Source organism: Chiloscyllium plagiosum, unplaced genomic scaffold, assembly GCF_037043375.1.
Source record: "Chiloscyllium plagiosum isolate Xiang-an unplaced genomic scaffold, Cpla_swu_hap1 HiC_scaffold_20, whole genome shotgun sequence".
NCBI classification, from domain to species: domain Eukaryota; kingdom Metazoa; phylum Chordata; class Chondrichthyes; order Orectolobiformes; family Hemiscylliidae; genus Chiloscyllium; species Chiloscyllium plagiosum.
Genome location: NW_028270158.1, coordinates 51362940 through 51651297, shown reverse-complemented (window position 1 = coordinate 51651297; position 288358 = coordinate 51362940). Strand labels below are relative to the sequence as shown.

Genomic DNA, 288358 nt, shown 5'->3' with positions numbered 1-288358 from the left:
TGACTGTATGAGTATGTGTGTGTGACTGTGTATATAAGTGTGACTGTTTGAGTATGTGTGTGTGACTGTTTGTGTATGTGTGTGTGAGTGTTTGTGTATATGTGTGTGACTGTTTGGGTATATGTGTGTGTGACTGTTTGTGTATATGTGTGTTACTATTTGTGTATGTGTGTGACTGTGTCTGTGTGTGTGTGAGTGTGTATGCGTGTGTGACTGTGTTTGTTTATATGTGTGACTGTGTATATGTGTGACTGTATATTTGTGTGTGCGCGTCACTGATTGTGTATATTTGTGTGACTGTGTATGTATGTGTGTGACTGTTTGTGTATGTGTGTGACTGTTTGTGTATGTGTGGATGACTGTGTATGTGTGTGATGTTTGTGTTTATGTGTGTGACTGTTTGTGTATGTGTGTGACTATTTGTGTATGTGTGTGACTGTTTGTGTCTGTGTGTGACTATTTGTGTATGTGTGTGACTGTTTGTGTATGTGTGTGACTATTTGTGTATGTGTGTGACTGTTTGTGAATATGTGTGTGACTGGGTATGTATGCATGTGACTGTTTGTGTATATGTGTGTGACTGTTTCTTTATATGTGTGTGACTATTTGTGTATGTGTGTGACTGTTTGTGTCTGTGTGTGTGACTGTTTATATATGTGATTGTGTATATGTGTGACTGATTGTGTGTGACTGATTGGGTATATGTGTGTGACTGTGTATGTGTGTGTGACTGTTTATGATTCTCTGTGTGACTGTTTGTGTATGTGTGTGACTGCTTGTGTACGTGTGTGACTGTGTATATGTGTGTGACTGTTTGTGTATATGTGTGTGACTGTATGCGTGTGTGACTGTTTGTGTATGTGTGTGACTGTTGGTGTATATGTGTGACTGTTTGTGTATGTGTGTGACTGGGAATGTGTGTGACTGTTTGTGTATATCTGTGTGACTGGGGATGTGTGTGACTGTTTGTGTATATGTGTGTGACTGTATGTGTATATGTGTGACTGTTTGTGTATATGTGTATGAGTGTGTATATGTGTATGAGTGTGTATATGTGCGACTGTTTGTGTATATATGTCTAACTGTTTGTGTATGCGTGTGTGACTGTTGGTGAATATGTGTGACTGTTTGTCTATATACGTGTGACTGTTTGTGTGTGTGTGACTGTTTGTGTATATGTGTGACTGAATGAGTATTTGTTTGGCTGTTTGTGTATGTGTGTGTGACTGTGTGTGTTTGTGTGTGTGACTGTTTGTATATTTGTGTGTGGCTGTGTGTACATCTGGGTGCGACTGTGTATGTGTGTGTGGCTGTGTATGTGTGTGATATTTGTGTTTATGTGTGTGACTGTTTGTGTATATGTGTGTGACTGTTTGTGTATATCTGTGACTTTTTGTGTATGCGTGTGTGACTGTTTGTGTAGGTGTGTGTGACTGTTTGTGTATGTGTGTGACCATGTATATGTGTGTGACTGTTTGTATATGTGTGTGACTATTTGTGTATGTCTGTGTGACTGTTTGTGTATGTGTGTGTGACTATTTGTATATGTGTGTGTGACTGTGTAAGTGTGTGACTTTGTGTATATGTGTGTCTGTTTGTATATGTGTGTGTGCCTGTTTGTGTATGTGTGTGAGACTGTTTGTGAATATGTGTGGATGACTGTGTATGTGTGTGATGTTTGTGTTTATGTGTGTGACTGTTTGTGTATGTGTGTGACTATTTGTGTATGTGTGTGACTGTTTGTGGCTGTGTGTGACTATTTGTGTATGTGTGTGACTGTTTGTGTATGTGTGTGTGACTATTTGTATATGTGTGTGTGAGTGTGTAAGTGTGTGACTTTGTGTATATGTGTGTCTGTTTGTATATGTGTGTGTGACTGTTTGTGTATATATGTGTGCCTGTTTGTGTATGTGTGTGACTGTTTGTGTATGTGTGTGACTGTTTGTGAATATGTGTGTGACTGGGTATGTATGCATGTGACTGTTTGTGTATATGTGTGTGACTGTTTCTTTATATGTGTGTGACTATTTGTGTATGTGTGTGACTGTTTGTGTATATGTGTGTGACTGTTTGTGTATGTGTGTGTGACTGTTTGTGTATATATGTGTGACTGTTTGTGTATGTGTGTGTGACTGTTTGTGTATGTGTGTGTGACTGTGTATATGTGTGACTGTTTGTGTATATGTGTGTGACTGTGTATATTTGTAACTGTTTGTGTATATGTGTGTGACTGTTTGTGTGTGTGTGACTGTTTGTGTATATGTGCATGACTGTTTGTGTATATGTGTGACTGTTTGTGTATATGTTTGTGACTGTTTGTGTATATGTGTGACTGTTTGTGTACGTGTGTGACTGTTTGTGTATGTGTATGTGTTGTTACAGACCAGGCCAGACCCCCTCAAAACATTGCAAGAGTGTAGCCCAGACCCTAACTTTGTTAGTTGTTTAAACCAGGTGTTTAGTAGATAGTCCTGGAGGGATATCATTGGCCCAACCACTTGGTTTTAAACAAAACAGAATTTTTTTCAAGATTAACGATTGAAACACACACAAAAGAGAACAGAATACAGAATAACTTTAACCGATCTGAAAACCCAACAGATTATCCCAACTTCGTGATGCTGTTCCAAAATACTTTCAGTAATCCCCATAAACACCCCTTTGCAAGAAAAGTTAAAATCCAACACAAGGTCTGACAGGAGTTAGAGAGATGGCAGAGAGATTCAGCGTGGAACACCTTCTTCCATGGAGCTGTTTCTTAGACCACCAGCCTCAAAACTGACTACAGCCCTGAACAGCCCGACCAAACCAGAGAAAAGCTGAGCTTTGAGAACTGGCCGCTCCCCTTTCTTTATATTTAAAAGCTTCCTCATGTGGATCAACTCCAGACATTTCGGAGCCTGTATCTTTTCCACCTCCTGAAGAAAAACCAAGGGCAACCTAACCTTGTTAAAGGAGCAGCATCATCACTGTGTGTGTGTGTTAGTGTCTGTGTGTCTGTGTGTGTGTGTGTGTCTTTGTCTATGTGTCTCTGTGTATGTGTGTGTGTGTGTGTCTCTGCGTATGTGTGTATGTCTGTGTGTGTCTCTGCGTATGTGTGTATGTCTGTGTATGTGTGTCTGTGTGTGTCTCTCTGTTTATGTGTGTGTGTGTCTGTGTGTGTGTGCACCTCTGTGTGTGTGTGTCTGTGTGTGTGTTGTTGGGTATATGTGTGTCTCTATATGTGTGTGTGTCTGTGCCTGTGTGTGTGTCTCTCTCTGTTTATGTTTTTGTGCCTGTGTCTGTGTGTGTCTGTGTATGTGTGTGCGTCTCTGTGTGGGTCTCTCTGTGTATGAATGTCTGTTTATGTGTATTTGTGTGTGTCTATGTATGTATATATTACATATATATGTATGTGTGTACATATATATGCATATGTGTGTGTGTCTGTGTGTATGTATATGTTATATATATATGTATATGTGTGTACATATATGTGCTTGTGTGTGTGTGTCTGTGTGTGAGTCTGGAGGTAAAGTGAGGGCTGGATTGGCTGCAACTGTAGTTTTGACAAGTTCCCTGGTGAGGTGGGGGTCCTGACTGTGTTGCAATTCTGGACAGTAAAGCCCCCATGTAGTTACATTCCCAGATGATGAGGGGGAATCAGCTCCCCCTCTTTACACAAGCTGCCTACACCACAGTTATTCAAAAAGGATCTCTTCCCTCATGGATTCTTTTTTGCAGGCCATTATTTATGGATTAAAAAGAGCCCATTTGACCAGGCTTTCTTGATCTAATGAATGCAAATGAGTTTATTAGCTACTAAAACATACCAAACGACAATAAAATGCAAGCCACGTACACATTAAAAATGAGAGGTGAGCCCACAGAGAAACTAAATAAATAAATCAATGTCTTTGGCTAATCCATGAGGACAGATGGGGAAACACGCAGCCATTAAGGCAAGTGATACCGGTAGCACTGACTTTAGTAGTTGAGTAGTTGGAGGTTCACGATTCTGCAGTTAGCTGAAAGGGTTTGTCCAATTTCCTTCAACACTGACTTTGCTGATGACTTGTTTTCAGCAATTAGACTTTATTCCTTTTTTCCTCAAAGAGGTATCTGGTCAAAATTCTCAACTGCATCCCTTCATAATACACTCTAGCACAGTGCAACCTGAGCTATAAGTCAGCACATGAGCACACTAACACGTCAACTCTCCAGCATTTTCATTAAAAACTGCCTTTCTTTCAACTCCAAACATGTCAGGAGTCTGGGACACAACACTCAGAAGATAATGGTTCATTGTTTAGAATGGTATCTGTTCCTTTGAGAAGCTGCTGTCTGTAGTTCCTTTGACACTCTTCAGATGTAACCTTCTGTGGTCCCTCTCAGAACTCAGTGTAATCCTCACAGGAATTTTAGACAGCTGATGAATTTATATCCTCAAATGTCTTTCAGCTTGTATGGCTCTCTTTTTAAAAAAAAATCTGTTATGCATAAAAGTGCATGTAAAACTCTATCAATAATTCAAAGTTACAGTCCAGTTTCATGACACAGCCTCAGGAAGTTGTCAAGCACTGATGTGGGTAATGGTCAATTGGTCAAGGTGGTTAAATGTTGCAATTTCTCATTAATCATGCCAGAAATCAGCTTCATCAAGATGAAGAAGTGAAGGAGAGGGACTGGAGACAAAGAAAGCAATGGAAATTGTGGGAAAACTTTCTACTGGTTGGAGTCATGTCTGGGACAAAGCAAGATGGTTATGGTTGTTGGAGGTCAGTCATCTCAGCTCCAGGGCATTTCTGCAGGAGTTCCGAAGGGTAATGTCTGCGACCCAGCCACTTCAGCTGCTTCATCAATGACATTTTCTCCATCATAAGGTCAGAGGTGGGGATGCTTGCCAATGATTGCACAATGTTCAGCACCATTCATGATTCTTCACATATTAGAATAGACCATACCTATATTCAATATGGACAATATTCAGGTTTGGGCTGATAAATGACAAGTAACATTAGTGCCAGACAATGATCATCTCTTGTAAGTGAAATTCTAAATATCTTCCTTTTAAATTCATTGGCATTCGCATAGCTGAATCACCCACTATCAACATCCTGGGGGGTTTGCCATTGAAACGAAACAAAACATTACTAACTATATAAATACCATGGCTACGAGAGCAGGTCAGAGGCTAAGGATTCTGTACTGTGTATGACCACAGTATGACTTTATGACTCCCTAAAGCCCATCCACAGTCTACAAGGCATAAGCTGGAATTCTCTGCACTTGCCTGGACTCGTGTGACTCTAACAACACTCATGAAGCTTGACACAATCCTGGTAAAAGCAATGCTCTTGGCCAACACCCCTTCCACCATCTTAAGCACTCAGTGGCAGTGGTGTGGACTGTCTTAGAAATATAGCATTGAAAGGTCAAGGGCACCTACGAGTTGTCTCCAAGTCATGACATGGAACTATATCAGCGATCTGTCCGTGTCGCTAGGTCAAAATCCTCTTTTTTAGTACAGTGGGTGTACCTGCACTGTACCCTGGTGACTATAGTGGCAGCTCACCATCACTCAAAGCAGCTAAGGATCAGAATCAAATGTTGATATTGCCACCAATGGTCGTATCCCATGAACCAATAAAAAGGGCAGAAAATGTAATTACAGCCAAAATCAAATACAATGAAAACTTGGATTAGTCGGATTGTTTCCTCTCTCGTCCTCACAAGAAAGTTCACTGCATTTGAAAAACAATTAGATGACAACCACAAATCATAGATTGTGCTCAACAACTGATTCAACCCGATGATCCCAAGATGATTTACTTCAGGAACAGATTCATCATGTGAGAGAGTTCAACAGTTTAGTCTTTCAGCAACCCCCTGCCCACACCCTGTCATAGCTTTACAATACGCCCAAACAAAACTTCAAGAGGGAATGTTTCCTTGCGCTGAGGCCATGCCACTCTCCTTCCTTGCTTTAGCTGCTGTGAATATTTTTAACTTTCTCTGGCAACCCTCACATGCCTCACCCAATTCTACACCTTCCTTCACCCGCCAACTTTCCAATTCCTTATTTCGACCGCATAACGTTTTCTGTCTCATTTTTAAAAAACTTGCGTGCAAATTTACTCATAATTCATGTTGCGACTGCCAGCTCCTAGATTAGCCCCTCTCTGATGACATTTATATTCCAGCAACAAAACAATAATTTCACTGAGGAACCATCAAGCCACCAGTAACATCACTCACTCTCTGGTTTGTCGGAAGTCACATGACACCAGGTTATAGTCCAACAGGTTTATTTGAAATCACAAGCTTTGGGAGCGATGCTCCTTCATCAGGTGACACTTCAGCTGATGAAGCGGCAGCGCTCCAAAAGCTTGTGATTTCAAATAAACTTGTTGGACTATAACCTGGTGTCATGTGACTTCTGACCTTGTCTACCCCAGTCCAATACCAGCACCTCTGCATCATCCTTAATTTGTGGCAAAGTAACAGAAAAATGGGTTGCCAACCAACCAGGATTCCTTCAGAAATTAAAGACTAAAGACCTCCTGTGAGTAAATGGTGGAAAATAGAATATAATATGATTCTTCGAATGTTCGTTGACAACTTCTGTTCGATAGTACTTATATATTGTGTCTTACATATCAGTAACAAGAAAAATACTGATTAATAGGGCACCAACAATTGTCAGTTTGGGAAATGAAGAGTATATGGATGGTGGGAGAAAGTGAGGAGTGCAGATGCTGGAGATCAGAGTCGAGAGTATGGGGCTAGAAAAGCGCAGCAGGTCAGGCAGCATCCGAGGAGCAGGAGAATCGACGTTTAGAAAATCAGCCCTTCATCAGGAAAGGCCGACTCTCCCGCTCCTCGGATGCTGCCTGAGCCGTTGTGCTTTTCTAGCCCCACACTCTCGACAATATATGGATGGTATATGGTGTCCAGTATCGGGAGTATGGGATGAGAGGGTTGTGTTGTGAAAGCCAGGAACTGGAGCCCATTGAAATTTGGCTACAACATTACGGAGAGCGTGAATGGTTAAGCGGCCTGAAATGGAGCTGGCTGTAAGCAATACAAGGTAAACATTGGCTCTAATTCTTCCTAAATAACAACCACCCTCCACCCCCACAAAATTGTCCAAGATGTTTTACAAAGGCGTGAGTGTGAGCTCAAAAGAAGACATACAGTAATGCAGAGAAAATAAACATCTAGTTTATCCGTATGGTTTATGTTTCCTTGACCACAGTCAGAGGAAAGTAAAACTTGTTCTAGTAAGACTAGTAAATTTTGGTTACAAAATATTCCTAGTTATACCCATTGATGGCAAGGCCAACAATTGATTCTGATCCCTAATGGCCCCAGGTGATGGTGAGCAGCCACTACAGTCTCTGGGGAACAGTGCAGGTACACCCACTGTCCGAAAAAGGAGGAGTTTGACCTAGCGACACTGAGAGATCACTGATATAGTTCCATGTCAGGAGACAGTATGACTTGGAGACAACTTGAAGGTGTTGGCGTTAGGAGGTATGGATTATCAGGAGTATGGTTCTTTGTGCAATGCTTATATTTATCTGCAGGTATGAATAGAGAAACTCTTTATTCATTCAGTGTTAATCCTAGTGTAGGCAAATACAGTTAAAGCTCCATGAGTCTGAATACTAAAATATGAACTTAAATTAGAAACAGAAAGCCTGTGGTGCAGACCCAATGCTCATATAAAAGTTCTGCAGTTTGTAATTGTCCCCTAAAGATAAGGGTACCGCCTCACCACCATGCAAATGAGCTGATGGAGAGCAGGATGACTGGGTTGCATTATGGGGCTAGGTTGGAAAGGCTGGCCCATTTTCATCAGAGTTTAGAAGAGTGAGGGGTGAATTGATTCAATTGTCGAAGATCCTGAATGATCTTGACAAGGTGGGTGAAGAAATGATGGCTCCTCTGAGAATTACAATTAGGTTTACTGTCACATGTACTAACACGTACAGGGAAATGTTTGTAAATTGCCACTTATGGCACCATCTTATGTACAGAAGTGCCTACGTATAGAGTTTTGAGTACAAGTTGTTAGGAAAAAAATAGAAAACTAAAGAAATAAAAGGTCCTGTATTACAGACCTTCGTGCCATCTGAAATACAACATTAAAAGTCAAATGAATAAAGTAGGAAAATAGAGAAATAAAATGTTTAGAATTATAGTCCTTCCAACCCAGTCCACACCGACAGCTAGCCTCCAGGCCTACCTGGGCTTCATCTCAAGGCTGGAAGTGCCGAGATTCCCATCTGGATTCATCTCAAGGTCTGTAGATTGCATTGAGGCTGTGAGATCACGCTGAGGCAGGAAGACCACGCTGAGGCAGAGAGACCACGCTGAGGCAGGGAGACCACGCTGAGGCAGGGAGACCACGCTGAGGCAGGGAGACCACGCTGAGGCTGTGAGACCGCGCTGAGACAGGGAGACCACGCTGAGGCTGTGAGACCGCGCTGAGACAGGGAGGCAGCGCTGAGGCTGGGAGACCACGCTGAGGCTGTGAGACCACGCTGAGGCTGTGAGACCGCGCTGAGACAGGGAGGCAGCGCTGAGACAGGGAGGCAGCGCTGAGGCTGTGAGACCGCGCTGAGACAGGGAGGCAGCGCTGAGACAGGGAGGCAGCGCTGAGGCTGTGAGACCGCGCTGAGACAGGGAGGCAGCGCTGAGACAGGGAGGCAGCGCTGAGGCAGGGAGACCACGCTGAGGCAGGGAGACCACGCTGAGGCTGTGAGACCGCGCTGAGGAAGGGAGACCACGCTGAGACAGGGAGACCACGCTGAGACAGGGAGACCGCGCTGAGGAAGGGAGACCACGCTGAGGCAGGGAGACCACGCTGAGACAGGGAGACCGCGCTGAGGAAGGGAGACCACGCTGAGGCAGGGAGACCACGCTGAGACAGGGAGACCGCGCTGAGGAAGGGAGACCACGCTGAGGCTGGGAGACCACGCTGAGGCTGGGAGACCACGCTGAGACAGGGAGACCACGTTGAGACAGGGAGACCACGCTGAGGCAGGGAGACCAAGCTGAGGAAGGGAGACCAAGCTGAGGAAGGGAGACCACGCTGAGGCTGTGAGACCACGCTGAGACAGGGAGACCACGTTGAGACAGGGAGACCACGCTGAGGCAGGGAGACCACGCTGAGGCAGGGAGACCGCGCTGAGGAAGGGAGACCACGCTGAGGCTGGGAGACCACGCTGAGGCTGGGAGACCACGCTGAGGCTGGGAGACCACGCTGAGACAGGGAGACCACGTTGAGACAGGGAGACCACGCTGAGGCAGGGAGACCGCGCTGAGGAAGGGAGACCACGCTGAGGCTGGGAGACCACGCTGAGGCTGGGAGACCGCGCTGAGACAGGGAGACCACGCTGAGGCTGGGAGACCACGCTGAGGAAGGGAGACCGCGCTGAGACAGGGAGACCGCGCTGAGACAGGGAGACCACGCTGAGGCTGGGAGACCACGCTGAGGCTGGGAGACCACGCTGAGGCTGTGAGACCGCACTGAGACTGGGAGACCACGCTGAGGCTGGGAGACCACGCTGAGGCAGGGAGACCACGCTGAGGCAGGGAGATCACGCTGAGGCTGTGAGACCGCGCTGAGACAGGGAGACCGCACTGACTCAGGGAGACTGCACTGAGTCAGAGAGACCACGCTGAGGCTGGGAGATCACGCTGAGGCTGGGAGACCGCGCTGAGGCTGGGAGACCACGCTGAGAGAGAGAGACCACGCTGAGGCTGGGAGACCACGCTGAGGCTGGGAGACCACGCTGAGGCTGGGAGACCACGCTGAGGCTGGGAGACCGCGCTGAGATAGGGAGACCACGCTGAGGCTGGGAGACCACGCTGAGGCTGGGAGACCGCGCTGAGATAGGGAGACCACGCTGAGGCTGGGAGACCACGCTGAGGCTGGGAGACCACGCTGAGGCTGGGAGACCACGCTGAGGCTGGGAGACCACGCTGAGAGAGAGAGACCACGCTGAGGCTGGGAGACCGCGCTGAGATAGGGAGACCACGCTGAGGCTGGGAGACCACGCTGAGGCTGGGAGACCGCGCTGAGATAGGGAGACCACGCTGAGGCTGGGAGACCACGCTGAGGCTGGGAGACCGCGCTGAGATAGGGAGACCACGCTGAGGCTGGGAGACCACGCTGAGGCTGGGAGACCGCGCTGAGGCTGGGAGACCACGCTGAGAGAGAGAGACCACGCTGAGGCTGGGAGACCATGCTGAGGCAGGGAGACCACGTTGAGACAGGGAGACCACGTTGAGACAGGGAGACCACGCTGAGGCTGGGAGACCACGCTGAGGCTGGGAGACCACGCTGAGGCTGGGAGACCACGCTGAGACAGGGAGACCACGCTGAGGCTGGGAGACCACGCTGAGACAGGGAGACCACGCTGAGACAGGGAGACCACGCTGAGGCTGGGAGACCACGCTGAGGCTGGGAGACCACGCTGAGACTTGCTGCCTCACTCCAGCCAGGTCTGGGACTAGCCCCGGGACTCTCTGCCCTCACGCCAGCCTGGCCTGGGACTCACCTCTGGGACTTGCTGCCCCACTCCAGCCTGGCCTGGGACTCACCTCTGGGACTCGCTGCCCCCAGTCCAGCCTGGCCTGGGACTTTCTGCCTTCATTCTGGCCTGGCCTAGGACTTGCCCCTGAGACTCACTGCCCCCACTCTGGCCTGACCTGGGACTCGCCCCTGGGACTTGCTGCCCCCACTCTGGCCTGGGCTGGGACTCGCCCCTGGGACTCGCTATCCCCCCTCTGGCCTGACCTGGGACTCGCCCCTGGGACTCGCCCCTGGAACTCGCTGCCCCACGCCAGCCTAGCCTGGCACTCACCTCTGGGACTTGCTGCCCCCACTCTGGCCTGGCCTGGGACTCGCCCCTGGGACTTGCTACCCCCACTCTGGCCTGGCCTGGGACTAATCTCTGGGACTCTCTGCCCCCAGTCCAGCCTGACCTGGGACTCACCTGGACTCACCACACCCATGCAGGCTTGGCCTAGGACTCATTCTGGGAATTGCCAGCAACGACTTCAGTCTCCTCCATTCGCTTCTGGGTAAGATTCAGTTAAAAGTTTGAAAAAAAAGAGAAAAAAGTAAAAGAAGGGACAGAGCAGAGGGGCTCCAACTGGTGCATCTCACTCTGCCACCATCTTGGGTAATTTGTTTTTTGAAGGACTCATGCAGATGGTGGTGCATGTTGGAATGAGCTGCCAGAGGAGGTGGTAGGGACTGGTATAATTGCAACATTTAAAAGGCAATTGGTTGGGTCTATGAATAGGAAGGGTTCAGGGGAATATGGACCAAATGCTGGCGAATGGGACTAGATTGATTTAAGATGTCTGATCAGCATGGAAGGGTTGGTCTAAAGAGTCTGTTTCTGTGCCATATATTCCAATGACTCTATAACTCTATGACATGTGCGTTGTTACAGTCCCAACCTTATTTTTGAAGGGTTCATTTTTTGGGACCCCATCTTGAGTCACTTCACAACAAAACTCTGGTGTGTTTCTGACTTCCCATTCATTCCATCCTCTTCCTGTCCAATCATCATTCCACCAGTCGCAAGCCATTGACTGCCTTTAGACCTGACAATGTCAATCTCTCACCTGAGCAGCATTACCAGCTGATGGCTCTCCAGCATTCCTCTTTAAGGGCTGGTTTTCCTTCATTTTAGCTAAGAGCCTATGTGCAAAGTGATTCGGTCTCTTGCAGTTAGAGCACACAATTTCCATTCTGGATGTGGTGCCCCCCCCCCCACTATTTACATCCTGTCCCCTCTGGAGTTAGTCCTTCTGCTTGTTTCTCTGAAAATATTCCTTTGGTTTTTTCCCCTGTGTTGTTCTTGTTTGTTCTTGTCACGGTGAATGAAGCAGCCAGGGGCCTCTGCACTGGTGCACCATGGTGGGCTTGGCTAACAAAGTGTCACGGAGAACCTGTGGGAAATTGTGGCGGGAATGGAACTAGTGGGGCAGAGCAGGAACCCATTCGAATCAGGGGACCCGCTGATTTTGTTGCTCTCATAGGGGAAGACCAGAGGCCTTGCTGGTCGCAGAGATCCACAGCACGGGAAAAGGCCCTTCAGCCCAGAGAGTCTGTGCTGGTCACAAACAACACCCTAATTGTGCTCATCCCACTTTCCAGCCCTTGCTCCATAGCTTTGTACATCTTGACCTCGCAAGTGCACATCTAAATATTTTGCAAATGTGATGAGGGTCTCTGCCTCTTACCACCCTTACAGCAATGTTTCGGGTTCCCACCACCTCTGAGGAAAAAAAAAGCCCTCACATCTCCTCCAAACCTCTAGCCCCTCACCTTAAATCTATTCCTCCAGTCACTAACCTCCACCAAAGGAAAAGGTTTCTTCTAATCTACCCTATCTATGAGCCTTGTAATCTTTTATATATCTTAATCATATCTCCCTCTCAGTCTCCTCTGCCTCTAAGGAAAACAACCCTCTCTATCCAATCTCTCTATAACTGGACTGCTCCAGCCCAAGCAACATCCTGGTAGATCCCTTCTGCACCCTTTCCATTCAATCACCTCCCTGGTCAAGTGAACCCACTCTGCTAGTGGCCATGAAAGTGGCATTGAGCATCTGTCTCTACATGCCATTCTCCTGCCTTAGTGGGGATGGTGAACATGCCAGGAGAGGGCACCAATAACTGGCTACACCTTCCAAAAACATCACTGGATGTCCGGCAGTGACGTCAAACAGATTTGGACGGTCCCCGCGTCAAGATTCTGAATGTGAAGTGAAAATTCAATCCTTCTTGTTCACCAGCATCGCAGTCACTATCTTGTCAAGAAATCAGACCGCAGTCTGGATTGTTTCTTTGGAGCTGTATCAGGTTAGCGCCTGAAATCAAGCCTCGGGCCTTATAGAATATTGATGGCAAGCTGCAGATCCTAATCGATTTGGGAAGGGATGCCTCTGTTTCTTTTAGCAATGCATCGCAGAATATAATACTGACACTGATGGAAATAAAGAGCTGTCTCGTAGGCTGATCAATAGCCGTCTGTTTTGCACCATCAGCCAAAAGCAAGGACTCCCCCACATTGTGGTGATGAGGGGAGAGATCAGCTTTGTACCCTCTGAATTCCAGTGCCTGGCACCACCTACTGTCAAAGGTCACACACCATATGTTGGCAGCTGACTGTGACACTGAAGAGCTGGGTGTCTGTGAAACTTTAGCTTCCCCACGGAATCAATGCCTTCGGCAGAGGAGTGAAGGGAATTAGAACTGGAGAGAAATCAAACCCTAATTCTGTCGGCTTGGAAATGTAAGAAAAGATGCAAGGTGCGGAAATGCATTAATATTCCATTGTCCTGACCTACAGAATTTGAGAAGCAGCTTCCCTGAGTCAGGCAATGTGGATGCACTTTTCGTTTAAGCTGAATGAATTCATTTGAACAAGGTTAGGATTTCGAACACAGGTAAGGCCGGATACATATTGTTATGACCCCTGTGAGACACACCTCGGTTCTGTCCCTGTTGAGACGTTTGGGACATGCGATGAGAGGAAGGCAGCTGCTCAAGCTGTTGTAAGACTCAGTGTTAGGTTTCCAACTGGGAATACCTGGAGACTAAAGGAGAGACTAGGCTGATTTATCCACCCTCCCCTTCTCTCACTTGCAGCTGTCCTCTCTGGCTAATGGCAGACTCTGACAGAGTCCCACCCAGCTCTTACCTGCACAGATTCAGCACTGCTCATTGGATAATGACAAGATCAGACCAGTTGCACCCAGCTCTGACAATGAAAAAGACCGTAATGCTATGCAGACAGCCTGGATTGCTCTGGAGTTCCAGTCATTACAGCATAGAAGGAGGTCATTTAGCCCTCCACCTCTCTGCCAGCTCTCTGTAGAACAGTGCAATCAGGTCCATCCCTCCACTCCATCCCAGCCACCTGCATTATTCCCTATCCAATTGAAATCATTCCTTGTCACCAGTGAGTTCTAGCTCATGAACACTCACTGCCTATAAAGATTGTCCCTTGGAGAAATGGGCTTCTGTCCCCCTCGCCAACGACAATGGAAATATTGCTGGGCATGTGCTTTCTCATTGCCAGGTTATTGAGTGGTTCTATTGCTGCATGCTGACCACTGATGAAGTGTGTGCGTGTTCAATGGCCTTCAACAGCCAAGGCCTCAGGCTGGAAATGAAGTCACAAATCAAACTACTCCGAGACAATTATTTTCTATTGCTATGTCTCTTCCTGCTTCGGAACAAGCTTGAAGCTCTGCAAAGCATATTGCTGCTTTTAAGTCCCACATTCCTCTTATGGAATGCATTTCACAATGGAAAATTGGTAGTTTCCTCAGAGCTACATACTTCGATGTTATTGAATTGGTCATGCGGGTGTAATACATCACGACTGGCAGTTGCAGTGTGAGAGATGATAATCGACACATTCACTTGACCTTTGCACTGAGCTGGTGTCATCGATTGGCACGCATGGGGTACACTCGTCATTAATGCCACTTTCTAATATAAGGCAGGCACAGATCGTAGCAATGGAGTGAGGTAGTTTTCTCAACCACTGGCACCTCTGTGTCTGTGATTGCACAAGAAGCAGATGACATTTGGTTTTGATAATGTGTGTCACAGGGAGACAGCCTCCAATGCAATCTGATCTGAAGCAGCAACAAACACAAGGGTAATTGGGGATATGATCTCCATCTGCCTGCCACTTCCTGAAAAAATGCCCATTACTGCCAACGTGTGTCACATTGGTCCTCAGTTTTGCCTACACAATGTCATGGCATCTTTAGCAATTCTCTCTAAGGCTCTGCACAAATTCTTATTTTGCTTGGCTTTACCGGTTTTGGGGGTTCTTCCCATTAGCCATTCCACCATTCCCTGTAGGAGTACAGGACGAGCTCCTCGGCTCCAGGAGAAAAGTAGGTCCTTCCAACTCCCACACCAAATCGGAGCTGAATTGCTGGCATTTCAGCTGTGGCCAAAGGTACATCTCAGATATCGGACAGAGACAAATATTTATTTTAAATTTGGCTACAATTGAAATCTGAGTTGTTTGCTAAAGGAATAAAGCCACAAGGTTCCACAGTTTAAACTGGAAGAATTTTTATGATACAAGTGTCAATAAAGCAAACCCAAACTACTCTATACCTTATCCTCTAACACCTGCAATTAACATGAGCCAAACATGAATCAATGGGCAAATTGCGGATCACACACTGCAGATAAAATGAGAGATGCACCTAAGACAGATCTAATGAATTGGTTCAGCTGTCCCCTCAGAGTGTAGGATTGCAGTGGGAAAATAAAACGTCCTTGAAACTCTTGACTTCCTCATGAGGAATTCAAGCTCTCTCCTCCTGGATGATTATCTGATCTGCAAACGACATCAGTGCACAACCAACACAAATCCTCTGACATGGCCTTTACAGCACCTTCCGAACCTGCTCAGCCCAGTCTGGATGGTGGTTGACCTATCAATGTTATCTTCCAGCAACAGGAATAGCTGCTATTCATCAGCTTCTGGATCTGGGTTGGCTGTTTCGGTCTCCTTCAGCTTGTTTATACTGCTTCAGTGGACTCAATAACAGCTACTGCTCAGGTTGAACTGCTCTGTTTCCTTTTATATCTTTCAATGAAAGTTTTTTTTAATTTTTAGTTTGGAAAAACTGGCAAGTTCAGTTTCATTTCTAGATATACTGTTTCATTTGCAGTGCAGCTTATGTTTAGAGGTAGGCTCTGCCTCAAAGATTTGTGAATTAAATTTGGAAACATAAACTCCCTCACGCAGGGCTGTCATGATTGTAATGAGACCAACCAGGTCTCATTACGATATATCATCGAATGTAAGTTCCCTGATTAGGGCTATTAACCTGGTCCAATCTGGGAGCCCTGGCTGACAGATGCAAACAGGAGTGTCAGACATACTGTTCACTCTGACAACTGGCTCTGAGGGAGATAGATCAGTGTCAAGGATTCCCCATGTGTAAATACTTGGGACTCGGAGAACGGGATACTGACCCCTGGGGAGTTATTCAGTGGCGATGAGAGGAAATTAAGCTCCTCAAGAAATTCGCTTGCAACAGTCATCTTTGAGTTGGAGGTAAGTATTTATAGAGTCATCGAGTCATAGAGATGTACAGCATGGAAACAGACCCATCGGTCCAACCCGTCCATTCTGACCAGCTATTCCACCCCAATCTAGTCCCACCTGCCAGCACCTGGCCCATATCTCTCCAAATCCTTCCTATTCATATACCCACCCAGCTGCCTTTTAAATGCTGCAATTGAACCAGCCTCCACCACTTCTTCTGGCAGCTTATTCCATACACATACCACCCTCTGCATGAAAAGGTTGCCCCTTAGGTCCCTTTTATATCTTTCCCCTCTCACCCTAAACCTATGCCCTCTAGTTCTGGACTCCCCCACCCCAGGGAAAAGACTTTGTCTATTTATCCTATCCATGCCCCTCATAATTTTGTAAACCTCTATAAGGTCACCCCTCAGCCTTCGGCGCTCCAGGGAAAACAGCCCCAGCCTGTTCAGCCTCTCCCTGTAGCTCAGATCCTCCAACCCTGGCAACATCCTTGTAAATCTTTTCTGAACCCTTTCAAATTTCACAACATCTTTCTGATAGGAAGGAGACCAGAATTGCATGCAATATTCCAACAGTGGCCTAACCAATGTCCTGTACAGCCACAACATGACCTCCCAATTCCTGTACTCAATACTCTGATCAATAAAGGAAAGCATACCAAAAGCCATCTTCACTATCCTATCTACCTGCGACTCCACTTTCAAGGAGCTATGAACCTGCACTCCAAGGTCTCTTTGTTCAGCAACACTCCCCAGGACCTTACCATTAAGTGTATAAGTCCTGCTAAGATTTGCTTTCCCAAAATGTAGCACCTCGCATTTATCTGAATTAAACTCCAACTGCCACTTCTCAGGCCATTGGCCCATCTGGTTACCTGTTGTAATCTGAGGTATCTGGTGGTGAGTTTTGCTCAGTGCAATCCCTGTAATAATATACCATCACCTACAGTGACCTGGTCTCTCCAGGTCCAGAAAGGTTTCAGTAATGGCCCTTTGGTTTCCCCCATCATCACCAGCTATTTCAGTTTTGTCAGGACCAGATTTTTCTGTGTCCAAAGATTGATATTGTCAGCTGTGTCAGGACGTGTGTCTAGAAAATTTAAAATCATTACACACTCTTCCAGTGGTGGTACCATTGGCGGTGTATCCCCCAGTGGGAGGTGACTCAATGCATCCGTATTTGCTACTTGGCCACCCAGACGGTGTTCCAAGTTGTAATTTGACGCACTGAGTATTAGAGCCCACTGGCAGATTTGGCCTGAAGCTATGGACAGCACTGCCTTGTAGTCTTTAAGTGGATCTAATAGGGGATTGTGGTCCATTGTTATGATAGAATTTCATCCATAAAGGGTGGAACTTCTGACTCTAATCATAATCATCCAAACCTTCCTTCCCTATCTGGGCATATTCACGCTCTGCATTAGCCACAGAAATGGTTGCAAACTCCACCGCGCGTTCCTCTCCATTGGGACCCCTATGAGTTAAGACTACCACAATGCTGTACACAGACCAATCGCATGTCAATACCGGATCTTCCTTGGGATCATAGTGTGACAACACCTTACAGGATGATTGCCGTTTCCTCACGTCTCTGAAAGCTTTGGCTTTTCTACTCAACCATTTCCAAGGCTGATCCTTTATTAACATTTGATACAAAGATGCCAGGATGAAGGCCAGGTTGTGGATGGACTTTCCATAATAATTCACCAGCCCAAGGAAAGACCTAAGCTGTGGTACAGAGGCGGGAGCCGGGGCACCTTAGATTGCTCTCATATTATCTTCCTGGTCTTGTTGACTCTGTAGCCCGAGCAGGTCATTGGGAGGACCTGGAACACAAATTTTCCCTTCTAAGACATATGTCTGCCAGGGAGAAATTTCTAAGCACTATGTTAAAGTTCTCTCAGTGCTCTTTATTGATATTCCCACTTATTAGCACATCATCCTGATAAATGGTGACCTGGGGTAGACATTGTAAAATGTTCTCCATTTTCCACTGAAAAATTGTACAGGTTGACAATAGCCCAAAGGCCAGTCTCATATTTGGTACAAACCCTTATGGGCTTTATTTTGAGCATACTTCTGGGAATCCTCATCTAACTGCAATTGCAGGTACACATGGCTAATGTCCAGTTTGGTGAAGGACAGGCCAGCTTCCTGTATGAATCCCCTATGTGAGGGATTAGGTATTTATCCAGCTGTGAGAAGCAGTTTACTGTTTGTTTAAAATCCCCACAAAGGCGAACCGATCCTTCAGGCTTCACAATCAGTATGACAAGTGCTGCCCATTCCACACACTGGGCTGGTTTGATGATTCCTTCGCTTTCCAGCCTCCTGATTTCTGCCTCTACTTTTGCCTGGGCGGGCCTTGCAGAATCGTGGAACTGCTTCCCAGTCAACATGCAAGGTGGTCTTGGCTCCTCTGATAGTCCCTAGGCCTTTCTGAGAAAGCTCTGGACTTCACTCAGGCAGCCATTTTCTAATCAACAAATGTTGAGCCAATCGAAGTGAATCTTCTCAACCAATCTCATCCCATCAGGCTTGGGCCCGAGCCTTTTACTACAATCAATGGGAACTGAACCAGCTGTTCCTCATGAGAGACCGGAACCGAAGTTGTACCCTTAATCTGTAAACGTTCCCCAGTATAGGCTCTCAGTCTAGCTGAGGTCTTACATAAACTTAAGGGTTGGAGTCCAGAACAAACTTTGTTAAATATTCATTTTGCGATCAATTAAACAGCCGCGCTGGTATCAATGTCCATTAGAACCAGGTGACCATTTAACCAGGCGTTTATTTTGATTGGTTCGGATTTGAATGCTGCTAAGCAACTTAACTGTTCCAAACCAGATGTGGTGGGCTTTCCAGGGTGTGCACTTCCCTGGATACCGGCCTATGAGTTCTCTTATTCAAGTTCAGTCTAGTGGGACTCTTTTACTGTCTTAGTCCACACATCACAGCAACTACAATGGCTTGCTGACCTGGATCCTGAAGAAAATGTTAATTGTTTGGCCAAGGCTTGGCTTTGTTTTGGGTTTTACTACGGGTTGACCCGGAGAACCTCTGTTCAGGATATGTCCTGCATGAGGTTATACAATTGCCTTCACTCAAGTTATGTTCCCCAAGCTCAGTCGGACTGACGAGAGTGTCCACTTCCATCGGGATACCCTGTAACACATATACTCCACTGGCTGCATTTTCCAATGATGAAGCCAGTTGCAGTGCCTGTTGGAAGTCCAGTTGGGCTTCAGCTTGTAGGTGATTTTTCATGGTTACATCTCTAATCCCACACACCAAATGGTCTCTTAACATTTCATTAAGGATTAAACCAAAGTCGGCTTAACCTCATTAAAAATTCTGATGTGGATTTTTCTGGTTCTCAAATTATCGAGTAATTTTAATTTTAATTTTAAATTAATTTTAACTTTCCTGCCTGCTCCCCTTGATCTGTCGACGCATTATTAATTAAATATCTGTCTATTTCCTCCTTAAATTCAGCATCCACCACACTCTATGGGAATGAATTCCACAAGTTCATGACCCTTTGAGGGAAGTAATTTCTCCTTGTCTGTTTTAAATCTGCTGCCCTTTATTCTAAAACTATGACCTCTCATTCTAGATTGTCCGTGTGAGAAAACATCCTCTCCACGTCATCTTTGTCAATCCCCTTTAGCATCCAATACACTTCAATTAGATCGCCTGCCATTCTTCTGAACTCCAGACAGCACAGGCCTAAATTGCTCAATCTCTCTTCATAGGATAAACTCCTCACCTCTGGAATCAATGTGGTGAGTCTTCTCTGAACTGCCTCCAATTCCACCACATTCTTCATGAAGTAAGGGGATCAAAACTGTCGGCAACACCCCCGAAGTGTTCTCACTAATGCCTTGCAGCAACACATCCCTAACTTTATACTCCATTCCTTTAGCATTTGCCTTCCATATGGGGCAGCACGGTGGTGCAGTAGTTAGCACTGCTGCCTCATGGTCCCAGGTTCGATCCCTGCCTCAGGGGACTGTCTGTATGGAGTTTGCATGTTCTCCCCGTGTCTGCGTGGCTTTCCTCCAGGTGCTCCGGTTTCCTCCCACAGTCACAACGATGTGCAGGCCAGGTGAACTGGCCGTGCTAAATTGCCCATAGTGTTAGGTGCATTAGTCAGAGGGAGGTGGGTCTGGGTGGGTTGCTCTTCGGAGGGCCAGTGTGGACTGGTTGGGCTGAAGGGCCTGTTTCCACACTGTAGGGAATCTAAAAAAAAATTACCCGCTGTACCTGCAGAACAGTTTTCTGTGATTCATGCACAAGGACGCCCAAATCCCTCTGCACTAAAGCACCCTGAAGTTTCTCTCTATTTGTTTTTCTATTACTCTGAGCAATGTGGATACCTGGACACTTAGCAATGTTCAATCCCATCTGCCAAATATTGGCCTTCCACTTCAGAAAAATTGACATACACTTGTTCCCACAATGCCTTTGTGTTTGACCAGAGAATGGAAAGAGCGTTGGTTGTACCAGTGTTCAATATCTCTGTCTGTCTTTGGATACCCAAAGATTCTTGCTAATGCCTTAGTGTAGACTATTGCTGTGTCCGCTTGACACAGTTCCTCCACCAATCTACCTCTCTCTACACCTTAGAAGCATAATGACTCTTTAACCCCATAGGAGACAGCCTTAATTAGTTCATTACTATATCTGATATTCTCTTGCAGCTGCCAGCCATAGAGAGCACATTACTGAGGATATTTGTGTCTTTGTTAATATCTCTAGCAGCTGCTGGCATGTCATTTTGTGATATAAAATAATTAGTGGGTATCTCAAAGGCTAGAATTTTTTTTTTTGTTCACTCATGAGATGAGGGCATCGCTGGCTAGGCCAGCATTTATCATCCATCCCTAATTGCCCAGAGGGCAGTTAAGAGTCAACCACATTGCTATAGGTTCGGAGACACATGGAGGCCAGACCAGGTAAGGACGGCAGTTTCCTTCCTTAAAAGACATTAGTGACTCAGATGGGATTTTACAACAATCGACAATGCTTTCATGGTCATCATTAGACTCTTAATTCCAGATTTTTACTATTGAATTCAAATTCCACCATCCACCATGGCAGGATTTGAACCGGGTCCCCAGAACATTAGCTGGATCTCTGGATTAGCATCAGTTTCCATGAGTAATCTTTGAAAATTTTGCCTAGGCTGCCCATTTTTGTTTTTCTATAGAACTACGAGCTGTTTCATCTACTCCAGAGTTTAATAACTTATCTAAATGCCAACAGAGCATCACAAAGATTGAATGTATCGATTAGGTGCTTAAGTCTCTGAAGTGAAGTTTCTTGAACTGTTCAACTCTGATCCAGGTAAGACTGAGCCAAGTATGATAGCATAAACAACTGGTGTGTCAGCATTTGTAAAGCCAAGCTTGTTTCAAGCATTGACGATCTATTAGAGTTGGACACAAGCTTCAGCTGATCCATGGCAAGCCATTTCCAACATGGGCCAATGCCAGATACTACATCTCAGAAGGAAAAAGAAGGAGAAGCCTTCCTTTAAGCAAGGTAGGACAGATTTCATCTAGGAGAGGTGAAGGAATTTGAGGTTATTCATTCATTCAACACTTATCAAGGCTAGGAAATCCCTGAGTTGTGCTGCAAAATGTCTGTGTTCTCTGAATTCTTGCAGAAGCAGTGCGGGACTCAAAACAGAAAATGCCCGAGAATCTCGGCAGCTCAAACGGCATCTTGTGGAGAGAGAAAAACGGAATTAATGCTTCGTGTCTAGTGTGGCTCTTCACTGGAACCCTGGAGTCTTTCCAGTATTTTTATTTCAGATCTCCACCATCCTTTGATTTTGCAAGCTCAGGGCAGTCTTCTTTGCACGATTATAGCTGTGAAAGGTATAGGCCCTGTGACAGAAGGGAGCGAGAATCTTCTCATGTCTAAAGCTAAGTCACTGAGGCTGATCCCTATCTGGAGGGATAAGCCATGGGGTATTATTGCATAAGCTGAAGCTCATCACTGTCAAAACGTTTCTGACAGCAGGTGGGATATATTAATAGGGTACATAAGGTGCTTAAGGGACTAAAAGTGTAAGCCGTATGCAGGTATACAAAGGCATAAGGCTCCAGAAGGCAATTTAGAACTGACGGCAGCCAATATTTTGTAACAAAAACAGTAAGATTGCACTGCACCGGGTGAATGGTCAAGCTCCAAGATCCAAGTTCAGTTGATACTTCCAGCTGTAGCTCAGGAGCTATTGCCACTAGATCAGCAAGTTAAGGACTACCCAAGGGGCCTTTATCTCCCTTACACTCTCGTGCGATGTTGTAGCTGTGGCAATGCTAGCATTTATTATCCATCCGTGGCTACCCTGGAACTGAACGGCTTGCTCGGCCATTTCAGAGGGCAGTTAAAGGCCGTGGGTGTAGAGTCGCATGTAGGCCAGACCGGATGAAAATGGCAGATTTCCTTCCTGAAAGCGAACTATATAGGTTTTCGCAACCTGTTTTTTTTTTAATGAGTTTAACTATCGCTTGTTCATAGTACTTTAAAGTGTGTGTGTGTGCATGCACGAGTGGGATAAATGAGTAATTGGATATATATTTGTATAATCCAAGCTGTACACTAATAATTTTTCCATCTCTGTTGGATTTTCTTTGGTAATAAACCAATTATTTGTTGCTGAATTAAAAAACAAAACCAGGCCGATTAGTCTTAACTCTGCTCCTGATACAGTCTGAGGTATATATAACGGGCCTGATCACCAGCCTGGTGAAATTTAAGATTTGTTGTGGCCAGTGGAAGAGAGGAACTAGGAAAGGAACCAGTGACCCATCCAACCTTGGTTAGAGCTGATCAACGTCACCCTCAGTTCAGTTTCAGGTGCTGTGGTGGACGATGTGCCCAGTCCATTAGCTTAGCCTCTGGATTACTCTCCCAGGCGTACCATTTTGTCAATAGACTGGCATTTGACAGTCCCCCATTTGAAGGAGTGGACTGGGCTGGATGTTAGAAATGGGTAGAATTGTAGGGGTGTCATGACCATTTACTTAACTGCCTCTGCTGGAATGTTAGTGGTAGCTGGGTAGATCTTGGATGGCATTTGGGAGTATCACCTGTTTGGTCACACTATGCCACAAAAGCATTCACCCCCCCCCCCCCCTGCCCACACACCCCCTTCAGTCACCAGGGCCCTCCCATGTTGAAAACCAGCTCCTTAAGTGCTACATGGGCAGCTCCACAACCCTCCTGCAATGTGCCAAAATGGCTCCATGAAGACTTCTCCATTTCCCTTGAGCCCTAAGTTGCTGCCCACTGAGTCAGCACAGCCCACTGCCCTGGGTGGCGCTGCCACAAGCTGTCAGAGGTGGGCCCCCTCCACCCTCCCAAAAGGGGCAGACATTGTGATGTGCACCTATTAATTGCCTGACAACAGTAAAGCCCATTCTTGTTCAGTAACATTAAAATCAACGAGGCGAAAGTGAGGAGTGCAGATGCTGGAGATTAGAGGCGAGAGTGTGGTGCTGGAAAGCACAGCATGCCAGGCAGCATCTGAGGAGCAGGAGAATCGACGTTTCGGGCAAAAGCCCTTAACAGGAATGAGCCATTCCTGATGAAGGGCATTTGCCCAAAACGGCGATTTTCCTGCTCCTTGGAGCTGCCTGACCTGCTGTGCTTTCCAGCACTACACTCTCAACCCCATTCTCGTCAGTGGCTGGGGCCACTACCTCCAGGTGAAAGTCGGCCTATAATCCAGGCTGTAATGTGAGAGGGAAATGCTGCACTATCTTTAGGGTGAGTTGTTAAACTGACAGCCCTCGTGCTCTCTCATATAAAGGATCCCGCCTTCTGACTTCAAAAGAGCAGAAATTAATAATGCGAAAACAGGTCACTCAGTAATTTTATGACCTTCGAGGAGAAAGTGAGGACTGCAGATGCTGGAGATCAGAGCTGAAAATGTGTTGCTGGAAAAGCGCAGCAGGTCAGGCAGCATCCAAGGAGCAGGAGAATCGACGTTTCGGGCATGAGCCCTTCTTCAGGAAGGGCTGAAGAAGTTTCCTGAAGAAGGGCTCATGCCTGAAACATCGATTCTCCTGCTCCTTGGATGCTGCCTGACCTGCTGTGCTTTTCCAGCAACACATTTTCAATTTTATGACGTTGCCATGTACAAATTGTATTCAATATTAAGCATTTAAAAGAAATGTGCTTCATTGAATGTGAGCTGCTTTGGGATGTCCGGAAGCATAAATAGTGGTGTGATGGGGAGACGGCGCAGTGACTTTCTGAAAGATAGAGCCATAGAGTCTTGAATTATTTACAAGGAGGCCATTTGTCCCAACAAATCTATGCTGGCTCTACATGGAACAATTAATTTAGTCTCCCTCCTCGTGCATCTTTGGCCCGTTGCCATCCATTGCTTTTCGCTAAAGATGTAACTATTGCTCAAAATTGTGGAATTGAGGACCACAAAACCAGACAAGTTTGAAGACTGAAAGTGTTACTCTGGGGCCTGAGGAAACACCATCATTATCTGGTATTTATCAAATTCTGTTCATTTTATAAATGTATTTAATCCTACTGCAGCTGTACTATCCAAATCCTGTCAAGACTCTATTCCATTCTTTCAGTTCCTCCATCTCAGTCGCATGTGTTCTGATAATGCCAATTTCGATAAGGGAGTCTCTGAAATGTCCACCTTCTTCCTCAATCAGGATTCCCTTCTGTTTGAAGGGGCCCTCAGCTGGGTCCAACCCATCTCCTGCACTTTAGCCCTCACCCCCTCTCTTCCCTCCCACAACAGTGACTGCGCTCCTCTTATCCTCACCTACCATCCCACCAGCATCCACATGCCGAGGATCACTAGCTGCCATTTCCGCCACCTCCAGCAGGATGCAACCACCTGACCCATATTCTGTTCCCCCTCCCTTGTCACGTTCCGCAGGGACCATTCCCTCTGTGGTCCACTCCTCCTACACTCCCAACACCTTCCACAGTCTCACAGGCACCTTCCCCTGCAACCACAGAAGGTATAACACCTGCCCAATGACTTCCTCCCTCCTCGCTATCCAGGGACCAAACACGCCTTCCAGGTGAAGCAGCACTTTACCTGCACTTCTCACAATCTGGTCTACTGCATTCGTTGTGGTCTCCTCTACATTGGGGAAGCGAAGTGTGGATTGGGTGACATCAACGTTCTGTCCGCAAAAGAAGGCCCTGAGCTTCTCATTGCCTGTCCCTTCAACACCCTACCCTGTTCCCTGGCCAATATCCCTGTCTCAGGCTTGCTGCAGTGTTCCAGGAAAGAAACTGGAAGAACAGCACCTCATCCTCAGCTCGGGAACCCTGCAGCCTGCTGCACTCAATATCGAGATCAACAATGTTAGGACCTGAGCACATTCCCCCCATGTCCTTACCCCAACCCCCACACACCAGGCCCTGTCATCACATGGGCTGCTACCACACACAACCCATTGTCAGCCATTAATGCTGCCCATTAGCAGCTATTGATTCTCCCAGGCTGACCTTTACCCATTATCTGCCCAACTGTTTATCTATCTCCACCCATCGTTTACTCCTCTCCTCCCCAACCTCACTCTCCACCCCATCTTCAGCACAAATACCAACCTTTTCTTAGCTATTGCCTGTTCTGAAAAAGTGTTACTGGACCCGAAACGTTAACTCTGTTTTCTCTTCGCAGATGCTGCCAGACCTGCTAATTTTCTCCAGCAATTTCTGGGGTTTTTTTTTCTGATTCCCAGCAACCTTTGATTTGGCTTAACACTTGGATTATTAAAGTGTTAGGACTTTACCATCAGTTACAGCTTTTATATGCAAAAGCTCCTTCTCCCATGATTGATACAGACAAGCCTATTGCACCATCTGCTGGTTGTAGGCAGTAGTTTATCCTGTATCTCAGGCTAGTGGGATACAGGTTTGACTCAATAAAAGTACTGTTGTGCATGATACTCGTGTCTGACTGGAAGGCGCCAATTTTCCATCACAGTTAAAACTAATTGGAGTCTTAATTTAAGCAGATCTGATTTTCAAAAACACTTACTTCATGAGATGTCACATATGGGCATCTGCTCGACTTAGTTTCTCTCCATGTTCCCAGCATTGCCCTGCCTTCGGGACCTCTGCATTGCTCCAGTTCAGTGCATATTCCCCACTGCCATCCTTCCACCAGGCCTGTCTATCCAGCTAGCACTGGGATTCCCAGGAGCATCAGATGGCGGAGAGATGGTTCCCAACAGCCAGGTGAGGAGTGGGCAGTGCGGGCACAGGTTCGCTGTGTTGTGGAGAAAGTAGATTTGAGACGATGGAGGTGGACAGGGCGAAAATGGACTGATCACAGAATGGCTCCAGTGCAGTAAGAGGCCATTTTGCCCACTGTGTCTGCACTGACCCTCTGAAGAGCATACCTAGCCAGACCCAACCTCTACTCTACATTTCCCATGGCCAATCCCCCTATCCTGCACAACCTTGGACTGTGGGAGGAAACCAGAGCACCCAGAGGAAACCCACGCAGACACAGAAAGAGCATGCAAACTCTACACAGTCACCACAGGGTGGAATCAAGGTCTGTTCCAGGGTGCAGTGAGGCAGGAGTGCTAACCACTGACTTACCGTGTTTCTCTGTGTGTCTGTGCATGCGTATGTGTTTGTGAGTGTGCGTGTATGTTTGTGAGTGTGCGTGTGTGTTTGTGAGTGTATATATGTGTGTGATGCCTTGTGGGATGTTTTACAACGGTGTTGCATAAAATTGCAAGTAGGTGTTGTTTGGAAAGAAGCGGGAGGGTGGTGACTGAGTCATTCTACTGTGGAGACATTGTCCTTTGAAAATCCCGACTGCCGTTCCTTCATCTGGGAATTCTGCATGTCTTCAGCAGGTGGTCAGATGGTCCTTGGAGAAACACCAAAAAGGTTTCCTCAGGAGCATCGGCAACCTCCCTGGAAACTTCCGGCAGGATTCTCTCCTGTCTGACTCTGTGACTCGATGCAGAATGGTGTGCTGCAGGGTTTGTGCAGTCTCCCTGTGACCCTGCTGTCGCCCTCTGACCCTGCCCTCTCTCTGTGACCCTGCTCTCTCCCTGTGACCCTGCTGTAGCCCTGTGACCCTGCTCTTTCCCTCTGACCCTGCCCTCTTCCTGTGACCCTGCCCTCTTCCCTGTGACCCTGCTCTCTCCCTGTGACCCTGTCCTCTCCCTCTGACCCTGCCCTCTCTCTGTGACCCTGTCCTCTCCATGTGACCCTGCCCTCTCCCTATGACCCTGCTCTCGCCCTCTGACCCTGCCCTCTCACTGTGACCCTGCTCTCACTCTGTGTCCCTGTCCTCTCCCTGTGATCCTGCTCTCTCTCTGTGACCCTGCTCTCTCTCTGTGACCCTGCTCTCTCCCTGTGACCCTGCTGTCGCCCTCTGACCCTGAACTCTCTCTGTGACCCTGCTCTCTCCCTGTGACCCTGACCTCTCTCTGTGACTCTGCCCTTGCTCTGTGACCCTGCCCTCGCCCTCTAACCCTGCACTCTCCCTCTGACCCTGCCCTCTCCCTGTCACCCTGACCTCTCCGTATGACCCTGCTCTCTCCCTGTGACCCTGCTCTCGCCCTCTGACCCTGCCCTCTCACTGTGACCCTGCCCTCTCCCTTTATCTTTGTCCTCTCCCTGTGACCCTGCTCTCGCCCTGTGACCCTGTCCTCTCCTTGTGACCCTGCTCTCGCCCTGTGACCCTGTCCTCTCCCTGTGACCCCGTCCTCTCCCTCTGACCCTGCTCTCTCCCTCTGGCCCTGCTCTCTCTCTCTGACCCTGTCCTCTCCTTGTGATCCTGCTCTCGCCCTGTGACCCTGTCCTCTCCCTGTGACCCAGCCCTCTCCCTGTGACCCTGCCCTCTCCCTATGACCCTGCTCTCGCCCTCTGACCCTGCCCTCTCACTGTGACCCTGCTCTCACCCTGTGTCCCTGTCCTCTCCCTGTGACCCTGCTCTCTCTCTGTGTCCCTGCTCTCTCTGTGACCCTGCTCTCTCCCTGTGACCCTGCTGTCGCCCTCTGACCCTGAACTCTCTCTGTGACCCTGCTCTCTCCCTGTGACCCTGACCTCTCCCTCTGACCCTGCTCTCTCCCTGTAACCCTGCCCTCTCTCTGTGACTCTGCCCTTGCCCTGTGACCCTGCCCTCGCCCTCTAACCCTGCACTCTCCCTCTGACCATGCCCTCTCCCTGTCACCCTGACCTCTCCCTATGACCCTGCTCTCTCCCTGTGACCCTGCTCTCGCCCTCTGACCCTGCCCTCTCACTGTGACCCTGCCCTCTCCCTTTGACTTTGTCCTCTCCCTGTGACACTGCTCTCACCCTGTGACCCTGCCCTCTCCCTGTGACCCTGTTCTCGCCCTGACACCCTTTCCTCTCCCTGTGACCCTGTCCTCTCCCTGTGACCCTGCTCTCGCCCTGTGACCCTGTCCTCTCCCTGTGACCCTGCTCTCGCCCTGTGACCCTGCTCTCGCCCTGTGACCCTGTCCTCTGCCTGTGACCCGGCCCTCTCCCTGTGACCCTGTCCTCTCCCTGTGACCCTGTCCTCTCCCTCTGACCCTGCTCTCTCCCTCTGGCCCTCATCTCTCTCTCTGACCCTGTCCTCTCCCTGTGACCCTGCTCTCGCCCTGTGACCCTGTCCTCTCCCTGTGAACCTGCTCTCTCACTGTGAACCTGCTCTCGCCCTGTGACCCTGTCCTCTCCCTGTGACCCGGCCCTCTCCCTGTGACCCTGTCCTCTCCCTGTGAACCTGCTCTCTCAGTGTGAACCTGCTCTTGCCCTGTGACCCTGCTCTCTCCCTGTGACCCTCTCCTCTCCCTCTGACCCTGCTCTCTCCCTATGACCTTGCCCTCTCCCTGTGATCCTGCTCTCTCCCTGTGACCCTGCTCTGTCCCTCTGACCCTGCTCTCTCTGACCCTATCCTCTCCCTGTGATCCTGCCCTCTCCTTGTGACCCTGCCCTCTCGCTCTGACCCTGTCCTCTCCCTGTGACCCTGTCCTCTTCGTCTGACCCTGCTCTGTCCCTCTGACCTGTCCTCTTCCTGTGACCCTGCCCTCTCCCTGTGACCCTGCTCTCTCCCTCTGACCCTGCTCTCTCTCTCTGACCCTATCCTCTCCCTGTGACCCTGCCCTCTCCCTGTGACCCTGCCCTCTCCCTGTGACCCTGTCCTCTCCCTATGACCCTGCTCTCTCCCTGTGACCCTGCTCTCCCCATGTGACCCTGCTCTTGCCCTGTGACCCTGCCCTCACTCTGTGACCTGCCCTATCCCTGTGACCCTGCTTTCTTCCTATGACCCTGACCTCTCACTGTGACCCTGCTTTCTCCCTATGACCCTGCCCTCTCACTGTGATCCTGCTCTCTCCCTGTGACCCTGCTTCATCTTTCGCTCCCTGAGATGGGGCCTGTATCTCTGGCAAACCCTGCAGCACACCATTCTACGTAGAGTCACAGAGTCAGACATGAGAGAAAATGAGCCATCAGCCCAACCTGTCAGTGCCGACCCAGTTTCCTAAGCTGAACTAGTCCCATTTGCCAGCATTTGGCCCATATCCCTCTATATCTTTCCAATCCATGTATCCATCCAGATGTCTTTTCAATGCTGTAATTATACCAGCCTCCACCATTTCCTGTGGCAGCTCATTCCATACACATGCTACCCTCTGTGTGAAAAGGTTCTCCTTCAGTCCCTTTTAAATCTATCCCCTCTCCCCATTCCCTCTAGTTTTGGATTCCCCTACCTGGGGAAAAGATTAGATTACCTACAGTGTGGAAACAGGCCCTTCGGCTCAACAAGTCCACACCGACCCTCCAAGGAACAACCCACCCAGACCAATACCCCTACATTTACCCCTGATTAATGCACCTAACACTATGGGGAATTTAGCATGGCCAATTCACCTAACCTGCACATCTTTGGACTGTGGGAGGAAACCAGAGCACCCAGAGGAAACCCATGCAGACACGGGGAGAATGTGCCAACTCCACACAGACTATCACCTGACACTGGATTCGAACCTGGGACTCTGGTGCTGTGAGGCAGCAGTGCTAACCACTTAGCCATAGATCTTTGCTATTCACCTTATCCATGCCCCTCGTGATTTTGTAAACCTCTATAATGTCACCCCTCAGCCTCCAACTCTTCAGGGAGTGAAGTCCCAGCCTAGATCGCCTCTCCTACAAACTGCTGAAGAAAGACCATTTGCCCCAGCTTTGCAGCAAGGATTGTTCAACTGATCCTCGATTCGGACTCTCCAACTGGGAGAGTCTGTGCCTGAGGTAAAGAAGCAGCCCCATTAGCAGCTGAGAGGAGGGATGAATGGCTGGGACTAAAATCACCAAAGGAAAATAAATTAAAGACAGATTGTTCATGGTTGGGTTTAACATATATATAAAAAAACTTCCTCTGGTTCAAAAATACTGCAGTGTCAATTCTAATGATAACCTGTGCTCATTGTACCATGCCATGAATCGTGGTGAAGTGTTGGCACAGATATTGAAATGTGGGATTGCCCATTTTAGCGAGATGGTTGGTTGGCACAGCATGAAACGTTGAAAGGAGCCACATGTTCAGATCCCCTTATAGTGAAGTACATGTCTGTGGTGCCAATGTGCTTTAACCACAATCTGAGTACAGGGACTTCGATTGGAATGCTATCCATCATGTAAAGGAGCATCAGACCAGCAAGTGCTGAGGATGAATGTGCTCCTCAGTCCCTGGGGTAGGAGTGATGTGGCTCAGCTGACTTTAGTTTTATGGAGTGGGTGAGCTCACATTCCTTCTGCTCCCATGAATTTACAGTGAATGATTAGATTAGATTCCCTACAGTGTGGAAACAGGCCCTTTGGCCCAACAAGTCCACACCAACTCTCCGAAGACCCGGACCCATTTCCCTCTGACTAATGCATCGAACACTACGGGCAATTTAGCAATTCATCTGACTTGCACATCTTTGGACTGTGGAAGGAAACCCGAGCACCCGGAGGAGACCCATGCAGACACGGGGAGAAAGTGCAAATTCCACATGGTCGCCTGAGGTTGGAATTGAACCTGGGTCCCTGGCGCTGTGAAGCAGCAGTGCTAGCCACTGAGCCACTGTGATGCCCTGAATTGTAGCACTGAAGCTGCCATTCAGTCCAACTGGTCTACATCGCCATTAACTCTCTACATATCCTCCTATTCCTTTCACCTTCACATGTTTATCCAACAAAGCCTTAAATGCATCCATGCCACAATCACATCAAACACTCCCTCCTGAAGTGAGTTCCATGGGAATCCAGGGGGAACTCGTTTACCCGTTCGGTTAAAGTTGAAGTCCCAAAGTCCTCCTCATGGCCATTGGCCGATGTGCAGTACTGCAGAAACACTACACTGTCAGAAGCGCTGTCTTTCAGCTGAGCTGTTAAACTGATACCATGGCTGCTGTCTCAGGTGCATTGAAGAGACCTCACCCAACTCTACATCTACTTGTATATAGTTGATCCCATGTCTTGGGCTGAAAAAAATTAATAGTTTCCTTCAATCTCGTGTAAAAGTCGACCACATTTTTTTATGATTCAAACCATGTTGTGATTGCTAATTACCCATCAGTAATTATGGTCAATTCACTGAAGGCCATGTAGAATAATCTTTGGATTCACCTCCCTCGCTTCTATTGACAAATCTCCTGGCCAATCGGCAAAACCAATGTGTACCATTTGACCCATCTTGATGCATTAAGGAAAGAAAGATGCAGAGCTGCTCGAATTAAGCTGTAGAAAAAAACTGATAGAATGGATTAAGGAGCATAGGCCAAAAAAGGCCACAATGTTCAGAGGGATATAGACCAAATGCAGGCAGGTGGGACTAGTTTAGTTCAGGGAAATTGGTCAGTATGGCTGATTTGGACTGAAGGGTCTGTTTCCGTGCAGTATGCCTCAATGACTCTGTGACTCTATGACACTACAAGTACAGGCACCTCACTGCACACTGTTACAGTGAACACTAAGGACCGAGGGGTGCATAAGATTCATGACAAAGGCATGATTTAGTAATCTGTCAGAAAACAAACATTTCACAGCATATGCCACCTCAGTGGTAAAATCACTCGATTCCATCGAGTTGTCATCCAGCATTGAGATTGGGCTGATTGGCAAACTCATAAATTGGGGGTCAAGAAGGGTGGCGCTGGAAAAGCCCAGCCGGTCAGGCAACATCTGAGGAGCGGAAAAGAGCTTATGCTCAAAATGTCAACTCTCCTGCACCTCGGATGCTGCCTGACTGGCTGGGCTTTTCCAGCACCACACCCTTTGACTCTGATCTTCAGCATCTGCAGCCCTCACTTTCTCCTGATCTTATAAATTGAGCCAATCCATTTGTTCACTGTGCAGGTTTGATGCTAAAATAGGGAGCATTAAGACCATCCTGCAGGGTAAGGACTCTCCTAGCCAGACCATTTCTCACTGTCTACCTTGCAAGGTCTGAAAGTGCCTCATGTGTTTCATCCTGATCATGTAAAGTGCCCAGTATACCTCAAATTATCCAGTAGGGATAAGATATTGCAAGAATTTAAGCAACAAGTGAAGCTAACTTCTTTTTAATCAGATGTTGGTCTCGCTGACTAGCCAGCAATTATTGCTCGTCCCTAGTTGCCCTAGTTTCTTTGCATCACTGTTCCATGCAATAGGAAATTTCATAAAAACCCTACAAACAGACCATTTTGCCCAATAAGTTCCCACTGACCCTATGAGGAGCATCCCACCCAGGCACATCTCCCTATATTTCCAATGGCTAACACACCTAGCCTATACACCCCTGTGCCCTACAGGGCCATTTGGCATGGCCAATATACTTTACTTGCACATCTTTGGACTGTGGGAGGAAACCAGAGCACCCGGAGGAAATCTACACAGACACGGGGAAGATGTGCAAACTCCACACAATCGCCCATTCGTGGAATTGAACCCGGGTCCCTGGTGCTGTTAGGCAGCAGTGCTATCCACTGAGCCACTGTGCTGCCCAGTTGCTCACCCACTCACTATAACTCTTAACTCCTTTACTGTTCAAAAATCTAACTTTGCCTTAAAAGCATTCAACACAGTAGCTTCAAATGCTTCACTGGGCAGGGAATTCCACAGATTCACAACCCTTTGGGTGAAGATGTTCCTCCTCAACTCAGCCCTAAATCTGTTCCCCCTTATTTTGAGGCTATGCCCCCTAGTTCTAGTTTCAAACAACCCCCCACTTCTATCTCATCTATTCCCTTCATAATTTTATCTGTTTCTATAAGATCCCCCTCATTCTCCTAAATTCCAATGAGCATAGTCCCAGTCCACTCAACCTCTCCTCATAGCCAATTCAGGGGCAGTGAATTGTACAGGAGGCCTTGTCATAGTCAGCCTGCATACTTGGTCATTCTTGAACCCATGGGACTGCCTCAGAAGAAGACAATGGCAGCAGTGAGTTAGTGTGTGGTAGGCTGGGATGGTGAGATAGATAGGCTTCAATAAAAATTAAACCAGCCCCAGTTTTCAATGGGGTGACTTTCCCTAATCCAGAGAGCGAAGGAAAAACACCATTTCCTCCTCTAAATATTTACACAGATTTGTGCATTCACTGTGTTGAGGACGAAATACAATATTAGGATATGGTACTGTGCCAAGCGGTCAGGGCCACCCAAAGTTTGCTGATTCAGTTGGGCTAGACGCCAGTCTGGAGTGTATGTGAAATTCTCAATTCCTCAGTTCTGCCAGTAATCTGATCTGACAAAAACAAACCCTTCAAGCTGAGCCAAATTTTCCTTTGTACAGTTGTCTGACAGAAAGCTTGGTCATACAAGTCAAATCTTTAACATGAATATGTGAACAGGATTAAAGTGCATGATCAACAATAATAGGAATACACACACGCACACACACACAGATACATGCATGCACACGCACACACACATACCCACAGACACACATGTTCGCAGACGCTCTTGCCTACGTATACATGTACATGTGCAAACATGCACTATGACATACTTACATCCATGTGGACTCTCGATAAAGATCGTAATGCCCATAAAGACTCTTACCAACTTTGATCGATGCACTATAGATAGCATTCTATCTAGATGTGTCATGGCTTGATCAGGCAACTGCTCTGCCCAGCCCTGTAAGAAACTCCAAACAGTTGTGAACACAGCCCATCACACAGGCCAACCTCCCATCCATTGCCTCTATCTACATTTCTTGCTGCCTCGGGGAGGCAGCCAATATCATCAAAGCCCCCTCCCACCCCGGTTATAATCTCTTCCAATCTCTTCTGTCGGACAGAAGATACAAAAGCTGAAACGCATGTATGAACAGGTTCAAAACCAGCTTCTTCCCTGCTGTTCTTAGATCTAACTGGACCTCTCAGAGTTTAAATTTAAATATTGATCTCACTCTTGATGCACCTTCTCTGCAGCAGTATCATTGTATTCCTCGCTCTGTTCTGTTACCCTAATGCACTTTATATGGTATGACCTGCCTGTTCTGCACGCAAAACAAAACTTTTCACTGTACCTAGGTACACGTGATAATAATAAATGAAAATCCTATCCAATTACAGATAGGTACGTAGATGTAAATCGGTTTTTCAACATCCTTGGTTGGCTTCAACAAATGTTTCAGTTCTTTCTCAGCCCCTGCTTGTACCTTGCTCCATTTTAGATTACTTACAGTGTGAAAACAGGTCCTTCGGCCCAACAAGTCCACACCACCCCCATGCCCCTACGTTTACCCCTGCACCTAACACTATGGGCAATTTAGCATGGCCAATTCACCTAACCTGCACATTTTTGGACTGTGGGAGGAAACCTGAGCACCCAGAGAATGTGCAAACTCTACACAGTCAGTCACCTGAGGCGGGAATTGAACCCAAGTCTCTGGCGCTGTGAGGCAGTAACCATTGTGCCACCGAGCCGCCCACTAAAATATAATTAAGTGATTTTTACTGTGACTGTTAGAAGCCAATGACAAGGATTTCATGAGTTGAGTAAGAATACGTTTATCGCCTGCTAACTCAGAGAAAAAAAAGGCAAAGATGTGATATCAAGCATATGGATTTTGCGTGTCACTTGGACCTTCACCTACTCACTGGTATAAAGTTGAAAGGTGACAGTAGAAAAGGAAGAAAAAATGAATATGCAGTTTAAAGACGTCTGGGTGTCCTTCAGGTGTAAGGTTGTAATGTGAGACCACGATTGACTAAATGTGTTCTTCGTCAGTGAGCAACTTTCTAATGTTTCCTTCCAGTCAGGACTGTAACTGCTTTTCTACAGAGGCAGAGAGAGAGAGAGAGAGAGTTCAGTTTTACATTGTAAAATCCATCTCATTTGCTTTGTCAAAGAAACCCCTTGAAATAGCAACTAGCTGTGTATTCCCCATCTGCTGACATTTTTCTTCCAGGTTTAAAATTATAGTTGAGGTCGTATCTCCAATGTGTAAGTCTCCTCATAATGGTGTAAATCACTTAGACGTTGAGGGCTTTTCCCAAAGAGAGGCCTGGCTGAGTTCAGTGCCCTTGGGGGGAGAAGTGTTAATTTTGCTGAGGTTGTGTTTCTGTCTCATCCCATGCCAACCAATGCTGATCAGGTGATGCCTGTGTCCATTTTATTGGTTCCTTTTTAAAACCACTTCAGTCCATCTCAGTCCCAGGTATTAACTTAGATCAGCAGTCCATATTGTATAGAATTGTGGCAATACACATACATACGTTGGCACATGCTAATGCACACATAACTGTATGCTCCTACTCAGGTGCAGCAATCCCTTGGGCTCCGAAAACACAGTTATATTGCTAACTTGGCCAAACAGCAAGGGATGCTGGGAATGTTGGCCAAGTAAAACCCTAAATTCACAAAACCCAGACACCAATCAGGTGCTAAAGATATTTACATAAAAGCCACATCCTGTCAACAGTCATCCTGTATCGACATATCTAATCAACTAAACAAAGAAGGGATGCATATTGGTAATCAGGAATCAGATACTCATTCCTAAAACAATAGAACGATATTATCCAGACATTGCGTGATTAACAAAGCCATTTAAACCATTGGTAGCTATTAAACAGGATCTGCTGATTGACTAAAGTTATAGAAAGATCCAGAAGCTCAGGCAAAAGGTGTAAAAATAGGACTTGCCTGTATATCGGGGAGGAGACCTTCTGAGGAGATTGCCTGAAGAGACAGAGAGAGGGAGAGAGAGAGAGAAAAAGAGAAAACGTAGCTTTTACAGACAGAAAGAGAGCACAACTGTGTAAAACTACAAGAGATACGAGAAATATTATAAGCTTAAGGGGCCAAATAGGATTAGAGGGAGTATTGTTTAGTCTTAAAGGCTATTGTAACTTGTTTCCTAATAAAGTTGGGACTGTTTTGCATTTGTACTAGCTTATGTTTGTAGTAATTTGACCCTTTTGGTATTATGGGACACTGGGACAAATTCATTCATAACATTCTGGGTAGGAGTTGTCTAACTTATTTCAAGAAGCATGGACAGCCTCTGACATATTTAAAGAGGGACTAGACAACACACGCGATGGCTGTACACACAGAAAGCTGAAAGTTATAGGACAGGATGCTCCAGCAGCCAACGCTGTGCTTTTCAAATCAACTGCCAACTCTGTACACGAGGCTGCTCATGGTCAGCTTGATGCCATTGTTTGCAGTCAGTAGGCTGTACGTTCAGGCTCCATGTTGGGGTAGGGGTGTGAGGTCAAATGAAATGGTAGAAAGTGAGGACTGCAGATGCTGGAGATCAGATCAAAGCACAGCAGGTCGGGCAGCATTCGAGGAGCAGAATCAAAGGTTTGGACATAAGTTCTTCATCAGGAGCGGCTACAGTCTTGTTATCACCCACTTCACACGACCCACATGGAATCAAGGTCTACATTTGCACACATCCGGTGGATTAACATTTTAGTATAATATTGAATGAGTGCTGTAGCAGAGGCAACATCTATTAGATGCCATAAGAAGATCCTATTGCTAATGCAGCTGAGCATTAAAGCTCCACAAAGACTGGGGGTGTGGGGGGGCGGTGTTTGCCCAGTGTCTTCAATGCTCCTGAACCCATCCCAAATAAAGCTGTTTAAGTGGCTGAATACCTTTTAGTTTCTCACGTGACCTTGCAGAGTGTATGCTTGCTGGCAGATTGATTCCTGAATTGCATTTAGATACTTCCTTGGCTGTGGTACACGATGAGGGGATGGGTAACAAGCAACCTTCCTTTACATTACATTATCCAAAGGTTTTTTGGATGAGAAAAGGAAAATATAAAAATCATTGGCGTGATATTTCATTCCTCCTCCTCATTCTGCCAAGAAGCCATTCTGAAGTGTGCTTTGCACAGAGCCCACATTAAGTGATAATTTATTGCTGTGAAGTCGGAGATTAATTAACTGCACGGATTTCACACCAAAAGCTACTAACATTCAAAGTAAGTCCTTTCCGAATTGTTCCTCTATCACAAAGTTACAAAAAAAGGCTCCAGTCTATTATCTGCTTTACTTGCAGATGAATGGAAGCTAGCTATAGTGGGACACATCTCTAGAGGCTAACTTTAAAGTAGGAGCCTCATTTATCACCAAGATTGTCAATTCCTCGTGCTGCGGCTGTTCCTAATGGATTAGAATTCCGAGGTGATAAATATCCTCCTGGGGTGGCTGTGTCAGCGTAAGCAAGCCCCTGGATGCAGAGCCATAAAGTTTTCAGCATGACCATGGGATTTGATGAAAAAGCTACTGCTGTAAATAGGGTCAACTCACTTTATATTGTACACAGAGTCAATTTTCCTAATTATACATTTTATCTGTTTTTTTCTTGTCAAATAAGTCATCATAGGATCCCTACAGCAGGCCACTCAACCCATTGAGTCTACACTGACCCTCCAAAAAACATTCCACCCAGACCCACAATTGCTACCCTATTCCTGTAATCTTGCATTCCCCATGGCTAATCCACTTAGCCTCCACACCCCTGGACACTATGAGCAATTAACCTGGCTAATCCACCTAACCTGCACAAATTTGAACTGTTGGAGGAAACCAGAGCACCCAAGGGAAACCCACATGCAGTCGCGGGGAGAATGTGCAAACTCAACCACTGAGCCACTGTTGCTGCCCTGTTGCTGATGTGTGGGTCCCAGGCACTTGACATTCTCCAGGAGCTCAGCTAATTCACCATTCCTGAGTCTGAAAGTGAAATAGCAGCAGGCCATCCAACCATGGTAGGGTCTTGTTCCCTCTTCCCAACATCCATGTCACCTGGTATGAATCCTTCCAGGACCTTTAGGTTCCGGGTCATTTTTCTGCTGCATTGGCCTGAACTTTGAGGGTCCTTCTTTAACATAGATCCCATGAGTATAACTCACCCACACACATGAATCAACTTGCAGCCAGACTTTTGTAAATACTGTGGCACTCAAACTGATCCACTTTCCCAGTTTCCATGGGTCAGCCCAGGGTCTCAGTTCCAAATATGCATCAAACACACTCACAGGTAAGAACTAGTCACCGCATGGTAAGCGAGTTTAGAGAGTGATCCCACTGCAGAATCCATTCAGCACTGAAATGGCAGGAGAAGATCTTATCCACAGGTATTACTGACTGACATTTGCTCCCAGTTTGGTTACGCCTCAGCTTTGAAATGCCCGTCCTTGTTTCTGATACCCCACACTCCTTACAACTTTCGAACCGCCTCCAACCTATCCACTTATTGCACTCTCTGCATTTCGTATCTAGCGAAGACTTTCTTTGTTATGATCCTAGCATTGGTAATTCTGGACAAGCCAGATCACTGATTGAAACTTGAATCATTAGATCATATGCTTAATCTTTGTAGTTAGTTAACATTGAGGAGAAAGTGAGGTCTGCAGATGCTGGAGATCAGAGCTGAAAATGTGTTGCTGGAAAAGCACAGCAGGTCAGGCAGCATCCAGGGAACAGGAGAATCGACGTTTCGGGCATAAGCCCTTCTTCAGGAATAAGCCCTGAAGAAGCCCTCGATTCTCCTGTTCCCTGGATGCTGCCTGACCTGCTGCGCTTTTCCAGCAACACATTTTCAGTTAGTTAACATTGGTAACTAGACATGGAAAGATATTCACATTGAAGCTGCAACGAACTTAGTTTATTAATGTGAAGAAAAACACTACAGATATAAAGGAGACAATTGGAAAGATCATAAACATCAAGACAAAAGTTTCAACCTGGCTCCTGACACCATCAATTTACAAAGACACAATTCCAGAGAAATTTGACTCTTATCGTAAATTTTTAGACACTTTTATTAACAGTGTCATAACGTCATACTGCACAGAAACAAACCCTTCAGTCCAACTTGTACACGTCGACAAAGTTTCCCAAGCTAAACTAGTCCCAGTTTTATCCATATCCCTCTAAACTTTCCTATTCATGTACCTGTCCAAATGTCTTTTAAATGTTGTAACTGTACCTGCATCTACCAATTCCTCTGACAGTTCCTTCCATATACGAACCACCCTCTGTGTGAAAAGGTTGTCCCTCAGGTCCCTTTTAAACCTTTCTCCTCTCACCTTAAAAAATACGCAGCCTAGTTTTGAAATTCCTCACCCTAGGGGAGAAGATCTTTGCTATTCACCTTATCTATGCCCCTCATGGTTTTATTAACCTCTATAAGGTCACCCCTCAAGCTCCTATGCTCCAGTGAGAAAAGTCCCAGGCTATCCAGCCTCTCATCATAACCCAAACCCTCCCGTCCTGGTAACATCCTACTAAATCTTTTCTGCGTCCTCTCCAATTTAATAATATCCTTCTGTTAGCAGGGCAAGCAGAACTGTACACAGTACTCCAAAAGTGGTCTCACCAATGTCCTGTACAATAGCAACAACTCAACTTCTACTCAATGCTCTGAGCAATGAAGGCAAGCGCGCCAAATGCCTTCTTTACCACCCCGTCTACTGTGATGCAACTTTACAAACACACGGTCTGCGGACCAAGCAGACGGAATGGTAAATTTCAAGGAGGAGTTGGATAAATTCCCTAGGAAAGGGAAACAAAACTGCAGGGGCTACTGGGAAAGAGAAAAGGAGTGAGAGTCATTGATTACATCATTCAAAAAGCACTTCGAACCAAATGATCTGCTTCTTTTGCAATGTATGATTCCATGGTTCTAAGCATCTTATTCAGTCGGTTACAGTGTCTTTCCTGAGTTCAGTTTTCAGGATGACCTTAGCCATGACCTAGCTGGCTAGGAAGAACCAAAGGAAGTTCTGCAAGGGGACTTCTTTTAACGACAAGACTATTTTTGATCTTGCTTGTGAATATCTACTACATGCATACTGCAGCCTTTGGATTACATTTAGTGAGTGTTACTACCTCAGACATATAGAACTGAATGAAACACACTTTCCGAGTCCATGACCATTAGCTGAGTTGTCTGGATGGCTGGTCTCTGATGCAGAGTAAGGCCAGCAGTGTGGGCTCAGATCCCATACCAGTTGAGGTCATAATGAAGGTCTCACTTTTCCAACCTTGTCCCTCACCTGAGGTGTGCTGACCCTCCGGTTAAAATGCTTTCCAGTTGCCTCTCTCTACACTATGCAGCCCCATGGGACTATGGGGACCTTATCAGGGAAAAGAATAATGTCAGAAGATGCACGGCAACACCACCAAATGCATGCTCCCCTCCACAGCATGTACCATTTTAACTTGAAAATATATTCTTGGCTGCTGGGTCAAAACCTTGGAACTCCTTTTCTAACAGCCCTGTGGATATCCCAACTTCCTAAGGGCTACTGTGGTTCAAGGAGGCAACTCACCACCACCTTCTCCAGGGAAAGGAAGGATGTGCAATCAATGTTGAGCTGTCAGGCAATGCACACACCCCAAGAACAAACAAAACAAAAACCAGCTATTCCAGTTGAAAATTCAACTCTCATTGTAATTCCCCATTAGTACTGAATGATGTAATGTTTCAGATGCCACTCCATGGTTCTTTCTTTTCTGTCTGAAAGTCTGAGGCAATATAAATCCACCCTAATTTCCAAATGACAGCAGCGTAATACAGCAAGTTTCATCCTCAAAGCCTTTGTAGAGGATAAAAATTACTCAAAACCTTTTTGTTGTGAATGACTTTTTAAAAATGTTACTCATTCAATGGGGAGGCAGTAATAGTATCGTTGGATTAGCAATCCAAAACTCCAGGCTAATAGTCTAGGGACATGAGTTTGAATTTCACTATGAAAATCTGGCCGGCTAGGATAAAAAGCTAGTCTAATGGCTACTGTGTAGCCACTATTTAAAACGTATCTGTTTCCCTAATGTCTTTTAGAGAGGGAAATTTGTCATCCTTACCCAGTCTGCTCTACATGTGATTCAAGTCCCCAAGCAACGTGAATGCCTCTTAACTGCCATTTGGGCAATTAGAGATGGGTAATAAATGCTGGTCCACCCAACAATGACCACATCCCATGAATGATGAAATATTAGACCTTGGCTCTGCTATTGCATTGACCTAGATGGTTATATGTTTGAGCCCTGCATACCAGAGTACGTAACTTGTATTCTAGGCTGACACTCCAAAGCAGGATTGAGAATTGCTAAAATGTTCGAACATTTTTACCACAAGGGCCAATGATAACCACCCAAAATTATTGGGAACCCATTGGCTTACCCAATTACATCATCAATGGTGGACTGATGGGCTCGGGTACAACTTTAAACCAGTATATCAGACATCAAACAGCAGTGAATGTCCCATCAGAATGAAGACAAACAATTTAAGCTGCTATACCATTTTAAGGAGATGCAAGGGCATGAAGATTTACACACCACATAAAGCTTTGAAGATGGAAAACTGTTTTGAGAATGAAAATAATAAGACTGGCTGAGGTGTTCGACTTCATAGATAAAGCAAGTCTACAAAACAAGGAAGTTATGACAAATCTTTATGAAATGGGAACTTTGAATGTCCGGTTACTAGAGAGGGCTCAGAAAAGATTTACAGGAATGATATCAGGAATGAAAGCATTCATTTTCGTGAAGGAACTAGAGAAACCATGGTTGTCCACCTAAGGGCAGAGAAGGATAAGTAGAAATTTTATGATGGTGTTCAAAGTCACTTCTGATTGTGTAAATATGGTGAAACTGTTTCTAGCAGCACAAGATCTGGTTACTCGATAACGTAGATTGAAGGTAATTGAGTAAAGAGCCAGAAGCAAAATGAGGGAAAGGTAATTTATAAATTGAGCTGTTATGATCGGGAATGCAATACCTGAAGGGTAGAAGCAGATTCAATAATAAATTCAGGGCAGAATTGGATAAATTTTTGTGTCAAAGTACTCCTTGGGGCTTATCTTAAGACTGCTCTGCTTCTCAGAGTAACTTTGCAAAAACATCTATGCAATCCATCATTGCTATGTCTTAGATTGAACATCCTATCATCAGGAGATGATCTCCTTTGACAATTGGGCCAATTAAATTGGCCATTACCAGTGTGTTGTTGCCACAATAGTTTTATTTCAACTTTCCCAAATCTTTTATGTCACTTTTCAGCCAACCAGGTTCTACTTTTCTTTTCCATTTGGATGAAATCCAAGCCATGACAGTGCCGAGAAGCTTACAGGATTAAATATTAAATTTTATTTTCATTGTTGCATCAACAGAATGTGTGACCAGTTGAATGATGGAGCTAGACAAGTGATGTCAGATCAAACATTTATTATACCCAAAAGAGAAAATGCTGGAAAATCTCAGCAGGCCTGGCAGCATCTGACAGATGCTAAGATTTTCCAGCATTTTCTCTTTTGGTTTCAGATTCCAGCATCCGCAGTAATTTGCTTTTATTTATTATACCCAACATCTGATCTTCAATTCCATTGGCTATGATGGATTTGGATGCGAGAAGCTGTGAATAATTAGCAACCAATCAGATACTTCCCCTTGTGCACCATCATCCAAGAGGTACCTCAACTCTGCCATGTCTCCATTGGTGACTTCATATAAACATATAGATACATTCTTGACTACAACTCCTTACTGGGATGTATGAATCTTTATAAGGTGTTTGTTTACCATTCTTTAGACAACTCACAGAAGAAGTTACACCTTCTCTAAACTTCTAAGAACATCAAAACATAAAGAATAACTGCAATAGTATTTCTAAAATTTTCATAAGTTCTAATTGGGAGAAAGGCCAATTTTGACGGTATTTGGCAAGAACTTTCAAACGCTGATTGGGAGCAGATGTTTGCAAGTAAAGGGACAGCTGGAAAATGGGAAGCCTTCAAAAATGAGATAACGAGAGTCCAGAGAAACTATATTCCTGTTAGGGTGAAAGGAAAGTCTGGTAGGTATAGGGAATGCTGGATGACTGAAGATATTGAGTGTTTGGTTAAGAAAAAGAAGGAAGCATATGTCAGGTATAGACAGGATAGATCGAGTGAATTCTTATAAGAGTATAAAGGCAGTAGTTGTATACTTAAGAGGGAACTCAGGAGGGCCAAAAGGGGACTTGAGATAGCTTTGGCAAATAGAGTTAAGGAGAATCCAAACAGTTTTTACAAATATATTAACGACAAGAGGGTAACTAGGGCGAGAATAGGACCCCTCAAAGATCAGCAAGGCGGCCTTTGTGTGGAGTCATAGGAGATGGGGGAGATACAAATCAAGTATTTTGCATCAGTGTTTACTGTGGAAAAAGAGATGGAAGACATAGAATATAGGGAAATAGATGGTGAAAAATGCCCATATTACAGAGGAGGAAGTGCTGGATGTCTTGAAATGCATAAAAGTGGATAAATCCCCAGGACCTGATCAGGTGTACCCTAGATCTCTGTGGGAAGCTAGGGAAGTGATTGCTGGGCCTCTTACTGAGATATTTGTATCATCAATAGTCACAGGTGAGGTGTCGGAAGGCTGGAGGTTGGCTAACGTAGTGCCACTGTTTAAGAAAGGTGATAAGGGCTAGCCAGGGAACTATAGACCAGTGAGCCTGACATTGGTGGTGGGCAAGTTGTTGGAGGGAATCCTGAGGGACAGGATGTTCATGTATTTGGAAAGGCAAGGACTGATTAGGGATAGTCAACATGGCTTTGTGCGTGGGAAATCATGTCTCACAAACTTGATTGAGTTTTTTGAAGAAGTAACAAAGAGGATTGATGCGGCCAGAGTGGTAGATGTGATCTACACAGACTTCAGTAAAGCGTTCAACAAGGTTCCCCCGGGAGTCTGGTTAGCAAGGTTAGATTTCATGGAATACAGGGAGAGGTAGCCATTTGGATACAGAACTGGCTCAAAGGTAGAAGACGGAGGGTGGTGGTGGAGGGTTGTTTTTCAGACTGGAGGCCTGTGACCAGTGGAGTGCCACAAGGGTCGGTGCTGGATCCTCTACTTTTTGTCATTTACATAAATGATTTGGATGAGAGCATAAGAGGTACAGTTAGTAAGTTTGAAGAGGACACCAAAATTGGAGGTATAGTGGACAGCAAAGAAGGTTACCTCAGATTACAACAGGATCTTGACCAGATGGGCCAATGGGCTGAGAAGTGGCAGATGGAGTTTAATTCAGATAATGCAAGGTGTTGCATTTTGAGAAAGCAAATCTTAGCAGGACTTATACACTTAATGGTAAGGTCCTAAGGAGTGTTGCTGAACAAAGAGACCTTGGAGTACAGGTTCGTAGCTCCTTGAAAGTGGAGTCACAGGTAGATAGGATAGTGAAGAAGGCTCTTGGTATGTTTTCCTTTATTGGTCAGAGTATTGAGTACAGGTGTTGGGAGGTCATGTTGCGGCTGTACAGGACACTGGTCAGGCCACTGTTGGAATATTGCATGCAATTCTGGTCTCCTTCCTATCGGAAAGATGTTGTGAAATTTGAAAGGGTTCAGAAAAGATTTACAATGATGCTGCCAGGGTTGGAGGATTTGAGCTATAGGGAGAGGCTGAATAGGCTGGGGCTGTTTTCCCTGGAGTATCAGAGGCTGAGGGATGACCTTATAGAGGTTTATAAAATCATGAGGGCCATGGATAGGATAAATTGACAAAGTTTTTTCCTTGGGTTGGGGGAGTCCAGAACTAGAGATCATAGGTTTATGGTGAGAGGGGAAAGATATAAAAGAGACCTAAAGGGCAAAGTTTTGATGCAGAGGGTGGTATGTGTGTGGAATGAGCTGCCAGAGGAAATGGCGGAGGCTGGTACAATTGCAATATTTAAAAGGTATTTGGATGGGTATTTGAATAGGAAGAGTTTGGAGGGATGTGGGCCGGGTGCTGGCAGATGGGACTAGATTGGGTTGGGATATGTGGTCGGCAGGGACGGGTTGGACCAAAGTGTGTGTTTCCATGCTGTACATCTCTATGACTCTATGACTCTACATACTGCTGATTTTGTATAAGCCTCTGGTCAGACCTCATTTGGAATATTGTGAGTAGTTTGCTGCCCATTTCTGAGGTAGAAGATAGTCCAGAGGAGGTTTACAACAAGCATCCCAGGAATGAAGAGCTTGTCATTTGAGGACCGGTTGAGGACACTCGGTTTAAACTCAATGGAGTTGAGAAGGACGAGGGGGATCTGATTAAAGCTTACAGAATACTGAAAGATCGGGATAGACTGGATGTGGAGAAGATGTTTCCATTAGTCGGAGAAACTAAGACCCACAGACGCAGCCTCAGAATGAAAGAATGATCCTTTAGAACTGAGATGAGGAAGAGTCCTTCAAACAGAGGGTGGTGAATCTGTGGAACTCATTGCTACAGAAGGCTGTGGAGGCCAAGTCATTGACTGTATTTAAGACAAAGATAGATATGTTCTTGATTAGTAAATGGATCAAGGATGACGGGAAGAAAGCATGAGCATGGGGTTGAGAAATATATTAGCCATGATCAAATGGCAGAGCAGACTCGATGGACCAAATGGCCGAATCTGCTCCTCTATCTTACTCGGCTCCTATGGTCCAGTCAGAGAATAAAACCTCTCAGTCTATACTATTGAGCTACTTCAGAATTTTGTGTTTCAAAGGGATTGCAACCTGGATCTTGAGTGTCCTGAAATGTCTTAATATCAGTCCAGTACTTTACAATGCAAACTATATATCTTCTCAGTATTTAACTTTGATTTCACGGTGACCTGAAGATATCACCGCAAACATTTCCCAATTGAAATGCATCAAAGCGGGAAGGATGGGGCTGGGGCAGAAATTAAATGTTGCTACGGAAATTAAATGGGAATAGTCACTGCTAGCTTCTTTTGTTCTCCATGTGGATGGGCAATTTCACAGTGAGAGTTTCCGATATCTGTCCAGTCATCTGCAATGGGTTCATAACATTAGGTGACCCAAGAGGGGATTTGTTTCATTTCACAATCTGAATGGCTTAGAAAATAAGGTTTTCATAAGGACCCTGGTTTGATTGCAAGTCTCCACTGAATTCATTAATCTTTAATATACTAAGAGGAATATGTTGGGTCATTCAACAAGCTGTAACTTTTTAATAGGTTTGTATTATGGAAATAGGAGCATAAAAGGTGGATGTTCACATCAAATCAGTGATTTCTAATCAATTTCCATCTTCAGGGACAGGATCTACAATAGGTAAGCTTGCAAAAGAGCAAGAATTAATTGACAACTTTCTTTAGTATTCCATGTTTAACTGTGCATTCACGGATTCATCAGATGTTGCTGTCAGTTTTACACAGTAATGATCTCAAACAATGGCACGGTTGCCATTATCACAACTGTGACATGTGAGCCATAACTGTATACTGTGTATAAAATAGTTCAGCTCACAACATTCTAGAGATTTTGCACTGTAGGTGGCACTATGAACACAGCAAGACAGACAATAAGTACCACATTTATGAGTTTAAAACAACTTTAAAGAGAAGGCTGTTAATCATAACTCAAAGTCAGTTGTAAACAAAAGAAGTAGAGAGTAGTTTCAAAAAGAGCATGAAAACTTATACCTGGAAAATGACAGAAATATGTTAAACAAGACTGCTTTAAATAGCACCAGTGTGGTATTGGGTTCTGGGTTACCCCCATTGACAGTTTATAAGTGGGGTACATTGCTGTCATCAGCCCTCCTTTCTATGCTGGGTCTGAGGGCCTGATGAATCTTAACAAGAAGAGGCATATGTCTTGCATGACAAGAGGCAAGTTATTCCATGATAGCAGTTAGTGCAAGTTGTATTAAACAGTTAGACATAATTATAAACTCTATTGGGGCTCTTGTGATGCAGTGGTAGTGTCCCTTCCTCTGAAGCAGAAGCTCTGTTTTAAAATCCTACCTTTACCAGAGATGTGTCATTACACCGCTGAATGGGTTGATTAAGAATATCTACAAGGACCTTTAGGCGCCAGGACTGATACAGGATCTCACATCAGACTGCCTCATTCATCACCCAAAGACAGTGTGAAAGCATCAGGTTAGACGGAGCTGTTGGCAATGCTAGTGTTAACTCTATCAGAATCATTCTACAACTCTGTGCTCTTTCTATAACACTCGCCATCCCAGATGGAACTGTTCAGGAGCTTTGCTGCTGTGGGATGTCAGGAAACAAGGAGCAATTCCAATCGGCTCAGCAATGGGACGCGATCCACTCGACCTATCAACCAGTCACAAAATCATAATTTCACCCAAGGCCCAACCACTCACCACATTGAGGCAGTTTGATGATTCCCAACCTGAATGTGATAATATTTCACAACATCTTTCTCCACCGCTCCTCCCCCACCCCACCCCACCCTACCCTACCTTACCCTTTGTCTCCTCTCCCATATTGTTCAGTACCCATTCTTCCTTCCCTCTTCATTCCCTCACTCTCTTGTCTTCCTGATTCTACCCCATCTTACGTCCATCCCTGCCATCCTAACCCTTCTCTCACACTTGTCTCATGCTTTAGCATCTTTGCATATTCCCCGGTCTTACCCCATCTCCTGCTCTCACCACCCCGCCGCCCCCCCCCCCCCCCCCCCCTTTCTTCTTATTCCATTTATTCTGCAGTTTCAGCCAGGATTCAGTTAGTGCTACTCTGCATCTGACTCTGGTGGTTGGGCTATGCTGATGCTCCAGTGTGCTACTTGGAATTATAGAATTCCTACATTATGGAAGCAGGCCATTTAGCCCCTCAGGTTTACACCAAAGAGCAGCCCACTCAGTTCCACCCCCTGCCTTGCTCCTGTAACCCTGCATTTCCCATGGCTAATCCACTGAGCCTGCACATCTCTAGAGTGTGGGAAGAAACCAGAACACCCAGAGAAAACCCACAGGGAGAACAGATAAACTCCACACAGAAAGTCGTCTGAGGGTGGAATCAAACCCAGGTCCTTGGAGCCACTGTGCCATTGAGGGAATGCAGAGCTCCTGGAAATGTGCCTTTCAGATGACACATTAAACCACAGCCTCATTTGATTTCTCAAGTCGACAGGAAATATTCAATAGTGCTACTTCAAAAATGAACAAGGCTTTTCTTCCAATTGTCCAGGGCAAGGCTTATCACTCAATGAAGATTCCTAGGAAGCAGATTATCCATACTTTCACATTGTCAATTGTGGGAGTTAGCGGTGTTGATATTTCCAGTTGCATTTTCTATATTACAACAGTGACGACAAAAGCATTGACGTGTCTGTAAAATATCCCAAGGTTGGGAAAGTCGCTATATTAAGACTTTCTTAGTGGAAGCAGAAGACCCTTGGGGTATTTAAGGAACAAATGGATGCTGCCACATATCGGATCTGAATAGTATCATTAAGATGGACCAAATGGCAAGTCCTATTGTGGGCTAGAAATCGACAAACTGTTCACCGTACATCCATGTTTCTCCTGAGCTATTACTAATCGAACAAGAATTGGGGAGGAGTTCAATGCAAATATTTAAGCAAACAGGAAACAATGTTAAATTGTGAGTAGCATTGAGTAATATCATGGTATAGAGCAGTCACGTGCATGAGTAATATTCAGCAGTCAAATCTTCTTCAGCTGGCCAGTTTTCAAGTGATAGGAGTGCACCGGAATGTTTGTGAAGGAGCCACGTTTAACTATTGCTGTTGTGAACAGCTTTGTTGGAGTATCTCTGTTGACACTGCCATTCTGTTTTCAACAGGTAATTACTATCCAGATTAAATTTTGATTCAAACAAGCCCAGACAGTGCAATTAACTCGTAAGGTAAATGCTGGTAGCAATACCTGTTCATCTCGATGGTTTGGAGGGATTTTAAATTCACTTCACATCTTGGCTCAGAGTTCTCTTAGCAGTAGGAAGCTCAGAATAACAGAGGGATCTTGGGTGATTGTCTACAAATCCCTGAAGGGTGACAGGTCAGGTTAAGCAGCACAGTGGCTCCGTGGTTAGCACTGATGCCTCACAGCGCCAGAGACCTAGGTTTGATTCCAGCCTCAGTTGACTGTCTGTATGGACTTTGCACATTCTCCCTGTGTCTGCGTGGGTTTCCTCCCACAATCCAAAGATTAGGTCAATTGGCCAGACTAAATTGCCCATAGTGTTCAGGGATGTATCGGCTGGGTGCATTAGTCAGAGGTAAATGTAGAATAATAGGGTAGGGGAATGGGTCTGGGTAGGTTACTATTTGGAGGATTAGTTTGGACTTGTTGGTCCAAATTACCTGTTTCCACACTGAAGAGGGCATATGGGATACTTGCTTTTATCAATCGTGGCAGAAATTATATGAACGTGGAGATCATGTTGGAGCTGTACAGACTTTGGCTAGGCTACAGCTGGATAACTGTGTGCAGTTCTAGTCACTACATTATAGGAAGGATGTGATTGCACTGGATGGGGTGCAGAGGAGATTCACCAGGATGTTGCCTATGGATAGAGCAGTTTAGCTTTGAAGAGAGGCTGGATAAGCTCAGGTTATTTTGTTCAAAGCAGAGAAGCATGAGAGGGAACCTGACTGAGGTGTGTAGGATTATGAGGGGCATGGACAGGATGCATAAAATGCAGCTGATCCCCTTAGCTGAAGGGATCAATAACAAGGCGGTAAAATTTTAAGTAGAAGGGATATGAGGAAAATATTTTTCACCTAAGGGGATGGATCTGGAATGATCTGCTGGAATGGTATATGAGGTGGAAAACATCACAACCTTTTAAAAAGCATTTGAATGAGCACTTGAAGTGTTAAAGCATTCAAGATTAGGGGTCAAATGCTGGTTAAAGTGGGACTCATGTAGAATTAGAGTGCAGACTGGATGGGTTGAAGGGCCTCTTCTGTATTGTGTAATGATTGTACTTTTTCAACACGTCTTTTATCCATTTCCTCCCTCTTCTATTGTTTCCTGCCAGGTTTATGTTACTTTAGTTAAATGTGGTGTAGCAACAATTTCAGAAATAGGTTTTTGAGACCTGCGACGGCATGCCTGAGATATGTTTGGAACCATTTGGCTTTTGGCACTTGGCGTGAATTTTTTGGCACTTGGCTTGATTAGTACTGACAGCTTCCTCCTGACTACCATCACACATCAACAGTCAGATCCCAGTTAATATGAAATTCCACCTCTGTTACGTACTGAAGGTCCTGATGTTCCAGCTACAAATGGGATATTAAACTAAGCATCAACCCTCACTGTTAGCCTCTCCCCATGAATTTGGTAACATCGGCCAATTTTGTAATTTTATTTTGTGTTCCAATAATCAAATAATTTATTTGAAATAGAAGACTTATTAAGCTGTGCTACTTTGAAAACATAAGATGTTGCAGATCAAAACAAACTGCTTGTTGTTAAAGAATTTGGGTGTTGTTTCACAGCCAAATATTTTTGAATTGATGTCCACGTTATGCTGTATGAAAATTTGCCTGCATACAACAGCAATGTGATGAGTGACTACAGTTTGCTGGCATTGGTTGAGGGGTAATCCTTAGACCAGGATCTTTTCTATGTTTCTTTGAGCTGTACATTGACATCCAGAACACCACAGTTTAACACCTCTTGGTACAGTCTCTGCATTAAACGTACTGTATTTAGGTGAGGTTAACACAGGTAGCTTTAATCAGCTCCTATTGCAATTTGCTTCATGTCATGAAAGGGGAAATGCATCTTTGACATTGTAGTAATCCTCAATTTTACAGCTTTACACTGACCATAATTTCTGGGCAGTAATTTGCAATCTTACTAAAGAAAGGTATTGCGCAGTGATTTTGCATGGGCCATGTCACAGGCACTGAGTCATCACATACATTTCTAAAAATACAGCAATTACTTTAATGGACCTGGGAATGTTTAGCAGGTTAGGTAACATTTTTCAAAAGATCATTGACCTGTTGCCTTCTTCTCCACATAGAGACTGCTTGGCGTGCTGAATCTTTCCACCAAGTTTCTGTTTTTATTGTCACATATAGACAGGGTGGTTAAAAAGGCATTTGGCACATGCACCTTCATTGGTCTGTCCTTTGAGAATTGGAGTTGGAATGTCAGGTTGAGGTTGTACTGGCTGTTGGTGAGGTCTTATCTGGAATTCTGTGTTCAGAACTGGTTGATCAGTTATAGGAAGATATTAGATATTATTAAGCTGGAGAGGGTTCAGAAGAGATTTACTGGGTATGGAAGGTTTAAGTTCTATAGAAAGGCTGGATAGGCTGGCACCTTTTTCACTGGAGCATAGGAGGTTGAGAGGCGATTTTATAGAGGTTTTTTAAGAGTCATAGAGTCATAGAGATGTACAGCATGGAAACAGACCCTTCGGTCCAACCCATCCATGCCGACCAGATATCCCAACCCAATCTAGTCCCACCTGCCAGCACCCGGCCCATATCCCTCCAAACCCTTCTTATTCATATACCCATTCAAATGCCTCTTAAATGTTGCAATTGTACCAGTCTCCACCACATCCTCTGGCAGCTCATTCCATACACGTACCACGCTCTGTGTGAAAACGTTGCCCCTTTGGTCTCTTTTATATCTTTCCCCTCTCACCCTAAACCAATGCCCTCTAGTTCTGGACTCCCCAACCCCAGGGAAAAGACTTTGTCTATTTATCCTATCCATGCCCCTCATAATTTTGTAAACCTCTATAAGGTCACCCCTCAACCTTCGACGCTCCAGGGGAAACAGCCCCAGCCTATTCAGCGTCTCCCTGTAGTTCAGATCCTCCAACCCTGGTAACATCCTTGTAAATCTTTTCTGAACCCTTTCAAGTTTCACAACATCTTTCCGATAGGAAGGAGACCAGAATTGCACGCAATATTCCAACAGTGGCCTGATCAATTTCCTGTATAGCCGCAACATGACCTCCCAACTCCTGTACTCAATAATCTGACCAATAAAGGAAAGCATACCAAAAGCCTTCTTCACTATCCTATCTACCTGTGACTCCACTTCCAAGGAGCTATGAACCTGTGCTCCAAGGTCTCTTTGTTCAGCAACACTCCCTAGGACCTTACCATTAAGTGTATAAGTCCCACTAAGATTTGCTTCCCCAAAATGCAACACCTCGCATTTATCTGAATTAAACTCCATCTGCCACTTCTCAGCCAATTGGCCCATCTGGTCCAGATCCTGTTGTAATCTGAGGTAACCCTCTTCGCTGTCCACTACACCTCAATTTTGGTGTCATCTGCAAACTTACTGACTGTACCTCTTATGCTCGCATCCAAATCATTAATGTAAATGACAAAAAGTAGAGGGCCCAGCACCAATCTTGTGGCACTCCACTGGTCACAGGCCTCCAGTTTGAAAAACAACCCTCCACCACCACTCTCTGTCTTCTACCTTTGAGCCATTTCTGTAACCAAATGCTAGTTCTCCCTGTATTCCATGAGATCTAACCTTGCTAATCAGTCTCCCATGGGGAACCTTGTCAAACACCTTATTGAAGTCCATACAGATCACATCCACTGCTCTGCCCTCATCAATCTTCTTTGCTACTTCTTCAAAAAACTCAATCAAGTTTGTGAGACATGATTTCCCACGCACAAAGCCATGTTGACTATCCTGAATCAGTCCTTGCCTTTCCAAATACATATACATCCTGTCCCTCAGGATTCCCTCCAACAACTTGCCCACCACTGAGGTCAGAGTACTGTTTTTTTAACCACTTCCCCATGATTGCAGTAAGAGCTTAAAGTGTCAGCAGTGTACACGGGAGACATATAGTGGGGGGTGAAGCCCACCATCAGCTGACAATGTTGAGGCTACAGGTGGCCTATGAAACAACTTCCTGGCTAAATGGGGAGGTTCTAAACCTGGAAGTAAATCTTCTTGTTCAACTCTATTGCAATTAACATGAAACTTACTGGGCGAATAAAGGTGGCATTGGTGTTCTATTCAAATTTACGTATCACCTACAAACATTGCACAGGACAGGCTCTCGCTTTATCTGTCTATGTTTCATTGTCATTTATTGAGACTTGTTTAGTCAGAGAGCTAAGTGTACTGATATACTTTCTGATTGGCATGCATCGATGGTTACAGGGGAGGGAGTGCCAATTTGTACTTGGGGACCCTGCAGCCTTCAGGACTCAATATCGATTTCAATAACTCTAGGGGTTGAGCTCTCCCATATCCTTGCCCCATCCCCCCACACCAGGCCATGTTACCACATAGGCTGCTATTATACACCACCCATTGTTAGTCACTAACAGTCCAGTGTAATAGCTGTTCACCCTCCTAGCCAGATCGTTATCCTTTGCCTGTCCAGCTGTTCTCTCTCTTTGGACTCTATCCCCACCCATTGTTTACTCCTTATCCCTTCCCCCCCACCCTATCTTTTGCATATATCTTCCAACACTTTTCCAGCTACCATCAATTCTGAGGGAGGGTCACCAGACCCTGAGACGTTAACACTGATTTCTCACCACAGAAGCTGCCAGACCTGCTGAGCTTTCCCAATTATTTCTGTTTTTGTGCCATTTCCTTTCTTGTGGCTGTGGTTTACTGTCCACTATTTATTGAATGTCTGTGATTGCGCCCAGTGTTGTAATTGTCACTGTGAGGATATGAGTCAAGATTAGAGTGGTGCTGGAAAAGCACAGCAGGTCAGGCAGCATCCGAGGAGCAGGAAAATGAACATTTCGGGCAGGAGCTGATGCTTCCTAATGACCTTCTGTGCTTTTCCAGCACCACTCATGTCCTAATGACAGAAGGTCATTAGGAAGCATCGGCTCCTGCCCGAAATGTTGATTTTCCTGCTCCTCGGATGCTGCCTGACCTGCTGTGCTTTTCCAGCACCACTCTAATCTTGACTCTAGTAACTCCAGAATCTGCAGTTCTCAATTTCATCACTGTGACTGAGCCTGCAGGCTCACCTGGTCTACGAATCTCTGAGATGCCTCTCAGGAATTCAAATGTTGTCAGTGATCCCCCAATGCCCCATTAAGACTTTTTCAGCCAACACGCTGAGATGCACGCGGACTGGCATTGACCCACACACTCCTAATATTCCTACCTTCACTGGCAATCTCCACCCTCTCCCAGCTCACTAAGGATGGTCCCTCTGCAAGTCTTCCCTCTATGTCCCATCCTTAGGCCTCTCTAGGACCCTCGTCCATTTCTCTCTGTGCCTGAACTCCAACCCTTTAACCCCAATCCTGCTCATTACTGGCTCACCCCTTGCTGGTCCTGATCCTCTACACAAACGACCGTTCTGCTCCCCCCCCCCCCCCCCCCCCCCCCGCCCCCCCCCCCGCTTCAGTTCAACAGGAAAAACATGGACCCATGTTTCAGGCAACTGCCCGAACTGACTAAAAGCCAAATGCTGGTAGAAATTTGAACGAATCACGGAGATGACACAAAAATAAGTGGAGGTGCAGGTAGTGTTGAAGAAATGGGAAGGCTGCAGAAAGACTTGAACAGGCTAGGCAAATGGGCAAAGAAGTGGCAGATGTGAGAAAGTATGAGATTATTCACTTCGGTAGAAAGAAGAGAGGTGTAGACTATTGGGGAAAGGCTTTGAAAATCTGGAGCACAAGGGGACTTAGGAACCCTAGTTTAGGGTTCTCAGAAGGTTGACATGCAGATTCAGTTGGCAGTTAGGAAGACAAATGCAATGTTAGTGATCCATTTGGAGAGGGCTGCAATACAAAAGCAGGGATATACTGCTGAGGCTGTATAAAACACTGGTCAGACTGCATCAGGAATATTGGGAGCAGCTTTGGGCCCCGTATCTAGGGATGGAGGTGCTGGCATTGCAGGGGGTCCAGGGCTGGTTCACAAGAATGATCCTGGGGATGAAGGGCTTGCCATATGAGGAGTGGTTGAGGACTCTGGGTCTGAACTCGATGAAGTTTAGAAAGATGAGGGGGGTACCAGATTGAAACTTACAGAATACTAGAGGTACTCAGAGATACTTTCAGGTCAGAGGGGTGGCCATAGGTACACTCGTGGGCCCCAGTTATGCCTGTCGCTTTGTGGGGTACTTGGAACATTCCCTGTTCCAATCCCATTCCAGCCCCCAACCACAACTCTTTCTCCAGTATAGTGATGATATCCTCAGCTGCTTCCCTGTCTCATCTGAAATTGGAAGCGTTTATCAATTTTGCCACCAATTTCCATCCCACTTTCACCTTCACCTGGTCCATCTCTGACTCCTCCCTTCCTTTCCTTGAAATCTGTTTCCATTTCTGGGGATAGGCTGGCCACTAATATCCACTATGAACCCACCAACTCCCACAGCTACCTTGACTATACATCCTCACACCCTGCTTTCTGTAAAGACTCCATTCTCCCTGTTCCTCTGTCTCTGTTGCATCTGTTCCAATTTCAACATGGAGGCCTCCAAAATGTCCACCTTCTTCTTCAACCTGACAGGGCCCTCAGCCGGGTACAGCCCATATCCTGCCCTTCAGTCCTCACCCCCTCTCTTCCTTCCAGTAACAGCAATAGGGTTCCCCCTGTCCTCATCTACCATCCCAGGTAGGGTCATTGGTCCTCCGGTGAGATGACACCTCCAGGCACATATTCCCTTTCCCTTCCCTGTTAGCCTTCTGTAGGGATCATTCCCGGCGGGATACCCAGGTCCACTCCGCATTCACCATCGACCCGCACCCCCGTGGCACCTTCCCCTGTAACCGCAGAAGGTGTAACACCTGCCCGTTTACTTCCTCCCTCCTCAGTATCCAAAACACACCTTCCAGGTGAAGCAACACTTTACCTGCACTTCTCACAGTCTAGTCTACTGCATTTGTTGCTCACAATGTGGTCTCCTCTACAGTGGGGAAATAAAGCATAGACTGGCTGACCACTTCACAGAACATCTACAGCCTGCCTGCAAAATAGACCTTGAGCTTCCAGTTGCCTGTCACTTTAAAACCCTACCCTGTTCCCTGGCCAATGTCTCTGTCTCAGACTTGCTGCAGTGCTCCAGTGAAGCTCAGCACAAGCATTCCTGATGAAGGGCTTTTGCCCGAAACCTCGATTTTCTTGCTCCTCGGATGCTGCCTGACCTGCTGTGCTTTTCCAGCACCACTCTATTCTAGAGAGCAAGCTGAAAGGACAACACCTCGTTTTCCACTTGGGAACTCTGCAGCCCTCTGGACGAAATAGCAAGATCAGCAATTTCAGGGCCTGAACACCTTCCCCACACTTTCCCCACACACCAGGCCTTGTTACCTCATGGTATGTTATTATACACAACTCATTGTAAACCACTAACAGTCCCCATTAGCAGCTACTCATGCCCCCACTCCCCAGGCTGACTGATATCCACCCCTTTGTCTGTCCAATTGTTCTTCTCTCTCTTTGGGCTCTATCTCCACCTATTGTTTAGTCTTTATATCCTCCCCTCATTCTACCTTCTGCATAAAAAACAATTTTTTCTGAGCTACCATCCATTCTGCAAAAGGGGACATCCCAAACATTAACTCTGATTTCTCTCCACAGATCCTGCTAGATTTGCTGAACTTGCCCAGCAATGCCAGCTTTTGTTTCTGGTTTCCAGCATCTGCGGTTCTTTCAGTTTTTTTTTTAAATTTACAATACCGAGAGACCTGGATAGAGTGGATATGGGGACAATATGTTTCCACTAGTAGGACAGACTAGGAGCTGAGGTTCCAACCTCAGAGTGAAGGGACGACCCTTTAGAACTGAGATGAGGAGGAATTTCTTCAGCCAGAGGGTGGTGAGTCTGTGGAACTCATTGCTGCAGAAGGCTGTGGAGGCCAAGTCTTTAAGACAGAGTTAGATAGGTTCTTGATTAATAAGGGGATTAAGGGTTACCGGAAAAAGTAGGATAACAGAATTGAGTAACATATCAGCCATGATCAAATGGTGGAGCAGACTCGATGGGCCAAATGGTGTAATTCTGCTCCTATGTCTTACGATCTAATATCTTTTGGGCAAAGGTAGGTACTGCAGCTGCTGGAGATTAGGGTCAAGATTAGAGTGGTGCTGGAAAAGCACAGCGGGTCAGGCAGCATCCAAGGAGCAGGAAAATCGACATTTCGGGCAAAAGCCCTTCATCAGAATTCCTGATGAAGGGCTTTTGCCTGTAACAATGATTTTCCTGACCTGACCTGCTGTGCTTTTCCAGCATCACTCTAATCTTGACTCTTATATCTTATGGTCCCACAGAGTGAGAAACTCAGCAGGTCTGGCAGCATCTATGGAGAGATGATTTGGAGACGCCGGTATTGGACTGGGATGTACAAAGCTAAAAAAAATCACATACCAGGTTATAGTGCGAAAGGTTTAAGCACTAGCTTTCGGAACGCTGCTTCTTTATCAGCTGGTTGTCAACTAGTGCTTCCAACTAACCCTGTTGGACAATAACCTGGTGTTGTGTAATTTTTAACCCTATGGAGAGAGATACAGTTAATGTGTCGGGTCCAGTATGACTTCTGCAGAACTGACAGAGGTTGGAAGACGATATTATTTTTAACAGAGATGGAAGAGGAGTGAGGGGAACAGATGGTGTGGAGACCCAGTGCAAAAGGCAAAAGGGTTGCTAATGGTGATGGAGGAGTAGAGGTGTGGTATAGGTGTAAGCAAAGGTGCAAATGGGGGAAAGGGACTCACCTCTGCTGAGAAAAAAGTAAACATGACACAAACCACTGAGAAGGAAAGAAGATCTTGTCAGGGCAAAATAGGTGGCATGGGTGATACATGAGTGTCAATACATTCTCGTATTTGGAAATATATGTTCCCCTATCATCATCAGTTGTGTGAGTGAATGGTTACCTAGCTGAAATGATAACTTGTATTAATTTTTAAAATATACTTTATTCATAAAAAAAACTTTTTACATACGCAGTCACAAAATTCTGTACAGTCGCATATTAAGGAAACAAACAAACAAACATTGGAGTTTGACTCCATCCAATGGGGTGTGATTGGAGGATGTAGGAAAAATGGACAGCGGCTGTTATGTGGTCAGTCTCCTAATTTACATTATGTTTTGCATTAATGAGTATTCACGGCATGCAGACATACTGTACATATGAATCCTCCATAGGCTGGTGTGAGGTCCAACACATACAAACTCACCACCCACTTAGCAAAAAAACCGAAACAACTACAGATCCTGGAAATCTGATGCAAAAACATAAATTGCTTCAGAACTGTGCTGAGCAAGGGTCACTGGACCCAAAACGTTAACTCTGATATCTCTTTACAGAAGCTGCCAGATCTGCTGAGCTTTTCCAGCAACTTCTGTTTTTGTGCCCGTCACCACTGAGAACAAGCAGTGACATGGGAGCTGGGGTGGCGTGTGGAAGAGCCATTGTTCTAGATCAATTATCTGAAACAAATGTTAGGCTGTTCTCATTTTATTGAATTTAGCTTGACGGGTTCATACAGGAACTTTGAGCTCACAACTAGTCAGATCTGTCCTGATATTTCTGGTCCATTTGTTAACTTCTTTGCAAACAGTGAAACAGCCTGATGGTTAAGGAAATATTCTTGCCAATCAGTTCAGGGACTTAACAAATGATTTGAGACAATTGACTCAATTAGTAAGACAGTGGTAACATAGCAACACTGGTCTTATCCGCTCTAATTCCTAACTGGGCTGCCTCAAGGCTACCAAGGGCTGATCCGGGTGAGGCTGCCTGTTTTGTCATGCAAGGGGATTCTTCCACGGTGAGAAAAGCAGAGGTCAAAAGTTCAGAGTGCAAGTTGTCACCCAGTCTGTAGTCGGTGATGCAAGCACAAAATACCGATTCAACTGTGATGGGCAGAGATTAGTTGGGATTGATATTCCCAATTCTGAAGGAAGCTGCATTTTTATTGCACAAGGATAACCTGAGGTGCTTCTTACATCAAGAATTATTTCTGTTGTATATTTATGTAATATAGCTCTGAGCTTTGCACACAAAGTGAACAGGAGGCATTACCACGTGCAGGGACAAGAGATCCCGAATACTGAGCACTCTTGTCCACACCAAGCAACCCAAGGAACCAAAGACAATCATGGCTATGATGCAAAAGCAATGTAATACATTCCCACAGAGATTGACTCTAGTTACCAAAGCAGGGAGCTGCTTACTTCACACCTTGCATTGTTAAACCCTGTGCAGTGCTAAGTTTGGCTGGACTCTGTACCTTCAATGTTATCAGGTTGAGACTGTCACAAATCTCCTTCTGGAATGTGCCTTTGCAAAGGAAGTCTGCAAAGAGGTGCTGTGGTTTATGTCCAGGTTTGTCCCAAGTAGCTCTGTGACACAGGACTTTGTCCTCTGCGGTTTGTTTCCCTGGACACACACCAAGACAACCATCGACTACACCTGTAGGACTATCAACTCAGTGAAAGATGCTCTTTGGTCTGTCCAAAACATGTTGCTCTACCAGTGCAAGGATTGAGTGTTGTGGACTGGCACATTCTAAGGTCCAGGACAACGTGTTGAGGCACACATTAAAGCCTGAGGCAACTGCTGCCAAGGCACAGTGGGGAAAGATGTTCATCTGAGGGCTTTCTGCTGAAGGTAAATGTGGATCTGTTCAATTATCGGGTCTCCCCATCCACCCCAGTGCCTCAAATACATGTAAAAATACTCTTGTAATGTACGCCTTTGGATGGAGTCAAACTCCAATGTTTGTTTGTTTGTTTCCTTAATATGCGACTGTACAGAATTTTGTGACTGTGTATATAAAAGATGTTTTTATGAATAAAGTATATTTTTAAAATTAATACAAGTTATCATTTCAGCCAGGTAAACATTCACTCACACAACTGATGATGATAGGGGAACATATATTTCCAAATACAAGAATGTATTTACAATCATGTATCACCCATGCCACCTATTTTGCCCTGACAAGATCTTTCCTTCTCAGTGCAGTTCTGTGTCCGCAGCTACCATTAATCATCATCACTTTCAAACAACATATCTCATCATTGTCACATTACCATGCAGGGATCTTGTAGGATCCAAATTCCTAAATTTGGATCCTACAACAAGTCCTTCGTTGGTTACAACAAAATGTTCTGGGGCCTGTTCTGGGTGTAGAGATGACCAAGGTGCTTGTTGCATATCCACATTCTGTCAAATAGGAGCCAGAGAGCTTAGCAACCAATAGTCTAGCCATGAGTGAATCACTGTCATAATGTAAGTGAGCAATCTGGGGTCTTGAAGGATGCTACATAAATGCAAGTCATTTCCCCCTTCAGCCTTCATTTTTAGTTCCAAACCTGACAAAATTCCAGAGCGAGGGTGTAATCCTCACAGTGCCGTGTGTTGTAACAACGTTTTAATGCTCCTTCTATTTTGCTCACAGTGCGGCATTATCCTGGGCTCCCTCCTGCTGGTCTCCTGCTCCTGGATGACTCACAGCTCCAGTCTGATGTTGCTTAAAGCAGCAGTCGCTGCTAATCGCAAAACATACTTTGGTCTCGGTGAGTTCTCCCCATAAAAACCAGAGGAAGCAGGTTGCCTTGAGTGGAGATGATGATAAATAGTGAGAGGATGCCAGTTCTGTCATTTGTGTGCAGCCAACCATTCCAGTGAGCTCCATCATGAGCACTAATTTCCTGCTGAAAGCACCACTTTGTGCTATAACAGCACCATTTTTCATTGATTTAAACATAGACTTCAGGCAACACCATTTGAATTTTTAGCATTAGTTGCTTTAATGCCGCACAGGGCCCCAGCTACCAATTTAGAGAAGTTACTGAACATAATCAAGTCACCCTCTTCTTACCAGACCATAGGCATGCCAAACTCATGAGAGAGAGAGAGAGAGAGAGAGAGAGAGAGAAATGGTTGGTGGTGGTTTAACCTGAGGGTCACCACACCTCAGGCAAGGGGAGAGAGGTTGAGAAGGAGGGCCCTTCATGCTAACCTCAGCTGGTGTGGGGCTGTTGACATCACACTGCTTCCCAATCCTACCCCATCCAGCCACTGACCCCCAAAGCCATTCTCTGGGCCAAACATTGCTGACTTCCCTTCCTGATCCCATTCAAACTGCTGATGTGAATGGTTCAGGCGGCTTTGTGATGTGCAGTGGATAGTATCCCTGCCTCTGAGACAGACATTCCAGGTTTCAGTCCCACTCCAGGAGTTGTTGGCCAATGAAGGTGGGTCCATGAAGCAGCTAAACAGATTCAGTATCAATCCTTCCAACACTCACCAATGGCAGGCAATGAGAGTGGGAGAGATTCCTGGTCAGCTGCCTGATGGATGGAGACTGGAGCCTCTAGCCTCACTAATGCATGTAAAAGTGCCTGTCGACACAGTAGTTCCGACTTCTTCGAGGACAATACCTGAACTGCCAGCATGGATCAGTTTGATGATAACTTGGGCCCCGCATGTGGGGTTGTGGGTTGGACCTGCCTTTGGGCAGAGGCTTGAAGAGATAAACATTGTTCCTCTTTCTTTCAATTTTGTCAGAGAATGTTACAGCGTGGATGGAGACCATTTACCCATCTTTGAAAGACCTATCCAATTAAACCACAGACCCTGTCCTTGCACAAGGGTCACACAAATTACTTCTTTTTGAGCATCTGAATCCCTTTGGAAAGTTACATTTGAATCAATGTTCACCACTCTTTCAGGCAGTGTGTTCCAGGTCACAACTTGCACTGTCAGTGAATGTCTCTTTGGATCCCTTTGCCAATTATTGTAAATAGGTGTCCTATGTGACTGACTCTTCTGCCAGTGAGATCAGAATAAATAGGAGGAAGGGTCAAAATCTCTCCAGTATACTGCTGGAGGTAGATCTTCTACATTACAGGGGTGATTGGGTTTTGGAGTACTCTTTTGTCAGTGTCAGTTGATGCCAGTGCTAAGGTTATGTCAAATACAAACAAACACAGCCTCTCACTCACTAACACACACACACAGACTCACTCACTAACAACACACATACATACACACACAGAGCCTCTCACTCACTAATGCACACACACATAGAGCCTCTCACTCACGAACACACACACAGAACCTCTCACTCACTAACACACACAAGCCTCTGAATCACTAACACACACAGCCACACAGAGCCTCTCACTCACTAACACACACACACAGAGCCTCTCATTCACTAACACACACACAGAGCCTCTCACTCACTAACACACACAGACACACAGAGCCTCTCACACACACACACAGCCTCTCAATTACTAACACACACAGCCACACACAGAGCCTCACTCTCACACACACACACACACACAGAGCCTCTCACTCACTAACACACACACACAGAACCTCTCACTCACTAACGCACACACAGAGCCTCTCAATCACTAACACACACACACAGAGCCTCTCACTCACTAACACACACACACACAGCCTCTCACTCACTAACACACACATAGAGCCTCTCACTCACTAACACACACACACACACAGCCTCTCACTCACTAACACACACACACACACAGCCTCTCACTCACTAACACACACACACACACAGAGCCTCTCACTCACTAACACACATACACAGAGCCTCTCACTCACTAACACACACACAGAGCCTCTCACTCACTAACACACACACACAGCCTCTCACTCACTAACACACACACACACACAGCCTCTCACTCACTAACACACACACACACACAGAGCCTCTCACTCACTAACACACATACACAGAGCCTCTCACTCACTAACACACACACAGAGCCTCTCACTCACTAACACACACACAGAGCCTCTCTCTCTCACACACAGACAGAGCCTCTCTCACACACACACACAGCCACACAGAGCCTCTCACACACACACACACACACACACAGAGCCTCTCACACACACACAGCCTCTCAATCACTAACACACACAGCCACACAGAGCCTCTCACACACACACACATACCCAGCCTCTCAATCGCTAACACACAGCGCCTCTCACACATACACACACACACAGAGCCTCTCACACACTCACACACACAGAGCCTCTCACTCACTAACACACACACACACAGAGCCTCTCACTCACAAACACACATAGACACACAGAGCCTCTCATTCACTAACACACACATACAGTCTCTCACTCACTAATACACACATCCACACAGACACACAGAACCTCTCATTCACTAATATAAAGTCTCTCACTCACTAACGCACACAGCCTGTCACACTCACTAACACACAGACACACACTGCCTCTCATGCACTCACTAACACACGCACAGCCTCTAGCTCACTCACTAACACACAGGTGCACACCCTTTCACTCACTAACACACACACAACCTCTCACTCACTCATTAACACACACACACACACACGCACACGCATTGCACGCGCACACACACACACACACACAGAGTGTCTCACTCACTAACACACATGCATATATGCATAGTCTCATTCACACACATGGTCTCTCACCTATACACACAGCTCTTTTCACTCAAGACAATGTTGAATTGTAACTAACCAAATTTACAATTTCTATTTTAGCTCAAACCTCGTATGGAATACCTGGAAAATTAGTCGTTGAAATAAGGTAAGTGGTCATCAGTAAATTTGAAAGTGGACACATTTATGTCCTATGGTCAAAAATTTGCATTTTGTTTCTAACCAAAGCAATCCCTGTCCTAGTTACAATCAGGACATCAGATGACAGAGCTCAGCCTCCTGCAGGACTTCAACAGCAACAGCTAACCAATGTGCACAGATCGGCCAAGATCTTTTCCCTTTTTTTGCTTACAAGGGTTTTATTGTAAAACTCTGGTTTACTCCAAACACTGGTTTCCACCTTTCCCTTTGGCTTCGTTTCCAGGAACCAACTTTCCATTGGGGAAGAACTTAACTATTTTTAGTAAATAAACGCATCACCAAATTTGCGAATAACCAAGTTAACAAATTACAACCACTGCCCACCAAAGGCTGTGTAAAAAAGGGGAAAAATAAGGGAGGGGATTGAATCAAAGACATGTTGGTGGGAAGATAATGGGCTCCCGCTCTTACAGTGCCCAACTACCCCACAAGCCTTTGAGGTTACTGGTGGGCAATACATTCTCCCTCTCCAGTACTAAGCTTACTGTCAGCTCTGGAATTCTCGGGTATCCTCAGCCATTTTCAATTGGCAAGTAGTAAAGGAAGCCGGCCACTCATTGCATCCAAAGGAATTACAAAATGCTGAGCACTATACAATGGGCTCTTGACTCACTGCCTCCAGTTTAACACAATTTTACAGAGACAAGATCCAGTCACCGGTTCTTTATCTGAAACGTCACCTTTTCGCCCCCAAATTAATATTCAGTTTAACCAGGAACTTGGCCAACATCAATCTGAGCTGCATCGGTTGGTTTGGAATTTTTGTAACTGCTCTTCCAAATTCCTATCTAAACAATGGTAGCAATTGATGAAACCCTGGAGCGACAGCTGTGTTTCATGGATTCATTTTCAATCGTGTATCTGTTTCTACGTTAAATCATGTTGAGACTGGGTTACCTTCAGTTACACTGACTCTGGTCTCGTCAGCATCTCTCCCCGTCTTTCATCACCGGTGCCTGTGCCCTAAGCCTCAGGTGGTTTCTCCACTTCCCTTTTTGCCTTTTAGACTTTCCTGAAAACCACTGCTGAGCCACGGCTAAGGATAGGGAGGAGACACCAGATAGAAAGCAACCATTGGCACATCGCAGTCCCATATCCACAGGGTGGCACAGTGGCTCAGTGGTTAGCACTGCAGTGTCACAGCACCAGGGACTCAGGTTCGATTCCAGCCTTGGGCGACTGTCTGTGTGGGTTTCCTCTGGGTGCTCCGGTTTCCTCCCACAATCCAAAGATGTGTGGGTCAGGTGAATTGGTCATGCTAAATTGCCCATAGTGTTAGGTGCATTAGTCAGAGGGGAAATGGGTCTGGGTGGGTTACTCGTCAGGTTGGACTGAAGGGCCTGTTTCCACACCGTAGGGAATTTAATTTAATCCTTTCATTGAAATACTTTCTGCTTTCTGGCATCAAATCCAGAAATCTGCTTTAGTTGCAACTGAATTGTAATGCGGAGGTGTTGTTGGCTTTTCTCCGACAGTATGATTGGATTGATGCTGGGAACAAGTATTGCTTTCTTTGCTGTGCTTGAAGATCTGGGAACCAACCTCTTCCTGGCTTTAACTGGATCCCTGGTAAGTTCAATACGTCGTTCAATAAAAAGGAGAAAATCTGAAGTTTGCTTTTCTCTTTATGTCCCCGTTTTGTTTCTCTCAATTTTCTCCCCACCCATCCTCCACCATAACCCAATGATTCATGTCCCAGTGACTCTCTGCTATTCTGTCAGTTGTTAATGAGTGACGATTGACATTGATGGCTGCTAGGCTGTTTGATTGAATGACAGATTCCAGTCTTGCTCAATGCTCCCTTGCACCTGAACCCAGCACAACAACATACTTGGCACACAAAGGTGAATTGTGGCTGATTTTATGTTTTCTTAACCCAAGGACATTGATGTCAATTGTAAGTTTCCAGCTATCACTCTTGACATGAAAAGATTTACCAGGATGTTGCCAGGTATGGACGTTTTTAGTTATAACAAAAGGCTGCAGAGGCTGGGATTTTTTTCACTGGAGCGCAGGAGGTTGAGAGGTGACCTGGTAGAAATCTGTAAAATGATGAGAGGCACAGATGGAGTTAATGGGAGTCATCTTTTCCCTAGGATAGGGGTTTCAAGACTAGGGGGTACATTTTTAAGGTGAGAGGGGAGAAATTGAAAAAAAAAGACAGGAGAGGCAAACGTTTTACACAAAGAATGGTTCATGTGTGGAATAACTTTCCGAGGAAGTGGTGGATGTGTATCCAATTACACAATCTAAAGACATTTGGAAGGGACATGAATAGGAAAGGTTTGGGGGGATATGCACCAGGAGCAGGCAGGTGGGATTAGTTTAGTTTGGGATTCTATTCGGCATGGACTGGGTGGTCGAAAGGCTCTGTTTCCATGCTGCATGACTCTGTGACTCTACTAGAGTCACTCTACTGTGACTCTACTGTGACTCTACTAAACCTCAGTGTACCCTATCTGTGTGGCTTGGTTGACCAAAACTTGGACTCTGGCAAATCTCCAGTTACTGTCACAGCCTGGTCAGATTCAAATTTTTTCTCCCCATTATATATTGTAGTAAATGGGACAGGGTCATCTACACCAGTGCATCTGCCCAAAGTGTAAACTGGAGGAAGGCATTTTCCTCTTAATGGCTGAAGTTAGAGTATTAAAAGACTCTTCCTTGCTGTTGAGGAATGAAGTGTAGGAACCATAAGAGCAACTCCAAGAACAATTAACTCTCCTCTCTTGGCTCTTGGAAGCTCCCTTAATGTAACTCCTGTGCTGATAGTTAGTGAACCCAGCTTCCATGAGGACCAATGTGGGCAAGTCAACCATGAAGCTTGAAGCCAATTATGGATACATAGTGAGCAAGGCCAGCTGAAGCGTGAACACTCAGGAATCAGTGATCTGTTGCTAATTCCTTCCTAAACAACCCATATAGTGCTCCTCCAACCTTCTGATACCTTCATTTTTAAATCTCTTCCCTATTCATTCCCACTTCCTTTAATTGTACAGTGTTGGGGTCTCTCGCAAGCTGACTGCTATCGGTCCACAGTGGGGAATAGGAGCAGCACGTGTTGGCAGTACCACTGGAACATGCCTCATTCAGACTGCTGGCCAAGTGATAGCTAATGCCTTGAAAGCACTGATGGCTTGACACAGTCCTGGAGCTGATGACAGTCAACTGTAAACCTTCACTGAGGTGCTTGGAAAATACACAAGCAAAACGTTAGCCCATATATTCCAATAAGCTGGAAGAGATGTTAGGTAGAACTAATGGGATCCCAAGTTAGATTTGGGTGGCTGCATGGAGTGCACAGAGAAAGGGGCCAAGTCATATCCAATGCATGATGCAACGGGAGGATCTAGCCTCCCATTTTGATGAATTCACGTCAATACAACATGAATGGTTTTGGACCTGTGACCTTCGAAATGTCATCCTGAGGCTCTGATTCTGTCTCCATAGACGTTGCCTGACCCTCTGAGCTTTTACTAGCACATTTCTGTTTTCATTTTAGATTGCCAACACCTGGACCTGTTCACTTTTCACTTTCGCAAAGCACAAGAAACCCGGTCAAGGATATGATTAAAATACCTCGATAGTGTCTCACTTGTAATCATTAACTGCCGACGTTTGGGAGCAGCCACCCAGTGAGGCACTCCCTGACTACGCAGCCTGCAGTACCCACTGCTCACGTTCAGCATGACCTCCTGGCTGAGGTACTCCATGGGATACTGGCGCCCACAGTGTCAGGCATCCTCACACAGAGAAAACAAGGGGACGGAGCCTGGACATGCAGAGGGAAAGAGAGCAGTGCTGATGTAGTCAAAGCTACGAGTAAGCACACCGCTCTCATGAGATCAGATCATTTTGGCTCACGTTGCCAGTTCAATGCAAGATTTAGTCATTTATCAGCTGCCCAAGCTCTGAATGTGGAGATCAGTGCAGGAATAAGCACAAGGGGAATTAAGACAAAACAAACTGAGGTACTGACATCCATTGTTTATACATTTCATAACCTCTTGTGCATTTTCCTGGCAGAGTACCCCATGGCAGCGTGCTTTAGTGCTGCTTGCTATCACCTCTGGCGTGGTTCTCCCTCTCAGCCTGGCGAGAAAGGTGTCAGACTCAACCTGGCAAATGCTGATCTCTCTCATGTTCTACGTGTTATTAATGATTGTGGTGAGTACTTCCAGACTGGAGTACTGGGATTATTAATCAGATGGTGGTATGGATTGTCTCAGTGTATATTAGATTACTTACAGTGTGGAAACCGATCCTCCGAAGAGCAACCCATCCAGACCCATTCCCCTACATTTACCCCTTCACCTAACACTACAAGCAATTTAGCATGGCTAATTCACCTAACCGGCACATTTTTGAAACAAGAGCACCCGGAGGAAACCCACGCAGACACGGGGAGAATGTGCAAACTCCACACAGAGAGTTGCCTGAGGTGGGAATTGAACCCAGGCCTCTGGTGCTGTGAGGCAGCAATGCTAACCACTGAGCCACTGTTATACAGAGGTTACGTTTTGTAAAGCACAATGTCTAACAGGATTGAATTGCATTCAGATTCAAAAAGTGTGGTGCTGGAAAAGCACAGCCGGTCAGGCAGCATCCAAGGAGCAGGAGAGTCAATGTTTTGAGCATTAGCTTTTCATCAGGAATGTGATGATGCTAAAGAGCTTATGCTTGAAACGTTGACTCTCCTGATCTTAGGATGCTGCGTCAGCTGTACTTTTCCAGCACCACACTCTCGACTCTGACCTCCAGCATCTACATACCTCACTTTCTTCTAGTTGGCTTGTATTCAGGCAAATGAGGAACGTTATTTTTCTTTTCTGTCCTCACTTGCACAATCATATAAGGCACTTCGGAGCACTCTGCACTGTCTTGTTTAAATATTCATGTGTCAGCCCATTGGTAAGGAGCCTCTGCAGTAGGAGCTTACAAGATCAATGGGGGCAATATATCCCTGTTTCGTTTTAGAATCATAGAGTAATAGAGACGTACAGCGCGGAAACCTACCCTTCGGTCCAACTCGTCCATGCCGACCAGATATCCCAACCTAGTCCCATTTGTCAGCACTTGACCCATATCCCTCTAACCCTTCCTATTCATCTAGGCAAAAGTGAGGACTGCAGATGCTGGAGATCAGAGTCTAGATTAGAGTGATGCTGGAAAAGTACAGCAGGTCAGGCAGCATCTGAGGAGCAGGAAAATCGATGTTTTGGGCAAAAGCCCATCATCATACCCATCCAAACCCCTTTTAAATGTTGCAATTATACCAGCCTCCACCACTTCCTATGGCAGCTCATCCATACACGTACCACCCTCTGCGTGAAAAAGTTGCCCCTTAGGTCCCTTTTATATCTTTCCCCTCTCACCCTAAACCTATGCCCTCTAGTTCTGAACTCACCCAGCTCAAGGAATAGACTTTGCCTATTTATCCTATCCATGCCCCTCATGATTTTATAAACCTCTATAAGGTCACCCTGTCAGCCTACAACGCTCCAGAGAAAACAGCCCCAGCCTGTTCAGCTTCTCCCTATAGCTCAAATCCTTCAACCCTGGCAACATCCTTGTAAATCTTTTCTAAACTCTTTCAAGTTTCACAACATCCTTCTGATAGGAAGGAGACCAGAATTGCTTGCAATATTCCAACAGTGGCCTAACCAATGTCCTGCACAGCCACAACATGACCTCCCAACTCCTGTACTCAGTGCTCTGACCAAGAAAGGAAAGCAGAACAAACATCTTCTTCACCATCCTATCTACCTGTGACTCTACTTTCAAGGAGCGATGAACCTGCACTCTAAGGTCACTTTGTTCAGCAACACTCCCTAGGACCTTACCATTAAGTGTATAAGTCCTGCTTAGGTTTGCTTTTCCAAAATGCAGCACCTCACATTTATCTAAATTAAACGCCATCTGTCACTCCTCAGCCCATTGGCCCATCTGACAATATCCTGTTGTACTCTGAGGTAATCTTCTTTTTTGTCCACTACACCTCCAATTTTGGTGTCATCTGCAAACTTACCAATTATACTTCCTATGTTCATATCCAAATTATGTGTATACGTGACAAAAAGTAATGTACCCAGCACCGATCCTATTGGCACACCACTGGTCACAGGCCTCCAGTCTGAAAAACAACCCTCATCCACCACCCTCTGTTTTCTACCTTTGAGCCAGTTCTGTATCCAAATGGCTAGTTCTCCCTGTATTCAATGAGATCTAACCTTGCTAACCAGACTCCCAAGGGGAACCTTGTCGAATGCCTTACTGAAGTCCATATAGATCACCTCAATGACTCTGCCCTCAACAATCCTCTTTGTTACTTCTTCAAAAAACTCAATCAAGTTTGTGAGACATGATTTCCCACACACAAAGCCATGTTGACTATCCCTAATTAATCCTTGCCTTTCCAAATACATGAACATCCTGTCCCTCAGGATTCCCTCCAACAACTTGCCCACCACTGACGTCAGGCTTACTGGTCTATAGTTCCCTGGCTTGTTCTTACCACCTTTCTTAAATAATGGTACCTTGTTAGCCAACCTTCAGTTTTCTGGCACCTCACCTGTGACTATCAATGATACAAATATCTCAGCAAGAGGCCCAGCAATCACTTCCCTAGCTTCCCACAGAGTTCTAGGGTATGCCTGATCAGGTCCTGGGGATTTATCCACGTTTATGCATTTCGAGACATCCAGCACTTCCTCCTCTGTAATACGGACATTTTCTCAAGGTGTCACCATCTATTTCCTTACATTCTATACCTTCCATGTCCTTCTCCACAGTAAACACTGATGCAAAATACTCATTAGTATCTCCCCCATCTCCTGCGGCTCCACACAAAGGCTGCCTTGCTGATCTTTGAGGGGCTCTATTCTCTCCCTAGTTACCCTTTCGTCCTTAATGTATTTGTAAAAATCCTTTGGATTCTCCATAACTCTATTTGCCAAAGCTATCTCATGTCCCCTTTTTGCCCTCCTGATTTCTCTCTTAAGTGTACAACTACTGCCTTTATACTCTTCTAAGGATTCATTCGATCTCTCCTGTCTCTACCTGACATATGCTTGTTTTCTTGAGCTGTCTCCCAAAAGGCTGGTCAAAACCACATTGCACTGCAGGCAGGCCAAGAAGGCAGGTCTCAAATTCACCCCATCCAATCCTGTGTTATTGGCACCAATCCCATCAACTGAACCATTCAAACCCATTGAGGAGACTACATTCCTGTGCACAGGTTATGACCAGACCCTCTGTTATTACAGTCCCATCTGGATACCCTACATTATTAAACTTCAGGAGTGACAAACTGCCTGCCTATTCTCAATTCACTGGTCTCTCGGTTAGACAGAATGAGGTTAATTCAAAAAGAATCCCTCCCTCGTGGCTGCATTTCCCTCAGATCAAATATTTGAAAAGGCGCCAATACGGATTTTCTTGCGTTAACAAAAGAATGAGTTCTGAAAGGCAACATGAATTAATAATGTAACACATAGGTTATAAATACGAAGTGAGTAAACAAAAAAGCATGGGTGTTTGGACCAGTCTCTTTAGGTAGCTTGTAAAAAGTAGACAGTGGAACATTAATAGTTGAACAGTTGGATTTGGGACTCTTGGCTTGCTGGCTTAATTGACTTCCAGCACTTGGATTCAGATAGTCCTTTTACCTGCAGTGCAGGAGTGACGAGCAGGTGGTTCTTCAACTGTGACCTCTACAGCACACTACCGCTCAAACCTAGACTAATAGACAGGGAACTCAGTTCACCAGCATACCTTGTCCTGCTACCACACACAGACCATGGTTACCCCTTTCTCTTTGGGTTCCTAGGAGGATGAAACAAAAACATCTTTGTGAGATGGCTTTCAGCAGAGAGGAGAAGGGGTGTCATGGTGATGGAGGGAGATAGTTAGCCCCCTCTTCCTATTATGTTCCGCTCCCTGAATGAAATTTCTCTATCCCTCTAGAGGTGGAGAACTCCATAGAGGACTTTACCAGGCAGTGTCTGAATTTACATTCACATTCTTTCTCGCTCTGTAGCTCTGTAGCTCTGATGGTAAAGAATCCAACAAACTTTTCATCACATGGCTGATTGAGAATTCTGTTCTTCCTGCCTGCCATTGGTGTTGGAAAAATTTGAAGATTGACACTTGACTGCATTATGATTGCAGCGTCCTCAGCCATTAAGTCCTGGCATGGGATTCAAACCCAGAGTTTCTGTTTCAGAGGCAGGGACACCACCCAATGTCAACTCCTGCTTGTAGAGCATCAAACCTGAAGCGATTCCATAGAAATGCACAATTGGTGACTGGGCAATTCAGAACTAGAGACCACAGCCTTTTTGTCCTTGCTGTAGATCTTCGACATCTGATCTTTGCTCAAATGAAAATCAAGCAAGGTGAGAACCCGAAATAGTCTGGTGTCATTTGATTGGAAAACCAGTCGAATAGCTATCAGGAAATAGAAGCCTAAGTTTAGAGTGTGTCACAGAGGAAGTAACAGCCATGAGGGTCTGAATCATAGAATCATACAATCCCTATAGTGCAGAAAGAGGCCGTTCAGTCCATCAAGTCTGCACCAATCTTCTCTAGAGCATCCCACCCAAACCCAGCCTCCCCACCCTATCCCCATAACCCAGTATTTACCATGACTAATCCCCTAACCTGAACAACTCTAGATATTAGAGGGCAATTTAGCATGTCCAATCGACCTAACCTGCACATCTTTAGACTTCATGTTAAATGCCAGAATTTCTAACCATGTTAGGACCTCCACTTAAAAATAAAGAATATTCTCTCGCGAGTTTTGCCCTTGTTAGGTAGAATTTAGTTCCCTTCACTTCCCCTACACTCGGGTGAATTGGAGGGGGTGGGGTGGGGAATGACAGGGGAAGACAGTGTGATTGACAACAGGGAGGCTGTGAGGTTGCGTTTGCCTCCTGTCTCCTTCCGGGTGGCTAGGCCCATGGGTGACCTTTCTGAATGCTTCATCCCATCCTCTCACTGATATCCACCCAACAGTAGGTAGTGGGCTTGACACCATTACCCGATGGACTGGAGGATACTTCATGCCTGATTGATGGACCTGGCATCAGGAGGGGTGGCCCTCACACAGGTGCCAACGTCTTGGCCCCAGCACTGCCTCGACACTTGCTGGTGAATCCCACCTTGCAGGTGAATCCCACCTTGCAAGCCCCATCTCGCCTGCGATTGCCTTTCTCCTGGGATCAATTGGCAATCCTGGGTGAAGGCCTTCCAGCACTAGATGGAATGGCTGCCATTTCATTGCCAGCCTCAGATACCCAGCAGCCTTTGGGGCTGGGATCTCATCCTGCTGCAGACTCGATTGGATAGCACCGCTCTGGTCACTGTCAGCCAAGAATATCAGAGCATCAAAACGCCTGGCAACAAGCAGCAGAGAGCTGTCTTTGGTCCACTAACCAGTGAGGGAGACCGTCCTTGCCATATTGTCTCTGGTCTCACTGTGTTCTCTGCCCCCAGTCTCACTGTGCCCTCTATCCCCAGGTCACACTGTGCCCTCTACTCCCAGGTCTCACTGTGCCCTCTACCCCAGGTCTCACTGTGTCCTCTACTCCCAGGTCTCACTGTGCACTCGACCCCAGGTCCAACTGTAACACTCTACCCCCCCCCCCGGTCTCACTGAGCCCTTCATCCCCCATCTCACTGAGCCCTTCACCCCCAGTCTCATTGAGCCCTTCACCCCCCCATCTCCCTGAGCCCTTCACCCCCCCATCTCACTGAGCCCTTCACCCCTGGTCTCACTGAGCCCTTTACCCCCGGTCTCACAGCCCTTCACCACCGGTCTCACTGAGTCCTTCACCCCCGGTCTCACTGAGCCCTTCATCCCCGGTGTCACAGTGCCCTCTAACCCTGGTCTCACTGTGCCCTCTACACCTCTGTTTCACTGTGCCTTCTACTCTGGGTCTCACTGTGACACTCTACCCCAGTCTCACTGCGCTCTTTACCCCAAGTCACACTATGCCGTCCGACCCTGAGTTTCACTGTGCCCTCTACCCTGGTCTCACTGTGCCCTCTATCCCCGATCTCACTGTGCCCTTCACTCCCAGTCTCACTGTACCCTCTAACCCTGGTCTCACTGTGCCCTCAATCCCCAATTTTTCTGTGTCCTCTACCCCCTGTCTCACTGTGCCCTCTATCCCCGGTCTCACTGTGCCCTCTAACCCTGGTCTCACTGTGCCATCTAGCCCCAATTTTTCTGTGTCCTCTACCCCCTGTCTCACTGTGCCCTCTATCCCTGGTCTCACTGTGCCCTCTACCCCTGGTCTCACTGTGCCCTCCAACCCCAGTCTCATGGTACCCTCTAGTCCGGGTGTCCCTGTATCCTCTATCTCTGGTATCACTGTACCCTGTAACCGCAGTCTCACTGTGTCCTCTAATCCTGGTATCACTGTGCACTCTATCCATGGTCTCACTGTGCCCTTTATCCCCAGTCTCATTGTGCCCTCTTCCCCTGGTCTCACAGTGCTCTCCAACCCTGGTCTCACTGTGTCCTCTACCTCTGGTCTCACTGTGCCATTTACCCCCCGGGCTCACTATGACACTCTATCCCAGTCTCACTGTGTCCTCTAACCCAGGTCTCACTGTGCCTTCTACTCCCTGGTCTCACTGTATCCTCCAACCACAGTCACACGGTGTCCTCAACGCCGGGTCTTACTATGCATCCTATCTCCAGTATCACTGTACTCTGTAACCACAGTCTCACTGTGCCCTCTATCCTCGGTATCACTGTGCCCTGTGTCCCCATTCTCACTGTGCCCTCTACTCCCGGTGTCATTATGCCCTCTACTCCCCGGTCTCACTGTGACCTCTAGCCTGGGTCTCACTGTGACATTCTATCCTGGGTCTCACTATGCCCTTCACCCCTGTCTCAATGTGCCCTCTACCTCTGGTCTTACTGTGCCCTCTACTCCCCAGTCTCACTGTGCCCTCTACCTCTAGTCTCACTGTGCCCTCTACCTCTGGTCTCACTGTGCCCTCTACCCCCAGTCTCACTGTGCCCTCCTCCCTGGTCTTACTGTGCCCTCTATCTCTAGTCTCACTGTGCCCTCTACCCCAGTGTCATGGTGATACCATATCCCCGGTCTCACTGTGCCCTCTACCCCAGTCTCATGGTGACACTATATCCCCGGTCTCACTGTGACCTCCACCACCAGTCTCACTGTGCCCTCTACCCCAGTTCTCACTGTGCCCTCTACCCCCAATCTCACTGTGCTCTCTACCCTCAGTCTCACTGTGCCCTCTACCCCCAGTCTCACTGTTGCTTCTACCCCAGTCTCATTGTGCCCTATGCCCCAGTCTCACTGTGCCCTTTACCCTGGTCTCACTGTGACCCTCCTCTGTACGTCTATGGGAAACAAAACAAAATAATTGTGTGGAGTGTAAAGAATGATTAAAAGGTTACTCTGATGTATATTTAACGCCTGAAAATGAATAACTGAGCACTCATATTGTAGCAATTGCAGTCCACTGTCATAATATTCTTTGACATAATGTGCTTGTGGCTCTGAAAATATCAACAGCTCCTTATCACATTGAGACCAGTGTTTCTGCTAACATAATGTACTGTTTTGAGAGAGACAAGAAGTTCACATGGGGCTTTTTGCACTTGCATTTCAGCTGCTGCTATACTGCCTGAACTCCATGATATCTGGTGAACTGGTGATGGAGAAAGTCCGCTTCTGGCAGTGGCCAGGAATTGCCACCACCCTGCCAATATTTGCCACTTCCTTCTGCGGTCACCCGTAAGTGAAGAAAAACAGTGGTGCGAACAAACTGCTTGCTTTAGACATTGCAACGTGAAAGGGCTTGATTACCTGAAAAACTCTTTTGTTTTAGGGCTAGAGCTTCTTTGAAAGGAGGGTTAACCTTATTCCTGTGGACTGAGCGGAATCAAAGTTCCTGTATCCTGGTGTATAATTAAGCTGTTCATTCAGAACACAGCTTCCTTGTGGAAACAGGCCCATTGGCCCAACAGGTCCACACTGACCCTCTGAAGAGGAGCCCACCCAGACTCATTCTCCTACTACACTGTAGTTACCCCTAACTAAAGGACCTAACTTACACATCGCTGAACACTTTAGGCAATTTAGCATGGCCAATTCATCTAACCTGCACATCTTTGGACTGTGGGAGGAAACTGGAGGAAACCCACGCAGACACAGGGAGAATGTACAAACTCCACACAGACAGTCGCCTGAAGCTGGAATTGAACCCGGGTCCCTGGTGCTATGAGGCAGCAGTGCTAACTATTGAACCATCATGCCAAGACTTTACGATTTTGAGTTTCTAATCTCCAACAAGTACCCCCACCCCCAGCTCAAAGATTCCTCCAATTCTGGCCTTTTGAGTGTCTCCAATTTTAATTGTTCCTCCTGTTAATTGTCATGCCTTCGCTGTTTTATCTCGGAGACAGTGAGACCTGCAGATACTGGAGATCAGAGTTGAGAGTGTGGTGCTGGAAAAGTACAGCAGGTCAGGCAGCATCCGAGGAGCAGGAGAGTTGACGTTTCGGTTGTAAGCCCTTCATTACAAGGGCTTATTCCTCATGAAGGGCTCCGGCCCGAAACGTTGATTCTCCTGCTCCTCGGATGCTGCCGGACCTGCTGTGCTTTTCCAGCACCACACTTTCAACTTCGCTGTTTTATCCCTGAGTCCTGGAATCCTATCGCAAATCAATTGCCCATATCAACCTCTCTTGCTTCCTTTGAAGATGCTCCCACCCTAATATCTCCTTCAAATAAAAAATAAAGAACTGCAGATTTCAGGAGGTCTGAAACAAGAACAGAGATTACTGATGACACTCAGCAGGCCTGGCAGCATCTGTGGCAAGAAAGTAGAGTTAACGTTTCGGGTCCAATGACTCTTCATCAGAACTGTCAGGCGCGAGACATTAACTCTGTTTTCACCCCACAGATGCAGCGTGGGTGTCTCTGTGGCCAGCACTGCTGCCTCACAGCGCCAGAGACCCAGGTTTGATTGCAGTCTTGGGCGACTATTTGTGTGAAATTCGTAAATTGTCTGCGTGGGTTTCCTTTGGGTGCTCTGGTTTCCTCCCACAGCCCAAAGATGTGCAGGTTTTGTGGATTGACCATGCTCAATTGCCCATAGAATTCAGGGATGTGCTGGCTAATTAACCTAGCCATGGGAAATGCAGGATTACAGGGATAAGGTAGGGGTTTTAGTCTGGGTGGGATGCTCTTCTGAGGGTCGGTGAGGAGCTGATGGGCCGAATGGTCTGCTTCCACACTATAGGAATTCTATAAGGCCGGACCTGCTTAGTTTCTCCAGCAATTTCTGTTTTGTTTTCCATTAATATCTCCCTATGTGTCACTGCATCAATTTTCTTTTGATAAATGGACCTGCAAATTGCTTTGCGGTCATTTGCCACATGAAAGACACCGTAGAAATGTAAGTTGTTGTTGCACATCTGAGTACGATAGAGTCAGACTGCCTTCCGATGAAATGCCATTTGCAATACGGAAGCTGTCACCGGGTCAACCTGAACCTGGACACATGAGAGAAATGAGCAGGTATTCTCTGGGACCAAGACGCAGGTTCCAGGCTAAATTAAAAGCAAAAGAACTGTGGATGCTGGAAATCAGAACCCCAAAGTAGAAACTGATAGAAGATCTCAGCAGTTCAGGCAGCATCTGTGGAGAGAAACCAAAGTTAGTGCTTCGGGTTGAGTGACCCGTTCTGAGGAAGGTGTCACTGGATGGCACCTCCACCCTATCTCACACCATCCTGACGGACAGTACTTTTCTGTAATTGGACAATCAGGAGGGAAGGGGCAGGCAAACAATTGGCCTCAGGATCAATAAGACCCCTCCCATCCGTAAGGCCAGGTTCGATTGTTCATTACCCAGGGTCGGATGTGCGAGCAATATTTGATGTTGGAGTCAGACACTAACCTTCCAATCTAAGCTATGTTTACATTATGTTCTCTCTTCGATGTTCTATGTCAAGGCTGGTGCTTCCAATGTACTTCAACCTCAGAGGGCAATCTGTGGAGCAGATGAACGTGATCTGCAAGCAAGCAACCATCACCACCTTTGCATTTTACACAGTAGTGAGTTACTCAGCGTGTGTTTCGACCGATGCTTTAGCTCTGGAGTAGTCCTTGAGTTTGTGAGCTGTAAATCCAAGTCATTAAAGTCCTACTTGATTCATAGAAACGCAGAAACATAGAAACAGGAGCAGAAGTAGGCCATTCGGCCCTTCAAGCCAGCTCTGCCATTCAGTACAATCATGGCTGATCATGTGATTTCAGTTTCCCACTCCCACTTTGTCTCCATACCCTTTCAGCTGCCAGGGCCAACTCCAGCTCCCTCTTGAATATATCTAACAAATTGTCCCCAACAGCCTTCTGTGGGAGAGAATTCCACACTTCCAAAACTCTCTGAGTGAAGGAATTCTTCCTCATCTCAGTCCTGAATGGCTTAATTCCTTATTCGTAGCCCAGAATGAACAGGACAGAACTTGTCCCTCTGTGTACTTCTGTTCCACCTTGTGGTGGGATCAGGTCCGATCCTCACTTTGTATTTAGCTGCACTTAAGAGAAAAAGCAGATGTGAACCCGGCAATCTATTTCAAAGGCAATCATGGGAATAAGACAAAATCAATCTTAAGCCAATGAAAGGCGAATTTGAAACTGAAACCGGGAAGTTTCTGGCCCTGGAAAGGGACATTTTACCTTGTAAATGGGCAGTAACTGATCAGCTGTTTTATACCCATTAATACCTCACTTTTACTGTATTTCAATTGAAGTGAATGGCAGGTGACATATAACCGGTTGTTGATTGGGGTTTAGACTGTGTAACCTTTGCCCAAAAGTAAAATAGTCTCTTACTCGTATATATCTCAAGACAACGCTGAAATGCAAACCTAAGATTAGAAGAAAATTTAGTATAAGATGTAAACATGTTACTAAAAGATGCATGTCACAAGTTAAATTGATTCAAAATAAACAAATTGCCTCAGTGAGCATCCATAAAGAGCTGGCAATACATAGTTAAAGCAGAATAGAGGTGATTTAATAAGGAACTCGACAGTCTCTGTTATTCTTTCATTTCAAGAAAGCAATGATCACGGGCTGGGAAGTTATTTGCATGATCAGTGACAAAGCCGTGGTGGCTCAGTGGTTAGCACTGCTGCCTCACAGCCCCAGGGACCCGGGTTCAATTCCCACCCTGGGCAACTCTCTGTGTGGAGTTTACACATTCTCCCTGTGTCAGCATGGGTTTCCTCCCACAGTCCAAAGATGTGTGGGTTAGGTAAATTGGCCATGGTAAACTGCCCGCTGTATTAGTCAGGGGTAAATGTGGGAGAATGGGTCTGAGTGGGTTGTTCTTCGGAGGGTTGGTGTGGACTTGTTGGGCTGAAGGACCTGTTTCCACACTGTAAGGAGTCTAGTCAGTTTTGGGTTTGAAGTGCTTGGATTATAATACTGCTATGGTTTTGATTCTTTAAACTGAAAGCAGATGTTCATATTTTACTATTTTCTTCCTATATATAAACATTTCAGGTTGGAGTCTGTGGCTATCTGACGCTGGTTGAAGCTGTACCGGGCGATATACTTGCTGCTCTACCCCCGAGTTTTGCAACACACGGCACCCGTGCTATATTTTTAATCTCACTCACACTGAGCTTCCCACTGGTCATTCTACCCTGTCGACAAGCCATTAGCACGCTCCTTTTTGAACAAGAGGTTAGTTTATTGATCAATCAGACAAATGGTAATTGCCAATATGAGAGAAAACTGAAGAGAACTTGAATCTTTATGGGGTAGACATAGAGAAGATGTTTCCATTTTGTGGGAGACTGCCAGACATTGAGGGACCGGAACTGTAAGACGTTACTAATGAACACCTGGAGCAATTCAAGACAAATTTCTTGATCAGAGGATAGTTAGAATTTATTCCTTACAGGGAGAGATTGTAATGATTAACATGGATGTGTTCAGAGCTGAAAATGTGTTGCTGGAAAAGCGCAGCAGGTCAGGCAGCATCCAAGGAACAGGAGAATCGACGTTTCGGGCATAGGCCCTTCTTCAGGATGTGTTCAGGGCATGGTAGACAATGGCTTGAGGGAGAAGGCAGGGTATGCTGATATGGTGAAATAGAGTGAGGTTAGAAGAAACCTGGAACAGAAATCCCATTATAGACAATTAAATTGAGCCACCTGCTTCTGTATGTTTGTTGAGTTTGGTGTAGCATTGGTGGATTATAAGAACACAACCAATGCCACAGGATTTCCATGCCCTTTCCCATCCAATTACTCTTCTGGGTTGGCTTAGTTTTCTATTGATAATAACTCATATTGGCAGTTCTCAGTTACAGACTGAAGCCACAACTGGAAGCATTGGGAACATTATGAGTGCTCTACAAAACACCCCCATCCTCAATGATTGGGGGAGCCTGGCACATCAGTGCATTTACATCTTCATTCAGAAATGCCAAGTGGATAATCCATCTCAACCTCCTCCAGAGGTCCCCAGCATCACAGGTACTAGCTAATTCGATTCACTCCATGCGATAAAAAGAAATGGCTGATGTACTGCAAAAGCTATGGGCCCTAACAAAATTCCGGCAATATTGATGCTCCAGAACTTGCCATATCCCTAGCCAAGCTGTTACCATATAGGAAGGACAGTCTATTGAGTATGCAGAGAGAAATTACTCCTGGATCATAGATTGTATCTGTTGGGTCTTCCCTTTTTCTGAATTTGTTTAAAAATGAGTAAACATGTTGGATTTTAAAAAACTCAAAGGATTTTCAGCAATCACTGTTATATTCTTTACACATTTTACAGAAAGAAGATGGCACATTCTCAGTGAGTGGAGATATGCCCCTTTGTCAGCATGTAATAACTACAATGGTGATAGTTTATGGTACCATGATCATGGGTATCCTGGTACCAGATGGTAAGTGCAATTGGAATGTATGTGCTGGAACTAACAGTATGAGAGTGGCTTAATTTAATAGGAAAACAGACTTGGAGTGGGGGTGCTGAATGGCTTCTGAGTTCAGGGGGGCTGGAAACTCTGATAAAATGATGTCCTGGGTAAGTATTAGGATCCCATCGTTTTCTGTTGTTGTTGCTTGATCTATAAACTATGACAGTCTCCTGTATTGTCTGTTATTACTGCTTTACTGTTCTTTCCAAATAAACATGTTCTCTAGATGATTGCTTCTGGCATGTTCTAGTGGTAGTTACGTTTAGGATTAGGGTTGGGGTTACAGTTAGGATACATTGCAATAGAGTTAGGGTTAGGGTTAGGATTAGAGTTAGGGTACATTGCAACAGAGTTAAGGTTAGGGTACGTTGTAATAGAGTTGGGGTACACTGCAATAGGGTTAGGGTTAAGGTGCATTGAAATAGGCTCAGGATTAGGATGAGGGTTAGGATGAGCATATATTGCAATTTGGTTAGAGTTAGGATTACAATTAGGTTACAATGCAGTAGGGTTATGGTTAAGATTAGGATTAGTGTTAGGGTGAGGGTATGTTGCAATAAAGTTAGAGTATACTGCAACAGGGTTAGGGTGAAGGTTAAGGTACATTGCAGTAGGATTAGGTTTACGTTTAAGGTAGCAATAGCATTAGGGTTAGGATATAGGGTTACGGTACATTGCAATAAGGTTAGGGTTAGGTTTAGGATTATGGTTAGGGTTAGGGTACTTTGCAATAAGATTAGGGTTAGGATGAGGGTTAGGATTAGGGTACTTCACTTTTATAAGACAGTTTATGTTATATCTAGGAAACTGAGTTCAGGGACAAGTGCAAAGTGCTACAGTGCGAAGTAACACAAAGGTTTGTCCCACTGCGAGTGAAGGTTTGTTTGGAGGAGGGATTGAGAGTAAGGAAAATGTGACAAAATGACCAGACGGGAAATGAAGGGAGCTCTTTAATCACAACAAGTTGTTCAATCTGAAATGCACCGCCTGAAAGGGAAGTGGAAAAAGTTTCATATGTAATTTTCAAAACAGGATTGGTTAAATGAATGAAGGAGACAATTTGAAGGGTTATGTGAAAGGGGCAAGGGAGTGGGAGTAATTGGATAGCTCATTCAGCAAACCATGCAAGAGGTTAAATGTCTTTCTTCTGTGCTTTCTAATTCCAGTAAATTCCAAGCTCCTAATAACAAACATCACTTTTTCCTCCTGATAATGCGCCTTAACTTGTGCCAACTGTAAATGCATGGCCTTTGTTACATGTTCAAAGCTTCAGACAAGCGTTACCTTTGCTCCTGTTCCTCCGATGAGATTCTTATCATTGCCCTGACAGTGGTCTGTGTTTGGTCTTTCAGTGCAGACTGTGTTAGCAATCATCGGAACCACTATGGGAACAGTCATCTGCTTCATTTGCCCATCTGTATTTCATGCGAAACTACGGAAAGATACTTTCACAGGAAGAGTAAGTATAACCTTACTACGGCACGTTACGCTGTAAACTTCGGGAGTTAGGGTTAGTCATTTACTATTTCACTTCCAGTGTTGGGAAGTTCTAGGTTCCATTTTCACACCTCAAACCGTGGAATATATTCCTATAGGATCATTCCTTCTGTTTAGAAGGTTGGTACAATGGCTCAGTGGTTAGCACTGCTGCCTCACAGCACCAGGGACCTGGGTTTGATCGCAGCCTCAGGTGACTGCCTGTGTGGAGTTTGTATGTTCTCCTTGTGCCAGCATAGGTTTCTTCCCATGGCCCAAAGATGGGCAGGTTTGGTGGATTGGCCATAGGAGTCTGGGTGGGATACCCTTCAGAGGGTCAGTGCAGACTTGAATGACCCCTATCCACACCAGAGGGTGGATTTTCTTTTTCCAGTCAACTGGTGGATCAGGGGTAATTTTAACCCTCACAATGTGCATACATAGGACAGGTGTGGTGTTAAAATATGAAAATTCTGTACCCAAATTCAAAACTTCCTACCCCCAATTTTAATGCGAGGGAGGCAAGGGTGCTGACAGCCAATCAGTTCACTGGAAGGAGGTAGGCAATGTAATTATTACAGTGAGGCATCATGTTGTGCCACTAGTTTATACTTAACCCTGGCCTCACAAAATCAAATGAGTAAAGGGAGGTGAATCTGTTGACATGGAGCTGGGGGAGGGGGTGGGTGGGTAAAGGTTTCCTGCTGGCCCCTGAATTGCTGCTGCTTTACCACGTTGCTGCAATCAGACAATGCTGTATGTCCGACTTATGTCGTGATGATGTCGATACTCTCAAATAGCTTCTTCATGCTTTGGCGCAGGCCTCTCACTCTTCATATTTTGTTTTATTTTCTCTGAGTCTACACCCAGGCTTAAGCCACCAATCACAGTAAGCATCAATACTAAACACATAATCACATAATCAAACACACAATTAAACATGACAGCGTTCAACCTCCCACGCTTTTCTGTTTTGATCTTCTCTGTTCCTGGTCTTTTTGGTGTTGCCGGAATCGGAATGACCCCACCTCCAGTTTCCCTGATCTCCTCTGGGTTCAGACTGGGATCACCCTCTTTAGTCTGACATTCTGACCTCCCCATATTCCCTGGGCTGTGGCCTGGTGATGAATGGCCTGCCCAGCAGCCTCTCTGTCTGGTCATCCATGGTCAGGAAACAGAGACAAAATATGGCCATCAGGGCTTGGCTTGGCGTGTGACAGAGAAGCCTGCTCCTCTGAGTTTCCTGGTCTCAAATCAGCAATCCCCCCTGCCTGTTCACCTCCCACCCCCAACACAACCCTGAGACTCTCCTCACTTGGAAGTGATTTTCTGACTGGGGAGCATTGGAGTATTCGGAGCTGCAGATGGAAACAAACTTGAAAGGTGGGGGTGGCCAGTGTGACAGAGGTGGCTGTGGGCGGTCTTTGTGAAAGAAGCAGTAAGGATTCAAATGCTCAGCTCCGACTGTCAAGCGTGTAAACAATGGGGGAAGGGGATGAAGTCAGCGAAGGTGAGATGGAATTTGTGATGGTTTCCATGAGCCTTAGTCATCCCTACATTTAGGTGGATAGGAGGGCACAGTTTATTCAGGACTGGATATCTTATGGCATGGGGCAGTCGAGGGGTAAGGAGTGATGATGAAGAGAAAGAGCTGAAGACCTCGATGTTTTCGCAGACAATGTGGAAATGGGAAAGAGGAATGGGCCCCAAATCTTGCTTCCTTGGGCACTCCACAAGGTTGCATTGTTGGTGTGGCCACAGAGATCATGGGGAAGAGCCTCTGGCTCTGAAAAGACAATGAGAATGGAGTTAAATAAAGGTGATTAACTCCACTGCATAGCAGAGGAAATGGCTGACAGAATAAAATTCATTATCACAGAGAAATAGGAGATTTTTCCATCATTCAATTCTGTCCCACGTCTAATTCCTATTGATCAGTGATAAATTCAGCAATATGTTGAAGTGGCTCTGATTGTTTTGGTAAATACCAATCACATTTGTTTTTTTTTAAACATAAATGGGACTGTACAGCCATCTTGTTGAACTATATTCCAAGGAACATGCAAATTGTTTCCAACCTACATTCCCAATGGCAAAGCAGCTTTCATAGAATTCCTACACTGTGGAAACAGACAATTTGGCCCATCCTATTCCCACCAACCTTCCAAAGAACATTCCCAATGGCTAACCCACCTAGCCTGTTCATCCCTGGACACTATAGGGCAATTTAGCATGGTCAATCCACCAAACCAGAGCACCCAGAAGAAGCTTATGCAGACACGGAGAGAATGTGCAAACTCCACACAGAGGCTGGAATCCAACCTAGGTCCGTGGTGCTGTGAGGCAGCAGTGTTAACCACTGAGCCACCGTGCCGCCCAGCTTTCTACCTGGGCTGTCTCTCTCTTGTAGATAGTTGGTGTGACGGTCCATGTCCAATGCAAAGGGAAGTCCATGCTGGGAAGAGGTTATCCATTTTTACATTGGCAGGCATTTCCAAGTCTGAAACGGCAGTTGAACGTGATGGAAAATATCATGCTATGCTCTGGTTTGGCCTCAGGAACCTCCCTCAGGGAGTCAGGGTAATGTTTTAGTGATATGATCTCTCCAAGGAGAAAAATGATGTAAAGGAAGGCGGAAGCTCATGTGGAGAAAGTATATTTTCATAGAGCTTTTCAACCTGTTCCTGTTTTTTACATGCTATGCAGTCCACAAGGTTGACCACAGGGTTTCCATTAAACAAATTGATCCAAACTTTTGTGCTTAACACACAATAGTTGACTTGGGTGGTGAGGCTGAGGCTGGAATTATGAAAGAAAAGCCATTCCAAAACTCAACAGAAAATTCTTCATTTGCTTCATGAAGCTCATTGTTAATTTAACTCACTAACTCATTCAATATGTGATCTTATCATGTGAAATGATACATCCAGATGTTGTAGTATCGAGAGCCATTTTAAGGCATGTATTTGGGTCAATATTAATGCGCTCAAAAGGGTCTCATTTTAAACGTGGTGTTGCAGATTGTTCTGGGTTTCGGAATCCTCTTGCTCCTTATCCGTGCATCAAGCATCACTGATTTAAATGGGGAAGAGCTCCAATTACAGCCAATCCGGAAATCCAGGGTGCCCGATGAATCAGGAAATGCAAAGATTGCATTAAGGAGTGGAGGTAAGGCAATTCACTGATGCTGCCGTTGTGGAAATGTTTCTGTATATCAATCGTTTAAAAAAAAGTGTAAACAGTCATTGTGAATAATCAGAGCTGCTCCGTTTTCGTCTGACCACTGAGGTGGATCCTGGGGTGAGTAGACAGAAATGTTGCAGTGGGAGTACGATGCACAGCTTGCTGGCAGTTACCCTACTCTGGGCTAGTTTCCAACAAGCCACATCAATGTGAAATCACTGAAGTGTCTTCAAATGGCGGGAAGCCAGGAAAGGCTATTAAGGGAATTTTAAGGGTAATTAAGGCCTCAGTGCTGCTCAGAAGCAACCCCTGTGGTGGATGAATCATGGAAATGAAAATAGCTGACCTCCTGGGAGGAGATCTGGGGCCAATATTTCAGTTGCATTTAAACAAATGCTACCACACCAACCCACCCTACTCTCTCCAATATCAATGTCAGAAGATAGCCTCGGCCATGGTCACGTGACTTCCTGTTAAGGAGGTTTCCAACTTCCACACTGACAGTGTGATAGCTGTCATTCAAAGAATCATAGCCAAAGAGATATACAACACAGAAAAAGATCCTTCAGTCCAACCAGTCCATGCGGACCAGATATCCTAAATTAATCTAGTCCTATTTGCCAGCACTTGGTCCAGAGTTGGAGGATTTGAGTTATAGGGAGAGGCTGAACAGGCTGGGGCTGTTTTCCCTGGAGCGTCGGAGACTGAAGGGTGACCTTTTTTTTTAGATTACTTACAGTGTGGAAACAGGCCCTTCGGCCCAACAAGTCCACACCGGCCCGCCGAAGCGCAACCCACCCAGACCCATTCCCCTACATTTACCTAACACTACAGGCAATTTACATGGCCAATTCACCTAACCTGCACATTTTTGGACTGTGGGAGGAAACCAGAGCACCCGGAGGAAACCCACGCAGACACGGGGAGAATATGCAAATTCCACACAGTCAGTTGCCTGAGGTGGGAATTAACCCGGGTTTCTGAAGCTGTGAGGCAGCAGTGCTAACCACTGTGCCACCATGCTGCCCACCTTATTGAGGTTTACAAAATTATGAGGGGCACGGATAGGATAACTAGACAAAGTCTTTTCCCTGGGATCGGGGAGTCCAGAACTAGAGGCATAGGTTTAGGGTGAGAGGGGAAAGATATAAAAGAGACCTAAGGGGCAATGTTTTCACGCAGAGGGTGGTACGTGTATGGAATGAGCTGCCAGGGGATGTGGTGGAGGCTGGTACATTTAAAAGGCATTTGGATGAGTATATGAATAGGAAGGGTTTGGAAGGATATGGGCCGGGTGCTGGCAGGTGGAATTAGATTGGGTTGGGATATCTGGTTGGCATGGACGGGTTGGACCAAAGGGTCTGTTCCTATGCTGCACATCTCTATGTCTCTATGACTCCATATCTCTCTAAACCCTTCCAATTCATATACCCATCCAGATGCCTTTAAAATGTTGTAATTGTACTAGCCTCCTCCACTTCCTCTGGCAGCTCATTCCATTTACGCACCACCCACTGCGTCAAAACGTTGCCCCTCAGGTCCTTTTTAAATCTATCACCTCTCACCTTAAACCTATGCCCTTTAGTTTTGGACTCCCCTACCGTGGGAAAAAGACCTTGGTTATTCACCCTAACAAAACCTGTCATGATTTTATAACCTTCTGTAAGGCCACGCCACAGATCTCCAATTCTCCAGTGAAAAATGCCCCAGCCTATTCAGTTTCTACCTCGAGCACGAACCTTCCAATCACAGCAACACCCAAATGTGTTTATAAATGCTGAGAGGGTCCCTTCACTGTGAGGCATTCTATCTCACCCTCTCCTGCATTAACAGTCTGTAATTCTCTCAGTATTCAAGGGGAACGCATGGGTGTTCCTGTACGAGGAGTCTGCTTTCCAACCTGAACTGGATGGTGAGTGTGCCCACTGGTTATTCCTTGAAAATTCATGTTGAGTGACTCCGTCAAGCACTGTGGTACTGTTACACAGTCACTGGACACCATCAAGCACTGTGGTACTGTTACACAGTCACTGGACACCATCAAGCATTGTGGTACTGTTTATCAGTCACCGGGCACCATCAGGCACTGTGGTACTGTTACACAGTCACTGGGCACCATCAGGCACTGTGGTACTGTTACACAGTCACTGGGCACCGTAAGGCACTGTGGTACTGTTACACAGTCACTGGGCACTGTCAGGCACTGTGGTACTGTTACACAGTCACTGGGCACCATTAGGCACAGCGGTACTGTTACACAGTCACTGGGCACCGTCAGGCACTGTGTTACTATTACACAGACACCGGGCACCATCCGGCACTGTGGTACTGTTACACAGTCACCAGGCACTGTTAAGCATTGTGGTACTGTTACACAGTCACCGGGCACCATCAGATACTGTGGTTTGGCTACACAGTCACTCGAGGAGAAAGTGAGGTCTGCAGATGCTGGAGATCAAAGTTGAAACTTTATTGCTGGAACAGCACAGCAGGTCAGGCAGCATCCAGGGAACAGGAGATTCGACGTTTCGGGCACAGGCCCTTCTTCAGGAAATGAAGAAGGGCCTGTGCCCGAAACGTCGAATCTCCTGTTCCCTGGATGCTGCCTGACCTGCTGTGCTGTTCCAGCAATAAACTACACAGTCACTCGGCACCATCAGGCCCTGTGTTACCATTACACAGTAACCGGGCACCATAAGGCACTCTGATACTGTCATACAGTCACTGGGAACAGTTAGGCACTGTGGTACTGTTACACAGTCACAGGGCACTGTCAGGCACTGTGTTACCGTTACACGGTAACGGGGCAACATCAGGCACTGTGGTTCGGCTACACAGTCACATGGCACTGTTAGGCACTGTGATATTATTACACAGTCACTGGACACTGTCAGGCCCTGTGGTACTGTTACACAGTCACTGGGCACCGTCAGGCACAGAGGTACTGTTACACAGTCACTGGGCACTGTCAGGAACCGTGGTACTGTTACACAGTCACTGGGCACCGTCAGATACAGTGGTACTGTTACACAGTCACTGGACACCGTCAGGCACTGTGGTACATTTACACAGTCACCGGGCACCATCATGCACTGTGCTACTGTCACACAGTCACAGGGCACCGTCAGGCAATGTGGTTCGGCTACACAGTCACTGGGCACTGTCAGGCACTGTGGTACAGTTACACAGTCACTGGGCACCGTCAGGCACTGTGGTACTGTTACACAGTCACTGGGCACCATCAGGCACTCTGATACTGTCATACAGTCACCGGGCACCATCAGGCACGGTGGTACCATTGCATAGTCACTGGGCACCATCAGACACTGTGGTTCGGCTACACAGTCACTGGGCACTGTCAGGCACTGTGGTACAGTTACACTGTCACTGGGCACCGTCAGGCACTGTGGTACTGTTACACAGACACTGTGCACCATCAGACACTGTGGTTCGGCTACACAGTCACCGGGCACCATCAGGCACTGTAGTACTGTTACACAGTGACTGGGCACCATCAGGCACTGTAATTCGGCTACACAATCACTGGGCACTGTCAGCTACTGTGGTACTGTTACACAGTCACCGGGCACCATCAGGCACTGTGGTACTGTTACATAGTCACTGGTCACCATTAGGCACAGCGGTACTGTTACACAGTCACTGGGCACCGTCAGGCACTGTGTTACTATTACACAGACACCGGGCACTATCAGGCTGTGGTTCGGCTACACAGTCACATGGCACTGTCAGGCACTGTGGTACTATTACACAGTCACTGGGCACAGTCAGGCACTGTGGTACTGTAACACAGTCACAGGGCGCTGTCAGGCACTGTGTTACCGTCACACGGTAACCAGGCACCATCAGGCACTGTGGTACTGTTACACAGTCACTGGGCACTGTCAGGCACAGCGGTACTGTTACACAGTCACTGGGCACTGTCAGGCACTGTGGTACTGTTACAGAGTCACTGGGCACCGTCAGGTACAGTGGTACTGTTACACAGTCACTGGACACCGTCAGGCACTGTAGTACTGTTACACAGTCACTGGGCACCTTCAGGCACTGTGGTACTGTTGCACAGTCACTGGGTACTGTTAGGCAGTGTGGTACTGTTACAGTAAGTGGGCATGTCAGGCACTCTGTTAATGTTACACAGACACTGGACACTGTCAGGCATTGTGGATCTGTTATACAGTCACCAGGCACTGATGGGCATCGTGGTAGTTACACAGTCACCAGGCACTGTCAGGCACCGTGTTACCATTATACGGTAACCGGGCACCATTAGGCACTGTGGTTCAGCTACACAGTCATTGGCACTGTCAGGCACTGTGGTAATGTTACTCAGACACCGGGCACCGTCAGGCACTGTGGTGCTGTTATACAGTCACCAGGCACTGTTAGGCACTGTGGTACTGTTACACAGTCACCGGGCACGATCAGGCACTGTAATTCGGCTACATAGTCACTGGTCACTGTCAGGCACTGTAGTACTGTTACACAGTCACCGGACACCATCAGGCACTGTGGTACTGTTACACAGTCATCAGGCACTATCAGGCACTGTGGTACTGTTACATAGTCACTGGGCACCGTCAGGCACTGCGGTACTGTTATACAGTCACTGGGCACCGTCAGGCACTGTGGTACTGTTACACAGTTGCCGGGCACTGTTAGGCAGTGTGGTACTGTTACAGTAAGTGGGCATGTCAGGCACTCTGTTAATGTTACACAGACACTGGACACCATCAGGCATTGTGGATCTGTTATACAGTCATCCAGGCACTGATGGGCATTGTGGTACTGTTACACAGTCACCGGGCACCATTAGGCACTGTGGTTCGGCTACACCATCACTGGGCATTGTCAGACATCGTGGTACTGTTACACAGTCACCGGGCACCATTAGGCACTGTGGTTCGGCTACACCATCACTGGGCATTGTCAGACATCGTGGTACTGTTACACAGTCACCGGGCACCATTAGGCACTGTGGTTCGGCTACACCATCACTGGGCATTGTCAGACATTGTGGTACTGTTACACAGTCACCGGGCACTGTTAGGCACTGTGGTACTGTTATACAGTCACCGGACACCATCAGGCACTGTAGTTCGGCTGCACAGTCTATAGACACTGTCAGGCCATGTGATACTGTTACACAGTCACTGGGAACCATCAGGTACTGTGGTACTGTTATACAGTCACTGGGCACTGTCAGGCACTGTGTTAATGTTACACAGTCACTGGGCACTGTCAGACCGTGTGGTATTGTTACACAATCACTGGGCACCATCCGGCACTGTGGTACTGTTAACTAGTCACTGGGCACCATCAGGCACGATGGTACTGTTTTTCAGTCACCGGACTCTGTTAGGCATTGTGGTACAGTTATACAGTTACCGGGCACCATCAGACACTGTGGTTCGCTACACAGTCGCTGGGCACTGTCAGGCACTGTGGTACTGTTACACAGACACCAGGCACTGTGGTACTGTTACACAGACACCGGGCACTGTCAGGCACTGTGGTACTATTACACAGACACCGAGTGCCGTCAGGCACTGTGTTACTGTTACACAGTCATTGGGCACCATCAGGATCTGTGGTACTGTCATACAGTCACCAGGCACTGTTAGGAATTGTCATATTGTTACACAGTCACTAGGCACCATTAGGCACTGTGGTTCGGCTACACCATCACTGGGCATTGTCAGGCACTGTGGTACTGTTTCACAGTCACCGGGCTCCATCAGGCACTATGGTACTGTTACACAGTCACCAGGCAACATCAGGCACTCTGGTACTGTTACACAGTCACCGAGCACCATGAGGCACTGTGGTTTGGCTACACAGTCACTGGGCACTGTCAGATACTGTTATGCAGTCACCGGACTTGATCAGACACTGTGGTACTGTTCTGCAGTCACCGATCAGAGTTAGGCACTGTGGTACTGTTACACAGTCACCGGGCACCATCAGGATCTGTGGTAATGTCATACAGTCACCAGGCACTGTTAAGAATTGCCATACTGTTACACAGTCACCGGGCACCATTAGGCACTGTGGTTCGGCTACACCATCACTGGGCTTTGTCAGGCACTGTGGTATTATTACACAGTCACCTGGCACCATCAGACACTCTGGAACAGTTATACAGTCACCAGAAATTGTGAGGCAACGGTGGTACTGTTACACAGACACCAGGCACTGTGGTACTATTACACAGACACTGGGTACTGTCAGGCACTGTGGTACTGTTACACAGTCACCGGGCACCATCAGGAACTGTGGTACTGTCATACAGTCACCAGGCACTGTTAGGAATTGCCATACTGTTACACAGTCACCGGGCACCATCAGGCACTGTAATTCGGCTACACGGTCACTGGGCACCGTCAGGCACTATGGTACCGTTACACAGTCACCGGGCACCCCCAGGCACTGTGGGTACTTTTATACAGTCACTGGGCACTGTCAGGCACTGTGGCACTGTTTTACAGTCAGCGGGCACCATCAGACACTGTGGTACTGTTACACAGTCCCTGGGCACTGTCAGGTACTGTGTTACTGTTACACAGTCACCGGGCACCATCAGACACTGTGGCTTGGCTACACAGTCACTGGGCACTGTCAGGTACTATGTTACTGTTACACAGTCACCGGGCACCATCAGGCACTCTGGCACTGTTACGCAGTCATCAGGCACTATCAGGCACTGTGGTACTGTTACATAGTCACTGGGCACCATCAGGCACTGTGGTTTGGCTACACAGTCACTGGTCACTGTCAGGCACTGTGGTACTGTTACATAGTCACCGGGCACTGTCAGGCAATGTGATACTGTCACAAAGTCACTGGGCACCGTTAGGCACTGTGGTACTGTTACAAAGTCACTGGGCACCATCAGGCACTGTGGTACTGTTACACAGTCACTGGGCACCATCAGGCACTGTGGTACTGTTACACAGTCACTGGGCACCATCAGGCACTGTGGTACTGTTACACAGTCACTGGGCACTGTTAGGCACTGTGGTACTGTTACAAAGTCACTGGGCACCATCAGGCACTGTGGTACTGTTACACAGTCACTGGGCACCATCAGGCACTGTGGTACTGTTACACTGTCACCGGGCACTGTTTAGAACTGTGGTATTGTTACACAGTCACCTGGTACCGTCAAGCACTGTGGTACTGTTATACAGTCACCGGGCACTGTTTAGAACTGTGGTATTGTTACACAGTCACCTGGTACCGTCAAGCACTGCGGTACTGTTATACAGTCACCGGCACTATCAGGCACTGTGGTATTGTTACACAGTCCTTGGGCACCATCAGGCACTGTGGTATTGTTACACAGTCCTTGGGTACCATCAGGCACTGTGGTATTGTTACACAGTCCTTGGGCACCATCAGGCACTGTGGTATTGTTACACAGTCACTGGGCACCATCAGGCACTGTGGTACTGTTACACTGTCACCGGGCACCATCAGGCACTGTGGTACGGTTACTCAGCCCCTAGGCACAGTTGGGCACTGTTGTACTGTTTGTTAAAAAAATGTGTTGCTGGAAAAACACAGCCAGGCCCAGACAGCATCCGAGGAGCAGGAGAATCGACGTTTCGGGCATAAGCCCTTCTTCTGTTTTTCCAGCACCACATTTTTCAACTCTGGTACTCCAGCATCTGCAGTCCTCACTTTCCAATGTTGTACTATTACACTGCTACTGGGCACCATCAGGCATTGTGGTACTGTTACACAGTCACCGGGCACTATCAGGCACTGTGGTACTGTTACACTGTCACCGGGCACCATCAGGCACTGTGATACGGTTACTCAGCCCCTGAGCACCGTCAGGCTCTGTGGTGCAATACAATGTGGGTGCCACTCTGATTACTGGCTCCCATCCCCTCTGGGAGGCGGTTGCATAGTAATAGCATCACTGAACTGGTAATCCAGACCTGCAGGTCCTGGGGACATCAGTTTGCATCCCACCTGGCAGATGGTGAAATTTGAGTTCAACAAAGATCTGTTAACTGGAAAAGCTACTTTAATGGCAACCACTGTAGTTTGTCTAAAAGTCCACCTGCTTGACTGATGTTCGTTTGGGAAGGAAATCTGCCGTCCTTGCCTGGTCTGGCCTACAAGTGACTCCAGGCCCACAGCCATTCGCCTTCCTCAGTACCAGGTCAATGAGGTGTCATCTGGTTATCATTAAGGGTGGGCTGAAGTGTCCTTCTTAACTCTGGATTGCTGAGACTGGGTGGAACTCTCCTTCATTTGCTCTCAGCCAGACTCCAAAGTCAGGACGAGGACCAGAATCCTGTCGTCTGGTCTGTTGTACTCGACTGAACCACTGACCAGGGCTGTAGAGGTGGATCTCAATTTTGCACAATGTTTCCAAGTTTGACAAATGATATAATAGATACATGCCTAAAAATAATGGTCCCCAGAAAAAAGATGTATCATGAGAAGGTTTGACAGAATTATAATTCATTCACGATTTAAAACCCATTCTGTACTGATAGACAAAGAAGTGCTTGGAGGGAACTTTGCAACAAGACTAAGCCATTCTGATAGGATAAATAGACAAAGTATTTTCCCTGGGCTGGGGGAGTCCAGAACTAGAGAGCATAGGTTTAGGGTGAGAAGGGAAGGATATAAAAGGGACCTAAGGGGCAACTTTTTCAAGCAGAGGGTGGTGCATATATGGAATGAGCTGCCAGAGGAAGTGGTGGAGGCTGGTACAATTACAGCATTTAAAAGGCATCTGGATAGGTATATGATTAGGAAGGGTTTAGAGGGATATGGGCCAAGTGCTGGCAAATGGGACTAGATTGGGTTAGAGGATATCTGGTCAGCATAGATGAGTTGGACCGAAGGGTCTGTTTCTTTGCAGTACATCTCTATGACTCTATGCTCCATGAGCATATTTGGAGCCATTGAATCACATCATGGCTGATGTGTGTTCTTAACTCCATTTACTGCGTGGGTTCTCTAACCCTTAATGTTCTGACAAAAATACACCAATCTCAATTGTAACATTTTGAATTGCCCTCCGATTTAGCAGCTTACTGGAGGAAAGAGTTGGGAGTTCATGTTGCGGCTGTACAGGACATTGGTTAGGCCACTGTTAGAATATTGCGTGCAGTTCTGGTCTCCTTCCTATCGGAAAGAATTTGTGAAACTTGAAAGGGTTCAGAAAAGATTTACAAGGATGTTGCCAGAATTGGAGGATTTGAATTATAGGGAGAGGCTGAACAGGCTGGGGCTGTTTTCCCTGGAGTGTCTGAGGCTGAGGTGTGACCGTAGAGGTTTACAAAATTATGAGGGGCACGGATAGGATAAATAGGCAAAGTCTTTTCCCTGGGGTCGGGGAGTCCAGAACTAGAGGGCATAGGTTTAGGGTGAGAGGGGAAAGATATAAAAGAGACCTAAGGGGCAACCTTTTCACTCAGAGGGTGGTACGTGTATGGAATGAGCTGCCAGAGGATGATGTGGTGGAGGCTAGTACAATTGCAACATTTAAGAAGCATTTGGATGGGTATACGAATAGGAAGGGTTTGGAGGGATATGGGCCGGGTGCTGGCAGGTGGGACTAGATTGGGTTGGGATATCTGGTTGGCATGGACGGGTTGGACCGAAGGGTCTGTTTCCGTGCTGTACATCTCTATGACTCTATTTCCACTGCCCCTGTTTGTCATCCAAATGACTTTGCTCTGTACTTTAAGGATCATTCCTCTATCTTCTGGTATCTCTTACTTGTAGGCTTGGCTTCTTGAGCAAAACATCTGCTGAATATACTAACATGTATTTATTCCCCAATGCACCCCACCCATCCCTGCTACACCCACAGAACTGATCTTACCGGAATTGATGAATGATGTTAGAGATAAACAAATGAAACGAAAAGGTCGAATGTTGACATACAAGCAAGTTACCTTAAGCACTGGTGTCAACAAAGAAAATACCAGTACAAAAGAAATTACCCAACTACACGAAGGCGGTTTACCCTCCACACACAGCACTGGGGCAAGATTGAAGGAACTGAAAAAAGCCAAAAGGACATTCATACCTGTATCAGAAAACAGGCGGGAGACAAAAATATTCAAACTCCCTACGGCGCGAACACACACAGATGGTCCCTCAGGGGGATGAGGTGAAAAGCAACACACAGATTGAAATTTACCATTTTTTTCCATTTTAACATAACTTACTTTTGGAAAGCCTGAAAGAATTAGGGGAGGAGTTAAAAAAACCCCACAATGCCTCAGTTTTGCTCTCTGCCCTCGATACTGTTGCCCTAATGGAGATTCATGCCAAGAATCTGACGTGCCTCTCCTTTAACTGTCATTGACTGGAAGTACAGGCTTGACTCATTTCTGTGCTATTATTTAAGAGAGCACTAATGAATCATCTCTGAGTCTGTTTTCATCCAGGAGAACAATTTGCCACTTCCAATCCTGGATCCAACATTGCTGATCATAGCACACCTTTCAACACTATGAAACAACCTTTGAAAATATGGCATATGCAGTATTTCACAATCAACTCTGAGCAAACTGTCTGCAATGCATGTCAAGTATTGGTCAACGTGAGCAGCTTCTTTCTGTGAGCATATTAACTTGGATTTTATAATTGTAATTCCAAAGAGGCATTAGCCAAATAGTAATCAAGCCAGAATGATCCAACATTTTATGCGCAGGATATGTTTTTTTTCAGGAAATAACCAGCTCCAATGTTGAAAGGATAGAAGAGCAGAGATTTCAGGCCACTTGCCAAATTGGGAAGGGTTGTCATGCTAACAGAAGGACGGTGTGTTGGTTTGCATGGTGGCACATTTAAAGACACCATGGAAAGTGGGAATAGTTTTTTAAAATCATGAGCATTGTAATTTCTGCTCACTACAGCATCCTAAACCTGACCCAAACCATGACCATATCCCTGATGCAGACCCTAACCCTGACCGTATCCCTGATGCAGACCCTAACCCTGACTCTAACCCTGATGCAGACCCTAACCCTGACCCTAATCCTGACCATATCCCTGATGCAGACCCTAACCCTGACCGTATCCCTGATGCTGACCCTAACCCTGACCCTAACTCTGACCGTATCCCTGATGCAGCCCCTAACCCTGATCGTAACCCTGACCGTATCCCTGATGCTGACCCTAATCCTGACCTTAATCCTGACTGTAATTCTGACTCTAACCTTGACCCTAATCCTGACCCTAACTCTGACTGTATCCCTGATGCTGACCCTAATCCTGACCCTAACCTTGACCCTAATCCTGACCCTAACTCTGACTGTATCCCTGATGCTGACCCTAATCCTGACCCTATCCTTGACCCTAATCCTAACCCTAACTCTGACTGTATCCCTGATGCTGACCCTAATCCTGACCCTAACCTTGACCCGAACGCTCACCCTAATCCTGACACTAACCCTGACTGTATCCCTGATACTGACCCTAATTCTGAACCTAACCCTGATCCTAATCCTGACCCTAACTGTAACTGTATACCTGATGCTGACCCTAATCCTGACCCTAACCCTGACCCTAATCCTAACCCAAACCCTGAATGTATCCTGATACTGACCGTAACCCTGACCCTAGTTCTGACCCTAGTTCTGACCCTAACCATGACCATAAAAATGATGCTGAACCTAATCCTGAATTTAATCCTGACCCTGACCCTACCCCGACTGTAACCCTGACTGTATCCCTGATCGTATCCTGATCCTGACCGTATCCTTGATTCTGACCATATCCCTATGGCATCCACATGCTGAACTCACATTGTATCACATCACTCTGAGGGGCAGGAAGACTCCTCCATGTTTCCCTGAGCATGGATCTCGGAGGAGTGCCCGTATTGGGTCTCAATCCCCAAGCAACATCAGCTTGGATATTCTTTTCCTTCTGTTTAATCCCCTCCAGAGCCTCGGCACCACCTCTCCCTCTGTATCTTCCTTTAGCTCTACAACCGTTTGTAATTACCAAGTTCCATTGGTTCCAGCCTTTTGTGCACCCTCCACTTCCTTTATCAAATGTCTTCAGCCATTTAGCTCCTGAGTCCTGACATTCCTTTCCTAAATGTCTCCACAACCCTCTCCCTTCCTTTTTCAGGTAGATGTTTTTATACCCTACTTTGTGAGCAAGCAGCTCACCTCAGTCCCAATGATTCTTCCTTCGGCCTGTCACATGTTTCCATCTAATAACACTCTGTGATGCAGCTTAAGACACCTTGCCGTGTCACTGCGAGACCTTGTTTTTAATCTTTGTAAATCTATAGAGAAATAAACCCTTGGATCAATGGATGGCTGGTGGAAGTTTTAATCGTGGAGATGGATATTGCAGGGACCCAGGAGACTGCATGGACCATTGAAATGGTGGGTGGAAGACAGCTGCTGAAACAGCAACCCCAAACACGAGAGATTCTACTTTTGTCAGCGAGGGTGGGGGGGTAAATGGGGTACAATTCACACAGAAGAGTGATCCAAACTGAGCAAGGCCATTTCAACTCAGTGTGATTTCGAACCTGTCTGATATTGGCTACTGAGGTGATTATGTGGGAATCCATATAGAGGGGAGGTAAATGTCCTTGGAGGACAGATGATTCTGTTTAAATGCCATGATCTGAATGCTTTTAAAATCTTTAAATACAAAATAAGAACAGGTTCAAGTTGTCGATGACCTCTGTTGAGTTACTTTGATTGAACAACAATCTTAGACTTAAAAAAGCTTCTTTGTTCACTTGTTTTTATTCATTTACTGCTAAGTTACCTCAGATCATTCAGAGTGACAATAGGTGTCAAATACTCTGAGCTCAGTGCCTTTGGGTTAGAGCCAGTTGGCTGTCCTGCCCATATAACCAAATGACCCACCCTGCTGCTCTATTGACCCATAAGGGACCCACTCTACTCAGCATCCATGACTTAAGTTAGATCCTCAACCAAAGTTCATATTCCGCCTGGGGGCAATGGATAGAAGTCAGTCAAAGGAATCTTGAAGCCAAGAGGCATTCAGGACAATTGTTGCATCACCATCCATTGCCACAACTGAGTTCAGCCGAGATTAGTATATCTTCTGAGTTATATAAACGTTTGTAACTTGGGAAAGAGGCTTTATAATCCACTCCAACTAGGTACTTGTAGGTGGGGCCAGACCCAGGAATCAGAAGGCAACAATATTTCAGTGCTGTCAGGAGAAACATGCCTTGTATCCCAATTCTGAATCTATTACTACATTCACCTTTGAAGGGGGGAGCCAGGAATTGTCACAATCGGGTTTAAAGAAGATGCATATGAACCTCCGAGGCATACGACGATGTAGAGGTCATGTGTTAGAGACTCTATTAGAAGCTCCGATCTAGTACAGTTTACAACAGGTAGCTCTGCTGCCACATCATCAGGTGTATTTTATATATTAATATTGTCAATAAACATTGTTTAAAAGAAACCTTAAGGTCTGACCTGTTCTTGTATTTAAGAACTGAAAAACTAACACAGCAATGTTTTCCCCCATATGTTAGTCTGTTGTTGTATGCAAACAACATATCTCAAAAACTAATGGACAGCTTCCAATAAAACTTGGCACACACATCGGAAATGGCCCGAAAATAGAACTGATCACATTTTGGTGAAGATCCAGATCCAGTTACAGATCCCAGATTTTAATTTGTTAGTGTTTCCAAAATTCTGGATGCAAATTGAGGGAGTACCGGCTGCAATGCAGTTTAATTTGTTCCTCTCCCCTCACATTTGTGAACCAAAGGATGAACACTTCACAACTGCTGCATTTTCTGTACTGCACGTGTTAAGCCTTAAGCTTCATAAACATCAAAATATTTTCAAAAATGCCTCAGATTAAGACGTGTGAAAAGGAAATTAAAACTTCCCTATTCCAGATTGGCTTTATACTTCAATACCAAAATTATGAGGTAACCAAAAAATGCACATTATTTGTACAAGGACATTACCAAACAGGTCAAATTTGACAATACAGAAATTGCAATGCAAACTGTAGACTCGTCAACTCATTACTGTTTGATGCAGAAGGAGGCCACTCGGCCCATTGTTTTCATGCTGGTTAACAAAATCTGACTACACTCATTGCGTTTCTTGCTTTTGACTTGAGGTGCCTGACCACACTTGTCTTTGCAGCTTTATTTATTATGCATGTTCGCATTTCATGTCAAACATGCTGTGGTCTGTACAGTCCACAGTTTACTAACTTTGGATGTACAATGATGGGAAGGCCTTCCTCAGCAGCCCATTGAGACTTGGTTATAGCTGCACCATAATGGAGTGCATCTGTCAGCACGTGGCCCTCAACCTTGCAATGTGCCAGTCTGCAACACTCAGTCACCGACAGCGGTTCAGCGCAGCAAGGCCAGCAGTTATCAGCAAGGTCAAAGAGCATTCTTCTGCGAGTTGGCGGTAACCCCAACAACAGTTTCTTTTTTCATTTGTTCAGGGGATGTCTGGCGCCAGTGGTTAGGCCAGCATTTACCATCCATCCCTAATCGCCTTTGAGAAGGCGGTGGTGAGTTACTGTAATCCATGTGGTGTGGGCTCATGCTTAGTGCTGCTAGGAAGAATTTCAAGATTTTGACACCTTAACAGTGAAGGCATGATGTGGCGTTTCCAAGTCGGGATGGAATTTACATGTGGCAGTGTTCCCATTCGTCTGCTGCCTTCGTCTTTCTCAGTGTCGAAGGTTGTAGCTTTGGAGGTTGTTGGCAAAGGAGATTTGGTGAGTTGTTGCAGTGCATCTTGTAACACTGGTACACACTGCCACACATAGTGGATGACATGCCATCTCACCCCTGACTTGCAGGTGGTGGATAGGTTTTGAACAGTCAGGAGGGGAGTTACTCACCACAGGGTTCCCAGCCCCTGACATTCTCCTGTAGCCACAATGTTTATCCTTGGGTCAGCTGTATGTTCGGTTTTTCATGTCCAGTTTAGCAGCTGGTTAATGGCAACACCCCAGGATATTGATGGTGGTGGATTCAGCAATGGTAATGCTATTAAATGTCAAGGGAGAGCATTTCAAAGTATGTATCTGGGAAGAGACTATGAAGCACTGAGTGCCGTTTTCTGCAGCTGCTTGGGATGAATTTCAACACTTTGTCTTACTTTCAGGCCGACTTTGCAAAGGCAGATTCCTGAAGGATTCCAAAAGGAAGGGATTAGTCTTCTCTCCAATGTAGCTGCTTTGAAGATAATGTGCAGAGTGGAATGTAACTATCAGTTTTACGTTTAAATAACATGTTAAAATGCAAAAATATCCTTTGAGACATCTGGTCAGTATAAGGTAGCACTAAACTTTGGAATGACACTGTAGCTCAGTGGTTAGCACTGCAGCCTCACAGTCCCAGCCTTGGGCAATGGTCTGTGTAGAGTTTGCAAGTTCTCCCCATGCCTGTGTGTGTTTGCTTTGGCTTCTTTCCACAGTCCAAAGATCTGCAGGTTAGCCATGTGAAATTCCCAATAGTGTCCAGGGATGTGTAGGTTAGGAGGATTAGCCATGGGAAACGCAGGGTTACAGGAATAGGGTGGGATGTTCTTCAGAGGGTCAGTGAATACTTGATGGGTTGAATGGCCTGCTTCCATACTGTACCAATTCAATGACAAAGTCAGGCTTTCCCAACTGAATGCGTTTTATTTTTGATCTCCTCAAAGAACTACATCTGAGATGTTAACTGATTTGTTCTCACAGAAGCTGCCTGACCTACAGAATTTTCTGTTTTTGATACCAATTCATTGTGGATGGTTGCGAGGAATACATCTCCCTGGTGTTCCAGATGCCATGTCGGCCAAGGGCTTTCCTTCCCTGGTCACAATGTCATACTATCAGCTTCCTAGAAGAAAACCTGACACTCTTGAAAATGACCCAAGTGTCCTTCATTGTCATTAAAGGCAACCAGTATCTCATGGGATTGTCAGACGTGGGCTGACTGTTCCCTTCAGAAGGAAGGAGGCTTCCTTTGGAAGTTCAAAGCCAAATAAACTTTTGCTTCAACAGCTCCAGGCAGCTTTGTGTATATCTTGCAAGGTCAATTGATGTCCTTCCCGCATTTCATTAAATGAGAGGTATTTGTTGATTCTGGATGGTACCATTTCACTAGTTTTGCAGTGCAGTGATAGTTGAGGAAGGAAACCTCACACCCTTTAAAAAATACTTGGATGAGCACTTGAAGGCTACAGAGCCAGTGCAGAAAAGTGGGACCAATACAGACTTGAAGGGCCGAAGGGTCTCTTCTGTCATTCTATGATATTTGAAAGGGTTGATGTAAGAGGGTTACAGAGACAGAGAATGGGACTAGCTGGGTAAGCCTTTCGGGAGCCGGTGTAGACACGATGGATCGAATGGTCTCCTGTACTGTGAAGGTTTTTTATTCTATGATTCATACATAAGTCTTGCAGTCCAGTCATCAGTCTGTAAAACAAAAACAGAAATTGCTAGAGAAACACAAGCAGGTCTGGCAGCATCGGTGGAGAGGAACTAGAGGTTAATGCTTTGGGTCCAGTGACCCTTCTTTAGTCTGGTAAATCGCCCTCCATAGCCAGGAGAGAGATCGGAGCTTTTGATTCGTCATTTCCACCAAATACAACTGATACAGTAAAAACAAGACAGTGTTTCTCCAGGACAGTCGTGTATCACCAGGGCGAACAATAGTGGACTGAGCACACAGCCCTGGGGGAGTCCCCGTGCTCGGTGTGTTGGTGTTGGAGATGCTGTTCCCAATCCAGACTGACTGAGGTGTCCCAGTCAGGAAGTCCAGGCTCCAGTTGCAGAGGGAGGTATTTAGGCCCAGCAGACTCAGCTTTCCAATCAGGTGCTGAGGGATGATAGTGTTAAATGCAGAGCTGAAGTCTATGAACAGTAGTCTGATGTAGATGTCCTTCTTCTCCAGGTGGGTGAGGGCCAGATGAAAACAGCCCCAGCCTGTTCAGCCTCTCCCAATAGCTCAATTTCTGCAATGTATTTGCTCACTCACCACAGAACATAGAACAGTACAGCACGGGAACAGGCCCTTTGGCTAACAATATTGTGTGGAATGTGACGCCAAATTAAACAAATCCCTTCACCTGCCCTTGGTCCATATCCCTCCATTCCTTGCACATTCATGTGCTTATCTAAAAGTCCCTTAAATGCCCCTGTTGTATCTGCCTCCACCACCAGCCTTGCAGCATGTTCTAGCCTCCTACCGCTCTCTGTGTAAAAAAACGTATCCCTCACATCTCCTTTGAACTTTCCCCTCTCACCTTAAATGCATGACCCTAATATTAGACATTTCAACTCTTGAAAAAAGATTCTGACCATCAACTCTATCTATGCATCTCATAATTTTAGACTACTATCAAGGCCTCTGCTGCTCCAGAGAAAACAAACCAGGTTTTTCTAGCCTCTCCTTGTAGCTCATACCCTCTAATCGAGGCAGCATCCTGGTAAACCTTTTCTGCATTCTCTCCAAAGTCTCCTTCCCTTCCTGTAATGTGGCCACCAGAATTGTATCCAATATAGTAAGTGTGGCCTAACCAAAGCCTTATAGAACTGCAACATGACATCCTTACTCTTGTATTCAATTCCCTGACCAATAAAGGCAAGCATGCCATACACCTTCTTTACCACCCTATCTACTTCTTTGTCAATTTTCAGGGAGCTATGGACTTGAATCCCAAGATCCCTCTGTACATCAGTGTTGTTCAGGGTCCTGCCATTAATTGTATACTTTTCCTTAACATTTGATCCCCCAAAGTGTAGCACCTCATATATACCGGGATTAAACTCCACCTACCATTTCTCCACCCATATCTCCAACTGATCCATATCCTGCTGTATCCTTTGACAACCTTTTACCCGATTCACAACTCTACTGATTTTTGTGTCATCTGCAGACTGACTGAGCCACCCATCTACATTTTCATCCAAGTCATTTTTATATATCACAAACAGCAGCAAGCCAAGTATGGATCCCTGCGGACTACCATTGGTCACGGACCCCTGTCTGAAAATGACCCTTCCACCTCTACCCTCTGCCTTCTATGGCCAAGCAAGTTCTGAATCACTGTGGATCCCAATCATCTTAATCTTCTGGATGAGCCTCCCCTGAGAGAGCTTGTTGAAAGCTTCATTCAATTCCATTTGGAAACATATACTACTCTATCCTATTGATCACCTTCGTTACCAACTTGTCAAATCACACTGAAGCATCCTCTGCACAGTTTCCATTCCCACTCAGCTTTGTGCTGTCGGCAATCTAGAAAATATTCTATTCAGTTCCTTCATCCAGATCATTCATATATATTGCGAATAACTGGGGTCCCAAGAACTGATTCCTGTTGCAACACACAAGTCACGACTTCCCACGTGGAGAATGACTTGTTTATTCCTCCTATTTATTTCCCATCTCTATCCATGTCAGTACACTACCCCAAATCCCATGTGCTGAAGTTGGCTTCAGCTCTCTGGGATGAAGGTGTAGGAATGGAGGAAGAGCATGTCGGGTTATAATGTAGCTTTGTAATGATTGTGGCCATCCTGAAACTGTTTGCAAGCGGCAAGGTCATACTAACAGTAACGCAACAATGACTAAGGTAATGTCTTAAGAGTATTCGATTGCTCTGTGAACAGTGCTGTGGGATTGTTTCTGTCCATCTGAGTATAGTTTATTGAAAGTCTCATGTGAGAGACAGCACTCCTAACAAAACAGCACCCCCCTCAGTATGTGTCGGTTTGGATTATGTGGGCAAATCTCTTAGAGTGAGACTGAAATGGTCAGTCAGGAAAACCTGCCACCTAGCTGTAACATGTGTAACAATCGTTGAAGTGAGTTGCAAAATCTCTCATCGCTCCCTCATTACGACACTCGAAGAGAAAACAATGTAGCTTTAGCATTTTTTTGGATGGGAGTATTCGCATCCAACATACAACATAAACAGCTGAAAGGAGTGAAAAAACGCAACATGTGCCCAGCGGCTGCTCACTTCAGAACACCATGTCTTTTTTTTGTGGTTATTTGTACAGTACTTGAATCAAGGGTGTCCCCACTAAAACGAGAATTACAATGAACCCATATCATAACAAAGCAGAAAGATTCAGGACAATATTTAATAGTTTCCCCACATATTGGTCAGACCACAAAGCCACTGCTCTGCCTTTGAAGTCACATGTATTCCCTTAAATAAAACTGCGGATGCTGGAAATGCAAAACAGAAACAGAAATTGCTAGCAAAACTCAGCAGGTGAAGAAAGAATAGTTAACCTTGTGAGACCAGTGACCCTTCTGCAGAACCCTAAACCTGTCCTCCAGTGCCAGCCTGTGCCATTGAAGAAAGGATGGCACCAAAACACACCAACAAAAGTGAAGATTCGGAAAATCTGAGCTGCACCAATTGTGCAAGACCCACGTCAACTCATTATTTGTAGAGAAATACAAATATTTTCAATTGCAATTCTGCAACATGTTTCAAAGTCAGCAACAAGGAAGTACTTTAAGAAACCATTGAAGGGCTAAGTTGGTTAAGGATGGGAAGTTGTGCTGGACAAGCATATTGTTCCTACTGTTGACCTTGCATTAGTACTGCAAGCTTCATTGATACAGATTCATTTAAAAGAGCATGCTATTACTGCCAGAAAGCTACAATTCCCATAATGTTTCCCACGCCATCTCATTACCCTTGGAAAAGCTGGGAATTGAAGCTGGGCATTGCACCAACAGAACTAAATTGGAAAAGCATGATAACAGTAACTGTTGTGTTGTCACGACATGGACTGAGATGTCCCAGCTTGCGAGATGATATGCTGCTGCTGACAATACAGTTAAATACGACTGTAGGAATGACAGAACTGCATTCTGACTACGTTTGTGAAGTTTAAATGGAGAAGATATTTGCTCTTTAATCTCTCGAGCCATTCTCCAACCTCCCCACATGGAAGCCCTCCCAAAACTTCATTTCCTACTCTGTGCCTTTCCTTCCGTTCAAAGTATCATTGTTTTTGAGCTCTTTTATTCAAATCCCCAAAACAAAGCAAAATTTATAAAAATAATAATTACTGATCCAAAATGCGAGGAACTCAGCTCCAGCACTGAAAACAACCTCAAAAAAAGAAGCAGCTCTTACAGCCTGGATCCTCCCTGTCCACCATTTTGGAATGTCATGTTACAGCTGCACAGGACCTTGGTGAGGCCACATTTAGAATATTGCGTACAATTCTGGTCTCCCTATCTTTCCTAAGATGTTAATAAATTTGAAAGGTTTCAGAGATTGGAGGATTTGAGCTCCAGGGAGAGATTGAATCGGCTTGGGTTTTTTTCTCTGGAGCTTCGGAGGCTGAGGGGTGACCTTATAGGATGATGAGGGGCATGGATAGAGTGAATAGCCAAAGTCTTTTTTCCCAGGGCGAATGAGTCCAAAGCTAGAGGGCATAGGTGTAAGGTGGGAAGGGAAAGATTTAAAAGGAACTTAAGAGGCAACATTTTCACAGAAAGTGTGGTGCATGCATGGAATGAACTGCCAGAGGAAGTGGCGGAGGCTGTTACAATGACAACATTCAAAAGGCATCTGGATGCGTATATGAATAGGAAGGGTTTAGAGAGATATGAGCCAAGTGCTGGCAAATGGGACTAGATTAGGTTAGGCTATCTGGATATCTAGAGTGAAGCATCTGTTTCCGAGCTGTATATTTCTATGACGCTATATGAGCAGCCTCTTAATGATAGGTTAGAGTCTTTAATCCATCAGTGATTAAAACTACAAATGAACAAAGCAGAACACCAAAGATAACATGTTATAGATTATTACTGAACCATTGGGACTTGGCACATGGCAAATAGGATTAGGAAATGAATGCATGGCTCAAACATCAGTGCAGGTACAGGGATTTCTGCTCCAAGGGGAACTGGCGATAGCACTAGGGTAAGTCGGTGCTAAACCATTGGGACAGTCTACAGCTGAACCATGCTGGGATCAGTGTTCTAGTGTTCAAGTGAGCTGCAGAACTACAGAAGTAGAGAGAATTTTACATTAAATAGTGAGGCAAGGGCACAAGTTTGGGAAAATGTTGTAAACAAAAGAGTAGAGTCAAAGCAAGAGGGAAAGGTATTCACCAGGAAATGATAAACAGACCATTACAGGAAAGGATAAAGAGAGCAATTCTAAGAGCAAACTTTAGTCAAATTAGACTAGTTCAGTTTAGGAAACTTGGTTGGCATGGACAAGTTGGGCTGAAGGGCCTGTTTCTGTGCTGTATGTCTCTAAGGCTCTACAAAAGGCAAGACTAAAGGTTACAAATATAATTAAAAGACAAAACTAGAGGCTGTGTATCTGAATGCACACAGCATTTGGAACAAAACAGTAAAGCTGAAAGTACAAATTGCATAACAAAGTACAATTGCTTGGGAGATATCTTTGCTCAATGCCTTTTGCAGCTCAGAGTACTTTGTAAAGAGAAGTAGTTGAGACATAGACAATAATAAGGGACATCAGCAAAGCAATGTCCAGGGATGTGGGAACAGAAGACAATAGTAGGGCTAATAAGGAGCCAAGACCAACCTGATGGGCTGGATGACTTCCTTCCATGCTGTAAACCTGATGGATCTGTATTCATTGATCAGCCTACGCACGTTGGTGGATGTCAGTGCTAAGTTTTAACATGTATCAGCTGTGTAATGGAACCGTCAGATTTTATGCATATCAAATCCACCCACTAAAAAGCATGTTCTCAGCAATGAATTCCCTTTTTGATGTTGTCCTCATTAATAAGTAACTCAATTCCGGAATCTCACTGCTGGTGCATATAAAATCTGCTCTGTTCCCTGAAGCAGACAGATGAATATAACTCTACTGGGTTCACACTTTCTCACAGGGAATGATCAAATACACTTCTGGATAAAAGTAGGAACCTTTATGAAATTAGATAAAAGAATCTTCAGACAGGTGACGTGAGTTCCATTTCATATCTTGTGGAAACACAGCTTGGGTACGGCTTTGCTGTAAACTGCTAATCACTGCTGCCTGGTTTAAAAGGTCCTATTTTACAGATTAGGCATTATACCAAAGTCCCGTCTGCTTGCTCAGATGGATATGGAGGGTTCCAGGAAGATGAGCTGAGAAATTGTAGCTAATAATTATCCCTCAAACCACACTATCTAGTGGTGATCAGAGTCGAAGAGTGTGGGGCTGGAAAAGCACAGTGGGTCAGGCAGCATTCAAGCAGCAGGAAAGTCGATGTTTCGGGCATAAGTCCTTCATCAGTTCTCATTTTCTCCTAGTGGTGATCATAGCACTATTTGAGAAAGTGGTGGAGGCTGGTACAATTACAACATAAAAGGCATCTGGATGGGTACATTAATAGAAAAGGTTTAGAGGGATATGGGCCAAATGCTGGCAAATGGGACTAGATTAATTTAGGATATCTGGTTGGCATGGACAAGTTGGACTGAAGGGTCTGTTTCAGTGCTGTATTACTCAATGTGTTCTTCCTGCATTTGAGTTTGTACTTGGGGCCCATGCCCCCCCCTTGCAGTCAGTTCATTGGCCATGGAATGGAGGCCTACTCCATCTTCTGATTGGTCCTTACTCTGAGCCTTGTTTGTTTCTGACCCCTCGAGGGTTGTTCTGGTTGGCCAACTTATCTGTTGTATTCTACCGGCAATCCAGATATACAGTCCTTGCAAGGTAGCTCCAACTCTTTATTAGCATGAAAGACATTGCTTCAGGCCCTAATGCAGCTTCTTCACACACCACGCTCCCTCCCTGAGAAATAATTCTATGTCATGACTACGCTATCTACCACATTATTAGACCACAAACTGATTTGTAATCAAAGAACATAAGAGATAGGAGCACGAGGAGGCCATACAGCCCCTTCAAGCCTGCTCCATCATTTAATGCAATCATGGCTGACCTCAACATGGCCTCAACTGCCTGTACTCCATAACCTTTTTGTAGTGATTTGAACAATGTCAGCCAACTGAATCTCACTGAATATGAGTTCCCTGATTGTGGCTGTTAACCTGGTCCAATCAGGGAGCCCTGCCTGACAGATATAAACAGGAGTGTCAGGGGGTCTTTTCACTCTGAGAGTCAGCTTCAACCCATTACCAAACAAAAATCTGTCCATGTCGTCCTTAAAACTTATTCAGTGTTCCAAGATCCATCACACTCTGGAATAGAGAAATCCACCGATTCATGACTCTTTGAGGCAAAGTAATTTCTCCTCATCCATGTTTTAAATCTGCTAGCCCTTATCCTAAACTCTAACCTCTCATTCTAGATCATTCCGCACGTGAAGAAACATCCTTCCTCTGTCTACTTAGTCAAATTCCTTGTGCATCTTCTGTACTCAATTAGATCTCCTCTCATTCTTCTCTACTCCAGGGAATGTCGGCCTCAATGGCTCAAATCTCCCCTTGTAAGAAAAGCCTTTCATCGCTGGACCCCTTACTTCACAAAGCAGGAGCTTACAAAGGGCTGCAATAAATGAGCATATCTTCAAAGAACTAATTCTTCAAGCAGGGTTAACAAAAAAACAAAGTAACGCTGAACACGACCAATATCGGTGTACTATTTGTTATTACAAATGAGATCTTGCAATGTACTATATATTTATATCATGACAGTGCACTGATGCACATGTGACCATCACTGAGACAAGGAGGCCAGGCTCCTCTCTCCCCCATATCTGACTGTACAGCAGGTCCTTCTCCCAGCTAGCCGTGCAATGCACACAGCCCATCGTCATGGTCAACAGAGCAAAGGAGCAGCAGGGCCTTGAAGCCTGCTTTGCAGGATAAAGAGAACGAGAATTCACATGGGAATGTTGGTGAGGATTTGGATGGGTATTCGCTGACAGCTGCCATTCTGTGGTTGACATGGCGAGTGGATCAATGCGCCTACCCGCAGCTCCCAGACCCAGGCATCCCTCCTGCGAGGTGTGACTGTCTGTCGACGTCGGACGCCTCCCTTGGCAAATGAGGTTGGAGCCCAGCTCTAAATTGTGGTGTGGTGGGCCATCTGCTGTGGGATCTTGCTGTGCATGAATTTGCTGCTGGTTTTGACCTGGTGGCATATTGTCTGCATAGAATAGCTGGGTTCTGTGGAATGTTTGCAACTTAGGGGTCTTCGAAGCGAAATGGTTTATAACAATTACTACACTTCAAAAAGCACTTCATTATCTTTAACAAGATAGGTCATGAGTTTGAGAAAGGGTTGTTATAAGTACATGGTTCTTTTTTCTATAATGTCTCTTATGGTAAAAAATTGTTGCTATCAATGGCCTTTGACCATACGCCAAGTCCAGATGCTGTCATCTCATCAGAATGGGTTCAGCATCAGTGAGATATCCATTCCGTCAGGCCTATCTATTCAATTAAAGTCTTCATAATTAACGTTCATTTCATGTCTACATTTTCAGAGTTGATTACATTAGGAGAAGGCAGTCATTGGTCCCTTCACTGTTCTCACTCATCACTCGCTAACCAATAAGGTAATTGTTACACAACCTAATCCGGAGTGCCATCAAGCATCATTGTCCCAAGTTAGTCACCATCAACTATAACTTCATTAAAGATGATTCATGTTTGTTTCCTTCACAGGGAGCACATTTTAAAAATAACAGAGCTTCATGAATAATAACGCTAAATACTTTAGGAACATCCTTCAATAACAAGCAATGGTCTCAGGACCTGGGTTCGACTCTCGCTTCGGGTGACTATCTGTGTGGAGTTTGCATGTTCTCCCTGTGTCTGCATGGGTTTTCTCTAGATGCTCCGGTTTCCTTCTATGGTCCAAAGATGTTCAAGTTAGGTGGATTGGCCATGCTACATTGCCCATTGCTTCCAGGGATATGTAGATTCGGTAGATTAGCCAAGCTAAATTGCCCATAGTACCCAGGGATGTGTAAGTGCAGTGGATTAGCCATGCTAAATTGTCCCATAGTGCCCAGGGATGTGTAGGTGCGGTGGATTAGCCGTGCTAAATTGTCCCATAGTGTCCAGGGATGTGTAGGAAAGGTGGATTGGCCATGCTACATTGCCCCATAGTGCCCAGGGATGTGTAGGTGCGGTGGATTAGCCGTGCTAAATTGTCCCATAGTGTCCAGGGATGTGTAGGTTAGGTGGATTGGCCATGCTACATTGCCCCATAGTGCCCAGGATGTGTACGTTGGATGGATTGGCCATGCTACATTGCCCCATAGTGCTCAGGGATGTGTAGGTTAGGTGGATTGGCCATGCTAAATTGCCCATAGTGTCCAGGGATGTGTAGGTAAGGTGGATTGGCCATGTTAAACTGCCCATCGTGTCCAGGGATGTGCATGGGTTCTGGGGAGTGGGGATGCCCTTCAGAGGGTTGGTGCAGACTCGATGGGCAGAATGGCAGTAGGGATTTTATGATCTAATGGACCACTGCGATTAGGGATTGGTATCATTGGAAAGAGTGAATCATGAACCAGCAAGGCGTTATTCCCCACTCACTCCAGTCAGCTACTGAAGCTACACAATCAGAGAGTGATGTCTTTGTGAGCGTACGGTGGATTGGCAAGTGTAAGGCCGGGTTTGGCCTCAGTTTGCTATAGAATAGTAAAGATTGCAACCTCCACAATCTTGTGACCATGGCAAGCTTAAGATCAGCTGTGGGCTTAGTGAATGGTGGAGCAGACTCGATGGGCCAAATGGCCTACTCCTGTTTCTATGACTATGATATGAAGTGCTGGGAGTGTGCACAGTCAGTGACTGAGAGATAATAGTTAGCAGTGCGGATGATCATACCTTGTAAGTAAGTAACCTCTCTCTTGAACAGGGTTTGTCCATTTGCCCTGAATTCAGATTTTCAGTTTTCGTTTCTATTTGCATGTAGTCTTGTCTAATTTTCAGTCCAAAGCACCATCTTGATCACGGCCTTAGAGATTGTCCATGGGACCGTGTCCTTCCAGAAGCATGGCAGCGATTGGAAACAATTCCCTGGGAAAACAGTGACTGGCAATGCTCTGTTTGCAATTGCTCTCCTGAAAATTCTTCTGCACTCCCTCCTCCCCACTGCACCACCCTCCCACCCCATCCCCCAATCTATTGCATAGCCCCAGCTTCTCCAGGAATTAAAGACTAATCATCAAGACAAATATTCTGAACAAACTAGAATTTGCAAATAAACAAACTTTTTTTTAAATTGCCTTTGACCAGTTTTGTTTATGAGTGATAACACAAGTGGGAATGGGAATGCGGGAAGCTCTTTTTATAATTTACAAACAAAAAACTAGAATTAGAATTGAATGTCATGTGTACTTACGTCCAGGAATATAGGTGCACAGTTAAAGGTGCACAGGACGTCATTCTCTGATGCAATCTTGTTTACACACTTGATCACAAAACTGGAATAACAAAAAATCAGCAGAAATAAAAGAAACAAAGCTGAAAGCAATGAAAAACATCCAGATTATTAAAGACAATTTAATTCAGTCTGTTTGCTGTCAGCTACGATTAGAATAGCCTTTATTGTCACGTGCACTTGAATGAGTGCGGTGAAACGTTTGTAATGTCACCTCTCAGCACCATCTTAGGTACAGGGTATCTAGGTTCCTCAATATTGACCAGCTAGGTCATACATTCTACCTGTCGTCACCTATCCCCACTTCACCACCCTTCTCCCCCCACCTCCTTTATCTGCAGCTCCCCCTACACCCACCCCAGGTCGTGAGGAAGGATTACACCCGAAACGTTGACTTCTCCACCTCCTGATGCTGCCTGGCTTGCTGTGTTCTTCCAGCCTCCTGCTTGTCTACACAGGGTATCTAGGTGCAGATACTTTAAGTGTTACAGAATTGCATTACTAAAAAGAATTAGACTAGCACCAGAATCCAGAGCTTAAGAAGTCCAGAATGGAAATAAAAAATATCTTTAAAGTTAAAAATCACAAAGCACCAGGTTATAGTCCAACAGGTTTATTTGGAAGCATTAGCTTTTGGAATGCTGTTCCTTCATCAAATAATCCACAACCACCTGAAGGCGCAGCATTCCAAAAGCTAATGCTGCCAATAAACCTGTTGGACTATATCCTGGTGTTGATAAGATTTTTAACTTTGGACACCCCAGTCCAACACCTCCAAATCATATCTTTAAAGTGCTCAAGTTATAATCCTTTCTCACTGAGTCCGTGCCCGCCGGGTTCCTGAACACAAGGCCTAACATGGAAGGCGACACTTTGTGAGGACACAGGTTTGTCATGGCTGCCAAAACAGGAGTAATGGCTGTGGCCAAGTGGCAGGAGGTGGACTGTCACGAGACTGGACTTGCATCATTTGTGTAGGAGCCTGTGCAGCTTTCCTGACCTCATCTCAAACAAGATATCAATTGAGGGAGTACAACAAGGGTTCACTAGACTTGTTCCTAGGAAGACATGACTGTCCTATGAAGAAAGACTGGGCCTATAGAAGAATGAGAGGAGGAGCTTACAAAATACCTCAAGGAATAGACAAGACAGATACAGATAGGATGTCTCTCCTGGTCAGAGATGTTGGAACCAGTGTTGTGAAGTTGTGTAGTATAGTTGTAGATTGGGAGATAGGAAGTTAGAATTTGGTGTGTGTAAAATTGTAAAATGGGGAAAGCACTGTGTGGTCCCTTTAAAAGCTGGTGTTTTTTCTTTCTATTCTGTGCTTAGAGACTAAAATGGATGAGCATGTGCAGCAGCTTGAGTTGTTCCAGTACACAGAGAGCCTGAAATGAAGCATTTGTATTGAAGGGCTGTACGATGGGTTGGGGTCAACCTCTGCTTTATAACAGCAAAAAGCACAATTTAAAAATAAAGAGGATTAGCACACACATCTGAGATGAGGAGAAGTATTACTTACTCAGTGGATTGTGAATTTTTGCAACTCTCTACCACAGAGGGCTGTGGCAGCTCAGTCTTTATGTTCAAGGTGAAGATTTACAGATTTCTGATGACCTGGGGTATACAGGGTTATGGGGATGGGTTGGGTAAAAGGCAATGAAGTGCTCGATCAGCCATGGTTGAATGCAATGGTGGTGCAGGCTCGATGGGCTGAATGGCCGACAATTTTCCGATGACTTGTGGAAAACCCAGATGTGCCAACCCTATCTGGAGATCCAGTGATGGCTCCCTACTCCATTTGAAGTGTATCATTGTTATACCACTATACCATGGAGAACTTGAGTGTTAATGATCATTGATCCCTGCCAGCCAGGAACAAATTGTCAGACTGACCAAACCAATTCAAGTCAAAGTTCCTTGAAAGTCAAAGATTGTCTTTCTTCTCTTTCACTGAGGGATGACCTTATAGAGGTTTATAAAATCATGAGGGACATGGATAGGATAAATAGACAAAGTCTTTTCCCTGGGCTGGGGAAATCCTGAACTAGGGGACATAGATTAGGGTGAGAGGGGAAAGATATGTTGCAGTTGTAAAGAATGATGGAAGCTGATTTGCAGGATCAAAAATCCCTTCATGGAAACGAAGGAAAGAAGGCCCTAAAACAATTGCTATAAATAGGGCATGCTACTAGATACAAAGATATAAAAGGGGCAACGATGGTACGTGTATGGAATGAGCTGCCAGAGGAAGTGGTGGAGGCTGTTACAATTGCAACATTTAAAAGGCATCTGGATAGGAAGGGTTTGGAGGGATATGGGCCCGGTGCTGGCAGGTGGGACTAGATTGGGTTGGGATATCTGGTCGGCATGGACAAGTTGGACTGAAGGGTCTGTTTCCGTGCTGTACATCTCTATAACTCTATGACTTGTTCTGAGTCTATGTTGCTTCCCTACAGATAATGAGCTGCCCAGATTTAATTTAAGCTTTGGTTGCAAAAACAGGAAGGCAGATGATTATTTGAATGCCTGTAAGTTGAGAGAGGGGAACATTCAAAGGGGCCTGGGTGTCCTCCTGCACCGATCACTGGAAGTAAGTGTGCAGTGCAGCAGGCAGGAAAGAAGGCAGACTGTATGTTGGCCTTCATAGTGAGTTCCAGCACAGGAACAAGGCTGTCTTGCTGAAGTTATACAGGTGTTGTGAGTCCATGCCTGGAGATCAAGTTCTCCGTGGTATAGTGATTAGTATTCCTGCCTGTCACGTGGGGATTCCCCCCCCCCCCCCCCGAGTGAGGATCTAAGCATGGTGGGACTTTTCAGTGAACAGCCACTGTGTTTGGAGAATGACAGAGCTGGGTCTGTGGCAAACAGAATCCAAGTGTGAGCATTGTCTTAGGGGTGGCACGATGGCTCAGTGGTTAGCACTGCTGCCTCACAGCCCTAGGGACCCAGGTTCAATTCCAACCTCAGGTAACTGTCTGTGTGGAGTTTGCACATTCTCCCTGTGTCTGCCTGGGTTTCCTCTGGGTGCACTGGAATCCTCCCACAATCCAAAGGTGTGCAGATTAGTTGGATTGGATATGGTAAATTGCCCATAGTGTTCAGGGATGTGTGAGTAAGGTGCATTAGTCGGTGTAAATATAGGATAGGGGAATGGGTCTGGGTGGGTTACTCTTCAGAGGGTTGGTGTGGGCTTGGTGGACTAAAGGGCCTGTTTCCACACTATAGGGATTCTATAATTCTACGGTTCTGAAATATTGTGCACAGTTTTGGTCTCCTTATATGAACGAGGATATGCTTGCCATAGAGGGAGTGCAGCTAGGTTTATCACATTGACTCCTGGGCTGACGTGCGAAGAAAGATTGAGTTAGTTAGGATTGTATTCACTGGAGTTGAGAAGAATGAGGAGGGATCTCATAGAAATCTATGAAATACTAACAGGACTTCACAGTTTAGACACAGGAAGGATGGTCCTGACGGTGGGGGAGTCTAGAACCAGGGGTCATAGTTTAAGGATAAGGGGTGAACCTTTTAGGACTGAGATGACAAGTTTTTCTTCACTGAGAAGGCTGTGATTCTGTGGAATTCACTTTGACATAAAGAGGTCGAGGCCAAAACATTATGTGTTTTCAAGAAGGAGGGAGATTTAGCTCTTGTGGCTAAAGGGATCATGGGATATGGGGGAGGATGGGATTAGGGTATTGAGCTCGATGACCAGCCATGATCAGACTGAATGGAAGGGCAGACCCAAAGGATCAAATGGTCTACCCCTGCTCCTATATTCTACGTTTCTATTCTTTTTGACAGAAAGTAAATGTCCCTTTACTCTTTTGAAGTGAAAGAAAATTGTAGTTAAAATTTCCTTCCTCTCTCTCTATGCTTCACCAGTGACAGACACTCACCGGCAGTGAATTGTCCAGCAGCTTTTTACTCTCCGCTGCATTCCATTAATGCCAACGAAGAGACAATTCAGACAGAATGTATGATACATGGACACCAGTTGTCAATGATTGCTGATAGCCATAACTAGGCCAGTCATGATTTGTTATGTCACCATGGACGGAGGCATCAGGCTTGAGTTGGCAGCTCAGTTAAAAATGGCAGTGTAAATAATTCTTAGAAAATTGTGTCACAGGAAAACAGGGTGGTGAAGAAGACGTTTCGCATGCTTGCCTTCATTGCTCAGGCTATTGAATATCGGAGATGGGATGTCATGTTGAAGTTGTACAGGACGTTGGTGAAACCTCTTGTGGAACACTGTGTGTAGTTCTGGTCTTCTTGTTAGAGGAACGATATTATTAAGCTGGAGAGGGTTCAGAATAGTTTTGCCGAGGATGGAAGGTTTCGGTTATAAGGAGAAGCTGGACGAGTTCGAACGGGCATCGGGGGCCAAGGTAAACCAAGACAAGAGCGAGGCCATGCTCTTCGGGAACTGGGCCGACCAATCCTCGATCCCCTTCACCGTCAGAACCGACCACCTGAAGGTGCTGGGTATTTGGTTCGGAGGGGCTGGGGCGTGCGCCAAGTCTTGGGAGGAGCGTATCAGCAAAGTGAGGCAGAAACTGGGCAGATGGAAGCTACGGTCACTCTCCATCGCGGGAAAAAACCTGGTCATCAGGTGTGAGGCACTGTCATTGCTATTATACGTGCACAGGTCTGGCCTATTCCCAGAACCTGTGCCGCTGCAGTCACCCGGGCCATCTTCCAGTTTATATGAGGTCAAAGATGGACCAGGTCCGAAGGGACTCACTGTATAAAGATCTGGGCAACGGGGGAAAAAAAATACACCCAATGCCACCCTCACCCTGATGGCCACCTTTGTGTGTGGCTGCATCAAGCTGTGCGTGGATCCCCGGTACGCAAACACCAAGTGTCACTACGTACTGAGGTCCTACCTGTCCCCGGTGTTGCGAAGGATGGGCCTGGCCTCGCTGCCGCGGAACGCTCCGAGTAGTTGGACCGTTCCGTATCACCTGTCCTTCGTGGAGAAATTTATGAAGAAAAACACCTTTGACCACAAACCCATCAGGAAGTGGTCAGCACGTAGTGTCCTTGAGACCCTTCGGGAAAAGGAGAGGGCGGATCCTATCGAGCGGTTCCCTGAGCAGACTGTCAAAGCCAATTGGCAGAATGCCTCATCGCCAGAACTTTCCAACAAGCACCAAGACATGGCTTGGCTGGTGGTGAGTAGGGCTCTGCCTGTGAGATCCTTTATGCACGCCCGGACTCTCAGCCGCACCGCACACTGCCCTCGAAGCGGCTGCGGGGGGGACGAGACTGTCACACACCTCCTTCTGGAATGTGCCTATGCAGAGGAAGTCTGGAGAGGAATGCAGTGGTGTTTGTCAAGGTTCGTCCCGAGCAGTGCCGTGACGCGGGACTCCGTGCTCTACGGCCTGTTCCCGGGGACGCACACCGAGACGAACATCAACTGTGCCTGGAGGATCATCAACTCGGTGAAGGACGCTCTCTGGGCGGTCCGAAACCTGTTGATCTTCCAGCTGAAGGAGTTGACCCCGACTGAGTGTTGCAGACTGGCATATTCCAAGGTCCAGGACTACGTGTTGAGGGACGCGCTGAAGCTTGGGACAGCTGCCGCCAAGGCGTGGTGGGGAAAAACCACCGTGTAACATCTGCCTGCCTAACGAAGAACAGGGGGCCCACGCAGTCATTTGGGCTCTGCTGACGTCTCAGCTAATTATATGGGCATATGATCAAAAAATGTATAGACCTGTATAAAAATGATAAGTTTTGATCTCTATATGTAAATGTTTACATAGGTATGGCATGACCAATTGTACAGACCATCAAATTATTTATGAATAAAGTATATTTTTGGAAAAAAAAAATCAGAGGAGCAGGGAAACCGACATTTCGGGCAAAAGCCCTTCATCAGCCCGAAACGTCATTGAGGGCTGATGAAGAGCTTTTGCCCGAAACGTCGATTTTCCTGCTCCTCAGATGCTGCCTGACCTGATGTGCTTTCCCAGCACCACACTCTCGATATAAATAGGGCATGCAACTTGATACAAAGAAGCAAGAGTTTAGCGAGAGGGAGGAACTGAAGCAAAGTAGAGAAATGGTGTTGAAGAAATTGATGGGATTAAAAGCTGATAAACCTCTAGAGCCTGATAATCTACATACCAGAGTACTTAAGGAAGTAGCCCTTCAAACAGTGAATGCATCGGTGGTCATCTTCCAAGATGCTTTGGACTCTGGAACATTTCTTATAGATTGGAAGGTACTAATGCAACACCACTGCTTAAAAAGGGAGGTAAAGAAAAAAACAACAAATTAAAGACCAGAGAATCTGACATTTGTAGCTGGGAAGATCCAAGAGTCCATTATTTTGGATTTTATAGCAGAGCGCTTAGAAAACAGTGGCAGAATCAGACACTGTCAGCATGGATTTACAAAGGGAAATCTTGCTTGACAAATCTATTGAAATATTTTGAGGATGTATCAAGTAAAGTTGATGGGGGGAACCAGTGGATGTGGTTTATTTGGACTTCAAGAAAGCTTTCAACAAAGTCTTGTGTAGGAGATTAATGTGTAAAATTAAAGTGCATGGGATTGGGAGTAGTGTATTGAGATGGAGAGAAAATTGGGTTGCAAGCAGGAAATCAAGGGTAGGAATAAATATGTCTTTTTTCTGAATGGCAGGCAGTGACTAGTGGGGTACTCCCACCCAGCTATTCACAATATGTTGGTGATTTTAGATGAGGGAACTAAATTTGTGGATGAAATAAAGCTGGGTGGGAGGTTGAGCTGTGAAGAGGATGCAGAGATATTGCAGTGTGATTTGGACAGGTTGAGGAAGTGAGTAAATCCTTGGCAGCTGAAGCATAATGTATATAAATACAAATAAGTAGATGGGATATGGGGGAGGTACTGAGCTCAATAATCAGCCATAATCATAATAAATGGGAGAGCAGGTATGAGAGCTCAAATGTCTAGAGTGTGGTGCTGGAAAAGCACAGCAGGTCAGGCAGCATCCGAGGAACAGGAGAGTAGATGTTTCAGGCAGAAGCCCTTCATCAGTCATCCCCGATTAAGGGCTCTTGCCTGAAACATCTACTCTCCTACTCCACGGATGTTCCTGACCTGTTATGCTTTTCCAGCACCACACTCTCGACTCTAATCTCCAGCATCTGTAGTTCTCACTTTCGCCTATAAGAGGTCAAATGGCCTACTCCTGCTCCTACCTGCTATGTAGCTATTAGCAGAAGCTTGGGAGTCAGTTGGCTGAAGCTCTCTTCACAATGTATGAACTGTTGAGATATTGATCCCTCGGCTGACATAGTTATTCAAGCCATCTCCTCTTCTCTCACTGACAAGTGTAACGTATGTGTTTATAACAGAAAGGTAAACAAGGCAAACAATGGCTGAGAATGGAAATTCAGCAGATGTTTAAAATCTCTGTGTGGATTGTGTTGAGGAGAACTACAGAATGTTGCACCTGAAAAGTAATCTAAGCAACAACAGTTTAGGAGAGATGCCATTCAAAAACTGTATTGTGATCTCCTGTGGGGTTTGCCCCAGACTGAGGACAAGATACGAGTTGAAAGAAAGGCAGTTCTGGATGAATCAAAAATAAAGAGGGTTAGAAACCATCTACAACCTTGGTCTGTGTGTGCTACTTCCCTGTAAAACTAGCATGATAATATGCTGGCTCATGGTTCATGCCCCACTGTGCTGTGTTGTGTGAAGGGTCTTATTTATTTTATCTGTCTATATGTGGTTATAGGAAGAATTTTATAATCGTGTTGGATATATAACATAGAACATTACAGCGCAGTACAGGCCCTTCAACCCTCGATGTTGCACTGACCTGTGAATTAATCTAAAGCCTATCTAACCTACACTATTCCATTATCATCCATATGTTTATCCAATGACCATTTAAATGCCCTTAAGGTTGGTGAGTCTACTATTGCTGCAGGCAGGGCATTCTACGCCCTTATTAGTCTAAGTAAAGACCCTACCTCTGACATCTGTCCTATATCTGTCCTATGTGGGCGGCATGGGGCACAGTGGTTAGCACTGCTGTCTCACAGCGCAAGAGACCTGGGTTCAATTCCCACCTCAGACAACTGTCTGTGTGGAGTTTACTCGTTCTCCCCGTGTCTGCGTGGGTTTCCTCTGGGTGCTCCGGTTTCCTCCCACAGTCCAAAGATGTGCAGGTTAAGTGAATTGGCCATGCTAAATTGACCGTAGTGTTAGGTGAAGGGGTAAATGTAGGTCTGGGTGGGTTGCTTTTCGGAGGGTCGGTGTGGACTTGTTGGGCCGAAGGACCTGTTTCCACATTGTAAGTAATCTAATCTGTCAACCCTCAATTTAAAGCTATGACCCCTCCAAGGGGTCACCATCCAAGGAAAAAGGCTCTCACTATCCACCCTACCTAATCCTCTGATCATCTTGTATGCCTCTATTAAGTCACCTCTTAACCTTCTCTCCAACAAAAACACTTCAAGTCCTTCAATCTTTCCTCACAAGACCTTCCCTCCATACCAGGCAACATCCTGGTAAATCTCCTCTGCACCCTTTCCAATGCTTCCACACCTTTCCTTATACATGGCGACCAGAACTGTATGCAATACTCCAAGTGCGGCCGCACCAGAGTTTTGTACAACTGCAACATGACCTTATGCCTCTGAAACTCAATTCCTCTACCAATAAAACCTAATGCACTTACGCCTTCTTAACAACCATATCAACTGGGTGGCAACTTTCAGGAATCTATGCACATGGACGCCAAGATCTCTCTGCTCATCCACACTATCAAGAATCTTACCATTAGCCCAGTACTTCCAAAATAAATCACCTCACACTTTTCCGCATTAAACTGTTAAAGTTTTAACTTCTAGTTATGCGTCATAATTGTTTACTTGTAGCAAGATCTACTTATTTATAATAAACAGTCATTCTTGTTAAATACAGAAACCTGTCAATCTGGGTATAACAGGATAGGTAAACTGGGAAGTTTACCTGGGATGTTTATGTGTTGTGATGACTCTGAGAATAGTGGGGTTTGATTTCCAGCACGCTACCCCAGTGAGATGTAACAAGGGACCCAGTTAAGAATTTCCTTGTGTTTCCTTCTTGGTGTGCAGGTTAAAAAAAAATCCAGCCCAAATAATAAGAAAAACAAGTTCTGGCCCATCCCTTTCAGCTCACGGCAAGAACGAGGACTCGCTCAACAACTATTCGACTATCAAAGTCAGGGCGACCGAAACCACTCATCGCAACATTTTACAATCGATTCATCATAGACAAGCCAAAGACTGGCTTGTATATTCCCTTTTTTTACTTTTACTTGTTAGATTCACCCCTCATTCCTAATGTGTTTGGGCATGTGAAGTATTACCATTCCTTGTGCTTTATTAACTAATAAAACATCTTCAACTCAAAAGCCCTGATTAAAATGGCACTTTTAAAATTCAACTATATCTGGGCTGGAGAAAGGGAAAGAATCCTTTTGAAATTAACCCATTTAGAATTACTGAGGGAGAGATCGAGTAAAACAGAGGAGCCAGTTCATCACTTCTCACCCAGGAGCAGAACCCAGAACCATAGCAAACTGGAGGCCCTTGCTCCGGGATTGGTTGTAACACTTGGTTCTGATACAAAATGAAAGAGAAATCAGCCGGTGATCCAGTTTCTGATCATTAATTGGGTCTCATTGATTGGATGTCTATATCAATGGTGCTGAGGTGGAGATGGTTGACAGCTCTTAGATCCTAGGGGCAAATATCACCAACAATCTGTCCTGGTCCATCCACATCGACACTATGGTCAAGAAAGCACATCAACACCTCTAATTTCTCAGGAGTTTGTATATATTTTTATAGATGCACCATAGAAAGCATCCTATCTGATGCATAACAGCTTGGCAATGCAACTGCTCTGCCCTAGACCGCAAGAAATTACAGAGAGTTGAGAACACTGTCCAGTCCATTACAAAAACCAACCTCCCAACCATTGACTCCAGCCACACCTCCTGCTGTCTCAGGAAAACAACCAACATCATCAAAGGCCCCTCCCACGCCATATATACTCTCTTCCATCAGGCAGAAGATACAAACATTTGAAAACTCATACCAACAGATTCAAGAGCAGCTTCTCCCCACAGTTTTCACACTTTGAATGAACCTCACAAATATTAAAGTTGATCTTCCTCTGCACCTTCTCTGTAGCTGTAACAGTATATTCTATATTCTGTTCGGTTACCCTGATGTACCTATATAAGGTATGATTTGGCTGGATAGCATGCAAAACAATACTGTTCACTGTATTGCAGTACCTGTGACAATAATAACTCAAATCATAAGTGATTCTTTTCCCTCATTCTGTGTTAACTCAATATCCAATCAGAATAGCCATAGATATTCAGGGCAGCTACATTGTTTCATTGAAACAAAACCAAAAATCAATTAGTAATTCATCAAATCTCCTCTGACAGCACCTTCCAAACCCAAGACCAACTTCTATTTCGAAGAGTAAAGGCAGAAGATTTGTGGGATCACCTGCAAAGTCCTCACTCACCATCCTGACATGGAAATATATCACTATTTCTTCACTATCACTGGGTCAAGATCCTGGAGATCCCTCCCTAATGGCATTGTGGGTCAACGCACAGCAGGTAGACTGTAGCGGTTCAAAAAGGCAGCTCACCCCCACCTTCTCAAGGGCAATTAGGGACGGGCAATAAATGCTGGCCCAGCCAGTGACACCAACACCACTTGATTGAATTTAAAAAAAGGAACAGGCCATTTAGCCCCTTTCTACCATTCAATTCGATCAGAGCTGACCTTTACTACTTTAGCTTAATATCCCTCAGTAGCCTATCTTCAGAAAGATTGTGCCTTATTTTTCTGGTTTCCCTGATCATCAAAAATAGTCATTTCGTGCCTAGTCTTTTGTACTCATTAAAACTTTTAAACACGCCAATCATTTTCCCCTTTAATATTCTGCATTTAGTTTATCAGGATTGTAAATTGCACTTTCTCCAGTAATGATTTGGGGATGCTGGTGTTGGACTGGGGTGTACAAAGTTAAAAATCACACAACACCAGGTTATAGTCCAACAGGTTTAATTGGAAGCACTAGCTTTCCGAGTGCCACTTCTTCATCAGGTAGTGAACCACCTGATGAAGGAGCAGCGCTCCGAAAGCAAGTGCTTCCAATTAAACCTGTTGGACTATAACCTGGCGTTGTATGATTTTTTAAATAATATATTTTTATTAAGAAAAAATAGTTTTTTAAATATTACAACAAATACAAAACAATGCAATTCAAAACAGTACAAAAATAGTACAAAACTAAACCCAAATAATAAAAAAAATTCCCCAACCCACCCTCCTATACGAACGTATAAACATATATAGAGAAGTATAAAATTTTAAAAAAACCTAAACTAGCTATTTAACTAATAAATAAATACCTAAAAACAAACAAATAAATAGTAATAACTCAGCCCAGCCAAACAAAACACTCATACATTCACAGTTCCTCCTCCCTGGATATTGAACTCATGAAACACAATCGTTACGGCTATGTAAAAGCCCTTGTTAGTGTGGTAGATAAATCTGTGTCCAGGTATTTCAAAAAGGGTTGCCATGTCTTGTAAAAATTCTCAGTTTTGTGGTGTACCATATTTGTGAGAAAATCCAGGGGAATATGCTCCATAACAATCTTCCGCCAACCCGACAGGCCTGGGGGGTTTTCTGATATCCAACCTAACAAGATATTCTTCCTTGCACAGAATGTAAGAATATTGAAAAGTTTTTTCTTATGCGCATCTGCAGGAAATGCAATGGGTAGGCCCAAAAGGAGCGAATTGGGTCCTTCTCCACCCCTACACCTAAAATCTTCTCCATTGCACCCACCACAGCACTCCAATATGTTTGAAGCCTGTCACAAGACCAAAGACAATGGGTAAGAGTACCCGTACAGACCTTGCACTTGGGACATGCTGAAGATACCCTTGGTTTAAATTTTGACAAACGGTCTGGGGCTAAGTGGACTCTGTGGAGAATCTTCAACTGTAAAGCATAGGTCCTATTGCAAATTGTTATCTTCCTTGCATTCTCCCAAATATCCTCCCATGCCTCTGAAGAGACTTCAACACCCAGCTCTCTTTCCCACATCTTGCAGAGTCGATCAAACTCTCTGAGGTGGCACCCCCCAATTCGTGATATAGAGTACTGACAGAGAGTGTACTCTTAGCCCTCAGTACCCCTCTTTCTATGTCAGATTTGTAGGGATCAGTCAAAAGTGTGGTCTTTTTTTGAATAAAATCCCTAACTTGAAAAAAACGAAAGAGGTCTCTATTAGGTAACTCGTACTTCTGTACTAACTGATCGAAGGACATCATTACGTCTACCTCAAATAAATCACCCATGCAAGATATACCCCTAGCCGCCCAACGTTTAAATCCTGAATTTAACATACCCGGTTGAAAACCTGGCATGCCTACTAAAGGTGTAAACAAAGATGTTTTGCCAATTTTACCTTCCCTCTGCCAAATTGCCCTCCATGCTTTAATAGTATTGATGACTATTGGGTTATGGCAATATTCCCTAACTGTCCTCACCTTGTCCAAAAACAGCAAACTGGTAAAGGGGGCACCTTGCCTGGGAGGCTTCGATATCTAGCCATATTGAAAGAGGGTCCCCACAAACCCAATCACTCACACAGGTCAAAAGTGAGCTTAATTGGTCATTGTTAATGTCCGGAAGGTCTACTCCCCCAATCTGTGAGGCAACTGCAGTTTGGCTAATTTAATGAGGGGCCGTTTACGGTGCCAGATAAAGGAGCTGAACCAACCGTTCAGTCTCCTGAGTGTTTGTTTATTGAAAATCGGGGGAGCATCTGTATAGGGTATAGCAAGCGAAGGAGAATATTCATCTTAATAAGCGCTATCCGACCCAACCATGAGACTGGAAGTGCCTCCCATCTTTGGAGATCTTGTTTAATTTTTTCAAATAATTGAGTAAAATTGGCTTTGAACAGCCAATCCAGAACTAGAATAATGAATATGCCCAAATACACAAAACCCCTCTGTGCCCACCTAAATGGGAATCTATAGTCACGTTCAAGAGCCAACTCTTTTGTAAGACCACCCATAGGCATAGCCTCTGATTTAGCAAAATTAATCTTATACCCTGAAAAAGCACCAAATGCGTAAATGCATTGTATCAGGCAAGGCACTGAAACTGCTGGATTTGTCAAGAAAATTAGAACATCGTCTGCATACAGAGAGGTCTTATGTAATTTTAACCCCATTTCTGGAACTGATATATTGAGATCCCCACAAATGGCCTCTGCCAATGATTCAATCACCAATGTAAAAAGTAATGGTGAAAGGGGACAGCCCTGCCGGCTGCCCCTAGAAATATTTAAATCGCTTGATCGTACCCCATTGGTAATGACCGCCGCGAGAGGCACACCGTACAGAACCTTTACCCATCTTATGAAAACTTTGCCCAGACCAAACCGGTCTAGAGTATAGAAAAGGTATGGCCACTCAAGTTGTGTGATTTTTAACTTTCTCTAGTAACTAACAGAGTGCTGCACTATCTTTACTTCAATTATGTGAGCTGAGAATTTCCCTACATAAAGGTTCCAAATGAAATTCGAAACTTACACAGTCCATAGATTGTACTGAATAAATTGTGTGATTCCATTCTTTTGAATTATATCTAAGCGGCATAGCAATAGCACACTGTTTATAAAACACTTTGAACATAGTGAAAATGTTCCAACAGTGTTATCACCCAGAGGAAAATAGGATCTTGGAACAGGAATAGGCCATTCAGCCCTTTGAGCCTGCTCCTCAATTAGATCAAACTGATCTAGTGTAGTCTCAATCGGCTTTCATGTCTACAGCCCATAACCATTGCTCCAAAACTTCAACACAGAATCCCATATAGAGAGGTGACCAAAAGCTTAGTCCAAGAGTTAGGTTTCTGGGCGCCCGAAGGGAGGAGAGAGAGGGTGGGATGATAGGGAAGGGCTATCACTGCCTACGTGGCTGAAGGCACAGCTCAGCTCAGCTGCCATTGGTGGAGCAAAGTAAGTTTGGGAGGGGTAAGAGGTCACAATGAGAGAAGCAGGGAGATCTTGGGGATGAGGGGGGGAGCTGCCGGACTGCAGAAGGAATACAACAGAAAGAAGGCAAAAGGAATATCAAGAACAAAGCAAGGGTGGGATTTGATCATCCTGACACTACATACTCAGTTACAAAAGCCACATTTCAAGGTTGGGGGTGGGGCATAGTTTATTAGAGAAAGAGCAAAAGAGAAGCAGATGTCTTTGTGCATCTCTTAGAAATTCATTTTGGCTTTTTTAAAATTATTCACGTGTGGAACGTGGGTGTCACTGGCTGGGCCAGCATTTATTGCCCGCCCCTAGTTAATCCTTGAGAAACTAGTGGTGAGCTGCCTTCTTGAACTGCTGCAGTCCACCTGCTGTGGGTTGACCCATCATGCTATTAGGGAGGGAATTCCAGGATTTTGACCCAGCGACAGTGAAGAAATGGAGGTATATTTGTAAGTCAGATAGTGAGTGACTTGGAGGGGAACTTGAAGGGGGTGGTGTTCCCACGTATTGGCTGCCCTTGTCCTTCTGCATGGAAGAGTGGTCATGGGTTTGGAAGATGCTGTCTGAGGATTGTTGGTTGCTTGACTAGACTGTGAGGAAAAAGTGAGGTCTGCAGATGCTGGAGATCAGAGCTGAAAATGTGTTGCTGGAACAGCGCAGCAGGTCAGGCAGCATCCAGGGAACAGGAGAATCGACGTTTCGGGCATAAGCCCTTCTTCAGGAATGAGGAAAGTGTGTCCAGCAGGCTAAGATAAAAGGTGGGGAGGAGGGACTTGGGGGAGGGGCGTTGGAAATGCGATAGGTGGAAAGAGGTCAAGGTGAGGGTGATAGGTCAGAGTGGGTGGGGGCAGAGAGGTCAGGAAGAAGATTGCAGGTTAGGAAGGCGGTGCTGGGTTCGAGGGATTTGACTGAGACAAGATGGGACTAAAGAGTGCAGAGTTCAAAAACACAAGGAATATAGGTTATATAGTGTTATGCCTTGTTAGGAAAATTAAAGTTGTCATTTTATCATAATCATGTGTCTGGCTTTGACAATTCCCAAATCTCACTCAGGTCTAGGCACTCTACTCCATTCCATGGTCAATTGTGACCTGCACTTCCAAGGGACACCTTCAGCTATCTTTGCCATCGGCTGGCGATGGAAGGGACAACAAAACACAGCATTGCATTTGAGAAATTCCGAACTTTGAAGTGTCAGAAAGAGTCCCCTCTTGCAGTCACTGAGGACCCTGCAAGCACTTGTGTTACCCAGCTAAAAGGAATACATTAGAATCACCAGCCTGTGATTGTACCCTTAATTCTGAAACATTGCAATAAGTGTTTTAATGTGAAACCGCCTTATCCAATTATCTAATCCAACATCCAATGACTCAAACTTTACGAAATAGCAGCCCCAGTTTTATTAATCCATGTACTTCAATGTGGTCTGTTTTTACAAGATAACAGATCCTGCCTTCTGTTGAGTTAGATTGCAAATTCCTGCAGACTTAAAATGGGAAGTTCATGTAAAAAGACCCAACCCATACATCAACAAGAATGCATTCAGACTGAAATTCCGTTTTCATGAGATAATGTATCATCTTATCAACTTGTTACTTCTAGCTTCTCACACATGTCATGAAGTTACAGCAACCTTTCATCTTGTGTCAATGGCTTTTTCATGTTCAAATTCTCTTCAAGTCCTCCTCAGGCCTACTTCAATACTCTTCAATATTCATGAGCCTCAGTAGAAATGGGAATCACAGTCGAAGCAAGCTGGAGATTCAGAAGTTTCACACGTTAAAACAGTGAGAGGAGAATGGAAACAGGGGTTTCCCAGTTTATCATGGAGAGTGGATAGAGAGCAGAGAGTTACAGAGATTAAAATAGTGTTTGGATAGACAGCAGGGTGATTCAGACTTTAAAACAGTGATTGGTTGGAGAGCATGTAGTTCCATAGTTTAAAACAGTGAGTGGATACAGGGATGGAAGTTTCACAGTTTAAAACAGTGAATGCAGAGATAACTGGAAGTTTCAGCTTAAAACAATATATGGATAGAGAACAGGGTGTTTCACAGTTTGAGGACATTGGGGTTTCACAGATTAAAACAGTGAGTGAATAGAAAGCAGAGACATTATAGCTTAACACAGTGAGCACAGAAACAAGGCATTTTACAGTTTAATACAGTACATTGATAATAGCCACGTGTTTCACTGTTTCAAACAATGTGTGGATAGAGAGCAGGGCATTTTACAGTTAAAACAGTGATTTGACGATTTCACACATTGATGGAAAGACAACAGGGAGTTACATAGATAAAAAGCAGAGAATAGAGAACAGGAACTTAATAATTTAGCCCAATGAGTGCAGAAACAGGGAGTTGCACATTTAAATCATTGAGTCCATTCAGTGCATAGCATTTCATGTTTTAATTCAGTGATAGACAGAACAGGGAGTTTCACAGTTTATCACAGAGAATGGATAGAGAGCAGAGAGTTTCTCAATTTGAAACACTGAGTGATAGGGCGCTGGTATTTTCACAGCTTAACAATGAGGGGTTAGAGAGCAGGGGATTTTCACAGATTAAAACACAAGTGTACTGGAGGTCCTGCTGGATTGAGTGATACCAATGCAAGATTTCTTCTTCCCCAGGATCAGCAGTGGTTGCCATGAGACCAGACCATGTCCAACCTGTTCCTAGGTTGCCATCCGGGTTAAAAGTGTTTCAGCCATCTGGAGAAATGCCCAGCCATTTCGGAAGAAGGTAATTGACATTCTCCACTTTGCCAGCGTTAAATCCAGCATCTTCTCTCTGATACTGCACGCTCTATCTCTGCCAGTAGACTCACCTCAAACCAAGGTTGGTGCTCAACCCCTCTCACTATTTCCGTTCACTCACCTACTCCAATCCCCAACAGCACTAACCCTGCATGCCCTCTGTGCTGCCTACTAACACACCTGGACCACATCGCTACCCGCACCATCTGCAATAGCTGTGCCAGTCACTGTTATTTCCCCAGTCTCTCCTTCTCTCTCTCTCTCTTGGATTGACTTGGCAGAATTGCCCCAAAAGAGTACAGCCCAGACTGATTTATCTACAGCTGGTATGCGAGCACTCTCCAGAGTGGTTGTACCAGACCTGCAAGACTGACCCCAGACCCCAGACTCTGGTAAGACTAAGCACCTGACAGACTGTGGTAAACCCCATGGACTGAAATTGGACAAGTCCCAAGACTGACTATGGTGGTACCCCCTGACCAACATCAGTCCCTTTTGACCCAACCAAGGACTGCTCCCCTCTGTCACACAGACGTGACTATATTTGCTTGAAGCACATGTGGCGTGGTTGCCATGTTAGCCACTGGCACATGGCAGGTGTGACTTCAATGTAGTGAGGTGCCAAACAATGCCCATGTTCACCATCTTGACTGTTCAGTGCTCTGAACCATGACACGCAGCCTGCCTCTCCCTCTGCATTAGAAAGCAATACAAGCCACAGAGCTTGGCAGCCCTCAAGCAAATGCAAAGTGAATGGGCGCTATGAAAATGGAACTAATAACCACAGGGTGCATCCTGTGCAGATGCATGAGTTGGACGCAGTTCAACCTGGCAGAAGCATGCAAGCTGTAACTGCCCCTGAATTCCAGAGTGAAATGTTGGAGAGTTCAGGTGGAGTGCCAGTCCGATCAAGAAGAGAAATGTTGTTGTGGTGAGGCTGATGCTAACCTGTGTGGATGAAGGGTGATGGGGGATGGTGATTATAATGTCGGGACAATGTATTGAACACAGAGTTGGATGCAGGATGATGCAAGGCACACCCACTCTGATTTGAATGTGTGCTGTCTAGTTTCTAGGGAAGGAGAGGAAAATTGGAAGTGGGATGTAAATAAGGTGTAAAACAGTTTAGAAAACATTTTCATGACATTGAGATTCTGAAATTTTCACTCTGGCCATATTTTCCTAGCTTCTTGCCTTTACCCACATCACAACCCCTAAATGGATGGACAGGGTTGGTGTAGAAAGGATGTTTAGATTAGATTAGATTACAGTGTGGAAACAGGCCCTTCGGCCCAACAAGTCCACACCGCCCCGCCAAAGCGCAACCCACCCATTCCCCTACATTTACCCCTTTACCTAACACTACGGGCAATTTAGCATGGCCAATTCACCTGACCTGCACATCTTTGGAATGTGGGAGGAAACCGGAGCACCCGGAGGAAACCCACGCAGACACGGGGAGAATGTGCAAACTCCACACAGTCAGCCGCCTGAGGCGGGAATTGAACCCGGGTCTCCGGCGCTGTGAGGCAGCAGTGCTAACCACTGTGCCACCATGCCGCCCATTTCTCTGGCTAGGGGGGAGAGGAGGGGTCTACACCAGCAGGGAATAAGGTATAAGCTATTTAGAACAAAGATCAGAAGAAATCTTTTCAATAGAGATCTGTATCATTAAGATTCTCGACTTTACAGGATTCTGGAAGCTCAGTCCTTAGAATCCCTAGTGTGAAAACAGGCCATTTGGCCCATCAAGTCCACAACAACCCTCCGAAGAGCATCCCACCCAGACCCATTCCCTACCCTATCCCTGTAATCCTGCATTTCCCATGGCTAACCCACCTAGTCATGCACATCCCTGTGACATTATGGGCAAATTAGAATGGCCCATTCACCCTGACCTGCACATCTTTGGATTGTAGAAGGAAACTGGAGCATCAGGGGAAACCCAAGCAGACCCAGGGAGAATGTGTAAACTCCACACAGTCACCCGAGGGTGGAATCGAACCTGGGTCCCAGGTGCTATGAGGCAGCAGTGCTAACCACTGAGCCACCGTGTCGCCCCTTGAGTATTGAGTATATCCAAGGCTGAAATCAATTGGTTTCTAGGTACCAGCAGCATCAAGGAAATGGGCATGAAAATGGTGTTGAGATGGGTGATCAGCTGTCATCTGGAATGGAAAAGCAAGTCTGAGAGGCTGACTGGCCTCTGGCTTTGATTTTCCTGTCCTTCCTTCTGACTTTTCCTGTGCATCATTCCAGTTTAGTTTTATCTTTGCTGATGTGATTCCAAGTGAAACTTTCAGATACATTTACGTTTTCACGATTGGCAATCTAGTTGCTGCTTTAAGATAAGCCAATGTTTAAAGTGCTGATCAGTTTACTTGTGGCTGTGAAGACTAGACTATCTGAATAGTATCTGGAATATCTGCCCGAAAAAAAGACCCCAACACACCGCCCTGTTCCCTGGCCAAAAAAGACCCTGTGTCTTTTCAATACACTGCCCTGTTCCCTGGCTAACATCACTGTCTCAGGCTTGCTGCAGTCACTAGTGAAGCTCAGTCCACACTGGAAGAACAGCACCTCATTTTCCACTTGGGAACCCTGCACCCTCTGGACTCAATATCGAGATCAGTAACTTTAGGGTCTGAATTCTCCCATGTCCTTACCACAACTCCCACACACCAGGGCTTGTTACCACATAGTCTTGCAACCCATTGCAAGATACTAACGATCTCTATTAACAGCTATTCACCCTCCTAGCCAGATCATTATCCAACCCTTTGTCTGTCCAACTGCTCTTCTCTCTCTTTGGGTTCTATCCTCACCTATCATTTACTCCTACGCCCCCACCCTATCTTCTGCATATAAACTGACATTTTCCTAGCTACCATCAGTTCTGAGAAAGGATCACTCTACCTGAAACGTTAACTCCGATTTCTCTCCACAGATGCTGCCAGACCCGCTGAGCTTTTCCAGCAATTTCTGTTTTTTTGTGTCTGAACAGCAGTGTGGTGAGAGTGGCTAACAAGAAAGAATCCATTGTAGCGATTCTCCAACAAGGAAAGTATTGCCTGGAGACTGTCTGTCAAGTAAGGACGATATCGCTGTGGGTCCCATGGTAATGGTGCTCTTTATTTCTTCGATGAAGAGCAACTGGATAACTCTTTTGGCACAATGCTGTACATGCACAGATTGCTATGACAACAGACAGAACAGCCACATAACCTCAAAGAATTGCAACAGTCATTAAAACAATTAGTATCAACCAATCGTCACCAATTCACAGGTTTTGAAGGATAGGCCAGTACAGTGAGAGGTCACTTCCTGAAGAACTCAAGATCAGGTGTGGAAAATGAAGCCTTTGAATTACAAATAGATCTAATGCTTTTTGACATTACACTAAATTCATTAAACAATGCATGAAATGCACAGACAACTCCCACACTGCCATTCTGCTGTTGAGGTAAGACCACAGTTACACTATTTAAAACAACACTGAGGCCTACTAGCTCATTGAAGAAACTCCTTTACGTTGACAAATGCTTTATATTATGGTTACGTGGTGTAAACATAGTCTTACACAATCATGGCCCTCACCATAAAAATAGCCAAACAATTTTTACTGTTTTAATAAAAGCAGGAAATGTTGGAGAAACTCAGCAGGTCTGACAGCATCTGAGGAGACAGAAAGCAAAGCTAACATTTCTTTGGAACTGAAAACATTAATTCCTTTCTCTCTCTCCACCAAGGCTGCCAGACCTGCTGAGTTTGTCTAGCACTTTCAGGTTTCATTTCAGATCTTCAGCATCTGCAGCATTTTGCTTTCAGTTTGCCACTATACTTTCGTTCCTATTAACCCTTCACCACCTCAAATTAAGCATTTCCTAGATTGAATTAACCCAGGGTTGGAAAGATTCTACTCACTGGACTCTAGATGAGTGGACCAAACCAGCTACAAGTACACAAATATATACGTTATTTTTATGAAATATAGCTTTGAAATCCTATTGTAGGAGTAACATTCTGGTGCTGTAGTGTGTGGTTTCTTCCACGAGATGTTGCTAGTGAGCTTTCTTCATGTGACACCAATAATAAAAGGAGGAATCATATCATAGAGCATTTCCTAGATTGAATTAACCCAGGAATGAAAGTCAGGTCCCCCTTCAAGCTTTCCCCTGTTCAACTCTTTTTCATGGCCACACAGGTTTTCATGAAGAAAAAGAATTTGAACCTCAGACGTTTTAAGATTGCCTGAAAAATTAGTCAATGCTAATTCATCTCGCTTTCCAAGTTTTCTTCTCCCAGCCCCGTTACCCCACTTGAAAATTGCCACAACCCCTCAGTCAGAGCTGAGAGACCTAGAGGAGAGCTGAGCAATTGGTATAACTTAGTCAGGGCTTGCAATGACCATTGATGGCTTGGAGCTCACAAGTGTTGGCTTGAGAGCCCAGTTAGGGAAGCCTGTTCTTAACTGACAAACCACCAACGGTCCAATGCCATAACCAAATGTATTGGTAAACCCAAGGCCAAAGGAATAGATTGAAGCCCCACTTTGTATTTCCCATTGACTACAGTCTCTGTTTTCTAGTCCATGTTACTGTCTCAGATAATTAGGAATTGATAGACAATGAAAGATTAGAATCTTGACATGTTTGTCTTCGGCCATTCTGATTGTTGAATGGTCAGCCATCAAACACTATCAATGAGTCCACAACAGAAACAAGCATTGGGGATGGTGGTGGTTGCTGAGTGGGGGGCGGGTGCCAAATGGTGGAAAGCTTTGGAAATAACAATTAGGCCCAAACTCACCTGTTCCTCCCAAGCATTCTATACTCGCCCCGTTGTTCCAATGTATTGCGCCATCAGAACATTGCAGTCACCTTTTACTCTGTGTGCGCCCTGCTCCTCATTGCAAAGGACATGACCATGAAACACAGCCAAGTTATGACAAACCCCTTGCAAGAATACCAAGAAATGACAACAATTCATCACAGTGCTCAGAACCTTGACAGATAACAAAGCTTTTAAAAAAAAAGACTCAATGACAATTATTCTAAGCTCTAGTCGCTCGGATTATTAATTCCACAGCTGGATCTGAAATCAAAGTGTGCAGCATCAACCCCCTAAAACATATTGATCAAATTAGTTTTTGCAGTGTCATGTGAGAAAGGTAAGATTTCAAATATGTTTCTGGTGACAAGCACAAAATCCAGCAGCAAAATGTACAATGTTCATGGTTTCAAAATAATAGCAATTCTGCTCTCACTAGACAGAACTTGCTTTAAAAATCTTGCGCATTTCTGAACTCTAAAATGCTTTTGTAATGCCCCCACGACCCCTCCCCACCTACCAACACTTGACCCTCTTTGCCCTTCCAAAGGAGATGACTGCTGGGGTAGGGTCCCATTGATGGCGTAGCCCCCTGATGCTTGGCATGCCTCATCCTTCTTTGTGCTACAAAGTGACTATCAGTGTAATGGGTCCCACAGCCTAACCCAGTTCTCCCTGTCATCCATAAGCATGCATTTTCCAAAAGGACTCGTTGGGAAGGGTTCCCAATGTTATTCAGCTCCATTTGACTATCAGAGTTGGATCGTTTGGGGTGTTGATGGCTTACAGCTCTGCCAATGCATTCACCCCACCAGACTAAATGGTGGGCAATGAGTTACCACTTTAAAAAACATTCGTGCGTCACGTGTTACCACCAAGCTCCTCCCCAACACTCTCGCTATGTGCCCCGGGATCCTGCAAACCTCAATTGTCTGGTTGTGAACTGAAACAAACGGTGGGTCTGCAGCAACAATGGGATCGGCATGGTTACAGTATTGACTATCAGCCCGCAATCTGGAAAGGTCAAATACAGTCAGGGAAGGGGAAAAAGGTGGACTGCAGGAAAAAGAACTGGGAGGAATACAAACAAAAAAAAGCGGGGGGGGGGGGGAACTCTGCTGAGATTCCACGGGAAATATTCCAATAAAAAAGGGAATTGTGAAGTGAGCTGAAACAGCAGTAGTAGGTTGCATGAGACCAAGGAATTTAAAGAGAATGGGGAGCACAGGCACTCAAAGCTGAGGAGGGCAGGTGATATTGAAGCAGAAAGGAGACATTCATTTATTGAGAAAGTCACAGAAGAGACAGATAGATGTTGAGAGCAAAGCTAACAGGCAGGCACAATGGTAAAGCAGTGAAGATTGAGATCTTAGCAAATTGACAAAGATCTGTAGTAGCGGAGGAGAAACAGAGCACTTATCTGTTTGTAATTTTTATTAATAACTTGGAAGAGGGAGTCGAAGGGTGGGTCAGTAAATTTGCAGATGATACGAAGATTGGTGGAGTTGTGGATAGTGAGGAGGGCTGTTATCGGCTGCAAAGGGACTTAGATATGATGCAGAGCTGGGCTGAAGAGTGGCAGATGGAGTTCAACCCTGTCAAGTGTGAGGTTGTCCATTTTGGAAGGACAAATAAGAATGTGGAATACAGGGTTAACGGTAGGGTTCTTAGTAAGGTGGAGGAGCAGAGGGATCTTGGGGTCTATGTTCATAGATCTTTGAAAGTTGCCACTCAGTGGCTAGAGCTTGTAAGAAGGCCTATGGTGTATTAGCGTTCATTAGCAGAGGGATTGAATTCAAGAGTCGTGAAGTGATGTTGCAGCTGTACAGGACCTTGGTTAGGCCACATTTGGAGTACTGTGTGCAGTTCTGGTCGCCTCACTTTAGGAAAGATGTGGAAGCTTTGGAGAGGGTGCAGAGAAGACTTACCAGGATGTTGCCTGGAATGGAGAATAGGTCGTACGAGGATAGATTGAGAGTGCTAGGCCTTTTCTCATTGGAACGGCGAAGGATGAGGGGTGACTTGATAGAGGTTTATAAGATGATCAGAGGAATAGATAGAGTACAGTCAGAAACTTTTTCCCCGGGTACAACAGAGTGTTACAAGGGGACATAAATTTAAGGTGAAGGGTGGAAGGTATGGGGGGATGTCAGGGGTAGGTTCTTTACCCAGAGAGTGGTGGGGGCATGGAAAGCGCTGCCTGTGGGAGTGGCAGAGTCAGAATCATTGGTGACCTTTAAGCGGCAATTGGATAGGTACATGGATGGGTGCTTAAGCTAGGACAAATGTTCGGCACAACATCGTGGGCCGAAGGGCCTGTTCTGTGCTGTATTGTTCTATGTTCTATGTTCTATATCAGTTAGTCTGCTCAGCACTTTATTTTGTGACCACATTTTATTTTGTACCTATTGTTGCTTAAAGCAACAGCAAGATGGCATGGTTTTCAGAAAAATGATAAAGTGACAGATCCAGTAAGATGCACTTGCAGGTCCAGCTGATGAGCAGTGCTACTCAGAGTTGACCTCTATCAGGTTTCTACTGGAGCCTCTAATGAGCATCTGCTCGAGGTGTTCAGCCTAATTTGAAGACAGAAGGGGCTGGAGTTTATGCAGGGTGGGGTGGGGAAGGGGAGGGCATGTTGTAGGACAGGGGTACGGTTCTGGAGAGTACCACAGTCATTTAGTGGTAGCCATCCCATTAATCGTCTTGAGATGATCTCCTACCTCTGAGATCTGCAAGCCAATCAAGTAGGTGGCAGCTCTCTGGTTCCCAACACCACCACCAATAGTGGTGGCCACTGCTGGCTCTACAACCATTCCCAGACAGAGGCCTGAGGCAATGAATCCGCACTTTGTAAGTCCAACGTCTCACTGCAGCCAGGTTGCCATGCCCCTGAGATGGAGGTGAGGGGTGCAGAAAATCATTGGGGTGGTCAGAACTTGGGAGAGGGGCTTCCCATGGATAGGGACCCATAAAGGAGGTACGTCCACCACTTTGCCATCCCGTCAGGTCTGGCTGCTCAACACATGGAGCTGCCCTTCTCCCAAAGCCAAGGATGAAATCCCAGCAGCACAATGGAAACTTTCCAATGCCACCCTTGCTATGAGCAGTGGGAAAGTAGGCACTGGCAACAAAATGGCATGGTGCCCAAATGTACACCCCCAACCCCACCCCCTCCCCAACTCTGATCAAAGTGTTAACTCGGCGGGGGCACCCATAAAGTTCTGCCCAAAGTCTCACAAAATCCACAGCTACAGACACCACTGAGATATGACAGAACAAGGGCAGCTGGCTGGCTGGGTTCAGCATCCTTTTGTCTACAGCAAAGAATCCAATTCTGTGCAATGCCTTGCTTCTGAAGCTGTTATATGAGGGGATCACACTGCAGCATCAAAAGACTATCTCAATTCCATGGTCTCACCAAATTCAAAATATGCGCAGAGCACAAAATAAAGACCAATATATTAAATATGCTGCTTGTTGATTAAAGCAATTACAACACAGGCCATCTTTAAAGGTTTAACAGGATGTTGGGTTATCACCAGTTTTCCAAACAATATGAGTTTACTTTAACCATGGTAGGGGCACAGAGAGTATACCTGCATAAGCCATTGCAGGAGACAGCACCAATGGAGAGGTATGAATAAAGAATACAGCATTCTGATGACACTAATAGAGGCATAAAGAACAGGAGCACAAGGATACGCTGAACTTGTACAGGACACGAGTTGAGCCTCAGCTGGAGTATTGTGTACATTTCTAGGTGTCAGACTTTAGGAAGAATATGAACAACACTGGAGAGACAGCAGAGAGTCTGAATATGGTTCCAACAACGAGACAGTCCAGTTATGAAGACAGATTGGGAAAGCTAGGATTGTTTTCCCTAGAAAAAAGAACACTAAGTGAGGTTTGACAGTTTTCAAAAATCATACGAGGACTGGACAGATTGGATTGGGAGAAACTTGTAAGCTAACTGTGAACCAGCTTTAAAGGTGTTTTGTAAAGAAGCAAATGTAGATTGAGTAATATGGTGTTCACTCAGTCAGCAATTAATGCACTGTCCAGAAGGGCAGGTTCAATTGAGACATTCATGAATGTATTGGATGGATATTTGGATAGAAATAATGTGCAGGATAATGGGGAAAAGGGCAGGTCAACCACACCAAGTTAAAATACTCAGAGAGCCGGTGCACAAACGATGGCTGAATGGCTTCCTTCTGCATTGTAACAATCCTGTGATTTGGTATGGGCTGATGCTGAAATAGCTCCATAATGTGATGCCTGGCCGAGGGTTTATTGAAGGAAGTTGTGTTGTCTGATTCAAATAGTGTGAAACAAGGATGTGTGCAGAACACTACTCTCACACTTTATCACAGCAATATGCTGGATTGGTAGCTAGGAATCTTCATATAACAGCTGAGGTACGAGCTCCCTCTGATGGATAACTGTTTGGTCTATCACAATCATAAGTATCAACTAAACTCTCCAAAGAAATTATATAAGAACTTGTGTGCTCATGCCTGCGGTGTATTGGAACAGAATGAGTATTATGATCAGGTGAAGAATAAATTCACAGCCATTGGCTTCCAATTAGCTGCAGTAAGGTTCCTGGGAAGTCACATTGATTATCACTGGCCAAACTATACTGAATGATGTGACAGGGTTCAGGTCAGTCAAGGAAGTGCTGTTTGCTGATTCAGGGATTGCTGAAAAAGTGATGCCTGGAATAAGGGTCAAATGTGGCCTTTGCTAGGCTGTCCAACTGAGCATTATCACTACAATGAAGGTAGTTGTCTCCTGTTTGTAATCCTCACACAAACACTCTACATAATATGGCGGAGACAGTGGATTGAGTGTAAACTGCTGGAACTAGGAATCCTATTAATGCTCTGGGCTCATGGGTTCAATCTCACCATAGCAGCTGGTGGAATTTAAATTCATTGACTAATTCATTAATCTGGAATTGAAAGCTAATCTCGCTGATGTGAGATTATCGTAAGTACCCGTTTGTTTCACAAAATGCCCTTCAGGGAAGGAAATCTACCTTGGTTACCTGGTCTGGTCTACACGTAACTCCAGATCCATGTCAATATGGTTGGTCCAATTACTCAGTTGAAGGGAATTAGACAACAAATGCTGACTTTGCTCACCTCCCATAACAGAGTAAAGAAATAGGAGGTCTGCTCCATAAACCTTTGACCAAAACCAACTTTGCAACTTATTTCATATAAGGCGACAGCACAAGATTACCAAGAAATCTGGAACAACTAGAATCTGCTGACAGCAGCAGAAGTCTAGCAAGAAGACTTGGAATATTCACTTGAAGCAGCTCAACATGGTTGTTAGATGGAGCAAAGGGCTTTGTGTTCCAGCACAGGGTTACTGTAGAGGCAAGACTCAAGAAACAAAAGGATTGGAAACTTTAGTGGTATAGACAGGAAAGTCGCCAGGAATGTGGTTGTTTGAGCCTGGATGTTGGACAAATGACCTGCCCTGTATATATTTATATCAAATTTTGATAAAATCAGATCACGTGTACACAATATTTACCATTTTAAATCAGTCTTTAAATTATGCAGTAGAAAGAAAAGTATAAGCATCTTGCAGAAATCATGGTCTACCATATCTAAACATCTGTATATTCTACACATGTATGAGCACTCTCCTTATTTCTGTTTAACAATATTATTATGGCTGTTATTCTAAGGATCTGAGAGTAAGGGGTTAACTGGAGTGAATGGTCTCTGTTAGCTCACATTCACAGTCTTCAATCAGACTCAGTAGAGCAACATTATCTGAAGCTAACAGCAATAATACTGTTTTTCTCTCTTTTTACACAAATACTAGAAATTTTACACTGTAGTTATACAGCTCAGAAACAAGCCTTTGGGCCCAACTGGTCTACGCTGGTGTTTATGCTCCACATCCCTCTAACTTGCACCATCTCACCCCAACAGCATAATAACTGACAACAGCACTAACATGTTAAAGAATCTTTCCAGTGCTGGACTGTGTTGTGGTCCTGGCTTTGCAATTTATACCTGTTATTTTGAAAAACTGGAATAATTTTCAAGACACAAGGAAAGATTACACAAGGAGTTATCATTTGACACAGAACAATAACAGATGGCAGACGCACACTCAACTTTTCCCCCATTTGTCGCTACTGACATAGCTATTAGTGGGAGTGACAGGTCCTTTAAGGCAGTGTTGCACAAAGTGAGACCCCTATCCCATGGGACAAAAGATATTGTATTTTCAATCTTCATCTGTCTCAATTCTCAGTTTACTCATTCAGAAATGCTGATCAACCAGTTAGGGCCAGAATCCAAACAGGATACCCTCCCCCTGCTCTGATTTACTTTCTTCGTTAAGTACAATACCAGATAAAGATTTGCAAAGTAAAAAAAACACCGAATGGGGCACATTTCAGATGGAGTAAGTCTCCACTACGAGAATACTATTTGAGGCATTTACCCGAGAAGCGTAGATTTTGGCTTCAAGATCTAAGACATGAAGGAAATGCAGCAGGAAGGTGTGATTATTCAGTTGGATTCTGTCAGAATTCTGTTTCTTGTTTGGATTCAGTTATTTGGGGCTTTACTCAAGTTGTCAGTAATAATAACTCAATGAGTGAAGGCTACTGTAGAATTTATGAAGTGCTGTGAGGCTGTTTAATTCTCATTCCAATTTCACTGCAGCTGTATAGAAACCTGCACTCACGCCTTGCAATTATTATCCAGGAGCTGCTCAGACCTAAGTTTGAAGAAAATATAATACCTGTTCGTCTGTTGGGATTTTAAAGTTTTTTAGTTGGAATTCTGATGTATGCATTTTACTTCCCCTGTCAAAAGCCTGCCCCCATTATGAGTCAGTTGATGCTGCTCATCACTAGTAGACCATTGAGTTGGCAGGGTTCCTTACAAATGAAGCTTTGGGATTGAATTTACTGCACAGAAACAGGCCTCTGGAGTCAACTGGTCCATATACTGGTGTCTATACACCACACAAGCCTCTTCCAGCACTATTCATCTTGTCCTATTAGCTTCGTCTTCTTTCTCATGTGTTTACCTAGCTCCCTCTTGACTGATTAACTAATGCATCTAACTTTAAGCAGAATCATGTTGTGAAATTGTGTCCTTCCTCAAAGCTTTCTAATTTGAGACTGACTCTTCTTTGGAAATGAGTTGTAATGAAGGCCTTTACAAAGTGTAATGAGTTCAGACAGAGATTACTTTTAGAGGTGAACATATCACTTTTGATTGATGTGGAGTTATGTTCTGGAAACATCAGCACTTTGACAATATATAAACTGGCAGGCTGTTCTGTTCACCTGAAACAATCTTACTCACAATAGAAGGTTTTCGCTGGGTTATAGTCAAATAAAATGCAGGAAAGATGATTAAAGCCACATTCAGATACACTCGGAGGAATGTATAAAAGCATCATTTTTGGTGGTCTTTTAAAACACAGTGCAGACCTGCCCATGGAATCCTTGAAGAATAAAACACAGTGGGTTTGAGAAGTTAATTTGCTTAAACAAATGCACATTTTGTCTGGAAAATGCTTGGGAACATTAGCCATAGAATTACAGAACCCCTCTTACACTGCTCAAGAAAGCTGTACTTGAGAGGACAACAGCTCCCTTCTGTAAAAAGAGGAACACAATTCTAAACAGAGTTGGCAAACAAAATAACAATAAGCAGGCAGTCTTAGACGAGATTTTAGGACTGTTTTTAGTCTCAATTAAAGTCAAGGCTGTTGGTGATTCTGACGGATAACACTTCCATTCGGAGCTTCTTCAGAAGCTTTTCATGTTCATGAAGGTGATCCCATCCAATTCTCGAGGATGTGCAGAATAAAAACAAAGTCCCAGACACGTTGGGGATCTTTTATATGTTTGAGATGATGCGGACCAAGCAATGTTTCCATGGGATGATCTAAATAACCTTTAGCATTTCTCCATTTAGCCTGCAAGGAAATATAAACATTTGAATGTGTCAGTAACTAAAAGTGAATTCTTGCAAGTATTTGCATTATCAAGCCCAATCTGTTAAGGATTTCCATGACCAATTAACCCACTGTTTAATAGACATACAGAGGATGGTGCCACTCCTATGAGCTGCTTCTATGGTAGATGGCAAAATCCTATTTACTCGAAGGCAATATAGAATAATACAATGATAATGTGCCAGAAGACGTCATTCAGACCAATGTAACTGTGTTGGTTCATTCATAAAGCTGCTCAATTAATCTCACTTCCTTGCTCTTTTCATAGAAGCCTGTGTATTTTTTTTCATCCAAGTATTTATCTATTTCTCAGTCGAAACTGACCATTGAATCAGTTTAATTATGGCCACCCTTTGCTTAAAAGTCACATTACAATCCCCAAGCAGAGCGCAGATAATTAGGTCATTTTTGCATCAATTGCGCTTCTGTAATTAATGAGGATTGATTTCACACACATAAATTGCGTGAATTATCCTGCACTCGCGGCATCTTAACTTGTGTCAGATTTTGCTACAGCTTCAACCATGCTGCAATCCAGAGAGACTGATTAAGCAGACTGCTTTCTGTAAGATAGACCGTGTTATAATTCCGATCTTCAATCCTCTCCCAACTCATTGGATGAGACAGAGATATAAATGTTCACTTTTTTTTAGAATTATGGAGACAGACCCACCATGTCTATGCCAACCAACAAACACCAAACTAATCTAATCCCATTTATCTGCACTTGGCTCATAGCCTATTAGGGCCTAGCTTTTTATGTACTCATTTAATTGCTTCTTAATACAGCAACAATTGTTTTGCTCTTCAATTCAACCAATAACAGCTTGCTCATCAATAGGTTACTGGCTAACTGTGGTTGCTACAATGAAAAATCATTGAATTGGGTCATGAAGAGTACATCACTTCACAGCTTCTGTGATACAGGGGTTGTGTCCCTTTCTCTGAGCTAGAAGACCTGGGTTCAAGTTCCAACTGCTCCAGAGGTATGTCATGACATCTCTGAAGATAGATTAGAAAATATCTATAGTAACTGGCATAGGAAGGTGTCGTGAATGTATCTACATCAGGTACCAATGGTGAAATGTGGCGAGGGGCTGTTGGGAATGGTCATGTGATGATACCTCCAGGAATATGTCCAACAGTTTTAGCAACTCTGAATGATGGAGAACTGGAGCATTACCCAGCAAAGGTTAGGACCTTCAAAGGCATGATATCAGTGGAGAGGAGATAGAATAGATTGACAGACATTCCTCAAATATTCCTTAAAAGTGTTTTTTTCTGTATATCCAATCAGATTCTATGAAAGGCCTAAACCTACATTAAACAATTAATTGATCTGTTAATTCAAAACAAATAAAACTTTATTTAAACTGAAGTTCAAATATTGTTGTTATATTTTGGGATGTTAATGCAGAGTTAGTCTCAGAAATCAAAAATCATTTGAATATTCAATCACAACATTGTAAGAGGCCAATGGTGCTTGTGTTGGCCTTTTAAAAGAGCTATCTGATTGGTTCCCTTTCCTGCTTTATTTTGCTGTAGCTTTACAAATCTTTCGCTTTCAAGTATCTATTCAAATCTCTTTTGAAAGGTATTCATAAATCTGCTTCCACCACTCTTTCAGACAGTCCATTCAAGGTTATACAATTTCACATGTTCTTGATTGGTAAGGAGATCAAGGGTTACACGTGAAAAGGCAGGACAAGCAGGTTGAGATACAGATCAGCCATGATTGAATGGCGGAGCAGACGCAACAGGCTGATTATCTGAATTCTGCACCCATGTCTTATAGTGCATTATCATCTTTTAGAGATGGGAATCTGCCATCCTTACCTGGTCTGACCTACATGTGATTTTAGGCCCACAGCAATGTGGTTGACTGAAATTGCCTACCAGTCACTCAGCTCAAGGGGCAATTAGAAGTGAGCAACACAAGCTGGCCTTGTTGGCAATGCCCTCATCTCATGAGAATAAAAATACTAAATCAAAATATTCACCACTAATATAACACATGGTGAATTTAACCTCTATTATTGAAGAAACATTGTGCATTTAGATGTCTGGATTTAACCAAAAGAGGCATTTTACGTCAGAGTCTCTGGTGGAGATGTTTAAAACATTCCAGGCTGGAAGACCAGAGCAAAAATAATGGAGCATGAAAAGGGTAAATTTAAACTCAACAGGTTTAGCTTAAACATGGCAGTAACAATTCACATTGAACACAAGTCAATCAAAATACTGTGGGCAAAGGAAATATTCCATCACAACTCTCCCCACAGGTCAACATTGGGTCGAACAAAAGCATTTGGAAGTTTTACTCAGGCCGCATGGCCTATTGAACTAAAATTCTGGAGATTTGCTCACCCCTGATGAGAATGTGAAGAGAGCCTTTTTTAGATTCCTGTGGTCAGAGAAGCGTTGATGGTTTCAGTGTGAATACATGAAGTATGAGACATACTGGTCAGGCTGTATGTGACGTAGGCCACTGCAGATCCTAATGTTAGTCCCGACATGTAGGATACAGTCATAGTGTTACCTGTGAAGAAAGAAGCAGGAATAGCTTTCAACCAAGACATTGAGGTCATTCAAAACTTTGCTGCTCCTATCCTAACTCACACCAAACCCTGTTCACTGATTATCCAGTGACACTGTTGACTACATTGCTTCCTGCTTGAGCAATACCTTGATTTTTAAAAAATTTCAAATCCCATTTGCGAATCCCTTTGGATCTCAATCCTCTGCCTCTGCAGCCCTTTGAGCTCTCTATGTTTGCACAGTCTGGCCCCTGAAATGCACCCAGTTTTAATTGCCCTACCAGTGACAACCAAAGTGTGCAAGTTCTGGCATTCGCCCTCTCAGCCTCTCTGTCTCTTCCTCCTCCCTTAAGACTCTTGCCCTTTGACCAGACCTCTGGACACTTATGTCTGTGTTCTGGAACCTATCATGTATTTTCTACAGTGGATTTCAAAAGATTAACACCTCTACACAAAAACAAGAATACATGCCAATGTTCGGGGGCTCCAGGAAACAGCCTACAAGCTTGCCATCCTGCTGTCAAATAGTGACAAATGTCTGGAATACTAACGCTCCTCTTTGTAACTGGAATACTATGTCACAATATGATGGAGAAGCATTTCACCATATGAGACTTCAGACTATGGAGCTTTCTACCATGACTCCAGCATTACAGTGTATATAGCCCATCATTTAGGTGAGATCATCAAATATTTTACTATTGAGCATTTAACTGGGGCAGAAGCTGAGAGTCTATAAAAACACATATGCTCTGTATGTCAAAGGCTGAGGGAGTGCACTAGTCTCTGGTCCTATTATTCCATGGATCACAATGTAAAGTAAAAATTATTTTTACCTGGTTACCAAGATGCATTTCTTTTTATATCTCATTTTAAAGAAAATGAACTAGCAACTAAGTTTTTATGAAAACAATTGTGGGTTTATTATCAAAACAAAAACAAAATTCAATAATTGGGAAAGATACACAGTCAGTAAAATGAAATATAAATCCTTATCCTGTTAAATATCTCCTAAGCACAAAGACAAACATAAATACATACACGTGCACTCGTAAGGAAAAGAGGAAAACAAATCATATTTCTCTGCAAAGATTGGTTTTCTGAAAAAAAAAACACTTTGACCAAAAGGTTAGTATTGAAAACTAAAGGTTAAAGAGTAGCATGTTCCAGAGATGGTTTCCTGATGTTCTGGCATGTGTAATCGAGTCACTAATTATGTACAGTCACTGGTAAAGGCTTTTATAGATACAGTTTGCTCAGTCCCTTCAATCTTGAAATGTTCTTCCAATCACTCTGTTAAAAGAACAAATAGGCCTCACCCTGAACTAAGCTAGAGGGCTTTATTTTCAGAAACTGGAGGGATCAGCTGGGCAGCTTGTCCTTAGCAAGTTTTCCTCCAACTCAGCTTGTTCTTAGCAGACTTCCTTTCAACACAGCTGCTTTTTTTTTTTAGAAGGTTTACCTCCAACTAAATTAGGTAAAACAATTCATCTCCATTCAAAACGCCACATCATGATCAACAGCAAAACCAGTTGTTATCAGTCAAGTGATTTCTAAATATCTAAAGACAATGTTAAATTACCTATTTTAACAAAACCATTTGAAATACTTAAAACTAATCCCTTTTTCCACATCCTCCAAAATCCAAGCAATATTTATTAATTATGGAGCATACTCACAACAGCTCACAGCAAGGCATTCAGCAGCAAAAGCTGAAACCACCAAGAAAATTATCAGCAAAACTAACTTTAAAAACTCAAGTCATATTCTGAGTTCTTTTGGGGTTGATATCTATCAAACTACACTGTCAAGATATTCAAATGAGTGTAGATTTTGCATAAATTGTAACTAAAGCCACAATTCCACTGCATCAATCAGACCCGACAAGTGTCATCCATTTGGAGTGACATCTATTGCTCATTCTATCATATTCATTTCATTCCTTTTTGTTATGCATCAATCTTACACCAGTCCAAATATTTATTTATAGGCTTAAACTCTGCATCACCTGATTAGATGATGAATGTCACCCTGACAGCTCACCAATCACCACAATCTGGAGTAAGGATTTTCAATGAGTCTGAAATCTATCTTCTGATGAATGCCAAGTCTCATCCCTAACCTCCTTACATTGGAAACTCTGCATAATCATGGCCAATTTTAAGGGATAGTTGATGTCTTTTGTAAATTGTGGGCAATTGCCAACATTGGGCCTTTTTTGGGCACAGATTTGGACTTTTACAATTACTAGTGGAGATAATGTTTGTCATTCATTCATTCGGTCATTCATTCATTCATACTGATTTATGAGACCACTTTGGAAATCCACACAAGCTCAGGTTGAGTTGCTGGTTCTGTGACTAAAGGTGACTCCAAAGGATGTGACAGCACAACTTGGCAAGGGCAGAGATGGGATTCTCCATAGAGAGTTTCTATGTTGAGAATGTAGCCCTGAGTGGATAAAGAATGGAGCTGGACAAAGCACAGCAGGTCAAGCAGCATCAGAGGAGGTGAGGTGTCGACGTTTCAAGTCAGAACCTTTCATCAGGATTTTCATCTTGACGAAAGGTTCCAACCTGGAACGTCAACTCCTCTCCTCCACTGATGTCTCTTGACCTGCTGTGCTTTTTCCAGCTCCACTCTTTATCCACTCTGATCTCCAGCATCTGCAGTTCTCACTGTCTTCAATGTAGCCCTGAGCCCAGACAACATGAGCTTCTGTTATCACTGAAATGGAAAGCTGCCCCCGGCATCAGTGTGACCCAAGATTCGAGAGGGTCAAGATTAAGATTAGGCTAAGGAAGCAGTCATTGTTAATTTTGCGACATGTACTGGCCAAACACAGTCAAAGGGGTTAAGCTTTAAGTGTGAACAGTGACGGCTATTCAATTCAGGAGATAATTAGAGTCAGTTGACCAGGGTGATCATAAATTCGGCAAAATTTGTGGCTGGTATTTAGCTGGTAGAGCCTTGCACGCAGCCAACATGTATCATGTTCAATGTCAACGATTTTCTGGTCACTGAAAATCAATTTGTACCTGAAACAACATTTTAATTTGCACCCTGGTGGAGAATCTGGGACAATTCCACGCTGTCGGAATATTTCATTCCAGATTGCAAAGCTCCCAGTCATGTCTCTGGCAGTTTGAAAGCTGCAGAACCTATCCTAATGCTCCACATGCTCCTTCCAGTCAGCAGAACAGCTCTGAAGTGGAGTACTGGAACCGAGTCTATTGCTAATGGACAACAGATTTAAGAAGTTGTTTTGTACAAATAATAACTGAAATAACTCCAGAGCAGCTGGTATCCTGTCATTAAGTCAGCCTTTATATACAGATTAATAGTCCTTGACATTAGTATGCCTCCTTCAGAGCCAGGTACCAGAGTGTCAGTATCTCTGACACTCCTGTTTTTAATCTGTCAATTGGATCACATTAACAGCCCCAATCGGGGAACTCATATTTTATGAAGTCCAGCTGACTGACCTCGTCACAATCACTGCAGCTTTCTACTCCCACCTCCCCCAACACCCAACACCTCCCCCACCCACCCCCTCCGCGTTGAAGGACATAAGCTGATCCTTTCTCTTGGAGAGCCTCCTGGGGTGTTTTAGCAACGGATCAGATTCCTCTGACTTGACATCCATATTGTAATGCACAGGAGCTCACCTCTTGCACCAGGAGCACCTCGGTAGAATTTCACTTCAGTGGCAAAGGTGTTGAGGTGGGTTCATCCATCACGTTCAGCTCAGATTCTGAGGACCTGTCAATGCCTGACAGAGACGGTGAACCCATGGATTCTGGCAGGCCTTTCTGTCTGCTCCGAGTGGCAGTGCATGTTTTGCTCCCACACCATTTACAAATTTGCGGCACCTATTCACTGTGCAATCCTTACACCAAGCATCATACCCCGTATCAAACTGTCTGTCTCTCTCTCTCTCTCTCTCTCTCGCATGATGTGGTCTTGTGTCCAGCATTGACATTCCTGATGCTGTCTTACCTTCCCCTCCAGGTTCAAGATGATCAGGTTTAACCTGGTGCAAATGTCACAACACAAGATAAACCCCCTCTGTTAATTTTAAACCAGTAACACAGAAAAGATTTATCCTGTGCAGTAATCTGTGAAAATTCGAGAGGCCAAGAACTAGTTAAAGTAAGAAGTAACAACTTTATTTCTTAAAGTATAACAGGTAATAATTAACTAACAACTATTTACAACTCCTTCCTCTAGCCTATCTTTTATTTTCCCTTCTATAATACTAGTTCGATAAAATCCCCGATTAAGATTTACCAAAAGTCAGATTTCAAAACCAAGCTTTAAATCTTCCCTTTGTGGATCTGCTTTCGAGGTTGGTGTTGATGTTTTTTCTCTGTGCAAACTCCTTTTCTAGAAAGGTATCTCTCAGACAGTTCTCACTGACAGCCTATATTTGTTGATCTTTTGGCAGTTCTCCCCCAACTGTTCAATTTTTCCCCGAAAACATCGGATATTGTCATTGACTTTTAATATTGTCAATATACTAAATTCAAACTTGATTGAAGTTTGGTATTTTGGGGGAGTATAATTTAAACTGATTAGCTTAATTCAAATTTATTTTTGTCTCCAGGCAACCATCTACAGTAGCTGCTGGGCCATATGTTTACATTGTATCTTGTTCAGAACACTTGGTGCTGTCAGGTAGTTCTGCTAGCTTTTAACTCTCTTAAAGGTACTGTACACTCACATTGCATCCTTCATCCTTAAAAGCTCCCTGCTATAGGTTCTCACCTAGCTGAGGTCTTGTGCAAAGTTAAGGGCTGGAGTATAGAGTGAATTTTGTGAAAAACTGGTTCTGCAATCATTGCTATGGCCTCCATTAGAACTGGATCAACACTTAACCAGACATGGTGTTGATATTACCAAGTAATTTACTCTTTCACTTTAAGGGCTAAATCAAAGTCATGGGTTTCTGCCAGTCATTTTAACCTAGTCAAAAATCCCAACACAGAATCCCCTGGTCCACAAACTGCCAAGTAAAAGTGACAGCATCCTAGAATCAGAGGAGGCTTGGGTTCACAATGTTCCTTAATTATATCTATCTATTCTTGAAAGGTTTTAGTATCTGGTGCCTCAGGGAAAGTTAGGTTCCTAATGACAGAAAAACCTGCAGGTCCACAGGCTGGAGAATTACTTGTCATTTGTCGTCTGTCCCAATGTCATTTGCCTGGAAATAATAATGCATTCTTTCCCCATATTGGGCCCAGTCCTCTATAGCAAGAACAAATGAATCAAGCTTTCCAAACAAAGGCATAATGTAAGAAATGCTTACCCCAACTCAAAGATGACTGCTGTGAGCAAGTTTCTTCAGGATCATGCTTTGCTCTTGTTGCCACTGAAATAGCTCCACAGATGCTCATATCCCAACACCAAATTACCGTGTTCTAACACATGAACAGTTCTTGATTTTTAGTACTGTCTCACTCAGAGTCAGGTACCAGACTGTCAGTATCTCTGACACTCACCCTTTTTATTTGTTAGCCAGGACTCCCTGACTGAACCAGATTAACAGCCCCAAAAAGGGAACTCATATTCTATGAGATCCAGTTGGCTGATCTCATTACAATCACTACAATAACAAATATATTTCTTGATTATACTTTTTTCCTGTGGATGTCAGGGACTACTTTAATAAGAAATTACTCTTCTGTTCTCCTTCCCATTTCTTCATGTCTACAAATCAGAGTATCTGGCTTCTTGAGAGCAAGTGCAATAGCGTTAGCAAAACAACAATCAATCAATTCACCAATTGGAGACTTCACAGATTGGCCAAGAATTTAATTGTAAGAGTTTATCTTTTCTGCTGAAATAGCCATTGTTAATTGTATCCATGGAGATTGCCATGGCAATGACAATAATTGTGTGTGGTAATTGTAATTTTATCATTCCAAAGACTCTATTTAAGTAATTCCCCAAAGAAACCCAATCCAGCTAAACTGTTGTGCTTACCTGCCAGCTCTCTCTGTTCTGGGTTGACTTTGCCTGCTGCCAAGATCATTGGCACACTACCAAAATAGCCGTTTGAAATCCCCATTAGCAGAGAGAAGACACATGGCCAGGCAGGATGATTGAAAACAGCCTGGTCGCCTGGGAGCACACACAGAAGGAAGAGTGGGATGAAGACAACCCTGGTGCAGGAACAGATGAGGAGATGAAGTCCCTTCCAGTCATAAGGCAAAGCTGCAAGTATCTGCAACAAAATAAAACAAAGACGTTTTAATAAATGAGCAAATTGCACCTTTGTACTCTGAAACAGAGAAATGCTATTTCACTTGTTACTTCTTCAGCCGTAAGTGACAATGCTTAGGGGTGCAGCTTTGGTACTGACTATCCATGGCCTTTTCTTGGATTTATTGAATCTATCACAATCTCACGCACAATCTAAAGTAAAAACTAAACTTGCTTCCAAATTGCACAGGGAAAAGATGGATTTCCCTGTTCATTTCTCTATTACTTTAGATTGTGATCGTTGGTTGAAAGTATTCCTGGTGGTTTCATCATGGGACCTCCTGTCTCAAATTGTCCCAGTCCTACACTCCTACCTTTGATCATTCCAGATGCAGCAATGCCTACCAAGGTCAATCAAAAGGACAGAAGGCATGTCACTCCCTACTGGGCGATTCCTGACTATCAGTCTTAGAGTCTTTCCTGCCCTCTCGCTAATTTTTTTACAGCTAGTGAACAAAAGTGCTTCAAACAAAGAACAAAAGAACAAAGAAAATTACAGCACAGGAACAGGCCCTTCGGCCCTCCAAGTCAGATCATCTATCGAAACCTGTCACCTATTTTCTAAGGATCTGTGTCCCTTTGCTCCAAGCCCATTCATGTATCTGTCTAAACACAGCCTAAATGATGCGATCATGCCTGCCTCTACCACCTCCACTGGAAACACATTCCAGGCACCCACCACCCACTGCGTAAAGAACCTTCCACGCATATCGCCCTTAAACATTTCTACTCTCACCTTGACCTCGTGACCCCTAATAATTGAGACCCCCCACTCTGGGAAAAAGCTTCTTCCTATCCACCCTGTCTATACCTCTCATGATTTTGTAGGCCTCAATCAGGTCACCCCTCAACTTCTGTCTTTCTAATGAAAATAATCCTAATCCACTCAACCTCTCTTCATACCTAGCGCCCTCCATTCCTGGCAACATCCTGGTGAACCTCCTCTGCACTCTCTCCAAAACATCCACATCCTTTTGGTAATGTGAAGACCAGAACTGTACACAGATCAATAAATAATTGCAAACTGTAATTTATTAGTTCACAAATAATGTGAACAAAGGTCCAATGGCTAATAAATGCCATCTTCATGGTGGCAGTGGTTGGGAACTGCGAGAGATGGTTCTGCTGATGTCCAATGATTTAGTTATTACTTGTAGTTAGATTATTTTTTGTCATTAGGAAGCTGCTTGTACAAAAGAAATACTTGTATTTAGCATCTATCATGACCTCAGGACAGCACAAAGCATGTTATATAGGTGTAGATCGGAAGTGTGCTCACTGTTGTAATGTTGTAATGTAGGCAGCACGATGGCCAATTCACTCACAGAAAGTTCCCACAAACAGCAATATAATAAATGCCAAACCAATAGTTATTTCTGAATTATGGAAACGTTTTATTCTGTGTTCAAAACTCTCACCTTTCCCACAAAATCAGACAGGTTAAAAATGGCCATGATGAGGATTGGTAACCATTCTCCCAAAGTGCAGTTCCGAATTTCGGATTCCAGTCCCGGAAATAGGCAGAGGGTGATGAAGTATGTTAGCGCTATGGAGAGCATGTATGGCCAAATAATGCGGGCCACAATGTATCGGTGTAGAATCATGTCTAAAGAGAGCAGATGGCTTGTCATTAAAAAAAAGCAACCTGCATTACAACAGCAGAAGACATTACAATGCATTTAATAGGATCATTTTGTTTTATGAGCGTAGATATGGAAGGAGTTAAATACCAACATATCAATATCAACACAAGCAGAAAGATTTGACCATTTTCAAATCCTTAAAAGAATCTAGAAAAGTCTATCCCTTTCCATAACTCCACCTTTCATATGCATTGGTGCGAGAAACTGTAGTTAACCCATTCTGGTTATATATAGTATTACTTCTTGTTGAGTTAATGGATTATACCTCCAACATTTCATGGACTGTCAGTGTTAACTCTTGCTTGTTCTTTGCAGGTTTTGTTGTCAGATGAATCCTCACCACAGCTCATCATGGTGAAAGATACATCCGGTACATTTGCTGCTGCTATTCTCCTTTCTGGTGGGGATTTACAGGACCTGCTTAGTCTAGTCTGGTGGAAGAAACCACTCAGTGGTCCATTAAGAAGAGACACTTGTCATAAATATGATATAGTTTATTGCATGTTTGCAATGGGAGGTAGATTAGATAGATATTGCTACTGAGATTGTGAGGGAGACCTTGATGAAAGGTCTTACTGTTTCAAGATTCTAAGCTGTTCCCACACTCAAACCTAAGTGTCACCATCATATTAAGCAGTGCTAATGAGCTCCTCTGCATTAACCCTTTCAGATCCTTATACCCTTATACAAGAGTTGGGCAAACCTTTATTGAGCCATAGAGATCAGAAAATTGTCACTCCCCAGCCTTAGTCAGTTTTGATAAATGCAACATCAACCAGATTAATAGTGGGGATTGTACAATTGCTTTCAACATCCTTGATTGAGCAAGGCAGCAAATTCAACAAAAATGACACCTCCAATTTCTTGTAAAACTCAGCCCAAGAACATTTTACGGAAACTTGTGTGACTACAAATACATTTATTTGAAGCCATGAATGATTGTATATTGATTTTTGACATCAAAGTCATGGAAAGAATGGAGCAGATGAAAAAGAAAGTTTACAAAATGAAGAGAAATGAGCCGGAAGTTGTTGTTAAGAGCAGCCAATGGCAGGAATGGGGAGGTCACAATTCCTGCAAAAGGCATTTGAGGAGTTTGATTCCAAACTGAATTTCAAGATCACAAATGTCATAATCTCAAAATCACTCTCACTTTATCACACATTGAGCAGTCAGAATGAAGAACGTAGAACATAGAAAAGTACAGCACAGAACAGGCCCTTTGGCCCAAAATGTTGTGCTGAGATTTAATCCTAATGTAAATATAGTAACTTAATCTATGCACCCCTCAACTCACTGCTATCCATGTGCATGTCCAGCAGTCGCTTAAATGTCCCCACTGACTCTGCTTTCACCACCGCCGCTGGTAACGCATTCCATGCTTTCACAACTCTGTGTAAAGAACCTCCCTCTGACATCTCCTTTATACCTTCCTCCTAATATCTTCAAACTATGCCTTCTCATACCAGTCAATCCTGCCCTGGTGAAAAGTCTCTGGCCATTGACTCTATCTATTCCTCTCATTATTTTGTACACCTCTATCAGGTCTCCTCTCTTCCTCCTTCTCGCCAGAGAGAAAAGTCTGAGCTTATTCAACCTTTCTTCATAAGGCAAGCCCTCCAGTCCAGGCAGCATCCTGGTAAACCTTCTTTGCACCCTCTCCAAAGCCTCTGTATCTTTCTTATAGTAGGGCGACCAGAACTGGACACAATATTCCAAGTGTGGTCTCACCAGGGACTTGTAGAGCTGCAGCAAAACATTGTAGCTCTTAAACTCTATCCCCTGTTGATGAAAGCCAAAACACCATATGCTTTCTTAACAACCTTATCTACTTGGGTGGAAACTTTGAGGGATCTATGTATTTGCACACCCAGATCCCTCTGTTCCTCGACACTGCCAAGAATCCTGTCTTTAATCCTATATTCAGCATTCGAGTTCGACCTTCCAAAATGCATCACTTCACATTTATCCAGGTTGAACTCCATCTGCCACTTCTCAGCCCAGCTCTACATTCTGTCTATGTCGCGCTGCAGCCTGCAGTAGCCCTCGATACTATCGACGACACTTCCAACCTTTGTGTCATCTGCAAATTTACTAATCCACCCCTCAACCTCCTCATCCAAGTCATTTATAAAAATTACAAAGAACAAAGGCCCAAGTACAGAGCCCTGCGGAACCCCACTCAACACTGTCCTCTAGGCAGAATACTTTCCATCTACAACCAATCTCTGCCTTCTGTCAGCCAGGCAATTCTGAATCCAGATAGCCAAATCTCCCTGTATCCCAGACTTCCTAACTTTATGAATGAGCCTACCATGGGGAACCCTATCAAATGCCTTGCTGAAATCCATATACACCACATCCACTGCTCGACCATGATCGACCTGTCTTGACACCTGTTTTAAAAAATTCTCAAGGTCAAGGACCAGGCTCGCAGAAAAGTAGTCTGACACAGAACAAACAGCCAAGAGGCGAGTCTGCTAGAATATAAGTGTTTTATTCCCCGCAGCGTCGCCACAACCAGGTCTCGTACTTACAACGGGTCTGGTTTATACTCACTCTACGTGTTACCGGAACTGGGAGCCGTCAGTTCTCGTAGAGCGGTTGCCAACAACCCACGCTCGGCGGTTAAACGCAACCCCAGAGCAGACTCTACCGAACTGGAGACTTTTCCAGCTGATATACTCTTTTCGAGATCTAAACATTCATGTGAACAGCAGAGCAAGGCTGAAAAACACATTCCATTCTGGTCACATACAGATAAGAAGATTCACACGGGAAGGTGTGTAATAAGATTCACACGGGACTAAGCGACACCTTCCATTTTCGGTTAGATTCACACATGTATTGGAACACAATTTTAACCCTTTCACCACATTCCACTGCTTGGCCCAATACATGTGTTACATTATGATTCACACATGTATTGGGACATAATTTTACACCACAACACCTCCTCAAAGAACTCAATAAGATTTGTGAGGCATGACGTGCCCCTCACAAAGCCATGCTGATTGCCTTTAATCACACTATGCTTTGCCAAATAGTCATCAATCCTATCCCTCAGAATTCTTTCCAAAATTTTGCTGACCACAGATGTAAGACTGACTGGTCTGTAATTGCCAGCGATTTCCCTATTACCCTTAACAACATTCGCCTCCTTCCAATCCTCTGGTATGACTCCCGTGGAGAGTGAGGAGGCAAATATCCTCGCCAGCGGCTTAGCAACCTCCTTTCTCGCTTCTCAGAGCAGCCTAGATAAAGAAGGGTTGCCTAGCAGCACAATATAGAAGGGAGTTAGATTTTGAAAACAATAGACCAAGGAGAAGAACAGGCCAAACAGTAAAGGGAATGGACTAACCATAGATGACATAAAACAAGTAGATTAATTGCCGTTCTCTTAATTTTCCAATAAAGTGGTAAGTCTTATGCCTCAGACTGAGTGCTGCTTTTCACCTAATCTGATTGACCAGGCCACTGTAGCATCCCTACCAGTGCCAGACCTCAGCAGAGTTACAAGTCAGCAGAAGGCAGCCATCTATCCTGGATTCTGGAAGTAGAAGCATTAAGCTGGAGGATCAGGAAAAGACAGTGGTACGTGGCTGGCTCAGGGAGCTATCGAACCAGAGCATCAAGGAGAGAAGCAGTGCAGTGATGTCTTTTTATGAACACTGGCTGTAAGACCATAAGAAATAGGAAGATGTGTCACCTTGAGCCTGCTCTGTCATTCAATAGCATCATGGCTGACATTTCTCACATCCAACATCATGTGTTTTCCCCATTACCGTTGATTCCCCGACTGATCAAGAATCTATCTATCTGTCTCAGTCTTAAATATATACAAGCCCTCACAGGTCTCTGTGCCAAGAAGTTCCAAAGACTCTCAACCCTCAAAAGAAGAAATTCTTCCTCATCTTTGTCTTAAATCGGTGTCTCTTTATTCTGAGACTATACCCTCTGGTCTTAGACTCTTCCACAAGCGGAACATTCTCTCAGCACTGACAAGCCCTTAAAATCCAATATGCTTCAATGAGATCACTTCCCATTCTTCTGAACTCCAACGAGCAGAGTCCCAACCTGTTTAACCTTTGCTCATAAGACATCCCCAGTATCGTCATTGGTAGTACTGACTACAACCCAAGAATGAATAAAACAATAGAAATTGGGAGTGCCCAAGTGGTCTAGAATCTAAATAACTGAATATAAGTAACAACTTCTGTCTGACCAAGTCAATTAGGAATGGCCAACTAATGGCCTACATTTCAGTCTGTTAATTGACAGAGGACAGAGAATGGAATGAGGGATAACATAATCAAATATGATATAAAATCATTATCAAACATCAAAATTTAAATGTGTATATTTCACAAAAAATGTGAGGAACTTAAGTAAAATTGAATTAGAAAAGGAAGACAGAAAATTCAGTTAAGAATGAATGGAGATCTTTTAGGAGTATGCGCTGAAAAGGCAGGATCAGTGAATTCCAAGGATTTGTAAATACAGTTCAAGGTAACACAATCTTATATGAGTTAAGGTAATTCAAAAAGAAAGAATTGAGAGATGCACCTTACAAAACCTGTAGGGAGAAAAATAAAGAAACCACAGGGAAGATTGTGAATTGACAGTGAGAAGGACACAGAAGGAACTTGAATTGAGTATTGCTCTGAAGGTAAATTGCAAATGGAAAGCTCTCTCTTACTGTAATCGTGAGAACTGAAAGACCTTCTGGATACAATGGAGTCAGAATAGAAGATTGAGGAAAAATAATTGATACATACGAATTGATCACCACTTGAAAGCATCTATTTGAGTAAACACTAGTAGCATGCCTGCCAACACTGGGACATCCACAATTGAAATAAATACCCGATATTCCACACTACTACTTACCTGGATAGGATGTTAATGAAAAGTTATTTCCTAGCTCCACTGCCTGGGAACAAGACTCCAACAATAGCACAGACTTCAAAGACAATTTAGTGTCAAGTGACATCTATAAAGTGTTGTCTGCCATCATGGGAGTTAGGAATATAATTGGAATCAAGACCATGCAACATTCCCTTTCCAAGAAGGGTGGCGAAACACAATGACTAACTATTATTAATAAGTAACTTATTTACAGAGGGTGGTAAGAGAGGGCATCTTATCTGGAGGCCTAAATATCTCAGACCTAAGTTCAAATAATATCAAGTCCCACGTACCCTGTATGCTGATAGAGAGGAAATCCTACATTCCTCAGGTACAAAGTGCAGGATCACATCTCTATGAAAGTACAGATAAGTGGGATTCCATATTGTTACAAAACAGGTCAATCCTACCCATATTACTTGCTTTAATATTTTTCCAGAAAGTTATCCCAATAGATACTTGAAAGCACCAAATAAAGTGTAGCTAGACTTCTAGAAAGGCACAAATACTGTTCCATCTGAGAGACAATGTATAGCCATAAACTAAGTAAAATTTGTAGATGGATAAAGAATTGTTTAGAAGAGAGGGAGCAGTGAGTACTGGTTTGGGTGTGGTGCCAGAGGACGGAATGTTGGCATGCACTTCGTGCAATGAGCTAGGAATCTCCCAGAAGAGAAGTCAATTCTATTTCTAATCTACGTAAATGCCTTGAATTCAGACTGCAATATAAACTCCTCAGACTGGTGAATAATACTAAACCAGATAGGATTTGAGGAGTGCAAAAACTAGCATCCAAGAAAGCACAGTAGAAAATAGTTAATGGACTCAACTTGCCATAATAGCACCTGAAAGGAAGCCATTTTAGCTCCTTCTACCCTTTGCCAACTTTACGAGGAGTTGGGATTTCACTGACAAGTTCCCTCTTAGCAGTGGGAATCCCGACAGCAGTCCGTTGCGCATTTGAGAAGAATCCTGAATTAGGAAATAGGATCTGGGGTTTCAGTAGAGTCAGAGGGTCCAGAGGAAATCTTGCCCTGAAAGAAGAACATTGGCACATATTCTCCTATGGGAAGATGAGCTAAATGACCTTCTCTCGCTCTACTTACCTTGATGATGTTTTTGACCACAAGCTGCTTTTTTAAGGCCAAAGGTCAATAGATCACATTGTCTTGATCCTATGTTTATAGTAGAGAGTACCTAATATGAAAAGAAATCCAAAGAAGATTGCTGGGCTGAATTAAAAACAATGTTCCCATCCAGATTTCCATTCATCCCCAAGTTTTACTTCAGCATTGATTAAAGAAAAGATACAAGTGAAAGTTTGTTCCCTTGTGCATTTTATCAAGTTAAAGCTGACTTAATGTGATTCTCAGAAACCAAAGTGCTAAATAACTTTCATTTTGCATGCGTACTATTTTATACTCTTCTTGGTTCTGAGTTTGCAGTAAATTTTATGGCCTAGTGATTTTTATTGAACTGTACAAATGAGAACTGAAATAATGTTAGTCATTTTAATCATTCATACCTCCTGAGGCAAGGACAGGTGTTGCTCCCTGTAGGTGACTTAGACTTTTTAAAAATGTACTTATGAAGTGCTACTGTGCCATTTTTCAAAATTTCAGCACATACTCATGCAAGCAAGTTGGAAATCCCAACTCACATGCCAGTTTATCATTTTATTAACCACTTTTCAATCTTGTGCCCTGGAAATCTGGGACTGGCAGCAACCACATTAAATTTCCTGTTGAGTATATTGATCCTCACTGAAGTTTCATTCTCCACAAATTCCTTTTGATCGGCAGCATTCACCTCCCACCTCCCACTTCACTGTCCTTCAAATCATTTCCTATTTCAAAAATTGTAATTAAACTGGGTCTGTTTTTTAAAGATCTAAAGAAACGAATGTTGAGGTGAAAGAGTCTGAAGTCAGATAGGTTTCCCGTGATGCTAAATTAACTGTTTGAACTGCTTTTGTGATGCATGCAAAGAACTGAATGAAAACCAAGATAATTTCACTAATAAGATTGATACAAATATTGAGTACTTTCAATAAATGAATGTCACCAGCTCACATCAAGGTTAGCTTCAAGCCTAAAGCCCAGATCTTCCAGACTCCAGATTGTTGGAGACAAGGCGTATGGTGCAAGAAGCATATGGGGACACCACAGAGGTCTTAATGCACAGACTTATGTAGGTACGGCCTGGGAAATTTGATAGGTAATTTCCCTGCTCCCCAGGAACCCCCACAAACATCTGACTCTCAACTAAATTTGGGGATTATCAACACTGAAGTGAACTGCAACACATTTCAAGAAGATATCCATAAGTTTGCAGAAGGGCCATGTAACCTCAACACAGATAATTGAGAGGTCTCACATTTTGGTCAGGAAAAGAAGGAAATCACAATGTTACTGGGAAAGTAAGACTCTAAAGGGGGAACACAATGATCTCAGGAATGCAAATACACAGAAAAATAGAAGTAAAAAGGCCCCAGTAAAGCAAATCAAACATGACGGGTTATTTATAAAGAGACAGAATTGAAAAGAAGTTTTGCTAAACTTGAATTAGTGTTATAGGGGACTACAGCATGGAAACAGGTCCTTCAGTCCGATATACCTGTGCTGCCCAGCTTTCACAATAAAACTAGTTCTATTTGCCTGTGTTTAGTCCATATCCCTCCATACTTATCCCTGTCTAAATGTTTCTTAAATGGGGAAATTGCACTCGCTTCCACCACTCCCTCTGACAGCCTGTTCCACACACTCATCACTCTCTGTGTGAAAAAATTGCCCCGCTGGACCCCTCTCACCTTAAACCAAGCCCTTTAGTTTTAACCTCCCCTATCATGGGGAAAAGCTGTTGGCTTATGACTTTATAGACCTCTATAAAATCACCCCTCATTCTCCTATGCTCCAGGGAAAAAAAACCCAGCTTATCCTTATTGAGTACTTTCAATAAATGAATGTCACCAGCTCACATCAAGGTTAGCTTCAAGCCTAAAGCCCAGATCTTCCAGACTCCAGATTGTTGGAGACAAGGCGTATGGTGCAAGAAGCATATGGGGACACCACAGAGGTCTTAATGCACAGACTTATGTAGGTACGGCCTGGGAAATTTGATAGGTAATTTCCCTGCTCCCCAGGAACCCCCACAAACATCTGACTCTCAACTAAATTTGGGGATTATCAACACTGAAGTGAACTGCAACACATTTCAAGAAGATATCCATAAGTTTGCAGAAGGGCCATGTAACCTCAACACAGATAATTGAGAGGTCTCACATTTTGGTCAGGAAAAGAAGGAAATCACAATGTTACTGGGAAAGTAAGACTCTAAAGGGGGAACACAATGATCTCAGGAATGCAAATACACAGAAAAATAGAAGTAAAAAGGCCCCAGTAAAGCAAATCAAACATGACGGGTTATTTATAAAGAGACAGAATTGAAAAGAAGTTTTGCTAAACTTGAATTAGTGTTATAGGGGACTACAGCATGGAAACAGGTCCTTCAGTCCGATATACCTGTGCTGCCCAGCTTTCACAATAAAACTAGTTCTATTTGCCTGTGTTTAGTCCATATCCCTCCATACTTATCCCTGTCTAAATGTTTCTTAAATGGGGAAATTGCACTCGCTTCCACCACTCCCTCTGACAGCCTGTTCCACACACTCATCACTCTCTGTGTGAAAAAATTGCCCCGCTGGACCCCTCTCACCTTAAACCAAGCCCTTTAGTTTTAACCTCCCCTATCATGGGGAAAAGCTGTTGGCTTATGACTTTATAGACCTCTATAAAATCACCCCTCATTCTCCTATGCTCCAGGGAAAAAAAACCCAGCTTATCCTTATAATTAAACCTTCCAGTCCAGGTAGCATCTTTCTAGTTTAATAATAACCTTTCTATAGAAGGGGCACTACGTGGAGAATTGAGTCGTGTTTGGGTCACACCTGGACCATGACATACAATTCTAGCCGATGAGTTATTTAAAGGATATAGAGACACCATTCTCTCACATCTACTAAGCCCATTTGCAACTGTTCCGTGACATCCTTCATTAACTATGCCTAGGGCAACTCTTCCTCCCTGATTCCCTCCACACTTCCTTCGAGAAAAGATCCCTGTACATTTTCCGCTCTGTTCAAGTGACATAAATACTGACATTTTCTCTCCATGTCAGTTTTTAAGAGATGCATTTGCACTTGAAAATTCAGGCTTCTTTTCACTTCTTTTATCCTTTGTATCTGGAATTTTAAGCATACATCTTAGTATCCACATTTCAAAGGCCTCTATTTTCTACCAAAGGTTTGTATTTATTGTCCAGGTTTCCAAGACACTCAAAAAAAAAATGTCATATCTGAAGAGGCTCTTTTCCCTTGTTACAAACTTGAGTTTTCTTGTTCACATATCCATCATATTCACAAAGTGGCATCTGGCTGTACGTCCTTTTCTGCCCTGAGCATTGTATTAATCATTTATTCTAAATCGACAAACATATACACTATCCCATTGTAACATCATCAGTTGTAATCTGGCTAATGGTAGGTACGTCAGTATACCTTTTGGAGATATACTCGTGATATTCCCATTGTAGCATAAAATGTGAGCTGAGGTATAAAGGTCTCACACTCCAGCTTACATCAGATTATCTAAAGCATGACATGCCATTGGAAACTGTGCTACACTGTGTCATGTCATTGTTTAATGTTAGTCCAACCACTTACGTGCCTGTAAATGTCATGTTTGTATATAATAGCTAGCTGTAATAAATGTCTTTTGGATTTTTCATTACCACAATATCCATATCTTGAGTTTTATATTAATAGCAATAATATAAGCATTACCACATGTTATGGGCCAGGCGAGACCCCCTCAAAATATTTTAAGAAGGTAGCCTAGACCCTAACTTTTTCTTATGTCAAAGGCAGATGTGAAGTGGATGTTCCAGGTACGATGCAGCTGGTCAAACCACTCAGCTTTAAGCAAAATAGAATTTATTTACACACTACAGCTGAAACACAAAGAAAAGAAAATGGAATTTAGAATAACTTAACTATTGGAAAACTTAACCGACCCAATACAGTAACTATTATTAATTAACTGTTCTAATACAGTAACATCAATTAAACACACCCCTTGGCAAAAAGGTAGATTCAAACACAGATTCTAACAGGGAGGAGATCGCACAATCAGGTGAGAGATCTCAGAAGAAATTCAGACGCATTCTTTATTGAAGCTTGCAACTCTCCTGGACTCTCACATCTTGTGACTGCTATAGCTAAAAACAAACTTTAAAAATCCTGAACTGGGAGAACTGGCCACTCCCCTTCCATTGTTAAACTGTTAATTCCCCTAGACTCCTTTGCACCTCTGCTTTTACAACCTCACTTCAAAAATAACCAAGGAGAAAATAACCTTCTTAAAGTGACAGCATCATCAGACACATCAAGTAAAACATCATGTTGGAGACAAGCATAAATCACTATCCAGATTTAATTTTCTTCGAATTTTCTAGTTTCTTCTAATCTTTTTGTGTTTTGTTTTTGACTTTTTAAGAATTCACATTTAATCCATATTCTAGCATTGTAGATTTTAACTGGTTCACAAAATTTTGCAGGACCTCTGGATAAATTCCCTAAGCACTGCTGTGTCCTTAGAGCATCACAAGTTTGTAACATTCTTGCCTCCAATTTTTATTTCTGGAAGGGCGAGACTAGAGACCATCAATGTAAGATAATCGGCAATAAATTTAAATAAGAAAGGAATCCTGATGAAGGGCTCCTGCCTGAAACATCGATTCTCCTGCTCCTCGGATGCTGCATGACCCGCTGTGCTTTTCCAGCACCACACACTCTCGACAGCCACCTGAAGCTACCCTGGTTGACAAGTGGAAATTGAACTCCATGCTGATGGCAACAATATGATCCATTTTGGCTGTCCCGTTTAGTGAACCAATCATCATATAGTCTCTCCTCCACACCCTGCAGTTTGTTCTGGCCTGGAGCTATGGTTAGTGAGGGTAAAGGCTCCAGTTTCTATCCATCACGCGGCTGACCAGGAATCTCTCCCACTCTCATTAACTGCCATTGGTGAGCGTTGGAAGGATTGATACTGAACCTGTTTAGCTGCTTATGGACACACCTTCACTGGCCAACAACTCCTGGAATGGGACTGAGATCTGGAATGTCTGTCTCAGAGGTAGGGACACCATCCACTGCATAAAATTTCTTCTCCTTATCTATATATCCTATGTAATTTTCTAACCTCATACTAACATAATTGATGCAATATACCCTAGTGCAATTGCAGTCTGAACATTAACACCATGGAGGTTGGATGAATGATGATTGAGTGTTGGATTGCAGGCAGGTAATTATATTAACACTTGTACATAACACAACAGGAAAGGATCAAAACAAAAAATTACCTCTGAAACCTGGCCAGGTTCTCCTTAACTTTGACTTTGGTGCATCAAACCTCATGTAGGCAGCAGTGGCTGGAATATCCTGCTCAGCTACATCAGACTGGGGGCTTTCCATTGTACCGTTTTCCTTAGAGAAAAATAGCAGGAAATGCAGCTGTCATTCGCAAAAAGAAAAACTAGGGTGAGTTTTCTGTTTGGGCTAATTAATCTTGGTGGTGAAGGGGCAGATTTTCATCAATACAATCTCAGACATTATCCCAGTTATTACAGACACCTATTTTGGCCACTGCCTAACTGATGAAATCCACCATCTTAAACATTTGCACTCAAATTGACCTTTAAAAGAACAATGACTAACTGCCTGTTTAACTATTGCCTTATTCTTTTCACCTTTATCAAGTTCAAGAGAGCATCGGGACATCAATGAGATGTAGCAGGGCCTCCGCTGGTAGGTGGTATAGGAGGGGGTGGGGCGATTTAACATTTGCTAATGTCCACCAGTTTCACATAACTCCTGATTTCATGAGAACTAATTCTGGTTTTGTGGGATAGTCCACACAAATGATAGTGAATTTGTTTTGCAAACCCCTGGAGTCTTTTGTCATCATGGTGGCTCAGTGGTTAGCACTGCTACCTCACAGCGCCAGGGACCCAGGTTCAATTCCAACCTCGGGTGACTGTGAAATTTGCACATTCTCCCTGTGTCTGCATGGATTTCCTCTGGATGTTCTGGTTTCCTCCCACAGTCCAAAGATGTGCAGGTAAGGTGGATTGGCCATGCTAAATTCCCCATAGTGTCCAGGGATGTGCAGGCTATATGGGATAGCCATTAGAAATGCAGGGTTTTAGGGTTCAGGTAGGATGCTCTTCAGAGAGTCAGTGTGGACATGATGGGCTGAATAGTCAACTTCCACACTATAGGGATTCCGTGATTCTATGGAAATGAAAAAGATGCAAAGAATGAATGGCTGATCACCCACTTTATGTCATCCCAGGGCCACGATGTGGAAGTTTCTTGTGTCTAATTTCTAATCTCCTTCAGCATCACAACCAGTAATATTCTGATTTTCAGCCCCACTGAAATTTTTTAATACATGGTCTGTTTGAATGTTTATCTCCATTGGTAATTATTCTATATCTTCTCAAGATGGTTCTACAGCCCTATTGACCCTACCTTTCTTTTCCTTTCAAGCACAAAATGAAGTTTTTCACTTCTAAATAATCCCAATCTTTCAATAAATAACTTATTGATGCTTGGCTGAAGCGTTGGGGTCCCATTCGCAATGCAAAAGCAGCGCTCAACTTTGAATGTGAGGACAGACAAATGGTCACAACACTTGTGCCATGGGCACTTTGCAAGAGTGCTCCACCTTGAGGAGCTCCAGCTCTAAATTACAAGGCAGTTTTCTGAACCAACTGCACTGTGAGGTTTTTAACCATTAACAAAGGGAGCTTTTAGATTATAGTGAGCTCAAACATATCAAACAGATAAAGGTTGGGATTATCAGATCCAAGAAAACATCGGGACATCAATGAGATGTAGCAGGTCCTCCGCCAGTAGGTGGTATTGGAGGGGGAGGAATGAACTGTTCATTGACTATAGGACTGTCAACGTAGGGAATGGTGTCTTTGGCAGACTGGAAGTGTGTTCAGAGCATGTGCCATGAGGAAAAGGGAGACACAGAAAGAAGAAAAAGGAGAAGCCTGGGAATTGTGAGCTGCAGCACAGCAAAAGCCAAAGCCACGGATAGAGCAGCTCAAAGCCTCTGACAGTGGCTGGAGAAATGGGAAGGAGGTGCAGGCATCAAACTGCTAGAGGTTGAGGCAGTCAGACTGGGCAATACCAGAGTCTCAAAGACCACAAGGGGAGGAGGAATCCCATCATGTCTGGAAAACCAGCTCATCTGGTTCAAGTGACCACGTGGGATTGGCAATAGGAGCTTCACTGCGTGAACACTGCTTCCACGCTGGTGGAAATTATAAAATTATAATTTCAGTTACATCACAATGTAAACTTTTGCTATAAATTCTGTGTTTTATGATTTTATACTCCACAACTACCTAGTGAAGGAGCAGCGCTCCGAAAGCAAGTGCTTCCAAATAAACCTATTGGACTATAACCTGGTGTTGTGTGATTTTAATTTTATTTATTCTGATATTTCTCTTTTAGCATCAATAGTAATTTGCATTTGGAGCAATAGGAGAGTCACCATCTCTATTCGGCTATTCCCCGTTGGGTATTTACACGTTATTTATGCACTCCAGGACTCAGTCCTTGGCCACTTGGGGTTGGTGTCAGCCTGTTCAGTCAGCAATTACAAACCCCTGGGAGATCAAGCCCGTTGCCCAATCTTCTGTGAAGACAGTGAATGAAAGAATTCATCGACCAGAAATGTGAATGTTGTTTGTCCCTTTGTTTGAACTGTTGATGGTTTCCAACATATTGTATTTCCCTTAAAGATAAAACAATTCCCTGGTCAGTTTAGCCAAAGAGAGGCAGAGGATTGACAGGTTTCGTTTAAGAAGGTTGCTGATGTAGAAAGCGAAAGAAGGACATCCAAGAGTCACAGAATAATGGAGTAGTTTAAAAAGGATGCAGGCCAATGAATCTGCAGAGGGTTTTTGAAGACCACGCCAGCTGGTTCCCACTCCCCTCCTCCCCCACCCCCAACCGATTCTTCCCAAAACACTGGAATTTCTTCTTCTTCAAATAAAATTTGACTCTCCTTTGAAAGGTGTTAGTAAATCTGCCCGCTTCACCTTGTGAGGCAGTGCACATCTTCACGAAATCATTGTTCAAGTAGGATTTTGCTAACGTTCCTTTAGCTTTCTCATCAATCACCTCAAATCTGTGTTCTCGGGTTATCAACCCTTCAGCTAATGGAAACTATTTATCTTTATTTACCCAATGTAAATTTTTCATCAGTTTAATGCTGTAGAAAGCGGAGGACAAAAAAACAACTTTTTAAAAAAATATCTTGTTAAAGGGATCAGATTGATGTACTCTTGTCTTGTTTTTATTTACAAGGATAGACTGAATATAAATTGGCCACTTTCGTAGTGTCTGACTGTGTCATCAAAACGATAGTACAAAATTGTATCAAATATTTCTACATTGTGCAGTCAAAGGTGAAATCTTGGATAAGATCAATGTTACATTTGACTTAGTTGAGCTTCTCTATAGTAAATTCCAATGCTTATATTCCCCTGCCTTAATCTGCAGCATTCCAAGCAATCACAAAAGTTATCATACCACTGCCGAGATTAACCTACTACACCCAAAGGGAGCATCCCATTTAAAAGTCAGCTCAAATCTCTTACACCAGTTTCCCATGACTGAGCCAAATGGTTCATTTGCAAATGCATTGGTCTGGTCTCAGCCATATAGTGAATCATTTAAAATAATCATTTACTGCACTGAAGAAATATAGTGAAACTTCTACTAGTTTCTTTACTGCTAGCAAGTGCAACATCAACTCTTTTCCGATCAAAGACAAGGCCTGTGCTTCAAGAAAGTCATGAGGCTCTGTTCACTCCAGGGAACAGATTTGTCAGACAATCTTTAATGAAGTTAAAAATCACACAACACCAGATTATAGTCCTGACACTCACCTGATGAAGGAGCAGTGCTCTGAAAGCTAGTGCTTCCAAACAAACCTGTTGGACTGTAACTTGGCATTGTGCGATTTTTAACTTTGTTCACCCGAGTCCAACACCGGCACCCCCAAATCAATCTTTAATGAAGCCATATTTTCTCCAACCTGCAAGCGCATGTTTGGAACATGATTGAAATGGGAAAAGCTGGCAAATCATGGGAGCCAATGTCAAGATTCCCAGGTGCCCTGAGAGAGCTATCCCTTATATCACCCTACATCAAGAGTTTCACTCTTACAATATGAAGTAAAAACTTACGAATCTTACTTCCTCTGTATTGACATTATGATGGACCCGGTAACCTGGGCCCTGATCCACATGACCTTTGTCCTTTAGACGTTCATGGCCCCGGCTGCTGTGAGAGGTGTAGTATCGCACAAACTGCGTTCTTTTCACCAGCAAGTGCAAGATGAAGCACATGCTCTCCATTCCGATTGAAACGAAGAAGAAGACAATGGTGTTCTTCCTTTCATCAGAAACCAGGAGCTTGGTAAAGATTCTGCTGAGGGAAATGATGACGCCAGCAGTGCCTGCAATGGAGAAAAGAAGCTCATAGCATTGATTACTGACGTTAAAGCCAACAGCCTTCCACAGATTGATCTTCGAGCCCGCATCCCACCCCCTCCCCCCACTTCTCCCTTATTCCAGTTAACTATGGTGTTAGTCATTCGACATTCAAAATATTAGGTAGAATTGAAAAGCAGGGAATTCATGTTAAACCTGCAGCAAACATTGATTAGACCACACTAAAGGTATGGCATGTAGTTCTGGCCCATGTATTATATACAGAATATCGAGGCACATGGTAAAGGTTTACAAAGATTTACAAAGATACTGCTTTGAATAATTATGGAGCAAATTCATAGAGACATTATGTTTTTTGTGCATTTTCCATTGTAATAAAAATTTTGGAGGCGGAGGGAAAAGATTGTTTGACTGCAAAGAGATGGTTAGAAGCGGAAGCTCACCATAGACTTCCAGGAATACTCCAGTAATGTTGGCAACTCTAACAGGTGGTAGCAGAAATTAATTATTTCTCAGGATATTTTACACTTAGCTGTTTTTAAAAGAGAAATATGGTACCATTGGCATTAAAACAGTTGATAAGAAGTCTTTGCAGAAGAAGTTTTATTTTATCAATATTTCCAATATTTGGGAGTCCTGCTAAAAACTGTTGACTGGAATCGTTTAAAACAAGTACTCACTTTCGCCTGTCATCACCCCTTGGGTGTAGCGTTTGGGCAACATTCCAGTGTAACCATAGAAACTTGATTGCTGCACTTCATCGCAAAGAAAGAAAATGCAACAAATTAATTGTTGATTTAAACAGCGTGATGCTCCCACTTAATCCCAACTTTACTGTGGGGAGGCAATCAGCAATGTCTCAATGTGAGGTCATTCCTCACCAAGTGATGAGGGACCACTGGAAGCAGTGCTCCTCACAGACTGGGCTCTGTCGCAAATTAAGCAGAGGCCTGGGGTCAACTGATGATTGGGAGGAGACCAAAATAACATCTAAATAGCTGTGAAAGGCTTGGAACAGGAAATAAACACAACAAATGTGAGTAAATGACCAAAAAAAATGCTTCATTAAACCATCAATGTTTAATCAGCTTGATAAGCTTTCCTGACTAACTGCCATTGTCAGATAGTGACCTCAATGTTCTGCATTCAAATTTGACACAAGCACAGCTTCATTTTCACCAGAGCACTACAGCACTTGTACACTTAGGAAAAAGCAAACACAGACGCTGGCACGTTTACAGCACAGAAAGAAACAATTGTGCCCCAACTGTACATCAACTCACCTAGTCCCATGTCCCCACCTTTAACACTTCTTGTAACATTTGCCAACTCTCATATTTAAATTCATGGAATAGTGAAGCGTCTGAGGTTAAGGCTGACAGTGTGGGGATGGTATGCTTTATTAATAAAGTGCTGCAAAGTGTTTCACAGCTTGTATGACTTCACAATGCCATAGTGAGAGGCTACTGCTCTTGCATTGTTAGTTTACCCATTGACCAGTGCCTCAGGGAGATCTCACTATATTGTCCTTTATGGTCCCTGATTTTCCTTCTACCTCAAGGATATTGATTCCCTCCATGCACACACTTCCTTGTGGCAAAAGAGATCTCAGTATATCTGGTTTCCTCAGTACATTCCTCACTAGAATCCCCAAATCTAAATTTCACAGCCTACAGCCAAGATCATTCATATTGCATAGCTCATGCTGAATCCTCCACACCAATCATTGTAGTCCTTATAATGGCCCACTGGCTCATGATTTTCATGTTTCATAGAAAGGGGAGGAGGCTATTCAGCCCCTTGAGCTGTTGTGCCATTCAATTATATTATGGCCGCTTTGTATCTGAGCTCCATAGCCTGCCTTGGATTTGTAACTTCAAAGTAAATTGGCCTAACAAAATTCTACCAATCTCAACTTTGCAGTTGAATGTTCCAATCTTAATTTGGGAATTGAATTCTAGATGCCCTTAATCTTTCTAATCATTTAACATTGGAACTTTCAAATCCCTCCACAGTCTGTCCACCTTATCCCAATGATCCCCTTCAGACACAGTGCTCCATATTCAATCTTTTCAGGCCCCATCTTACTCCTGCCCCTACACCCTCTGATCTGTCACTGGCAGCTATTCCTTCAGACACTATTCTTTCATTCTTTGCACCTTCCCCCCGAAACACTCCTCCAGCTCTATTTTCAAAAACCTTCTTAAAAGAATTCTGGATAAATTGTAGAGCCCTACTGCACCAGAAGAGCCCCTACAGCCCACTGAGTCTGTAACAATCTATCTACACCAATTCCACTTTCCAGCACTTGGGCCATAGCTGAGTGTTATGATATTTTAAGCATTCACCACATCCTTTGTAAGGGTTTTGAGGTTCTCTGCCTCTACCGCCCTCCCAGGCAGTGCATTCCAGATTCCTAACCTCTTTCCTCAAATCCCCTCTAAAACTCCTGCCTTTCACCTTAAAATTGTGGCCCCTCATTATTGAGCACCAAATGATCTGGTAGAAAAAGCAGTAATATGGTCGATTCTTTAAATGGTGAAAGATTGCAGCATGCTGCTGTGCAGAGGGACCTGGATGTCCTTGTGCATGAATTACAAAAAGTTGGTTTGCAAATGCAGCAGGTAATTAAGAAGGGAAATGAAATATTGTCCTTCATTGCTAGAGGGATGGAGTTTAAAAACCGGGAAGTTATGCTGCAGCTGTGTAGGATTCTGGTGAAGCCACATCTGGAGTACTGTGTACTGTTTTGGTCTCCTTATTTGAGACAGGATGAGATGGCACTGGAGGGGGTGCAGAGGAGGTTCACTAGGTTAATTCCAGAGTTGAGAAGGTTGGTTTATGAGGAGAGATTGAGTAGACGGGATGGGAGGGGGGCTATACACATTGGAATTTAGAAGAATGAGGGGGGATCTTACAGAAAAAAAATTAAAATTATGAAGAGAATAGATAAGATAGACGCAGGGAGATTGTTTCCACTGTGGGTGAAACTAGAACTAGGGGGCATAGCCTCAGAATAAGGGGGAGCAGTTTAGGACTGAGTTGAGGAGGAATTTCTCCACCCAAAAGGTTGTGAATCTGTGGAATTTCCTGCCCAGTGAAGCAGCTGAGGCTATTAACTGAATGTTTTTAAGGCAAAGATAGATTTTTGATCAGCAAGGAAATTAACATTTATGGTGAGTGGGCATGTAAGTGGAGCCAAGTCCATGAAAAGATCAGCCATGATCTGATTGAATGGTGGAGCAGGGTCAAGGGGCCAGGTGGCCTACTCCTGCTGCTGTTTCTTATGTTCTATTCGTAGTCTGTTATGTGAGGAGAGCACAGGTTGTCCTCCATTCACGTCTCGCCCCTTCTGTTTTAAACAAAATCCGTTCCTTTTTCCCAGCATGAAGTGTCTGAGAAAAGAAAAATCACTTATGTGCGATGGCTTTATGGGTTTGCTTAGTGCTACATTAGGATGACTCACAACACAGTGTACAGACTAAAAGTTGAATGCCCATCTGCATGTACTAATCGAAGTGCTCAGATGAAACCAGGATGAAAGGTGTGCACAACATTGCAAGGAATGGCAGAAACTCATGGCAGGCTCCATCATTCCTCATTCATTTTCCATGTGGTGCTTAAGGTTGGGGTGAATAGGGGAAGGGGAGAGTGGTGCAAGGTGGGTGAGCAGGGGCAAGACAGCATTAGAATGAGGGAGACACCAGGGCTGTGGTGTTTCCGGTTTTCTCTTGTACCTTGAGGCCATTTGGAATTAGTGCTGACTGCCTCATTATAGCGCTGACCTTAGTTTCCAGTCCCAGTCACTGAGGCTGAAGATTGAGACAATTCAAAAGAGTTGGAAAAAAATGCATAAACAAGGAAGAAATGGTTGCAATCACGGTGAGGAACGGTAATGACAATTGCAAGTGACTCTCAAAGGGAAGCTGAAATGCAGCCTTACCTGTGCATCCAAAAGCCACAATGCCCACTGCCACCAGATTGATGGCATATGCCTGCTGTACTGTAAATAGCTCCAGCCAGACGTCACAGATACTCACAAACATTAGGGGGCCCAAAGCAAACAGGTAACCTGCCACCAATCAAACAAACAAAACCCAGTTTAATCCCCAGCCAATATTAATACCATCACCAGCATTAACACTGGTCTCAGTTGATTTTCTGCTTTTCTCATAATGATTTCTACTACAACTAAAGTAATGCATTCAGGTGACATAGAGATTCGCCTGGTCAAAGAGAATATAAACTGGCAAACAAGACATTTCACACTGGATGTCTCATCCTTGCTCTGTCTCTATCTCAAACAACAAAACCAAAGCCTTTATTATAGTGTCACTTGTTTAGCTAAATTCAGAACTGCAGGACTCAGAGGATGGAGGAGAGAACTGGCTACTTTTTTCATGTCGGGAGGTTGGATGTTCTCTGATTGTAACTGTCCATATTCTATTTTAACAAACCTTTATTGATAAGGTTTTTAATCATAGGCTTACATGAAGTTATTCAGGAATCCAGTCACTCTCAGACACAGTGCTCACATGTCAAACACTTGCTGTGTAACTTATAGTCCAATTGGTCATGTTCTCTTCCATTCTTTTTATGTGTAACAATTTCAACAATACTCAAGAAGCTTAACACCATTTACTTGATTGGCACCACATGCACAGGCATCCATTCCTTCCAAACGGATGTTCAGTAGCAGCAGTATGTACTATCTACAAGACACACTGCAGAACTTCAGCAAAGATCCTCAGATAGCACCTGCTGCCCTTGACCACTTCTATCTAGAATGTCAAGGGCAGCAGTACTTGGGAACACCACCACCTGCAAACTCCCATCCAAGCCACTCACCATCCTGACTTGGAAATATATTGTCATTCTTTCACTGTCACTAGGTCAAAATCATGGAATTCCTTCCCTAAGGGCTCTGAGGGTCAACCTACAGCACATGGACTGCAACGGTTCAACAAAGCAGCTCACCACCACTTTTTCAAGGGCAACTACATTGAGTATAGGAGTTGGGAGGCTATGTTGCAGCTGTATAGGACATTGGTTAGGCCACTTTTGGAATAGTGTATGCAATTCTGGTCTCTGTGCTTTAGGAAGAATGTTGTGAAACTTGAAAGGGGTCAGAAAAAATTTACAAGGATGTTGTCAGGGTTGAGGGTTTGACCTATAGGGAGAGGCTGAATAGATTGGGGCTATTTTATAAACCTCTATAAGGTCACACTTCAGCCTCCGACGCGATGGAGGCTGAGGGGTGACCTTATAGAGGTTTATAAAATCATGAGGGTCATGGATAGGGTAAGCAGCCGGGTTGGGTGAGTCCAGGACTAGAGGACATAGGGTTAAGGAGAGTGGGGAAAGATGTAAAATGGACCTAAGAGGTACATTTTTTCATGCAGAAGGTGGTGCATGTAACGAATGAGTTGCCAGAGGAAGGGGTGGAGGCTGGTACAATTACAACATTTAAAAGGCATCATGAATTTAGAAAGATATAGGCAAATGCAGGCGAATGGGACTAGATTAGGTTAGGATATCTGGGCCAGCATGGATGGGTTGGACCAACAGGTCTGTTTTGATATTGTATATTTCTATAGCTCTACAACTAGGGATGAATAATAACTGCCCACCCAGCCAGTGACTCCCATGTCCCACAAATGAATTTTTTTTAAACACATGTAAATATTGGATTTTACCAGCCCTCTGGGAACGGGCTGGAGGTGGGCAATGCCCATTACCTTCACATCACCATCCTATTATATTAGCATTGGGAAGATGGAGGATGGCCCTCTAACCTAGAAGGCAACTGAGCCACCCAAAGGGATAACTGACGGCTTTTCCTACTGTCGTTGACACTTACCAGCAATGGGTCAGCCCTCTGCTAACTTAATCACCGTCTAGTATCCTTACATACAGACGAAGAAGGACACCATTTCGACTGGGACAACACACCCTACCTAGGACAGTTTCAACAGAGACACGCATGGGAAACTTTTACTTTGCCTGCAGCCACACAACATTGAGGAGTGGGGGCTACAGAGTGACAGAGTTCCAGATTTTCATTCTCATTTGTGCAAAATCACCTCAGACCAGCCTGAAGATGATGGCCCCTTGTGCAGAAGGAAAGAACTTCTTTCTATTTACTCCATGGAATCTTTTAATCATTGAAACACCTCAGTTAGACCATCATGCCCAGACCTACTCTCAGTGAATTGTAATAATTAATCAATCTGCTACAAGTTGAACTGAGGGAAATCAATGGCTCTCAGGTCAAACATTGGCTGCTTATAGATCGAATTGCTGGAGAATCTTATTCGCTAAATGCAGGTCTCATTAATTTAGTCAAGAAACAGGGACTTTTTGAGCCCAGTTAGTCAACAAGCCAAGCAAACTAGATGCACTTGAACAACGATAGAGTCATAGAGAAATACAGCATGGAAATAGATCCTTCAGTCCAACTAGTCCATACCGACCATGTTCCCAAACCAAACTAGTCCAACTTGCTTGTGTTTGGCCTATATCCCTCTAAACGTTTCCTATTTATGTACTTACTTATCCAAATGCCTTTTAAACATTGTAACTGTGCTTGCATCCACCACTTCCTCTGGCAGTTCATTCCACAAACTAACCACTCTGTGTAAAAACGTTGCTTCTCATGCCCTTTATAATTATTTCTCCTCTTACCTTAAAAATATGCCCCGAGTTTTGAACTCCCCTACCTTAGGGAAAAGACTTTTGCCATTCACCTTATCGATGCCCCTCATGATTGTATAAACTTCTATGATAATAAGAATTTGTCTATTGCTAAACAAGACCCCAAAGCGGCGGTTGGGAATTTTTGTTCCATTGCTGGAAGGTTTTTTCTCTATCAGTATTGTCATGAACTGTAGAAGGCAGCTCACAAAGGATGAGAACAAGACTTACAGCAAATTCCAAGCTGCAGTTGGTGGAGGTGTGGGGTAAGGGGAGGAGGAGGGGTGTCGGGGAGGTGTGGAGGGTTGGCAGGGTGTTAGCCTGCTATTTCTGGGGTGCTGTGGTTCAGGATTACGTCCATTAAGTTGCTGATACCTTGGTGTGACTTGAGGACTCCTGCTTGGCTAGTGTCTTCTCAAATTAAATGAGTAACAGTCAGCACTCCCTCCCGCCGTAATTACTGAATGGCACAATTAATCCAACTGCCCAATACTCTGAAAACAGCCAAAAAAGGAACAGCAAAATATAACTCAAGGTCTTCAAACTTACACTAACCAGTTGCTGTGGTAATATTCTTCCAAACGATATAAGTTGTTCTATTAGTTCCTTGGTTTTAAAGTCCTCAGTCTTGTTTACAAATGCCAACATGGTCTCTCCACCTTACTTCTTCTCCTTTAGAACAATCGTTAACAACCTTTCCATTTGACCAAACATTTGGTAAGTGTTGTAATGTCTCCTTAGCATGTACTGGGTCAAATTTTGTCTCATAATTAAGCACCTTCTAACATTTTAAAGGGGACTTAACATGTTCTCGTCGGTCTTTAGTCAATGGTACAGTAAAAGAGCTTCATCTGAACAGTATTCTCACAGTTTGCTCCTGGTCTTTTTTAAAAAAAACATACTTTTATTAAAAAAATAAATGTTTTAATATTACAACAAATACAAAACAATACAATTCAAAACAATAAGAAAAAAAACAAGTTAAAAAAAGTTTTTAAAAACCCAACCCACCCTCATGTGCAAATGTACAAATATATATAGAAAAATACAGAATAAAAAAACCCATCTAACTATTAAACTAAATAAATAATAACCAACAACAAACTAATAAATGGCAATAACTCAGCTCAGCCAAACAAGACACGCATACAATCACAGTTTAGATTAGATTAGATTCCCTACAGTACGGAAACAGAGCCTTTGACCCAACAAGTCCACACGGACCCTCTGAAGAGTAACCCACATTCCCCACATTTACCCCTGACTAATGCATCTAACACTACGGGCAATTTAGTATGACCAATTCACCTGACCTGCACATCTTTGGACTGTGGGAGGAAACCGGAGCACCCGGAGGAAACCCACACAGACACGGGGAGAACATGCAAACTCCACACAGACAGTTGCTCGAGGCTGGAATCAAATCCGGGTCCCTTGGATCTGTGAGGCAGCAGTGCTAACCACTGAGCCACCATGCAGCCCCATCTGAGCCACCATGCCGCTCCAGTTCCTCCTACCTGGATAGTGGACCGTAAAACACAATCGTTACAGCTAAGTAAAAGTTCTTGTTAGTGTGGCAGATAAATCTGTGTCCAGATATTCCAAAAAGGGCTGCCATGTCTTATAAAAATTGTCAGTTTTGTGGTGTACCATATTTGTGAGAAAGTCCAGGGGAATATGCTCCATAACAATCTTCCGGAAAACCAACAGGCCTGGGGGGTTTTCAGATACCCAACCTCAAAATATTCTTTCTTGCGCAAAAAGTGAAGATATTGAAAAGTTTTTCTGATGTGCATCTGCAGGGAACACACTGGGTAGGCCCAGATGAGCAGAAATTGGGTCCTTCTCCACCTGCCGCAGCACCCCAGTAAGTTTGAAGCCCACCATAGGACCAGAGACAATGGGTAAGAGTGCCCGTACAGACCTTGCTGAAAATACCCCTGGTTTAAATTTTGACAAACAGTCTGGAGCCAAGTGGACCCTGTGGAGAATCTTCAACTGTAAAGCATGGGTCCTATTGCAAATTGATATCTTTCTTGCATTTTCACAAGTATTTTCCCATGTCTCTGAGGAGACTTCAACACCTAGCTCTCTCTCCCAAACCCTGCAGAACTCATTTTAGGGGACATCCCCCAATTGATGACATAAAGTGCTGACAGAAAGTGTACTCTGAGCACCCTCCTCTCTATGTCAGATTTGTAGGAATCAATCAAAAGTGTAGTCCTTTTTTGAATAAAATCCATAACTTGAAAATAACAAAAGAGGCTCCTGTTAGATAACTCGTATTTCCATGCTAACTGATCAAAGGACATCATTATGTCTTTCTCAAATAAATCGCCCATGCAAGACACACCCCTAGCTGCCCAACACTTGAATCCTGAATCTATCGTCCCCAGTTGAAAACCCAGCATACCCACTAAAGGTGTAAAAGAGGATGTCTTGCCAATATTGCCTTCCGTCGGCTGAATTGCTTTAACAGTATTGATAGCTGTTGGGTTATGGCAATATTCCCTAATTGTCCTCATTTTGTCCAAAAACAGCAAGCTAGTAAAGGAGCACCCTGTCAGGGAGGCTTCGATATCTAACCATATTGAAAGAGGGTTCCCACAAACCCAATCATTCACGTAGGATAAAAGCGAGCTTATTTGGTAGCTTTTAACGTCCAAGAGGTTCACTCCCCCCAGTCTGTGAGGCAGTTGCAGTTTAACTAATTTAATGAGGGGCCACTTACAATGCCACATAAAGGAGCTGAACCAGCCGTTCAGTCTCCTGAATGTTGGCTTATTGAAAATCGGGGGAACATCCGTATAGGGTATAGCAAACGGAGGTGAATATTCATCTTAATGAGCGCTATCCGAACTAACCACAAGATTGGAAGCGCCTCCCATCTTTGAAGGTCTTGTTTGATTTTATCAAATAATTGAACAAAATTGGCTTTGAACAGCCGATACATAACTGGAGTAATGAATATGCCCAAATACACAAGCCCCCCCTGCCCGTGACCTCTTAAATAGGAATTGATATTCGCCCTCAAGACCTTTTGTAAGACCACCCACAGACATAGCTTCTGATTTAGCAAAATTAATCGTGTAGCCCGAAAAGGCGCCAAACGCGCAGATGCATTGTATCAGGTGAGGCACTGAAACTGCTGGCTTTGATTTTAAAAATTAGCACATCGTCCACATACAACAAAATCTCATGTAATTTTGAATCTACTTCTGGAGCTGATATATTAGGATCTCTACAAATGACCTCCACCAATGGCTCAATCACCAATGTAAAAAGCAGTGGAGAAAGGGGGCAGCCATGTTAAAATTACTTGATTGTACCCTATTGGTGATGACTGCAGCGAGAGGGCGACTGTAACAAAGTCTTTACCCATTGTACAAAGAATAAGTGAAATATTGGCCTCTCTCAGAATTGGTAGGAGACAATCATGGCTATATGAGTCATTAAACATATTGAGCACTGGGCCTGACAGTATGCTTATAAATTCTTTATAGAATTCACTGGGAAGTCTGACAGAACCAGGCATCTTTCCACTCTGAAACTGCCTCACAGCTTCCTACACCTCTTGCTCTGATAAGGGGGCATTGAAAAAGGACTCTTGTTTGGGGGTCACACCCGGGAGCTCCAGATCCTTAAAAAAAAATTCCACTTTGGCCCACCCGTCCTCACAACCCTCAGATTGGTATAACTGAGAGTAAAATCTCTGGAATGCCACATCAATCTTTTTGGAATCACATATTAATTTCCCAGACCCTTCCTTAATCACCGTAATGTGTTGTGGGGTACTCCTTTTCCTGACGAGATATGCTAAGTATTTGCCTGGCCTGTCACCATGCTCATATAATCTTTGCTTTGCAAAGGTAAGCTCCTTCTTTGCTGTCTGCATGAGCACGGGTTTCAATGCAGAACGCAGAGCCATGAACCTCTGTAGCTTGGCCAACAAGGGTCTGTCAAAGTAAGCCTTCATGGCTGCCTTCAACCGTGCTTCGAGGAGACGTTGCTGCTCACCCTTCTGCCGCTTCCTACTGGCAGAGTAGGAAATAACTAACCCCCTGGCATAGGCTTTGGCAATTTCCCAAAGGACAGATGGACCAATAACCGAGCCTGATTTAATGTCTAGAAACGTGCGAAATTCCCTCGAGAAATACTCCACAAACTAATTATCCTTGAGGATAAAGGGATCTATTCACCAGTGCCGCGAACCCCCGTAACATCCTTAATCTTAACCAACACAAGATGTCACCAAGTCCAGGGTTGCCACAGAAAAAAATCAGTCCTGGTGTGGTACCTGTGCGGATTGGAAAAAAATGTAAAGTCCCTGCCTGTAGGGTGGAAATGCCTCCAGATGTTCACCAACCTTAACTCCACACACAAATCCACTAATTGTTTAGTTTGTACAGAGGGTATTGGGGGTCCTTTGGGCAACCTGTCTACTATGGGATCCAGGAGACAGTTAAAATCTCCCCCGATAATGATATGCCAGGACTCTAGACTGATCAGTTTAGAAAACGCATCTACCAGAAATTTGAGGGGATGAGCTGGAGGGTAATAAACATTTAAAACACTGTATTCTTCCCCATTTATCAAGCTTTAAGAATTACAAACCTCCCATGTGTGTCTTTAACACAGTCTAGTAACTTAAATGGGAGATTCCTCCTAACCAATATAGCCACTCCCCTACTTCTGGTATTAAATAATGAAAAGTAAACCCGATCAAAGCCATTCTGCTGTAGTTTCAAATGCTCCCTATCATCCAAGTGTGTCTCCTGTAACAAAGCAATATCCACCTTCTCCTTTTTAAGAATCAAAAGTACTTTCTTCCTCTTAATTGGTGAGTGACTTCCCTTGATATTCTAGGTACACCATTTAATCAAGTCACTAGCCATAACCTTCTGCAGTACCACTCAGATTCAGGAGAGGAGGAACTCGAACCACAAATCATTGAGCCTTAGTGTCGCATGATCCATCAAACAAAGATTACATAAACTAAAACCAGTACATTTAACAAACCTACAAAAATATCAAAGATCAAAGACAACAAAAACCAAAAAATAAACCAACATATAAAGTGCCTACGGCGCTGAATAAGGTAACATGCCCCCTGACCAAAAGGGGCAACTACCCATCCCAAACTGCCCATAGGTAGGCATCTGGCCATCCCAATCATTTTTCCATCGCCTAGCAAGAGCTTCACCACAAACACAAGCAGAAAAGAAAGTAAATGCACCATAAAATGGCAATATGAATAAAGAAAAGAAAAAGATTTTTTAAGAGAAAAAAGGGGTAAATACCTCACCCATCCTTTGGTATAACGTAACTCAGAAATTGAAAGTACACATCTCAACTGCCGCCAAACATAGTTTAAACCAAGTTATTACCAATAGAAAATACATATAGGAAAGGAAAGCTTCAACCGAACTTTCTCTTTTTTTTGAAAAGAAACAATAAAGACATAACCAACAATACTACTATTTGTACATACTATTGTTCAGATTAGGTTAATTTGTCCACAAAGTCTCTTGCCTTCTCCGACATGTCAAAAAGATGGATGGATACATCTAAGGTGATCAAAAGCACCGCCATATACCTCAGAGAGTACTGAATCCCAAGCTCCCTCAGTCTTCTCTTGACACCGTCATAAGATTTTCTTTTCTGGATCACTGCCGCTGAGAAGTCCTGGAAGAACATGATCTTAGAGCCTTCGTAAATTAGGGCCTTCGGATCCTTCCGCTGGATTCTGGAAGCTTTCTCAATTATCTCCTTAGCTCTGTAGTGAAGAAACCACACCAGGAGAGGACCGAGGACGTTGACCCAAACCTGATCTCCGTGCTGCGACCCGGTGTGCCCTCTCGATCTTCAAGTCTCTCATGCCAGCTCCAAGTTAAGGAATTTCGGCAGCTAGTCCTCAATAAATTCCGCAGGCCACTCACCTTCCTTACCCTCAGGCACACCGATGATCTGAATGTTTTTTCCTCTGCCCCTGTTCTCAAGATCATCCACTTGGTCGCGCAAATTATGGGCCTGTGTCTCCAGGGCTTGGATCCTATCCAGAGAGGAACTGGCATCAGCTTCCACCACCGTGACTCTGTTTTCAACCTCATCCAATTTATTTTCCAGGTCTCCCAGCTGCTGTTCATGCTTCTGCAGCATGACTGAGATCGGGGCCAGCTTCTCCTCTATTTGTTTACCCCAGCATCTTGAGATTTCGCGAGCTCCTTCGCCAGGACCTGGAAAGTAATTGAGTCCGAGGATCCTGCACGAAGGGCCTCGGATGCTCCTCCTCTCTTCTTCGGCATCTCTGGACGGCAAGAAATGCAGGTAAGTTAATTTTTTTAGTTTCCTGGGACTCCACTACCTTTCTAGAATCCCAGGATATCATGATGGTCCAGGATGGGTGGGTTAAAAGTTTGTCCCGCTTGTGCTGCAGTGCGGAGCTCTGCAAAGCGATCTTCTCAGATCGCCACCATCTTGGATCCCCTGCTCCTGGTCTCTTCAATCAGCAGCACAATCACAATTCAACTTCACTTTAGTACATTCAAGAGAAAGTTAAAGGTATGGGGATTATAGATGTAGCATAAAATAGACTAAAGATTCATTTCAGATGGCTATTGGACCAGTGGCATTTTAGATTCCTGTGTGCAGACAGTTGCAACATAACCACTGCTGTCTATCTCCGCTCCCAACAGTGGGTTATCAGGGGTCAGACTAGGGTCAACTCATGATGATACCCTGTCAGACATCACATTAGAGTCAGTCCAGCTTATCCACTGGTTTCAGATTAAGAACTGAGAGGTGAGAACCAGAAACTGAAAAGCCTTAGGTAGGAGCCATGAGGATGGGGTTGAGGACTGGGGGAGGGTGAGTAATTATTACCCCACCTTGTCAGACCTGAACCCAAGGAGGAGGGCAGTGGAGCTGATGTCAACAGGTTGTTATGCAAACATAGAAAATAGGTGCAGGAGTAACCCACACAGCCCTTTGAGCCTGCTCCACCATGCAATACAATCATGGCTGGTCATCCAACTCAGTTCCCTGTCTCCAATTTCCCCTTATACCCTTTGACCCTTTAGACGAAGATCCTGGGGTCAGGGGTGTAGTTGGTCAGCAGGATCAGGAAGGTGGAATGTCCTTCCACAGCTCCTCACTCAGTTATGTAGTTCCCCTGCTCCCCAGCCTGCTCCTGGCGCAGGGTCATTAAATCCTTCCCAGTGAGTCACTGGAGACCATATTAGTTCCAATGATTTTCAAGAAGGATCGGAGAGGGCAAAGGGAGAGACAGCACTGTGGGGGAGTAGGACGATAGTGGAGTAGCCACCCAATATTTCACATCCACTCACCACCCCCATCCCCAACTCCTCCAAAAACTGCAGAGAACCAGGTCTGATGTTTATGTTTTTTAACTTCTGGCTTGGAGTCATAGAGATGTACAGCACAGAAATAGACCCTTTGGTCCAACTCATCCATGCCACCCCAATCAAGTCTGCAATGACCCTTCAAAGAGCATCCCACCCAAACCTAAACCCCACATTTACCATGGCTAATCCGCCTAACCTGTATTTCACAGGGCAATTTAGCATTGCCAATCCACCTAACCTGAACATCTTTGGACTGTGAGAGGAAACCGGAGCACCCAGAGGAAACCCCCACAGGCATAGGGAGTATGTGCAAACTCCACACAGGTAGTTTCCCAAGGCTGGATTCAAACCCAGGTCCCTGGTACTGTGAGGTATTTGTGCTAACCACTGAGCCACAGTGCCACCCCAGCTTTTGCACTCTCCAACCTTCTCAATGCTCTCAGTCACAGAGTTCGGTTCAATGAAATGCATCAGCTGGCCATTTATGGTTAGATCTTTTCTAATCGGCCTGTTGGGAGATATTATGATAATCTCTGAAACAATGGAGAACTGGGCACAAGAAGAGCCCTTTACCATTTACGGTAATTCTTCATTGCCCTAGTCTACCATTCGAAGCAAGTCAGTGATGTCTGAGTTTTACTACGAGACGCTGGTAGTGCCTGAAGAACGAGCACACAGCATGCTCAATGGTACAAGTCTGGAACCGTGAAGCTCAACAATGCTTCCACACTTACCGACGGTGATGCGGGTGTGCAGACTCAGCAGTTCCACCAGTGCATTGTTCAAAATCACAGCTGCCAACGCTACAAGGATGTATGTGAGACTCATGTCAAACACAATGGATGTTCCTGCACCAGAATGAAAAGGCAGAACACAATTACAAGGCAGCCACCGAATTGTCTTGCCACTGCAGAAAGAGATTCAAGAACAACGGAGATCAATTTAATCCTTGATCTTCCTTTAGAGGTTACCACTTCTGAAAGCTTTGCTTCAAGGAGTGGAGGGGAATGAAAAGAGATGATTGAGGAAAGACAAATGGTATGGATAAAATACTGGAGAAAAGCAGAAAGACAAGTAAAAAAGAGGGGAGAAAATAAAAGAGAAAAATAATAAGTGAGATAAAGAAAATGTTTGAGCCGGAAAAATAGGAGAGAGAAAGGAGCAGAAGATGGAGAGGGAAGAGAGAAAGATATGCATTTGCAAAAATAGAGTTGCATTACAAAGATTGACAGCAGAAATGCAATACTTATCTGATTATTTGACCAATAATTTTAACACAAAGGCATTAGCAGAAACATGTACATGAGAAAAACATCAGGAAATTGGAACGTAAGTGGGGAAGACCAATCCGAGGTACATGATTCGCTGATATCATTTCTTTGTGGCAATGTTAAGGAGCATTATGAACAGCAGAATCCCATTTTACTGACACAGTGCTGAGCATCTCTCATTCAAGCTTATCCAAGTGAGGAACACACTCAGTGGAGACCACATCTCCACCACAACCTGAAAACTCACTTTTATTTCAATGATATATTTCTTCCTTAAAGCTTTTCTCTGTCAAGTTGGTGCACTGTAATGACAAAGCTTAAAAACGGAAATCCTTTTATTAAGGATCATTATCCCGTTGAGGAGGCTTCAGGCCATTTTGCCTCCAAAAACCTAATCTGAAAACTCTACTCTTCTTTGGTTAGCTGTGAGGAATAACACCATAGCATCTGGGGCAACCCACCACATTTCAAAAAGAAAAGAGAACATATGAACAAACCGACCAACAAAGTTCTTCAAAAAAATGTTAATACACCCTACTTCCTAAGGTTTTCTCATCCATTAAAAAATTCCAGGATTAGATCTCCATCTTCACCAAAAACTAATCAGTTCTTCCTTGGGTTATACCTTGCCTGGGTGGCAGGGTTTTGTTGAAATTCATCCATTAACTTTTGAGATATATTGTTACAAACAGACTAGTAAGGCAAGAAACATTACCTTAATCCATCTTTAGAGATGAGGTAATTAACGCTTTTAAGATACACTGAGAGGGTTTAGTAGCTCTCGTTCTATCTCCATTTCAGAGAGACTGCAGTATTTTGCCCCACAATTATACCTCATGTCCGCAGCATCTTGTGAGAGCTGGCATGAGCCACAAACCCCACCCAGACATCAGCTGTAAGTCCCTGTGGTCACTCAAAAGAGGAAGCTGAGCAGATTTGGCCATTTGATGTATCTTGTTTGAGATCAACTATGAGCACAGATCAAACCAGATACCTTCCTGATCTAGAGAACTTGCAGGTAGGGAAGGCAGATCACCCTAAGCTGCTTTGATGACTGTAATGTCCCGTACACTTGTGTATCGTTCCTTGCACAGGAACTGCACCTGGGTATTTTTGGTGAAGGTAATCCACGTCAGTGATGAAGCTGTTGTAAGGCAGTAAGAATCCAACTCCAGCCAAAAGCATCGCAAAGTAAATGCCATGATAGCTGTCCCTGGGCTGTGACTCAACATCTGCAATGTAAAGGCATAAGAGAAGATTAGAGCCCTGCTTTAAGGTTGTTGCTCTATCCTCTTTGTTGTTCACGTAGCAATGGAGTAGGAGCAATTGCACTCAAGCCTGCACTCTCAGCCATCTATTCATGGGAAAGTGTTATGTTGGGGGTCGCAGACACCAACTGGATAAAAGGGAAGATGAACATAGCCCACTGTCACAGCCAGATTCAGTCTGGATCCATAAAGCAGAGATCAGTGGCTGTTGAAACAAAGTCAGAAAATGCTGGAGAAACTCAAAACTGCTTTCTCTCCACAGATGCTGCCAGACCTGCTGAGTTTCTCCATCAATTTCTCTTTTTGCAACAGTCTGGTTCCAGCTGGGATTAGCAACAGTTTAGTAACTGTCCTGTTGTCAGCGATTGCAACCCCCAGCTTTCCCCTTACTCCCAATTCCTCTTAAACCATCTGACCTTTACCCTGTATCTCCCCCAACTCCATTCCCCACAACCTTACCCTCATCCTCCTCTGAGTTGGAGGAGGATCCTCTATCCTTCTTTGTCGAACTCTAAGCTAGCGCAGTCCTCAGCTTGGCTTCTTTCTTAAGGCAATATAGGTGTCCTTCCTTCTCTCTCTTTGTCAGCCTTGGTCAGGCTTTCTATCCTATTTTATTTTTGTGTCAGATCCTGACCTGCATGTGCTGTTTGTTTTAAATCAAGGAGCATCATTAGAAAATGCACATGTATAAAGTGGTGCCGATAGATTTCCTTTCAAACTCGATTCTGAACTTCCAGTCTCGGTCTAATGTGACGTTATTGACTGACTGCCGTGAGAGGTCTGAGACATTCCCCGCTGGTGTACCCGGGCTTATGTCCATCAAACCGATGGGCAACAAAAGGACTTGCCACTTTCTTGACAGCTGTGAATCACAATCAATAATTCAGAAAGTTCAGCAAGGAGTTGAATGTGCTGAATAGACTGATCACAGTGAGAGGCTGGGCTCTGATCTGAGGGTGCCCTTCAGAGAAAGTGGCAACCTTTTATAAAATAAACATTTTATTAATATCTAGACCGGGCTGCATCCTGACTACCAGCTGGTGGAAAGGGGAAACTGCTCCTGTAATCTCATCCTGCAGCTTGGTGTGCTGATAGCTGTGTAGGTAAATGCAGCAAGTGGTGTGACAATAACCATCCAGATGAGAAGGTCCTGGGATTGATTGATTGTTGATTTGTACTGAATTAGGGGACTTTCTGGGTTAGTAACTAGGCTCAGGAAGTGGAATCAAACAGAGAATGACCAACTCTGGAGTTCAGTTTTCATAGGGCTTAACAATGCTTTCAAGAATATCGGCACTTTTCCATTATTTTATCTCCAAAAAACACAGAAAAGCAGGAATATCTGAAATTGCTTTAAGTTATTTTCATTGCCTTCATCATTTTGAAGATGGATGAATTTCAGAACCAATTACATCGCAACGATTCACAAATACTGAGTTTTATTGACCATTAACATTTTAAAACCTTTAAGACATTGAGTTTTGAACATAGTAGAAGGCAATGCAAAAGAAAAAAAGGAGCTTCACCATAAAAGAGATTAGTATGTTGATCAACAGAAGTGATTAAAGTTAAAACTACAAACTGGGGAAAACTAGTGTGAAAAGGCATGAGGCCTTGGCTGGAATAAGTAGGTGGCCATAAAATATCATTAATGTCCTTCAGGGCAGTAAGGATGGGGTTTATCACCACCTGTAATATGCTCAGACAATAAATGCTGACCTTGTCTCTGTTTAGGGCTGATGCTGAAATAAGGATGGTAACACAGCTGACATTAAGATATGCAATACAGAAGGCAGTTGGATGACCGTGGGCATATGGTTTGAGTAATCTTGGATTATTTGCTTCATGAACATTGCCTTCCCGGAAAGAACTCAGCCGCTTGGCTTTTGTCTTTGTAACCCTGCTTAGCTGTGCACCTGCACATAGGACGGCACTGCACCATGTCAACGTGGGATTTTACTTGGCTCATCGTTCATGAGGTGCTTTTTTGCCCTTGTTAACTATTCTTTTGTGTGCAATTTTAAATGATATAGCTCTGAATTTCTGAACAAGCAATTAAAAACTTGAATTGAACACACATCCCCAGAATGAATGGAAACAACATACTCACAGTCACTCTCACACACACAACGGGTATCACCTGGTTCATTGACTATGGACATGCCTGTACTGCCCTGTCTCTGTCTCTCTTTAGTCTGAGGCTCTTCCTCCTCCAATGGGTAGCCATCAAAGCTGAAATTCATCACCACATTTCCCTCTGGCGTCTGGACTGGTGTGCCACTCCTGAAACTTTCTGTGCCCAGGGCAGCCATCCTCAATCTTCTTCACCAGAAAGATAAAACCTCCTAGGGGCAGAACAGAAACATTCAGCAGTTGTTTAATCACAACGTCAAGCGTTTTTAAAATCAGTTGTAATTGCCTGCATACAAAAATAATTTCAGGAAAAGGATTATCTGGTCCAGACAAGCCTAGTGGTGAAAGATGTGAAGCCCAGGGGTTTCAGTTAGTCTCCAAGTTAACAGGCTTTTTACTTTCATCTTTAATCTCAGATCCAAATGTTGAATAAAGTCAGCTGTGAACAAATCAATGCTTCTTCAAGTCAAATATGGAACTTAATCAAAAGAATTCAGATTTAATCAGAAATTCACAGCTGATCAGTGGAATACAGTAAGCTCAGTGGTGCAGAGAGTAGTGGATGGGAAATAAACCTAGTCTTAAAGAAGGAGGGGACTCGTTCACGTGGCATGAGTTACTCTCCTCATACAGAGTCAGTGGCAGAGAGGGAGAAATCACAAGTCGAAAAGAGGGGGCAAGATATTGTTGTATGCGCATCATATGATTTGCAAACCTGGTTCCATGTGCCCCATGCGTCTAATATTCATTTAGTCACTGCTCGCCCACCCTTTTCTTCAATTAACAATTTCATCTTTCCACACATTGTGAAGAAATTTGTTCAGAGCTTACCCCTCTCCCTCTTGACCCCATTTGCATCACTACGGCTGGGCATTAAACACATTCCACTTTATGATTGAGAAAGTTATGGGTTCAAGTCCAATCTAGAAACCTAATAAAATGACACTCCCCATGATGCACAGAGGGAGTGCTGCACTGTCAGAGGCACTCTTAAACCAAGGTCTCACATGCCATCCTCGCAGAAGGTAAGAAAGCCCATGGACTATCGGAAGAAATGTTCTGATCAACATTTATCCTTTTCTCAACACCTAAATCCAACTATTTGGTCAAATTTTTGTTGTGTTTGAGAGAGCTTGCTATAACCAAATTTACTGTTGACACTTTATTGGCTGTAAAATACTTCATCGCATCCTGAGATTGTGAGAGGTGCTATGAAAATGCAGGTTATTTTATCTACAATAAAGAGGATCTTGATAAAGTTGCCATAGTAGTATAGAAGAACTCCTGAATGAACAACCTCACAATTCACTAGATTGGTCTTGAAACCAAATTTACCAGTTTAGAATTTGTGCAAAGGTTTTGGAATTACTCTATAGGAAGCTCTCATGGATTGGCTGCCCAGAAGGTTAATTGTCCAGGTACTACTGTCTGACAGCATTCCTCAAATCCATGACTTGTATCATCTGGAAAGATAAGGGAAAACTAACATCTTCAAGTTTCCCCACACATCATAAACCATCAATGGTCACTCAAAACTACAGCAAACGTTGTTTTAACTGGCACCTAAAAAACACCACTCTCGATAACCAGGCAAAGATTATATACCTCAAATACTGTAAATAATACTGTACTTTTCTGTCCAATTATTGTAGATTTTTAATTTATTTACCTCAATGTAAATATGTCTGTTGTTCAATTGAATGGTCAAATGAAATATCAACAGTTGATTCAATTCCAAGTCAAATTCTCCTCAAAATCTCCACAATGTTCAAGTAATCGGTTCAGGGTGTGGGTGAGAAGGCTCTCTGCTGGTAAATGTTATTAATAAGGCAAAGTTGCATTATTTTTAAGTGTTCTATGCTGTAAATAAAGTATAACAGTGATGTGTACCCCCCCTCCTGCATTATATTTCTTATTATTCAATGTGTGTTTTTACATTGATTTTGTGGATCTCTTGATTATTTGGAATACTTGATCAACCAGCACTCTCCTGGTCCCACAGATGCCTATTAATATAAAGTTAGCTGCTAATCATTTATCAACAATAAATATATGGATCAAAATTCTGCAGCTCCCTCCCTAACAGAACTATGGGGTACATACACCACAGTGGTTCAAAAAGGGTGCTCTCCACCACCCTCTCAAAGGCAATTGGGGATGGGCGACAATAGTTGGCCTTCTCAAAAAACCCACAACTTCAGAATGAAAGTTGAATCACAAAGTTGTGCTTCCTGCTGTTCAGAGTTGTGCTCCCACCGGGAACACATGCCCCAGGAGCACCGTCAGGGATATACAAACTAAAGGTCACAAATTAGATCCAATGAACAGTTCCAGGTTTGCTAAGTTTAAAAGCACAGATAGGTTTTGCTAATTTGATAGTAATGAGTTAAAAATCACACAGCACCAGGTTATAGTCCAACAGGTTTATTTAGAAGCACTTGCTTTCAGAGCAGTGCTCCTTCATCAAGTAAACCTGTTGAACTATAACCTGATATGTGATTTTAACTTTGTTCTCCCTAGTCCAACACCGGCACCTCCACATCATTGATCGTAATGAGCATAGTAAACCTCTATCTTTTCCACATTCCTTTCACATTAATGCCATGTATATTAAATTGTAATGACTGAATCTTTTGCTCATTTTCAGTTGAAAAAGAAAATTAGTTTTATTGTTTATCAGAAATCCACTGTGCAGCCACACAGCAGGAGCATTACAGTACCTGTTAACACACATACAGCCTAAACAAAAGCAGCTCAGAAGAAAATATTTAAACAGGCACATGCAAGATTGGTCCAATAGAGTTGAAATGAAGTGTAAACAAGCATATAATTCTCAAAGTATAATTTTACAGTCTAGATTTGACACAGATGCACGCTAACATCTTGTTAAGTGTTGCACTCTCCACACTAATTGCAGACAGTCATGTAGATTTAGCTTGAAATGTTTGCTTTTACATAATTAAAATGAAGGCATTGTTGCTTTATCTAACTGTAATATAAAATATGTATGGGGAGCAGCTGTTTGCAACAACCTTCCCACTGTTAATTAGCAAGTGAGAACCCTTTATTCATTTTAATGAATTTTGCAAGTTCTAATGTTTGATCTAAATAATAATTTATTGATATTCAGCAATGTTGGTATTTCAAAACTAGTGTAAAACAAGTATAAAAAATTCAGATGGTTCCACACATTTGAATACATCACTTAACCTATGGTTGGCACCTTTTAAAACCTATTAAAAGTGGCTTTTATTGAAGCAATAAAAATTGGCCTCAGAATGTCATATTGAACTCTGGGACCTCAGAAATATCCAATTTTCCAAGAGTGCAGTTTGTTTTATTCCTGTCATTGAAATAATCTAATTTTCAATCTCCTGACTTCTATCCACTTCGGTCTTGTTTATATAATACAGTGCAATAGTCCACTTTATGTCAAGGGATTAATATGAAGAATGCGTTTACACTGGAGGGATGATCAGTGTGGCCAGACAACAGCAATGCAAGATAATTGTGGACCTGATCAGGGAGTCGCGGAGGGAACGGTCTTTACGGAAAGTGGATAGGTTTGGGGAGGGAAATATATCCCTGTTGGTAGGGTCCGTTTGTAGGTGGCGGAAATGGCGGAGGATGATGCGATGTATACTGAGTTTGGTGGGTGGAAGGTGAGGACCAGGGGGATTCTGTCCTTGTTGCGGTTGGAGGGGTGGGGTTCGAGGGTGGAGGTGTGGGGCGTGGATGAAATGCGCTGGAGGGCATCATCAACCAAGTGGGAGGGGAAATTGCAGTCTTCAAAGAAGGAGGCCATCTGGTGTGTTCTGTGGTGGAACTGGTTCTCTTGGGAGTATATGCGGCAGAGGCAGAGGAATTGGGAATAAGGGACAACATTTTTACAAGAGGCAGGATGGAAGGAGGTGTAATCCAGGTAGTTGTGGGAGTCAGTGGATTTGTAGACAATATCAGTGAAACAGTCATGCTTGTGTATCTTGGGTAGGAGGTAGGTGCTCTCAAACTATGAGGTTAGAAGCTGTGGATGGGAGATCCCCTGAGGTGATGAGGTTGTGTGGGGTCTGGGAGATGATGGTTTGGTGATGGCGGGGGGGTGAGGTCTTGGTCGAAGGGGCGGTAGGAGGAGGTGTCTTCAAGTTGGCGCCTGGCTTCAGCAGTGTAGAGGTGTCTAGGGATCCACAAGCCTGACTACCCCGGCCGAGCTATCATCTCAGCCTGCTCCTGCCCCACTGAATTCATCTCCACATTCCTCGATACTGTCTATTCCCCCAGTCAGGGAACTCCCCACATACATCAGGACACCACCCACACCCTCCACCTCTTCCAAGACTTTCTTTTCCCTGGCCCCAGCACCTCATCCTCACCATGCACATCCAATCCCTCTACACCTCCATCCGCCATGACCAGGGCCTCCAAGTCCTCTGTTTTTTCCTCTCCTGACGTGCCTACCAGGACCCTTCCACTGACACTCTCATTTGTTTGACTGAACAGTTTCTCCTTCGAGTCCTCCCACATCCTCCAGACGAAAGGGGTCACCATGGGCACCCACATGGGCCCCAGCTATGCCTGTCTCTTTGTTGGCTACATGAAACAGTCCATCTTCCGCAGTTACATTGGCACCACTCCCCACCTTTTCCTCCACTACATTGATGACTGCATTGGCGCCACCTCGTGCGCCCAAGAGGAGGTTGAACAGTTAATTCACCTGGACCATCTCTGATGACTCCCTCCTCTTCCTGGACCTCTCCATCTCCATCAACGGTTACCGACTCAACACTGACATTTTCTACAAACTCACCAACTCCCACAGCTACCAGGATTACACCTCCGCCCACCCTGCCTCCTGCAAAAATGTTAATCCATATTCCCAATTCCTCCGCCTCCACCGCATCTGCTCCCAGGAGGACGAATTCCACCACAGAACACACCAGATGGCCTTCATTTTTAAAGACCACAATTTTCCCTCCCATGTGGTTAATGATGCCCTCCAGCGCACCTCATCCGTGTCCTACACCTCTGCCCTCGAACCACATCCCTCCAACCGCAATAACTGCAGAAACCCCGCCCCGGTCCTCACCTTCCACCCCACCAACCTCCACCCCATCAATACATTGCATCATCCTCCACCATTTCCAACATCTACAAATGGGCCCCACCACCAGAGATATATTTCCCTCCCCAAACCTATCCACTTTCCGTAAAAACATTCCCTCCGCGACTACCTCATCAGGACCACAACCTCCCAACAACCCACCCTCCCCTCCCAGTACCTTCCCCTACCACCGCAGGAATTGCAAAACCTGTGCTCACAACTCCCTCCTCACCTCCGTTCAAGGCTTCAAAGGAGCCTTCCACATTCATCAAAGTTTTACCTGCACTTCCACACGTCATTTACTGTATCCGTTGCTCCTGATGCGGACTCCTCTACATTGGGGAGACAGGACACCTACTCACAGAGTACTTCAAAGAACATCTCTGGGACATCCGCACCAATCAATCCCACCACCCCATGGCCAAAACTTCAACTCCCCCTCCCACTCTGCCAATGACACGAAGGTCCTGGGGGCCTCCTCCATCGTCACTCCCTTACCACCCAATGCCTGGAGGAAGAATGCCTCATCTTCAGCCTCGAGACTCTCCAACCCCAGGGCATCAATGTGGATTTCACCAGTTTCCTCATTTCTCCTCTCCCCATCTTACCCCAGTTCCAACCTTCCAGCTCAGCACTGTCCTCATGATCTGTCCCACCTGTTCACCTTCCTTCCCATCTATCCACTCCACCCTCCCCTCCAACCTATCACCTTTACCCCCACCTCCATCCACCAATTGCACTCTCAGCTACCTTCCTCCCAGCCCCACTCCCATCCCAAATATCTCTCTGCCCCGAGGCACCCAGTCTCATTCCTGATGAAGGGCTTTTGCACGAAATGTCGATTTTCCTCCTCCTCGGATGCTGCCCGACCTGCTGTGCTTTTCCAGCACCATACTCTTGTCTCACCTTGGAAGCAGGCTGAGCTACAACTGAAGCAATCTAGTTTGAAGGCCTGATTGTTTTTTTTGGGCTTGATCGCAGTAGTAATACAATGATTTAATCCCGGTTGTATTCAGCCGTCAACCCACATCCCTTCCCATGCTCATTGTATTCTCTTCATGTCGTTCCAATTTCAACTTTCCCTCACACTCTCCATACCAACTCACTTAGTATTCACCACCAGCAGACCTCAGCAACCATGTGGAAATTACATGAAATAAACTTCAAGAAATTTAATACAGTTTTCCCGCTATACACTCGACAGTGAAATAACTTCAATTCCTGAAGCCTGTTTGAATCTTTTAACTATCAATTACCTAATCTCTTATAACAGCAAACTTCTATTGATGCATCAAAAATAGCTCATCCTTTAATAATTTTTGCCCTGTCAATCAAACCATGAACTCAGATCTACCCACTGAGATTATTCTAGCTTTGGAAACTTGCAACTGAACATTTAGGGAAATGTCAGCAACTGTTGCATGGACAGATGTGTCACACCAGTTGATATAATTTAACAATCACTGACAACACTGCCAGATGTTTTCTGTAGTTTAAGGAGTGGGTGATTTAGAAAAAAAATCCTCCTTCAGATCATGACACTAAAACAGACCTTATTCGCCTTTCAAAAGCCTTTATGTGTACTTCATAAATTTACAATAACTGCGCTTACAACACTTGTAACAGCCAAAATGGGGTCTGCCTGCATTTAGCAGTGAGTTCAAATTGTTCTGCTGAGTTCAGGTTTGTCATTCCCCATTGGCAAAAGTGGGAACTGTCAGAAATATGGTGTGACTGCTGCATCTCGATTTCTTAAAGATCCATGAAGTTAGCTCAACTCTATATTCCAAAAATTAATTGACTGGCTTACAAAGTGCTTTGGGATATTGCAAAGTCATGACTTGCACTGGAGAGACCTCACCCTGTTTTCTAGATTCCAGGCTGCACAGTTGTTCCTCAACCTGGGGTCTACTGGAATACCAGCAATGGCCACTGTTCCAAGTAGCACTACCAGTTGGAGAGTTGCCAACCTCCAATCGGCCACAGCCTTCAAAGGTAGGACCATTACCTTCCAAGACACAGGAACCTGCTGACCGGTTTGGTGCCTGTTTTGCTTTTAACCATTGAAATGACTGCACAGAGGCCAGTATCCTGTCATCAAGTTACCTTTTATTTACACGTGCACAGCACACTGGCTGTGGCCAGCCATCTAGGATTCAGTCCCTGAAATCAGGAGACTCTCTGAATCTGCTGTTTATATCTGTCAGTCAGGGCTCCCTGATCAGCCACGTTAACAGCCCAAATCAGGGATCTTACAATCAATGAGATCAACCTGGTTCCAATCACTACATCCCTACCCCCACTAAGTCCAGGGATGTAGACCTGGTCTTTCTCTGATAGCTTCTCCGGGGATATTTTCACCCCAGGTCTAGTGCTTATGATTCGGACTCTGATGCAAGCGGCATGTACCAGACCGTTGCCTATCTCTTGCATCCAGTCTCAGGAGAGTTTCCTCCTCTTCGTCCAATGGTAACAGGATTGAAGCTGCATCCATCTTGGACTCTGAGGTTTCCTCGATGCTCGACAGAGGGGGAGAACCTACAGTTTCTGGGAGGCCTTCTGGCTGTTCTGAGGGGCCACGTTTGTTTTGCTCCTGCCCCAAGGTAACAGCTTTCAGGTGGTCCACATGTTTGTTCAGGACTGCCTCAACTATTTGACCTTTGTATGTCACAGGACCTAACCCTCGCGTTGACCTTGCCTCGTAACCATGTAGAGCCATTTCCATGGTTCCATGCGTCCCTGAAATTAGGAGTCTCTCTGAATCTCCAGTTTATTTTTTTTAAATTTTATTTTCCTTTTTTTTCTTTTCATTCTCTTTTTTATTTTATTTTTTATTTTTTTTAGACACAAAGTGCACAAATCTTTATTCAAATTCCACCACCAGGAAGATAGGAAAACACCCGGGGGGCCAGTGACAAACACTGCCCTTCACATCAGAGGGCAGTGCTGTGTGATCAAAACAGTGAAGGAGAGGGTAGGGACTAAATCAAAATAGAGTTGGAGGGAGAAATGATGCACTCCACTCCCTGCAGCGCCCACCTCTCCCTGAACAACTCCAGGGTGTTGGTCGACACCGCATGCTCCTTCTCCAAGGACACCCGGGCTCTAACGTAGCCGATCTCCAGTTTATTTTTTCTTTTTTTTTCTTTTTTTAATTTTTCTTTTTTTATTTTTTTAAAGTGCACGAATCTTTATTCAATTTCCACCACCAGGAAGATAGGAAAACACCCGGGTGGCCAGTGACAAACACTGCCCTTCACATCAAGGGACAGTGCTGTGTGATCAAAACAGTGAAGGGGAGGGTAGGGACTAAATCAAAATAGAGTTGGAGGGAGAAATGATGCACTCCACTCCCTGCAGCGCCCACCTCTCCCTGAACAACTCCAGGGTGTTGGTCGACACCGCGTGCTCCTTCTCCAAGGACACCCGGGCTCTAACGTAGCCGATCTCCAGTTTATTTTTTTTTCTTTTTTTCTTTTTTTTTTTTCTTTTTTTCGAAATCTCCTGGTTATATTTTATTAAACAAGTTACAAAACAGTTTACAAAAAACATTGACAGCTGTACACAAAAGACAGCAGTTTTACAAGGGAGGGGAGCAGCAAAGCTAGGCCCCGAACCCTACCGTTCAACCATTTTACAGGGAGAGGAGGACAAACCTCAAATCCCAGTTCCACGTGTGACAAGACAGTGACAATGACATTTATACATTAGACAATACCATTACATACAAAAGTGCAGACAATACAGACCCAGCAAGCCCCCGCCCCTCCCACCTTCCGACCGCTCTAAGGCAGCCCGCCCCTACCCACCTTCCGGTTCTCGGTCCACCCCATGCCCCTTCCAGTTCTCGGTCCGCCCTGACACCTTTCGACCACCTCTAGGACAGCCCGCCCCGGTACCCGCCCAGGGTGACAGCAGTCAGGACGGCCTACCCACCTTCCGGCTTCACTGACCACCCTCAGCACCTTTCGACCACCTCTGGGGCAGCCCGCCCCGGTACCTGCCCGGGGTGACAGCGCCGAGGACGGCTACCCGCCTTCTGGCTGATCTCCAGTTTATTTTTTTTTTTTTTTTTTTTAATATTTATATTTTATTAAACAAATTACAAACAATTTACAAAAAACATTTACAGCTGTACATAAGAGACAGCAATGTTACAAGGGAGAGGAGCAGCAAAGCTAGGCCCCGAACCCTACTGTTCAACCATTTTACAGGGAGAGGAGGACAAACCTCAAATCCCAGTTCCACGTGTGACAAGACAGTGACAATGACATTTATACATTAGACAATACCGTTACATACAAAAGTGCAGACAATAGACCCAGCAAACCCCCGCCCCTCCCACCTTCCGACCGCTCTAAGGCAGCCCGCCCCTACCCACCTTCCGGTTCTCGGTCCACCCCATGCCCTTTCCAGTTCTCGGTCCGCCCTGACACACCTTTCGACCACCTCTAGGACAGCCCGCCCCGGTACCCGCCCAGGGTGACAGCAGTCAGGACGGCCTACCCACCTTCCGGCTTCACTAACCACCCTCAGCACCTTTCGACCACCTCTGGGGCAGCCCGCCCCGGTACCTGCCCGGGGTGACAGCGCCGAGGACGGCTACCCGCCTTCTGGCTGATCTCCAGTTTATTTTTTTTTTTTTTTTTTTTTTTTTTGTCCTTTAAACTGAGAAGACCTCTGAATCTCCTGTTTATTTTTTTTTCCCCCACACTACCACCTAAGTGCGGTAGTGCTTATTAATCTCCTGTTTATTTATTTTTTTTTTTATTTACAAAACAGTTTACAAAAAACATTGACAGCTGTACACAAAAGACAGCAGTTTTACAAGGGAGGGGAGCAGCAAAGCTAGGCCCCGAACCCTACCGTTCAACCATTTTACAGGGAGAGGAGGACAAACCTCAAATCCCAGTTCCATGTGTGACAAGACAGTGACAATGACATTTATACATTAGACAATACCGTTACATACAAAAGTGCAGACAATACAGACCCAGCAAGCCCCCGCCCCTCCCACCTTCCGACCGCTCTAAGGCAGCCCGCCCCTACCCACCTTCCGGTTCTCGGTCCACCCCATGCCCCTTCCAGTTCTCGGTCCGCCCTGACACACCTTTCGACCACCTCTAGGACAGCCCGCCCCGGTACCCGCCCAGGGTGACAGCAGTCAGGACGGCCTACCCACCTTCCGGCTTCACTAACCACCCTCAGCACCTTTCGACCACCTCTGGGGCAGCCCGCCCCGGTACCTGCCCGGGGTGACAGCGCCGAGGACGGCTACCCGCCTTCTGGCTGATCTCCAGTTTATTTTTTTTTTTTTTTTTTTTTTTTTGTCCTTTAAACTGAGAAGACCTCTGAATCTCCTGTTTATTTTTTTTTCCCCCACACTACCACCTAAGTGCGGTAGTGCTTATTAATCTCCTGTTTATTTATTTTTTTTTTTATTTACAAAACAGTTTACAAAAAACATTGACAGCTGTACACAAAAGACAGCAGTTTTACAAGGGAGGGGAGCAGCAAAGCTAGGCCCCGAACCCTACCGTTCAACCATTTTACAGGGAGAGGAGGACAAACCTCAAATCCCAGTTCCATGTGTGACAAGACAGTGACAATGACATTTATACATTAGACAATACCGTTACATACAAAAGTGCAGACAATACAGACCCAGCAAGCCCCCGCCCCTCCCACCTTCCGACCAATCTAAGGCAGCCCGCCCCTACCCACCTTCCGGTTCTCGGTCCACCCCATGCCCCTTCCAGTTCTCGGTCCGCCCTGACACACCTTTCGACCACCTCTAGGACAGCCCGCCCCGGTACCCGCCCAGGGTGACAGCAGTCAGGACGGCCTACCCACCTTCCGGCTTCACTAACCACCCTCAGCACCTTTCGACCACCTCTGGGGCAGCCCGCCCCGGTACCTGCCCGGGGTGACAGCGCCGAGGACGGCTACCCGCCTTCTGGCTGATCTCCAGTTTATATCATTCAGCCAAGGCTACCTGATTGGCCCAGGTTAATAACCCCAATAAAGGATCTCATAGTCAAGAAGATCCACCTGGTTTCAATCACTATAGTCAGGAAACCTGGAAATAACCATAGAGCCATTGGACAGGCCCACCTGCATGATCATTAAATCCAGCCATGTTTTTGATTCCAAGGTTGTAATTGCTAATATAAATTGCAAACAACTGTTGACTCTTTAATGATTCCAGTGCGCCTTTATTTTCTACGTTCTGCCATTCAGACTGCTTCAGTGTACATTTACACTCTTGAAGCAAGCTAGCTATTATATATACTGCTTGTCATTTCCCATTCTCTGGCTTTATTCATTATCTAAGAAATTGTCAAAGGTCTTTTTAAAAAGTAGATAAATTACATCCACTATAGAACCCTTAACTACTCCTTCTTCAAAGAATCCAATTCAAACAAAACTTTCCTTTGTGAAATTTATGCTGGCAAGTCATTTTGACATTTGTATCCAGCTCTTGCTGTACTAGATTGGCTAGGCGTCCTTGCAATCCCTGACTTGGGTGATAGCTTGGTCAAGCAAGTGCCAATGTCCAGAGCAAGGGTGTGGCCATAAGCTTTTGTATTTCTCTCTCTGATGAAATGGAGTGTTCCTTATTACCAGACTCTGCTTTAGGCATTGCATTTGAAGGAGGACTCCATGGTGTCTGCCTTCCCTACCCTTTCCTTCCCAGCCACACCCTTTCAGATACTTGTGTCCTCCCAACACTGGCATGAAAACCATTAAGGAGAATCTTTGGGGACATAGGGCAACAACTGATCAAAGCTACAGCAGAATTCCTCTTTGGCTTCATCCATTGACCCATAAAGTTCAGTAACAGAAGTAGGCCATTTGGCCCATCAAATCTGGCATTCACTAAGACCATGGCTAATCTGATCATCCTCAACTCCACCTTCATGCCTTTTCTCCGTAACCTACAGCTCCCTTACTGATAAAACAAAAATCTGTCTATCTTAGTCTTGAACGTACTTCAACAGTCTCAACAAATTTTCTGCAGTAAAGTATTCCACAGATTGACAACCATCTGACAGAAGAAATTCCTCCTCATCACTGTCTTAAATGAATGATCCCTTGTTCTGAGATTATGCCCTCTGGTCTTAGACTGTCTTATAAGGGGAAACAACCTCTCCACATCTACCCTGTCATGTACCATAAAAATCTTGTAGGTTTCAATAAGGTCTCCTCTCATCCTGCTAAATCCAATGAAAACAAATGTTACCTGCTCAACCTTAAGAAAATTCCTCCATAATTAGGATCAACAGAATGAACTTTCTCTGGACTGCCTCCAATGTCAGTATATCTTTCCTTAGATGAGGGAGCAAATCTGTTGACAGTACTCCAGCTGCGGTCTGACTAATGCCTTATATGGTTTTAACAAGCCTTTCCAATTTTTATACTCCATTCCTTTTCAAATAAATATTTGCCTACCCAATTACCCACTGAACGTAGATACTAGTTGTTTGTCTTCACACACTGTAATAAAGTCCTCAAGCACAATTTCCTCTTCCTAAAGCCATGTTGATTCTGATATATTAAGTATTTCTAAATGTTCTGTGATTACATTCTTTATGATAGACACGATCATCTTCACAATGATAGACGTTAAGCTAACTGTCCTCTAGTTACCTTGTCTCCTTCTCTTTTTGATTAAGGGCATTATATTGGTAGCTTTCCAATTCTTTGGGACTTTTCCAGGCTCAAGTACTCCTGGAAGAATACTACCAGTGCACACACTATTTGGGTGACAAATAAATGATGCAAATGAATTTGGCGCCTTGTTTTCTGACAACCCAACCTGCTCTCTGCCCCAAAAAGTAATTCTCTTGGTAGACCTGGAATTATCAAGGGTCCTGCTCTTTCCAAGATCATTGCATTTGATCACAGTTTCCTGTGAGGTGAGCACCTGCTATCAGTGTGGCCAGGAAGCCAGCAGTGATAAAGAGGCTCCAATGGACAGGCGGAGATAGGAGGACACAGGGTTGAAGGTGGCAGGTAGAGTTAAGGGAGTGGTTGCAAATCAGACAAGCAAATCGACCATAAATAGCTGGGAGTGGACGGATTGGGAAATACGAGAACTAAAACTACAACATGGGATATAATGTAGGAAATGCCAAATATTGGTGAACCTGCCCCACCCAGACACAACTCAGCACTAGGAGAACAAGCAGCTGTTCAAGAGCATGGTGTCACACCTCACTGGAGTAGTGCATTAGAAACCAAGCCCCGCTATTCCTGAGGTATTCACAAAGTTTAAAGATTTTAGAAGACGTACACAGAATTCTGCAACTTATCTGATTTGCAGACCCAGCGCAGACCAGGTTTTGGTAGCTAAGGGAATGTACTATGTAATGTACACACACACATACACACACTCACTCACTCACACTCAAAGTGCCCCTCCTCGCTCTCTTTCTCTGTCTCCGGATCTGATCTTGCTAGTCATCGTTCTTCAGATGTTCACACTGGTCTGCAAGAGACATGGGGCGGCTGGTTCACTTATAAAATGTCTCTCTTTATCAGTTGAAAGCCACAGCTGACACCAAGAAAAGATAGGCAAAAGTGAAGACTGCAGATGCTGGAGATTAGAGTCAAGAATGTGGTGCTGGAAAAGCACAACAGGTCAGGCAGCCTCTGAGGAGCAGGAAAATTGACATTTTGGGCAAATGCCCTTTATCAGGAATGAGTCTGGGAGCCTCAGGGGTGGAGGGAAAAATGGGAGGGAGGTGGGGTTGGGGGGAAGGTAGCTGAGAGTGCTCACTCGTGCTCCATGATTAGATTAGTTTAGATTCCCTATAGTGTGCAAACAGGCCCTTCGGCCCAACAAATCCACACCAGCCCTCCAAAGAGCAACCCACCCAGACCCATTCCCCAACACCTAACATAATGGACAATTTAGTATGGCCAATTCACCTAACCTGCACATCTTTGGACTGTGGGAGGAAACTGGAGCACCTGGAGAAAACCCACGCAGACATGGAGAGAAACTCCATACAGACAGTTGCCCAAGGCTGGAATTGAACCTCGGTCCCTAGCGCTGTGAGGCAGCAGTGCTAACCACTGAGCCACTGTGCCGCCCAAAGGTTAAACTTCATTAACATCACCAACACATTCCACCCGACCTTAAGTTCACCTGGACCATCTCTGACACCACTCTCCCCTTCTTAGACCTCTCCATCTCCATCAAGGGTGACTGACTCAATACTGACATTTTCTACAAACCCATCGACTCCCACAGCTACCTGGATTACATCTCCTCCCATCCTGCCTCCTGAAAAAAATGCTGTCCCTTATTCCCAATTCCTCTGCCTCTGCCGCACCTGCTCCCAGGAGGACCAGTTCCACCACATAACACACCCAATGGCCTCCTTCTTTAAAGACCACAATTTCCCATCCCACGTAGTTGATGATGCCCTCCAGTGCATCTCATTTACGCCACGCACCTCCGCCCTTGAACCCCACCCGTCCAACCCCAACTAGGACAGAACCTCCTGGTCCTCACCTTCCACCCCACCAACCTTCATATACATCGCATCATCCTCTGCCACCTACAAATGGACCCCACCAGCAGAGATATATTTCCCTCCCCACCCCGATCCGCTTTCCATAAAGATCGTTCCCTCCGCAACTACCTTGTCAGGTCCATGCCCACCTCCCCCAACAACCCACCCTCCCCTCCTGGCACCTTCCCCTGCCACCACAGGAATTGCAAAACCTGCGCCCACACCTCCCCCCTCACCTCCGCCCAAAGCCCAAAAGGAGACTTCCACATCCATCACAGTTTCACCTGCACTTCCACACATGTAATTTACTGTATCCAGTGCTCCCAATGCGGTTTCCTCTACACTGGGGAGACAGGACGTCTACTTGCAGAGTCCTTCAGGAACATCTCTGGGACACCTGTACCAACCAACGCCACTGCCCTGTGGTTGAACACTTCAACTCCCCCTCCCACTCTGCTAAGGACATGCAGGTCCTGGGCCTCCTGCATCGCCACTCCCTTACCACCTGACGCCTGAGAAGGAACGCCTCATCTTCCGCCTCGGGACCCTTCAACCCCATGGCATCAATGTGGACTTCATCAGTTTCCTCATTTCCCCTCCCCCCACCTTACCCCAGTTCCAAACTTCCAGCTCAGCATGGCCCTCATGACCTGTCCCACCTGTCAACCTCCCTTCCCACCTATCCGCTCCACCCTCCTCTCAGACCTGTCATGGTCACCTCCACCTGTTGCTCTCTCAGCTACCTACCCCCCCAGCCCCACTGCAACACCCCCACCCCCCCAACCCCCACCCCCCAATTTATCTCTTCACCCCGGAGGCTCCCAGCTTCATTCCTGATGAAAAGCTTTTGCCCAAAACATCAATTTTCCTGCTCCTCAGATGCTGCCTGACCTGCTGTGCTTTTCCAGCACCACACTCTTGACATCAAGAAAACATAAACTGGTCTGTTTTAGGTGTGAAAAGCGGTATTGAGTACAGTGAACAGAGACTCAGCTCCTGCGTTGCTGGAGATCAAAACACTGCTTTCTGTGTCTCTTGTACTTAATCCCAAGCTGTTTAATACCTTCGAACGATTCACACAGATGTTGGCAGGCAAATGGCATTTTTCATCGATAATCAGTCGCTCATCCTTGGACCAACGTTGTTGCCACCTAACAATGTCTGTAAAAAACCCTCAGCTCCACTTTAATTAAGGCTTATTCATTCGGTTATTTACACAATGCTCGCCATGAGTGTCTGTTTACTTGCTTTCCAAATCATATAGCTACCTTTTAAATAACATGTTAAAACTGTTCTTCCCCCTTTCAGCTCACTATTCTAAAAAGCATTAAAAAATAAGAGACACAGCCTTTACATCGAACATAGAACAATACAGCGCAGAACAGGCCCTTCAGCCTTCAATGTTGCGCCCACCTATGAACTATTCTCAGCTTGTCCCCCTACACTATCCCATCATCACTTATCCAAGGATTGTTTAAATCTCCCTAATGTGGCTGAGAAACAGTGGATAACTATTTGAATCAATATGCGATTATACAGTTTGCTAGTGTCTTTTGGATCAGTGTATAAAACAAGTTCATTAATCCAAATTTGCTATAACATGATTGACGAGATGGGGTCACTGTTTCTAAAGTACGAAGGTTTGAGACATGTATTGGTTATAATGCGATTCCGGCCCCATTAGTTTAAATGGTGCTGCTATTAAGCGATTTTGCATGAGAATGGAACAGTGTGTGTGATGAATGGACTGTGAAGCACACAAAGACCATTGTAACAAATTACCTGTCTTGTTCCAATTCAATGACAAGTTACAAATGCCGCCTTAAGAATAATGCCCACAAGATGCAATGTCTCCAGCTCTGTACCTGTGTGTTTACACAAGTTTAATGCTGTTCTATGTCTCTTCAACTCTGGATCTGAGTGACCTCCCTTCATAGGACACCTTAAGACTGGTCAGCTGCTCTCTAGTACTCCTTCCAGTCACCAGTGAGATAAGACATGGAAATTAAATGTTGTTCACATCTTGACAACAGTCTGCGTTTTTTTTTTCCCTTCACAATGTTGGCAGGACTGCTGCAAATTAATGTGGTCTGCAGTCATCATGCCTAAGACTCCTCATTGGGATTTTCATGACTGTTACATTTTACGATATATCACCGAGCTCCAGGGCTGCAACATTCTGAGCTGAAAATCGATACACACAGTGGGATGGGAGATGGTCAGACTATTGTTTACTCATTGCAGAGCCATGATTCAGATAACCCTGGTGCTGCCTGCTTCCAGCAGTACAAAGGCACAGTGACAACAGATTTACAATAAGCTGTAAAAGAGACTTTAAATGGCTTTATGTCAGCTTTGGCAGGAAGAGAGGTGTTGTTGTTAATGAGTGAATTCTGTTGTGCAAGTGCTAAATGGTGGAACAGCACCAGACCTGACTAAACATGACATCTGTGCACACAGTAGTGAGTATAGGCAAAGAGTGGGTGCAAAAGCTTCCTCAGACATATCACAACGTCTGGGGACTGATCATGAAGTTCAGAACCAAACTCTACGAAACAACTCTGCACTGGCCACCCCAACAGTGAGCATGGTTCAGTTTCTAACACACTCATTTCAGAGTCAAAATATTGATGGTTCAAATTCCTCTCCGGATTTCAGTGCAGCACTGCAGGACAGCCGCACAGTCAGAGTCACCATCTTTCAAAGGAGCTACTAAAGAAAAGCTTCCGCTGCCGTCTATTGTGAAGGCAAAAGGTCATGTGATCCTAACCAAAGAATGTATCTTGAACAGCATTTATTCCTTAATGAACATCATTCAAATCAGATTGTTGGTTCACTGTCACATTTGCTGTTCATCAGATCTTGCTGTGCAGACATTGGCTGCTGTGCCTCCTACATTAATGGCAGTACTTTAGACATACTTCATTGGTTGTTAAAGGTGCTACATAAATGCAAGTCCTTCTCTCCCCTTTAGAATTGCTCTAATTCCTGACCTTTCCTCAAAGGGGAAGGTGGTTGCAGGGGTGGCATAGCGGCAATGTCACTGGACTATCTGTCCAGAACTTTAGGCTAATGCTTTGGGGACATGAGTTCAAATCTCACTACAATAGGTAGTGAAGTTTGAAACAAATTGGAATTTAAAAACCTAGTCTAATAGTTAGAAGATAACCACTGACAACTGTTGCAAAAACCCATCTGGTTCACTAACTCTTTTAGAGAAGTCTGTCTAAATGGAGTTAAGTTAGGTAAAGGGGAAGTACAATGTGATCTAGCTGTTCTTGTACATCAGTCAATGAAAGCAAGCTTGCAGGTACAGCAGGCAGTGAAGAAAGCTAATGACATGCTGGCCTTCATAACAAGAGGAATTGAGTATAGGAGCAAAGAGGTCCTTCTGCAGCTGTACAGACCACACCTGGAGTACTGTGTCCAGTTTTGATCTCCAAATTTGAGGAAGGATATTCTGGCTATTGAGGGAATGCAGCATAGGTTCACGAGGTCAATTCCTGGAATGGCGGGACTATCATATGTTGAAAGATTGGAGCGACCTGGCTTGTACACACTTGAGTTTAGGTGACTGAGAGGGGATCTGATCGAGACGTATAAGATTATTAAAGGATTAAACACTCTGGAGGCAGGAAACACGTTTCCCCTGATGGGTGAGTCCAGAACTAGACGACACAGTTTAAAAATAAGGGGTAGCCATTTAGAACAGAGTTGAGGAGAAACCTCTTTACCCAGAGTGGTGGGTATATGGAATGCTCTGCCCCAGAAGGCAGTTGAGGCCAAGTCTCTGGATACTTTCAAGAAAGAGATGGGTAGAGCTCTGAAAGATAGTGGAATCAAGGATTATGGGGATAAGGCAGGAACAGGATACTGATTGTGGATGATCAGCCATGATCATAATGAATGCTAGTGCTGGCTCAAAGGGCTGAATGGCCTACTCCTGCACTTATTGTCTATTGTCTTCCTTACCTGGTCTGGCTTCAACATGACTATAGACCCACAGCAAGTGCCCTCTGAACAATTATAGATGATTTGGCCAGTGATGCCCATGACCCATAGACAACTTTTTCAAAATGCATCACAACTAAGACAATTGCATACAGCACAAACACACCATGCAGCCCCAAATGTTTATGCCAATATTTACGTACCAGACAACCACAAGCTGCATTATATAAATACCTTTAAAATACTAATGCATTCCAACAAGTTTTACAGATGTGTTATCAAACAAAACATGTAAAACTCTTTCAGGCAAAGGTGACAAAAAGCCTTAGCATGAATTTTGTTTCAATAAACTCCCATTGTGGGTCTACTTACAGCACAATGACTGAAGCAGTTCAAGAAGGCAGATCACCACCACCTTCTCAAAGGCAATTTAGAGATGGACAATAAATGCTTGCAGTCAGCAGTGTCTACATTCCATGAATGAATACATAAAAACGCTACCTCGAAATGGAATATCTTTCTCTAAGGTCAGTTAGACAATGAAGTACTAATGAAGCTAATTAGCAAGGAAGGGATGATAGGGTGAAGGAACCTTGCATGACAAGAGATGTGGAACATCAAGTCAGGAGGAGGAAGCAAGGATCAGGCAGGGCTCTAGAGGGTTACAAGGTAGCCAGGAAGGAACTGAAGATGGGATTTAGGAGAGCTAGAAGGGGACCTGAAAAAGCCTTGGCAGTGCAGGTTCATAGCTCTTTGAAAGTGGAGGTGCAGGTAGATAGGATAGTGAAGATGGCTTTTGGTATGCTTTCCTTTATTGGTCAGAGTATTGAGTACAGGAGTTGGGAGGTCATGTTGTGGCTGTACAGGACACTGATTAGGCCACTGTTGGAATATTGCATTCAGTTCTGGTCTCCTTCCTATCTGAAAGATGTTGTGAAATTTGAAAGGGTTCAGAAAAGATTTACAAGAATGTTGCCAGCTTTGGAGAACTTGAGCTATAGGGAGAGGCTGAACAGGCTGGGGCTGTTTTCCCTGGAGCGTCAGAGGCTGAGGGATGACCTTATAGAGGTTTACAAAATTATGTGGGGCATGGTTAGGATAAATAGGCAAAGTCTTTTCCCTGGGGTCGGGGAGTCCAGAACTAGAAGGCATTGGTTTAGGGTAAGAGGGGCAAGATATAAAAGAGACCTAAGGGGCAACTTTTTCACACAGAGGGTGGTACGTATATGGAATGAGCTGCCAGAAGAAGTGGTGGAGGCTGGTACGATTGCAACATTTAAGTGGCATTTGGATGGGTATATGAATAGGAAGGGTTTGGATGGATATGGGCGGGGTTGCTGGCAGGTGGGACTAGATTGGGTTCGGATATCTGGTCGGCATGAATGGGTTGAAACGAAGGGTCTGTTTCCATGCTATACATCTCTATGACTCTATGACTCTGTCTTCTACCTTTGAGCCAGTTCTGTATCCAAATGGCTAATTCTCCCTGTATTCCATGAGATATAACCTTGCTAACCAGTCTCCCAAGGGGAACCTTGTCAAACGCCTTACCGAAGTCCATATAGAGCAATGACTCTGCCCTCATCAATCCTCTTTGTTACTTTTTCAAAAATATTCAATCAAGTTCGTGGGACATGATTTCTCACACACAAAGCCATGTTGACTATCCCCAATCAGTCCTTGCCTTTCCAAATACATGTACATACTGTCCCTCAGGATTCCCTCCAACATCCTGCCCACCACCGACGTCAGGCTCACTGGTCTATAGTTCCCTGGCTTGTCCTTACTACCTTTCTTAAATAATGGTACAACATTAACCAACCTCACCTGTGACTATCAATGATACAAATATCTCAGCAAGGGACCCAGCAATCACTTCCCCAGCTTCCCACAGTGTTCTCAGGTACACCTGATCAGGTCCTGTGGATGTATCCACCTTTAACCGTTTCAAGACATCCAGCACTTCCTCCTCTGTAATCTGGAGATTTTTCAAGATGTCACCATCTATTTCCCCACATTCTACATCTTGCATGTCCTTTTCCACAGTAAATACTGATGTAAAATACTCTCCCATCTCCTGTGGCTCCAAAGAAGGGCCGCCTTGCTGATCTTTGAGGGGCCCTATTCACTCCCTTGTTACCCCTTTGTCCTTAATGTATTTGTAAAAACCCTTTGGATTCTCCTTAACCCTATTTTTCAAAGCTATCTCATGTCCCCTTTTTGCCCTCCTGATTTCCCTCTTAAGTATACAACTACTGCCTTTATACTCTTCTTAGGATTCACTCGATTTCTTCTGTCTATACCTGACATATGCTTCCTTCTTTTTCTTAACCAAACACTCAATTTCTCTTATCATCCAGCATTCCCTACACCTACCAGCCTATCCTTTCACCTAACAGAAATAGTGTTGAAAAATGTGGTGCTGGAAAACACAGCAGGCCAAGCAGCATCCGAGGAGCAGGAGAATCGACGTTTCTGACATAAGCCCTTCTTCAGGAATGGGCTTATGCCCGAAACGTCGATTTTCCTGCTCCTCGGATGCTGTCTGGCCTGCTGTGTTTTCCAGCACCACATTTTTCAACTCTGGTTTCCAGCATCTGCAGTCCTCACTTTCACCTAACAGGAATATACCATCTCTGGACTCTCGTTGTCTCGTTTCTGAAGGCTTCCCATTTTCCAGCCGTCCCTTCACCTGTGAACATCTGTATCCAATCAGCGATAATCTTTGCGTCCTTACTGTCTACTGGAGTAGTGGCAGATGATTGGAGGGTAGCAAATGTTATTCCCTTGGACAAGAAAGGGAATAGGGATAACCATGGGAATTACAGACCAGTCAGTCTTACATCAGTGGTGGGCAAGTTATTGAAAAGGATTCGCAGAGACAGGATTTGTGATTATTTGGAAAAGCCTAGTTTGATTAGAGATAGTCAGCTTGGCTTTGTGAGATGCAGGTCATGCCTCACAAGCCTTATTGAATTCTTTGAGGATGTGGCAAAACACATTGATGAAAGTAGAGCAGTAGATGTGGTGTATATGGATTTTAGCAAGGCATTTGATAACATTTTCCATGGTAGGCTCAATCAGAAAGTAAGAGAGCATGCGATACAGGGAACTTTGGCTGTCTGGATATGGAATTGGCTGGCTGATAGAAGACAGACGATGGTCATAGATGGAAAGGATTTAGCCTGGAGCTCAGTGAGTAGTGGTGTTCTGCATGGATATGTTATAGGAGCTCTGCTCTTTATGATTTTTATAAATGACTTGGAGAGGAAGTGGAAGGGTGGTTAAGTATGTTTGCCAATAACACGAGGGTTGGTGGAGTTGTGGATAGTGTGCAGGGTTGTTGTAGGTTGCAATAGGACTTTGACAGGATGTAGAGCTGGGCTGAGAAGTGGCAGACGGAGTTCAACCTAGAAAAGTGTGAAGTGATTCATTTTGGAAGGTTGAATTTGAATGCAGAATACAGGGTTAAAGGCAGGATTCTTGACAGTGTGGAGAAACAGAGAGATCTTGGGATCCACATCCATAGATTCCTCAAAGTTGCCACCCAAGTTGACAGGGTTGTTAAGAAGGCATATGATGTATTGGCTTTCATTAGCAGGAGGACTAAGTTTAAGAGCCGCGAGGTTATGCTGCAGCTTTATAGAGTCCTAGCTAGATCACACTTGTAATATTATGTTCAGTTCTGGTTGCCTGATTATAGAAAGGTTGTGGAAGCTTTAGAGAGGGTGCAGAGAAGATTTACCAGGATGCTGGGGGCATGTCTTATGAAGAAAGGTTGGGGGAGTAGGGATTTTCTCATTGGAGCAAATACGAATGTAGGGTGACTTGACAGAGGTATACAAGATGCTGAGAGGCATAGATTAAGTAGATAGCCACAGACTTTTTCCCAGGACAGAAATGTCTATCACAAGGGGGCATAATTTTAAGGTAATTGGAAGAAGGTTCAGGGGAGATGTCAGAGGTCAGCTCTTTACAGAGGGTGGTGGGTGCGTGGAATGCACTGCCAGCAGTGGTAGTACAGTCAGATACATTAGGAATATTTAAGCAACTCTTGGATAGGCACATGATGACAATAAGATGAAGGGTGTATAGGTTAGTTTGATCTTAGAGTAAGATAAAAGGTCGGCACAACATTGAGGGCCAAAGGGCCTGTACTCATCTTTGTTCTAATTCACATAATCCCTACCGTGTGGAAGCAAGCCATTCAGCCCATACTAACCCTCCAAAGAGGATCCCACCCAACCCTCCCTAGCCCTGTAACCTTGCATTTTCCATAGCCAACCCACCTAACCTGCACATATTTGGACTGTGGGAAAAAACCAGAGCATCTGGAAAGAACTCACACAGAATGTATCACCCTATGCTGGAATCGAAGGTGCCTGGTGCTGCAAGGCAGTAGTGCTAAATACTGAGTCACCGTGCCACCCCAAGTTAGTGAGAGTATGTAGATTGCCAGAACAAAACACTTTAGTGTTAGGTCTGTCAGTTTCTTAATGTTACTTCTATTCGAATAAATTTTCCATCACCCACCAATCCTGTCCCTAATGTGCATCACCTTCATAACTAAGAGTTGGAACATTCTAGATCAGGCCTGAAGATCCCGATAACCCATTAATACCTGTTCAACAAATCGTCAGCAGCTCCTCCCAGATTCTAGGGACAAATCCAGGCTCCACCTCTCAAGTGACATTTGCTTCACAAATGACAGTCAGGTCAGTCCAGGAAACGGGAATGCTTTTTGTCGCCAGGATGCAAAAGAAAGAGGTCACGGCACAAAGTAGTCTGAGCATAACAGAACAAACTGTTAGCTTAGGCTGGAGTTTAGAAGGAACCTGTAGAATTCATTGAAAAATCAGAGACGAAGATACAATAATGTCTGTCATGTTGGCATAGCAAGCTCAGTGAAACCTAAACGTATGAACCTAACTGCCTAATTGATCAGATTTATAGAAGTGTCTAATGTGAGGTTCTCTGCCAGCCATACCATTATGGCTTGGGTATGTTAAAGGCTAATTTTCCTTTTCAGTGGTTTGCCAGTGATTCTTACTGAGTAGACCTGATCTCATAAGATGCAGGAATCTATTTTGATTCTTGTTGTCTTGGTCTGTGCTGCGGGACTTGTAATCAACACCAAAAGTACTAAAGCACCGTTGAATTTTAAGTTGCATTGGTCTTGCTTTTTCGGTTACTTTAGCGCACAAAGACAAGCATTTACTCCAGTCTAAACAAAAATGTGAACACATACCATGCAGCATAAAAGTCTGTCACGCAAGTGCTGTACAAAATTCACAAGAAGCTAATTTGCCTTTGCCAGAGGTAAGTTCCTACAAAACTCTAGGAAGCCAACAGACTCCTGTCAATTTAAATCACGAAAGTGCCATGCTTCAATATTATCATTTAATTCCCTGCCAGTGCACATTTGAAATAATTGGCAAAGGAACCAGAGACAATGAAAGGGGAAAATAAGGAAGTGAGTTGTTATAATCTGTTAGGATTTAGGAGTAGGCCTTTCAGCTGTTCTGCCATTCAAAAAGATCAGGACTGATCTAGTTATGGCATCAGCCCCATTTTCCTGTCTGCACCCCATAATTCTGTCGAACCAAAGTCTAACTCCACCTTGAATAAATTCAATAATCCAATCTCCACTGCTTCCTGGGGAAGAGAATTCTGTGAGAGAGAAAAAGAAAACCCCTCCTCATTTCTGTCTTAAAACAGAAAATCCTTCACATTAAACCATGCCCTCATTGTAATACTTCCCACAAGTTTGTAATACACTTTCTGAAAGAGTTGTAAAGCAAATTCAATTGGGTAAATATTTGAATGGTAATAGTCTATAGAGTTATGGAGAAAGGTTTGGGCAGGAAAGGAATGATTTGCCAAATGACCTGCTTCGTTGCTGCATGACACGTCTCAGATAACATAAGCCACCGCAAGATAAGTTGTGTTTGGTGTTGAGCTCTGCACTGCAGCACAATGAGGTTAACTGATTAAATTAATATTGCCAATGACACTGGACAAGAAAGATGTCCAGACAACAATTGGGAAAGATGCAATGTAATATTAGTCTTACAAAAATACAATATTACAAACCCCTGACTGATACATTTTAAAATGCACCAAAAGATCTTCCAACATCAGTGGCTCACCACATAGTTACAGTAAATTATTTTTCAACAAAGGCTCACTCTGAATTAGAAAACATGATCGCCCTTTTCCTTTATTCAATTCTTGACCAATCAATGCTGCCTATGTATTTTCTTCAGAAATTTTAACGTTTCTGGAGACCAACATCTGTGAGTTCCCTCGCTTCCTCTGCTAACCATGGTTCCTCTATCTCTGCATTGAAAATTGACCACTTTTTATTCTGTTGTCATGCCTGCCTTTTTAGCCAAAGGTGCACCAAGACATTAAGGTGTCATTCCATTCAACCCTCTCTCAACTCCATGGCCTTCACTACTTGGAAGGACGAGGGCAATAGGTAAAAGTGACCTAACAAGCCACAAGTCTTTGGGCTTTCTGATCTAAATTTACAGCTTTGTCAGACTCCAGGAGGGCTCCTGAACATTTCTGCCAACCACCAAACGAACTCAATGAGAATACAGACTCCTACAGTTCATCATTCAGTTAATCAGGGTCACAGCTCATAATCAAATCAAACATTTTAGATCATACTACTTGTTCTAATACTCACACAGTAGCAAACAGAGAAATGTCTGGGAAAGGATGCACACATGCATTGAATAAATATGACATTTAATCAGCTCACACAGGCTCTATCTCTGTAACATCGTAATAAACTCTGATGGTTTGGCTGTTTAACTAAACTCAATTTCATTATCTCACAGTATATGCAGGATGCCATCTCCTGTAATGACCATCAGTGGACTTTGACCTACTTCGTGACCCTGCCCAATTTCAACATATCACATCAAGTAGGAAACTAAACAGATAAAGAACTGAAAACAAACCTCAACATGAATAAGGAAATAAACCTCAAGTTAAAAAAGAGACCTACTCCCCAATATATGGTTGATAGTATCTGCCTTCACCATCTCTCCTCTGTGGCCTCCCCTCTCATTCTAATCCACCCTCTTTAATATTACTTTCACCTCTCATCATTGTGCTGTAACTTTCAGAAATCCCTAAGCTCCCATCTTTGACACCCTCTTCACTTATTCACATGCTGTTACTTTGAGATGGAGGGGCTGATTTTCCTGGCAATTCCCTCTCATCCCCATCCTGTCACAGCTCTGATGTCTCAATGTACTTTTGGAGGCCTACAGCACTTGGTCAGATAAAGCCTGAGGCCTAAGAATCTGCAGAAGCCTGCAAGCAGACTCCACAAAGGTAGGAAGTGAGGGGTTAAGGAATTGGGGGTGACCTGGACTTCTGAAGGAAATGTCAGTTTGGGAAACTGTGCAGATCCACTGAGAGATTATCATACTCCAGAACTCCCAGCAGTGTGTGGTCCGCCAGCACCAAAATTAAGTCTGAGCTGGTTTTTAGATTACAGTCCATTTAAACATTTTTATACTCAAGCCAATCTATCCAAACAAGCTGGATCAATACCAACCATAATTTTAAAATCTTCAAAGCAAAACCTTCTTAGAAATAAGAAAGTCTAATTCTTGACAGCCTGTCCCTGTTAATTGTATAAGTTTTGGAATAAAGATGGAGCGCATTCATTAGATTATCACAACAGGACAAATAAAGACACACACAAGAGTGTAGCACCCAGCAGGTCTATGTAATATGTGTTTATAGTGGTTGAGGAACTCCCGGGCTCTCCGTATTTTCTGTGGCCTTGAGGGGACTATGTTCCATGTGTGTTTGGGTTGTACATGACCACATCTCCATCTCCTGAATTTCTGGCTGCACTACAGTCCCACACTCTTGACCTTTGGTCACCTATTGTGGAGGGAGGTCGGCAAATCAAGGGACCTACTCCTGTGCCTGGCCAAGTTGATCATTAACAGTTGGAGGCAATAGGCTGCAGAGGGAATCATAATACCTAACAGCCTACCCTTTATCCATGGTTTCATCTGTGAGTGGTGTCCTTGGAGAGGGAATGCCCAGTAGGTATGATTGCAACTGGTGGGCACTGCAGTGGTTGCAGTACATTATCACCACCTAAAAAAAATTTTAATTAATGTTATGGGACCTCCATCATCGGGTTGTGATAGTGATGGAGAACACTGAGCAAGGGAGTTGAACCGTTCTCCAGGACCTCCACCAGCAGGTGGTGATGGTGAGGGAAGGCAGCTGCAGCATGGAGTCATAAAGCATGGAAACAGACCCTTAGGTCCAACCAGTCCATGCTGACCATAATCCCAAACTAAACTTGTCCCACCTGCCTGCTCCTGACCCATATCCCTCCAAACTTTTCCTATTCATGTACTTATCCAAATGTTTTTTAAACATTGTAACTGTACCTGCATCCACTACTTTCTCTCAGTTCATTCCAAAACTAACCACTCTCTGTGTAAAAAATTGCCCCTTATGTCTACTTTAAATCTTTCTCCTTTCACCTTAATAATATGCCCCCTAGTTTTGAACTCCTCCCCTGTCGCTTTGGAGAAAGATCTTTGCTATTCACTTTCTCTATGTCCATCATGATTTTATAAGCCCCTTTAAGGTTATCCCTCTACCTCCTACGCTCCAGTGAAAAATGTCCCAGCCTATTCAGCTTACTTTTGTAACTCTAACCCTCCCTTTCCAGCAACATCCCAGTAAATCTTTTCTGAATCATCTCCAGATTAATAATACCCTTCCTATAACAGGGCAATCAGAACTGCATAGTACTCTAGAAGAGGCCTCACCAATGCCCTGTACAACCTCACCCAACTTCTATACTCAATGGTCTGAGCAATGAAGGTAAGTGCGCTAAACACCTTTTTAACCAGCCTGTCCATTTGTGATGGAAAGTCTTCACGGACACCCAAGTGACCTGCAATTTCTGCAGCCTTGAGGAAACCAGGTGTGCACCATGTTGTAACCACCCCAGTCCTATTTGCATTATTTTGAAGGGGCTCCTCCTGCACTTTTTTGTCCATGATACAGCCGTACACTCCTGATCTTCAGTCATTTTGGGTGGTGGGGCAGGAAATTCAGAGAACCTTGTTTTAGTTTGCTCCTCACCCTTGCCAAGAAGGCTATTTACAGGTCCAGGCATGGGCTGTGGAGGAAATCCTAATATACTAAGTTTTTTAGTGCAGACAGTGGGTGAGGAGGGGCAATTTACTTGTCTTACAGCAGCTACACTGGTCTAGTATCAATTCACATTTGCACTTATTAAAGATTCCACAACCAATGATGTTCACTTGACTTGCTGTTTGAAATGATCTGTGCAATAGAGACAATTGCAGAGAAGTGCTGGAGAAACTCAGCAGGTCTGGCAGGATCTGTAGACAGATAAACAGAGTTGGCATTTTGAGTCTGACATGACTCTTTTGCAGAACTCTTCCATAAGAGGAAATATTCTTTCAGTATTCAATCTGTCAAGTATTCTCAGGATCTTGTATGTTTCAGCAAGTTAATCTCTTTTTCACTGAGTACTTAAGGAAGTGGCCCCAGAAATAATAGATACATTGGCGGGCATCTTCCAAGACCCTTTAGAATCTGGAACACTTCCAACAGATCAGAAGGCAGTTAATGTAACACTGCCATTTAAAAAAGGAGATGGAAAGCAAATAGGGAATTATAGACCAATGAGTGATGTCAGCAGTGAGAAAGATGCTTGGGGTCCATTATCTCGGATTTTCTAGCAGAGTATTTAGAAAGTAGCGGTCGAATCAGAGACAGTCAGCATGGATGTACAAAAGAGAAATCATGCCTGAAACATCTACTGGAATCCTTTGAGGATGTAACTAATAGAGTTGATCACGGAAGCCAGTGGATGTGGGTTATTTGGACTTTCAGAAGACTTTTGACAAAGTCCCATTTAAGAGGCTAATGTGTAAAACTAAAATGCGTGGGATTGTGGGTTGGGTGATAATATGGATAAAAAATTGGGTTGCAAGCAGGAAACAAAGAGTAGGAATAAATTAGTCTTTTTCTGAATGGAGGCAGTGACTAGCGGGGTTCCGCAGGGATTGGTAGGGGGACCCCAGCTATTCACAATATACATTAATGATTTAGATGAAGGAACTAAATGATTAGATTACTTACAGTGTGGAAACAGGCCCTTCAGCCCAACAAGTTCTTACAGACCCACCGAAGCACAACCCACCCAGACCCATTCCCCTATATTTACCCCTTCACCTAACACTATGGGCAATTTAGCATGGCCAATTCACCTGACCTGCACATTTTTGGATTGTGGGGGGAAACCAGAGCACCCAGAGGAAACCCACGCACACACGGGGAGAATGAGCAAACTCCACACAGAGAGTCACCTGAGGCAGGAATTGAACCCGGGTCTCTGGCGCTGTGAGGCAGCAGTGCTAACCACTGTGCTACCGTGCCACCCACTTTTTTAATGAAGTACAAAAAGAGTTTGTATTGGCATAATTGTATTGTAATGTAATAACTTAATATTTGCAGATGATGTGAAGCTGCGTGAAAGGGTGAGCTGGTAAGGAGGATGCAGAGATGTTGCAGTGTGATTTGGGCAGGCTGAGGGAGTGGGTAAATGCATGGCTGGTGCAGTATAATGTGGATAAATGTGAGGTTATCCTCTTCGGTAGTAAAACTAGGAAGGCAGATTATTATTTGAATGTCTGTAAATTGAAAGGGGAATATTCAATGGGACCTGGGTGTCCTCATGCACCAGTCACTGAAAGTAAGTGTGTGGTGCAGCAGGCAGGAAAGAAGGCAGACTGTATGTTGGCCTTCATAGTGAAAGGATTCAAGTACAGGGACAAGGCTGTCTTGCTACAATTATACAGGGTGTTGGTGAGGCTACATCTGGAATATTCTGCACAGTTTTGGTCTCCTTATCTGAGCAAGGATTTTCTGGGTATAGATGGAGTGCAGCAAAGGTTTACCAAATTGATTCCTGGGATGGCAGGATTGACATATTCCATGAAGTTCAGAAAAGTGAGGATGTATCCCATAGAAACCAATAAAATTCTAACAGGAATAGACAGTTTAGATGCAGGAAGGATGTTCCCACTGGTGGGGGAGGCGAAAACCACGGGTCATTGTTTAAGGATAAGGGGAAAACCTTTCAGGACCGAGATGAGGAGAAATTTCTTTGGCCAGAGAATGGTGAGCCTGTGCAATTCACTAGCACAAAGAGTGGTTGTGGCTAAAACATTATGTATTTTCAAGAAGGAGGTAGATATAATTCTTGTGGCTAAAGGGATCAAGGGACATTGAGGGATGACAGAATTAGGGTATTGAGCTCAATGATCAGCCGTGATCATAGTGCATGGTGGGGCAGGTTGAGTAGGTAGAATGGTGAACCCCTGTTCCTATCTTCTATGGTTCTATGTTCTATGTTTTTTCTTCTAAATGCCACAAGTCCAGCCTGGCAAACCTTCCTTCATAAGACAAGCCCCCTCCCTCCAAGGTGCCAGTCAAGTGAACTTTCTCTGAACTGCTTCCAATGCATTTAGATAATTTCTTAAATAAGGAGACCAAAACTGTGCACAGTCCTTCAGATGTGGTCTCTGCTATATCCTGCCACCCTGTCTTGCTGCATCTCCAACTAACTTTATGCAATTCAGCAATTATAAACAATGCAACAGCAAAGGAACTATGGTACATCAATATTAAAATTAAATTTCATGGAAGAGAATACAAATCATCAAGTGGGAGCTTTACATGAAAGGCTGCATTAGTTTAAATTCTCAGTGAACCAAAGTATCATCAGAGTTCAATTTCATGTACGACTCTACGGCTCTGCAAACAGAAAGACTTGAACAACATTCAAGTTCTGACTGATAAGTTGCAATTCAAACCCACGCAACACGAGCATCAGGCAAATCTTTCTTGTTGTGGCTCAATTCTGTGTCAGTTGTTTTACATCATCATTTAATATTGCATTATTAATGAATCCTTATCTGAAATTATAAATATATTCTCAACAACTTGCCTTTTTAAAGCACATTGATGCTTCACAGGAGCAGACACGGTGTGACATTGAGCCACTCAAAGAATTCTCAAAAGTATTAATTTGGGAAAGTTATGAGATTAATTAACAAATAATCTTTTCCGTTTTAATGTATTGAGGCAGTGGATAACTAAGAGAAGTAGAAAAAGAAATTGTTATTACCAAAACTTATTGACTTTTTATACATTCATGGGATATGGACATTGCTGGCTGGTCAGCCTTTATTTCCTACCCCTAGGTTGCCCTTGAGAAGGTGGGGGTAAAACTGCCTTCTTGAACTGCTGCCGTCTACTTGCTGAATGTAGACCCAGAATACCCTTAGGGAGGGAGTTGTCGGATTTTGACCCAGCAGCAGCAACTGAACATATGCTTTTGATCTATTAAACACCACACTCTTAATCAGCTGAGTTACCGGTAACTAGCCATGTCTCAGACAATGCAGCAAGCTTTTAGTGTTTCACTGCACCGTTAACACAGTTTAAATCCTCATTTTAATCTCCAGACCCTATCACCAGATCTCATGTCAATGCTAAACTATCTTTCAACACGTGAAATACACAACAGTCCCCGATTCTAGAATCACATCCAATACTCCCAGACTCTGAGAACTGTCTTTAAAACACCCAGATCCTTTAACTTCTTGCACAATGATTTCAGATCCCAGATCCTAGCTTTCCAAGAGCCTGTGTTTCCAGTATTCCCAAAATACCTCAATCTTGCCCTATGATGTCCTTGAAGCATTGCCAGACTCTGCATCTTCTGTTTCAGATAACTCACCCCTTCCCACCGCTCCAGATCAATATGTTGCCCACGTACGTGATGAATCAGTGTCTTAATAATACTTGAGTATTAGGAAGTGCTTTCAATACACAGCAGGTCTGGCAGTACACATGGAGACAGAAACAGTGTTAACCTTTCAAGTCAATAATCTTTCAACCCGATTTAATATTTTGTTCAGCAGGCAGTACTTCCAACAGTGCACTCATCTCTCACTGTTATAACAAAGCAATAAGCCTCAAATATCAGCAATTGGTTTGGAACCTACAAGCTTCTTCCAACAGAAGGGTAACCTGTATCTCTCCATAGATGCAGCCAGACCCACTGAGTACTGTGGTTCCTATAGCTTTTCTTTTTATTTCAGAATAGCAGCATCAGCAGTATTCTGCCCTTTAAATGCTTGGCATGGCAGATCTTAACACTTTAAAGTCACTTAGAGCAAAGCCATGGGAACTCTGCTTGTAATTTTAAAATAAATAGCAGACTGTAAGTCCCTCTTGGGAATTGGGAATGTTATTCCAAACCCATTATCTACATGTCTTTCATCTTCAAAGCAAAGATACTAAAGAAAGCTGGCCTGATGTTAGAAAGAGAAATTATTGGGAAATGTCATATTTTATAATCGTGTATGAGTTAGAATATTTAAGACAGAAATGCAGTGTCAATGATTTAATTTTGATTGCAAACTCCATGGCTATTACAAGGTACATTAAGAGTTCTGCTGCACAGAGACAGTAAGATCCCACAAACATCAATGAGAAAAACAAGTAGATATTTAGTTTATTTTAGTGGTGATGGTTGAAAGATACATATTGGGTAAGGTACCAGAAGGATCGCCCTGTTAACGTTTTAAAAATATGCAATGGATTATTACATCCAACTGAGAAATCAGACAGGGGCCCGATTTAAAGCAACACTTCCAACAGTGCAGCAACTCTCATTTTTATAACCATGTCACCTCAGCTTAGGTTCAAATATCAGCAATTGGTTTTGTAGCCACAACTACACCTTCAGAGCTGAGAATGGTATCAGTAGTGTCAAGGATTGATGGATTGCTAAGTGTTAGCCAGCCCACAAACAAAATGGCCCAAGAGGAGCACAGTGTCTGATTGATCCACAACCAGTCATTGCTGTACAAGGAGGGTCTCAACTCAGGCTGCCTGCTGCCTTATGGTTACTTTTATCTACTTGTCATGCCACACAAGCAGAGCAGGTGGGATTTGAACTTGAACTTTCTGGACCAGAGAGAGGGACACGACCACTAAAGCCTTGCATGCTATTTTATATGATTGCAGCACTGGCGAGTGCTAACTACAATGTTCATTGAACAGTAAGGAGCCTGATATCATTTATAGTTGCACAAACTAAAGGTAACTCCCACCTCATAAAAGAGGAGTTGTATTGTAGCTATTTTTAATATACAGATAATTTTATTAAACTTTACAAAAAAAAGAAATATAAATTACAACACCAGCAAATATTATTCTATATACGTATAACACCAGAAAAAGAGAAAAAAAAAACACAACAGCAACAATACAACCAAAACACTCTACCCATGCAAAACAGACAAATCAATAAAGGTAGTTAATGAATAAATAAACAAGCAAAACAGCTCAGCACAACAAAACATTAGTTCTCAACCTCCGAAAGCACTGAGTATTGCACACAAAATATTCAGAATTCTTCCTTCAAGGACATCAAGTACACTAAATCAGAACACCATGGCTACACGAAAGCCCAAGTTAAAATGGCGGATCAATCTGCATCCAAGTATTCCAGAAAGGGCTGCCATATTCTATAAAAAATTTTGTTTTCTGGTGCATCATATTTGTGAAAAAGTCCAGAGGGTGATGTTCCACAATAAGCCTATGCCAACCCAACAGACCTGGGGCAGCGGGGGCGGCGGGGGGGGTTCAGAAACCCAATACATTAAAATATTTTGCCTAGTGCATAGAGTGAGGATATTAAAACATTTTTTTTCCCCATGAGCATCCAAAGAGGGTATAGTAGATAGGCCCAGGAGGAGAGAGATAGGGTCCATCTTCACCTTAGCCCTCAAGACCCTCTCTATAACCCCTACCACTGAACTCCAATATATATGCAGCCTATGGCAAGACCATAAACAATGAGTGAGGGTACCGATGTTTATCTTACACCTAGGCAAAAGGGGGATACTCCCACCTTAGACTTTGAGTGAAGGTCTGGGGCCAAATGAACCTTATGCAAAATCTTTAGCTATATGGCAAGGGTCCTATTACAAATCGAGATCTTCCTCACAGTCTCACAAATGTCCCCCCATGCCTCCATAGAAATTTCAACTTCTAAATCCCTCTCCCAAACCCCGCAAAGCAGCTCAACATCTTCTGAAGGATCACCCCCACCCCCAGCACAAGATAACGCGTGCTAATAGAGATAGTATTTTTAGCATAAAGTACCCACTTCTCCATAACAGATCTGCAGGACTTGGTCAAGAGCCTGATCCCTTTCTGAATAAAATCCCTGACCTGAAAAAAGTGGAAATGGTCTTTGCTATCTAGATCATATTTACAAATTATTTGGTCAAAGGACATCATTATTTCACCTTCAAATAAATTGCACAAACAGGAGATTCCCCTAGCTGCCCAGAGCTTAAATCTGGGGTCCATTACCCCCAGTTGAAAACCTGGCATATCAACTATAAGGGTAAGGAATAACACTTTGGACACATTATCCTCCCTCTGCCGCATTATCCTCCATGACTTAACAGTATTAATAACAATCGGATTGTGGCAATATTCCATGACCATCTTCATTTTATCCAAGAATAAAAGGCTGATGAGAGGACATTTTGTCTGGGAGGTCTCAATAATCCAGCCACATTGATGCCGGGTCTTTACAGGCCCAATCACTAACAAATGATAGAAGAGAACTTAGTTTGTATCTTCTAATGTCCGGGAAATCCACTCCCGCCAACCCATGAGACAACTGTACTTTAGACAGCTTGATAAGAGGTTGCTATGGCGCCAAATAAAAGAGCTAAACCATCCATTAAGTCTCTGGAATTATTGCCTTGGGAAAAATCAAAGGAAGCATTTATATAGGATAGAGAAAACAGGGGAGAACATTCATTTTGATAAGAGATACCCGGCTTGGCCAGGATATTGGAAGCGCTTCCCATCACTGAAAATCTTGCTTAGTCCTGTCAAGCAAGTAAGCAAAATTGGCCTTAAACAACCGATCAAAGGCTGGAGTAATAAAGATGCCTAAAAAAGAAAAACCCTCCTGTGACCATTGGAAGGGGAACTGTAGTTCACCCTCCACCTCAGAAATTCTCCTAAGATCCCCCAGCAGCATTGCCTCCGATTTTGAGAAATCAATCTTGTAGCCTGCAAAGAAGCCAAATAAATTGATGCATTATATAAGATGGGAGACAGAAATCTGTGTATTTGACAGAACAGCCAGAACATTATCTGCATATAGTGAGCTCTTATACAACTTAGATCCTACTTTTGGGGCAGCTGTATTAGGATCTGAAACTAATGTTGGGGTGTCTTTGTGGATTGAATCTGTACTGTGATATGTGGCAACATGATAAATGAGTGAGAGAGCTAAAGGATAGGAAATCTACAAAGACATGGACAGCAGCAGCCAGAAGAAGCATCTAACATGTAACAGCTTCATTCCATTCAACATGTTTACGTTAAGACAGGGAGGTGACTGCAGTGGTGGAGCTGCAAAATGGCAGTGTTGCAATAAATCAGCATTGCACACTGATTAACATCATTGCCCTTTCTGCTTTGCTTGCTGTTAGCCATTGTTAGGTGCACACATGGGAATACAGAAGCATAGGAATTAGGTGCGGGAGTAGCCCTTCAAGCCCACATCACCATTTAACACAATCAGGGCAGAGCTTATCCTGGTCACAACTCCACTTTTCCGCCTGCTCCCCACTGCTCTATATCTCACTTTTCATCAGAAACATCTGTTTCTTCCTTGAATCTGTTGTTTGATTCTGCCTCCACTGCACTCTGGGGCTGTGAGTTCCACAGACTCACAATCTTCTGAGAGAAGCAGTTTCTCCTCATCTCAGTTTTGAACCTACCTCCTCTCATTCTATATCTATGACCTCTTATTCGAGACACAAGCTGTTCTATGTCCATCAAATCAATGCCCTTTAGCATTCTATGGACCTCAATCAGATCCTCCCTCATTCTTCTGAACTGCAGCGGGACAAGCCCTTCAACTGCTCCTCGTACGACAGCTCTTTCATCTTCAGTGTCAATCTGGTGAACCTCCTCTGCACTGCTTCCAGTGCCACCACATCTTTCTTCAAGTAAGGAGACCAAAACTGGACACAGTACTCCAGGTGTGGTCTCACCAAAGCCTTATATAATTGGAACAACACTTTTTTTATAAACCAGTCCTTTTGCAATCAACTCCAGGATTCCATTTGGCCTTCTTACTATATGCTACACCTGCATATCCACTTTCTGTGATTCAAGCACAAGGACGCCCAGATCCTTCTGCACTAACACACTTTGAATCTGCTTCCCATGTTAATAGTAATTTGCCCTTTTACTTTTCTGGCCAAAACAGATAACCTCACACTTATCCACATTAAACTCCATCTGCCAGACTCTGGCCTATTCCCTTAGCCTATAAGTTTCTATCTGTAAACTCTTGATCTTCTCTCATAGCCTGCTTTCCCACCTGTTTTAGTAACATCCACAAACTTTGCTATGTGACACTCTGTCACTGCTTGCAGACCACTTATATGGATTGTAAGTAGTTTAGGTTCAAAAGCTGAACTCAGTGGCTTCTCACTAGTTACAATTTGCCATCCCGAAAAGGACCTATTTATCCCAACCCTCTGCTTTCTGCCAGGAAGCCAATCCTCTATACAAGCCAATACTCTACCATTCTAGTACATACTAACTCCTCCACCCGAAGTAGTATCTGATACACATCCAGTTGGAATGTGCAAGCTTCTCTCAAATCCTATTGTCACTTGACCAGGTAGACCCTGAAAAATGTGTTACCATGTGGAATCTAGTCCCCTACAGTTTTATAATTGGCAAGTATTTCCTATAAGTGTCTTCCTTCATTCCCATATCTCTATGCATTCAACATCAGCTGCCAGACAGTGATATTTGTAATAAGTTTAGGTATATGGGGATCTGCAGGTTGGGGTATTATTATAGAGACAGGAGTGTATTAATGTTGTCATCCCAACACACACTTGCAAAACACACAACAAATTCTGGATATATTGTATGGTTGAGTATTTAATATAGTAATAGAAAAAGTAGTTGAGACAGAAACAATATATATGGAATCAGATGAATGGCTAAAGAAGAACCATTGTACGAAATCACAGAAAGGAGAGTAACAGTTTAGCTAATTGGTTTGTTTTTCAAAAGTTCTAATGGATTAAATAGCATTCATCTGAGATTTTAAATTCAATAATTTTATGATTTTAAGTCCATTATTTTACTGATTAAATTCAAATACAGTATCTTGATTTCTGATGTTAATTTAACCATAGTCATTCAATTTTCTCACCACCACTCACTCAGACATTTATACAATACGTCAATTGAAGTCAAGTCGATATTACTGATGGGATTATGTTGCATTATAGATGTAATAACCTTATGTTTGTTATCATTAAAGACCAAAATCATTGTAAGCTTCCAAACACTTCCCTAGTCAATATCTCTCAACAATCCGGCAGGAGACTCACGCAGAGCAAGGCAATTGTAAAAGCAGGGGCAGTTTTCCACCTGCTCCCAGTACCTGACAACAATCAATGAAATCCACTGGCCATGGGTCGCCATCAGAGGTCAGCAGATCCATTGAAGGCTCAATGGGTTGATGGTCCATAACTAGCCAAAGTACAGGAGACCAAGCTTTAAACAAGGATAAGGATTTTCAACTTAAGCTAAGACATGCCATCAAGTGTGTTCATTTTAATGATTAGGCCTCCTGAGTTCTGGAAATAAACTCATGAAACATTAATGATACATTTTTAGATTTTGGATAATAACCCTAATATTAAATGAGATAACACAAGCAGCATGCAGCTGGAGGGATTCAGTACGAACAGTGTCCTATATGGTTGCTTCATTCCAAACAGTGGAGAGAAATTAGGCAGTGACCTATCCTGAATGAACATCTGAGCAGGTACCTACAGCTCACCAGCATCTTCTCCAAGCCTCCAGCATTCCCCAATATCTCACATAGGCCCCTCACACAGGCAGTAACTGCCTGCATCTTTCAACCACAATGATCAGAATTGGCAAAGCACCACCCTCACCACATCATGAAACATTTGGTTCTCACTTACAATTGTTCAGCATTTCAATACTACTCTCTGGAGCTCTCCTACGCTGCGATGGTGCTGTCAGACTGCTTGGTGCAGAGGGACAGGCATCCATCTCATACATTAGAACGAGGTGCATCTTTAGGGATCTTAATTTAGTCTTAGAGTTCACTCACTTTGTGCTGACATGGATGCTCACAGCATCTCTGCTTTGCTTTGGTTTTAGCACAGACAGATAGTCAGCTATTTGTATTTAGCAGCAATAACAGAACAACGGGAGCATAGTCAGTTCGAAAAGGTAGTGAGGGTGTCCCAAGTGAATGCGTAGGAATCACAGAGGGCAAGAAGGGTTAGTAGTTTGGGGATATGGGGTGGTGAGAGCCATTGAGGGAAGATGCATGCAATGCTGAGAGTCCTAGAGTTATACAGCACAGAAACAGAGCCTTCAGTTCAACTCGTCCATGCTGACCAGATATCCTAACCTAATCTAGTCCCATTTGCCAGCACTTGGCCAATATCTCTCTAAACTCTTCCTATTCATACACACATCCAGATGCTTTTGAAATGTTGTAATTGTACCAGCCTCCACCACTTCATCTGGCAGCTTGTTCCATACACGCAGCACCCTCTGCGTGAAAACGTTGCCCCTTAGATCCCTTTTACATCTTTTCCCTCTCACTTTAAACCTATGCATTCTAGTTTTGGATTCCCCTACCCTGGGAAAAAAATCTTGGCTATTTACCCTATCCATGCCACTCATGTTTTTTAAACCTCTATAAAGTCACCCCTCAGCCTCCGATGCTCCAGGGAAAAGAGCCCCAGCCTATTCAGCTGCTCTCTAAAGCTCAAACCCTCCAGCCCTCGCAACATTTTTGGAAATCTTTTCTGCACCCTTTCAAGATTAATAATATCAATAGACCTTGAACCTTGGTGGGAAGTGAATGTAGTGGTAGAATTAAAACGATTGTGAGTTAGTAGAGAGATGATGGTGCCTCTTCCCCTTGCAGAGTGCAGGAGGTCATTAACCTTCCTGCAGCCTTGCCGTGCATTGCTCCCAACAGTGGATACCTCACTGACCCAGCTGGCTCCTTCAGACCAGGCTGGTAATGCGTGACATAGGGTGCTGTTGGTCTTGAAATATGGTAACTGCGGCAGAATACCAGAAGGCCTCAGCACCAGTGAGCATTTCACCACTGCTGAGTGCCAGAGCAGCACCATGGAAATGTGTCAACTTAATAAAGTGAGGAGCGTAACATTATGTGAGAAAAGGTTATCAGAACTCACAGAGGGAATCCTTCCATGAAACTCTCCAAAACTGATTTGCAGTCGACTTTTGGGAAACTAACAGATGCACCAGCCTAGGCCGATGTAGACTAGTCATTGTACTTCCTTGGTAAATCCAAATATATTGATAGATTTACCAGGCTTTAATATGCTTAAAGGACCATTTATGGTCTTCAATCCTGCCAGTTGAGCTCCTCACTTATGCCCTGATTCTAGATGTCTTTGCCTTGCCCTTCATGTCCCTTCCAGCTCCTCTAGCTATCCAATGGGGGAGTGAATAATATTTAGTAAGGTTCTATTAGCAACAAGAGCACAAAGCAGAACTATTCCATTACAACTCTGAGATTTATATTTACATGACCATGACTCACGATGTTCTCCTGGGCAGAGTAAACATTTCTTGGCACTTTATACACTGAGCTGTGTGTAGGGTCACAGCCTGAGAACTGGACCCTGCCACTCTTGGGTCCACGGCATGGAGCATTCTTGAGAATAGTCCCTGAACAAGACACTGCTTGGAATTCTGACTGTTGCTATAGAAACACAAGTTGATCATTCAACCCCAGGAGCCTGTTCTGGAATTCAATTAAGTCCATGGCTGATCTGTATTTTAAACAACTCTCTTAAATCAACCTTAATCTTCTACACTTAATGGAATAGTTAATGGAAGGCACAAAGTTACACAATAAATATCACTGACTTCGCATATTTGTATTATTTAATTATTTTCTATAATTTGTTCTGCTAAGCTAATATTCGGTGGGCTGGTGACATCAATGTCATTTGAGAGTTTGCATACTTTGTGGAGTTACATTTTGGTGCATTTTACATGGTCCCTGATTTTGCAGGGTTTTTCTTTAGTGATTAAATAAATGAGGCTAATTTCATGCTAAGAAGATTGTGTAGTGGAGAACTGGACTTGATTTGGAGTAGTACTATTAACTCTGGGGCAAGTGAAAGAGCAATAGCTTTAGAATTAACTGATGTAAAGATCTTATCTTTGCTTTTTTCTCTGTGTTTATTCTGAAAATGGAAAAGGACTGTTTTAAAAGCGAAGGATTGCTGAACTTCTTTAGAAGCAGGTAATCTGACACTTGTTGTAAATGCTGCTTACGCAAATGCTTGTTCAAGCTAGGGGGAAGGTCTAGATGATTTGGAGATGCCGGTGTTGGACTGGGGTGTACAAAGTTGAAAATCACACAACACCAGGTTATAGTCCAAAAGGTTTAATTGGAAGCACTAGCTTTCGGAGCGCTGCTCCTTCATCAGGTGGTTCTGTACTCAGAGTGCTCTGACTGATAAAAGCAATCGTGCTAAGTGCCTTTCTCACCACCCTATCTCCTTGGGATCCCACTTTCAAGGGAATGTGAACCCGTACTCCCTAGGTTTCTCTGTTTGACAGCACTCACTGGGTGATCGGGACTTTGTGCAACATGCTGTCAGCTGGTTTATACATCTCTCAATTTATTTCAATCGACTTTAATGAATTAAAATGAAGAGGAATACAGAAATAAACTGAGTTGTCAACCCTCTATCACCATGCGCATGTATAGTTCGAACCAGGTGAAAATGATTTTTTTTAAATGCATTAAGCTTTCTGCACCCTGACCTCATGTTTTCAAAATGCAATGCTATTGGACGCAATAAAGTCTGGCAACAGCAATGAAACTAAACGGACCACCTACCATTGATCCAGGACACCAAAATTGACAGCTGCAAATCAGTTCTGTCAAAGCCCTCCAAACCAACATCTGATGGCTTGCACCAAAATCGAGAGAGCTGTCATTTAGAGATTTATATCTTGCAGACAATGCTCTCGACACTGCCATCACCATAGTGGTAGTCATCTCCCACCATCAGAAAGGGCTTGCCTTGGAAGTCCTTAACTCCAAACCCTGTGAAATCTCATGGCCCAAGGTTAAACAAGGACAAGGAGACCTCCTGCTGATTACCATAAACAAGGCATGGGAGCCAAAGTAGACCATTCAGCCCATTACATCTGCTCTGCCAGCCAAAGAGACCATGCCTAATCTGTTAACCTTGGACTCCACTTTCCTGCCTTTTCTCCAGAACTCTTCATTCCCTTATCAATTAGGCATTTCTCTTTTAAATGGGTAAATGGATGATGCCTTCTAATCCTAGACTCTTCCACAAGGGGGATCATCCTCTCAGTATCTACCTTGACAAAGCCTCTAAGAATATTATGTTTCAGTAAGGTCATATCTCATCCTTCTGAACTCCAGTCTATTCAACCTCTCCTGATAAGAAAATCCCTTCATACTCAGGATCAACTGAGTGAACCTTCTGTTCCAATTGTGTGAAAGAGCACAACTCGAGGATGTTAATGTGACAAACACCCAGAAGTGAAATGTGGAATTCAGATGGAATCTTTTCAGTCAGAAGACTGTAAGCATAGAAATTAGTTTCATAGGTTCAGGTTCTAACACAAATAGTTGAGATGAATATTATCAATACAGCACATTTTTAATGAGAGCTTAGATAAGCATAAACTGGAGACTGGAATTATGTTGAGAGGTTCAGGTGGAACATTAGCACTGACAAGGACTGAACGGTTTGTTTTGAACTGTATGTTGCATTTGTCATAAATAGGTAAAGAACCTCCAACTGGAGTTCTACTAAACTCTCTTGTTCCTCTTAAAATATTACTGTCAGTTAAGACATGTTTTGAGGGATTCTGCTACTTGCCCAACAATCGATTGTTTAAAATGATTGATTGCTACTATGACAAGTGCATGGAATTACTAGAAAGATGAACAAAATGCTCTTCTTCTTGAAGTACTATATTAAAGTTTGGGATATTTTTCATCATAATTACTATTTTCCATTCTTGGTTCCTAGTTTTTGTTTAAATCGGATACTGAGGAGGCAGGGAGTTCAATTTTCTGTTGAATTACAGGAATCCAAAAGGGATGAACAGATCTTGAAGAGATGGAACATAAGCAATTTTCCAGATGGTGACCCGTCTCTACCACAGCCTGCTGGAATTAATATATGTGGAATGTTCACACTCGATTATACCCTTATTGCACAACCAACTTTCAGTTAAAAATGTAAGAATTCTAACATTGCTTCCATCTTGTCTGTTAACTCTGTCGTTATTTTGTAACTTAGGGAGGCAAGGTAAACATTTATTTATATCCACTGCCAATTGTGATTCTTACATACTTTCCAAGTCGGGCTATGACCTGTAGGGGATTATTGAATATCACTCAATAACATGTGATAGCCCAGCTGAGATGAAGCGTTGACCTGTCCCTTGGCATTCTATGCCATACCTCAGTACATGAGCACAATGAGCTGCGGGAATATGCATTACCATATGTACCTCACCCCCAATCCCCAACCCCCAAGCCCCTGCTGAAGAATCAGTATTCCTCTATGTTGAACACCAACTGGAGGAAACATTGAAGGTGGCAAGAGCACAGAATGTACTCTGAGTGGAGGATATCAATGGTCATCACCAAATGTAGCACAGCAGCTAGCCAAATTCTAAAGATCAAGGCCAGACTGTGACTGTGGCTAGTGTTGAGGGAACCAATGGGACGGAAAATTCTATTTGGCCACATTCGTACCAGTCTAATGCCTCAGTGCCATCTATCCATGATGATTTCAGCAAGAGTGGCCACCATGCAGTCCTTGAGGAGATAAGTCCTGTTTTGACATTGAGGATACCCTCCACCATAGTCTGCGCCACTATCACTGTGCTAAATGGGACAGCTTTTAACATCTAGCAACTCAAAATTGGGTATCCATGAGGTACGTCATTCAGAAGTGCCAAGTGGATGATCCATCTCAGCCTCTCCAGCAGCAGACAGTCTTCAGCTAATTCAATTCAATCCAAGGGATAACAGGAAAAGGCTGGAAACACTAGGTGCTACAAAAGCTATGAGCCCTGACAACATTGCGGCAATAGTACTGAAAATGTGTGCTGCAGAACTTGCTGCACCCCAAGCCAAACTGTTCCTGGACAGTTACATCACTGGCATCTACCCAATAATGTGAAAAATTGCCCTGGTGTGTGCTATACATTATAAGCAAGACAAATTCCACTCTACCAAATACTCTGTGAAAGCACTGATCCTCATTGTTTAGTCCATTGATAAATGTGAATCACCTACTTGTGTTATTTCTGTTCAATGGGCCATTCTTGTGTAACACTTAGGTAGTACTGAAATTGTTCAGGAAATGCTACCGTTAAAATACTTTTAATTAAGAATCTGAAGTGATTGTAATGAGGTAAGCCAGGTGGATCTCATAGAATATGAGTTCCCTGACTGGGACTGTTAAACTGGTCCAATCAGGGAGTCCTGGCTAACAGATATAAACAGGATCATCAATGAGTCCCTGCATTTATAAGAAAATAGAAAAAATATATAAACCAGAGCTCTGAGGGAACTGGACCAGTGTCAAGTACTACAATGTGTAAATAAATGGTGAATTGATGATGGGCTACTGGCCTCTGGAGAGTTACTTCACTAGTGATAAGAGATAAAAGTAAGCTCCTGAAGAAATTTGTGCGTAACAGTTATCTTTGAGATCGGGTAAACATTTCTGGCATTATGGTATTATTTGGCAAGCTTGACTCATTTGATCCTGCCGTCGAACACTGGGCAAGTTACATTGGAGTAGATGAAAAGCAATAATTCTTCTGACAGCTTGTGGACAGCTTTTCGTTATTAGGAGCTTAACATTTCCCAAGGCATCAGATAATAAAACCTTTCAAGATTTGTCTGATTTCGTTAAGGCATATTATGATCCCAAGCCTCCTCTGATTCTGAGATGCTATTGGCTTTACTCGACAGTTCAAGAACCAGGAAAATCTGGGTTAGGATTTTTGATGTGGTTAAGACCGCACGTGACTTTGGTTTAACTCTTAATGAGATGCTGAGACACTATTTGGTAGGTGGGATTAATGATGTGACCATGTAAAATACCTTCTATCTGAAGCCCAACTGGACTTCCAACAGGCACTGCAACTGGCTTTATCATTAGAAAATGCAGCAAGTGGAGCGTATAAGTTGCAGGGTATTCTGACAGACGTGGATACCCTCACCAGGCCAACTTAGCTTGGGGAATACCACTTGAGTGAAGGCAATTGTACAGCATCACTCAGGACATATCCTGAACAGAGGGACTCTGGGTCAACTCACAGCAAAATGCAAAACAAAGCCAAGCCTCAGCCAAACGATTAACATTTTCTTCAGGATCTGAGTCAGCAAGCCATTGTAGTTGCTGCCTGTATATAGACTCGAGGCAGCAAGAGTCCCACTCGACCCAAATTGAGGAAGAGAACTCATAGGCCAGTATCCCGGTGGGTGCATGTCCTGGAAAGCCCAACTACATCTGGTTTGGAATAGTTAAATTGCTTAGCAACATTCAAATCAGAAACAATCAAAATAAACATCTGGTTAAATGGTCTTCCAGTTCTAAGGGAGTCGATACCAGTGGGAAGGTATCAGTGATTGTAGAACCAATCTTTAATAAAATGTACACTGGACTCCAAGCCTTAAGTTTGTGTACAACCATGGCTAGACTGAGAACCTACACCAGGAAACTTTTACAGATTACAGATACAATTTTAGTTCCGGTCTCGTATGAAGAGCAGTTGGTACAGTTACCACTGATTGTAATAAAAGGCTTGGGCCTAAGCCTGATGGGATGAGATTGGATGAGAAAGATTCACTGAGATTGGCTCAATATTTTTCAATTAGAAATTAGCTGCCTGAGTGAAGTCCTGCTTAAATATCCAGAGCTTTCTCAGGAATGTCTAGGGGCTATCAAAAGAGCCATGGACACCTTGCATGTTGACGGGAAGCAGTTCCATGATTCTGCAAGGCCCGCTCAGTGCCAACTGCCTTATGGGCAAAAGTAGAGGCAGAAATCAGGAGGCTGGAAAGTGAAGGAATCATCAAACCAGGCCAGTTTGTAGAATGAGCAGCACCGGTCATATCAATTGTGAAGCCCAACGGGCTGGTTCACCTTTGTGGAGATTTTAAACAAACCATAAACTGCTTTTTGCAGCTGGATAAATACACAATAACTCACACATTGAGGATTTATACGTAACATTGGTGGTGGATGGTTGTGCTGTCTTCCACGAAGCTGGACATGAGCCATGCGTACCTGCAATTGTGGTTAGATTAGGATTCCCAGAAGTATGCTACAAATAATACCCATAAGGATTTGTAACAATATATGAGACTGCCATTTGGGGTATCGTCAGCTTGTGCCAATTTTTAGCAAACAATGGAAAACATTTTACTAGGTCTACTCCAGGTCACCATTTATGTGGATATCATGCTAATAATCAGGAAGACCATTAAAGAGCACTTAGAGAACCTGGACATAATCCTTACACATTTCTCCCAGGTGTGCCTATGCCTTAGAAGGGAAAAATGTGGTTTCCAAGCACCCCCGATGACCTACTTGGGCTACAGTGTCAACAAGACTGGATTACGCATGTTGGAAGATAGAATGAGGGCAATCAAAGGTTCCCCACCTCCCACATCTGTCCTTCTTTGGACTGTTGAATTATTACAGAAAGTTCTTACATAACCTGGCCTCTATTCTGGCAGCCTTACATCTGCGATTGTAAAAGGGTCAGCCTTGAAAGTGGCCTCAAAGCCAAGACATCATTTTTAGGGAAGTGAAGAAGCAACTATCATCATTAGGTGTTGGCAAACTATGACTCCAAGTGAGATATGGTGCTGACATGCAATGCCCCTCCATACAATATCAGAGTAGTGTTGACTGACCAGTAGCCTAATGAAGAGGAACACCCAAGAGCATATGCTTCCCGGTCTTTGGCTGGTGCAAAGCGTAAATATGCCCAGATAGAGAAGGAAGGTATTGCACTCATCTGTGGTTTGAAAACGTTCCACCAATTCCTTTATGGACGTAAATTTGTCATAATAACAGACGACAGACCCTCGCTAGGGCTACTCAAACAGGACAAGGCTGTGCTGCCCATAGCTTCAGGTTGGATTCAGTAGTGGACTGTCATTCTAAGTACATATAATTATAAATTGGAACACTGTCCGAGAGGCCAAGTAGCAAATGCAGATGCCTTGAGCCGCTTCCTCCTGGCAGATACACCACCGGTGGTGCCTTCGCCAAAAGAATCCATTCTGATTTTAAACATTCTGAGAATTGGCTCTGAGGAAGCCAGACTGATGTCAAGTATGATGCATGTGTAAAGAAACGGTGACTTAATGATGGGATACCAGCCTGTGTGGAATTATTTCAGAATCTATTTCTGATCAACACCAACTTCAGTTGCTCATACCAAGTGGACAAATTTAATTGTATATCTTTTGGTTTTGATACTCATTTTCATCTGATTTCAGTTGTAACTTAGATGACAGTTCCCTTCAATCTATAAACTATGAAAGTCTATTACATCTGTATCTCATCCGTACATTGTGACAACTTAAAATTCCAAAAGTGTAGCACAGTTTACAATACATGCAGGGTGTTATTTACTAGAACTGCAAATGTCTACCTCCTGCTATTTGTTTCTTTTCCAAAAGATGTAACTCTTGTGACCATTACACAAATGCTAAACCACCCCCCTCCAGTGCCTCACTCAAATGCTCATCCTTCACTGACTAATTCTCAGTGGGTTGTTCACCCTCAGCTAAACCTATTACTCTGACGTTCTCACTCAACTTCAATTAGCATGCAGCTTCCAGAATCAATAGCAGTGATTCTTATCTTTATTAGACAGAGTCTGCTGTGGTAAATGTGACTCTGCATTTTTGTTGTTCCTCTTCACCCCTCTCTCCTTGTTTAAGGTGCTCTTTAAAAGCTACCTCTTTTCCAAGTTTCGGCCACCTGTTTCTATATTTACCTGTTGGACATGGTATCAAATTTTGTTCAGTTACACTCCTATGAAGCACCTTGGGATGTTTTTACATTTTGGCACTATATGAATGAAGTGCTATTCTTGGTGTTTGCTACTCTCAATTATTCCTGACAGGACTTCAAAATAGCGAAATCTTTATGTCCCATGCCATATGTGTATTGCTGTCTACAATTGGTGTTTATTATGTCCACGGGGGATTAAAAACAACACCTTCAGTCTCTGAAATTGTATTTCAGCTTCACATCATAAAATCATTCCTACGAATGAATACATTTTTGTCATGGATTCCAAGAAAGGGAGTGATCAAGTCATTTAAGAACATACATATGTTAGGATTTGCTCAAATGTGTGCTGATTGGATAGCTTATTTTGAATTTATCAAAAAATATTTCAGCTTAATTGAATTCAGTCACTTTATTGAAGGCATTTATCAGCCTGCCTTTTGCAAACTTGAGATTCTCTCTGTTACCCTCAAAGAGCGAGAGTCAGAAAACATCTGTGGATGAGAAAAAGAAAAGAACTCTGTGTAAAGATTATTATTTATATGTTGCTAATGAACTTTTGCTGTTTACAGTTGGAGGAGCTAGCTGAATTCAGGGACTATGGTGAGATATTTTATGCATTATATACGAAATATGTATTGTTATGATACATGTTGTGTTGCTGCTACTATTCAAAATTACATTTGCATTTTAATAACCCTGTTTCCTAATTAAAATCTAATTACAGTGACGTGGTACTTTTTCAGCGACGAAATATAAGGATCACTTCGCATGGTAAAAATTAATTCAATAAGTCTGAAATAAAAACAGAAAATGCTATAGAAACTCAGCAGGTGTGACAGCATCATGTGGAGAGAGAAACACAGTTTCGAGGCTGCTATCGCACTTCAGAACAGACTTCAGAAGCCTCTTTGTTCATATTCTAAACATGGCTAAATATCTGATAAATTGAAAGCACTCTGACTTTGAGACTGCCCTAGAATCGTTTGAAAGAGTTAGTCTAAGATCATAGAACCCCAGCTGGGCCTCCCAAAACATGACAGTAGTTCTCCTATAACGCTGTAGTTGCATTCCAGTGAAACCTCACTTAATAGAAATAATGGGTCTATGGGAAAAGTGGAATTAGGGGCAGACCAGCAAAAAATATCACTCATGATCACTCAAAAATCACCCAAACATCTAACACAAAGTATAGCACAGCCTGAATGAAGGTTTAAATCATATTTATTAATGAATCAGAAGTAAATTTAATACATTACATGAACAATATTTTTTTCAATGCAGGGACACAGGTTCATCATCATCACCACCTTCAGATGCAGTTGTGGTGGCAGAAGTGGATGGCTATGGATTACTGTCTTCTGCTTGTTTCCTAGGGGTTGGTTTGCATAGCGGTTCTTAAAACCAGCCATCCACTCACTGCTAGCACTAAAGGCTGGCACATCTGCAAAATTTTTTAGCTTTTTCCTTCAGATCTTTATAAGTGGATAAGGCTTTCTCTTTTTTGATGAGAAAGGTTGTCACCTTTTTGTTTGATCTTCTATCCAAACACTTAGAAGCATCTTCATCCCAAGTTCCTTTGGCTGTGATCTCACAGGTTTGTTAGCACTCAGACATGTTCCAGCAATACAGCTGGCTTTAATCTTCTCAGTGTTGCCTCTAAGGGTGCGTAAAGTGGATTCCCTCATTCCTGTTAAGCGAGCTATATCGCATATTCTCTCCTTATGCTAAAAAAGCGGTATAATATCTAGCTTCTCTTCCAGTGTCACAGTCTTTCTTTTGCATTCACCACGTGCAATTTTATCACCAGGATACTTCTTGCTAACATTCTTGTCACTCCACCCTTCCATTTTTGCAGAAACAGAAGATAACCTCGGAGTAGATTGTGTGATATGCGGTACAAGAACAAATTAGAAAGGCAAATAGTATATTGAAGAGTAATGCTGTCCTGCAGGAATTATACAGGGCTTATACAAGAATTGTACAAGAATATTCTTGTCTCAGAGGGACAGCAATGATCATTTATTAGTTTCATTTTTGAGATGAAGCTGCTCAATGTGTTATGCTGTACTTCTCACATGCTCTGATGACAGCTGACATTAGCACATGCGCAGAATGGCACTGAAACTTCGGCGCTGAGATTGGCGTATGCGCAGAACAGCACTGAGACTTCGGCCCTGAGATTGGCGCATGCGCAGAATGAAGCATGCAAAACAATACCCGCTGGAATCATGCTATTGCTAACAGAGGTAAGCATTCTCAAAAGTACCATTCCCTAATGCTTCAGTGATGTTATAGCCAAAATCACGCTGCTGAAATGCGCTTTATCTGAGAACTACCTATACCTCTCAATTTGTCACACCTTCACTCACTACACACCTTGATCTAGACACTTTCTCATCAACCTGTTCAAAGATGTTACTACACACCTCTGGAGGATGTGGGGCTTAAACTGGGGTTCCCTGGTTCAATTTCCACATTGGCTAAGGTTATTATGAAGGACTCTCCTTCTCAACCTCTCCCCTCGCCTGATTAAACCAGCTCACCTATTGTCTCTGTCTTTCCCTAATGAGAGAGCAGCCCAATGGGTCTGGTAAGATGATGGTGACTTCCACCTAGTGCATAGTTATGAACACTATCACTGCACCACAAGAGCACTCAACTATCAGTGAGAAAAAAAATTACACTCTTAATTGTCAATTGTCATGTGTTAATGAAGGTCAAATTGATTTGGCTTCCACCTGTGTTTTTCACTCACTTTTCAGCACTTTTGCTGAAAATTGTTGGGACTGAGTTCTCTCATGTCATCTGTGCTTTTATAGCCAGCTGTTAACCGTTGTGAATAAAATCTGTAAGAAAATATTTTAATTACTTATTCAAACCTACATTCAGACCAAGAAAGAGAGACACAATTTGTGACAGACTTTTTTTTAAAAAAGAGACATACAAATAAAACAATGTCTTTAATCTCGGCCATCTGAAACCAATAGCTGCCCTTCTGAGTGCATTGAGTCCAGTGGACAAGATTGTTCTCCCGAGAGCAATATCTTTGCACTGCCATTTATCAGAATGATTGGTAGCGGCTGGCAGCAAAGGACAGATTCTGACATATCTATTCACCCGTGAACATTCTAAGGGCATTTTCTGATATACCTGCACATCAAATTTGAAAACTTCTCTCGTGAGTCTGGACAGGCTCCCTCGAAAGATAAGCCTACAAGTAACCCAAAATAAAACAAAATCAACATTGGTCAACAGCTGAGAAAATATCCCACTCAAAACAATGAAGCTGTTGTTAAGGCGACACAATTAACAGCAAACTTTTTTTAACCGGCACACAAGGGAAACCAGCAATGTGCCAGTTGATCAATGATTCCAGATAATCAAGAGATACGCCTAATTATATAAACGCAGGAGCTGGTGTTCGACTGGGGTGGACAAAGTTAAAAATCACACAACATCAGGCTATGGTCCAACAGGCTAACTTGGAAGCACTAGCTTTCGAAGTGCTGCTCCTTCACAACCACCTAGTGAAGAAGCAGCACTCCAAAACCGAGTGCTCCCAAATAAACCTGTTGGATTATAAACTGGTGTTGTGCGATTTTTAACTTCAAGACATCAACATTTCTCATAAAATCTACGTTAAATCGTCAACACAACTCCTAAAATCAATGTTAAAAACACAAAGTAGTATAAACATAATGCATGGGCTAGACACATCACTGTTATATTTTATTTACAGCATAAATACTCGGACACCGCGGTATTGGAGGTACACAAAGTTTGCTGGTTTATCAAGAGTCCGGGTGATAAAGTGCTGGTTAAAACATTTGCCTATATGTCTTTCTTGTTTAAACTTCCTCAACTTCATTACTTTGCATGAAGCAAAAATAAACCTTTGGAGATACTTTATCAATTTTCTCACCTTCAGAAAACTTTCCAATTCCATGGGCACCCAGCTATGTTTAAAAGGGAGGGGAAGAAATAATCATCCAGTCGGTTTTTACAGAGGGCCTTCAACCCTTTGTTAAAAGTCAGCACTTGTCATCAAACATCAAGTTATTCTAATGTCATTTTCTGGCACTTGTCTCATGGGCTTGTATGCTATAGCATGTTAAGTGTTCATCTCAATAATTCTCATATATCTCAGAGTTTTCTGCCTCTACCCCCTCCTAGTTAGTGACAAGAACATTGCAGATGCTGGAATCCAAAGTAGACAAGCAGGTTGCTGGAAGAACTCAGCACGCCAGGCAGCATTAGGAGGTGGAGAAGTCAATGTTTCATTTATAACCCTCCTTCAGGACTGGGGGTGGGGGTGAGAGGAGCTGCAACCTGAAATGTTGACTTCTCCACCTCCTGATACTGCCTGGCTTGTTGTGTCCTTCCAGCCTCCTCCTTGTCCATCTACCCTCTCTTAGCCAGTAAGTTTCAGATACCCACAGAGCAAAGGGTCCGTTTCCATGCTGTACAATTCTATGACTCTATGTCTTCCTCATTTTCTTCAACAAAAGATCCAGAGAGAGCACAGGAGAACGTTTCCACCCTCCCACACCTCTGCAGTTAATCTGTTGTGCAGTTTCTTTCCAGGGGAATCTCTGGTTAAGTGTTGCGAAGGTTGTTTGTTGACCTGTTTGAACCCAAACTATGAGTGGTAGCTGATGAAAAAAGACAGCAGAGTTAATCAGGTGGACAAGCTCATCTGGCTTAAAGAAATCTGGCTCTCGGACAAGATGATAAAGTTAAATGTACATAGAAGAGTGCATTCCCAGATGTAAAGTCAGTTGACCTTGAACAATAAGTTTAGTAACTGGATTTAAAATAGCGGCAGGCAACAGTGAGGACTGCAGATGCTAGAGATTCAAGTCGAGAGTGTGGTGCTCGAAAAACACAGCAGGTCAGGCAGCATCCGAGAAGCAGGTGAACCAACGTTTTGGGCAAAAGCCCTTCATCAGGAATGAGCCATTCCTGATGAAGGGGTTTTGCCCGAAACATCAATTCTCCTGCTCCTCGAATACTGTCTGACCTGCTGTGCTTTTCCAGCACCACAGTCTCAACTTAAAATAGCAATAACCTATTTGTTGTCCTATACACCCAAAAATATATTATTTAAAGCGACTGAAAATGCCACTGACATCTCAAGAAATCATCCAAAAGCTTTAGGATTGATTAATCTCCCCACTCATGCTCAGCAAATGATTTTGTGTTAAAAACATGCCTTTTTGGAGAACAAAGAAACAATTTGCATTTAAAAAGCAGCTTTCACTACCTCAGGTGGCTCTATGACACTTCTTAATGGATTTGATATCAAGTACCAGAAAACTGTGACAATTCATGACAGGAAGATCCCATAAACAGTTAAGCAGCAAATGTTTATTTAGTTGACTTCCTAGCCGTGGCACTAGGAAAACTCCACCTTCTTCTTCAAACAGTATCCTGTTTTATATCCACCAACAAGTAGGCAGACAGAATCTTGGAGAGGGGGAGCAATGAAAAAGGGAAAAAGAGAAATATACAGGAAGAAAGTGTGAAAGAGAGAGAAAGACAGAGTGGAGGATAATACCTGAGCGAGAGACTGGATATTGGGGAGTGCAGGGGGTGGTGCCAGGCTAAAAACCATGTCCTTGCTCCACATTTGCTGTTGACCTTCTTGCTCCCTCTCCTGTGATCCCCTTCACGTCCCCCACTCTGTGACCCCCTCCCACCACTCTCCCCACTCCCCAGTGGACCAGAAATACAGGACTTTGAGTAGACCAGGGCAACATATCTTAGGAAGAATATACTGGTCTTGGGTGAGTGCAGCATGGATTTGCCAGAATAATACCTGCTCTCAAAACATTAAATTACAAAGCAAGATACAGATGAACCTCGATGATCTGAACGAGATGGGCGGGCACTATTTCGTTCAGATAATTGATTATTCGGATAACTGATTCAATGCCTCTCCTTTGGGACTCGGAGTTTTCTGAAGTCTGTTTTTTTCCTTACTCTGCCTGCCTTGCTCCCTGTCTCAGGGTGTGTTTCTGAGCAGACATACACTTGCGTGTAAGGGACCTGCAGCATTGCTGAAGCCTCCCTCACCCCCACCCCCACCCCCACTCCCCCAATCAGCGAGTACTTGCTATATCCACTCCCTGTTCAGGAGACTAGGTAGTAGCACTTCAGTAAGCCGAGTTCATTTTTAATCATTGTAAACAAAAGACACAATCAGTGTTGGTAACACCTCTTTGACATAATGTTTCTATCGGGACCTTGAGATCGTCTTCGGATAATCCGAAATTCGGATAATCAAGGTTCCTCTGTATACACAAAGTAATGCTCTACTCACTGGAGTTTCAAAGATTATAGGGCAATTTGAATGAAGTTTTCAAGTCATTAAAGGCGTAAGACAGAGACAAACTATTTCTTCTGGTTGGGGAGTCTAGAAAGAGGGAGCATAGTCAGGAAAAAATAGCAGCAGCTCTGTCAGAAATTAAATTAAATTAAATTCTCTACACACAATTTTGTTGATTTAACTTTGGAATTCCCCTCTGTAAATGGTAATTGACATTAGATCAATTGTTAATTTTAAAAGTGAGATTGATAGATTTTCATTAGCCAAAGGTACTAAGGGAAAAAGGCAGCCATATGGAGTTAGGTCACAGATCACCTCAATCTCAGAATGAACGTCAGAATAGACCCAAGGGACTAAATTGTTTTGTCCTGTTCCTATTTTAGAAAGGGAGAATTGAGCCAAGTGATAGCTGTACGTTCGTTAACCACCTTTTGCTGGTCTTTCTCCCCATCCCAACAGAACAGACATCTTTTTTTTCAAACATCTTTCTCAAACATCTATTTTCTCCTCAAAACACAAGAAGAATTCCCCTCCTGCTGAAGAATGCATTTCCAGTCTTCACACTCTGGTGAAAAACTGGGCCCCTTGAGAGAAACATATTGAGCAGTCGTAAATGTGCTTTCTGACAGGCGATATTGGAAAACCACCCAAAATCAGAACACCAGTCATACAGTCATAGAGATGTACAGCATGGAAACAAACCATTCGGTCCAACCCATCCATGCCGACCAGATATCCCAACCCAATCTAGTCCCATCTGCCAGCACCAGGCCCATATCCCTCCAAACCCTTCCTACTCATTAACCCATCCAAATGCCTTTTACATGTTACAATTGTACCAACCTCCACCACTTCCTCTGGCAGCTCATTCCATACACGTACCACCCTCTGCGTGAAAACGTTGTCCCTTAGATCTCTTTTATATCTTTCCCCTCTCACCCTAAACCTATACCCTTTAGTTCTGGACTCCCTAACCCCAGAGAAAAACCTTTGTCTACTTATCCTATCCATGCCCCTCATAATTTTGTAAATCTCTATAAGGTCACCGCTCAACCTCCGACACTCCAGGGAAAAAAGCTCCAGCCTGTTCAGCCTCTCCCTATAGCTCAAATCCTCCAACCCTGGCAATGTCCTTGTAAATCTTTTCTGAACCCTTTCAAGTTTCACAACATCTTTTCAATAGGAAGGAGACCAGAATTGCACACAATATTCCAACAGTGGCCTAACCAATGTTCTGTACAGCCACAACATGACCTCATAACACCTGTACTCAATACTGTGACCAATAAAAGAAAGCATACCAAACACCTTCTTCACTATCCTATCTACCTGCGACTCCACTTTCAAGGAGCGATGAACCTGCACTCCAAGGTCTCTTTGTTCAGCAACACTCCCTAGGACCTTACCATTAAATGTATAAGTCCTGCTAAGGTTTGCTTTCCCAAAATGCAGCACCTTGCATTTATCTGAATTAAACTCCATCTGCCACTTCTCAGCCCACTGGACCATCTGGTCAAGATTCTGTTGTAATCTAAGGTAATCTTCTTTGTTGTCCACTACACCTCCAATTTTGGTGTCATCTGCAAACGTACTGACTATACCTCTTTTGCACACATCCAAATCATTTACGTAAATGACAAAATAGTGGATCCAGCACCGATCCTTGTGGCAGTCCACTGGTCACAGGCCTCCAGTCTGAAAAACAACCCTCCCCCACCACCCTCTGTCTTCTACCTTTGAGCCAGTTCTGTATCCAAATGGCTAGTTCTCCCTGTATTCCGTGAGATCTAACCTTGCTAACCAGTCTCCTGTGGGGAACCTTTTCGAATGCCTTACTGAAGTCCATATAGATCACATCTACCGCTCTGCCCTCATCAATCCTCTTTGTTACATCTTCAAAAAACTCAATCAAGTTTGTGAGACATGATTTCCCACGCACAAAGCCATGTTGATTATCCCTAATCAGTCCTTGCCTTTCCAAATACATGTACATCCTGTCCCTCAGGATTCCTTCCAACAACTTGCCCAACACCGACGTCAGACTCACTGGTCTATAGTTCCCTGGCTTGTCCTTACCACCCTTCTTAAACAGTGGCACCACGTTAGCCAACCTCCAGTCTTCCGACACCTCACCTGTGACTATCGATGATACAAATATCCCAGCAAGAGGCCCAACAATCACTTCTCTAGCTTCCCACAGAGTTCCATGGTACACCTGATCAGGTCCTGGGGATTTTTCCACCTTTACCTGTTTCAAGATATCCAGCACTTCCTCCTCTGTAATCTGGACATTTTGCAAGGTGTCACCATCTATTTCCCTACAGTCTATATCTTCCATATCCTTTTCCACAGTAAATACTGATGCAAAATACTAGATTAGTATCTCCTTCATTTTCTGTGGTTCCACAGAAAGGCCGCCTTGCTGGTCTTTGAGGGGCCCTATTCTCTCCCTCGTCACCCTTTTGTCCTTAACGTATTTGTAAAAACCCTTTGGATTCTTCTTAATTCTATATGCCAAAGCTATCTCATGTCCCCTTTTTGCCCTCCTGATTTCCCTCTTAAGTATTCTCCGACTGCCTTTATACTCTTCTAAGGGTTTACTCGATCCTGTCTACACCTGACATAAGCTTCCTTGTTTTTCTTAACCAAACCCTCAATTTCTTTAGTCATCCAGCATTCCCTATACATACCAGCCTTCCCTTTCACCCTGACAGGAATATACTTTCTCTGGGTTCTTGTTATCTCATTCCTGAAGGCTTCCCATTTTCCAGCTGTCCCTTTACTTGCGAACATCTGCCTCCAATCTGCTTTCAAACGTTCTTGCCTAATACCGTCAAAATTAGCCTGCCTCCAATTTAGAACTTCAACTTTTAGATCTGGTCTATCCTTATCCATCACTATTTTAAATCTAATAGAATTATGGTCGCTGGCCCGAAAGTGCTCCCCCACTGACACCTCAGTCACCTATCCTGCCTTATTTCCCAAGAGTAGGTCAAGGTTTGCACCTTCTTTGGTAGGTACATCCACATATTGAGTCAGAAAAGTTTCTTGTACAGACTTAACAAATTCCTCTCCATCTAAACCTTTAAAACTATGGCAGTCCCAGTCGATGTTTGGAAAGTTAAAATCCCCTACGATAACCACCCTATTATTCTTACAGATAGCTGAGATCTTCTTACAAGTTTGTTTCTCAATTTCCCTCTGACTATTAGGGGGTCTATAATACAATCCCAATAAGGTGATCATCCCTTTCTTATTTCTCAATTCCACCCAAATAACTTCCCTGTAATGCTATCCCTTATCAAAAACGCCACTCCTCCTCCTCTCTTGCCTCCCTTTCTATCCTTTCTGGAACATTAAGCTGCCAATCCTGCCCATTCCTGAGCCATGTTTCTGTAATTGCTATGATATCCCAGTCCCATGTTCCTAACCATGCCCTGAGTTCATCTGCCTTCCCCGTTTGGCCCCTTGCATTGAAATAAATGCAGTTTAATTTATTAGTCCTTGTCCCTGCCTGCCCTGACTGTTTGACTCTCTTCTGTTCTCAACTGTACCAGTCTCAGATTGATCTCTTTCCTCACTATCTCCCTGGGTCTCACCCCCCACCTTACTAGTCCTTCTTGTACAGGTCACTTCCACCCGAAAAGAGATTCCAATGATCCAAAAATTTGAATCCTTCTCCCATAGTCCAGCTCCTCAGTCATGCATTCACCTGCTCTATCCTCCTATTCCTGCCCTCACTAGCTCGTAGCATTGGGAGTAATCCAGATATTACTACTGTCGAGGATGTCCTTTTTAAATTCCTGCCTAACTTTCTGTAATCACCCTTCAGAATCTCAACCTTTTCCCTTCTTATGTCGTTGGTTCCAATGTGGACAATGACCTCTTGCTGGCCCCTCTCTCCCTTGAGAACATTCTGCACCCACTCTGAGACATCGTTGGTCCTAGCATTAGGGAAGCAACACACCATTCTGATTTTTCTCTGCTGGCCACAGAATCTTCTGTCTGTATCTCGGACTAGAGAATCCCCTAACACAATTGATCTCTTGGAACCCAACGTACCCTCATTGCATTAGAGGCAGTCTCCATACCAGAAACTTGGCTGTTCATGCTATCTTCCCCTGAGAATCCATCACCCACTACATTGTGCAAAACAACATACCTGTTTGAAATGGGGATAGCCACAGAACATACCTGCACTAGCTGCCTACCTCTCTTACCTTTCCTGGAGTTAACCCATCTATGTGACTGTATCTGAGACATTCCCCTCTTCCTATAACTGCCATCCATCACATACTGTTGCTTTGTAATTTCCTCATTGCTTCTAACTGTCTCTCCAACCGATCCATTTGATCTGATAAGATTCGCAACCAACAGCATTTATTGCAGTAACCCTTAAACTCTCTTTAAACTCCCACATCTGACAAGAAGCACATATCACTCTACTAAAGGCCATTTTTGCTCCTTCACATTCTACAGATCCAGAAAATAACACTGTCATATTCCTCTACAAAACACTTCCCCAGGTTAAATTAATAGTTACGGCTTATATTTTAAGTTTAATCAAGAGACATATCTCAAAAAACATATAATGAAGAAAGAACCCACTCTACTCACTACTTCAGACTTTCTATAGGCCATTTAAAACAATTAACTTATCTGATTCTGTGCTGTGAACTTCACCCAAACAGTTCCTCCAAGACCAATTGTGAATTTCATTTATAAAAGCATATTGTAATAAAGACAGTTTCCCAGTTACAGTTGTAGTGTTTTATTGAGTGTGATTTCTGGCACCCGATCCACCACCTTCTGCTCTTCGCCTCATTCATTATGCAATGCAAATGGACAAGGACAGCAAAAATGACAAGGTCCACATGTTCTTTACACTAAGTAGGAGATGCTTGCTACAGTATCAACAGAATCTCAAACAAGAAACAAAGTTCAAACTCCCTCATCTGAAGTTTTCAGTTAGGGTCTCTCTGGGCTTGAACGTGCATTTCCCCTTCATACTGTTCTGGACAATGTTCTTGTCAGGTCCTGATCCTCAGTCTCATCTTCATTGTCTGGAGATTGCTGTCATTCTCCAATTTTGTTTGCTTCCACTACATCCTTCACTTTCTTGCCTCCAGTTCTGTTCAGCCATGAGTGTGTCACAATGGGACAGAACATCCTTTCTGGATGATATTGCAAGACTCTGCCGGAATGGTCCAACCCCCAAAACCTCCCTTTAAGGAGGCCTACAATCTGCTCTACCTCAGTCACGCCCTGGTCAAAGCGTCGGCAACGTGTGTCACTCAGAGTTTTGTAAGAGTGTCGTGGGCCATGGTTGGAGACAGTACTCCTTCATTTCCTGAAGCTATCCCTGTATGGTCTGAGGAGCTGAGAAGTGTTCAGGAACCTGTGAGTTCTCTGACACATAAGAGGCCTGAGAGCTCCCAAGATATCGGACACTGATCTCCAGACTGTACCATCGATGGTCTCATACTGTTTGGACATTCATGAAGTGGAAGACTGTTCTCTTGGTGAATTCTGCAGGTTGGTGGTAGGGTGCTGTTAAAGCATTGGTGCTGTCATTAACACCTACACCTAGGGAGGTAGTCTTTAATGCTGGAGAATCGCTCTGCTCCAATGCTTGACTCTCCTAATCCCAGGGAACGATAAGAAGAACTGTGTATACTTGGACAATGAATGACCTGCCAATGAAGTGCATGGCATTACTGAATCAGGGAAAGCATAATCACTGCAATCTCCCCTAAGGAACTCTTCTAATTCCAATATGTTTACTCTACTTCTGGTGAATAAAACAATATTTTTCTGTCCCACTTTCTATGCGGGGAGTGTCAGTCCACTTTGTGAAGTTGTTGCACGATTGACTTTAAATTCAACAGGATAATTTTCCAACTTCTTTCAACTGAGTAGTTTGCAGGCTCCTCCCATGACCTACAACATCTCCCTTCCACAACTCCCACCTTGCCTCCTCCCCCCCAACATGTTCCTTTTTGTGTTTCTGTCCCGTGACCCTCATGGCCTTTCAGTCTCCCATTTCATATGAGCTCCTTTAAATAACTAACGATGATAAGTCCACTTTATCCCCAAGAATTCAATGCCCTGTTGCCCCCATCATGTGGAGACCAAAGTCATCTTGATCTGTTTGAAACTCCCCCCCCAACCCCCACCCCACTCTTCAGAGTTCCCGGTCCTCTCCTTTTCACAATGAAAGCCAACCTACTGTCTCCTTTCACTGTCACCATTCCCTCAGCAAACCAGGCAAAAAAGCCCATCCTTAGACTGGAGTTACCTGTTTTGCCAAAGATACCATACCCCCTGATAAAACCTCCAATCAGTATGACCAAATGCCCAGGGACTGACTATGGCTGAACTGACCAACTCCATCCATGGCTGACCACTCCCCACCAGACTGTGATCTCAACAGCACCCTGACAAACCTAACCTTGGTCCCTAGATGGGGTGCACTTCACCTGCAGATCTAACCATGCCATAAACTGCATGTTCCATGTGGGCAGTATGCCCTGTCCCTCTGCACAAAGTAACTTAACAGAAGAATGCAATTAATAGGTGCTCTGAGCTCCATAATGAAGCGTTGAAGAGCTGGAGTGGTGTCTGAGAGCAGGTATGAAGATTTGGTGAGGTAGTTGGTCTGCTGATATGAACTTGGTTCGAGACAAAAAAAACTGCAGATGCTGGAATCCAGGGTAGACAAGTAGGAGGCTGGAAGAACACAGCAAGCCAGGCAGCATCAGGAGGTGGAGAAGTCAACATTTTGGGTGTAACCCTTCTTCAGAACTGGGGGTGGATGTAAGGGGAGCTGCAGATAAAGGGGTGGGGGTGGGGGATCAGGATGGTGAGGGAGGAATAGGCGAACACGGATGGAGGGTATGACCTGGTTGGTCAATGGGAGGAATGAACCCAGTAGGTGGCTGGGAGAAAGAGTCAATCAGAGGAATATAAGGAAGGGAGAGGGGCTGGGAAGGAAATGGGGCAATGGCAAGGGAGGTTATTTGAAATTGGACAACTCAATGTTGAGGCCTCTGGGCTGTTGCCAGCCCAGGTGAAAATTGGAGGAACAACACCTCCAAAAATGGTTACACCTGAAAAGTTGACTTCTCCACCTCCTGATGCTGCCTGGCTTGCTGTGTTCTACTTGCTGATATGAACTGGCATGAATGGGAGGTCTAGCAGGAAAGCAGTCATGAAACTTGCTGGGACTTTGCTCTGAAGATGCAGTACTGACATGTTGGCTGGGACAAGTAATCGCTCTGATTCACACATCAGGAATTTGCGATGTCCAATTCCCCGGGGAAGGGGAAGAAGATTTGAAGTGGATTGGAAGTGGTGCAGAAACCAGCAACACAAAGGGACTTGAGGGTACTTGAGCACAAAGCTAGTACCCAGGTACAGCAGATAATCAGAAAGGCTGATGGAATGATGGTCCTTATTTCAAGCGTTCTGTAGTATAAGATTAGGGAAGTCTTACTGCAACTGTACGAGGTGCTGGTGAGACCACATCTGGAGTACTGTGAGCACGTTTGATCCACTTATTTAAGGAATTCATTAGAGGCAATTCAAAGAAGGTTCACTTGGATGATCCCTGGTGTGGAGGGATTGCCTGATGAGTAAGGGTTAGACAGGTTGGTACTCTACTTGCTGGAGTTTAGAAGAATAAGAAGTGACCTCATTGAGACATATAGGATGCTTAAGGGGCTTGACATATTAAGTGCTGAGTGGACATTTCCCCTTATGAGAGAGTCAAGGACCAGAGGGCATAGTCTCCGAATAAAGCGGTGCCAATTTAAGACTGAGATCAGGAGGAATTTTTTTCTCCCAGACAGTTTTGGAAGAGAGTCTTCGGAACTCCTTGCCACAGAGAGCCATGAGGGCTGAGTTCTTGTGCGACACGTTGGCACAGTGGTTAGCACTGATACCTCACAGCGCTAGAGACCCTAGTTCACTTCCCACCTCAGGCAACTGTCTGTGTGGAGTTTGCACATTCTCCCTGTGTCTGCGTGGGTTTCCTCCGGGTGCTTCGGTTTCCTCCCACACTCCAAAGATGTGCAGATTAGGTGAATTGGCCATGCTAAATTGTACATAGTGTTAGGTGAAGGGGTAAATGTAGGCGAATGGGTCTGGGTGGATTGCTCTCTAGAGGGTCGGTGTGGACTTGGGCCGAAGGGCCTGTTTCCACACTGTAAGTAATCTAATCTAATCTAATCATTTAAGGCTGAGATAGATAGATTCTTGATTCTTCAGGGAATCAAGGATTATGGGGAAAATGCAAAAAAATGAATGTGAGAAATATTGGATAGACCATGATCCTAGTGAATGACTGAGCAGGCTAGTAGAGGCCACAAGGCCAACTCCTGTTCCTATTTCTTATGCCCTTATAAATAAGACAATGTAATAAGATGCAAATGCATGGAAATAAAGTAGTTTACTCTCAATGGTGAGATTCTGAAGTCACCATTGAAGGTTTGAGGGGAAAATTGTTTCTTGACATTAAGAATCAGACTTTTATATTTTCACCACATTATTCCACCTTTCACACCACATCAGAGAAAGATTCCACCCTCAGTACATAAATTCTCTCTGTCAAAATAAAGCCAAATACTATTATAGTGACTATGAATATTGTCACTGAGTCAAATCTTGAAGCATATGATCCACAGATTTAGTCCAAAATACTGAGGCACTGGAACAGCTGGTCAACAAGATGATCCAGGGTTCAAGCTATTGAGCTCGAGATGTTCAAAATGATAGAATCACATTGACAGGTTTAATTACCCTTTCTCATTTGATGCTACCTTGTTCTTAATTTTCTTTAAGTGTGATATAATGGATAAGCTGTCTGCCTGTGAGTCATTACAGAGTGGTTCTATATAAATCTGCTGTGATGGGATAACAAATATCTCTAATGACCTTCTGAAAATATCACTGTGATATTCTCATCTTTCATTTTACTTCACCAGGTCCACAGGAACATGACACCTTAAACAATGACAACAGTAATGCCACTGCGCTGCAGTTTGGACAATACTGGCATTTAATTATTATCAGTGGAGAAAATCTTATTTTTATCCATTAAATGAAAGCCACACACTTTCTAATAATAAACAATTCTGACCACACAAAAAACAAAGTTACCTTTTTATTGGGAGTTTCAGACACAGGATACACGAGTGAATTTGTTTTCTCTCTCCTTGCCCCGTTTAGCTCCTGCTGATTTAGAAAGACTTCCAATGACCCCACTGCTTTCTGAAGGAGCAGGAACTCATGGAGATATGGAGATGTAATACTGGAACCCCGATGTCACCCAGATTTTTTGCAAGCAGGCTTATAGAATTAGAGAAATGTTCAGCACAGGATGAGGACCATTACCAATGTTGGATCTTTAAAAGATCTAAATACCCAAAAACTTATATATTTGTGCCCAAAGACATGCCCAAACTTCCTTTGATAAATTCCTATTGAACAGGTAGTGCATTCCAGATCTCAACCACCCTCTTGTGTGTGACAAAATGGTTCATTCCCTCTATAGTTCGTTACAAATTATTTTAAATCCATGACCACTGGTTGTTGCCAAAGGAAATGGTTTCTAGCCTCACCTGGTTCATCAGGATCCTTGATTATTTTGATTTCCTCCATTGGGTCTTGCCTTCACTTTCTCTGCTCTAAGGAGAACAATACCAGCATCTACAATTTCTCAGCGATACCCAACTTCTGTATCGCGGTATTACTCTGCTTTGAAAGAGAGATGATGAGAAGGTGCTGTTGTTGGACGAGAGTGAACAAAGTTAAAAATTATACAACACCAGGATATAGTCCAACAGGTGTATGTGGTAGTACTAGCTTTCAGAGCGCTGCTTCTGTCTAGCTACCTGACAAAGGAGCGGTGCTCCAAAAGCTAGTGCTCCCAAATAAACCTGTTGGACTATAACCTCGTGTTGTGTGACTTTTAACTTTGAAAGAGAGACAGCATGTTTAGTAGTTTTATGTCTCTTGTCATTGTAGCTTCCCAGCTGGGAAGGTGGAAGAGTGGAACCTATAGAAGTCTCTCTATATGACAACTACAAGACCAAAGGTAATCACTCGGTCCATCATGCTGAGGTTGGTGTTTTAGCTCTACTCAAAAGTGGAAACATTTTCTCTACATCTACCCTGATGAGTTCCTTTTTAATTTTAAAGATCTTCACAATATTAGCTCTTCCAATGACTGTTTTCCCCATAGAAGATTAACCCAGGCAGATTAGTTTTAAATCTCTGTTTTGCTATATATTTATATTCAAGCCCTTCCATACCTTATCCTTGTGGTCATTACTCTTCTGTGGTTCTCTCTCGGAAGTGCAGGTAGGCCACATGTATACCATGCAGGATCTCAAAGTAAAGCTTCTCCTAAGGGGCATTATATTTCATGGATTTCTGAAGATCCATGACCAGTGTCAAAGCACATAGTAAAAATCAAACAGGTTACTGGGATGCGTTGCCAGCACAATACAATGCAGGAAAAAAGCTCATGTGGAGAATATGTATTTTTCCCAGCAACACCAATGTGGGCAAACTCCTGGTTGAGACACAGAAGGAACTTGGAGGTATTGGTGTTCTTCTCCAAAGTAGATATAGACTAGAAATATTCATTTAGTATCTCACCCATCTCCTGTGGTTCCACACATAGATGGCCTCATTGATCTTTAAGGGGCTTTATTCTCTCCCTGGTTACTATATTATCCTTAATGTATTTGTTGAATCTCTTTGAATTCTTCTTCATCCTATAAGCTATGTCATGGCCCCTTTTCGCCCTCCCAGTTTTTGTCTTAACTCCTCCTGCCCTTGTACTCTACTAGAGATTCATCCATCCCAGCTGTCTATACCTAACATATGCCTCCTTCTTTTTCTTGACCAGAGCCTCACTTTTTCTAGTCATCCAGCGATCCCTATACCTACCAGCCCTGCCCTCTGCACTAGCAGGAACATGCTGTCTCTGAACTCTCATTATCTCATTTTTGAAGGCCTCCCACTTTCCAACCATCCCTTTATCTATCTTTGATCTTCATCATGGTAGACAGTGTGGGTTTGGAAGGTGCTGTTGAAGAAGTGTTGATGATTTGCTGCAGTTCATTTTGCAGATGGTACACATTACTGCCATTGTTTGGCAGTGACGGAGGGAATGAAAATTTAATGTGGTCGATGGGGCACTTATCAAATGGGCTGCTTTGTCCTTGATAATGTTAATCTTCTTGTTGGAGCTGCACCCTTCAAGGAAAGTGGACAGTTTGCGATCATATGCCTTACTTGTCGATGGTGGATAGGCTTTGAGTCGTCATAAAATTAGTTACTCACCACAGAACCTCAGGCTTTTGGCCTGGTCCAATTAGGTTTTTGATTAAGGCCAACTCACTGGATGTTGATGGATACTCAGATGACAGTCCCTGTAGCTAGTTCAGATACTTTGAAGCCATTTAGGTGTCAGGAGGTTTGTTTTTTTTTTCAGAAAAGGTCATTGACATTTGGAACAAATTACTGGGTCATGCAGCGTGGTTGCACTTAGTCCAAGCATTTATAAGGAGGCCGGACAGTTTTCTGTGTTAGTAATACAGCCAGGGGTTAGTAGCTTTGGGACAGACTGAGCACTGATTCTCAAAACCGAACTTGATAGCTCAGTATCACTGCAAAGAAATCATTTACCCAATTGAGCCTGTGTGCAGGGTGGTGATAACTTTTGCTGAGGGAAAAGGACAGGCCAATAATGAGTACAACTAGGATGTTATATAGGGTTACACAGAGTTAACAAATAGAAATTTGTCATTTGCTATATTTGGTCAATTATACACCACAAAATGCCTCTCCCACTTCATCTAACCTTTCAGCACAACCTTGAAACATTCAAATGAGATGCTTAAAATAAAGGATGCTCAATATGCATCTTCTGATATTGCATAAATCTCATTATCTAAATAGAGCTTTGTAATCACTCCATTACTTTGCAGTTAATCAGATACACAGCCAGCTCCCTGGATGCCTTATACTGATAGGGCTATTGCCTATGACAATCACAGCAACTGTCTGGATGCTGAATTGGCTGCTCTCAGGAGGACTCCTGGAATAAAAAGGACTCAGGATGTTGACAAGAGAGCAGTATTCAGGAGTCTGACTTCAAAACCATCAATAGAATGAGCTGGGGCACTGCCTAGCAACAGCAGTGTTTTGAAGAGCCTCAGGATTCAAAACCAGAGTGTTATCAAAAGTCTGGACTGCTTGCTGATTGACAAAAGGAAATTAAAAACCAGAAGGCAAGTTGAAAATAAAGTTACATTCATTTTGTAAAAAAAGGTTGCACATAGTCCACACATATCCTGTACTCGATTATTTGCCAATGGTCTCAGACTGACTGACAAACTGATGGGGGAATGGAACAATATAAAATATAAGAAAAAAATAATGAATGGGCAACAGCTAAAAGGTTTCTGCCTCATTGACTGAGAGGAAGCTGAAGAGTAGAGTGTGACTTTATCAGTGAAACATGTACTAGGTCTGAGGTCTCTTTCCATCACTGCCATCTCTGGCACTCTCTCCTGATCTAAAGATATGGCATTAACTTTCCCATTTTGGAACAGTGGCTAGGTTGGACAAACCCCATCAACATTAAAAACCCCACCTAACTTTCAGCCAATTGAGATTGGAACCTGCAAGAGAGAACTATTTGTATTTTTATAGCACCTCAATGGTAATAAAATGCCTCAAGGGACTTCACAGCTGCATTATCAGGCAAACTTCAATTGCAACCATCAGAGAGCTGTTAGAACAGAGGCAATGGCTTAACGGTATTATCACCGGACTGTTAATCCAGAGACCCTGGGTTTGAAGAGAAAGTGAGGTCTGCAGATGCTGGAGATCAGAGATGGAAATGTGTTGCCAGAAAAGCGCAGCAGGTCAGGCAGCATCTAGGGAACAGGAGAATCGACGTTTCGGACGTTCCTGAAGAAGGGCTAATGCCCGAAACGTCGATTCTCCTGTTCCCTAGATGCTGCCTGACCTGCTGCGCTTTTCCGGCAACACATTTCCAACCCTGGGTTTGAAACCTGCCACAGCAGATTGTGGAATTTGAATTCAATATAAAGAAAATCTGGAATTAAGAGTCTAACGATGACCACAAATCCACTACTGATTGTTGGAAAAATCCATCTGGTTTACTAATATCCTTCAAGGAAGGAAACTGCCATCCTTACCTGGTCTGGCCTACATGTGATCCAGACCCACAGCAATGTGGTTGACTCTCAATTGCCCTCTGGGCAATAAATACTGCCTAGCCAGCAACACCCTCACCCCATGAATGAATTTAAAACATAACCAAATGCTCAGTAAAAGTAGATTTTAAGGGATTCCTTCAAAGACCAGGTACAGAAGAAGAAAAGCTAATGGAGGAAGTTTCAACTTTGAGCACAGAGAAAGCTGAAACCATGGTAGTCAATAGTTAGACACAAGAAACTGAGGAAGAGGTGAGACCAGGGACAGAATTGAACACATGGCAATGCCAAATAGACTCAGGTGATTTCAGGCTTATTTTGTGATAATAGTTGACTTCACATAGGCACCAAGTTTTAGCCTCAGCGCCGATAAGTTAACAAGTAGAAAGATGCAATTGATCTCACTTTCCTGATTGGTATCCCAATGAGAGCCCACTTTCTGGGTAGCTGCTGACAACTGGGTTTGTTTTGATAATCAACACTTTCACTTGCAAAGCTTATCAAAGATCATCAATTTAGCCAGAGATTTGAAATCTGCAGCTCAGGAACTGCAAGGCTCATTAAGGATCAGCTCTCTCGACCTTGAGATTTGAATATCATAATTAAATAGTTTGTTTCAACTTTTTTCAAGCATTTATTAACAGCATATATGCTGGAAAGCATCATTCAATTAATCAAGCCAATACAATATTGCTGAAATAGGTCTCTGTCCTGTTTTTCACCATTAGCAGCTTTTGAGGAAAATCATGACTCTAAAGAGATGACATTTTAAGGTAATGAATGATTGATTTCTCCAGCAGGTATGAGTGCTTTGGGAAGGGAAGGGACACAAAAAGAAGTAGGTGTTCTGACTCATGTGTTAATTCTTGAAGGTTAAAGTATGCAGTCATAAGTATTTACTTGCCTTTAAATACCTTGCTATGCCTGTTGAACTTCGGATTCAGAAAATCTCTGGTCCCTGTTCCTCATTGCCAGCATTTGCCCAGGCTTGACAGTTCATGCATTTCTTCAAATCCTTTTCCTTATTTGTCTATGGTAATCATCCAGCTGGTGCACTGCAGTGGAAAATAAATAAGTTATCATTAAATATTTACTGATTCAATCTGGTTGTATTTGTGTCTCGGTACATTTGAGAGCTTTGCTTTACCTCTAAAAGGAGATTGAAAGTCAAGTAAAACAAAATGTTTCTAGTGTACAGTTCTACCTAACAGTTTAAGGTTTTTTTTTCTATTTTTTTAAATTAAAACCTTTATTGAGTTCCCTTTAATCTACAAGAAAGAAATTCTTGAAAAGCTGCAGTAGACTTTTTTTTCATACCTTTGTGATAAGTTAATTTTAACTTGTGTAAAAGCTGTCCATTTTCCATTGTTTGATAATGAGAGAAAGGAAATTAAATGACCATCATTCAATCAATTCCATGCATGGGAGAAATTGCTCGCCTCCTCTGTACAGGTATACTGAACACAATTTGGTTTAACTCAGTATTTGCAGGCACTCACGAACTTGACAGAAATCAAGCACTAGGCAATATTATTTTGACAGGGTATCTGACAGTTATTCTAGAATGGAACATAGAACAAAGAATGTTACAGCGCAGTACAGGCCCTTCGGCCCTCGATGTTGCACCAATCTGTGAAATTAATCTGATGCCCATCTAACCTACACTGTTTCATTATTATCCATAAGTATGTCCAATGCCCATTTAAATGCCCGTAACATCAGCGAGTCTACAACTGTTGCAGGTAGGCCGTTCCACGCCCCTACTACTCTAATATCTGTCCTAAATCTATCACCCCTCAATTTAAAGCTATGTCTCCTCATGTTAGCCTTCACCATCTAAGGAAAAAGGCTCTCACTGTCCACCCTATCTAACCCCTGATTATCTTGTACGTCTTGATTAAGTCACCTCTCAATCTTCTTCTCTCCAATGAAAACAGCCTCAGTTCCCTCGTAAGACCTTCCTTCCATACCAGGCAACATCCTCATAAATCTCCTCTGATCACTTTTCAAAGCTTCCATATCCTTCCTATAATGCGGTGACCAGAAGTGCACGCAATGTTCCACGTGCAGCCTTACAAATGTTTTGTACAGCTAAAGCATGACCTTGTGTCTCCAAAACTCAATCCCCCTACTAATAAATGCCAACATACCACATGCTTTCTTAACAACCCTATCAACCTGGGTGGCAACTTTCATGGATTTATGCACTTGAACACCGAGATCTCTCTGTTCATCGAGACTGCCAAGAATTTTACAATTAGCCCAGTTCTCTGCATTCCTGTAATTTCTTCTGAAGTGGACCACCTCACACTTTTCCACATTAAACTCCATTTTCCACCTCTCCGCCCAGCTCCTCATTTTATCTATGTCCCTCTATAACCCACAACATCCTTCAGCACTATCCACAACTCTGCCTACCTTAGTGTCATCCACAAATTTACTAACCCATCCAGATCATTTACAAGAATGACAAACAGCAGCGGCCCCAACACAGATCCTTGTGGCACACCACTGGTAACTGAGCTTCACGATGAACATTTCCTATCAATCACCACCCTCTGTCTTCTTTCAGCTAGCCAATCTCTGATCCAAACCTCGAAATCACCTTCAATCCTGAAACTCCATATTTTGTGCAATAGCCTACCATGTGGAACCTTACCAAACGCCTTACTGAAGTCTATATGCACCACATCAACCGCTTTACCTTCATCCACCTGATGTCACCTTCTTGAAGAACTCAATAAAGGTTAGTGAGGCATGACCTACACTTCACAAAACTGTGTTGATTGGGGATAATCAACATATTCCTTTCTAGATGATTATAAATCCTATCTCTTATAAGCTTTTCCAACACCTTACCCACAACCAAAGTAAGGCTCACTGGCCTATAATTACCAGGGTTGTCCCGACTCCCCTTCTTAAACATTTGCTATCCTCCAGTCTTCTGGCACTACTTCTGTCGACAATGATGACATAAAAATCGAAGCCAAAGGCTCTGCAATCTCCTCCCTGGCTTCCCAGAGAATCCGAAGATAAATCCCATCTGGCCCAGGGGTCTCATCTATTTTCAGATCTTCCAAAATTGATAAAACTTCCTCTTTGTTAATCTCAATCCCATCTAATCTTGTAGCTTGGATCTCCGTATTCTCACTAACATTGCCGTTTTCCAATATGAATACTGACAAAAAGTATTCATTAAGCACTTCCTCTATGTCCTCAGATTCCACACACAACTTTGACTATTATTTTTGATTGGACCTAATCTTACTCTAGTACGTTAGAAATAACTTGATAGAAAGTCAAACTTCAAAACAGCCCACAAATCTGATAGCAATCAGTTATGACCTCCAGGACTCCAGATTGGAATATGAGTCTCTGAGGCAATGTACCAAATTACTGGGAATTCAAGAGATTCCACACTAACAAGATGAGGTTCATCTGGAGGGCGAACAACCTTTGGAAAGGAATAAGGCCGAATTAGTGACCAAGTTGGTAACTGATGTGCTTTGGAAGACGGATGCATCCAGATGTGTGATTACCTACTAAGAGTGCAAGAAGTCTCAGGGGATCATTAAGAACCATCATGGAAAGTGTAGTGGACAGAGACCCAAGTCAAAATATGGGAACTATGTGGTCCCTTTCTCGCAGTGATTGCATAGATACAGTGATCAGATTTGGTGTGATTTAGCTACTCTTATAGCACATTCCTGGGATTCTGGAGATTCGAAAAGCTAGTCCCAGCAAAGGCAGTTTTTCTCTCTCGTTGTAGCCCACTAAACATTGGAGTTCACCACAGTTACATTATTGGGTTGGGTGATGTGCCACTTAACCAACTTCTGTGCAGCCACCTACACAAACCCTTTAACTCAAAGTGTAAGACATTTTGTGTTTCCACATGCAATACTGAAAACTGGTACAAGGGAACTATCAGTGCCTGTTGTAACAAACTGATATTAGATATTGTGTTTCCAAAAGTTCCAGTTGTTGCAATAGAATATAGAAATGCCTTAACCTATGTGATAATGCATGTAGCTGTGACCAGACAAGCATGTACCTTTACGAGAGTTAAGTTACAACACTGGTATGAAACCATGCCATGAGATATTCCCATATAAAGATATCAGGTTCATTTTGAAGGCTTCCAAAACAAAGTCAGTTCATCAATCAGCTTGAGCCATGACATACCAATGTTTGCGATACAATTGCCATATATTTAATTGCTCTTTCAAGAGATCTTCTGATACTTATTCTCATTAAAAATAGAACTAGTCTCAGTGTTAATGTAACCATGGTTAATATGATGTCATCATAAGAACACATCATTAACCATGAAGTCCATTGACCATAACATTACTCACTGGTCACTACTACTGTTTTAAACAGCTGTCCCAAAGTTTCTATTTTATTCTATTAGGAACCTGAGAAAAGGAATCAAATTATTTCAGGAACAATCAGGCCTTGTATTCTTTCAGGATCTCTCACTCATCCACACAGAAAAAGATTAGACATTGCAATGGCTAACTTGACATTAACTGTCTCGGTAATCTATGGTGATGAGGTTCATGTTTTTAAAAGCACCAAGTTGATGAATGAGCTTCCACCCAATTCAGTTCAAGTCCTGTATATGCAGCACTAAGTGTGGCATATCTGTCAGTTTAACCCTCTGTCAGGGAACACAGGCTGCATAGTTCAATGCTCCAATGTGGTGCTGCAAATAGATATAAAATAGAATATTTTCGATATCTGTCAACTTTCACTCCATGCGCAGAAACAGGTCTGCCTTGAGCACATGACCAAACTAAGGCATTTACATTCAAAATTCAACATTCAAGCTGCTTATTCTCTGTCAAAATACACAAGGCATTGACAAGATCAGTTGTACTAACAGAAATATCTCTGCTTAAATGAATTCTTGGCATTTTTCTGACTGATGTCATTAGCAGGGAACTATCAATTTAATTCAACCAGTAAAATCTTGTTCTGTCATAGAATCCCTACAGTGTGAAAGCAGACCGTTTGGTCCATCAAGTCCACTTCAACCCTCCAAAGAGCATCCTACCCTGACCAGCCCCATCCTGTAACCCTGCATTTCCCATGGCCAATCCACCTAGCCTGCACATCCCTGGACACTATGGGCAATTTAGCATGGCCAATTCACCTAACCTGCACATTTTTGGTCTGTGGGAGGAAAACAGAGCACCTAGAGGAAACCAACACAGACATGGGGGGGACCAGTGCAAACGCCACACACTCAGTTGCCCAAGTGTGGAATCGAAACCAGGTCCTTGGTGCTGTGAGGTAGCAGTACTAACAAATGATCCACCACACTGTACAGATCTTGTGCGATTTGTTCAAAATCTGCTTGATTGCAACTTTCTTTCAATTTGTTTAGATCTGCACTGTCTCTTTAAGGTATTTATCAACCTACTCTGTTCAAATTAAGGAGTAAGTTTAAAGTTTTCAAAGGGAGATTGTCGCTGAGGTGACAGAAAACGAAGAGACAAAAGATTATTTTTATCATAATATAGTTCTGCACTTAAAAAGTATCTTATTTTCTGCTTATTCAGGGATATTGTCAAGTGTTGTCAGTAATTGCTATAAATGTCATGCAGGCTTTAGAGATAACGTAAACTGACAGAAAATGGCTGATGTAATTAAGACACCAGAAGGAAAAATATCTTTATAACTGGGCAGGTTAGTCCAGGGTTGTGAGGCAATTTCTGAAGCCAGGAAGATACCAGGAAGCATTTGTTTGTAACTCAAAAGAATAGAAAAGTTCTCATGTGACTGCAAGCTTCCTGCCAAATTCTGAGTAGCCAAAGAGGAGTCAGTGGCATAGGTGGATCACAGGCAAAGAGGCAGGAGTTAAATGGTTTTGGTGAACACTAGGGATCAGCCTGTGGGTTTTGAGAGATCAATGTTCCCACAGTGACCTCTGAGGGAGTGGAGAACATCTACATGAACTCCCTCAACATCAGCACACCCTCAACCTTGCTGCCATATTCAAACTTGAACCAATTTCCCTTCACCTGTTACTCACGTTTGCTCTGACGTCCAGTGTCTTCAGCAACGCATCTATTTTAAAATTCTCATCTTTGAAGATAAAATTACCCCAGGGCCTTGTCCTTCCTTCTCTCCTTCACCTCCTCCAAATTTACAATCCTCCAAGACCTCTGCATTCTTCCAATGTGACCTTTTGTACACCCTGATTGTCACCAGTCATCTTTTTGCATCTGTGGCCTATTCATTTGGGGCATGCGGACATTGTAGAATAGTCAGCATTCATTGCCCATTGCTGAGCTGCCTTCTGGACCTGCAGTCCATTTGGTGCAGGAAAACCCACAGTGCTGTTAGGAAGGATGTTCCAGGATTTTGACCCAGCAGCTGTCAGGGAACAGCGATATTTTTCCAGGTCAGGATGGTGTGTGGCTTGGAGGAAAACTTCCAGGTGATGGTGCTTCCCTGGATTTGCTGCCTTTCACCTTCAACATTGCGATCATGGGTTTGCAGGTGCAATGTTTAAGAAGTCATGGTGAGCTCTTGCAATGCATCTTGTAGAAAGGACAAACTGCTGCCACTGTATGTTAGTGGTGGAGGGAGTGATTGCTGAGTGTGTTAGATGTGGTGCCAATCAAGTGAGTGGCTTTGTGTTAAGCCTCTGAGTGTTGTTGAAGCTCTTCTTATCCAGGCAAGTGGGGAGTATTCCATCACACTCCTGGCTTGTGCCTTGTAGATGGTGGACAGGCTTCAGAGAGTTACTCATTGCAGAATTCAAGCTTTTGAACTGCTCTTGTAGCCACTATGTTTATATAGCAAGTCCAGTGAGCTTCTGGTAATGGTAACCCCCAGGATATTGATAGTGGGGAACTCAATGGTGGTAATGCCATTGAATGTCAAGAGGCAATGGTGGGATTCGCTCATGTTGGAGATGGTCATTGCCTGGCACTTGTATGGTGTGAATATTGTCAAGTGTTGTCAGTAATTGCTATAAATGTCATGCAGGCTGTAGAGACCACATATCAGCCCAATGCTGGATATTGCCCAGGCTGTGCATCACTTGAACATGAACTGCTTCATTGTCTGTGGAAGTACGAATGGTGCTGAACATTGTGAAATCATCAGCAAACTTCCCCACCTCTAACTTTATAATGGACAGAAGTCATTGATGAAGCAGTTGAAGATAGTTGGACCCAAGGTACCACCCTGAGGAACTCCTGCAGAGATGTCCTAGAGCTGTGATGACTGACCTCCAACAAAAACAATTATTTTCTTTTGTGTCGGGTATGAATACAACCAATGCAGAGATTTCCCGCTTTCCCATTGACTCGAGTATTTCTGGGGCTCCACAACATCACACTCAGTCAAACGCTGCCTTGATGTCAAGGACAGTCACTTCTCCAGCAGAAGGCACTCCAGCCCTTTCCCTCTTGTTCATGTTTGAATCAAGGCTGTAACATGTTCAAGAGCTGAGTGGCCCTTATGGAACTCAAACTGAGCATTAGTGAGCAGATCATTGTTGAGTAAGTGCCTCCTGATCACACCTTCCATCAGTTTACTGATGATTGGAAGAAGTCTGTTGGGGCAGTAATTGGCCAGACTGGATTTGTCCTTCTTTTTGTGCATGGGATATATTTGGGCAATTTTCCACATTGTCGTCTAGATGCTAGTATTGTAGCTGTACTGGGACAGCTTGGCTAGGGTGCGGGAAGTTCTGAAGCACAAGTTTTCAGTACCACTGCTGGAAAGTTGTTGGTGTTCATAATCTTTGCAGTATCCAATCCCTTAAGTCACTTCTTTGTATCACGTGGAATGAATCAAATTGGCTAAAGATTGGTATGTATGAAACAGAGGACCTTAGGAGGAGACCAAAGTGAATTGGATGAAGATTGGTACATATGAAACTGAGGAGCTTAGGACGAGGCCAAGGTGAATTGCCCACTCAGCATTTCGAGTTGAAGATGCTTGCAAATGTTTCAGCCTGACCTATGATTCTCTGTAAACTATAAGAGTGTACAAATGAATCAGAATCCATTATTTTAAATTCAGAATCCAAAAACCAATATTTTCCAGGCAATCAAGCCAAGACCTCTTCTAAATGCACCACCAGTTGATCTGAGGGGAAGGGGAAGCTCCTTGCAAGCAATGTTAAAAGGCGTTTCCTACAGCCTTGACTGGACTGGAATAATTTTGTAGAAAATATGATAAAGTTTGATTTGCCTGCTACCTGATTTAAGAATAAAAACATTTCTCTTCCAGTTATTGATTAATGGCTGCAGCTGGAAGGAGGAGGTTTGAAACATAAAGAAGAATAATTAATTTTTGAACGTCAAATAGACAGAGTAATTTTCAATAAAACTGTGCAAATATTGCTTTTGGGCTTAAACATTTGCAAAACTCACGTTTAATGTAGACTTTAAAATATTGAAAAATGCGTCAAATAAAGTTTCAAAAATCGAAATTTTCGATCTGCAGATTCATACTTAGGCTTTACACTAGTGGGCGGCACGGTGGCACAGTGGTTAGCACTGCTGCCTCACAGCGCCAGAGACCCGGGTTCATTTCCCGCCTTAGGCGACTGACTGTGTGGAGTTTGCACGTTCTCCCCGTGTCTGCGTGGGTTTCCTCCGGGTGCTCCGGTTTCCTCCCACAGTCCAAAGATGTGCAGGTCAGGTGAATTGGCCATGCTAAATTGCCCGTAGTGTTAGGTTAGAGGTATGGGTGGGTTGCACTTCGGCGGGGCGGTGTGGACTTGTTGGGCCGAAGGGCCTGTTTCCACACTGTAAGTAATCTAATCTAAAATATATTTTCTGTCCCTGACACTTTCATCCCTCTTCAGGCTTTATAGTGTTTTGTTTACTCTTTTAATATGAAAGGAAAGTTGCAGCTGTACAAGCGGACTTTAGTAAGGCCACATTTGGAGTCCTGCATGCAGTTCTGGCCACCCCACTATAGAAAGGTTATTATTAAACCAGAAAGATTCTAGAAAAGATTTACGAGGATGCTGCCTGGACTGGAATGTTTGAATTACAAGGAGAGGCTGGATAGGCTGGAATATAGGAGACTGACAGTTGACCTTATAGAGGTCTACAAAATCATGAGAGGCATAGATAAGGTAGATAGCCAACAGTTTTCCCCATGGTAGAGGAGTCTAAAACTGGAGGACATAGGTTTAAGGTGAGGGGGAGAGATACAAAAGGGTCCAGAGGTGCAACTTTTTCACACTGAGGGTGGTGTGTGTCTGAAACAGGCTGCCAGACGGATTGTGGAAACACATACAAGTTTTGTCATTTAAGAAACATTTGACAGGTACATGGTTGGGATAGGTATGGAGAGATATTGACAAGCAAATGGGACTAGATTAATTGTGAAGACTGGTCAACATGGACAAGTTGGGCTGAAGGGCCTATTTCCATGCTGTAAACGTCTATGACTTAAAGTGTTGAGTTCATTTACAGTTCAAGTTATAAGGTTGTGTCCCACTGCACTGTTAGACAATGAAGTGATTTCACATGGCATAGGTTTCCATGCAAGGATATTTTTAAGTTAACAGATTTTGTGACAGGCCAAATGCTGTGAGAACGTTTTGAAGACAGAGGTTGGCTTTTTCTAAGTTTTCGAAGTTGACACGTGCGAGATACACATCCAGCCCATTGGTTAAGTTAGTGCCTATTCTGCAATTTGAGTACTTTCAACAGGTTTCACCTTAGTGTAGATGGTCACAGTAGAGTGATCTGCCTTCCGTAAACTGGGTTAATATATTTGTATCATCCCAAGTTAAAAGCAAGATCTCAAATGATATCACTTTCTTACAAGTATCATTCTGCTTTCCATGCGACACACCATCATCTGTAAAATTAGAATTCCAATCTTATACCTCCAACAAAAATATTTAGAAATAGTTGATAGCACAGAGTCTGACTAATTTTCAAGGTGGTTCTTGACATAATTGTACAATTAGAACTAATATCATAATCGATGGCTTTTGTTTCCAGTTATTGAATAATTTATTATCCAATTTACCCAAGAGATTTCAACTTAATCAAGAGTCTCATAAGAAATATTATGTGAAAATAAAATTGTATAATATTTCTCACACTACTGGATGATAATATATTTTTAGATCCTTCAGAGATTCCAATAAATCCATCGGTCTTACTTGTATTCGCAATGTTAGTGCTATGCGGGGTTCAGGATAGGGAAAAGTCAAATTTGGCTAACTAGATTCCATTAGCATTCATCAGAGAATGAAAACCTTGAATGGCTTATTCATCTGACCTGCAAACATTAAAGAAATGGGCTGAGTATTTTAAAAATTACTCCACTAGTAGCTGCAGGCAGCTGGTACTTACATGATTTGGTATGTATTTGCTAAACAGAGTTTCGCACTTTTGACGACCCTTATCTTATCGCTCAATATCCTGTCTCTAGACCCCATCTCCAATGAGTTGCTTCCTGCAACTGGTGATTGATATTCTGTCCCAATCCCAGAACCAGTTTGTACACAGCAAGATCTCACAAAATAGTAATGAGGTAGATGGCTACATGGTGTGTTTGGTGGTGTTAGCTAAGTGAACTATGTCAGCCAAGAGACTGGGAAATTTTCCTACTTTTGTCTGAATGGTACGATGTTGGCTGGAAATTTACAATTTGAATGCTTTATTCAAATGACTGTACCTCTGATTCTGTGCTACTCCCTCCTTAATGCATTAGAATGATTCTACATTTTTTCGTGTTGGCTTAATTTTTTTTTAAAAACGAGAATTTTTTTTTTGCGTCAGACTGCTCTTGTAGATTGGTCCAAGTTCCTCAGATACCAATTTCTATTTGCCCATAGATTTACCTAAATTCATAGTTTGTGTTGGGATCAGGCTATTTACTTCAACTTCTAGTTTTATCACATTTTCCCCCTTTTTATCCTTTGGAAGTTAACGAGATAACTTATGCTTTTACTATGAGATTGGTTTTAGTGACAAAAACCAATTTACCACATCCAGCCACGAATGCAGTGGATTAAACAGTGAATGAGGCTCCACATATGTCCTCATCCTCACAGGGGAGGGAACCCATTACAACAATGCAAATAACAGGCTGGAAGCATTTGCAATCATCTTCAGCCAGAATTACAAAGTGTATACTCCTTCCCGAGATCCCCACCATCACAGAAACCGGACCTTAGACATTTTCATTCACTCCATATGACACAACTGAGTATCTAAATGCATTGCTGAAGATTTGTGCTCCAAAACTAGCTATGTGTCTAGCCAAGGACAACTACATCACTGCCATCTAACCAATAAAGTGGAAAACTGATGTCTACAAAATGAAGGAAGGTCCAATTTGGCCATACACCAGTCTATCAGTCTACTCTGAATCATTTGCGTGATGGAAGGTATTTCTGATGGTTCTATAAGTAGCAGTTACTTGATAATACATTGGATTTCACCAGGACCCGCAACTTGAAACCTCGTTACACCTTTAGCCGAAACATGCATCTTGCCATAGCCATGTGACCTCTACCATGAACACACACACACACACTTGAAATTCCGTTCACAAATGTTATATTCAACACACTACTGAAATTGCATATCTGAAACATGGAATAATGGAAGTAGTACTGAGGTGACCGCTGCAAAGCTATAATAAGCCAGTTACAGATACTTGCAGATATGTGCAAAGCTAAAAAAATGAAAACAGCAAAACAAGACACAGTTAAACCATTAGTTAAAAAGAAAATAGCTGCAGTTTCCCCCCCTTACCAGCTCCTGGTCAAGTGATTGTGGATATGGTGATATACTGAACTTCCACAATGGCAGAAATATAAAATAGGAATGAATTTGTTGAGCAAGCCAGAACAGTTACAAATCACTACATTTTTACCATAGCTGGGAAAAGACTGTTTCAACATCTATTTCACTATAAATCTCTCAGAAAAGCAGAAAAATACATGGCAGAACGTTTCAAAGCTTTGAGGGTGTGCTTGAATCCCAAGGGAACATTACATATGAGTGGCAAGTATTCAAATATAGGAACCAAAGTGTAAAACAGTCATTGATCAATATGTAATGTCTCATATCAAAGCTATCCTGCATGATAACAGATGGTCTAAGCAAATCATTACTCACAGTATTTCACAAGCACTCATGACAAGGGCTGTGTGAACCACTGTGGACCTCGAACAATGAATCATAGTGTGGAAAGAGGCCATTCGGCCCATCAAGTCTGCACTGACCCTCCAAAGAGCATGCCACCCAGACCCACATGCCCACCCTATCCCCGCATTTACACAACCAACCCACCTAACCTGCACATCCCTGGACAATTTAGTATGGCCATTCCACCTAATCTGCATATCTTTGGACTGTGGTGCCCAGTCTACCTCAGACTCTCCTGGAAGGGGAAGGTGCCACAACAGGTGAAGTGAGCTTTCTCACCATGCAGTAAACCCACAAGTGGGTTTCTCCACTAACAGGATGTGGCTGCCAAGCCAAACAGATGTTTTGCCTAGCACACAAATGAGGGATGTGACAAGTGAGTTTCAATGACGGTGTGATGCCAGGCATTTAGGCTGGACCTCCCAATGACTGGCAGACTGTATTAAACAGAACATCCCAGTGACCATTCGCAGCTGGTAGCAGGCCACTCTTGCACAACCAGCCATGCTTGCAAGCCTCACAAATGATATTCGCCATTAGATTTGACTCTGTTATTGGAAATCACTGATTAAATAGTCCAGAATCTCTGAAGAGTTACACAAAACAAGTTTCAGACCATTGGTCGGACTTGCAGTGAGATGCATGCGTGAAGCTAATTATTTGTGCACAAAACCCTTTATATGTAGGCAAAAGGAATTTGTACATACATTGCACCTTTTTCATAAAAAGCAGATCATGGAGATAGCTTTCTGATGCATTCCCATGAGTACACCCTAACCTGTGAATTAAGAATGACAGTTAACTGTTCTTGCTCCATATCAAAGATGGCCCAACCAATCAGCAACCTCTTCTCATGCTGGATAAAATGGTGTCCTTTTTATCCATCTTTATCTTGTGTCCTAGTTCTGACGTGTGCAAGCTGAAAACCTTCAAATGATCTGTACTACAAAGCAATTATTCATCACATAAAGCTTAGAATCCCGACAGTGGAGAAAGAAGCCATTCAGCCCATCAAGTTTGCACCAACCCTCCAAAAAGCATCCCATCCACACCCAACCACTCCTGTAATTGACATGCTCATCCACCTTGACTGTACATATGAGGGTGGAAACCAGAGCACCTGGCAGAAAACCATGTAGGCACAGGGAGAACATGGAAACTTCACATTGACAGTCACCCACAACTGGAATCGAACGCAGGACCTTGGCTTTATGAGGTGGCAGTGTAAACCACTAAGCCACCCTGCATGGAGCATGTCCAGCATAGAGGAAAAAAAGAGTTTTCACTATAAGCGGCAAAACCATTCTGCACACAAGCTAGGAAGCAGACAAACAAGCCAATAAAGATTATTGTTACAATGACAACAGACAGCAATTCAGACAAATCGAATTGGAACCAAAGGGATGTCAGATGAAGATTCAGATGGTTCAATCTACACTTTACAGCAGGTTGGCAACTACAAATCTAAAGGAATAAAACCGTTTGTAACTATTTTGATAAAGACAGCAGAACGTGAACATCAAACATATGGGAAGTACAGACATGCTGTTCCTTCCTGCAACATTATGAGCTTCATAGACCTATATAATATGACACAAAATGGCAATTCAAAGATAAATCCTTAAAGGTAAAGATGGGACTCTGTAATAGAACAATGCTCACTCTTAGAGGAAAAGTTAGTCTTAAAACCCAGTTCTGTGCCAAATCTGAAGATGTGAAATACTAGACAAGAAGATAACGCCATTCGTCTCAGCAGAAGCAAGTTAAAAGCTCTGAACAGTTACTCTATACGCCTCAGGAGATATCAATAGTGTTTCGCAAGCACATTGGCTGACAGACAAACAGTGCAAGACAGAGAGAGTCCAACATCAGGAACACAAACAAATTTTGATGCTGAACTCACAAAATGAAAAGACACAGCGAGAGCAATGAAAGGTGACAGTGACTAAGGCAGCAGTGTAAATCAGAAGAGTCAGTTGAATACATTTTAAAACTGAATCAGACAGCATATTATTCCAACCAGCAGAGGTTGGGGAAATGGTCAACAGTTGGAACTCCTTTCGAATAGAACTGAGTAAAACCTTGCTGTAAAGAGACATGAAGTTGAAGCTCTTTGTCTTGCTCTCATCAAGGCCATGATTTGGAGGTGCCGGTGTTGGACTGGGGTGGACACAAACACTTTAAAAATCACATGTGCAGTGCACGTATATCACCGAGCTTAAGTGAAAAAACATACAACTGCTCATGTATGAGCGCAGTCATTATGACGTGGTAACTTAGCAAATTCAAAATGTCCATGATGATGCTTACTTTTTTTGTACAAAGAGATGAATGTTTAGATTGAATTGAAATCATGTACAAATAGAGTCATAGAGATGTACAGCATGGAAACAGACCCTTCATCCAACCTGTCCATGCCTACCAGATATCCCAACCCAATCTGGTCCCATCTGCCAGCACCCAGCACATATCCCTCCAAACCCTTCCTATTCATATACCCATCCAAATGACTCTTAAATGTTGCAATTATACCAGCCTCCACCACATCCTCTGGCAGCTCATTCCATACACGTACCACCCTCTGCATGAAAACGTTGCTCCTTAGGTCTCTTTTATATCGTTCCCCTCGCACCCTAAACCTATGCCCTCTAGTTCTGGACTCCCCGACCCCAGGGAAAAGACTTTGTCTATTTATCCTATCTATGCCCCTCATACTTTTGTAAACCTCTATAAGGTCACCCCTCAGCCTCCAACGCTCCAGGGAAAACAGCCCCAGCCTGTTCAGCCTCTCCCTGTAGCTCAGATCCTCCAACCCTGGCAACATCCTTGTAAACCTTTTCTGAACCCTTTCAAGTTTCACAACATCTTTCCGATAGGAAGGAGACCAGAATTGCACGCAATATTCTAACAGTGGCCTAACCAATATCCTGTACAGCCGCAACATGACCTCCCAACCCCTGTACTCAATACTCTGACCAATAAAGGAAAGCACACCAAACGCCTTCTTCACTGTCCTACCTACCTGTAACTCCACTTTCAAGGAGCTATGAACCTGCACTCCAAGGTCTCTTTGTTCAGCAACACTCCCCAGGACCTTACCATTAAGTGTATAAGTCCTGCTAAGATTTGTTTGCCAAAATGCAGCACCTCGCATTTATCTGAATTAAACTCCATCTGCCACTTCTCAGCCCATTGGCCCATCTGGTCAAGATCCTGTTGTAATCTGAGGTAACCCTCTCCGCTGTCCACTACATCTCCAATTTTGGTGTCATCTGCAAACTTACTAACTGCACCTCTTATGCTCACATCCAAATCATTTATATAAATGACAAAAAGTAGAGGGCCCAGCACCGATCCTTGTGGCAGTCCACTGGTCACAGGCCTTCAGTCTGAAAAACAACCCTCCACCACCACCTTTGAGCCAGTTCTGTATCCAAATGGCTAGTTCTCCCTGTATTCCATGAGATCTAACCTTGCTAATCAGTCTCCCATGGGGAACCTTGTCGAACGCCTTACTGAAGTCCATATAGATCACATCTACTGCTCTGCCCTCATCAATCTTCTTTGTTACTTCTTCAAAAAACTCAATCAAGTTTGTGAGACATGATTCCCCACACACAAAGCCCTGTTGACTATCCCGAATCAGTCCTTGCCTTTCCAAATAAATGTACATCCTGTCCCTCAGGACTCCCTCCAACAACTTGTCCACCACCAAGGTCAGGCTCACTGGTCTACAGTTCCCTGGCTTGTCTTTACCGCCCTTCTTAAACAGTGGCACCATGTTTGCCAACCTCCAATCTTCCGGCACCTCACCTGTGACTATCGATGATACAAATATCTCAGCAAGAGGCCCGGCCATCACTTCTCTAGCTTCCCACAGAGTTCTCGGGTACATCTGATCAGGTCCTGGGGATTTATCCACCTTTAACCGTTTCAAGACATCCAGCACTTCCTCCTCTGTAATCTGGACATTTTGCAAGATGTCACCATCTATTTGCCTACAGTCTATATCTTCCATATCCTTTTCCACAGTAAGTACTGATGCAAAATATTCATTTAGTATCTCCCCCAATTTTTGTGGCTCCACACAAAGGCCACTTTGCTGGTCTTTGAGGGGCCCTATTCTCTCCCTAGTTACCCTTATGTCCTTAATATATTTGTAAAAACCCTTTGGATTCTCCTTAATTCTATTTGCCAAAGCTATCTCATGTCCCCATTTTGCCCTCCTGATTTCCCTCTTAAGTATACACCTACTTTCTTTATACTCTTCTAAGGATTCACTCGATCTATCTTGTCTATACCTGACATATGCTTCCTTCTTTTTCTTAACCAACCCTCAATTTCTTTAGTCATCCAGCATTCCCTATACCTACCAGCCTTCCCTTTCACCCTGACAGGAATATACTTTCTCTGGATTGTGAAGGCTTCCCTTTTTCCAGCCGTCCTTTTACCTGCAAACATCTGCCTCCAATCAGCTTTTGAAAGTTCTTGCCTAATACCGTCAAAATTAGCCTGCCTCCAATTTAGAACTTCAACTTTTAGATCTGGTCTATCCTTTTCCATCACTATTTTAAATCTAATGGAATTATGGTCGCTGGCCCCAAAGTGCTCCCCCACTGACACCTCAGTCACCTGCCCTGCCTTATTTCCCAAGAGTAGGTCAAGTTTTGCACCTTCTCTCGTAGATACATCCACATACTGAATCAGAAAATTGTCTTGTACACACTTGAGAAATTCCTCTCCATCTAAACCTTTAACACTATGGCAGTCCCAATCGATGTTTGGAAAGTTAAAATCCCCGACCATAACTACCCTATTATTCTTCCAGATAGCTGAGATCTCCTCACAAGTTTGTTTCTCAATTTCCCTCTGACTATTGGGGGGTCTATAATACAAGGAGAAAGTGAGGTCTGCAGATGCTGGAGATCAGAGCTGAAAATGTGTTGCTGGAAAAGCGCAGCAGGTCAGGCAGCATCCAGGGAACAGGAGAATCGACGTTTCGGGCATAAGCCCTTCTTCAGGAATCTGACCTGCTGCGCTTTTCCAGCAACACATTTTCAGGTCTATAATACAATCCCAATAAGGTGATCATCCCTTTCTTATTTCAACCCAAATACCTTCCCTGGATGTATTTCCAGGAATATCCTCCCTCAGCACAGATGTAATGCTATCCCTTATCAAAAATGCCTCTCCCCCTCCTCTTTTGCCTCCCTTTCTATCCTTCCTGTAGCATTTGTATCCTGGAACATTAAGCTGCCAGTCCTGCCCATCCCTGAGCCATGTTTCCGTAATTGCTATGATATCCCAGTCCCATGTTCCTAACCATGCCCTGAGTTCATCTGCCTTCCTTGTTAGACCCCTTGCATTGAAATAAATGAAGTTTAATTTATTAGTCCTACCTTGTCCTGGCCTGCCCTGACTGTTTGATTCACTTCTGTTCTCAGCTGTACCCGTCTCAGATCGATCTCTTTCCTCACTATCTCCCTGGGTCCCACCCCCCTCCCCTCCCCATCTTACTAGGTTAAATCCTCCCAAGCAGTTCTAGCAAATTTCCCTGCCAATATATTAGTCCCCTTCCAATTTAGGTACAATCCGTCCTTCTTGTACAGGTCATTTCTACCCGAAAAGAGATTCCAATGATCAAAAATGTGAATCCTTCTCCCATACACCAGCTCCTCAGCCATGCAGTCATCTGCTCTATCCTCCTATTCCTGCCCTCACTAGCTCGTAGCACTGGGAGTAATCTAGATATTACTACCCTTGAGGACCTCCTTTTTAAAATTCTACCTAACTCTCTGTAATCTCCCTTCAGAGTCTCAACCTTTTCCCTTCCAATGTCGTTGGTTCCAATGTGGACAATGACTTCCTGCTGGCCCCTCTCCCCCGTGAGAACATTCTGCACCCTCTCTGAGACATCCTTGATCCTGGCACCAGGAAAACAACACACCATTCTGCTTTTTCTCTGCTGGCCACAGAAACGTCTGTCTGTACCTCTGACTACAGAATCCCCTCACACAATTAATCTCTTGGAAACCAAAGTACCCCTCGTTGCATTAGAGCCAGTCTCAACACCAGAAACTTGGCTGTTTGTGCTACGTTCCCCTGAGAATCCATCACCCTCTACATTTTCCAAAACAGCATACCTGTTTGAAATGGGTACATCCACAAAAGATTCCTGCGCTAGCTGCCTACCTCTCTTACCCTTCCTTGAGTTAACCCATCTATGTGACTGTATCTGAGACTTTCCCCCCTTCCTATAACTGCCATCCATCATATACTGTTGCTGTTGCAATTCCTCATCGCTTCTATCTGTCTCTCCAACCGATCCACTCGATCTGATAAGATTCGCATCCAACAGCATTTATGGCAGATATAATCTGCAGTAACCCTTAAACTCTCTTTAAACTTCCACATCTGACAAGAAGTACATATCACTGCAAAGGCCATTTTTGCTCTTTCACAATCTACAGATCCAGAAAATAACACCGTCTTATTCCTCTACAAACACTGCCCCAGGTTAAATTAATAGCTATGGCTTATATTTTAAGTTTAATCAAGAGACTTATCTCCAAAAACATATAATCAAGAAAGAATCCACTATACTCGCTATTGCAGCCTTTCTCTTGGACAGACTTAAAACAACAATTAACTTATCTGATTCTGTACTGTGAACTTCGCCCAACAGTTCCTCCAAGATTAGTTGTGAATTTGACCTCTCGGGTTTGCTGTAGTCATGTAACTGCTACCATGCAATCACATGCTCACACACAATAAATATCCCACGCTGAACACACTGCTGTGTGGTACACTCTAAATGATGACTTCTCTCCGTCAGAAGGTCAGAAGTGGGAAATTTCGGTAATGATTGCACAATGTTCAGCTCCAATTGTGAACCCGCAAATACTGAAGCTGTCCATGACTACATGTAGAAACACTGGACAGCACTCAAGCACTGGAATTGGTAGGTGGTAATCACGCCACAGAAGTACCAGCCAATGACCACAAGAGGAAATCTAACCATCTCCCCTTGACGTTCAATGGTATTGCTATCACTGAATTCTGTCATCAACATCCTTAGAGTTATCATTGAACAGAACCTAAACTAGACCAGATGCATAAGTTCTGTAGATACAAGACATATCAGAAGCTTGATATTCTGCCGTGACTGACACACCTCTGACTCTTTGAAAGCTTTCCATCATCTATAAGACACAGGTCAGGAGTTGCATGAAACAATCTGCACTTTTCTGGATGAGTACAATTTCAAAAATATTCACGAAGGTCAATAATGTCCCAGACAAAGCCACCCTTTTGACTGGTACCCTATCCAGCTTAAACATTCACCATCACCAGCAATGGGACACTACAGCTGCAGTCTGTAATATCCATAAGATACACTGCAGCAATTGTCAGGACGTCTTTGAAAGCACCTTCTAAATCTAAGACCTCCGTCACCTAGAAGGAAAAGAACAATGAGCATATGGAAATACTGTGCTTGCAGGTTCTTCTCTAAGTGTCACACCATCCTGACTTGGAACTTTATTCCCATTCCTTCACCACCACAGAATCAAAAAGCTGAAACTCCTTCCTAACGGCACTGAGTAAAACCTTGCTGTAAAGAGACATGAAGTTGAAGCTCTTTGTCTTGCTCTCATCAAGGCCATGATTTGAAGGTGCTGGTGATAGACTGGGATGGACAAACTTAAAAATCACATGACACCAGGTTATAGTCCAAAGGCTTATTTGGACGCACTAGCTTTCGGAGTCCTGCTCCTTCATCAAGGCAAGATTACACGTTGTGTCTCTTTAGCAAAGCTCAAACAATTATTAGCACAGAGTACACCTACAGCAGCTATCACTGAACTTTGTCATCAACATCCTTAGAGTTACCATTGGACAGTGGACTGCAACAGTTTTAAGAAAGAGCTCTCACTGCCAACCTCTCAAGGATAATTAGGAATGGACAATGAATGTTGGCCTCTCCAGCAACTTGACTGTCTCATGACTGAATGAAGGAAAATATTAGCTCTCTCCTTCAAACCCAATTTATGCTGACATTTTAAATAAGCAAATTATGCTAACACTTCTCTCCTGTTGCCCAACACCCACTACATTTCCAGTGACATTTTGTTTTTGCCTGCACTCATTTGCACACATAAATGCAAAGGTATAAAGAGGGGTGAAATGCTGATTGCCAAGATTGAATTCAGACGATAATCATGCATACTCTGGGGTGAAGACCTCTGTTAAATTCTCCGAATGATCTTCATGCAACGACAAAGAGATCCAAAGCAATTTAAATGCTGAGTGTCACTGTATACACATGATTAGAATAATAAAGGACAATGGGGTGAGCAAGTGAAATCTTCCAGAGAAACCGCTGGTTCTCTGAAGATACAACTGTTCATTTGAGCAGAGTTATTTCAATCTTAGAAACAGTTTTTTAAAGTTTCAAGTTTTAACCTGATGTTAATTTTCAGATTTTAGAAGAGATATATTGGTAGCTCTGTCTTCATTTTTACTTTGCTATATTTTGGTTTTAATATTAAAGGATCATTATTCATTAAAATTGTTCAAATTTTGTATCGTAAAGCTTTCAGGGTTCTCTTTCATCCTAAATGGTGTCCCAAAACCATGTTGCAACTATTCTTTCACTTCTCAAAAGACATGAGATTTAAAATGTATTAAGCATTAATAAATTGAGAGCTAAAAGATGAGCAAATTTAATTTGTCTCTTGCAACAACACACCTTTTGAATTTCTCTAGCAACTCGAAATGTAGTGAAATATGCCAAACTGTTTTATCAAATGAAATTTGAGACTGAGCTATGTTGGATATACTAGAACCAGAGAGACCTAAATCTCAGGAAAGAGACCAGTTTAAGGACCACTTTAAAAGGAACCAATGCAATTCAAAGTACAGTGTTGTTTTAAGGTAGGAATTTCACAGCCTAGGCCTCAGCAGCTGAAGGTGGAACTGCCTATGGTGGAACAGTGTCATAATAACATGAACAATTTATGTTTAACGTAATAAAACATTCCAAGGCATTTTACAGGTACATGAAAAATAAAGTATGATACCCAGTCACATTAGGAGATATTGCTTCAGATTTTACCAGTACCCAGGTGACAGATTAGGAGGGCAGGCGGAAGGAAGATGGAGATTGAGAAAATGCTGAGTAATTCTGTTGGAACTTAGTTCTGCCTGAGAATGTTTGGTCCATTAGGCCAGTTAGCTCAAGGCTTAATGAAAGGTAGGTTTTAGGTATTACAGAGATGTAAAAAGGCCAGAATTAAAGGAGCACTGATGTCCCATGAGCTCTGTGGGCTGCAGGAGATTACAAAAACCAAGCCAATTATGGAATTTGAAAACAAGGGTGAAAATATTAATCTTGAAGGTTTCTGGATCACCTTTGGATTAATAATGGCAGTTCCAAAAACATTAAGACTGGAGAGATCCCAAAACTAATCTCCTAGTTATTGTTGTGAATCCGCTGACTGACGATTGGTGATAATCCCGTCTCATGGTAAAATGGTGCAAACATTGAACCATTGATGCTGTGAGGCTTCACCTAATCTTCTATTAAAGTTGTAACAAGAGATTGGGAGAACCCCTTGGAAATTTGGGGTCCAAAAATAACACATTTGAACATTGATCTCACTTCATCAGGACAGAGGGACAGCAGGAGGCTATCAGTACTTCAAGCCATGTATCTTTTGAAGTCATTAATCTCCTAAAGTCTATTGATTTCTGTGTTGAACCTGCTCAATGATTGACCTTCCACGGCACTGTAGGGTAGAGAGTTCCACAGATTCATTCAACAAACAACGAAGAACTGCAGATGCTGGAAATCTGAAAGAAAAACAGAAACAGCTAGAGAAACTCAGTGGGCCAGAGCAGAAGAAGGTCACCAGACTCGAAATGTTGACTCTACTTTCTCAGTCCACAGAAGCTGCTAGACTTCCTGAGTTTCTCCAGCAATTTCTGTTTTTGTTCTTAAGATTCGCCCACCTCTGAGGGAACTAATTCTTCCTCACTACCCCTTATTCCGAGATAACATCCCTAGTTCTAAGCTCACCAACCACGGGAAACATCTTTATGTACAGCTGCAGTGTTGGGCTTAAAAAATGAAATCTCCAAACCAGATTGCTGCAGATTAATCACTCGGGTTAGTTGGACATGACAATGAGCAATTGAAGAAAGTGGAAAATTACAAGGGAAGCATTCTTGTGCAAAAAAAAAGCCTGCCTTGGCTAGGGAGTAACTGCACTAGCCTCAGCTGGGGCCTGGGAGCCAGACTACTGTGCATTTGACAAAGATACATTTGGAGTTGCTTCTGCACAACAGAATACCTGGAAAAATATAGAGAGTACTAAGAACTGGTGAGACAGCATGCGACATTAGATTCAGAACAGTATAAATGTCGGGGACTTTGCCCCACTCATTGGACGTTCACCATCAGGCTGAGGTTCGTCAGACTGGGACCATGGAATCATGAACTAGAGCTCTAAGTGCCAGCCATCTCCAGCTCCTGGTGAGCTGAAAGGCAGTGAGATTCATTAGTTTGCATGTTTATAAAGTATTTTAAGCTAATAGATTCACTAATGAGTTTGTATACATCGTGAGTAGATTAAGCTAATAAACTTGCTATGTATTTAAGCACCAATTTCTTCTTGTAATCATTTTAATCAGACCTTAAAGAACCTATTAGGTACTTGCAGCCTGACAATGTAACATAAACTCTATCCCACCCCAAAAGAACTTTGTAAGTTTCAATTAGATCACCTGCCATTCTTTGAAACTAATTGGTTTGTAGTTCTTCATTCTCCCTTTCCATCCTTTCTTGAATTCTGGGGTTACATTTGCTACTTTCCTATCTGCAGGAACCTGTGCAATAAATAAACCAGTGCATTCACTATTTCTACAGCCACATCCTTCAATGAAGTAGGGTAGAGATCAAATTTCATTCCTGTTAACTTTTACAACACAATCTCTTCACTAATTCTAATTTCTTTCAGTTCCTCAATTTCATTAATACTTCTGAAATGTTTTTTGTGTCATGTGCAATGAAGATAGACACAAAGTAGTTCTATAATGTTCCCACCATTTCTCTGTTCTCCGCTATGCATTCTCCAGTCTTCACTACCTTTATAATCTGAAGTAAAAATTGAAAGAATTGCAGATGTTGAAAATCTTAAACAAATCAGATCCTCTGTCTGAGGAAGGGTCACTGAATGTTCACTCTGATTTCTCTCCACAGATGATGCCAGACCTGTGGAGCCTCTCTGTCTTTGTACCTTTATAATTCTTGCTAGTTTGCACTCACATTTTCTCTTCCTTGCCTTTATTCATTTCTTGGCCATCATTTTCAAAATTGTTTCTAATGCTCAGGCTTATCACTTTTTCTGGCAGACTTATACACCATTTCCTTTTATATAATGTAATCTTTCACTTCTTTTGTTAGCCGCAATTGATTTACTTTTCACATTGGGTACCTGTGCCTTCAAGGAATGTATATCCAATGTAGACCATCTCATGCTTCCTTAAATAGTAGACAATGCCATCAAATCTTTCCCTGTTTTCATCCCCATCCACCATAGACATACCATTATAGTTTCCCTTGTTCAGATTTAAGACATTAGTTTCAGAGTGAACGATATCACATTCAAGTTTAATGTGAAATTATATCATACAATGGTCACTATTTCCCGATGGCTCCTTCACAGCAAGGGTTTTAAATAGTTCTTTACAGAGAAAACTAAAGCCTTATATTATTTTCAGTTTTCACTCAATATCCAATTCTCACGCTGATTAATGAAAATTCAATCATTTTTAGCTAATGGCTATATTTCTTTCCATTTGAATAAAGTCATGTTGGTGAGCTCCCACTCTCTCACTGCTTGCTGTGTGCTATATCTTGTCACTGGGAGCAGTCAAGGATTTGCAGAATTCCTCCTGCACCTTAATGAATTTCTGTCACACAAAGCACACATATCTGCTCCACTCTATAAAACAGAACATTTAGTGTGCGTTTTCTGCCTACCACTTCTCTTGGTCACACTCAACTTTCTGTGTCACAGTTCGTAAAAAGAATATCAAAGAGCCTCCCCATGCCCAAGAGCAAACTTGATGGTGAGTCATAAACCTAGCAATGCCAGACTGTGAGATCTGAAACTTGAAAGGAAGTAAGTGCCTTCAGATTCAGCCAGTTATAAGAGTGTAAAAGGGCAGTAAAAGCTCTAGAATAAAATTATGGAAGGCAAGGACAAAATTTTGATTGAATTATGTTAATACTAAAATTAAAGTATGACTAATATCTGGGAACAAAGGATTAGACTAACAAAATATAGCATTTTATGATAGATGTGTATTTTTTGTAAGGAGAGGGTTAACAGGCAGTCTATAATTTTACAGCAATGTTTGTAATGCACAAAGCAGATGAGTATAATACATACTAATTACTTCACATGTTAATTGCAGTTATACTGCTGAATTGAGTTGAACAATTCAAATTTAAAGAGAACAGTGAGGCTCTTACGGTAAAATTGCCATAGTCCCAGAGGATGCAATAGAGAGATGATTGGTGGTGAATTTTACCTGAGGGTAACCATGCCTCAGGTGAGGGCCAGTGGTACTGTCCTTACCTTTAGACCAGGAGACCTGGGTTCAAGTTGAACCTTCTCCAGAGATGTATCATAACATCTCTGAACAGGTCTTTCTGTCAAATATAATGAGGGCCCGTTATGTTTTGAGACACCCTGATGTATTATAACCATATAGCCTCAATGAGAATGTAAATAGTTTCCTTTCATATTTAGACAATGCCTTTTTTTTTGTTGCAAATAGAACAAAGCTCCAATGATGAACGTCAAAATTCCTCTGTATTTTCTGCGTAGTCTGCACGGAATTGTTTTATACACGTTGCATTTACTTATAGATAATTTGTGAATAAAGTATATTTTTTAAATAAAAAGAAATCTCTGAACAGCTTGATTAGAAAATATCTTAAAGAGAAATGTTTAATGACAGCAAATTGATCAAAGCCAGATGGGTAACCACAGTGGGACAGAAAGACATCCTTATGTGGTTCTGCCAATGGAAACTTGGGGCAATGTGAACCAACCACCAGCTGATCATGGATCCAACTAACAAATATGCACTCAGAAAAGGACTTATTCACTCTCAGGATGGGGATGTCATTGGCTGGGCCAGCATTTATGACCCGCCCTAGTTGCTCTTGAGAAGGTGGTGGTGAACTGCCTTCTTGAACCACTGCAGTCCACGTGCTCTAGATACATCCACAATGCCTTCAGGAGAGAATTCCAGGGAACTCATTCACAAACTGCATGTAAATCCTTGAAAAAGACACACCAAGGAGCATTCAGGAAAACACACATATGGTTTGATGGGAAGAGTCCCGGTGAATCAAGCAGGAAGATCTACAAGGTAAAAACAATGACTGCAGATGCTGGAAACCAGATTCTGGATCAATGGTGCTGGAAGAGCACAGCAATTCAGGCAGCATCCGAGGACAGGCAAAATCAACGTTTCGGGCAAAAGCCCTTCATCAGGAATAAAGGCAGAGAGCCTGAAGCGTGGAGAGATAAGCTAGAGGAGGGTGGGGATGGGGATAGAGTAGCACTCTATCCCCACCCCCACCCTCCTCTAGCTTATTTCTCCACGCTTCAGGCTCTCTGCCTTTATTCCTGATGAAGGGCTTTTGCCCGAAACGTCGATTTTGCCTGTCCTCGGATGCTGCCTGAATTGCTGTGCTCTTCCAGCACCACTGATCCAGAAAGAAGGAAGATCTACAGTTATAGTGTTAAGAATTCAACATGTGCACTTAATTATAAAATGAGGCATTTATGATGCAAAACTGTTTCTCGCTAATAAGCAAAGTATTTGGGAGATTTTCACCAATTTCTTGGGACTTGAATGTTCTTGCAATTGTAGTTTAACAATTGAATGACAAACCAAGATACACAACACCTTAATTCTTCAGGGTTATCAGGTTCATATTGATATATGTCACAAGTGCTGAATCGTCTTCTAGTGTCACATCACTCATAACTTGGTTATTTTATTTTGATCTTACTTTTAAGTAGTAGAAAAATATTCCATTTTACACTTTGAATGTCATTAGACACAGTCATCTTATTAAGATTACTTCTACACTACAAAATAACTAATTGTGAAAGCATTTATATAACACACTTGGAGAGGCCATTTTTCCCACACAGAGGGTGGTTTGTATCTGGAATGAACTGCCAGAGGAAATGGTAGATGCAGTTACAGTTACAATATTTAAAAGACATTTTGGACAGCTACATGAAAAGGAATATTTAGAGAGATATGGGCAATATGCAGGCAAATGGGACTAGCTTAGTTTGGGAAACTTAGTCGGCATGGACAAGCTGGACTGAAGGGTCTGTTTCTGTGCTGTATGAGCCTCTGACAGACAGACAATTAAAAAAAAAGTGACTTACAGTCATCTCAGTTGACCACCTGAAGAGTAACTGCGTGAATTAATTGAAACCACCATGTTTAAAATTCTCATTAAAGGTATTGCATTTAAAGTGAGATTGTGTCAGTCATAAATCTTGGTCTCTGAACTAAAGAATTCACCTGCTTAAGCATAAAAAAAACTAGCTGAGGAAACAAGCTGGAAGCTACAAAACGATGAAGTATTCATACATGACTGCTGAGGCATGTGAAAAGAAAGAAAATGTAAATGTGCTCAAAATGGAAAGAAGTCGTGACGGCAAAGATTATAAGCAGTGAATGATGAAGCATTGAGAAACAGGTTATGAAAACGAGCTGGCATTAAGTGCATTCAACTGAAGCTGTTGGATTCCTAGGTTCTGCTGCTCTTTCCGACATATACGGGGTTGTGCAGGCCATTCATGGATAGATAGCACAATATTTACAAAATAGCAACTAATTTTGTGAAATAGCACTTGACACTAGTCACTGAGTTGTTTCGCAATTGCATGACTTTTGTGTTACTACATACTCTCTGATTTATCATTCCCTGTACAGCCGTGATGGGGCATGAGATTGTTCCTCTCTGTTAAGTCCATGAGCCAGCTATCATTACACTGTTGTAGATCAGGCTGCAGTGGCCAATGCCCTTGCATTGGTTCTCCAAGTTCACACTGCTGAACCCATCCTGCTTTTATTCCAGTAGCTGGTTCAAGAGAAATGATTTGGTTCCTGGAATTTGTAAAAGTTCAGGAGCAGGCTCACAGTCAGGCTCCTGCAGTTTGTATCATGGTGGGATAACCAATGATAGATGCGGCTGGAGTTAAATATTTCCTTTCTATTCTCTCCTTAACCACTAAGGCCTTTGTAAGCTTTACATTACTTTGTTTATCACTATCCTGGCCAGCATCTATTGCTCGCAAGGCGAGCATGGATAGGGTGAATAGCTGGAGTCTTCTTTCATGAGGAGTCCAAAACTGAACAGCCTAGGTTTAAGGTAAAAGAGGAAAGATTTAAAAGGAATCTGAGGGGCAATTTTTTCACGCAGAGGGTGGTGCATGTATGGAATGAACTGCCAGAGGAAGTGGCGGAGGCTGGTACAGTTACAAGGTTTGAAAGTCTTCTGGATGGTTACTGATTAGGAAGGGTTTAGAGGGATATGGGCCAAATGCTAGCAAATGGGACTTGATTAATTTAGGATATCTGGTTGACATGGATGAGTTAGATTGAAGGGTTTGTTTCTGTGCTGTACATCTCTATGATTCTCTGACTTTAAGTCAGTTAAGAGTCAGCTACATTGTGGGGATCTGGAGTCACATGTAGATCAGACCAAACAGTAGATTTCCCTCTCTAAACAATGCAAGTGAACCAGATGGGTTTTTATAACAATCGATCATAGCTACTAGCTCTTAATTTTTTATTGAATTAAAATGTCATCATCTATGATTTGGACTCATGTCCCCAGAATATGGGGTTCGAGATAACTCTCCCAATTACCACCATGCCACTACCTCTCCCTTGGAACATCAGAAAGTCTTTGAGAAATAAAAAGATACAATTTCTCTCACTTCTGTTACTTCCAAGCAGTGGCTTTGGACAGTACTGTTTACAAAGAAAGTGGGAATAGTTGTTCTGTGTACCAGTGGTGAAGCAGCATACTTACACATCCAACTCAGCACCAAAATGAGCAGGCCCAGTGGAAATGATGAAGGGGTTGTTAATGGTGGAGAAAACAAAAGATGTAAAAAGGAGTGTAACAGGCCAAAAGTTTAAAATGGAAATCCTCTGTGACAGGATCAGCGCTGACTTTGACCAATTGGTCCCACTAACCATATAAAGCAGCAGTCTGCTGGTGAGGGAGCTCTGTCTAACACACGAATCTATCTTTACCATTCCATGGATATGATGAATCTGTTGAGTTTCTCCACCATTTTCTGTTTTCATGTTGACTTGGAAGAGTTAATTTTGGCCCTGTATTTCCTGACCTAAATAGTTTGTTTAATTTCCTGGTCTTGGAGGTTCACTCTAAGCTAACTGCATTTATCAGACAGTAGTACGGTTACATACCTTACTACTCCACAAGAATAATTGACAGGCTGACAGCTTTCTTAGTGTTGGTCAGTGTTTTCCATTTGCTGGTCAGCAGGATGTCTGACACACAGAGTGAACAATCCTCATCATTTTTGTGCATGAATCAAACTGATTTTGTTCTGAAATTTGGGTAGCAGTGGTTAGCTCAGCTGCCTCACAGCTCCAAGGACCTGGGTTTGATTCCAGCCTTGGGCCACTGTCTGTGTGGAGTTTACACATTTTAAAGCAGGGTCTTTGGTTCTGAGGAAGGGTCACGGGACCTGAAACGTTAACTCTGATTTCTGTCCACAGATGCTGCCAGATCTGCTGTGTTTTTCCAGCAATTCCTGTTTTTGTCCCAGTAGCAGCGTGTTATTTTGGAAAACTAACTTGACCTCTCCAAAAAAAACTTAGGTTGCTTCAAAGAAGTTTAATCATTAAAGAAGGAACTTACATTTACAGCAGACCGAATGTGCTGGCGAAACACATCATGTCTGGGAGCAAAAGCAAAGTTAACATTTTGAGTTGAAAATTATCCTTCTTTAGAGATTGTGTTTCCCTCTCCACAGGTGATACTACATACAGGAACATAAAGGAGCAGGAGTAGGCCATTTGGCCCATTGAGACAGTTCTGTCATTCAAACAGATCTTGGCTGAACATCTACTTTGATATTATTGCGTTTCTCCTACTGTCTCTATATCCCTTGCTGTCATTACTATCTTCATTCTAATCACCAGGAAGGGGAAACATTCTATCCCCACCTCTCCTGTCAGACCCTGAAAGAATTTGTACATTTTGTCAGTCCTGCTAAGCTTTGCAAATACTTTTCATTCTTATTTCAGACTTCCAGCATCTGCAACATTTTGCATTTACACCTTCACAAACACAGAGAGCCTCAAAATACATCACAGCAAGTGAAATACTTTTGAAATGCAGTCACTGTTGTTCTACAGGAAACAGAGTATCCAATGTGCAAGCTACAAACTCTCAGAAACAGCAATGAGACCAGATAATCTGCTTTTGTGATGATGGTCATGGGATAAAATATTGGCCGGAATTAAATAAGCAGTAATATAATTCAAACTTATTCAACAGGTCTGCAAATGTCCACAAAAGCAGAGATGAAAAGTGACAATATGAAAAACACAAGGCTTTCAAAATCAACTGTTCTGGAAACCCCTACACATGAGCGTTTTTAATAGTGACAATTTTGAGTTGCCATTTACAATTTTGCTTACAGCCCTCATTAACAATTAAGTCACAGCGTGTCTTAATCTATGCTTCATTTGTAAAACCCGAGTCTCACTCCTTTTCAGGGAAAATTTTAGTACCAGTTTAAAACAAAATACAGCCAGGCCTCAACACTTCTTGCCATGATTATTCCATGTGGCTAGAGGGCGTCTTTGCCATAATATATTTTGTCAATTATTATCACTGGCTTTTTTTTAAAAGAAAAAGAGGTTATTTGCAAGCAGTGCGCTAGGGCTCTGCAGTTATTTCAGTCTGGATGGATTTTGCCACTGACAACTCACAGCTTTACAAACACAGATACATTAACTAGCTGGCCGGGCCATTCCAGACAGAATTTACCTCAATCAGCTGGACATCAGTGGACTCTCAATCCTGATTCAGTCTGTCTGCTAATGTTCTAACTGGGATGGGGAGAACAAGGTAGTGAACGCCGTCTCACTGAGAGGTTTAGAGGCAGTAGCCAGACATTGACAAGAACTTGATGGGACCAAGGAAAAGGGGAGGTCTATGACCATCTCCCACTCTGATTTACCTGTCCTCAGAAATTAAGACGAATCACAATCCCATCGCCACTGACAGTCACCCCCAAGAGAGTACTGTACCCCTCTGTCAAGAAATTGCAAAGTGGTTGAGGAAACATGGTTTTGTTCCCCTAATCTTTCTGCATTACATGAAACTTTATCTTGACTTTAATAACTCTGTGGGAAGCCCCCTCTATACTATATGTGTGTATGTGTGTGTGGGCGGGAGGTTTACTGAAAAGTTAACGCTTTGCACCTCTCTCTTCAACTGAGAGAACCCCGATTAAAGCCACGACGCCAATTCCACGGACAGGCAGCAGGTGTCACTGTTACAAGGTCTTCAGGGCCCCTTAATTAATCCCCAAAAGAATAGTCAAATCAGAAAATGAAGCAAAGACATAGATTTAGTAGCTAATATTTGCAGAAAGCAATTCTACCAATCGGTTTTATAATCCCGTGCATATTTGAAACCTTTGGAAAACTCATGTTTCAAATTGTTGGGAAATGCATTTCCCTCAGCGGCTGGAAATTGCTAACCTGCCCAGAACTCTTATTAAAAGATCTTAACCACAGTTATTTTCTTTGTCCCCCGAATACTTAATTGGCAATGATTTGTCTATATTATCAACCAGAGACGCCGAGGTTTGTACAAAGCGTAAAGTGCAACATGCAAATAAATATTCAGGCAGCCCATGCTGATGGATACATATATGACAAGCTGTAAAGCACAGTTTGTTAATGTTTTCACACCGAAATAAAACAATGCTGGAATCAAAATGTCAGCGTCGCAAAATGTCAGTGTATCTGCCTGCTGTTCCCCTCCCTTTCCACTCTGCTGATTTATCATTACATTTTCCCGATATGAAAGATCCTAACCCTTCCTCTCCCCGTTAATAATGTTATCCACCCGGGGCATCACCGCGAATGAAGCCTTACCTTCTCCACTCTGTGTATTTCATCCATCTGCCCTCTCCGCCTGTCCTGTGTGAATGTATCTCTCTCTCTCTGTATCTTCCTTTACTAGAGCCAGCCGATCCAATACAACAGGTTGCTCACCTCACTCTGCAGCACAGCTACAATAACCAGGGGACTCTTCTTTTAGCTCCCAGCTGTTTATTTTTTTTAACATCTGTTTGTTTTTATTTTTTGTTTTGCCCTTCCCTGGCGCTCCCACTCACTGCTGTCTCATTCCCTGGCAGGCTCCTGACTCCCCTCTCAGCCTCCACGTACGGTATCTGGAAACAACCACGATCTATCCCCCTCATAAAAACCTCCCTCCTTCCCGATAGAGCAAGGATCATGTATACCAGCAGGCGGCTGGAGGCAAGGAAGGAGAAAAAAAATGAAAATCTGCCTAAAACTCATACATTTTGGCTTTAATTGAGTAGAAGAATCGGAGGGGGAGGTGGGAGCCTTTTGTAAATGTAAGAGGGCCAATTGCAGAACCCTGACTGTGAAAGGGAAAGGGGGGGGGTGCCTTGAAAATAGGGGCAGCCGATTCTAGAGAGGAGAATCGATTGTTGGGAACTGCAGCTGCATCCTAAGTTCAAGAGCTGGGCGAACAACAGACAGATCCAGGGAACCCTGCTACTTTCACTGGACCCCTTCAGTTGTGGAATTAACTGTAATCTCTGCATGAAGCTTTGCCAATGGTAGGCCAGTTAAAAAAAAAACGAACTGTTAAGGGGGGTCAACCGTTTGGTCTCTTTTCCTCTCTGTCAATAATGCTTAAGTAAATATCCAAGGCATTATAAAGCTGTTAGAAGTGCATTCAGGGCAATATTTATTTTGTTTAATGGAAGGCATATTTTAGACGTGCCTTGGATATCTTCCTGAAGAAGGGCTTATGCCCGAAATGTCGATTCTCCTGTTCCTTTGATGCTGCCTGACCTGCTGCGCTTTTCCAGCAACACATTTTTAAGCTCTGATCTCCAGCATCTGCAGTCCTCATTTTCTCCTTGGATACCAACGCTTTATTTGCTGTGGTTTACTTCTCAGCCCCAAACTATATGGAGTGGCACAATCTAAGACAATCAGTTAGTTTGAATGAAACTGTTCAGGTGTGTTACAGAGACGTAAGACTGGTTCAGATGTATGCACTACCAAAACCCAACTAGTTCATTTCTAAAAAAAACCTCGAAACCATCTTCTTCACAAATGCTGTGACACACACCTCCAGGGCAGGTGGGTCTTGAACACAGATGTAGAGGACGTTACCACTGCACCATTGGTTTAGGTTTGTCATGGGTCTGGTGAGAGTTGAGACTGAGACCCCATCCACTAGCTCCCGAGTTGCAGATGAACGTTCAAAATGCCGTTGATCCCGTTTGGTTCAATAACCAAAACTCTCCCTCAACCATAATTACCACAAAACCAAAAAAAAGAAATTGCTGGAAACGCTCAGCAGGTCTGGCAGCATCTGTGGAGAGAAAGCAGAGTTAACGTTTCGGGTCGTGACCCTTCCTTAGAATGGCTGCTGATTACCGCAAGAAGCAATTCATCTACTGTTCTGAGGTAATTTTGGTGAATATAAGGCATTAAAACACTTCAAGAACAACTACATTGCTGTGACACAGCAATACATGAGTGACAGCTTTCTCCTTGTTTCGACTAATCTTTCTGATCCTTCTCATGATAGTGTAGACTTGTGCTGCAATACTGATCCACAGATGCCTGGCAGGCCTCCAACACATCACCTTGACTAATGAGTGCCCAGGGTGCTATTCACTATTGAAGCTTGACAGTGAAACTTGACCCTGCCATGCACATGCATTTTCCTGCAAGATGTACTGGATAGTAATCAGGAATTGGAGTCCGAATTGATTGGTTTTTTTCCTTCTAACATGCTGAATTGTAGCATCCTCACTGCTACCTGAAACTAGCAGACGTGATGTCAATCAGCGATGAGGAGACCATGTGTAACAGCCAGCCTGTCTCATTACTGAGTTCTTCAACCACCATCTGATCACCTCATTGATTGGAAATCGTGTATCACACGAGCATGTACCTGCTTTGTGACAGGATGCATCACCACATAAGAGTCATATTGTAAAAGCAGATCTGTAACAAGCTAATAAAGTGAGCTAGTAATTCAAACAAGAGGGAGAGAATTGGAGGTTTATTAATGAAATTGCTCATGTGTAGTCTTCTGCTTGGAGCTCAGTTGTGATGTTTAGTTGCTAAGTAGTCCCTTTAAGGCAAGTGTTTGAGAGCTCCCTGTGAGATAGCAGGTAATTATAAGTACGCGCACAGAATTCAGCTCAATTAGTGATCTGTAAATTTCATTATAATTTCACGCCCTCTATAAAGTGCTTGCTTTTCTTTTTCTCTCTTTTAAATCTTCTAAAAGATTGCTTAGCTCTTGTAGTTAAGAGCAATATCTGAAGTGCGACCCAAGCACTGTACAATCTAAACCAGGGGAAAGTGAGGACAGCAGATGCTGGAGATCAGAGTCGAGATGTGATATAGAAAAGCACAGCAGGTCAGGTACAATCCAAGGAGCAGGTGCCCAGGGTTTGCGTATCACAATCTAGGCTGATACTCCACTGCAGTCGTGAGGGTGTCGCGCAGTGTCAGAGATGTCACCTTTCAGGTGTGACATTAACCTGAGGCCCTCTCTCAGTAAAAGATCCCACGGCAGTATTTAAAAGGAGAGTGGAGGAATTATATCCAGTGCCCTGGCCAATATTTATCCCTCAATCAATATGGCAGTTTAGAAGATTGATGTTTCCTACAGTACACCAGTGACTATATTGAATTGACTGTGAAGTGTTTTGAGATGTCAAGTTGTTGTGAAAGACACTATATAAATGCAATATTTCTTCTTTAATTGGTTGTAGAGCAACAGCTTTCCCATGGTATTGATAATAGACAATACACTCAATTATACCCGGGCTGTTATGCCAGGTGACAATCCTCATACTATCACTGAATTTACAATGATGGGAAAGTTCATATTGCACTTTTACCAAAATGTTTACAGAGGTGGAGCTAGTAACTTGGTCAAATTTAGATTTAACCTCAGAACCCCACCTGGGTGCAAAAACATCCCCTCTACACCTCAGTATTTTTAATCAAACTGTTCAACCATTCAATTCAGGTCACATTACAGGAAAAATATGGAGACTTTAGAGAGGGTGCAGAAGAGGTTTACTAGGATGCTGACTGGATTAGAGAGTATGAACTATAAGGAGAGGCTTGAAAATCTAAGGTTGTTTTTTCTGGAGCTGAGGGGAGACTTAAGAGAAGTTTATCAAATTATGAGAGGTATAGATGGGGTTGACAGTCAGAATCTTCTTCTCAGGGTTGAAATGTCTAATACTAGAGGGCATGCATTTAGGTGAGAGGGGGAAAGCTCAAAGGAGGTATGAGGGGCAAATCAAAACAAAATAAAAACTACATTTGTATCATGCTTGCTGTTTCCTGTGATATCCCGACCCACTCCATATCCAGTGAATTACTTTTAAAGTATGGAAAAAAATGTGGCATTTAATTTTCCCACACACAGTAATTACAGTTCATCTGCTTCCAGTACTGTTGCACCAAGGAGAAAACTTTAACTGAGACATCATATTTACACAAGGTTTTCTACAAAAAGATGTTTGGAGTTGAGCAAATCACCAAGGCAGATGATTCAGTGTAAGAGATGTCATCTTCAATATCCAGTACTGTAATGAAGTTTCACCTAATCTATTAAGTTCTGGAATGGGATTTGGAAATTTCAAAACACTGCCTCCGAGACAAACATGCTACAATTCAGCTACTGCTGGTAATAAGCTGAAGAATCATAGGAAGCATGGACTGCCCCTCAAGATTGCTCTACCAATCCACCAGATATGGTTGTTCTACCTCAAAACCATTTTCCTGTATGATCTCATTGTTACCTTTGTTATCTGGAAATCAATGTCTCTGTCTTTAACATACTCAATGGCTGAAGCTCCACAGCTCCTCGGAGTACAGAATTCCAAAGATTCATCTCCTTCCAAGTAAAGAAATTCCTCCTCATCTCAATATTCAATGGTTGACCCCTTATGCTATG

At 43.7% G+C, this 288358-nt stretch overlaps 2 protein-coding genes across 8 annotated transcripts; one reads left to right on the top strand and one right to left on the bottom strand.

Moving 5' to 3' along the window:
* Positions 1-49064: 49064 nt before the first annotated feature.
* LOC122560543 (solute carrier family 38 member 10-like) lies at positions 49065-131907 on the top strand. Of its 4 annotated transcripts, XM_043711277.2 has the most exons (13): positions 49065-49184; positions 60746-60863; positions 63894-63939; positions 65468-65561; positions 68019-68159; positions 75648-75772; positions 77997-78099; positions 79555-79737; positions 80842-80953; positions 82339-82445; positions 85483-85630; positions 128726-128837; positions 131799-131907. In XM_043711277.2, exons 1-13 carry the CDS (start codon positions 49095-49097, stop codon positions 131815-131817), a joined length of 1398 nt encoding a protein of 465 aa, XP_043567212.1. In that variant the 5' UTR covers positions 49065-49094; the 3' UTR covers positions 131818-131907. The 4 variants fall into 4 exon arrangements, with proteins under 4 accessions (XP_043567212.1, XP_087854065.1, XP_087854063.1 ...); XM_087997939.1 differs by lacking the exons at positions 128726-128837; positions 131799-131907 and adding an exon at positions 109045-109155; XM_087997937.1 differs by lacking the exons at positions 128726-128837; positions 131799-131907 and adding an exon at positions 95505-98089.
* A 7307-nt stretch (positions 131908-139214) lies between these two features.
* slc29a4a (solute carrier family 29 member 4a) lies at positions 139215-284580 on the bottom strand. Of its 4 annotated transcripts, XM_087997935.1 has the most exons (14): positions 284257-284580; positions 253756-253896; positions 236408-236468; positions 186379-186583; positions 184074-184202; positions 182434-182547; positions 171586-171714; positions 168323-168397; positions 167376-167647; positions 163467-163590; positions 151911-152098; positions 150214-150454; positions 144059-144230; positions 139215-141652 (listed from the first exon to the last, which is right to left on the bottom strand). In XM_087997935.1, exons 4-13 carry the CDS (start codon positions 186548-186550, stop codon positions 144088-144090), a joined length of 1587 nt encoding a protein of 528 aa, XP_087854061.1. In that variant the 5' UTR covers positions 186551-186583; positions 236408-236468; positions 253756-253896; positions 284257-284580; the 3' UTR covers positions 139215-141652; positions 144059-144087. The 4 variants fall into 4 exon arrangements, with proteins under 4 accessions (XP_087854061.1, XP_043567217.1, XP_087854060.1 ...); XM_043711282.2 differs by lacking the exon at positions 236408-236468 and having other exon boundaries at positions 253746-253896; XM_087997934.1 differs by lacking the exon at positions 236408-236468.
* Positions 284581-288358: the final 3778 nt, after the last annotated feature.

Coding starts and splice junctions, on each gene's coding strand:
- slc29a4a (XM_043711282.2), bottom strand. CDS start 186,550: ATGGCTGCCCTGGGCACAGAAAGTTTCAGGAGTGGCACACCAGTCCAG. Junction 167,648..168,322: donor AGGGGTGATGACAGGCGAAA/GTGAGTACTTGT, acceptor TCTCCATTGCAG/GCACTGCTGGCGTCATCATT. Junction 144,231..150,213: donor AGAACAGAGAGAGCTGGCAG/GTAAGCACAACA, acceptor CTTTCTTCACAG/GTAACACTATGACTGTATCC.
- LOC122560543 (XM_087997937.1), top strand. CDS start 49,095: ATGTTTGTGAAGGAGCCACGTTTAACTATTGCTGTTGTGAACAGCTTT. Junction 63,940..65,467: donor AAATTAGTCGTTGAAATAAG/GTAAGTGGTCAT, acceptor TTTCTCCGACAG/TATGATTGGATTGATGCTGG. Junction 68,160..75,647: donor ACGTGTTATTAATGATTGTG/GTGAGTACTTCC, acceptor CTTGCATTTCAG/CTGCTGCTATACTGCCTGAA.